Source organism: Anomaloglossus baeobatrachus, chromosome 5 (genome assembly GCF_048569485.1).
Source record: "Anomaloglossus baeobatrachus isolate aAnoBae1 chromosome 5, aAnoBae1.hap1, whole genome shotgun sequence".
Taxonomy (NCBI): Eukaryota; Metazoa; Chordata; class Amphibia; order Anura; family Aromobatidae; genus Anomaloglossus; species Anomaloglossus baeobatrachus.
The window spans coordinates 273,243,248-273,531,605 of NC_134357.1; the positions used below are offsets into that span (position 1 = coordinate 273,243,248).

A 288,358-nucleotide genomic window follows, 5' to 3' on the forward strand; every position below is an offset into this window, starting at 1 on the left:
TGTCGAGTGGTGAGTAAACTTTAACTGCGACTATAATGGCGCTGTCACAGTTTGACAGTGCCATTTAAGGGGTTAACAGGTAAGGTCAGATCGCGGATCTGCTCATGCCTGCTAGGCACACATGTCAGCTTTACTAATCAGCTGACATGTGTGCGTATCCCCTTCGGCTGGCGCAGATTAACACTATGACCACTGGGAAGTAATTTTACTGCCTGCAGTCATTAAGGGGTCAATTAAATTGATGGGACTTGATTTGGAAAGGCACACACCTGTCTATATAAGGCCTTACAGCTCACAGTACATGTCAGACCAAATGAGAATCATGAGGTCAACGGAACTGCCCAAGGAGCTTAGTGACAGAATTCTGGCTAGGCACAGATCTGGCCAAGGTTCCAAAAATTTTTTTGCAGTACTCAAGGTTCCTAAGAGCACAGTGGCCTCCATAATCCTTAAATAGATAAGTTTGAGACCACCAGAACTCTTCCTAGACCTGGCCGTCCAGCCAAACTGAGCAATTGTGGGAGAGGAGCCTTAGTGAGAGAGGTAAAGAAGAAGCCCAAGATCACTGTGGCTGAGCTCCAGAAATGCAAGGAAGAATGGCAGAGGATCCCCAAAACCAGGTGTGAAAAAACTTGTTGTGTCATTTCCAAGAAGACTCATGGCTGTACTAGCTCAAAAGGGTGCTTCTACTCAATACTGAGCAAAGGGTCTGAATACTTATGACCATGTGATATTTCAGTTTTTCTTGTTTAATAAATTTGCAAAACTTTTCTACATTTCTGTTTTTTTTCTGTCAAGATGGGGTGCAGAGTGTCCATTAATGAGAAAAAAATGAACTTTTTTTGAATTTACCAAATGGCTGCAATGAAATATAGAGTGAAAAATGTAAAGGGGTCTGAATACTTTCCGTACCCACTGTATGTATGTAGCTGCTCTACCATTGAGCCACTGCGTGTACTTGGTAATCTTGACCTGTATTGCAGGCACAGAAGCAGATTATTCAGCAACGTAGAGATATACATAGATCTCTACTGTACCTCTATATAGGTGAAAAAAAGTCTGATTCTTTTGTTCCTATAAAACTACTATAAAGAAATGAGAAAACATTACAAAAATGTTTTTTTTTCACCCACCCTGGAATCAAACCAGCAGTTACCAACCATGTTACAGCAGCCCTGTTGAGCCACAGCCTCTGCTGTTATCAGAAGGAGGATTTTACTGTATATAGTTGAAACTGCAGTGCATCCTCTGACTCCACAGATTACACTGGACATCCAATGTGCAGAGCAGCTTCTTTTTGTCCTGTATTCTAGAGGGAAAGTAAGTTTTTCTTTTTTGTAATAAAATTACTAAAAATACCAATAAGATAATAGAATGTAATTTTTATTGCGCTCTAAACAATAAGTATCACAAATCTGCAAATAATATGGACAAATTTGGTGTCCTTTTAATTGTAACGACCTGACCAACACAGAGAACAGATTATTTATGGGGATCGGTAAACATGGCGTGATTATTTTTCTCTTTCAACCCATAAAAAATGTAATAAAGATCTATCGCTGAAGCTGTGTTCACACATAGTGTTAATGCTGAGTATTATGTAGGTGTCCACACCACGAGCACAATAACAATCTTCTCCGATTATTGACTGTTTGCTGTGTTTTTTATGTATTTTCCCGATATTTGATACACATGTGAATCCTGGTTTTTAATGCATTTTAATACTACAGAAAATTCTGGATTCTGGATTTAAAAATGCAACGGCATTTTTTGTGCTTGCATTTTTTTCAGACTCCACAAAGAAGCCTAGAGAAAAAAAACGAACAAAAGCGCAAAGTTCCGCAGCGTCTTTAAACGCCCCGAGGGCGGAGAAATCATGACGTCACACCCACTCTGCTTGGACATTTAGTCCGTGTTCACGTGGTGTAAATGCCAGGTTTTTCTGCTGCTTTTTTTTTGCACAGAAATTCTACTGTGTGTAACTGTCCAAGCAAAGTGGATGAGATTTCATGAAAAGACGCTGCTGAACTCTGCTTTTTTTTCTCTAGAGGTTTCTATGTGGAGCTTCAAAAAACATATGGAAAAAACTGCAGATCTATATATATATATAAGAGCAGAATCCAAACTTTTCTGTACTATAAAAACGCAACTTCTGCACCAAAAACACAAGAAATAATGGGGAAAATGAACAAGAACTGCAGCAAAAATGCAACAATCAGAGACTATTGTTATTGTGTTGTTTGGTGCAGACAGCGGCAGAGAACAAAAAACTCCGGATTTCTGCAACATGTGAACACGGCCTTACACATACAAAAAAGAACGTCAGATAGTGACACATATAAATATAAGAAAATTATGGCTGCTATGAATGAATGAACAGTCCGGGGCATCTGCTGAACGCCCCTTACTGCCAAATGGGTGTGGCTAGGGGCAGGGTAAAATATACCGCACAGTGCGCCATATATTTTGTTCCTCTTTCTGTTCTTCGGAAGTTGGGAGATATGATGCTTCTTCTGCACCTCATTATAACCACAGGATTGTCAGCTCCTGTATCATCACCTCCATCATTATCATGTCAGTGATGCCCTGCAGTCAGGGTCAAAAACACCGCACTTCCTGTACACTCCAAAATAGCTCCTCCCACACATTGCCATGACGTCATCACAGAACCTCAGCTCACGTGAAGGCTGCATCTATCCTAATCCGAGGCTTGGAACGCACAAGCCGGATATTGAAGGAACAGCTTCCAGTATCTCAGCGAACCAGACGAGGGAGGAGTCACCGCTCAGACTGCAGTCTCCTAACGTAATTTATTCTATCTCCTAGTGTAACTACAGCAGGAGCAGACTGTGGTGTCCTGTGTGTAGTGTAAGGCAGAGGGAGCAGACTGTGGTGTCCTGTGTGTGGTGTAACTACAGCAGGAGCAGACTGTGGTGTCCTGTGTGTGGTGTAACTACAGCAGGAGCAGACTGTGGTGTCCTGTGTGTGGTGTAACTACAGCAGGAGCAGACTGTGGTGTCCTGTGTATAGTGTAACTACAGCAGGAGCAGACTGTGGTGTCCTGTGTGTAGTGTAAGGCAGAGGGAGCAGACTGTGGTGTCCCGCGTGTAGTGTAAGGCAGGGGGAGCAGACTGTGGTGTCCTGTGTGTAGTGTAAGGCAGGGGGAGCAGACTGTGGTGTCCTGTGTGTAGTGTAAGGCAGAGGGAGCAGACTGTGGTGTCCCGCGTGTAGTGTAAGGCAGAGGGAGCAGACTGTGGTGTCCTGCGTGTAGTGTAAGGCAGGGGGAGCAGACTGTGGTGTCCTGCGTGTAGTGTAAGGCAGGGGGAGCAGACTGTGGTGTCCTGTGTGTAGTGTAAGGCAGAGGGAGCAGACTGTGGTGTCCTGTGTGTAGTGTAAGGCAGGGGGAGCAGACTGTGGTGTCCTGCGTGTAGTGTAAGGCAGGGGGAGCAGACTGTGGTGTCCCGCGTGTAGTGTAAGGCAGAGGGAGCAGACTGTGGTGTCCTGCGTGTAGTGTAAGGCAGGGGGAGCAGACTGTGGTGTCCTGCGTGTAGTGTAAGGCAGAGGGACCAGACTGTGGTGTCCTGCGTGTAGTGTAAGGCAGGGGGAGCAGACTGTGGTGTCCTGTGTGTAGTGTAAGGCAGAGGGAGCAGACTGTGGTGTCCTGTGTGTAGTGTAAGGCAGAGGGAGCAGACTGTGGTGTCCTGCGTGTAGTGTAAGGCAGGGGGAGCAGACTGTGGTGTCCTGCGTGTAGTGTAAGGCAGGGGGAGCAGACTGTGGTGTCCTGCGTGTAGTGTAAGGCAGGGGGAGCAGACTGTGGTGTCCTGTGTGTAGTGTAAGGCAGAGGGAGCAGACTGTGGTGTCCTGTGTGTAGTGTAAGGCAGGGGGAGCAGACTGTGGTGTCCTGTGTGTAGTGTAAGGCAGGGGGAGCAGACTGTGGTGTCCTGTGTGTAGTGTAAGGCAGGGGGAGCAGACTGTGGTGTCCTGTGTGTAGTGTAAGGCAGGGGGAGCAGACTGTGGTGTCCTGTGTGTAGTGTAAGGCAGGGGGAGCAGACTGTGGTGTCCTGTGTGTAGTGTAAGGCAGGGGGAGCAGACTGTGGTGTCCTGCGTGTAGTGCAAGGCAGGGGGAGCAGACTGTGGTGTCCTGTGTGTAGTGTAAGGCAGGGGGAGCAGACTGTGGTGTCCTGTGTGTAGTGTAAGGCAGGGGGAGCAGACTGTGGTGTCCTGTCTGTATATTATTATTATTATACAGGAGGAGCAGACTGTGGTGTCCTGTCTGTTGTTGTTATTATTACGTGCTGCCTCAAGGTTTCAGTCACTTTGGAACGGCACACCATTTTTGCAAAGTTGATGCAAACTGGAAAGTTAGGCTGACTATTGAATAGGGTTTGTCAGGCTGGCACGTGGTGCTAATTTCCTTAAAGGGAACCTGTCACCACTTTTTTGGCCTAAAAGCTGCGGCCACCACCACCGGGCTCTTATATACAGCATTCTAACATCCCGTATATAAGAGCCCAGGCCGGGAGTATAACATAAAAACCACTTTATAATACTCACCTAACGGTCACGCGATGGGCGTCTCTGTTGTCCAGTGCCAGCGCCTCTTCTTTCGGCCATCTTCGTCCTCTTTTTCAAGCCTGGGTGCATGACGCGTCTACATCATACACACTCGCCGTTCCTGCGCAGGCGCACTACAATACTTTGTTCTGCCCTGCTCAGGACCTGAATGCTGGCGAGTGTGGATGACGTCGGACGCGTCATGCACTGCGGCTAGAGAAGGAGAACAAAGATGAATAAAAGAGGCGGCGCCGGACGGAGATGCCCATAAGGCCCACAGTTCGACCATTAGGTGAGTATTATAAAGTGTTTTTCTTTGTCGCTCCTTTGGGAGACCCAGACAATTGGGTGTATAGCTTCTGCCTCTGGAGGCCACACAAAGTATTACACTTTAAAAAGTGTAACCCCTCCCCTCTGCCTATACACCCTCCCGTGGACCACGGGCTCCTCAGTTTTATGCTTTGTGTGGAAGGAGGCACACATCCACTCATGAATTCTCAGACTTTTTATGTCGGTTGGAAGAAAAGAGGACCCCCACGGGGTCCCCGGCATGTTCCCTTCTCACCCCACTATGTCGGCGGTGTTGTTAAGGTTGAGGTACCCATTGCGGGTACAGAGGCTGGAGCCACATGCCGTCTCCTTCACCATCCCTTATGCGGCTCTGGGAGAAGTGGGATCCTGAGCGGTCTTCCATTTGCTGGGACCGTGCTCCATCCGCAGCCCTTGAGGGAACCTGCCGGACCGGAGCCTCTTCAACCCCAGGGACCGGGCCCTGCAACTTAAAGGTACTCTGTATCCCTGTCGGGGATCGTACAGAGAGCGCACCTTCTTCCCGGGAGCCGCAGTACTTTTAAAACTGAGGAGGACGGTGGACTTGCGCGCCGACCGTGCCTGCTTGTCGGACGCGGCCTCAAATTTAGTCCCCGGCTTCACCGCGGCCTAGTCGCAAAAATCCCGCCCCCGGGCCTGCCTGTCAGGGGTAAGGGCGGGTTCTCCGGCATGACGTCGGATGTGAGGGCTGGAGCATCCTGCATGTCTTCCTCCCCCCTCACTGACCACTGTGGGGACCCCAGATTCCCGCTCTTGGCTGGCGCCGCCCTCGGCTCCACTCCTCCCCTGAGAGCTCCGGCGGCCATTTTCTGGCATTCTGCCGGTGGATGCTTCTCAGTGAACAGCTCAGCAGCTCCGGGGGATCCAAGGCAGGGAATCTGGAGGACACACTCCGCTCGTTAGCGGTCGGTAAGCCACACCGGTCACCCGGTGCTGGCCCCCCTGGGGTGCCGGTATATGTATATGTATGTATATATATATATATATATATATATATATATATATATATATATATATATATATATATGTATATATATATATATATATATATGTTTATTCAATAGATATATATATATATTTATCTGTTCGGTCAGTCCGTATACCTTGGTCCCTATATACCCTCAGTTGGTCACTCTCCTAGGAGACAACAGTACGCGAAATACGTTTTTTGATCACTCTAACTTCAGGGATGCTGTCCAGAAGTCCAGGGCGGTCCCGGACAAGCGCTTTGCTAAACGGCATACTGACACGCGTTATCCCTTTCCATCTGAGGTTGTTAAGGGCTGGTCTCACTCTCCCAAGGTGGATCCGCCAGTCTCCAAATTGGCTGCTAGATCCGTTGTGTCTGTTGCAGATGGCTCATCCCTGAAGGATGCCACTGACAGACAGATGGACTTCACCAAGAGCTCTATCTATGAGGCCACGGGCGCGTCTTTCGCCCCGGCCTTTGCCGCTGTGTGGGCTCTCTAAGCGATCTCGGCTTGTCTGGCTGAGATTAATGCTGTCACACGGAATTCTGCTCCGAATGTTTCGTCTTTGACTTCCCAGGCATCTGCCTTTTCGTCCTACGCCATGAAGCCGTCCTGGACTCCGCTAGCCGAACGGCTGTAGCATCCGCTAACTCCGTGGCAGTCCGCAGGGCCATGTGGCTGCGCGAATGGAAAGCAGACTTGGCTTCCAAAAGGTTATTAACTGGTCTGCCTTTTTCTGGCGACCGTTTATTTGGCGAACGATTGGATGAGATTATTAAGGAATCCAAGGGAAAGGAATCCTCCTTACCCCAGTCCAGACCTAAGAAGCCTCCGCAACGAAAAATACAATCAAGGTTTCGGATGGAATCTCTTCGCTCAGTCATCGCCTCGTCACAAGGAGACTTCCTGGCATCGATCGACATCAAGGATGCTTATCTCCATGTGCCGATCGCACCCGAACATCAACGTTTCCTGCGTTTCGCCATCGGGGACGAACACCTCCAGTTCGTCGCATTGCCCTTCGGCCTGGCGACAGCCCCACGGGTTTTCACCAAAGTCATGGTATCCGTCATGGCGGTCCTACATTCTCAGGGCCACTCGGTGATCCCCTACTTGGACGATCTCCTAGTCAGGGCCCCTTCTCGGGTGGCGTGTCAACAAAGCCTTACCGTCGCTCTGGCGACTCTCCAGCAGTTCGGGTGGATCATCAACTTCCCGAAATCCAAGTTGACACCAACCCAATCACTGACTTACCTTGGGATGGAGTTTCACACACAGCCAGCGTTAGTCAAGCTACCGCGGGACAAACAGCTTTCTCTGCAGGCAGGGGTGCAATCACTTCTTCGGAGTCAATCACACCCCTTAAGGCGCCTCATGCACTTCCTGGGGAAGATGGTGGCAGCTATGGAGGCAGTGCCGTTTGCACAATTTCATCTACGGCCACTCCAATGGGATATTCTCCGCAAATGGGACAAGAGTGCGGCTTCCCTCGACAAGAACGTCTCTCTTTCCCTCGCGACCAAAGTATTCACTTCAGTGGTGGCTCCTACCCACATCTCTGTCGGGAGGAAGATCATTCCTACCCCCAACCTGGGCTGTGGTCACCACGGACGCGAGCCTGTCAGGTTGGGGAGCGGTTTTTCTCCACCACAGGGCTCAAGGAACCTGGACTCCGATAGAATCGTCCCTTCAGATCAATATTCTGGAGATAAGGGCAGTATATCTAGCCCTATTGGCTTTCCATCGGTGGCTGGAGGGCAGGCAGATCCGAATCCAGTCGGACAACGCCACTGCCGTCGCCTACATCAACCACCAAGGCGGCACTCACAGTCGTCTGGCCTTCCAGGAAGTCCGGCGGATTTTGCAGTGGGTGGAAGCCACAGGCTCCACCATCTCCGCAGTTCACATCCCTGGCGTAGAAAACTGGGAAACAGATTTTCTCAGTCGTCAGGGCATGGACGCGGGGGAATGGTCTCTTCACCCAGACGTGTTTCAGGAGATCTCTCGCCGCTGGGGAACGCCGGACGTCGATCTCATGGCGTCACGGCACAACAACAAGGTCCCGGCCTTCATGGCACGGTCTCAGGATCACAGAGCTCTGGCGGCGGATGCGTTAGTGCAGGATTGGTCGCAGTTCCGACTGCCGTATGTGTTTCCCCCTCTGGCAATGCTGCCCAGAGTACTACGCAAGATCAGGTCCGACTGCCGTCGCGCCATTCTCGTCGCTCCAGACTGGCCGAGGCGGTCGTGGTATCCGGATCTGTGGCATCTCACGGTGGGTCAACCGTGGGCACTTCCAGACCGCCCAGACTTGCTGTCACAAGGTCCGTTTTTCCATCTGAATTCTGTGGCCCTCAACCTGACTGTGTGGCCATTGAGTCCTGGCTCCTAGCGTCTTCAGGGTTATCTCAGGATGTCATTGCCACCATGAGACAGGCCAGGAAGCCAACGTCCGCCAAGATATATTATAGGTCTTGGCAAATCTTCCTGTCTGGTGCACTGCTAACGGTTTTTCTCCATGGCCGTTTGCCTTACCCACATTCCTTTCATTCCTTCAATCTGGAGTGGACAAGGGTTTGTCCCTTGGCTCTATCAAGGGCCAAGTGTCAGCGCTCTCCGTGTTTTTTCAAAAGCGTCTAGCCAGGCTTCCGCAGGTCCGCACGTTCCTGCAGGGGGTCTGCCACATAGTCCCACCTTACAAACGTCAGTTGGAACCTTGGGACCTTAACAGGGTCCTGACGGCTCTTCAAAATCTGCCTTTTGAGCCACTGCGGGATGTCTCTCTCTCCCGTCTTTCGCAGAAGGTGGCCTTCCTAGTGGCAGTTACGTCTCTTCGGAGAGTGTCTGAGCTTGCAGCGCTGTCATGCAAAGCTCCCTTCCTGGTTTTTCACCAGGATTAGGTGGTTCTCCGTCCGGTCCCGGAATTTCTCCCTAAGGTGGTATCCCCTTTTCATCTAAATCAGGATATCTTCTTGCCTTCCTTTTGCCCTAATCCAATTCACCAGTGTGAAAAGGATTTGCACTCTTTGGATCTAGTGAGAGCACTCCGGTTCTACGTGTCTCGCACGGCGCCCCTGCGCCGTTCAGATGCGCTCTTTGTCCTTGTCGCTGGCCAGCGTAATGGCTCTCAGGCCTCCAAGTCAACCTTGGCTCAGTGGATCAAGGAACCGATTCTCGAGGCCTACCGTTCTTCTGGGCTTCCACTTTTTCAGGGTTGAAAGCCCATTCTACCAGAGCCGTAGGTGCGTCCTGGGCATTGCGGCACCGGGCGACTGCTCAGCAGGTGTGTCAGGCAGCTACGTGGTGTAGTCTGCACACTTTTACGAAGCACTATCAAGTGCATACCTATGCGTCGGCTGACGCCAGTCTAGGTAGGCGAGTCCTTCAGGCGGCGGTTGCCCACCTGTAAGAGGGGGCCGTTTTTCGGCTTTTTCGATTGAGGTATTCTTTTACCCACCCAGGGACTGCTCTTGGACGTCCCAATTGTCTGGGTCTCCCAATGGAGCGACAAAGAAAAAGGGAATTTTGTTTACTTACCGTAAATTCCTTTTCTTCTAGCTCCTATTGGGAGACCCAGCACCCGCCCCTGTGCCCTTTGGGCTGGTTGTTCTTTTGTGTACACATGTTGTTCATGTTGAATTGTTCTTTTGGTTCATGGTCTTCAGTTCTCCGAACATCCTTCGGATTGAATTTACCCTAGACCAATTTATAAGTTTTCTCCTTCCTGCTTTTGCACCAAAACCGAGGAGCCCGTGGTCCACGGGAGGGTGTATAGGCAGAGGGGAGGGGGTTACACTTTTTAAAGTGTAATACTTTGTGTGGCCTCCAGAGGCAGAAGCTATACACCCAATTGTCTGGGTCTCCCAATAGGAGCTAGAAGAAAAGGAATTTACGGTAAGTAAACAAAATTCCCTTTTTTATGTTATACCCCCGGCCTGGGCTCTTATATACGGGATGTTAGAATGCTGTATATAAGAGCCAGGTGGTGGTGGCCGCAGCTTATACGCCAAAAAAGTGGTGACAGGTTCCCTTTAATTAACACCAATAACTTGCAGGTACATGAAAGTGTTCTCTAATTTTGATCAATGTTCTTTATCATGTATCACATTTACAGTTTTATGTGCTTTTCAAAAAATTCAATTTATCAAATAAGCTTAAAATACTGCGAGTTTACTCATGTTAGGATATAATCACATAGGATGACACAATGACCTTAAAGGGAACCCGTCAGGTCTAATATGCACACAGAACCACGAGCAGTTCTGGGTGCATATTGCTAACCCCTGCCTAACCGGTCCTGTAAACACTAGAATAGATAATGAGATCTTTAGAAAAAGTATTTCTAAAGATTTCTTTGTCGCTCTATTGGGAGACCCAGACAATTGGGTGTATAGGCTATGCCTCCGGAGGCTGCACAAAGTATTACACTCAAAAGTGTTAAGCCCCTCCCCTTCTGCCTATACACCCCCCGTGCTCTCACGGGATCCTCAGTTTTTTTGCTTTGTGCGAAGGAGGCAGACCTGCACACATAGCTCCACAGATTAGTCAGCAGCAGCTGCTGACTATGTCGGATGGAAGAAAAGTGGGCCCATATAGGGCCCCCAGCATGCTCCCTTCTCACCCCACTTTTGTCGGCGGTGTTTGTTAAGGTTGAGGTACCCATTGCGGGTACGGAGGCTGGAGCCCACATGCTGTTTTCCTTCCCCATCCCCCTTAGGGCTCTGGGTGAAGTGGGATCCAGGATCGGTCTCCAGGCACTGAGGCCGTGCTCCATCCACAACTCCTGAGGAGCCTGCTGGATAGGAGCCGGGTATCGATCAGGGACAGGGCCCTGCATCTCTGAGGTACTCTGTGTCCCCGTGGGGACCGCGCACAGCAGCACTCCAGCATTGCTGGGTGTGCTAGTGCACCGGGGACTGCGGCGCTGACCGCCTTTGGTGCCATTATACACTGCAGCGGTGCTGAGTGTATTTGTGTATGGGGACGGCCGCGCTGACCGCCGCCGCCAGTGTTTTTACTGAGGCGCGGCTGGGACTTGTAGTGCGCCGGGGGCTCTGCGCTGGCCGCGCTTTTACGGCGGCCGCGCTTATAACTAGAGTCCCCGGCTTTTTGGGCCTAGTCTCCGTTCTTCCCGCCCTCAGCCCTGTCAGTCAGGGGAAGGGCGGGACGCTGCACAGGACGAGCAGCACTGAGGGCTGGAGCATGCTTTGCATACTCCACCCCCCTCACTGTGCACACTGTGACTCCAACTCCCGCACTTTCTCGGTCACGCCCACGACTCCCTCATCTCCTCAGGACGCCGGCAGCCATTACTGTCAGCTCCTAGGACGCTGCAGAGGGGAGACAAACTCTGGGGGACCCAGGCACGAGTGCAGGGGGCCACACAACCGCTTCAGCGGGCGGTAAGCAGCACCTGAGGTGCTGATTTCACTGGTGTAGTAGTGTGTTTAGAGTTTATATCTTTGCTATACTTTACACTGTATGGTGCACAGTCAATTTTCTGGTCATATACCTTGTGGTGTGGCTCAAAGGGCAACAAAACACAGGCTTACTACGCTGCCAGCGCCGCATGTGCAAACCGGCAGGTTCCATTGGCCCTCATGGTGGACCCCTGTGGCATTTGTTCTGGCCTCTGCTCAAGGGGTCCCAGGGACAACAACCAACGGAGTTTGCAGTTTTTTACTGACAGACTTTCTGAGACTAGCTTGCAGTCCAGACTGGTATCTCAGACCATGGGCACTGTACAATCACTGCCCTCTATTCCCCTCAGTTGGAACAACAATGTTCCCCCGGGGTGTCTTATAGGTCCCAGGGTGAAGTCTCTGACACGGACCGCAGTCCCAGACCGCCTAGGCGAGCTCGCTTAGACACCCCCTCGACCTCATCACATTGTTCAGGGTCTCAGAGAAATGACTCTCTGTATCAGAAGAGGAGGTAGCTGATCAGGATTCTGATCCTGATGCCGCTCTCTACCTTGATATCCCTGAGGCGGACGCCATAGTGAATGCTCTTATTGCGTCCATAAAAATGATGCTGGATGTTTCTCTCTCAGGCTCATCCAGCAGAAGGGTCACCTTCTCAAGGTTCCTCAAGAGTACAGCGAGTAGGTTTCTGGATCACTCTGACGTCTCAGAGGCAGTCCAAACACACCGAGTTTGTCCGGATAAGCGTTTCTTCCAAGCGCTTTAAGGATACACTTTATCCCTTCCCCCCTGACGTGGTCAGGGCTGGACTCAGTGTCCCAAGGTGGATTCTCCAATCTCTAGACTGGCGGCTAGATCCATAGTGGCAGTTGAAGATGGGGATTCGCTCAGGGATGCCACTGACAGACAGATGGAGCTCTGGTTGAAATCCATCTATGAAGCCATCGGCGCGCCTTTTGCTCCAGCATTCGCAGCCGTATGGGCGCTCCAAGCTATTGCAGCGGATCAGGCGCAAATTGACGCACTTACACGTACGCCTGCGCCGCAAGTGGCGTCTGTAACCTCTCAAACTTCGGCATTGCGTCCTACGCTATTAATGCTGTCCTGGACTCTGCGAGCCGTACGGCGGTTGCAGCCGACAATTCGGTGGCAATACGCAGGGCCTTGTGGCTTCGGGAATGGAAGGCAGATTCAGCTTCCAAAAAAAAGTGCTTAACTGCTTAACCGGTTTGCCATTTTCTGGCGACCGTTTGTTTGGTGAATTCTCCTCGCCCAAACGTCCTCAGAAAGGTCAGAGGAACTCCGATCCATGGCGGTCTAAGGCACGCCCTTAAAAGACCGCCGGAGGTGCCGCCACCAAGGCGGCTTCCTCATGACCTACGGCCCTCACACCGCATCCTCGGTCGGAGGCAGGCTCTCCCGCCTTTCAGACATTTCGCTGCCACAGGTTAAGGACCGTTGGGTGAGAGACATTCTGTCTCACGGTCACAGGATAGAGTCAACTCTCGTCCTCCGACTTGATTTTTCAGAACATCCCCGCCTCCCGAGCGAGCCGATGCTCTTCTGCAGGCGCTGGGCACTCTGAAGACAGAAGGAGTGGTGATCCCGGTTCCTCTTCAGCAACAGGGTCACGGTTTTTACTCCAACCTGTTTGTGGTCCCAAAGAAGGACGGATCTTTCCGTCCTGTCCTGGACCTAAAACTGCTCCACAAACATGTAACAGCCAAGCGGTTCAGGATGGAATCCCTCCGCTCCGTCATCGCCTCAATGTCCCGAGGAAATTTCCTTGCATCGTTCGATATCAAGGAGGCTTATCTCCACGTACTTATTGCTCCAGAGCATCAGCGCTTCCTGCGCTTCGCCATCGGAGATGAACACCTGCAGTTCGTGGCACTGCCGTTCGGCCTGGCGACAGCCCCACAGGTTTTCACCAAGGTCATGGCTGCAGTGCTTGCGATCCTCCACTCTCAGGGTCACTCGGTGATCCCTTACTTAGACGATCTGCTGGTCAAGGCTCCCTCTCAAGAGGCATGCCAGCACAGCCTCACCGCTACTCTGGATACTTTCCAGACTTTCGGGTGGATCATCAATTTTTCCAAAGTCAAATCTGACACCGGCCCAATCGCTGACATATCTTGACATGGAGTTGTCATACCCTCTCAGCGATAGTGAAGCTTCCGCTGAACAAACACCGTTCACTACAGACGGGGGTGCAATCTCTAGGTCAGTCACTCCCCTTGAGGCGCCCCACGCACTTCCTCGGGAAGATGGTGGCAGCAATGGGGGCAGTCCCTTTCACGCAGTGTTCATCAGCGTCCTTTCCAAAGGGACTCCTACGCAAGGAGACAGGAATCCGACATTCCTCAACAGGAACGTCTCCCTCTCTCAGGCATACCACTTCATTGTCGAGGGGAAATTCCTTCCTTCTCCCATCCTGGGCAGTGGTCACGACGGACGTGAGTAGGTTTCAGTGGGGAGCAGTTTTTCTCCACCACAGGGCTCAAGGTACGTGGACTCACCATTGAGTCCTCGCTTCTGATCAATGTTCTGGAGATCAGAGCAGTGTATCTCGTCCTAAAAGCGTTCCAGCAGTGGCTGGAAGGCAAGAAGATCCGAATTCAGTCGGACAACTCCACAGCGGTGGCTTACAGTCCGGCGGCTTCTGCTGTGGATGGAAGCCACAGCCTCCTCCATATCCGCAGTTCACATCCCAGGCGTGGAACACTTGGGAGCAGACTTTCTCAGTCGCCAGGACATGGACGCAGAGCAAGGGTCCCTTCACCAGGACGGGTTTCACGAGATATGTTGCCGCTAGGGCATGCCGGACTTCGACCTAATTGCGTTCCGGCACCACAACAAGGTACCGACGTTCATGGCACAGTCTCAAGATCCCAGAGCTATGGCGACAGACGCCTTAGTTCAACACTGCCAGACCGACCAGAATTGCTGTCTCAAGGGCCGTTTTTTCCATCTGAATTCTGGGGCCCTCAACCTGGCTGTGTGGCCATTGAGTCCTGGATTCTAGCGTCTTCAGGATTATCTCAAGAAGCCATTGCCACTATGAGACAGGCTAGTAAACAAACGTCCGCCAAGGTCTACCACAGGACGCGGAAAATCTTCCTGTCATGGTGCTCTGCTCAGGGTTTTTTCTCCCTGGCCATTTGCCTTGCCCCCCTCCCTGTCCTTCCTTCAATTTGGACTGGAAAAGGGTTCGTCGCTCGGCTCCCTTAAGGGACAAGTCTCAGCGCTCTCTGTGTTTTTTCCAGAAGCGCCTAGCCAGACTTCCACAGGTACGCACGTTCCTGCAGGGGGTTTGTCACATCGTTCCTTTTTACAAGCGGCCGTTACAACCTTCGGATCTGAACAGGGTGCTGATGTTCTTCAGAAGCCACCATTCGAGCCAATGAGAGATATTTCTCTCTCACGCCTTTCGCAGAAAGTGGTTTTCCTAGTAGCAGTCACTTCACTTCGGAGAGTGTCTGAGCTAGCAGCATTGTCATGCAAGGCCCCTTTCCTGGTTTTTCACCAGGACAAGGTGGTTCTGCGTCCGGTTCCGGAATTTCTCCCTAAGGTGGTATCCCCCTTTCATCTCAATCAGGATATCTCCTTACCTTCTTTTTGTCCTCATCCAGTTCACCAATGTGAAAAGGATTTGCACTTGTTAGATCTGGTGAGAGCACTCAGACTCTACATTTCTCGTACGGCGCCCCTGCGCCGCTCGGATGCACTCTTTGTCCTTGTCGCTGGCCAGCGTAAAGGGTCACAGACTTCCAAATCAACCTTGACTCGGTGGATCAAGCAGGGCTGTGGAGTCGGAGTCGGAGTCGTGGAGTCGGAGTCGGAGTCGGAGCTCATTTTGGTGGAGTCGGAGTCGGTATAAAATGCACCGACTCCGACTCCTAAAATATATAATAAATTGGGGACAGGAGTGCAATGCAGAATGTGCTGAATATTTTACTAAATAATAACATTTAGTATAATGCGTATATTTAAGTGAAAAATTTATTGTAGTACAATGTGAACATCAGACATTTAATTGTTTTTATGATACAATAATCAAGATATTTGGATAGAACATAAAATATTTATTGGAATACAACTTTAGAACACAAAAAACTAATAAATTGTAAATATGTAATATATATATATATATATATATATATATATATATATATATATATATATATATATATATATATATATATATATACAGTGTATATACACACACAAGATATATATGTAATCTACTGTATATTACATAGTGTATTACTTATTTACAATTTATTACAGTTTTTTTGTGTTCTAAAGTTGTATTCCAATAAATATATTTTATGTTCTATCCAAATATCTTGATTATTGTATCATAAAAATTATTAAATGTCTGATGTTCACATACACATATTCATGTACTACAATAAATTTTTCACCTAACTATAAGCAATATATCGGAGTCGGAGTCGGAGTCGGAGTCGGAGTCGGAGTCGGAGTCGGAGTCGGAGTCGGAGTCGGAGTCGGAGTCGGAGTCGGAGTCGGAGCCGGAGCCGGAGCAAGAGAATTTGAGGAGTCGGAGTCGGAGTCGAAGGTTTGGCTTACCGACTCCACAGCCCTGGGATCAAGGAGCCAATTTTCGAAGCCTACCGTTCGGCTGGGCTTCCGGTTCTCTCAGGGCTGAAGGCCCATTCTACCAGAGCCGTGGACGCGTCCTGGGCTTTGAGGCACCAGGCTACGGCTCAGCAGGTGTGTCAGGCGGCTACCTGGTCGAGCCTGCACACTTTCACGAAACACTATCAGGTGCATACCTATGCTTCGGCGGATGCCAGCATAGGCAGACGTGTCCTTCAGGCGGCGGTTGCCCACCTGTAGGAAGGGGCCGTTTTTTCGGCTCTATTACGAGGTATTATTTTACCCACCCAGGGATTGCTTTTGGACATCCCAATTGTCTGGGTCTCCCAATAGAGCGACAAAGAAGAAGGGAATTTTGTTTACTTACCGTAAATTCCTTTTCTTCTAGCTCTAATTGGGAGACCCAGCACCCGCCCCTATTTTTTGTGTACACATGTTGTTCATGTTGAATGGTTTCAGTTCTCCGATATTCCTTCGGATTGAATCTACTTTAAACCAGTTTATAATTTTTTCCTCCTTCTTGCTTTTGCACCAAAACTGAGGATCCCGTGAGAGCACGGGGGGTGTATAGGCAGAAGGGGAGGGGCTTAACACTTTTGAGTGTAATACTTTGTGCAGCCTCCGTAGGCATAGCCTATACACCCAATTGTCTGGGTCTCCCAATTAGAGCTAGAAGAAAAGGAATTTACGGTAAGTAAACAAAATTCCCTTCTTTTATCATATGCTAATGAGGCCAGCGACTATTCCCAAGGGCGTTATATCCCCTGACTAGTCCGCCCTCTTAGCATGGTAGCAAGCCCCCAGGGGCGTACTAACATGCTATTCAATGCAGCATCACCAGCAGTGACGTGTGTACCTACTTCCACTGTCTCCACTGTTCAGAAGTGCCAGGGACTTCTGAACAGCGGACGCAGGTACGCACGTCACCGCTGGTCATGCTGCATTGAGTAGCATGTTAGCACGCCCCCGTGCGTGTGCTAACATTCTAAGAGGGCCGACTAGTTCAGGGAAGTAACGCTCTTGTGACTAGTCTCTGGCCTCATTAGCATATGATAAAGATCTTTAGAAATCCTTTTTCTAAAGATCCCTTTATCTATGTTAGTGTATACAGTGACAGTTAGGCAGGGATTGGCAATATGCACCCAGTACTTCGTGGTTCTGGGTGTATATTGGACCTGTCAGGTTCCCTTTAACACTTAGGAAATTGCGTGTTCTCTAATTTTGCTCTCCAGTGTATGTGACCTGAGAACCCTTTTTTAGGGTATGTGCGCACATTGCAGTTTTGTTTCTCCAGAAAAAACGCACCCTCTGGCAGAAAAAAATGCATAAAAAATGCAGTATTTTCAGTACGTTTTTGCCCCTGCATTTTTTTTTAACATTGTCAATGGCAAAACGCAGGGAAAAAACGCAGAAATGAAGTGACATGTTGCCACTTCCAAAACTGCAGGCAAAAAGGAAGCAACATGCACACATCCTTTCGGATTTCTCATAGACTTTGCTGGGGAAGGTCATACATGGAGTTCAGGACCACAAACTGCACCCAAAACGGAACCAAAAAAATTAGGCCTCAGAAAGACGTGCTGAAAAATGTTTGAAAATAACATTGAAAAATGTATCTGTAGCCTCAATCTCATCTTACATATTGGTAGCACTATATTATATTTTACCGAGGGATAATGAAAATTACCCTTCCATCCAGTAACTGTATGTTGTCCCACCAGAATCACTTCCCCACACCCCCAGCTTTGTGTCCTTGGTTTTGGGTTGTTTTGTACTTTGCGGCAACACATACCGTATTTTTCTTTTTATAAGAAGCACTCCAAATTTAGAGGGAAAATAAAAGGAAAAACAAAAATATGGTGTCAGTCAGTCTTATAATCTGATGGTGTCTTATCGGAGGGGGGGGCGGCAGCAGTGGTGGAGCGGGGTCACAAGAGGCCGGGGCGGTGCAGGGGCTGTCCCAGATGCTCATGAGCTCTGTGAAGCAGGACGAACATCTAGAAACTGTCGGCGGTGCAGACTTCAAAGAAATGGCGCCTGGAGTCAATGTGTTCGTAGATTGAGCTATCAGCTCCATGACAAGACGAGATCATATCTGCTCATGCACAACCTCCGGGTGCCATTTTCCTTAAGCCCGCTGCTGGGAGATCAGTGGACCAGAGGCGGCGTAAGTGAGATCTTAAGCTGAGAGCTCCATCTGTGCACGCACTGAGTCCAGGCGCCATTGTTTAAAGCCCGCACTGCCGACATTTCAGGATGGTGGCCACTGCCTCTGCCTCCAGTGCCCCCCCAGTAGGCTACATTCGGCTTTAAGGTGCACCCCTCATTTTCCTCCCAAATTTTTGGGAACAAAAGTGCGTCTTGTAATCGGAAAAATATGGTACTTTTTTTTTTCTCTTTTGTTCATTGCAGTTTTTTCCTGATAAAGGAGTTTGTTCAACTCTGAAACTCGTAGAATAGTAAAACTACTCTTTTGTTCAACAACATCATCTCCGTTGTATATCTGCTTGACCAGCAGCACAGCAGATTTATCTAAATGTCCCTTTCTACAATTTTTTTTTTTTAATTTTTTTTTATATATATAATTTAATAGATGGAATTGTGAAGTCTTTGGATGCCATTCCTCAAACTTCTAGTAGAGATCCTATGACTTGGTGAGGATGAACATGGACAAGAGTACCGTGACTGAAGATATACTGAATCTCACCCTAGAGATCATCTACCTTCTAACTGGAGAGGTGAGGGCTTCATGAAATCTAGTTAAATTTTTTTTTTTATCATTCTTAGTTCTACAGATAAAATTGGTGAGGTAAGGAGGTTTTCAGAAAGGTCCAATAAATACAATTGGGTTCAAATATAATTCAAAAGATATTGATTGATTTACCCCTTGGTTGTATCTCAGTTGGTTTTTCTTCAAAATAATTCACCAGTGACACAAGTTTTGGCAATTTAGCTGTGTACCAAAACATATTCAAGATGGTTATATAATCAATATAAGCTTAAAGGGAACCTGTCACCAGATTTTTCCCTATTAAACCAAAAATATCACCTTCTGCAGCTCCTGGGCTGCATTCTATGAAGGTGCACCTTGTTGCTGGCCCTCTTTTCAGACCTCCGAAACAACTTAATAAAATATTACCTTTTTCGTATGCAAATTAGTTTGGTTGGCCAGATGGGCGGGCTCTATTTCGCCTTCTGTCCCCCCTCCTGCCGCTGTTCGCCGTCCCCCAGTTTTGATTTGTATGGATGACGACGGCCCCGTCATCCTCCACGCTGATGCCGAAGACTCGCGCAGGCGGAGTTAGCAGAGGCCACTATCGCGCGCCTGAGCAGAAACTATCCCTCTCGTGCGCCGGTGATGTATTTGCGCAGGCTCGAGATTATGGGCGGCACTGTGCATGACCTCAGCAGCGTTATCCTAGTACCCGCCCATAATCTCGAGCCTGCGCAAATACATCACCGGCGTGCGAGAGGGATAGTTTCTGCTCAGGCTCGCGATAGTGGCCTCTAACTGCGCGAGACTTCGGCATCAGCGTGGAGGATGACGGGGCCGTCCTCATCCATGGAAATCAAGACTGGGGGATGGCGAACAGTGGCAGGAGGAGAAATAGAGCCCGCCCATCTGACCAACCAAACTAATTTGCATACGAAAAGATAATATTTTATAAAGTTGTTTTGGAGGTCTGAAAAGGGGGCTAGCAACAAGGTGCACCTTCATAGAATGCAGCCCAGGAGCTGCAGAAGGTGATATTTTTGGTTTAATAAGGAAAAATCTGGTGAGAGGTTACCTTTGAAGTGCAGACTCTAAGCTTTAACTTGAGGGTACTCACATCGTAGTTGTAGTAAGCGTTTAGGAATTACAGCTCTTTAATTTGTAGCTACCTCTTATTCAAAGGATCAAAAGTAATTGGATAATGATCTTCAAAGATCTTTAATGGGCTGCAGGGACTATTATGTCGTCAATCCATCATCAATGAAGCAGGTAAAAGGTCTGGAGCTGATTTCAGGTGTGGTATTTCCATTTGGAAGCTATTGGTGTGACCGTCAAGTTGGCCAAATCAACAGTTTGGTACATTCCACAAGAAAAAAAGAGCACCCAGGTGAGCCCAAACAGGCCTGGACGTCCAAAGAAGATGCAACAACTGAAGTCCTCTGCAGTAAAGGCCTGAAAAAGCATTACAAGGGAGGAAGGCCAGTGTTGGGTGACGTCCATGGCTTCCAGACTTCAGGCAGTCGTTGCCTGCAAAGGATTCTCTACAAAGTATTAAATATGATCATTTTATTTATGGGAAAGTTAATTTGTCCAATTACTTTTAAGCCCCTGAAATGAGGAGGATTTGTAGAACAAAATAGGAAAAATACCCAAGGGATCCACAGTACTCACAATAGTAAATAGCTGAATCAAGGAGGAGCTAATAATATCAAAAAGACATAAAACATGACTTTTATCTGCATATTATTAAAAGTTAACAGAGGTTCACTATAGGTGAGAATAAAATCCAATGTAGTAATCAGGAATAGTGTCCGTAATGCTGAGAACAGGGCATTGAAATTAGCCCATTCATATCACCACTATCGTTCTTGGCTGGAGGTGGTACTCTCAAACCCCAAACGGTCAACCACCATATAGCTTACCTAGGGTGAAATATGCTAAGCACAGACACAATCCCCCCCCTACAGCCCCTATACATGGGGCGGGATATGCAGGTCAAAATAGGCAAATAGTGCAGCAAGGACCTGGGCACCGTAACATTTAATCCCCAAATAAAAGGGAACGGTCTTACCAGATCCAGAAGAAATTCATAGGGCAGCTTTTGATGAGGTTTAGGCTCATAGGGAGATCAACATCCAGCACCGCGGAGCACCATCACGTGATGAGGGGCAAATACCCCGAAACAGCTGTCTGTGGATGGATACCATGTTTTGACATAGGTGGTTTCCTTGACTGGAGACTGCCTTTCCCGTGGTTTTTTCCTTCCCGGTGAAAGACCTGGCTAGTTACCTGCCAGCGTTAAGAAACATGTGATGGTGTCTCCGCGGCTTCCTTGTTTAGGCTCATAGGGAAACTGACGACCAGTGCATCAAATCCCATAAAAAAGCCCAAGAAGAAAAACCTCTGTCAAGCAATGAAACACACACTCCCGACGCGTTTGGTGATATGCAATCTTCAGGGGAGTCCAAGTGATGATTTGTAGAAGAATCATTGCAATTCCTAAATGGTTCACATATTTTTGTTAAACCTCTTTAACCTTTTCACCACTGAGCCCGGTTTCCCCCTTCCTGACAAGTCCAATTTTTTCAATTCTGACCAGTGTCACTTTATGAGGTAATAACTCTGGAACGCTTGAATATATCCCAGTGGTTTGGAGATTTGTTTTTATCGTGACACGTTGTCCTTCATGTGGGTGGTAATGTTTGATTTGTTTATTTATGGAAAAAAAGTCTGAAAATTTTGCAATTTTCAAATTTTGAATTTTTATTCCATTAAATCAGATAGTTATTAATGATTTTGAGTGGTATAACTAACATTTGCCATATGTCTTCTTTACATCGGCATCATTTTTGAAAAATATTTTTTTTGTTAGGAAATTAAACTTTTAATCCTTATCACCAACTTCTAAATTTTCCAAGAAAATTTACAAAGCTAATTTTTTTAGGGCGCAAATACACTTGAAGAGATTTTGAGGGGCCTAGATGACAGAAAAAGTGAAACCATTTTAAAAACTGCACCCCTCAGTCCTCAAATCTACATTTAAGAGTTTATTAACCCTTTAGGTGCTTCACAGGAATTAAGCCAATTGTGTAAGGAAAATTAAAATTTAGTTCTTTTTCTACAAAAAAAAAAGTTGCTTTGGCCCCAAATTTTGCATTTTCCCAACGGTAACAGGAGAACATGGACAGTATATTTGTTATCCAATTGCTCCTGAAAACGTTAATACCCCATATGTGGTGGAAAACTACTATTTGGGTGCACGGCAGGGTTTCGAAGGGAAGGAGCAACATTTTTTACTTTTGGAGCGCAAAATTGGCTGAAATAGTGGATGCCATATTGCGTTTTCAGAGCCCTTGATGTAATCTAAACAGTGGAGCTCCCCCCACAAATGACCCCATTTTGGAGACTACACTCCTCATGGAATTTATATAGAGGTATGATCAGCACTGTGAACCTGCAGATGCTTCACAATATGTTACAATGCTGAGCAGTGAAAATAAGAAATCCCACTTGTCCCTCAAAAATATTACTTTAGCCCCCCCTTTTTTATTTTTTTATTTTTTTCATTTTCACAAAGTTAACAGAAGAAAATGAACAGTACAATTTGTTGTGCAATTTCCCATGAGTACGCTGATACCCCATAAGGGGTCACATAGTACTTTTGAGTTACAGTGTAAAGCTAGGAAGGGAATGAGCGCCATATTTTTGTGCAGATTTTGCTTGAATGGTTTGGAGTGCCATGTCCCATTGGCAGTGCCCTTAACATGTCAGGAAAAACAGAACCTCACCCCCCCCCCCCTCCTTAATCTGTGGTCCCATTTTACAAACTACACCCCCCCAATGAATTTACTTAAGGGTGTAGTGATCATACTACCACAATAGGTTTGTCATAGATTTATACCATTTGTTGCTGAAGAATAAATACATTTTTACGACACAAATTTTGTTTTAGCCCCAGACTTTATATTTTCACATGGGAAAATGAGTTAAAATGTGGTTATACGGTACTGTACTGCTTAGCCAAATGGCTAGGTTTTCCTAGAATAGTTTGCAGACTACATATACAGAGCCCTTTAGTGTCAGAAGAGCAGAATTCCCCCTCAAGTGACCCCATTTTGGAAATTACACCCCTCTGAGAATCTATCTACAGTTGTAGTGATGATTTTGACTCCATTGGTGTTTTTCAAAAGCAAACCGCAATGGATATTGAGTGGCGTTGCGGTGCCTAGTACACTGTAGTGCCCATACATTGTGTCCAGCTCGTGCTTCTGAAGACACGCATCCTGTAAATTAAGTGGACTCTCATTGCTACAGAAATGCCAAACATGTGAATGCTAAATGTGGTTTGATCACACTGTGGGGAAATGGGTATCTGGTTTTGGGAGTGCAGATTTTGATGGGTTTCTTTTAGGAGGGAGCCTTATCGCTTTTCCAGATCCTTTATTAGCAGAAAAACACCCATCTGGCCTCATGTGGCCTCTGTTCAGTGGTGTCTGTCTTTTCAGAAGTGCACAAAACTGAGCATATATGCACACTTTAAAAAGATGGACATTTCCGGATTATAGGCCATAGAGAGTCCAGAATTACTCTCTGCCTTATTTATCATGACCTGTTGTACTTCGTTAGTTTGGGCAATATGATTTTATTTTATTTAGCATTATTTCTTTAATAATAATAATGTCTTTTAATACATAGGAGTACATAATAGTGAAGAAGAAATCAAGCGAATCTAAAATCCAGAGCAATGTGCCTGAAGCGTGGAAGAGGGCTAACAGCCCTATTATAGTACCTCACTCACTGATACACGAGAGGAGCCACGATCAAAAGATCCTAGAACTCGCCAACCAGATCATAGAGCTGCTGACTGGAGAGGTGACATTATACAGTAATGCCCAGTGATGTGTCTTGTGGAAGGCTTTATAGATCAGGGCTTACGATCTGTGAAAGAATGATATTTAGCTTTATTAACCCCACTATATACCTAATACTATTCTGTAAAGTTACTCCTGGGAAAAACAGCCCAAACTATGTATGTGTGTGTATATATATGTATGTATGTAATATATATATATATATATATATGTATGTATGTAATATATATATATATATATATATATATATATATATATATATATATATATATATATATATATATATATATATATATATAATATATATACATATATATTATATATTTTAATATATGACAAGTTTAAAGGGTAGCAATGTTTTGACCTCTTGACTTTCAGGCTTTATATCTCACCATCCACTATAGCTTTGAGCATTAGACTATCTTCGTTTTATACACAGTCATCTTGGCTCTCTCATACATAAATTTGACTTGCAATGATTTAGCTTATGATTAGTTATGTGGATCCTTGTAATGTCACAGAATTGTTACTGTTTTGCTTCTAAAAATTTAAATTTTAATTCTTTTAGTAGTATTTTGTAAATCTACCTTTTTGGCTTTCAACACTGGGTGAATCCTTCTGGGTATGCTCGCTATCAGATTCAAGCATGTCTTGCTTGAAATCTGATCCCAGGTCTCTTCTACACATTCCCAAGTCCACACACTTGGCTATATGTTTACAGCTTTTTCATAAACTCTACGTACAAGTGTTCGATTGTGTTGAGGTTTGGAGAATGTAGGAGACCAATCCAGTACTTCTACTTTATTGTCATTGAACCATTTGTTCACCAATCTCAACGTATGCTTTGGGTCCTTGTCCTACTGCAACACTATGTTGTCCTTTTCTCTAGTCCCTTCCACGACAGCATAGGAGGTTGTCTCTCCACGCCCTAATTGGGACAGGAAGTTCAAGAGGTTTAAAAGGACCCTCCCACCTCCCACAGCCAGTGTCTTTCCTGTCCCCATGGGGCATGGAGAGGTTTTGTTTTTTTCTCCTATGCTGTGGTGGCCGGCGAACTGCAGTATATATTTTTTTTTTCCCCCTATTACCTTCAGCCGGACGGCATCGGTCGGGCCTTCACCGCTCCTCCCTTGCTGTTCCCTCACGCTGTGGGGGACCGCTGCTCCAGCCTTCCGGATCCTCCTGAGGGGTGATGCAGGCTGTTGAGCTCCCCGGCCGGCGTCCTCCCTGAGCCGCCGGCCGCTTCCCGCATGCACGCTGCCGGAGCGATCCGGAAGTGCTCCCGGAGGCGGGACTTCCGGTCTTGCGGACTTCCGGTCGAGCGCTTCCGGTTTGCGGAGGCAGCGTGGAGGCACGCCGACTGTGACTCGACCTGCCCAGGACCGGATGCGGGAGGCGGGGAAACGTGCACCGTCACTGGGGAGGCAGGCCCTTGTCCATAAGGGCTGCCACGAAGACATCAGATCATGGTAAGACCGTGCTCCCTGTCATGTCTTCCGCTGCAGCTGCCTCTGCAGAACCCAGTGTGCCCCCTGCTACTGTGAGTATGGAGGGGAATGGTCCCTCGGACATAGGTCTCATCAGTTGATTTATGGCTCTCTGCTCTGTGTTTTCTAGGAGGACAAGGCCACCAAGAAAACTGACAGAAATGAGAAATCAGAGAAGCCTGAGAAGTCAGAAAAAACTGACAAGTCCGATAAGCCTGATAGACCTGACAGAGTGGACAAAATTAAAAAATGTCCCATCTGTATAAAGAAGCTCCCTCCAGTATGGGATAAAAAGCTTTGCCAGCAATGTACGGACCAGGTTATTAGGGCCGAACAACCATCTCTGATAGATGAGTTGCGGTCCATGATGAAACAGGAGATTAGGGCCTCACTGGCTTCTCTCCCTGTGCCTGGCCCTGTTCCTGGCCCTGTTCCTGGCCCTGTTCCTGGCCCTGTTCCTGGCCCTGTTCCTGGCCCTGTTCCTGGCCCTGCTCCTGGCCCTGCTACTGGACCCTCTCCTCCAAAAAAGAGGAGACTCCAGTCGACCCCTTCTGATCAGGAGGACGCTGATTCCACCTCTGAGGGTCCTGATGAAGGATTTCCATCTGGGGGGTCTGACCAGTCCTTTCTTTTTCACTCAGAAGAGTTGGGGGATCTTATTGAGGCAGTTCGGAGCACTATGGGTTTAGAGGAAGTGCAGTCTCTTCCTTCAATCCAGGACGAAATGTTTGCTGGCCTGAAGTCAGTCAAACAGTTGGGATTCCCAGTTCATGCCAATATATTGGATATTGTCTCTCAGGAATGGGAATGTCCTGAGAGGCGGGTACGGAGTGACCTTAGGCGCCGGTTTCCTCTGGAACCTTCGGGACTACATTGGGAGATCCCAAGAGTAGACGTTCAGGTGGCTAGGGTAGCTAAGCAAACGGCTCTTCCCTTTGAGGATACTTCCCAACTGAAGGATCAGATGGATAGGAAGGTAGAGGGCCTGATGAAGCGGTCCTGGGAGGCATCGTCTTCCTCTATTCAAGCCAACATTGCCTCCACCTGCGTATCCAGGTCCCTAATTAGGTGGTTAGACCAGTTGGAGGCTCATATTTCCCAAGGGACCCCTAGGGAGGAATTACTGGAATCCCTTCCCTTGCTTAGGAAGGCTACCTGTTTTCTGGCAGATACCTCGGTGGAATCTGTCCGCCTGGCAGCCAGGACCTCGGTGCTTTCTAACTCTGCCCGACGTGCCCTCTGGCTTAAGGCCTGGAGTGGAGACTCCACCTCTAAAATGAGGCTTTGTTCCCTTCCTTTTAAAGGGGATTTGGTGTTTGGACCTGCCCTGGATGATATCCTGGACAAGGCGACTGATCGTAAGGCCTTGCCCGATCCTAGACCTACCAGGAAGCGGTCCTTTCGTCCCTCGATGCCTCAGGCCTCCCAGCCCAGAGGGAAAGGGAAGGCAGGCAGGTGGAGCTATCCCAAAGGTAGAGGGAGAAACATCCTCATCCCTCCAAATCAGCAACGTCCTCAGCAGGACAAGCAGTGACTCGGCCCGGGTGGGGGGAAGACTCTCAGCGTTTCTTACCCAGTGGCAGTCCATAACCTCTTGCCAATGGGTTCTGAAGATCATCTCGGACGGTCTTCTCATAGAATTCCTTTCCCCCCCACTTCCGGGTCTCCGAGTCACTGCGCTGGCATCACCGGGTGCACAGACTCTGTTGTACACAAAGATTTTAGAGTTAGTGCACTCGGGGGTCGTTTCCCCAGTCCCGAGTCGGGAAGAAGGGGTAGGACACTACTCCCGTCTCTTCCTGGTCAAGAAGCCATCCGGCGACGTCCGTATAATTATCAATTTAAAAAGTCTAAACCGTCAGGTCAGGTACCGGCGGTTCAAGATGGAGTCGGTGAAATCAGCTATTCCCCTGATAGGTCTACACCACCAGATGGCCTCTATCGATCTGAAAGATGCCTACTTCCATGTACCCGTCCATCCGGGACACAGACAATACCTCAGGTTTGCGGTGCTTCACGGGGAAGAAGTACTTCATTTCCAATTCAATGTACTTCCCTTCGGGATCTCCTCAGCTCCAAGGATCTTTTCCAAGATCATGGCAGAGGTGGTCGCCTTCATAAGATTGCAGGGTATCTGTCTAGTTCCGTATCTGGACGACTTTCTTCTCATGGCTCCGTCTGCTCCAACCCTCCGGAGCCATGTGGAGAGGTCTTTGGGAATCCTTCGGTCTCTGGGATGGATTCCCAATCTCAAAAAATCACAGTTAACCCCCTCCTCCACTCGGCAGTTTCTCGGAGTGCTGCTGGACTCCGACAGACAGGCATCCTTTCTCCCAGAGGGCCACAGGATAGCTCTGTTATCCAAAATCTCAAAGCTCCGCAGGCAGGCTCGCCCAACGCTTCGAGCGGCTATGTCAGCCCTGGGTTCCATGACATCCTGCATCCCCTCGGTCAGGTGGGCTCAGGCCCATTCTCGGTGTCTCCAGGATCATATCCTGGCACATTGGGACAGACTCCCGTCATCCCTAAACAGAAGGTTTCGCCTCTCGGAGTCCGTCTCCTCATCCCTTCTCTGGTGGCTGAGTCCAGTCAACCTGCAGGTGGGGGTTGCCTGGACTCAGAAACCCCTGGTTACACTGACCACAGATGCCAGCCTACGTGGATGGGGGGCAATGGTGGCAAATTCCCCATTTCAAGGGGTCTGGAGTCCTTACGTCAGCTCCCAATCCTCCAACTACCGGGAGCTCAGGGCAGTCAGGGAAGCCCTCCTTGCGGCTCAGGACCTCGTCCGGGACTCTCACGTCCTGGTATATTCAGACAATGTCACAACAGTGGCACATCTCCGCCATCAGGGCAGTACACGCTCAGGCGCCCTGAAGTCGGTATCCTCCCGAATCTTTCAATGGGCAGAACAATCTCTGCTCTCCCTTTCTGCGGTCCATCTGAAGGGCTCCCTCAATCTTCAGGCGGATTTCCTGAGTCGTCGGGATGTTCATCCAGGGGAATGGAGCCTGGATCTGTGTTCTGCTCTCTAGTGGCAAGGTGGGGTGCACCAGAGGTGGACCTCTTTGCCTCAGCAGGGAATCGCAAGGTCGCAACATATTTCTCCCTGAACCCAAGGGACGAGGCTTTAGGGGTAGACGCTTTCTGCCACAGTTGGTCCTTTCGCCTCGCTTACGCATTCCCCCCTCTTCCTCTTCTCGCACGGGCCCTGAGGAAGATCAGAGACGAGGGGGTCCCAACTATACTGGTAGCCCCTCTGTGGCCCCGGAGGAGTTGGTACAGCCTGGTCATGACGCTAGGAATCGACGGCCCAGTCCTCTTAGGTTCGGACCCCAGCTTACTGTCACAGGGTCCGATTTTCCATCCGGCTCCTCAGAAACTCAACTTGGCTGCCTGGCTTCTGAGGCCCGGGCACTGAAGGCCCAAGGGCTTTCTGACAAAGTTGTGGCTACGCTGCAGAAGAACCGTAAACCTGTGACTAATAGTATATACAACAAAATCTGGAAGAGATTTTCCTCCTGGTGTGGTTCTCGGCCTCCTGACCCTCTTCGGCCTAATATTGCGCAGATTCTGGACTTTCTCCAAAGTGGTTTAGACTTAGGTCTTAGGCCTAGCACCCTGAAAGTTCAGGTGTCAGCACTCAGTGCAGTCTTTGACACGGCTCTGGCAGATCATCGTTGGATCCGTCGGTTCTTTGTGTCCGCTAGTAGACTCTGTCCACGTCGGAGGGTCCTGACGCCTTGCTGGGATCTCAATGTGGTCCTTACAGGACTATCTCAGTCTCCGTTTGAACCTCTGCTCTTGTACCATTCGTTCCCTTTCTCACAAGACTGCTTTTCTTGTGGCTATTACATCTGCTCGCAGAGTCGGCGAACTTCAGGCTTTGTCTGTTAGGGAACCTTACCTGACCATCAGAGATGACAGCATTGTTTTTCAGCTGGACCCTTCCTTCCTTCCCAAGGTGGTTTCGGATTTTCACCGTTCGCAGTCCATCGTCCTGCCTTCCTTCTGTCAGAATCCTCGGACTCCGGGTGAGGAAGTGTTTCATTCTTTGGATGTCCGTCGGATAGTGTTGCACTACCTAGAGGTTACTGCTTCTTGGCGCCTTGATTCTAACCTGTTCATCCAGCCCTTTGGCCGCAATAAGGGCAAGAAGGTGGCTAAGAGTACAGTCGCCAACTGGATTGTGCGAGCAATTAGAGATGCATACATCGCTCAGCATCTCTCTCCACCTACTGGATTCACGGCGCACTCCACCAGGGCTACCTCTGCCTCCTGGGCCGAACGGGCAGGGGCCTCCCCTGAGCAGATCTGCAAGGCGGCTACGTGGTCTTCGCTCCATACCTTCACGAAGCATTATCGTCTGGATCTGGATTCCAACAGGGATTTGGCCTTTGGCAGGAAAGTCCTGCAGGCTGTGGTCCCCCCCTAGGTATCAATTCTTTGGTATTCCTCCTATGCTGTCGTGGAAGGGACTAGAGAAATAAGAATTATTCTTACCGATAATTCGGTTTCTAGGACCTTCCACGACAGCAGGTAATTCCCTCCCCTATGTATTCATGTATTCCTGAATGTGTAGTACTTCTCATATGCTATGGATTCTTTGTAAGACACTGGCTGTGGGAGGTGGGAGGGTCCTTTTAAACCTCTTGAACTTCCTGTCCCAATTAGGGCGTGGAGAGACAACCTCCTATGCTGTCGTGGAAGGTCCTAGAAACCGAATTATCGGTAAGAATAATTCTTATTTCATACCCATAGTACTCGAGTGTAGGAAGTAACTCGTCTTGTAGGATACTCACATATAGCTCAGCATTGAGACCACCATCGATCTTGCTCAAGAATCCAATGCCTTTGGCTGTAAAACAGCCCCATATCATCAAGCGTCTTCCACCGAACTTGACACTTCATTCAATCTCTTGATCAGTTACCCCCTTTTTCCATTGTTTCTTCCAGACCCATTTGCACCCATCAGAGCCTTTTATTGATTTTCGTCTCATTGCTCCAAATAACCCATTTCCAATCTTCTGCTACCCACTTTTTGTACTTTTTTGCAAACTCAAGCCAACGCTTCTTATGACGATGCTGAAGTTGAAGCCTCTTCATCCTTTTTCAGGCCACCATTCCAGACTTGTGTAACATGCGTTGTATGTGCTTGCATAGATGTCTGTGATCTCAGAAGCATACAAGCCACTTCCACTGCCATGTTTGTTGCTGATAGACCTTGTGATAAGCCGACTTGTTGACTCCGATGTTTTCCCTGGTTGTCCACCTCTTGGCTTTTAAATGGATGGACGGACATTTCGTATTCTTCCAACTGTTGTGGCACTCATATGATTCAGTTTGGCAATATTCTTGGCCAAGATACCACTATCAATGAGCTGGATGATGCTGTTTTTCTTTTCTTGTGAAATCTTCATGGCTGCTACTCAATTCCAACCAGTGACCTTTGGCTTGGAAATCAGCCTAATAAAACACTGAGCTATTGGGTAATGGGAGAACAGGTTGAAATTTGTAGTATACAGGAAGAAAAAAATGTTTCAGATACCAGGAGCAAAACAGTAACAATGCAGTGACAAGACAAGAATCTGCATAACTAATCATATACTAAATAGTTGCAAGTTAAATTTATGTATGAGGTAGCCAAGATGATTGTCTATGACATGAAGGTCGTCTCACGCTCAAAGCTGTAGTGGATGGTGATATATGGAACCTGAAAGTCAAAAGTTCAAAACATTATTACCCTGTATATACAGCCAGAGCGACACTCCAACACTTCCTTTGTCTTTGCTCACGCTTTTCATGACTGAACCCTAAGGCTATGTACCCACGGGGACAGTGTCCTGCGGATATATCCGCAGGACATTCCGCAGGAGCTCCCAGGAAACCGCACCACAACTTTTGTCTGTTTCCATGCTGCGGAATGTCCTGCAGATATGGTGCGGGCATTCTGCATTGAGGATACAGTACCATGGCTTCAAGAATACTTTGAATCCTACTGTTATTTTTAACGTTTAAGTTATTGGTTATGTACAACAATACCCATGACATTTTTATTTTTAACTCCTTTTTTCTCCCTACAGGAACATATGATTACAAAAAAGTTGGCTGTAAAATAATCAGCTTGCAAGCCGTGTCTAAATGCATGTACGGAGTTTATACCCCAGCTTTTCATCTTATTAATGACACTTAAATTTGTTACTTACAATGTTAAAGGATTGAACTCACCCCAAAGGAGATTCTGGCTATGGAAATTCATTCAGGAAAACAATGTGGACGTAGTAGGTGTACAAGAAACAAAATTTGCCAAAGAGAATATTCCCAAACTTAATTTTAAAAACTATCCGCATTTATTTTTGTCTAGCAATGATAGGAAAAAAGCTGGCGTGTTAATTCTCATTAGAAACAGTGTCTCTTTTGAACTAATAGAACAAATTACAGGGAAGGATGGGAGATATATTATTTTAATTTGCAAGATTAATGATGTGACCTACACTCTTGTAAATTTGTACGCTCCAAACAAAAATCAGTTTCCTTTTTTAGACAAAATGTCTGTTGTGATAAGCGAAAAGCAACAAGGAGAACTATTGGTGTTTGGAGACTTTAATATGATTCCTAATGGTGTATTAGATACAACATCTAAGACTAGAATACTCCAGCCAACATTAGATAAATGGTTAGATAAAGAAGAACTAATGGACATCTTCAGGTGTATCAACACTTCTTCCAAGGAATTCACTTTCTACTCACATTCACATAAAACATACTCTAGAATAGACTTGATTTTATCCACTCTACATACTCTTAAAAAATTTACATCGATAGAAATTGGCGTTAGATCTTGGTCAGATCACGCACCAGTTTTCTTTGAGATTACTGAAAAATTCCCTTTTAACAACAACAGAATTTGGAGATGTAATTCTCACATATTTAGAAATCTTGAGTATAAGAAAGAGAATCATCCTTAAAACATTTTTTCTTTGGCGCTCCATTGGGAGACCCAGACAATTGGGTGTATAGCTACTGCCTCCGGAGGCCACACAAAGCATTACACTTAAAAGTGTAAGGCCCCTCCCCTTCTGCCTATACACCCCCCGTGGGATCACGGTTCCTCAGTTTTCAAGCTTTGTGCGAAGGAGGTCAGACATCCACGCATAGCTCCACTGTTTAGTCAGCAGCAGCTGCTGACTATGTCGGATGGAAGAAAAGAGGGCCCATACTTGGGCCCCCAGCATGCTCCCTTCTCACCCCACTTTGTGTCGGCGGTGTTTGTTAAGGTTGAGGTACCCATTGCGGGTACAGAGGCTGGAGCCCACATGCTGTATCCTTCCCCATCCCCCTTCGGGCTCTGGGTGAAGTGGGATTTTCCGGTCTCCAGGCACAGAGACCGTGCTCCGTCCACAGCCCCTGGGGAATCTGCTGGATATGGAGCGGAGTATCGTCAGGGACAGGGCCCTGCTACACCAAGGTACTCTGTGTCCCCGTACAGACCGCGCACACACTGCAGCATTGCTGGGTGTGTTAGTGCGCCGGGGACAATAGCGCTGCTGCGCTTGTGCCACACTTCCACAGCTTGCTAAGGGAGTTTATGTGTGGGGAACTGCCGTGCCGGCCCCTGCTGGCAGTTTTTACTGCGACGCGGCTGGGACTTGTGGTGCGCCGGGGACTTCCGCGCTGGCAGTGCATATTTGTCGGCCGCGCTTTTTACTAGAGTCCCCGGCTTTTGCGGCCTAGTTCCGTTTCGTTCCCGCCCCCAGGCCTGCCAGTCAGGGGAAGGGCGGGACGCTATGCAGAACGTCAGCGCTGAGGGCTGGAATCTGCTTTACATACTCCAGCCCTCACATTGAACACAGTGGGAAGCCAGTTTCCCGCACTTTGTCTGAGGCACGCCCACGGTCCGCCCCTCTTCACAGAACGCCGGCAGCCATTCCTGAGGTGCAGGCTGAGCTGGAAAGGGGAGACAAGTTCTGGGAGACCCAGGCACGGGATTCTGGCGACTACAACCCGCTTTTAGCGGGCGGTAAGCGGCACCTCCGGTGCTGACCCCACTAGTGACGAAGTGTTCAACTGTATTTTTATGCTTGCATGTTATACATTGCACTAAACGGTCGCTGGTGATTCTTGGCTATATACCCTCCTGGATTACTCTGTGGAGAATACAGCATGTCGTCCGCAAAAAACAAGGGTGCCAAGGCACAGGCTTTTTATGCTGCTTGCACCGCTTGTGAGGCTGTTCTACCGGCAGGTTCCACTGACCCCCATTGTGTGCAGTGTTCGGTCCCTGTGCCCCCTGCTCGGCCGGGGCCTCTGCTGGAGGTGTCCCAGAGAGATCCACCTGTGAATACTGTCCAGGTGACGGGGACAGAGTTTGCAATTTTTGCGGATAGATTATCTGTGACTATGTCTCAGATTCTAGAGACTTTGCAGTCTAGACCAGTAACTCAGACCATGGGCACTGTTGATTCATTGCTCCCTGGCCCCCCTCAGTTGGAACAGCTCCGGGCTCCGGGGGTGTTCCACGCATCCCAGGGTGATGGCTCTGACACGGACGACAGTCCCAGACAGCCTAAGCGAGCTCGCTATGAGCGGCCCTCTACTTCATCACACTGGTCAGGGTCCCAGCAGGAGGACTCTCTGTGTGATGAGGCGGAGGTAGCTGATCAGGATTCTGATCCTGAGACCGCTCTCAATCTGGATACTCCTGATGGTGACGCCATAGTGAATGATCTTATCGCGTCCATCAATAAAATGTTGGATATTTCTCCCCCAGCTCCTCAAGTGGAGGAGTCAGCTTCACAGCAGGAGAAATTCCATTTCAGGTATCCCAAGCGTAAATTAAGTACTTTTCTGGACCATTCTGACTTTAGAGAGTCAGTCCAGAAACACCACGCTTATCCAGATAAGCGTTTCTCCAAACGGCTTAAGGATACACGTTATCCCTTTCCTCCTGACGTGGTCAAGAGCTGGACCCAGTGTCCCAAGGTGGATCCCCCTATCTCCAGACTTGCGGCTAGATCCATAGTTGCAGTGGAGGATGGGGCTGCACTTAAAGATGCCACTGACAGACAGATGGAGCTCTGGTTGAAATCCATCTATGAAGCTGTCGGCGCGTCGTTTGCTCCTGCATTCGCAGCCGTATGGGCACTCCAAGCTATTTCAGCTGGTCTTGCACAGATTGACACGGTCACACGTACATCTGTTCCGCAGGTGGCATCCTTAACCTCTCAAATGTCTGCATTTGCGTCTTACGCGATTAATGCTGTCCTGGACTCTACGAGCCGTACGGCAGTGGCATCTGCCAACTCCGTGGTTTTACGCAGAGCCTTGTGGTTAAGGGAATGGAAAGCAGATTCTGCTTCCAAGAAATGTTTAACCAGTTTGCCATTTTCTGGTGACCGGCTGTTTGGTGAGCGCTTGGATGAAATCATTAAACAGTCCAAGGGTAAGGATTCATCCTTACCTCAGCCCAGACAAAACAAACCCCAACAGAGGAGGGGACAGTCGGGGTTTCGGTCCTTTCGAGGCTCGGGCAGGTCCCAATTCTCCTCGTCCAAAAGGACTCAAAAAGATCAGAGGAGTTCAGATTCTTGGCGGGCTCAGTCACGCCCAAAAAAGACAGCCGGAAGACCCGCTACCAAGGCGGCTTCCTCATGACTTCCGGCCTCCTCCCTCCGCATCCTCGGTCGGTGGCAGGCTCTCCCGCTTTGGCGACATTTGGCTGCCACAGGTCCAAGACCGTTGGGTGCGAGACATTCTGTCTCACGGGTACAGGATAGAGTTCAGTTCTCGTCCTCCAACTCGATTCTTCAGAACGTCTCCGCCTCCAGACCGAGCCGATGCTCTCCTGCAGGCGGTGTGCTCTCTAAAGGCGGAAGGAGTGGTGATCCCTGTTCCTCTTCAAGAGCAAGGTCACGGTTTTTACTCCAATTTGTTTGTGGTTCCGAAAAAGGACGGATCCTTCCGTCCCGTTCTGGACCTAAAACTTCTCAACAACCACGTGAGAACCAGACGGTTCCGGATGGAATCCCTCCGATCCGTCATCGCCGCAATGTCTCAAGGAGATTTCCTAGCATCAATAGACATCAAGGATGCTTATCTCCACGTACCGATTGCACCAGAGCATCAGCGTTTTCTACGCTTCGTTATAAGAGACGAACACCTTCAGTTTGTAGCCCTGCCCTTTGGTCTGGCGACAGCCCCACGGGTCTTCACCAAAGTCATGGCAGCGGTAGTTGCAGTCCTACACTCTCAGGGACACTCTGTGATCCCTTACTTAGACGATCTGCTGGTCAAGGCGCCTTCTCAAGAGGCATGCCAACACAGCCTGAACGTGGCGCTGGAGACCCTCCAGGGTTTCGGGTGGATCATCAACTTTTCCAAGTCAAATCTAACCCCGACCCAGTCGATAACATATCTTGGCATGGAGTTTCATACTCTCTCAGCGATAGTGAAGCTTCCGCTGGACAAACAGCGTTCACTGCAGACAGGGGTGCAATCTCTCCTTCAGGGTCAGTCGCACCCCTTGAGACGCCTCATGCACTTCCTAGGGAAGATGGTGGCAGCAATAGAGGCGGTCCCTTTCGCGCAGTTTCATCTGCGTCCACTACAATGGGACATTCTCCGCCAATGGGACGGGAGGTCGAAGTCCCTCGACAGCAACGTCTCTCTCTCTCAGGCGGCCAAGGATTCTCTTCGATGGTGGCTACTTCCCACCTCATTGTCGAAAGGGAAATCCTTCCTACCCCCATCTTGGGCGGTAGTGACGACAGATGCGAGTCTGTCAGGGTGGGGAGCAGTCTTTCTCCACCACAGGGCTCAAGGTACGTGGACTCAGCAAGAGTCCACTCTTCAGATCAACGTTCTGGAGATCAGAGCAGTGTATCTTGCCCTACAAGCCTTTCAGCAGTGGCTGGAAGGCAAACAGATCCGTATTCAGTCGGACAACTCCACAGCGGTGGCATACATCAACCACCAAGGAGGAACTCGCAGTCGGCAAGCCTTCCAGGAAGTCCGGCGGATTCTGACGTGGGTGGAAGACACGGCTTCCACCATATCCGCAGTTCACATCCCAGGCGTGGACAACTGGGAAGCAGACTTCCTCAGTCGCCAGGGTATGGACGCAGGGGAATGGTCTCTTCACCCGGACGTGTTTCAGGAGATCTGTCGCCGCTGGGGGATGCCGGACGTCGACCTAATGGCGTCTCGGCACAACAACAAGGTCCCAGTTTTCATGGCACGGTCTCACGATCACCGAGCTCTGGCGGCAGACGCCTTAGTTCAAGATTGGTCGCAGTTCCAGCTTCCTTATGTGTTTCCACCTCTGGCTCTGTTGCCCAGAGTACTGCGCAAGATCAGGTCCGACTGCCGCCGCGCCATCCTCGTCGCTCCAGACTGGCCAAGGAGGTCGTGGTACCCGGATCTGTGGCACCTCGCGGTAGGCCAACCGTGGGCACTACCAGACCGATCAGACTTGCTGTCTCAAGGGCCGTTTTTCCATCAGAATTCTGCGGCCCTGAACCTGACTGTGTGGCCATTGAGTCCTGGATCCTAGCGGGTTCAGGATTGTCTCGAGGTCATTGCCACCATGAGACAGGCCAGAAAACCTACTTCCGCCAAGATATACCACAGGACGTGGAAAATGTTCTTGTCTTGGTGCTCTGCTCAGGGAGTCTCTCCCTGGCCATTTAGATTGCCTACCTTTCTTTCCTTCCTGCAATCCGGGTTGGAAAAAGGTTTGGCGCTCAGCTCCCTCAAGGGGCAAGTCTCAGCGCTATCGGTATTTTTTCAGAAGCGCCTAGCACGACTTCCTCAGGTACGCACGTTCCTGCAAGGGGTCTGTCATATCGTCCCTCCTTACAAGCGGCCGTTAGAGCCCTGGGATCTGAACAGGGTTCTAATTGCTCTCCAGAAGCCGCCTTTCGAGCCTATGAGGGATGTTTCCCTTTCTCGCCTTTCACAGAAAGTGGCCTTTCTAGTAGCGGTCACGTCTCTTCGACGAGTGTCCGAGCTAGCAGCGCTGTCATGCAAATCTCCCTTCCTGGTGATTCACCAGGACAAGGTGGTTTTGCGCCCTATTCCGGAGTTTCTCCCTAAGGTGGTATCCCCGTTTCATCTCAATCAGGATATCTCCTTGCCTTCCTTGTGCCCTCGTCCAGTTCATCAATGTGAAAAGGATTTGCATTTGTTGGATCTCGTGAGAGCGCTCAGGATCTACATTTCCCGCACGGCGCCCCTGCGCCGCTCGGATGCACTCTTTGTCCTTGTCGCTGGCCAGCGTAAAGGGTCGCAGGCTTCCAAGTCAACCTTAGCTCGGTGGATCAAGGAACCAATTCTTGAAGCCTACCGTTCTGCTGGGCTTCCGGTTCCCTCAGGGCTGAAGGCCCATTCTACCAGAGCCGTGGGTGCGTCCTGGGCATTACGACACCAGGCTACGGCTCAGCAGGTGTGCCAGGCGGCTACATGGTCGAGTCTGCACACTTTTACCAAACACTATCAAGTGCATACCTACGCTTCGGCGGACGCCAGCCTAGGTAGACAAGTCCTTCAGGCGGCGACTGCCCACCTGTAGGGTAGGGCTGTTTTTACGGTCCTATCACGAGGGGTTATTATACCCACCCAGGGACTGCTTTTGGACGTCCCAATTGTCTGGGTCTCCCAATGGAGCGCCAAAGAAGAAGGGAATTTTGTTTACTTACCGTAAATTCCTTTTCTTCTAGCTCCAATTGGGAGACCCAGCACCCGCCCTGTTTGCTTAGGGATTTTTGTTTTTTCGGGTACACATGTTGTTCATGTTGAATGGTTTCGGTTCTCCGATGTTCCTTCGGATTGAATTTGTTCTTAAACCAGTTATTGGCTTTCCTCCTTCTTGCTTTGGCACTAAAACTGAGGAACCGTGATCCCACGGGGGGTGTATAGGCAGAAGGGGAGGGGCCTTACACTTTTAAGTGTAATGCTTTGTGTGGCCTCCGGAGGCAGTAGCTATACACCCAATTGTCTGGGTCTCCCAATTGGAGCTAGAAGAAAAGGAATTTACGGTAAGTAAACAAAATTCCCTTCTTCACAGATAATAATACCAATGATATTTCCACAAATACCTTGTGGACTGCTCACAAAGCATTTATTAGAGGTATTCTAATACAAATAAGCAAAAGAAAACGAAAGAAAAATTTAGAAAAGTTAAAAAATCTAACTGAAGAAATAAAACATCTTGAGCAAAGACAAATAAGAAAACCTAACACCATCTTGGAATCTAAACTCTTAGAATTGAGGATTAAGCTTAAATCCTGTTTAATTGAGGATTATAACAGAGTTATAAACTCCAGTAAAACTAATATGTATCATTCAAACAATAAACCAACTAAATTTATGATGTCAAGGATAAAACAGCAAAGAGTTAGAAACAGAATTATAGCTGTAAACAATAAATATGGTCAGCTATGCAAACATCCAAAAGATATTGCAGAGGCATTCGCTGACTACTACCATGACTTATATAATCTAAAAGACTGTACTTTACAAACGCAACCTTCGCAATCGTTAATTAATTCTTTTCTAGATAAAGTTAATTTACTTAAAATTGAAGAAAATGATTTAGAAGTTCTGAACAGGCCCATCACAAATAAAGAAATAGAGACCATTATTAAAAATTTAAAAAATGAAAAATCTCCTGGCCCCGATGGCCTAAATAATGAATATTACACAACATTTCAAAACATTTTAATAGCCCACCTAACCAATCTTAATAATTATATATTATCATCAAATGATATTCCCGAGGAAATGTTAGGGGCAAATATAATTATGCTGTTGAAATCAAAGAAAGATCCTATGGACGTTTCGAACTATAGGCCAATTTAGCTTATAAATACGGACACGAAAATTATTTCAAAATTAATTGCAAATAGAATCCAAACTATAATCCCAGAAATAATTAATATGGACCAAGTTGGGTTTATCAAAAAGAGACAGGCCTCGGATGCTACTAGAAAACTCATCAATCTAATTGACCATATTAACAAAGAAAAAGTTCCTTCTCTGTTTCTTGCATTAGATGCAGAGAAGGCATTTGATAGAATCCATTGGGGCTACTTGGATGCAACTTTGGAAAAATTTGGATTCATAGGGCAAATTAAAAATCTCATATCCCTTCTTTACTCCAAACCCTCAGCTCAAATTTACGTTAATAATTATATTTCGAGAAAATTTCCTATTACTAATGGTACAAGACAGGGCTGCCCACTATCGCCACTTCTATTCGCCTTACTTGCATAGATGTCTGTGATCTCAGAAGCATACAAGCCACTTCCACTGCCATGTTTGTTGCTGATAGACCTTGTGATAAGCCGACTTGTTGACTCCGATGTTTTCCCTGGTTGTCCACCTCTTGGCTTTTAAATGGATGGACGGACATTTCGTATTCTTCCAACTGTTGTGGCACTCATATGATTCAGTTTGGCAATATTCTTGGCCAAGAGACCACTATCAATGAGCTGGATGATGCTGTTTTTCTTTTCTTGTGAAATCTTCATGGCTGCTACTCAATTCCAACCAGTGACCTTTGGCTTGGAAATCAGCCTAATAAAACACTGAGCTATTGGGTAATGGGAGAACAGGTTGAAATTTGTAGTATACAGGAAGAAAAAAATGTTTCAGATACCAGGAGCAAAACAGTAACAATGCAGTGACAAGACAAGAATCTGCATAACTAATCATATACTAAATAGTTGCAAGTTAAATTTATGTATGAGGTAGCCAAGATGATTGTCTATGACATGAAGGTCGTCTCACGCTCAAAGCTGTAGTGGATGGTGATATATGGAACCTGAAAGTCAAAAGTTCAAAACATTATTACCCTGTATATACAGCCAGAGCGACACTCCAACACTTCCTTTGTCTTTGCTCACGCTTTTCATGACTGAACCCTAAGGCTATGTACCCACGGGGACAGTGTCCTGCGGATATATCCGCAGGACATTCCGCAGGAGCTCCCAGGAAACCGCACCACAACTTTTGTCTGTTTCCATGCTGCGGAATGTCCTGCAGATATGGTGCGGGCATTCTGCATTGAGGATACAGTACCATGGCTTCGGCACTGCATCCTCAATGCAGAACAAGTGCTGCAGTGATCGGGAGTTCATACTCACCTCCATCACGCACCACCTCGCTTTCCAGTGGCCGGGTCACTGTCAGCGTCTGCAGGAGAAGGTGGGCGGGCCTGAACAAGCTGCGGCTGTCACATGACCGGAGCTCGTGCAGGCCCCGCCCACATCTTCCTTCCTGTACCTGGATCTACCGCGCTGCTGTACACCGGACGGAGAAAGTGACTCGAGTGTCTGCTATCAAGGCAGGTAACTATATGGGACCCTGCGGAGAAATCCGCAGGTATAGTTGACATGCTGCTGATTTTTCCGCAGGGAAATCCGCATTATTTCCGCTGCGGAAGAATCCGCAGCGTGGGTACAGCAGTTCCCAAATGCCATAGAAATGGCTGGGGAGTAGCTGTGCTGCAGATTTTTGAAAAATCCGCGGCAAATTCCGCGCATTTTCCGCAGTGTGGGCACATAGTCTAAGATCTGAGGCTTTTTCCTCTCAGATATTGTTTACAAACTTGTCCAACTCTGTGTTAGTGAGCACTTCTCCCTTGCTGAGATAATCCATCCACCTCATAAGTGTGCCATATCAAGATACTCATTAGAAAGCATGATTATTTCATAGGTGTGTCTTAGGCTGGCCAGAATGAAAGCCCACTCAAACCTGCAGCTTCACAGTGTTTGGTTTTCTGAGCCCTCCTCCTCCCCTTCAATCAGTATTTGGTGTGACCAGCATTTGCGTCACACAGTCCAACACATCTCCTTTGCATAGAGTTGATCAGGTTGTTGATTGTGGCCTGTGGATGTTGGTCCACTCCTCTTCAATGGCTGTGTGAAGTTGTTGGATATTGGCAGGAACTTGAATACACAGTCGTATATGCTGATCCAGAGCGTCCCAAACATGCTCAATGGGTGTCATGTCCGACGAGTATGCTGCTATTCAAGAATTGGGATGAATTCAGCTTGCAGGAATTGTATACAGATCCTTGCAACATGGGGCCGTGCATTATCATGCTGCAACATGAGGTGACGGTTGTGGATGAATGGCACAACAATGAGCCTCAGGATGTCGTCACGGTATCTCTACGTTCAAAATGGTCACCCACACGACTTTATACATGCAGTCTGCCATCTGCCCTGTACAGTGAAAATCAGGATTCGTCTGTGAAGAGAACACTTTATCAATGCCCCTGACTTCATCGAAAGTGAGCAATTGCCCACTAAAGTCGGTTATGACAACGAACTGCATTAGGATAGCAAGCATATCCTTTTTTTTTCTTCATTGCTACTATTGTAATGACTATCAAATCATTGTCCTATAATGTCAGAGGACTGAATTCGCCTCAACGTAGATTCCAGATCTGGAAGGACATAATGACCTCTGAAGCTGATATCGTATGCCTTCAAGAGACCAAACTGGCTAAGGTAGGCCATCCAAATTTGAAAATAAAAAATTGACACATTCTTTCTATTTTTTAAACGAACGGAAAATAGTGGGTGTTATCACTTTAATAAAAAATACAGTCACTTTTAAACTTCTGTCGGAGCATAAGGATGAAAATGGCAGACATCTTATACTGACTTGTTTGATAAATAATGCTCCCTGTACTATTGTCAACTTGTATGCCCCCAATTTGGGACAAATAAAATTCTTAGATAAGATTTGTGAAAAAATAGACACAGTTAAGGCTGGCGATCTTATTATATTAGGAGATTTTAATCTAGTGCCCGACACAAGTCTTGATTCAACGGCTACACATAGACAAAATGGATATACCCTAAAATACTGGATTCAAAGACAAGAACTCCTGGACACATTTAGATGTATGAATACCTCATCTTGGGAATACTCATATTACTCAGATATCTACCATACTTATTCCCGAATTGATCTTATTCTGACTAATTCTTTGACGATTTCAAAATTCACACAAGTTGAAATAAAACCAAGAACAATATCGGACCACTCCCCAATCTATTGCAAAGTTAATTTAGGCTCATTACATAATAAATTCCTATGGGAAAAGAAATTCCTTCCTTATTGACTCCCCAATACATAATAACAAAATCCTGAATATGGCTAAACATTATTTTGCAGAGAATGTAAACGAGATTTGTCCTTTCATAATCTGGAATGCCCATAAAGCCGTAATGAGGGGAAACTTGATTCAACTTTCGGCTACACATAAGAAGCAACAAAAAGAAAAATTAAATTTCAAGCGATAATAAGAGAAAAGGAATTAGTACAACACAGACTTACAACTCCTTCACCAGAACTACACAAAGAAATTCTATCACTTAGATTAGATCTGAAGGCTCTTTTATTTTCAGACTATGAAAAATTTAACCATTTCATGAAGTCTAACTTCTATGCTTCAGTGAATAACCCAACTGATCTCATGGCAAAAAAATTAAAAAAGGCTAGGATTAGGAAATGCATCCATCAGTTGAGAAAAAAAGATGGCTCATTAGCAGTTCATCCAGGAGACATAGTTAAAATCTTTGCAGAGTTTTACTCTAAGCTCTATAATCTAAGTTTTTAGACAAAATTAATCTTCCACAACTAACACAACAACAATTGGATATACTTAATTCACCCTTTACTATAGAGGAAGTGATTAGAACTATTTCCAGCCTAAAAAATAAAAAATCTCCAGGTCCAGATGGGTTCGGAAATGAGTATTTTAAAGCCTTTTCTGCAGTCCTGGCTCCCCATTTGGTCAGGGTCTACAACAAGGCAGCTGAGAGGCTCCTTTCCAACGGAAATGCTGGAGGCCTTAATATCGGTAATTCCGAAACCAAAAGGCGATTTGGAATATGTTAATAATTATAGGCCTATATCACTTATTAATACGGATATCAAGATATATTCAAAAATCATTGCCAATAGATTAAAGTCAATACTGCCAAAAATTGTTGGTCATGACCAGATGGGATTTGTTGAAGGTCGCCAAACCTCAGATGGGACTAGAAGATTATTAAATCTAATTTCTCATATTAACTATAGGAAAACACCTTCTTTGTTATGGCTCTAGATGCAGAAAAGGCATTTGATAGAATAAACTGGAAATATTTAGAAGCTGCTCTTGCTAAATTTGGATTTAATCACCAAATTATAAAAACTATTATGGCCCTATATACATGTCCTTCTGCCAGAATATATACAAATAATAATTTCTTTGGCGCTCCATTGGGAGACCCAGACAATTGGGTGTATAGCTACTGCCTCCGGAGGCCACACAAAGCATTACACTTAAAAGTGTAAGGCCCCTCCCCTTCTGCCTATACACCCCCCGTGGGATCACGGTTCCTCAGTTTTCAAGCTTTGTGCGAAGGAGGTCAGACATCCACGCATAGCTCCACTGTTTAGTCAGCAGCAGCTGCTGACTATGTCGGATGGAAGAAAAGAGGGCCCATACTTGGGCCCCCAGCATGCTCCCTTCTCACCCCACTTGGTGTCGGCGGTGTTTGTTAAGGTTGAGGTACCCATTGCGGGTACAGAGGCTGGAGCCCACATGCTGTATCCTTCCCCATCCCCCTTCGGGCTCTGGGTGAAGTGGGATTTTCCGGTCTCCAGGCACAGAGACCGTGCTCCGTCCACAGCCCCTGGGGAATCTGCTGGATATGGAGCGGAGTATCGTCAGGGACAGGGCCCTGCTACACCAAGGTACTCTGTGTCCCCGTACAGACCGCGCACACACTGCAGCATTGCTGAGTGTGTTAGTGCGCCGGGGACAATAGCGCTGCTGCGCTTGTGCCACACTTCCACAGCTTGCTAAGGGAGTTTATGTGTGGGGAACTGCCGTGCCGGCCCCTGCTGGCAGTTTTTACTGCGACGCGGCTGGAACTTGTGGTGCGCCGGGGACTTCCGCGCTGGCAGTGCATATTTGTCGGCCGCGCTTTTTACTAGAGTCCCCGGCTTTTGCGGCCTAGTTCCGTTTCGTTCCCGCCCCCAGGCCTGCCAGTCAGGGGAAGGGCGGGACGCTATGCAGAACGTCAGCGCTGAGGGCTGGAATCTGCTTTACATACTCCAGCCCTCACATTGAGCACAGTGGGAAGCCAGTTTCCCGCACTTTGTCTGAGGCACGCCCACGGTCCGCCCCTCTTCACAGAACGCCGGCAGCCATTCCTGAGGTGCAGGCTGAGCTGGAAAGGGGAGACAAGTTCTGGGAGACCCAGGCACGGGATTCTGGCAACTACAACCCGCTTTTAGCGGGCGGTAAGCGGCACCTCCGGTGCTGACCCCACTAGTGACGAAGTGTTCAACTGTATTTTTATGCTTGCATGTTATACATTGCACTAAACGGTCGCTGGTGATTCTTGGCTATATACCCTCCTAGATTACTCTGTGGAGAATACAGCATGTCGTCCGCAAAAAACAAGGGTGCCAAGGCACAGGCTTTTTATGCTTCTTGCACCGCTTGTGAGGCTGTTCTACCAGCAGGTTCCACTGACCCCCATTGTGTGCAGTGTTCGGTCCCTGTGCCCCCTGCTCGGCCGGGGCCTCTGCTGGAGGTGTCCCAGAGAGATCCACCTGTGAATACTGTCCAGGTGACGGGGACAGAGTTTGCAATTTTTGCGGATAGATTATCTGTGACTATGTCTCAGATTCTAGAGACTTTGCAGTCTAGACCAGTAACTCAGACCATGGGCACTGTTGATTCATTGCTCCCTGGCCCCCCTCAGTTGGAACAGCTCCGGGCTCCGGGGGTGTTCCACGCATCCCAGGGTGATGGCTCTGACACGGACGACAGTCCCAGACAGCCTAAGCGAGCTCGCTATGAGCGGCCCTCTACTTCATCACACTGGTCAGGGTCCCAGCAGGAGGACTCTCTGTGTGATGAGGCGGAGGTAGCTGATCAGGATTCTGATCCTGAGACCGCTCTCAATCTGGATACTCCTGATGGTGACGCCATAGTGAATGATCTTATCGCGTCCATCAATAAAATGTTGGATATTTCTCCCCCAGCTCCTCAAGTGGAGGAGTCAGCTTCACAGCAGGAGAAATTCCATTTCAGGTATCCCAAGCGTAAATTAAGTACTTTTCTGGACCATTCTGACTTTAGAGAGTCAGTCCAGAAACACCACGCTTATCCAGATAAGCGTTTCTCCAAACGGCTTAAGGATACACGTTATCCCTTTCCTCCTGACGTGGTCAAGAGCTGGACCCAGTGTCCCAAGGTGGATCCCCCTATCTCCAGACTTGCGGCTAGATCCATAGTTGCAGTGGAGGATGGGGCTGCACTTAAAGATGCCACTGACAGACAGATGGAGCTCTGGTTGAAATCCATCTATGAAGCTGTCGGCGCGTCGTTTGCTCCTGCATTCGCAGCCGTATGGGCACTCCAAGCTATTTCAGCTGGTCTTGCACAGATTGACACGGTCACACGTACATCTGTTCCGCAGGTGGCATCCTTAACCTCTCAAATGTCTGCATTTGCGTCTTACGCGATTAATGCTGTCCTGGACTCTACGAGCCGTACGGCAGTGGCATCTGCCAACTCCGTGGTTTTACGCAGAGCCTTGTGGTTAAGGGAATGGAAAGCAGATTCTGCTTCCAAGAAATGTTTAACCAGTTTGCCATTTTCTGGTGACCGGCTGTTTGGTGAGCGCTTGGATGAAATCATTAAACAGTCCAAGGGTAAGGATTCATCCTTACCTCAGCCCAGACAAAACAAACCCCAACAGAGGAGGGGACAGTCGGGGTTTCGGTCCTTTCGAGGCTCGGGCAGGTCCCAATTCTCCTCGTCCAAAAGGACTCAAAAAGATCAGAGGAGTTCAGATTCTTGGCGGGCTCAGTCACGCCCAAAAAAGACAGCCGGAAGACCCGCTACCAAGGCGGCTTCCTCATGACTTCCGGCCTCCTCCCTCCGCATCCTCGGTCGGTGGCAGGCTCTCCCGCTTTGGCGACATTTGGCTGCCACAGGTCCAAGACCGTTGGGTGCGAGACATTCTGTCTCACGGGTACAGGATAGAGTTCAGTTCTCGTCCTCCAACTCGATTCTTCAGAACGTCTCCGCCTCCAGACCGAGCCGATGCTCTCCTGCAGGCGGTGTGCTCTCTAAAGGCGGAAGGAGTGGTGATCCCTGTTCCTCTTCAAGAGCAAGGTCACGGTTTTTACTCCAATTTGTTTGTGGTTCCGAAAAAGGACGGATCCTTCCGTCCCGTTCTGGACCTAAAACTTCTCAACAACCACGTGAGAACCAGACGGTTCCGGATGGAATCCCTCCGATCCGTCATCGCCGCAATGTCTCAAGGAGATTTCCTAGCATCAATAGACATCAAGGATGCTTATCTCCACGTACCGATTGCACCAGAGCATCAGCGTTTTCTACGCTTCGTTATAAGAGACGAACACCTTCAGTTTGTAGCCCTGCCCTTTGGTCTGGCGACAGCCCCACGGGTCTTCACCAAAGTCATGGCAGCGGTAGTTGCAGTCCTACACTCTCAGGGACACTCTGTGATCCCTTACTTAGACGATCTGCTGGTCAAGGCGCCTTCTCAAGAGGCATGCCAACACAGCCTGAACGTGGCGCTGGAGACCCTCCAGGGTTTCGGGTGGATCATCAACTTTTCCAAGTCAAATCTAACCCCGACCCAGTCGATAACATATCTTGGCATGGAGTTTCATACTCTCTCAGCGATAGTGAAGCTTCCGCTGGACAAACAGCGTTCACTGCAGACAGGGGTGCAATCTCTCCTTCAGGGTCAGTCGCACCCCTTGAGACGCCTCATGCACTTCCTAGGGAAGATGGTGGCAGCAATAGAGGCGGTCCCTTTCGCGCAGTTTCATCTGCGTCCACTACAATGGGACATTCTCCGCCAATGGGACGGGAGGTCGAAGTCCCTCGACAGCAACGTCTCTCTCTCTCAGGCGGCCAAGGATTCTCTTCGATGGTGGCTACTTCCCACCTCATTGTCGAAAGGGAAATCCTTCCTACCCCCATCTTGGGCGGTAGTGACGACAGATGCGAGTCTGTCAGGGTGGGGAGCAGTCTTTCTCCACCACAGGGCTCAAGGTACGTGGACTCAGCAAGAGTCCACTCTTCAGATCAACGTTCTGGAGATCAGAGCAGTGTATCTTGCCCTACAAGCCTTTCAGCAGTGGCTGGAAGGCAAACAGATCCGTATTCAGTCGGACAACTCCACAGCGGTGGCATACATCAACCACCAAGGAGGAACTCGCAGTCGGCAAGCCTTCCAGGAAGTCCGGCGGATTCTGACGTGGGTGGAAGACACGGCTTCCACCATATCCGCAGTTCACATCCCAGGCGTGGACAACTGGGAAGCAGACTTCCTCAGTCGCCAGGGTATGGACGCAGGGGAATGGTCTCTTCACCCGGACGTGTTTCAGGAGATCTGTCGCCGCTGGGGGATGCCGGACGTTGACCTAATGGCGTCTCGGCACAACAACAAGGTCCCAGTTTTCATGGCACGGTCTCACGATCACCGAGCTCTGGCGGCAGACGCCTTAGTTCAAGATTGGTCGCAGTTCCAGCTTCCTTATGTGTTTCCACCTCTGGCTCTGTTGCCCAGAGTGCTGCGCAAGATCAGGTCCGACTGCCACCGCGCCATCCTCGTCGCTCCAGACTGGCCAAGGAGGTCGTGGTACCCGGATCTGTGGCACCTCGCGGTAGGCCAACCGTGGGCACTACCAGACCGATCAGACTTGCTGTCTCAAGGGCCGTTTTTCCATCAGAATTCTGCGGCCCTGAACCTGACTGTGTGGCCATTGAGTCCTGGATCCTAGCGGGTTCAGGATTGTCTCAAGAGGTCATTGCCACCATGAGACAGGCCAGAAAACCTACTTCCGCCAAGATATACCACAGGACGTGGAAAATATTCTTGTCTTGGTGCTCTGCTCAGGGAGTCTCTCCCTGGCCATTTAGATTGCCTACCTTTCTTTCCTTCCTGCAATCCGGGTTGGAAAAAGGTTTGGCGCTCAGCTCCCTCAAGGGGCAAGTCTCAGCGCTATCGGTATTTTTTCAGAAGCGCCTAGCACGACTTCCTCAGGTACGCACGTTCCTGCAAGGGGTCTGTCATATCGTCCCTCCTTACAAGCGGCCGTTAGAGCCCTGGGATCTGAACAGGGTTCTAATTGCTCTCCAGAAGCCGCCTTTCGAGCCTATGAGGGATGTTTCCCTTTCTCGCCTTTCACAGAAAGTGGCCTTTCTAGTAGCGGTCACGTCTCTTCGACGAGTGTCCGAGCTAGCAGCGCTGTCATGCAAATCTCCCTTCCTGGTGATTCACCAGGACAAGGTGGTTTTGCGCCCTATTCCGGAGTTTCTCCCTAAGGTGGTATCCCCGTTTCATCTCAATCAGGATATCTCCTTGCCTTCCTTGTGCCCTCGTCCAGTTCATCAATGTGAAAAAGATTTGCATTTGTTGGATCTCGTGAGGGCGCTCAGGATCTACATTTCCCGCACGGCGCCCCTGCGCCGCTCGGATGCACTCTTTGTCCTTGTCGCTGGCCAGCGTAAAGGGTCGCAGGCTTCCAAGTCAACCTTGGCTCGGTGGATCAAGGAACCAATTCTTGAAGCCTACCGTTCTGCTGGGCTTCCGGTTCCCTCAGGGCTGAAGGCCCATTCTACCAGAGCCGTGGGTGCGTCCTGGGCATTACGACACCAGGCTACGGCTCAGCAGGTGTGCCAGGCGGCTACATGGTCGAGTCTGCACACTTTTACCAAACACTATCAAGTGCATACCTACGCTTCGGCGGACGCCAGCCTAGGTAGACAAGTCCTTCAGGCGGCGACTGCCCACCTGTAGGGTAGGGCTGTTTTTACGGTCCTATCACGAGGGGTTATTATACCCACCCAGGGACTGCTTTTGGACGTCCCAATTGTCTGGGTCTCCCAATGGAGCGCCAAAGAAGAAGGGAATTTTGTTTACTTACCGTAAATTCCTTTTCTTCTAGCTCCAATTGGGAGACCCAGCACCCGCCCTGTTTGCTTAGGGATTTTTGTTTTTTCGGGTACACATGTTGTTCATGTTGAATGGTTTCGGTTCTCCGATGTTCCTTCGGATTGAATTTGTTCTTAAACCAGTTATTGGCTTTCCTCCTTCTTGCTTTGGCACTAAAACTGAGGAACCGTGATCCCACGGGGGGTGTATAGGCAGAAGGGGAGGGGCCTTACACTTTTAAGTGTAATGCTTTGTGTGGCCTCCGGAGGCAGTAGCTATACACCCAATTGTCTGGGTCTCCCAATTGGAGCTAGAAGAAAAGGAATTTACGGTAAGTAAACAAAATTCCCTTCTTATCTGACCCATTTAAAATAACAAACTGAACTAGACAAGGCTGCCCCCTATCTCCCTTACTATTCGTAATAGCCATTGAACCATTGCGGAATTAATTAGAGCGCATCAGCGAATAGAAGGAATTAAAACATGCAATTACCATCATAAGATAGGCTTGTTCGCGGATGATGTTATCCTTACATTGTCCGACCCAATAAACTCTGTTAGAGCAGTACAGGAAGTGCTTGATTCCTTTTCCAAAGCCTCGTATTATAAACTGAACATGGAGAAATCCAACATACTTCCCTTTTTCTTGGAAGATAAAACTATTAACTTAATAAAAAAGTTTTTAACATTTACATGGGAAGTTTAATCAATCTCTTATTTGGGTATCAAAATTACCGACAACCTACATTCCTTAATAACTAAATATGGAGGATCTCATCGAAGCCACTCAAAAGGCCACTAACAATTTATATAAAGAAGAAATTACGTGGCTAGGCAGACTCATGTCCTACAAAATGATGATCTTACCCAAGATTCTTTACTACTTTAGGGCTATTCCACTCACCATTCCAATAAAATTCATTGGTAAACTTCAATCAATTCTAAATGGATTTATTTGGAATCATAAAAAACCAAGACTTTCTAAGTCCACTCTAATGAAACGTAAAATCAGAGGCGGATATGGTTTGCCAAACCTTGAAAGCTATTATAAAACTAATATAATAAAACAAAGTATTTGTTGGCTACATAGTGATTTTTCTCCAACATGGTTGGACCTTGAGTCTGCTTTAAACAACTATTCTTCTCTCCGTTCTCTTCTTTTAACCCATATACTTAATCCCAAACTTTCCCTGCCTTACCACCCTACTCTTGCATCTACTATTCTTGCTGGCGGAGTTTATGTAAGATTAAAACCAAGATGTCGAAATACGATCAAATTAAAAACTTCTCTCTCAATATTTTAACCCCTTCCCAACCATGGACGGATATATCCGTCATGGAGCATGTCCCGTTAAGCCCCGCCCCCTGCCGCGGGCAGGCGGCGGCGGTCGGCACACATCAGCTGTTTTCAACAGCTGACATGCGTGCCTGCATGTTGCAAGTGGAATCTCTTCCACTTGCAACATTTAACCCCTTAAATCTCTATCTATATGCGCGCCGCCATGTTTTTTACTTACCGCCGCCCCCACCGGAAGTCACATGCGTGATCACGTGACTTTCAGTGGTTGCCATCGTAGCACAGGGTCATGTTATGACGCCTGCAGCTATGAAGTTTCACTTTCGTTTTCCCTCGTCCGCGAGCAGAGAGAAACAAAGTGACTGAATCTGCTGTTTACAGCTGTATAGCTGTGATCAGCAGATAGATAAGATCGATCGGATTGCTGATCGCTATAGCCCCCTAGGGGGACTAGTAAAATAAAAAAAAAAAAGTAAAAAAAAGGTTTTAAAAAATAAAAAACAAACAAACACCAAAAGTTCAAATCAACCCCCTTTTCCCCCATTGAAAATTAAAGGGTTAAAAAAATAAATATATGCATATTTGGTATCGCCGCGTTCAGAAATGCCCGATCTATCAAAATAAAAAATCAATTAATCTGATTGGAATTTTTTTGCCACTACGCCGTTTACCAAATGCCAAAATTACGTTTTTTGGTCGCTGCAAGTTTTACGCAAAATGCAATAACAGGCGATCAAAACGTAGCATCTGCGCAAAAATGGTACCATTAGAAATGACAGCTCGAGACGCAAAAAATAAGCCGCCACTGAACCATAGATCCCAAAAAATGAGAACGCTACGTGTTTCGGAAAATGGCGCAAAACGTGCGCCACTTTTATTGGACAAGCTTGTGAATTTTTTTTAACCACTTAGCTACAAGTAATCCTGTACATGTTTGGTGTCTACAAACTCGCACCAACCTCAGGCATTATACCCACACATCAGTTTTACCATATAGTGAACACCGTGAATAAAACATCCCAAAAACTATTGTGCCATCACACTTTTTTTGAAGTTTTTCCACACTTGGAATTTTTTTGCTGTTTCCAGTACACCATATGGTAAAACTTATGGTTTCATTTAAAAGTACAATTTGTCCCGCAAAAAACAAGCCCTCATATGGCAAGATTGACGGAAAAATAAAAAAGTTACGGCTCTCGGAAGAAGGGGTGCAAAAAACAAAAACGGAAAGTGCCCCGGGGCTGAAGGGGTTAACATTCCTAACTGATGTCCAGGTTCCTTCCTTATGGCAAAATCTTGGCCTAAAAACAATTAGTAACATACATGATGGAAAAGATTTTATTTCCTTTTTGGATCTAAAAATAAAATATAAGATCACAGACTTGGACTTCAAAACATTAATTTCTCTAAGGTAATCCCTTAATAAATTATTGGTTGGTAAACATCCCCTTCCAGAGATTATAACCCACCTCCTTTGTAATACGGAAAAGAAAACCATCTGGAATACCAAATATATCTATGACCTTGTAAATAATGACACTAAACCTATTCTTTTAAACTACATGGCTAAATGGGGGAAAACTTTAAACAAGGATTTTACAGAAGAAAACTGGCAATTTAGCCTAAAAGCGACTTTTTCCTCTAACATTTCGGCTATACTACACGAGTCCTTCTATAAGGTCATAACAAACTGGTATTTCACTCCATCTAAGCTACATAACATAGACCCCAAAAATACTCCACTTTGTTGGAGAAATTGTAACGAAAAAGGAACGTTGGTCCACATCTTATGGAATTGCCCAAAGATAAGACATCTCTGGAGGGAAGTGTCAAATCTAATCGAGTTACAAATTCCAACATCAAATTGTCGCCCCAAATGACGCTTCTTTCTATGGATATGGAAAAACTAGACCAAATGCAGATCCCGATTGTGATTCACATTTTGTTGATCACCAAACAACTTTTATTGGCCAAATGGAAAAGTGATACTGTTCCAAATATTTCTGAAGTAATCAAGATGTTATCCATGCACCACGAATTTGAAAATAAACACGCGATATACAATAACCTGTTCCAACCCTATCAAAAGAGATGGGGTACCTGGCTACCTTACATTGAGCAATCCAAACCATAAGCTTCTATAGTAGAAATTTTGAAGCTAAAAACACAAATAGTCCTCTGACAAATATCCCAATCAAATTTTCTCCTTTCTTTCTCCCTTCCTTTCTCTTTCTCTTCTTTCCTTTTCCTCTTTTTCTTTCTTGTACATATTTCTTAAAAGTAATGATTCTCAATATTTGCAAAGAAGATATAACTAAACTAAGCTATATATATGTTGCACAGAAGTCTTTGCAAATGATTATTATGCATGGTAGTTCTCCTTCTAACCATTTTCCTAATCCCATTTCACCTTTCTTTTCCCGGTTTCCCCAATAAAGATCTCTCCTTCCGCCTTCCCTCCCCGGCTTACCTCCCCTCAAACAAAAAACGCAAATGTTTGAACTGTTTACAAAGAAATTGTCTAATGTTTCTACTTTGTTCCACTAAACTAATGTAATAAATGTTCTAATATGTAATAATAAAAATATTGTAACTCGGATAGCGAGCACACGGATGAGCTTCCCTGAGATGGTTTTTGACAGTTTGTGCAGGAATTTTTTGGTTATGCAAACTGATTCCTGCAGCCACTGTCTGGGTGGTTGGTCTCAGACGATCTTGGAGGTGAAGATGCTGCATGTGGTGGTCCTGGGCTGGTGTGGTTACATGTGGTCTGCAGTTGAGGTTGGTTAGATATACGGCCAAATTCTGTGAAACGCCTTACAGAATTGAACATTCAGTTCACGGCAAGAGCTCTGGTGGACATTCCTGCAGTCAGCATGCCAAATGCTTGCTCCCTCAAAACTTGCAACATCTCTGGCATTGTGCTGTGTGATAAAACTGCACATTATAGCGTGGCCTTTTATCGTGGCCAGCCTAATGCACACCTGTGCAATAATCATGCTCTTTAATCAGCATCTTGATATACTACACCGATTATCTCGGCAAAGGAGAAGAGCTTGCTAACACAAATTTTGACATATTTGTGAACAATATTTGAGAGAAAAAGGTCCTTTGTGTACATAGAAAAAGTCTTACATCTCAGAGTTCAGCTCTTGAAAAATAGTGTTGCATTTATATTTTTGGTGTATGTATGTATGTATGTATGTGTATTATATTTTGCAAGTGGTCACAAATCAAACTTCTATTAGGTCTCCAAGTAATTAAAAATAAGCTACTCTTTGTGTCCAACCTTAAAAATCTATACCCGTTAAACTAGTACCAGCCTTAGGTTTGTGTGTTTTATTAAGGGGTCAATTGTTTTTCTAGCATCCATTGTGGATATGTGATTTATATAAACTAGGGTTGTGTGCCTTTTTGGATGACCTTTTCTTTGGGCATTACTACGTATACCTTTTATACTTTTGTGTGTATAATTAATTGAGGTAGTACTGTGCTTCTCTCAGATTTCAGTATTTTTCATGCAGGATTGCAAGTATTTAGAAGACAGAATTGGCCTGTATCAGGCTCGCACACCACCAGGTAAGAGGAATCTTCCATCTTTCTGCAGAAACTAACCTATAGTATGTGGCGTTAAAAGGTTAATGCCACTGTCATGAACAGAACACCACTGTCCCCAATTGTCAGGACAATATGCAAATGATTGATGGACAAGGCAATGGCGGCTTTCACTACTAGGACAATTATTGGGAAGCTGACAGAGCGTATAGTATGTACACAACCAATCTTGGCTCATGTGAGGATGAATGAATGAAGATGTATATATTAGATCAACTTATGATTTTTGGATGTGTGGCCCATGTCTTTTTCTCCAGCTATGGCACATTATCTCTATCCCCATTGATCTCATAATCTAAATTCCCTAACCTTATATATTTACAGGGTGGAAGGAAACCGTAGTACACAGAGGAAACCCACACAAACTTTGGCAAAATATATAAACACCTCGCAGATGTTGTCCTTGGTGGCATTTGAACCCAGGACCTTTTAATATTGCAAAGCAACAGTGCCAAGCACTGAGCCACCATACTATTGGATTAGAAAACTGGGGGTAGATCACGCAGGACCCTATACCGACCCAACCCCCCCCCCCCCCCAACCTCCCGCCTCTGCATAGACAAGAGAGCACGAACACAAAACTCCCATGGAAGTTAGGACATGCAGATCACTCGCTATGTTTATATGGCTGCTGCGAAGTATAACCCTGAACTATTGTTTTTACTTTATTGCTTAGGTACACAATCAGAAAATAAATAGATAAATGAATAAAATAGACCCCAGCTTTTGATGGTGGTCTGGATACCCTGGATAGGACACACATTAAGGGAGTTCCTGTATTTGTTTTGTTATAGATGGATCCAGTGGCAGAAGTTCCCCAATTAGAAGTCACAGTCCTCTGTCTTCAGAGGATTGTCTGGATGAAAATCCTGATGAACAAACAATAAGCCAGGTAGCTGTGGTGTCTCAAAATGCCAAAGAATATTTGTAACCTACGCTTTATTGAAGTCTTTAGGGAAATATTATTCTTGCAAATTTATTTTGCTCAAACCAAAATATATTCTTTTGTGTTTTCAGGCTGACGATATGATTGACATCAAAATTGAAGTTGCCGAGGAAGAAGAAGTGGATGTATATCTCATTGATGAGACCCAAATTAAGACAGAGGAAATGACTGTAGACATTGGCATAGGTTAGTTATAACAGAATCAGCTGTTTTATCATAAGTCAACTTCGTAAAAAATGGTGTTATCATAGAAACATATTTAGCACAAAATATATTTGATGTATCTTCACTGCTGTGCACACTTTAAATAGTAAAGTCTGCTCTACACATCTAGGGAGATATGTTTCCTTAAAAAAACCCAAAAAAATAAATATATATATATATATATATATATATATGTGTATATGTGTGTGTATATATATATAATATATATATATATATATATATATGTGTATATGTGTGTGTGTGTGTGTGTGTGTATATATATATATATATATATATATATGTGTATATATATATATAATTATATAATATATAATATATTATATAATATATTAAATATATTATATTATATAATATATATATACATACATACATACATACATACATACATACATACATACATACATACATACATACATACATACATACCAACCAAAAGTTTGGACACACCTTCTCATCTCTAAAACAACTGTTAAGAGGAGACTTTGTGCAGCAGGCCTTCATGGTAAAATAGCTGCTAGGAAACCACTGCTAAGGACAGGCAACAAGCAGAAAAGACTTGTTTGGGCTAAAGAACATAAGGAATGGACATTAGACCCGTGGAAATCTGTGCTTTTGTCTGATGAGTCCAAATTTGAGATCTTTGGATCCAACTGCCGTGTCTTTGTAGAAAAGGTGAACGGATGGACTCTACATGGCTGGTTCCCACCGTGAAGCATGGAGGAGGTGTGATGGTGGGGGGGGTGCTTTGCTGGTGACACTGTTGGGGATTTATTCAAAATTGAAGGCATACAGAACCAGCATGCCTACCACAGCATCTTGCACCGGCGTACTATTCCATCCGGTTTGCGTTTAGTTGGAGCATTATTTATTTTTCAACACGACAATGACCTCAAACACACCTCCAGGCTGTGTAAGGGCTATTTGACTAAGGAGAGTGATGGGGTGCTATGCCAGATGAACTGGCCTCCACTGTCACCAGACCTCAACCCAATCGAGATGGTTTGGGGATGAGCTGGACCGCAGTGAAGGCAAAAGGGCCAACAAGTGCTAATCATCTCTGGGAACTCCTTAAAGTGTTGGAAAACCATTTCCAGTGACGACATTCTCTTGGGGAGCTTCAAGAGGTAAAGAGTGTGCAAAGCAGTAATGAAAGCAAAAGGTGACTATTTTGAAGAGCCTAGAATATAAGACATATTTTCAGTTGTTTCACACTTTAAGTATTTTATTCCACATGTTTTAATTCATAGTTTTGATACCTTCAATGTGAATCTACAATTTTCAGAGTCTTGAAAATAAAGAAAACCCTTTGAAGGTGTGTCAAAACTTTTGGTCTACTGTAGAGAGAGTGAGAGAGAGACAAAAGTATTGGCACCCCTGCAATTATGTCAGATAATACTCAGTTTCTTCTTGAAAATTATTGCAATCACATTCTTTGGTATCATTATCTTCATTTAATTTGTCATAAAACCAAATTGGATATAATTCCACACCAAACATAGAAAAGGGGGTGGACAAAAGTATTGGCACTGTTTGAAAAATCATGTGACGCTTCTCTAATTTGTGTAATTAACAGCACCTGTAACTTACCTGTGGCACCTAACAGGTGTTGACAATAACTAAATCACACTTGCAACAAGTTGACATGGATTAAAGTTGACTCAACCTCTGTCCTGGGTCCTTGTGTGTACCACATTGAGCATGGAGAAAAGAAAGAAGACCAAAGAACTGTCTGAGGACTTGAGAATCCAAATCGTGAGGAAGCATGGGCAATCTCAAGGCTACAAGTCCATCTCCAAAGACCTGAAAGTTCCTGTGTCTACGGTGCGCAGTGTCATCAAGAAGTTTAAAGCCCATGGCACTGTGGCTAACCTCCCTAGATTTCAACGCAAGATTGTGTGGATGGTGGATAAAGAACCTCGACTAACATCCAAACAAATTCAAGCTGCCCTGCAGTCCGAGGGTACAACAGTGTCAACCCGTACTATCCGTCGGCGTCTGAATGAAAAGGGACTGTATGGTAGCATACCCAGGAAGACCCCACTTCTTACCCCGAGACATAAAAAAGCCAGGCTGGAATTTGCCAAAACTTACCTGAGAGCCTAAAACGTTTTGGAAGAATGTTCTCTGGTCAGATGAGACAAAAGTAGAGCTTTTTAGGAAAAGCCATCAACATAGTTTACCGGAAAAAAAAGAGGCATTCAAAGAAAAGAACATGGTCCCTACAGTCAAACATGGTGAAGGTTCCCTGATGTTTTGGGGTTGCTTTGCTGCCTCTGGCACTGGACTGCTTGACCATGTACATGGCATTATGAAGTCTGAAGACTACCAAAAAATTTTGCAGCATAATGTAGGGCCCAGTGTGAGAAAGCTGGGTCTCCCTCAGAGGTCATGGGTCTTCCAGTAGGACAATGACCCAAAACACACTTCAACAAGCACTAGAATGGTTTGATAGAAAGCACTGGAGACTACTAAAGTGGCCAGCAATGAGTCCAGACCTGAATCCCATAGAACACCTGTGGAGAGATCTCAAAATGGCAGTTTATCGAAGGCACCCTTCAAATCTCAGGGACCTGGAGCAGTTTGCCAAAGAAGAATGGTCTAAAATTCCAGCAGAGCATTGTAAGAAACTCATTGGTGGTTACCGGAAGTGGTTGTTCGCAGTTAATTTGGCTAAAGGTTGTGCAACAAAGTATTAGGCTAAGGGTGCCAATACTTTTGTCTGGCCCATTTTTTGGAGTTCTGTGTAAAATGATCAATGATTTCATTTTTGTTTCATTCTCTTTTGTGTTTTTTCATTGCAAGCAAAATAAATGAAGGTAATAATACCAAAGAATTTGTGATTTGCAATCATTTTCAAGAAGAAACTGAGTATTATCTGACAGAATTGCAAAGGGTGCCAATACTTTTGGCCAGCACTGTGTATGTATATAGATAGATATTATAATATAATGATAACCTCTCCAATATCTGTTTTTGTCAGCAGGTACACACAGAGATATGACAGATGAGCAGCCCTTATCTTCCGATTGTAAAAGTGAAGGTAATGACTTTTCACAAGATTCTCCAGAAGAAAGCTCTATTCCGAATCAAGTCATCGACACTACAGATCAGTCTCCTGATTCATCACATTATGATGAACATTCTTTTGATAAGGCCTGTACGGACACTCAAGGTGCAGCCCGTAGTTTGGACAAAATCTACACATGTTCTGAATGTGGCAAATGTTTTACGACAAAATTATTCCTGCTTCGCCATCAGAAAATGCACTCAAAAAAGATTCTGTATTCATGCTCTGACTGTGGAAAATGCTTTATACACAAATCAGAACGCACACGACATGAAAGAATTCACACCGGAGAGAAGCCTTTTTCATGCTTTGATTGTGGGAAAAGTTTTCCCCACAAATCAGAACTTGTTCGACATGAGAGAATTCACACAGGTGAGAAGCCTTTCTCATGTTCTGACTGTGGGAAGAGTTTCAGGCAGAAATCTGACTTTCTTAAACATCAGAGAATTCACACAGGTGAAAAGCCGTTTTCATGTAACGAGTGCGGGAAATATTTTACACAGAAGTCTAATCTTGTAGAACACCAGAAAATTCACACTGGTGAGAAACCATTTGCATGCTCAGTTTGTATGAAAAGTTTTGCAAGGAAAGCAGAACTTGGTAAACATCTGAGAATTCACACAGGGGAGAAGCCCTTTTTATGTTCTCAGTGCGGGAAACGGTTTACACATAAATCAGAACACATTCGACATGAGCGAATTCACAAGGGTGAGAAGCCGTTTTCCTGTTTTGACTGTGGATACAGCTTTGCAATGAAATCAGAATTGGTTAAGCATCAGAGAATTCATACAGGGGAGAAGCCGTTCTCCTGTACAGATTGTGGGAAATGTTTTACTCAAAAGTCTACTCTTGTTACTCATCAGAGAACACACACTGGAGAAAGACCTTTTATGTGTTTGGAGTGTGGAAAAGGCTTTACCCAGAAATCTGATCTTGGAAAACATCTGAGAATACACACGGGGGAAAAGCCGTTTTCTTGCTCTGAATGTGGGAGATGTTTTGCAAGGAAACCTGAACTTATCACCCATGAGAAATGTCATAAATTTGAAAATACTAACACAGATTGTTAGATCAATGGAAATTCTGAAATCCACTAGCCATTACTCGTAGGCCAGCCATTTTCCTATATTGAATGTTCTAGCGCTTCTGGTTCTGCTGTTTTTTAGTGTCCCTCCCCATCACCCTATTTATATTTGTCTTCCTAGAAAGAAACATGAAAAATGCAGCTGCTTAAATTTTAGTTTTGTAAAACACTTTATTTTTAAACATAGAAAATTATTAATGAAACCGATTTGCTTCATTACAAGATATTTTTCTGTTCATAAATGTGATCGAGACAAAACCTTCATGATTAAATTAATACTACCCTTGAGCTGGGTAACAATGGACATTTGTGTGGGACTGATCAATCCAACACTGAGTAAAGTGATGTACTATAGATGTCATTACTTCACTTCCTTCGATGCTTTAACCCCTTAACGACCCATGACGTACTAGATACGTCATGGATCGTGTTCCGGTAAGCCCCGCCCCCTGCCGCCGGCAGGCGGCGGCGAGACGCGCACATATCAGCTGTTATCAACAGCTGATATGTGTGCCTGCTAGCCGCGGGTGGAATCGCTTCCACCCGCGGCCATTAACCCCTTACATTTCGTTGCCAAAGTCTTGGCAGCGATATGTATATGGGCGCCGCCATGACAGTGACTTACCCCGCCCCCGCCGGAAGTCACGTGACATGATCACGTGACTTTCGGCGGTTGCCATGGTAGCACAGGGTCATGGGATGACGCCTGTGGCTAACATGAGTCACTTCCTCTCAATGCCGGAATACAGCCGGCATTGAAAGTGAAGCAGCAAATCTGCAGTTCTCAGCTCTGTAGCTGAGATCTGCAGATAGTGCAGAGCGATCGGATTGCTGATCGCAATAGCCCCCTAGGGGGACTAGTAAAATTAAAAAAAAAGTAAAAAAAAAAGTTTTAAAAAATTAAAAAAAAATAAAAAAACCTAAAAGTTCAAATCACCCCCCTTTCACCCCATTGAAAATTAAAGGGTTAAAAAAATAAAAAATACACACATATTTGGTATCGCCGCGTTCAGAAATGCCCGATCTATCAAAATATAAAATCAATGAATCTGATCCGTAAACGGCGTAGCGGCAAAAAAATTCCAAACGCCAAAATTACGTTTTTTGGTCGCCGCAAATTTTGCGCAAAATGCAATAACAGGCGATCAAAACATAGCATCTGCGCAAAAATGGTACCGTTAAGAACGTCAGGTCAAGACGCAAAAAATAAGCCATCACTGAGCCTCAGATCCTGAAAAATGAGAACGCTATGGGTTTTGGAAAATGGCGCAAAACGTGCGCCACGTTTTTCGGACAAGCTTGTGAATTTTTTTTAACCCCTTAGATACAAGTAAACCTATACATGTTTGGTGTCTATAAACTCGCACCGACCTGAGGCATCATACCCACACATCAGTTTTACCATATAGTGAACACGGTGAATAAAATATCCCAAAAACTATTGTACAATCCCACTTTTTTTGCAATTTTTCCGCACTTGGAATTTTTTTGCCGTTTTCCAGTACACTATATGGTAAAACTTATGGTTTCATTTAAAAGTACAACTCGTCCCGCAAAAAACAAGCCCTCATATGGCAAGATTGATGGAAAAATAAAAAAGTTACGCCTCTCGGAAGAAGGGGAGCAAAAAACAAAAACGCAAAAACGGAAAGTGCCCGGGGGCTGAAGGGGTTAATGGCGCCTGGATTCCATTTGCCTCAGGTGTCCATGTCTTGCCTCAATACGGTGTAGTCAATTTACCTAAAAGTTGGACTATCTCATCGATTAAACTGATGCCAGCAATATTAATGGGAAGTTATTGTGGATTATTTCTGCCTGTTCATGCTTAACATGATCAATATACTTATTTTAATAGTGAATAATCAGATCTCCCACAATTTTTCTGCAGTTAATTAAGTGATGTGATTAAGGAGAAATCTAGATAATGAGGCTATGTTCACACAATTGTATTTTCTGGTTGAGTGCTCCAATGGGGAAAAAAAAAACCTTACACTGACATTACTAGGATTATTTGTTATTCAATTGGGCTGTTCAGATGATCTGTTATTTACATGGACTGTCTGTGAAAATAAAAACTTACAGCATATGCTAGTCTCTTCCATATTTCAGATGAGACTCGCCAATTCAAGTTTATGGTTGCGCAAAACAAATTTGGACCCCATACAGATCACACATAGCATCCCGTTTTTACAGACATATTGCTAGTATTATAAACAACTGTTTTCAATCTTACAAGTTTTACCTAGGGTCCCGTAACACGTAGCGACGCACCAACGATCCCACCAGCGATCCGACCTGGCAGGGATCGTTGGTGCGTCGCTACATGGTCGCTGGTGAGCTGTCAATCAGACAGATCTCACCCGGACCAGCCACCAGCGACTCATGTAACGATGCTGCGCTTGGTAACCAGGGTAAATATCGGGTAACTAAGCAAAGCGCTTTGCTTGGTTACCCGATATTTACCCTGGTTACCAGCTTACTCCGCTTACAGGCTGCCAGCGCTAGCTCCCTGTATACGTAGCTAGGGTACACATCGGGTTACTAAGCAAAGCGCTTTGCTTAATTACCCGATATTTACCCTGGCTACGTGTGCAGGGAGCCAGCGCTGGCAGCCTGTAAGCGGTGTACACTGGTAACCAAGCCAAAGCGCTTTGCTTAGTTACCCGATATTTACCCTGGTTACCAGCGTGTGCTGCTTACACAGTCGGTGCTCGTTTGTCTCCCGCAGTCAAACACGCCGATGCGTATTTCACAGCGGGAGACCAATGACCAAAAAGTGAACCAGAACAGTGTGTAACGATCAGTGATTTCACAGCAGGGGCCAGGTCGCTGCTTAGTGTCACATACAGCAAGATCAATGATGAGGTCACTGGTACGTCACAAAACCTGTGACTTGGCAGCGATCTTGCTATGTGAGAAGTACCCCTTACTGCTGATGTATAAAAAGGAATGCAGATTATAACATCTAGCTCATTTGTTCCACGCATGCTCTGGATCAAACATCTGTAGTGATAAGACAGCCCAAACAAAGCGATCCAGCATTTCTAAATGGCAGGACTTTAATCCTTTTAAGTTAAAAAAACATGACATTCAAGGACAGATCAATCAAAATAAAATGGAGTTCCATCATTGGTTTACTAATCTTTGACTGCAATTTTTTCTGATTTATTCCGTCCTTTTTAACTTAAAGGGGAAAACTTGTCTCCTTGCGGAGACTGACAAACCAATCTGGCTGTTGGGGGGGTGGTCGGTGGGGGGGGGGAGAAGAGTCTTTTGTTCTAGTTGAATGAGAAGCTATAGTGAGGTCTAAGGGGAAAAACTGTTCTCCTTGTGGAGACTGACAAACCAATCTAGAGTCTTAGGGGGGCTTTACACGCTGCGATATCGCTAGCGAGCGTACCCGCCCCCGTCGGTTGTGCGACACGGGCAAATCGCTGCCCGTGGCGCACAATATCGCTTACACCCATCACATGGACTTGCCTTCCCTGCGACGTCGCTGTAGTCGGCGAACTGCCTAAGTGGGCGGTTCGTGCGGCGTCACAGCGACGTCACACGGCAGCCGTCCAATAGAAGCAGAGGTGCGGAGATGAGCGGGCAGAATATCCCGCCCACCTCCTTCCTTCCTCATTGCCGGTGGACGCAGGTAAGGAGATGTTTGTCGTTCCTGCAGTGTCACACAGTGATGTGTGATGCCGCAGGAACGACGAACAACATCGTACCTGCAGCAGCAACGATATTATGAGGAGAGACGTGTCAACGATCAACGATTTACGATTTTTGCCATTTTTGCGATCGTTGCTCCTTGCTGTCACACTGCGATGTCGCTAACGACGCCGGATGTGCGTCACAAACACCATGACCCCGACGATATATCGTTAGCGATGTCCTAGCGTGTAAAGCACCCTTTAGGCTATGTGCGCACATTGCGTATTTTTTTTGCGTTTCTGCAGCGTTTTGAGCAGCAACGTCACATTATCAAAATGCATGCGTTCTGGTTCCCCTGCAAAGTCTATGAGAATCATGCAAAATCTGTGCGCACGATGCTTTTTGAAACGCAGCGTTTTGATTGTCAAAAATTTGACAAAATCTCTGCATTTTAGAAAATCAGCCTGTCAATTCTTTTGTCCGTTTTGGCAGCGTTCCACATCCATTGAAATCAATGAGTTGTAGTGTAGAAAAACGCTGCCAAAATGTTAGGCACTGCATTTTTGTTGCGATCCGCATGTTTTTTTGACATAACAAAGGCAGGTCTTTCGCTCTCTCTCTGTCGCGCTCTCTCTCTATGCCGCTCTCTCTCTCTGTCGGTTTCTCCCTCTCCCCCCCCTCTCATACTCTGCGATCCCCAATCACCAGCGCGGCGCTGCACGGCGTTCACACTGTGGCAGCTTCTCCTCTTTTGAAAATGCCAGCCGCTCATTAATCCATCTCATATTCCCTGCTTCCCTCGCCCTATGATTGGTTGCAGTCAGACACGCCCCCACGCTGAGTGACAGCTGTCTCATTGCAACCAATCACAGCCGCCGGTGGGCGTGTCTATATCGAGCAGTAAATAAAAATTAATTTAAAAAAAAAAGACACGCGGTCCTCCCCAATTTGGATACCAGCCAGGGTAAAGCCACACGGCTGAAGGCTGGCATTTTCAGGATGGGGAGCTCCACATTATGGGGAGCCCCCAACCTAACAATATCAGCCAGCAGCTGCCCGGAATTGCCACATCCATTAGATGCGACAGTCTCGGGACTCCACCCGGCTCATCCCGAATTGTTCTGGTGCTGTGGCAAACTGAGTAATAAGGAGTTAATGGCAGCCCATAGCTGCCACTAAGTCCTAGGTTAATCATGACAGGCGTCTCCCTGAGATACTTTCCATGATTAACCTGTAAGTTAAAGAAAATAAACACACACATCCATAAAATCCTTTTTGTAATGAAAGACAAAAAAAACACCCTCTTTCACCACTTTATTAACCCCTCCAAAAACACCTCCAGGTCCGACGTAATCCACGCAAGGTCCCACGACGCTTCCAGCTCTGCTACATCGGAAGCTGACAGGAGCGGCAGTAGAACACCGCCGCTCCTGTGAGCTCCATGCAGCAACTGAAGTGAGTTGCGCGATCAGCTGTGCTGTCACTGAGGTTACTCGTGGCCACCGCTCTCAGGTGGAGGACTGCAGCTGTGGCCGCGAGTAACCTGAGTGAAAGCACAGCTGATCGCGCGGCTCACTGCAGTCACTCAGGGGATTTGCGATCACAGGTGAGTCCTTCACGTGTGACCGCAAATCAAGCCGCGGCACACGCACAGAGCCGCGCGATCACAAAGAAGTCGGGTGAAGTTCATCCGAGTTCATTCTGATCGCGCGGCTCTGTCTCGCAGCCAGCAATGCTCTTTTTGACAGTGTGGTCCCACTCGGCTCTGCTGCAAGTCTACGGGGATGCTGCAGAGCCGAGTGGGACCGCACTGTCAAAAATGTGTGTTCTGGAAGCATCCAGAACGCATGAATTCAGCAGCAATTCTGCTGTAACAATGCGTCTCAGAACGCAGCTTTTCGGCTGCGTTCTGAGATGCACATGCAGTGACTAATAGAATGCAATGTGCGCCCATAGCCTTATAACTGCAATGATCCTAAGTCGTATGAAACGCTTGTTAAAGGGTCACTTCTAGGATTGCTACTTTCAATAGGTGGCACTAGAGTATGTTTCCTGCCTCCCTGAAGAGACAATTTGAATTTAAAGGAATAAAGTCTTGCCTTTTAGAAGTCCTGGATCGCTTTGTTTAGACTGTCTTATCAAAAGGAATGCCATGCGGGTTACAATACAGATGAAAAATCATTTTTTTTATTACTTTATGTAAATGAGCTCTTCCAGGCTATGGGGCGGGAGATGCCTGGTAGATAACCTCTCGCCTCCAGAGATTATTTTAAATGACAGGCATTGTCAGTGTGATAGCCGCTTTCTGCTCTCACTGCAGAGCTGTATGTGATTATACGGGCTCTTTTCCACTTGCGATATCCTAGTGCGATCCGATAAAAAATCGGATTGCATTCGGACCAGTGTTAATCAATGAGCCAGTTTCCTCTTTCCTTCTTCCACATGAATCGGGCGTTCGATGCAATTGCAGCATGCTGCGTTTTTCAGAGTCTCTGCTCACACGTGTGTAAAATTGCACTGCACTGGCATGTTATGCGACTGCAATGCGGTGTACGCAGAGAAAGGCAGCGGAGGAGATGGGGAGAAGGTGTCCTTCCGTCTTCTCCGCACCTGTAATGTGATCGCAAGATGGCTTACTGTCGCATGACCCTCGGTTGACACCGCAGCAGGGGGTCATTAGCATATCGCTTCTGATGCTTTTGCTTTGGAAGCGGTACACAAGTGGAAAAGAGCCTTATCTGACACTTCTGAAGGTTCCTCTCAATTTCAGCCTCCATCTCACAGGAAGACAGTGTTGCAAAACATTGCTGCAATAAAGCAGAGCTCAGGGAGCTGCAAAAAATGTGTTTGAAAGCACTCAAATTTCATTTCTCCTGTTCTGTATCAGTTACTTGTCTCACTGGTAACGCCCCTTTTAGTTAACTCCGTCTCCAGAGATTATTTTATCTTCTAAGCAGTATCTGCCCCATAGCCTGGAATAGATGATTTAAATAGTGATAAAAGATAATTTTTTTTCCACAAGGCATCTGATATGAGACATACAGGTATGACATTTTTTCAGAATTATATAACCTGTATGCCCATATTAACAGTTTACAAAGGACAAAGTGGTGACAGATTCCTTTTATGATTATGGTTAAAGAGCTCTGGATGCTGGCCAAGGACAGACTAGTGAAACAATTCCGCAATACACTTGAGACAAAACAATACTATTTTAGAAATAGTCCAAATAATAAATCTATGTAATTTTAGAAAATCCCCAACAAAATCTTAAAAGAATGAAAAAAACACTACTAAGCAAAAGTGTATTACATAATAAGACTTCAAAGTTCCAACCCCAATGTTATACAGAGATACAGTAGAAAGCCTATTTGCGGGGATGAGCCCTATACCTACGGTACATGCCAGCAATTTTTTTTTTCTTTGTCGCTCCATTGGGAGACCCAGACAATTGGGTGTATAGCTTCTGCCTCCGGAGGCCACACAAAGTATTACACTTTAAAAAGTGTAACCCCTCCCCTCTGCCTATACACCCTCCCGTGGATCACGGGCTCCTCAGTTTTATGCTTTGTGTGGAAGGAGGCACACATCCACTCATGCATTCTCAACTTAGTTATGTTATGTTATGTCGGTTGGAAGAAAAGAGGGCCCCCACGGGGCCCCCGGCATGTTCCCTTCTCACCCCACTACGTCGGCGGTGTTAAGGTTGAAGTACCCATTGCGGGTACAGAGGCTGGAGCCACATGCCGTCTCCTTTACCATCCCTTATGCGGCTCTGGGAGAAGTGGGATTCTAAGCGGTCATCCAGTTACTGGGACCGTGCTCCATCCGCAGCCCCTGTGGGACCCTGCCGGACCGGAGCCTCTTCAACTCAGGGACCGGGCCCTGCAACTCTAAGGTACTTTGTGTCCCCATAGGGGACTGTGCAGGGAGCGCACCTTCTTCCCGGAAGCCACGGCGGCTGCTGAATCCAGGAGGCCGGTGGACTTCCGCGCCGACCGTGCCTGCTTGTCGGGCGCGGTCTCAAATTTAGTCCCCGGCTTCATCGCGGCCTAGTTGCAAAAATCCCGCCCCCGGGCCTGCCTGTCAGGGGTAAGGGCGGGATTACCGGCCTGACGTCGGATGTGAGGGCTGGAGCATCCTGCATGTTTCCTCCCCCCTCACTAATCACTGTGGGGACCCCAGATTCCCGCACTTTGTTGGCGCCGCCCACGGCTCCACTCCTCCCCTGAGAGCTCCGGCAGCCCTTTTTTTGGCATTCTGCCGCTGGAGGATTCTCAGTGAACAGCTCTGCAGCTCCGGGGGATCCAGGCAGGGAATCTGGAGGACACACTCCGCGCGTTAGCGGTCGGTAAGCCACACCGGTCACCCGGTGCTGGTCCCCTTAGGGTACCGGATTAGATACGTATATATCTATATCTATCTGTTCGGTGGGCTGTATACCCCCTTCCCATATACCCTCAGTGATCACTCTCCTAGGAGACAACAGCATGTCGTCCACAAGGAGCAAAGCTGCTAAGGCACAGGGTTTTTTTGCGGCCTGTACCTCTTGTGGGGCTATGTTACCTGCGGGTTCCACCTACCCTCACTGTGAGCAATGCTCGACCCCTGTTTCGCTTGCTCAGCCGGAGCCTCTGACACTGGAGGGCCCCTCGGCTCATGTAGACCTCCCTGCTCCCCCTGACCAGGCTGCAGGGACAGAGTTCGCCTCTTTTGCTGAGAAACTCTGAGTCACTTTCTCAGTCCATTGCACAGTCTATGGACAAATGGTCTTCTAAACTGCTAGTGGCTTTGCAGTCCAGACCGGACCTTTCTCAGGCCCCGGCCCCTGTTGGCTCGTCACCTCCAGGCCCCTCTCGGTCCGCGCCGCAGCGCGCTCCCAGGTTGGCCCCTCGGTCTCAGGCGGAGGACTCCTGCCCGGACCGTAGTCCTAGACCGGCTAAGCGGGCTCGCTGGGACTCTTCCCCGACTTCCTCTCGCTGCTCGGGTTCCCAGCTTGAGGACGCTCTGGAGGACGAGGCGGACGTCGCAGCACAGGGCTCTGACCCTGACGTCGCCCTTAACCTTGATACTCCTGAGGGGGACGCCTTAGTAAATGATCTTATCTCGTCCATCAACCAGGTGTTAGATCTCTCTCCCCCGCCTCCTCCTGTGGAGGAGTCGGCGTCTCAGCAGGAGAAACACCAGTTTCGGTTCCCCAAACGTACACGCAATACGTTTTTTGATCACTCTAACTTCAGGGACGCTGTCCAGAAGCCCAGAGCGGTCCCGGACAAGCGCTTCACTAAGCGCCTCACTGACACGCGTTACCCCTTCGCATCTGAAGTTGTTAAGGGTTGGGCTCACTGTCCCAAGGTGGATCCTCCAGTCTCTAGATTGGCGGCTAGATCCGTGGTGTCGGTTGCAGATGGCTCATCGCTAAAGGATGCCACTGACAGACAGACAGAGCTCCTGGTGAAGTCCATCTATGAGGCCACGGGCGCGTCTTTTGCCCCGGCCTTTGCAGCCGTGTGGGCACTCCAAGCTATCTCGGCTTGTCTGACTGAGATTAATGCTGTCACACGTATTACTGCTCCGCAAGTTGCGTCTTTGACCTCTCAGGCGTCAGCCTTTTCTTCCTACGCCATGAACGCCGTCCTGGACTCTGCTAGCCGTACGGCTGTAGCATCCGCTAATTCTGTGGCAGTCCGCAGGGCCATGTGGCTGCGCGAATGGAAGGCAGACTCTGCTTCCAAGAGGTTCCTAACCGGTTTGCCGTTTTCTGGCGACCGTTTGTTTGGCGAACGATTGGATGAGATTATTAAGGAATCCAAAGGAAAGGATTCCTCCTTACCCCAGGCCAAACCTAAGAGACCTCAACAGAGAAAGGTTCAATCGAGATTTCGGTCCTTTCGTCCCTCCGCCAAGCCCCAATCCTCTTCGTCCAACAGGCCGGAGAAAGGCCAGAGGAACTCCTATGCGTGGCGATCCAAGTCTCGCCCACAAAAGGCCGCAGGAGGCACTGCCGCCAAGACTGCTTCCTCATGACTCTCGGCCTCCCCTGACCGCATCCTCGGTCGGTGGCAGGCTCTCCCGCTTTGGCGACGCCTGGTGGCCACATGTTCAAGACCGATGGGTGAGAGACATTCTGTCTCATGGTTACAGGATAGAGTTCAGCTCTCGTCCTGCGGCTCGCTTCTTCAGAACCTCTCCGCCCCCCGCTCAGGCCGACGCACTTTTTCAGGCAGTAGCCGCTCTAAAGATGGAAGGAGTTGTGATCCCCGTTCCCCTTCAGGAACGTGGTCGCGGATTTTACTCCAACTTGTTCGTGGTGCCAAAAAAGGTCGGGTCATCCCGTCCCATTCTGGACCTCAAGCTACTCAACAGACATGTGAGAATCAGACGGTTCCGGATGGAATCTCTCCGCTCGGTCATCGCCTCAATGTCACAAGGAGACTTCCTAGCATCGATCGACATCAAGGATGCTTATCTCCATGTACCGATCGCACCCGAGCATCAACGTTTCCTGCGTTTCGCCATCGGGGACGAACACCTCCAGTTCGTGGCATTGCCTTTCGGCTTGGCGACAGCACCACGGGTTTTCACCAAAGTCATGGCATCCGTGGTGGCGGTCCGGCATTCTCAGGGCCACTCGGTGATTCCCTACTTGGACGATCTCCTAGTCAGGGCCCCGTCTCGGGTGGCGTGTCAACAAAGTCTATCTGTCACTCTGGCGACTCTCCAGCGGTTCGGGTGGATCATCAACTTCCCGAAATCCAAGTTGACACCGACCCAATCACTGACGTACCTTGGGATGGAGTTTCATACCCAGCAAGCGTTAGTCAAGCTTCCGAGCGACAAACAGCTTTCTCTGCAGGCAGGGGTGCAATCCCTTCTTCGGAGTCAGTCACACCCCTTAAGGCGCCTCATGCACTTCCTAGGGAAGATGGTGGCAGCTATAGAGGCAGTCCCGTTCGCGCAATTCCATCTTCGACCACTCCAATGGAACATTCTCCGCAAATGGGACAGGAGTTCGACTTCCCTTGACAGGATCGTCTCTCTTTCCCTTGCAACCAAGACGTCACTTCAGTGGTGGCTCCTTCCCAATTCTCTGTCGCAGGGAAAATCCTTCCTTCCCCCAACCTGGGCTGTGGTCACCACGGACGCGAGCCTGTCAGGGTGGGGAGCGGTTTTTCTCCACCACAGGGCTCAGGGAACCTGGACTCCGATAGAGTCCTCCCTTCAGATCAATATTCTGGAGATAAGGGCAGTATATCTAGCCCTATTGGCTTTCCATCGGTGGCTGGAGGGCAGGCAGATCCGTATCCAGTCGGACAACGCCACTGCCGTCGCCTACATCAACCACCAAGGCGGCACTCGCAGTCGTCAAGCCTTCCAGGAAGTCCGACGGGTTCTGCAGTGGGTGGAAGCCACAGGCTCCACCATCTCCGCAGTTCACATCCCGGGCATAGAAAACTGGGCAGATTTTCTCAGTCGTCAGGGCATGGACGCGGGGGAATGGTCTCTGCACCCAGACGTGTTTCGAGAGATCTGTCGCCGCTGGGGAATGCCGGACGTCGATCTCATGGCGTCACGGCACAACAACAAAGTCCCGGCATTCATGGCACGGTCTCTGGATCACAGAGCTCTGGCGGCGGACGCGTTAGTTCAGGATTGGTCGCAGTTTCGACTGCCTTATGTGTTTCCTCCTCTGGCGATGCTGCCCAGAGTGTTACGCAAGATCAGGTCCGAATGCCGTCGCGCCATTCTTGTCGTTCCAGACTGGCCGAGGCGGTCGTGGTACCCGGATCTGTGGCATCTCACGGTGGGTCAACCGTGGGCGCTTCCAGACCGCCCAGACTTGCTGTCACAAGGCCCGTTTTTCCATCTGAATTCTGTGGCCCTCAACCTGACTGTGTGGCCATTGAGTCCTGGCTCCTAGCGTCTTCCGGGTTATCTCAGGATGTCATTGCCACCATGAGACAGGCCAGGAAGCCTACGTCTGCCAAGATCTATTACAGGTCTTGGCAAATCTTCCTATCATGGTGCGCTGTTAACGGTTTTCCTCCATGGCCGTTTGCCTTACCCACTTTTCTTTCATTCCTTCAATCCGGAATGGACAAGGGTTTGTCACTTGGCTCTCTCAAGGGCCAAGTATCGGCGCTCTCCGTATTTTTTCAAAAGCGCCTAGCCAGGCTTCCGCAGGTCCGCACGTTCCTGCAGGGAGTTTGCCACAAAGTCCCACCTTACAAGCGTCTGCTGGAACCCTGGGATCTTAACAGGGTGCTAACGGCTCTTCAGAAACCACCTTTCGAGCCGCTGCGGGATGTCTCTCTTTCACGTCTTTCGCAGAAGGTGGCCTTTCTAGTGGCAGTCACATCACTTCGGAGAGTGTCTGAGCTAGCAGCGCTGTCATGCAAAGCCCCCTTCCTGGTGTTTCACCAGGATAAGGTGGTTCTGCGTCCGGTCTCGGATTTTCTCCCTAAGGTGGTATCCCCTTTTCATCTCAATCAGGATATCTCCTTGCCTTCATTTTGCCCTAATCCAATTCACCAGTGTGAAAAGGATTTGCACTCTTTGGATCTTGTGAGAGCACTCCGGCTCTACGTGTCTCGCACGGCGCCCCTGCGCCGTTCAGATGCGCTCTTTGTCCTTGTCGCTGGCCAGCGTAAGGGCTCTCAGGCCTGCAAGTCAACCTTGGCTCGGTGGATCAAGGAACCGATTCTCGAGGCCTACCGTTCTTCCGGGCTTCCGCTCCCTTCAGGGCTGAAAGCCCATTCTACCAGAGCCGTGTGTGCGTCCTGGGCATTGCAGCACCGGGCTACGGCTCAGCAGGTGTGTCAGGCAGCTACGTGGTCTAGTCTGCACACTTTCACGAAACACTATTAAGTGCATACCTATGCTTCGGCAGACGCCAGTCTAGGTAGGCGAGTCCTTCAGGCGGCGGTTGCCCACCTGTAAGAGGGGGCCGTTTTCGGCTCTTTTTATCGAGGTATTCTTTTACCCACCCAGGGACTGCTCTTGGACGTCCAAATTGTCTGGGTCTCCCAATGGAGCGACAAAGAAAAAGGGAATTTTGTTTACTTACCATAAATTTCTTTTCTTCTAGCTCCTATTGGGAGACCCAGCACCCGCCCCTGTGCCCTTCGGGCTAGTTGTTCTTTTGTGTACACATGTTGTTCATGTTGAATTGTTCTTTTGGTTCATGGTCTTCAGTTCTCCGAACATTCTTCGAATTGAATTTACCCTAGACCAATTTATAAGTTTTCTCCTTCCTGCTTTTGCACCAAAACTGAGGAGCCCGTGGTCTACGGGAGGGTGTATAGGCAGAGGGGAGGGGTTACACTTTTTAAAGTGTAATACTTTGTGTGGCCTCCGGAGGCAGAAGCTATACACCCAATTGTCAATTGTCTGGGTCTCCCAATAGGAGCTAGAAGAAAAGGAATTTACGGTAAGTAAACAAAATTCCCTTTTTTTTTTTTAAATTTCTATTTGTGATGTAGAAATGTATTTTCTTCCAAGCTAGTGGTGCTAGATAGGTCAAGGATACTGCCACATTGAAAGAACTCCACCCAGAAGGATCTTCGGATGCAGTGTCTGGCTGAACAACTGGAAAAGAGAACAAAGATGATTTAGTATTGACACAGGAAGGAAATCTTCGGGTTAAATAATGGTAAAACATCAATGCAACCTATTCTGGATGGAAGGTGCTGGATAACCGAGAGCATGAAGTCCTTTCTTTGAAGAGGTTTAGCTTTGGTGATTTCCCTCAAGGTCTCAAAGTCCGGGCTGCATTCTTGCAAAAATTATGAGCCCACACCTAATCTGGAAATTTACTCTTTGTTTCTGGGGCATCTTGTTAGCAAGTGGCCTACAAAAACCTAATTCGATATTAGAGACGGGGTTGATATACACAAACATCAAAAGAAGAAAACCCCGTTAAAATGTACAACTTTATTATCAGCTGCAAATTCACCAACAAGCGCATATACTAAAAACCAGGTTGCTACAGTGTGTCTACCCATATCCTGTTCACCGCCATTAACTTGAGAACGGCGACAGCTATAGGCATAGAAGTGGTGTCTAGTTATAGTAAAGTATCCATGCGCTACGCAATGAAACCACCTATAGCGCCACCTGGTGGAAAACAACGGAGTTTGCATTTTTATCTCAAAAACGGAACGAGATAGAGAATAAAAGTGAATTACAAAGTTGTAGGGCATCATCAATTCAATACGAATCGACACCTTGCATACAGAAATGCTATGATTAGAACATGTAAAACTCACAAGGCTGCGGACGTGAAGCGATACCTCATGGAGACCTTCCTACAAGTCATTGGGTATGGTCGCTGTGTGGAGTGGCCTCCACGCTCACCTGACCTGACCCTATTGGACTTCTCTCTGTGGGGTCACATCAAACAGCCCTCCACCACCATTGCAGGACCTACGACGACGTATTACAGATGCTTGTGCAAATGTGTCACCTACCATAGTGCACAACGTGCAGCAAGATACAGTATGCGGTCCAGAGTCCAGATGTGCATTGCAGCTGACGGTGGCCACTTTGAGCTAAATGAGTTAAATGAGCGCCATATGCGTGACCAGCATTCAATGTTTTGGGCGGGTCAGGGGTTTCATATCATAGCATTTCTGTATGCAAGGTGTCGATTAGTTTTGAATTGATGATGCCCTACATTTTTTTTACTTCACTTTTTTTTTCTATCTCGTTCCGTTTTCGAGATAAAAATGCTAACTCCGTTGTTATCCACCAGGTGGCACTATAGGTGGTTTCATTGCGTAGCACATAGATACGTTACTATACCTAGACACCAATTCTATGCCTATAGCTGCCGCCGTTTTCAAGTTAATGGCGGTGGACAGGATATGGGTGGACACACTGTATACAAATCAGTGAAAGGCGCCCAGGACAGTGTCCCTAATGTCTCCCTTCCTAACCGCGGAGGTTGGCATCCTTATATAGTGTTATGGTGCCCCCGCTCAACAATGGCTCGCCCTTCTGACCATATGTTCAAGATACTAGGGTGCTGCTGGTCTAAATGAGGGTCCTTCAAAAATTACAGTGAATAATGTGGCACCAACCACACTTATCCCCACCAAGTAATTGTATCTTGACAAGCTTGTGATATTTCATCCATCCAATAATATATCCTGGTAAATAATTTACTATTCAGGACAAATCCATAATAGGTCAGTAGGTATTTCCATCCAATCATACATTTCAATAGCCATCACAGTGGTCAGGCAAAGCATAGTTAGTATATGTGCAATAATATCCATCATGATTGTGCTTAAAAGCCATGATAAAAACTTTCAGTTAGCCAAATTGCAAGTACTTAGCTACAAGTTTGCAGCCCATCGCGTTTCTCCCCCAAAAGGTAATCCGTTAAAAGGACTACATCTATGGCAAGCTGTAACAGTAATGTATATTATTACTCAGTGGCCGCCTTTTTAGAATATTCAGGGACTGTCCTCAATTAGACCATGTCCAAGGTAAGCTGTAACAACAGTACACATTACTAATCTGTGCCCATTTTATTCCAATAGTTTACCTATAGGGATACATGCACCAGAAACATGCACTCGGAGCTTTACTGGTATAGGCCAATCTTACTATTCCTTGGTCAAAGCAGTTATCAGATCTGAGGCATCCATCTACAGGAGAAAGAAGTTCGGATTGGAAAGCTGTGCATTAAAAAGAAGGGAATTTTGTTTACTTACCGTAAATTCCTTTTCTTCTAGCTCCAATTGGGAGACCCAGACAATTGGGTGTATAGCTATTGCCTCTGGAGGCCACACAAAGTATTACACTTAAAAGTGTAAGGCCCCTCCCCTTCTGGCTATACACCCCCAGTGGGATCACTGGCTCACCAGTTTTAGTGCCAAAGCAAGAAGGAGGAAAGCCAATAACTGGTTTAAAGACCAATTCAATCCGAGGAAACATCGGAGAACTGAACCATACCACATGAACAACATGTGTACCCGAAAAAACAGAAAAACCCAGAGAAAACAGGGCGGGTGCTGGGTCTCCCAATTGGAGCTAGAAGAAAAGGAATTTACGGTAAGTAAACAAAATTCCCTTCTTCTTTGTCGCTCCATTGGGAGACCCAGACAATTGGGATGTCCAAAAGCAATCCCTGGGTGGGTAAAAGAATACCTCATGATAGGGCCGTCAAACGGCCCTCTCCTACAGGTGGCCAACCGCCCCTGAATGACTTATCTACCTAGGCTGGCGTCTGCCGAAGCGTAGGTATGCATCTGATAATGCTTGGTAAAAGTAAGTAGACTCGACCAGGTGGGTGCCTGACACACCTGCTGAGCCGTAGCCTGGTGCCGTAATGCCCAGGATGCACCCACGGCTCTGGTAGAATGGGCCTTCGGCCTTGAGAGAACCAGAAGCCCAGTAGAACTGTAGGTTTCAAGAATTGGTTCCTCGATCCCCCGAGCAAGGGTGGATTTGGAAGCTTGCGACTGTTTACGCCGACCAGCGACAAGGACAAAGAGTGCATCCGGGTGGCGCAGGAGCGCCATGCGGGAAGTAGAACCTGAGTGCTCTCACCAGAACCAACAGATGCAAATCTTTCTGAAATTGATGGACTGGACGAGGACACAAAGAAGGTGAGGTGATATCCTGATTGATATGAAAATGGGATACCACCTTAGGGAGAAATTCCGGAACCGGACGCAGAACTACCCTGTCCTGGTGAAGGACCAGGAAGGGAGTTTGTATGAGAGCGTTGCTAGCTCGGAAACTCTCCTAAGAGACGAGACCGTTACTAGAAGGCCACTTCCCGTGAAAAACAGGAAGGGAGACATCCTTCAAAGGCTCGAAAGGCGGCATCTGGAGAGCAATTAGAACCTTGTTCAGATCTCAGGGCTCTAACGGCCGCTTGTACGGAGTGCTGAGAAGACAAACTCCCCGTAGGAACGTGCGTACCTGAGGAAGTCGTCGTTTCTGAAAAAATACAGATAGCGCTGAGACTTGTCCCTAAAGGGAACTGAGCGACAACCCATTTTCCTACCTAGATTGCAGGAAGGAAGGAAACATAGACGATGCAACCGGCCAGGGAGAAACACCCTGCGCCGAGCACCGAGATAAGAACATCTTCCACGTCCTGTGGTCAATCTTGGCGGACGTTGGTATGCTAGCCTGTCTCATGGTGGCAACCACGTCCTGAGGTAATCCTGACGACACTAGGTTCCAGGACTCAATGCCACACCATCCGGTTGAGGGCCGTAGAATTCAAATGGAAGAATGGCCCTTGAGACAGCCAGTCTGATTGGTCTGGTAGTGCCCCCGGTTAGCCTACCGTGAGGCACCACAGAACCGAGTACCACAACATCCTCGGCCAATTTGTAGCGACGAGGATGGCGCGGCCGCAGTCGGTCTTGATCTAGCGCAGTACTCTGGGCAACAATGCCAGAGGTGGCACCTAAGGTAGCTGGAACTGCGACCAATGCTGAACTAAGGCGTTTGCCGCCAGAGCTCGATGATTGTGAAACCGTGCCATGAAGCTGGCACATTGTTGTTGTGCCGTGACGCCATTAGATCGACGTCCGGCCTCTGTCAGCGGCGCCAGATCTCCTGAAACCCGTCCGGGTGAGGAGACCATACTCTTTCGGCCACACCTCAGCGACTTAGGAAGTCAGCTTCCTAGTTTCCACACTTGGGATGTGAATTGTGGATATGGTGGATGCCGTGTCTTCCACCCACATCAGAACCTGCCGGACTTCCTGGAAGGCTTGCCGGTTGCGCGTTCTTCCTTGGTGGTTGATGTATGCCACCGCTGTGGAGCTGTCCGACTGAAGTCGGATATGCTTGCTTTCCAGCCGCTGTTGGAAGGTTTGTAGGGCAAGATACACTGCTCTGTGTTCAAGAACATTGATCTGAAGAGTGGACTCTTGCTGAGTCCACGTACCCTGAGCGCTGTAGTGGAGAAAAACTGCTCCCCACCCTGATAGACTCGCGTCTGTCGTAACTATCGCCCAGGATCGGGATAGGAAGGACCTTCTTTTTGACCAAGAGGTGAGAAGAAGCCACCACCGTAGAGATTCCTTGGCCGCCTGAGAAAGAACGACGACTCTGTTGAGGGACGTCGACTCCTCGTCCCATTGGCGGAGAATGTCCCATTGTAGTGAACGCAGTAAAACTGCGCGAAAGGAACTGCCTCCATTGCTACCATCTTACGTAGGAAGTGCATGAGGCGTCTCAATGTGTGCGACTGGTTCTTAAAGAAGAGCTTGCAGCCCGTAGTGAATGCTGTTTGTCTAGCGGAAGCTTCACTATCGCTGAGAGAGTAAGAAACTCTATGCCTAGATATGTTATCGATAGGGTCGGGGTCGGATCTGACTTTAAAAAGTTGATGATCCACCCAAAACTCTAGAGAGTCTCCAGCGCAACGTTCGGGCAGTGTTGGCATGTTTCCTAAGAGAGTGCCTTGACAAGTAGATCGTCTAAATACGGGACCACAGAGTGACCCTGAGAGTGCAGGACTGTGACTACTGCTGCCCTGACCTTGGCGAAGACCAGTTGGACTGTCGCTAGCCGGAAGGTAGAGCTACGAACAGAAGGTGTTCGTCTCCTATAACGAAGCGTAGAAACGCTAGTGCTCTGGATCAATCGGCACGTGTGGATAAGCATCCTTGATGCCTAATGATGCTAGGAAATATCCTTGGGACCTTGAGGCGATGACATGGCGGAGGGATTCCATCCGGAACCGCCTGGTGTCCACGAGCTTGCTGAGCATTTTTAGATCCAGAACTGGACGGAACGGCCCGTTGTTATAGGTACCGCAAAGAATTTGGGGTAAAAACCGTGACCTTGTTCCTGAAGAGGAACGGGGGTCATCACTCTTTCTGCCTATAGAGTGCACCCTGTTTGCAGAAGAGCAGCGGCCCGGCCGGGAGGTGGAGAAATTCTGAAGAATCGAGTTGGAGGACGAGAAGTGAGCTCTATCCTGTACCCGTGAGACAGAATGTCTCACACTCAATGGTCATTGACCTATGGCAGCTAAATATCGCCAAGGCGGGAGAGCCTGCTACCGACCGAGGCCGCAAGTCATGAGGAAGCCGCCTTGGAAGCGGGTTTTCAGACTGTCGCTTTTTTGGGCGAGACTGAGCCCGCTAAGGATCTTAGCTCCTCTGATCCTTTTGAGTCCACATTGGACGAGGAAAAATGGGACCTGCCCGAGCCTCGAAAAGGCCGAAAACCCCGACTGCCTCTTGCTCTGTTGGGGTTTGTTGTGTCCGGGCTGAGGAAAGGATGAATCCTTACCCCTGGACTGTTTAATGGTTACATCCAACGCTCACCAAACAGTCGGTCAGCAGAAAAAGGCAACTGGTTAGGCAACCTTTTTTGGAAGCAGAATCTGCCTTCCATTCACTTAACGAGCAGACCAGGCTCTGCTTAAAAACACGGAGTAGCGGAGGCTACCGCCGCACGGTTCGCAGAGTCCAGGACAACCTGAATCGCGTAAGAAACAAATGCAGACATTTGAGAGGTTAAGGATGCCACCTGCGGCACAGATGTACGTGTAACCGTGTCAATCTGTGTAAGACAAGCTGAAATAGCTTGGAGTGCCCCAAGGGAGAGAATGCCGGAGCCAACGGTGCGCCGACAGCCTCATAGATGGCTTTCGACCAGAGATCCATCTGTCTGTCAGTGGCATCTTTGAGTTTGCAGTTCCATCTCCCACTGCAACTATGGATCTAGCTACAAGCCTGGAGATTGGAGGATGCCGCTCGGGACATTGGGTCCAGTCCTTGACCAAGTCAGGGGACAGGGATAACGTGTATCCTAAGCCGTTTGGAGAAGCGCATATCTGGATAAGCGTGGTGTTCCTGGACTGCCTCTCTGAAGGCAGAGTGGTCCAGAAAAATACGTGAAGCTGACTCCTCCACTGGAGGAGCTGTGAGAAATAACCCACATTCTATAGATGGACGCTATAAGATTATTTACTATGGCGTCACAATCAGGTGTATCCAGATTGAGAGCGGTCTCAGGATCAGAATCCTGAGCCGCTACTTCCGCCTCATTACACAGCGAGTCCTTCTGTTAGGACCCTGATGAAACCGAGGCCGCTCATAGCGAGCCCGCTTAGGCTGTCTGGGACTGACGTCCGTGCAGAGCCGTGACTCTGGGATGCGTGTGACATTCCCGGAGCTGTTAGTTATTCACACTGAGGGGGGCCATGGATCAATGATTCAACAGTGCCCATATTGTGAGAGACATGTCCGGACTGCTAGGCTTCTAGTATCATAGCCATAGTCTCAGAAAAACTGTCAGTAAATACTGCAGACACCTTCCTCATCCCCTGGCCATTAGTGCATACAATGGGAGTCTATGTAACCTGCCGGCCGTATAGCCGTACATGCTGTACCAGCTGTATAGAAAAACATGTGGTTCTGCACCTTTGTTTTACACAGAGAATATGCTGATAACTCCTCCGCATAATCCAGGAGGGTATATACAACGTGCGACCAAACAGTGCAATGTATATAGTACAAGCATATCTATAAGTGCACTTCTGCACTAGTGGGGTTAGCACCACAGGTGCTGCTTAACGCCTGTTGCAGCGATTGTGTGACTATCAGAATGCCAGGGTCTTCCACACTTGTCTCTGTATCGTACAGAAACTGACACTAATGGCTGCCGGCGTCCTTGTAGAGAAGGAAGCCGTGGGCGTGCCTGAGAAAGTGCGGGAATCCGGATTCACAGTGCACACAGTGAGAGGGGTGGAGTATGCAAAACATACTCCAGCTCTCAGCGCTGCTCTATGCAGCGTCACGCCCCTACCCTGACTGTCAGGGCTGTGGGCGGTAACGAAGGGAGACTAGGCCCAGAAGCCGGGGACTCGAGTTAACAGCGCGGCCGCCGTAAAAGCGCGGGCCGCGCTGAAGTCCCCGGCGCACCACAAGAGCCAGCCGCGCCGCTGCCAGCGGCCGGCGCGACCGATTCCTGGAAGTGGCCAGCGTCCCGCCCCTCTCCTGACTGGCAGGTCTGGGGGCGGGAACGAACGGAAGCAGGCCGCAAAAGCCGGGGACTCTAGTTATCAGCGCGGCCGCCGTAAAAGCGCAGGCCGCGCTGAAGTCCCCGGCGCACTACAAGTGCCAGCCGCGCCGCAGTCCCAGCGGCCGGCGCGACCAATTCCCATAAGTGAGCCTGCTTCAGCGAAGCTGAATGAGGCCATGGCACAGGCGCCGCAGCGCTGATGTCCCCCGGCGCACTACAACACCCAGCATGCTGCGGTGTGAGCGCCAAATGCCCGGGGACACAGAGTACCTTGAGGAAGCAGGGCCATGTCCCTGATGTACTCCGCTCCATCCAGCATCTTCTCCAGGGGCTGTAGATGGAGCACGGTCTCAGTGCCTGGAGACCGGTAAATCCCACTTCACCCAGAGCCCTGTAAAAAGGGATGGGGAAGGAAGCAGCATGTGGGCTCCTGCCGCCGTACCCGCAATGGGTACCTCAACCTTACAAACACCTCCGACATACAGTGGGGTGAGAAGGGAGCATGCTGGGGACACTATATGTGTCCTCTTTTCTTCCATCCGACATAGTCAGCAGCTGCTGCTGACTAAAAAGTGGAGCTATGCGTGGATGTGTTGCCTCCTTCGCACAAAGCACAAAACTGGTGAGCCAGTGATCCCACTGGGGGTGTATAGCCAGAAGGGGAGGGGCCTTACACTTTTAAGTGTAATACTTTGTGTGGCCTCCAGAGGCAATAGCTATACACCCAATTGTCTGGGTCTCCCAATGGAGCGACAAAGAAATATTTATTTTATTCCATAGAAGTTATGTATCATTGTGGGAGGAAATTTGTATTTTTTTCTGAACAAAATCCTTTCCTTGACAACATTGTTTATTGTGGACGGTGTTCTAATTTTATGGTCAGGAGACACCAGTAGCATTCACCTATTCTCTCATTATCTTAATTGTAATGATTTAAATCTAAAATTTACTTTTTCCGGTCCCATCAATAAGATTGATTTTCTCGAACTGATGCTAGAAGGTAATATTGTATCTGGCAGAATTTATAGTTCTGTTTACCACAAAGCAGTCAGCGGTAATTCCACACTTCGAGCAGACAGCTGTCACCCTACCATGTTATCAATGCATTCCAGTACGGAGCGTTTACTATGGCTACGAGGATCTGTTCATAGGATGAAAGCTTTCCAAAAGAATGCGTAAGAATTAGCAACAGACTCAAAGATAGAGGTAGTAAATCAAAAGCTGATGTTAGAAACATTTTCTGCAGCAAATCCGCGGTAAAATCCACGGTAAATCCGCAGCGTGTGCACATAACCTAAGAGTCCTGAAATCTCATGTACACATTGCTTATTTTGTTTCCTTGCAGATTTGCAGAAGATTCAGATATGTAGTATTTCAATTCTTGCAGCGTATGTCACCCATACTAATGAGGAGAAAAACATGCAAAAAAAATGCATTTAAAAACCATATTTTACGCAGTGTTCTTCCTGTAGCACATCAAGATTTGCAGCACAATGTTATGCAGCAAATCCTGTTGCATGCACATAGCCTTAGTCCCTGTCCTGTGTCCTTCCCCCACAATTTATCATAAATCCCTGATGGCTTCATAAAGAATTGAGGGGTGGGGGGGACAAGACACAACCAGGGCCATATAATGAATAGTGGGGCGGGGAGGATGCTATGAAGGCCATATAATGAATTATGGGGTGAAGGGATGCTATGAGGGCCATATAATTAATTGTAGGGGTGGGGGATGCTATAAGAGCACCATAATGAGGGGTGGGGAAGACACTATGAGGGCTAATTAATTGTGGGGTGGGAAGGAGATTATGAAGGCCATATAATGAATTGTGGGGAGAAAGCTATGAGGAATGTAGCATCCTTCCCCACCATCCAATCCATTTTAAAGAGAACCTGTCAGGTCCCCTCTGCCCTGCAGCAGCATTCATATCTGTATGTGAAAATGCCCTGCCTAACCAGCCCTGTGTAATGTTAAACTAAAAATGAATATTTAAAAAAGGGATTTATAAAGTGCAATGTTCCGGTTAACTAGGGCCTTGACTCGTCAGTGTGGTGTTATTTCCACAGACTAGTCGGAACTCTTTCCATGTTATCACATATTTCTTCATCATATCTATATATTGAGTGCTTTAATGTGCACTCCATTTTTTTTTTCTTCCCCCTGATGAAGCAAGTCACAAGATAGCGAAATGTACGTTGGGGCTGTTCTTATCTATCTGCGGCGGTCATCCTGCTGTGACCTTGGGTGTATTTTTTATTACATCATGGGTATGTGTCTCATACAATTGCATTCCTTTTTCTGTGGATTTACATTTTTAATATAGTGTTGTTTGGATTCAGCCATAATCTGCGCTAGCATTTTACTTGTAGGAATTTGGCTAATCGCAATCCACCATATCTATATATTGAGTGCTTTAAGGTGCACTCCCTTTTTTTTTTTTTGTACTTTCTCACCTGCATTATATTTTGTGTCCGCAGATGACGCCGCTCATTGTCTCATCCTTTTAATCCAGTTTTACTTCACACTTTGTCCGTTTCTTATTTACATGTTAATAAAATAAATTTTGTATATTCAGCATTATATTCCTGTGTTTCCAGTTTTCATGGAGTGTTTGCATTCCCATTTGAGCATGTAATCCGTATGATCTTTAGGATAATTTTTTTATTTATCATGCTATTTTTGGATCTTGTTTTCGTGGCTGAAATGTTGTATATATTAACCCCTTTACTACCTAGGATGTACCTATATGTCCCAGGTGATAGATGTCCCTTTAATGCGGGCTCACGTGGCGAGCCCGGATTATACACCACACATGTCCGAGCTATCAAAATATAAAATCAATTAATCTGATCAGTGAAGGGTGGAGCGAGAAAAAACAAGTTGCCAGAATTATGTTTTTTCAGTCGATGCAACACTAAAATGCAATAACAGGCGATCAAAACATCGCATCTATACAAAAATGGTATAATTAAAAACGTCAAGTCAAGATGCAAAAAATGTTTGATAACCAGTCAAGGTAATGCAATCAAAAATAGGGGGGGGACTGCACATCATCTTTTTTTTTTTGATCCCAGCAGAGTGCAGGTATCGTCCCCATGCCGAAAAGTCTGTTGATTGGCTGCAGCCTTTCAATAAGGCCGGTTTCAGACATCCGTGTTTCAGGTATGTGTGACATCCGTTTTTAACATGGATGCCACACATAACCATGTCAGTTTATGGTGTTCCTCCCATGGCTGTGTTTTCACACAGACCGTGTGACCCCTCGTGGCCCCGCACACGGCAACATGTCCGTTTTTTCTCCGGCAGCATGAGTGTCACACGGATCACACACTGATGTGATCCGTGTGTCATCAGTGTGACACGTACCGAAGAAAACAGGGGTCTGTGAAATAAAAAAAAATCTATATTCATCTCTATCCAGCGCTGCTTTCTTCGGCTCTGCTGTCTCCTGTTTCCGACCTTCGCTCATTATACTCATTGAATATTCACTGCACCTTGGAGATGGAAGATGGAGCATCGCGGGGACAGGTGAGTAGTCAGCAAGCAAGCAATGTGTGTACAGTGACATCTAGGGGGTCATTGGAGTTCCCAATGAACTCTGATGAACCCGTGAAGTCACCGTCATGACACTCGCTGTAGCGGGAATGTCGCAGATGTGTCATCGGGAGATCATCAGACTCTAATGACCTCCTGGATGTCACTGCACACACACTGCTTGCTACATACACACCTGTCACCACCAGTGTCTTCCTCGGTGATGCTGTCCCCGGCGGTGTTCCCAGCGATGCTCCAGCTTCCAGCATATTCTATGAGAATAATTAGCGTGGATCAGAAACAGGAGACAGCAGAGTCGAAGAAAACAGTGCTGGATACAGGTGAATATAGAAAATCTTTTTATTTTAAAGACTTGTGTTTTCTCCGGTATGTCATGTTTGCAAACACAGATGTCACACGTGTAACACACGTATGACCACACCCATGAGTGTAGCTTGTACCCGATTAAACACGGACGTTTGAAACCGGCCTAAACTTTATTCAGCATCCAAACTTGACTACAGAGTTCACTGAAAAGTCCATGTTTGAGCACCGGACACTAGGTGTCCGGTACGAACTTCAAACTTTACTGTTCACGTTTGCTCATCTCTAGCCACAAGCTCATAATGCAACTCTGTGATAGCCAAAATGAAGCTCTCATAGAGATACATTGATATGTCACCTCCGATGAAACACTGGAGCAGGCGGAAGGTCACAAATCACCGAAGACCGAAGGGAGCGACGCTGGAAAAAGATGAAGATGGTGGCAGGCAAGTATATGCTACAGTTATAGTGCTTAGTTATATCACCAGTACGCTGAAATAAAAACAAAACGCTGGTGTGGTGCTTTAAGTGTGACGTTTGGGCCCAGATTCATCAAAGCTTTTCCCCAAAACGTGGCATAAAGGCTTTGAAAAGTAGTACATATTTTTTCACATTCTAAATTGTGTCAAAATGTTGTGACTTTTGTCGTTTTTACGCTCGTTTCTTCCATCTCTACTGAAATGGACGGTGCCAGGGACATATCTAATTCATGTCGATCTGTGGCGTCTCGCAGATTTCTGACGGCGGCGCACGCTGCTCATCAGACGCTCCAGATTCATCTAGCGGCGTGCTCTTATCTCCACCACAGCCCCTGGACTTGATGAATCAGGGCCTTTGTCTCCTCCAAGCGAAATCAGCAAGGTGTATGGAAATCTCGTGACCCCTGTGATTCTCTTTTGCTGTGGATATTGACCTGCAGTATTTATTTATTAATTTATTTAAAATAAGCAGTATGTCAATTTCTTTTGCGGTAATTAGGCATTTTAGGCTACTTTCACACTTGCGTTGAACGGCATCTGTTGCTATCCGCAGCCTTGAGGAATTACGGTAACCGTTGCAGGAAAGTTATATTCCTCATAGACTTCTATTAGCTACGGATAGCAACGGATGGTCTTGCGTTGCATCCGCTGCACGACACAGCGTCGTTATTTTGACGCTGCGTCGGGAGGAGGGAACGTTTTTTGAACAGCGCAATCTGTAGGATTTCGCTGCGCATGCTCTCTCTGCCTCCCTGCACACGTAACCAGGGTAAACATCGGGTTACTAAGCAATGCGCTTTGCCTAGTTACCCGATATTTACCCTGGTTATGTGTGCAGGGAGCCCGACACTTTCCCGCTCAGCTCCACCCCCTCCCGCACTCCATATGTACACACACACACTCACTCACCTGTCCCCAGCCTTGCATTCCTCGCTGCACTGACATCCTTAGCGCCATGGTCCCGCTCGGCTCCACCCCCCCCCCCTCACACATTCTCGGTGGACGACCGATCAGCTGATCATCCGGCGACCGGCTGCTGTGAGTGATCAGCTGATCGTTCACAATAGTCTGCTGCCGGTAAAACGAAAGAAGAAAAAAAAAAAGGATTACGTTGTTTTGTGCGATCCGTTGCATCCTTTGTGCCACTACATGCAACACATCCATTGCATCCGTCACACAACGCAACGCAACGGATGCCGTTCAACGCAAGTGTGAAAGTAGCCTTATTTATGGATTTTTTTCCCATGTACTTGAATAAGACGATCAAAGTCCACAGGTACAAAAAACTGCGCATCCTTTTTTTAATGTTATACCACACTGGAAATGCAGCAAACACACACATCATCTGCCCATAACTGTCAATAAAGCTTTATCAAAGCTAGGGTACAAAGCAAACTGGAAGATTCCAAAACAAAGTAGTTTTATTTAAACAACGTGACAAAAACGACAGCTGAAAAATGCAATAAAAATGGATTAAAAAAACTCAATCAAAAGATTGAAAAGATTTTCTGCCTAAATGAGTTAATTGGTGCAGAGGATGCAGCATAAAAACCGCACTAAATACTCATTGTGGGAACTTAAAGGGAATCTGTCACCAGGTTTTTGCTCCCCCACCTGAGACCAGCATAATGTAGGGGCAGAGACCCTGATTCCAGCGATGTGTCACTTACTGAGCTGTTTGCTGTCATTTTGATAAATTCAATGGTTTCTCTACTGCAGTTATACAGATCTCATGAATATGCTGGACTACCTGCAGCAGGAAAAGTAGTCCTCTAATGATAAAATCACTGTTTAAATCAGCAGATTATGAAAACTACACTAAACAGCTCAGTAAGTGACACATCGCTGGTATCAGGATCTCTGCTCTACATTATGCTGCTCTCAGATTAGGTGGCAAAAAACTGGTGACAGATTCCCTTTAACAATTCTGAAGTATTGTAATGTCCTGTGAACTACTAATATTTAGTGATGAGCAGGTACTATCATGCTAGGGTACTTCTAATGAGCAGTTGGATGCTTGGATGGGTGTGACTCGAGTACCCAATTATAATGGAAGTCTACGGGAAACTTCAGCATTTCTCCAGATTTCCTAGAAAAATGCCTGAGTTGGCTATTGACTTGCATTAAACTTGGGTGTTTGAGTTGTGCCCATCCGAGCTGCCAACTACTGGTTACAAGTCGAGTATGGTGGTGCGGTGCTCGACAAACACTACTGGTCTCCAATGAAGCCCGGCAATACACTGGGCATTAGAGGTGTAATATCATGGCAGACACCGAGACCTTCAAATCACCCCCAGCTGCAATGGCCATACATCACTTTGCACGGAATAGAGGGCTGTTGGGCTCCTCAGTGATGACCGCTATCTTGGAGACCTTTATATGCCACTGTTAAGCTTGATAGTGGCAGCAAAGTAAGGCTGCTTTCACACTACGTTTATTTAACATGCGTCATGAACGTTTTTTTGCTGCAAAAGCGGATCCTGTTTTTACAAAGATAAAAGCATGCAAACGCATGCCACTTGAAGTTTATGGGCGGGCATTGAAGTCATGTGATCGGGAGTGAGGGGAACTGAACGTGATAGACTGGGAGCCGGCATCTGACAGCTGCAGACGCTGGTAAGCAAGGTAAACATCGTGTAACTAAGCGAAGTGCTTTGCTTGGATACCCCATATTTACCATGGTTACGAGCGTCCGTAGCTGCTAGGAGCCGGGCTGCCTGCTCCCTGCACACATAACCAAGGTAAACATCGGGTAACTAAGCGAAGTGCTTTGCTTGGATACCTGATGTTTACCTTGGTTACGAGCGTCCGTAGCTGCTAGGAGCCGGGCTGCCTGCTCCCTGCACACGTAACCAAGGTAAACATCGGGTAACTAAGCGAAGCACTTTGCTTGGCTACCCGATATTTACCTTGGTTACGAGCGTCCGCCGCTCTCAGGCAGGGGAGAGAGAGAAGAGAGGGAGGGGGAGAGACTGATCACGCCAGGCTGGTTTCTGGGCATGCTCAGTAGAGCAAGCAGGATCCTGTCTATCAGCATGCCACCGTTCACATGCGTTTGCGTGCAGTATAGTCAGGATCCAGTGAAAAACAGTATTTGGACGCAGCTCAAAAACACTACAAGTAGCGTTTTTGAAAAAAGTTAAACTGCAAGTCGCTGGATCCTCACTATAACGCACGCAAACGCAGGTGAATGCATGTTGACGAGAGTCCATTGCAAATGCATTGAAATAAAAACGCATTTGCACTGGATCCGTTTTTGCGTTAAAAAAACGTTTATGACGCATGTTAAGAAAACGTAGTGTGAAAGCAGCCTAATGGTGCACGGCATATATGGCGGCTGTTGGGCTCCACAGTGATGGCCGGTATCTTGGAGACCTTTATATGCCACTGTTAAGTTTGATAGTGGCAGCTAAGTTGGTGCACGGTATATATGGCGGCTGTTACTAATTAATTATATACCATATTCTAGAGGCAATAAAAGAAAACTGCAAGTTCAATAAATATTTAACCCCTTTGCGCATAGTGACGTAAGTGTACGTCCACTCCTGAGTGGCTGTATGCGATACTGGTTATATTACATAGCCAGCATCTGTCTCTACCAGCTGCCCTCGTCACCACTGCTCGGTTCTCTGCCATTACACCCACAAGTGCAGCCTTCCTGTCACGTGCACAGCAGCTCTGGCCGGTTTTGATTCAGACCCCTCTGCAGAAACTGAAACGTATTCACACTTCGCGTCCGTGACGTATAAAAACCACGGTGTGCAGTGACTCCTAGAGCGGCACAGCCCGGCTCCGCCCCGCGTATGAGCACGGCATCCCGACATCTTCAGCTCCCGCCCTGCTCCGGGCTCCACCGGCAGGCAGCAGCACAGAGCCGGCCAGCACCGGGCTCCGGGAGATAACGCCGCACTGCCGGCCGCAGCACAGCGACACGAGAAGAGGAATACACACCACTTATCACTGTCACATAGTTGTCTTCTCGCCGGCCATTTTGTTGTGGTTTTTATACACCTTGGAAAGGTAATGCAGATGTATTTTCCTCTTTATTTCCCTCTCCTTCATAGCTTTACCTGGGGTGTTATCCCACTGGCTCCCGTTATATAGTAATTTGGGCATGATGGCAGACATTTTCTCGTAGTTCATAATTATATTTTCCTATGACAGTCTCCCTGGCTCCTTTACTACGTGTATGATGGCAGCCATTTTCTCGTGGTCCATAGCTGATTAAAAATAATGTTTTACTGCAAATTCCTGTTATCTTGAATACAAGGGGTAGCAGCAATGTCCCCGCACTGAGTGCCTCCTAGTGGTGATATCTGGTATTACAATGAGTACATGCTGATGGGTAACTCCTTCCTAATATGTCCTATTCTGACCACCTATGGCTATGTGCCCACGACCCATAGTGCCAGCGTTCTGGATGCAGAGTGTTTTCTCTTCCGGAGACATTAGCATCCTGGGCAGGAGAACGCAGTGTCCGTGCGCATCATCAGGCTTTACGGACACATCTGATTTTCTCTGTGTTCTCCTGCTCAGAACACTCGCGTCTCCACAGCATAAATTGACATGCTATGGCTTGGAAAGTCGCACTGTAGGTCACTTTATGCTGCGCAGAAAAGAAGCACAGTGGGCACGGGATTTCTATAAATCTGTCCACTGTGCTTCTACTGTATAATACAGTGTTTTGGACGCAGTAAAAAAAAAACTGCGACCAAAACGCTGCGGACACCGATTGCTAGAAAGCTTTCTATTTATCATTTCAGTAAGGTGGTGGAGCCATGTCATCCTCTTATTATAAGGATTCTACAGATCCCACCACTTCATATCTTAAAGGGGTGGTCCAACATCCAATGTAATTTTCCTCCTAAATCCCTATGTATGTAGTGCCATTATCTAATCTATTTTCTAATATACGTGCACTAATAACTCCCTATCTAACTGGTTTTCTATTTTTTTCCCTACTTCCTTTCTGATGATACTTCATTTGAGAATCCGAGTGCACGTTGGACACTCAAGTGATGTCATGCAGGAAGAGGAAGCGGAGCAGAGAGTAAACACACATCACAGACACATCACACTCACACACAGACACATTGAATACACATAGAAAGCAAACGGACATATAGAAAAAAATCCACGTGGGCTCCGCCGTATTTTTAGCGTCCAGCCGAGGTAAGCACACAGCGGCGGCCCGGTATTCTCAGGCTGGGGAGAGAGAGGGGCAGGGTTAATGTCCCCCGCCTCCCTCCTTCCTCCCGCAGCCGAGAATATCAGCCGCAGGTGCCCCGGGACTGTGGCATCCATTATGCGCCAGTACCGGAGTATCCCCGGCTCTTCCTGCTGCCGTGATGCGGTGGCAGTCAGGGTAATATAAAGGAGTTAATGGCGGCGGATTGCCGCCACTAAGTCCAGGCTTGATCATGGCAGCGTCTATGAGATAGCTGACATGATCAACCCGTAAGTAAAGTGAAAAAACACAGACACCGAAAAATCCTTTATTTTAAATAAAACACAAAAAAGCTCCTGGTTCACCCGTTTATTAACCCCCCCGAAACACACAGCTCCAATGTAATCCCCGTTCTGCGATGCTTGCATCCAGCCGCGACTGACACTGACACAGCGCTGAATGCAGCCTCGTAACGAGACAGCAGAGGTAACCACAGGGCATGTCCCACGGCCGGTAATGTGAACACACATTACCGCTCAGGAGAAATGCAGTGATCTGTCCTCAATCTATCTATTTTTCTCTGTCTATTTACAGTGCCTACAAGTAGTCTTCAACCCCCTGCAGATTTAGCAGGTTTGATAAGATGCAAATAAGTTACAGCCTGCAAACTTCAAACAAGAGCAGGATTTATTAACAGATGCATAAATCTTACAAACCAACAAGTTATGTTGCTCAGTTAAATTTTAATAAATTTTCAGCATAAAAGTGTGGGTCAATTATTATTCAACCCCTAGGTTTAATATTTTGTGGAATAACCCTTGTTTGCAATTACAGCTAATAATCGTCTTTTATAAGACCTGATCAGGCCGGCACAGGTCTCTGGAGTTATCTTGGCCCACTCCTCCATGCAGATCTTCTCCAAGTTATCTAGGTTCTTTGGGTGTCTCATGTGGACTTTAATCTTGAGCTCCTTCCACAAGTTTTCAATTGGGTTAAAGTCAGGAGACTGACTAGGCCTCTGCAAAACCTTGATTTTTTTCCCTCTTGAACCAGGCCTTGGTTTTCTTGGCTGTGTGCTTTGGGTCGTTGTCTTGTTGTAAGATGAAATGACGACCCATCTTAAGATCCTTGATGGAGGAGCGTAGGTTCTTGGCCAAAATCTCGAGGTAGGCCGTGCTATCCATCTTCCCATGGATGCGGACCAGATGGCCAGGCCCCTTGGCTGAGAAACAGCCCCACAGCATGATGCTGCCACCACCATGCTTGACTGTAGGGATGGTATTCTTGGGGTCGTATGCAGTGCCATCCAGTCTCCAAACGTCACATGTGTGGTTGGCACCAAAGATCTCGATCTTGGTCTCATCAGACCAGAGAACCTTGAACCAGTCTGTCTCAGAGTCCTCCAAGTGATCATGAGCAAACTGTAGACGAGCCTTGACATTACGCTTTGAAAGTAAAGGTACCTTATGGGCTCGTCTGGAACGGAGACCATTGCGGTGGAGTACGTTACTTATGGTATTGACTGAAACCAATGTCCCCACTGCCGTGAGATCTTCCCGGAGCTCCTTCCTTGTTGTCCTTGGGTTAGCCTTGACTCTTCGGACAAGCCTGGCCTCGGCACGGGTGGAAACTTTCAAAGGCTGTCCAGGCCGTGGAAGGGTAACAGTAGTTCCATAAGCCTTCCACTTCCGGATGATGCTCCCAACAGTGCAGACAGGTAGGCCCAACTCCTTGGAAAGGGTTTTGTACCCCTTGCCAGCCTTGTGACCCTCCACGATCTTGTCTCTGATGGCCTTGGAATGCTCCTTTGTCTTTCCCATGTTGACCATGTATGAGTGCTGTTCACAAGTTTGGGGAGGGCCTTAATTAGTCAGAAAAGGCTGGAAAAAGAGATAATTAATCCAAACATGTGAAGCTCATTGTTCTTTGTGCCTGAAATACTTCTTAATACTTTAGGGGAACCAAACAGAATTCTTGTGGTTTGAGGGATTGAATAATAAATGACCCTCTGAATAAACTTTTCACAATTTAAAAAAAAAAAAAAAAAAAAAAAGAAATGACATTCTTTTTTGCTGCAGTGCATTTCACACTTCCAGGCTGATCTATAGTCCAAATGTCACAATGCCAAGTTAATTCCGAATGTGTAAACCTGCTAAATCTGCAGGGGGTTGAATACTACTTGTAGGCACTGTTTATATCTATCTCAGAAGGAAATTACTTTTTTTTTCTTTTTTTTTTTTCAATGTGCTTTATTGCATTGAATGTATTAAAGCACATGTACCAACCCACACGCGGCAAAACCGCGGCAATACCGCGAACAATACCGCGGCAAAACCGCAGCAAACCGCATGCGGTTTTCGGGTGCGGTTTGCCGCGTTTTTTTACCGCGGGTGCGGTAATCTTTCAATGCCTGCAGAATTTTCTTGAGAAAATTCCATTTTCCAGTGCGCACAAAGCCTAAGACGTGAAGGGGTTAAACAGAATGTCTCATAAGAAAATTATTATTATATGTTTTGGGTTTTTTTAAATGGTGGCAATGTTTTTTAATTTTGATATCACAATCAATATTAAAAAAAAAAGAGAGATCTTGTTACTTTTACACTGACCACTGGGGCTGCTGAACTTCTGCATTATGGGTTTTTTTTGTTTTTTTTCTTTCATGAAGAGTTTACAGCAAGCCTCATATCATCACAGACAGGATTACAATGGCTGATATACACAGTTAATAACACTGGATCAACCAATCACACTAGGTAATATCACAGCCCCCCTCCCTACACAATGACATTTGCACACACTCATTAGATGCTTCAATTCTAAAGCAATGGTCAGTATCTGCATATTACTGCTAATGTAAATGTGTTGTTTCCTTAAATGTCCAGAAGTTAGTGTCTGAAAAAGCTCCAGTGGGCAGTGTGAAAATGGTAAGAATACTAATTTTTATTTTGTTAATAAAGAACAGTGGGGGGAGGGGACAATAAAGGTGTTTATGACTTCTGGTGTAAGGTCTTTATTAGTTTAGAGGGTCTGTATTAATTTAGTGTGATATAAAGGGTTATCTGCACTATTTGGAATTCAGAATTTACAGCTGTATATAGTGCGCGCACAGGAGGGCAATTGGTTAGCCATGGAGGCTCCCTTCTCTAGGCTCATGTTTATGCTTCTTCCACAGTACATGGGTTCTGTTGCTTAACTAACCCCCAAGTATGAAGCTGGACAGAAAGCCGAGAACCAAGAAGATACTAAATCTGACTCTGGAGATTATCTACCTGCTGACTGGAGAGGTGAGGGATTCTGAGAGTTATGACATATCACATCATTCATCGCTATTAAAGAGAAACAACCACCAGGATTTAGCTATATGAAGCAAAGGCAGTGCCATACTGGCACTAAGATGCTGAATTCAGGCATACCTGTTAGGGTTCGGTTCCACTTGCGTTTTGCATGGACGAATGCAATCTGATAAAACATTGGACTGCACTCGCACCAGTACAAAACTATGGGGCAGTGTCCATCTGCTATTGATTTCTCATGCCATAGCGGCATGTGGAATGAATCGTAGTATGCTGCATTTGACAGCGAGTCTCAGCTCACGCACCCCCATACAAGTCAATGGGAGCTCGTGAAACATTGCTCAGTACTCGCATGTCATTCAACTATAGTGTGATATACGAAGAGACAGGCAGCGGAGGAGATGGGAAGAAAGTGTTCCCTCCCTCTTCTCCGATGCTCTGATACGATCGCAAGATCACATCACAGTCGCATGACCCTCGGCTGATGCAGCAGAGGGTCATTACTAGGGATGATCGAATACCTCAAATATTCGGCTTCGCGAATAGGTCGCTATGCGAATATTCGATGCGCAATGTAAGTCTATGGGAAGCCCGAATAGTTCCGAATAGTTGTTATTCAGGTTTCCCATAGACTTACATTGTGCATCGAATATTCGCGAATAGTCGAATAGCAGCAACCTATTCGGCAAATATTCGCAAAGCCGAATATTTGAGGTATTCTATCATCCCTAGTCATTACCATATCGCTTCCGATGCTCTCGCATTGGAACCTATACGCAAGTGGAACCGTACCCTTATAGAAAGATCAGATGCTTGGTTTTAGAAAAATATTTAATCAAAGTTACAGAAATGCACTGCACTTTGATTGACAGGTGCTACGGGGGTGGTTTTGTGGATCGGGTCCTCATTATAAATTCCTCCTCCAGCGTCCTCTATGATGTGCCTCCTTTTCATTATTTAGATATTGCGCCCCACCGCCATTACTGTTGGCTGCGGCTTGTGCACATTGACAAAGTAATTCTGTCTTCATTAAAATGGCGCCGGAGTCTGCGCATGTGTGAACTGCGTTCTATGGCACCATTTTATTGAAGATACAGCAGTGAATACTATAAGAGGCATCGGCTCTTGTGCAGATGTAAAAAAAAAATCTTGCACACGCCAGTGCGTCTCTTATTATTCACCGCAGTATCTTCAATAAAATGGCGCTGGAGATCGCGGTTTGTGCATGCGCGGACTCTGGGGCCATTTTAATGAAGACAGAATTATTGTGTCAATGCGCACGCGCTGGAATGGCAGCGCGGCACAATATTCAAATAAAGAAAAGGGGGCAAATCATAAAAGAAACTAGAGGAGAACTTTACAGCGAGGACCCAACCCACAAAGACCACCCCCATTGCACCTGTCAATCAAAGTACAGCGCATTTCTGCAACAAAGCATCCGATCTGTCTACAACAGGTATGCCTGGATTCAGCATCTTACTGCCAGTATGGCACTGCCTTTACATCATAATGGTTCATATTGCAGAATCCAATTCAGAATTCACATGTCAATTGTTTTTGCCATTTGGGTTTTGCACGGCAAAGCTGAGTTTTTGACCAAAGTTCTGCAACAAAAAGGCTGCAGTTTGAACTGCAAAGTGCGGACAAGAAACCCAAATTCCCATAGACTTTGCTTGAAAAGCAGAACACAACCATTTTGGCATTAAACGCTGCAGTTGAAAAAGCAGGCAAAAAGCAACGTGCGGACATAGGCTTAACCATTTGTCCTTTGTGGTCAGAAAGAAAAAAGAATGAAAAAACAACAACAAATATTTCCTATTTTTCTTTACATTTTCACCTGATATCAGTAAAAAAAGGAATAGACAAATTAAGCCCCATGTGCTGGGGAAAAAAAATAAAAAAAAATTATATACCGTATTTTTCGGACCATAAGATGCACTTTTTTCCTCCAAATTTGGGAGGAAAGTGTGGGGTGCGTCTTATGGTCTGAAGCTGCGGGGTAGGGAGCTGTGGGGTGTCAGCACTATGCAGTGGGATCACAGGAGGCGGTGAGGGTCGCTGCTGCAGGATGCCGGCGCTGGAGAAACCACGTGTGCCCGCTGCTTAAAGTAAAGGAATATTCATTAGCTGCTCCCCACCCACCTCTCTCTGCAGTCAGCGGGGGTGAGGAGCAGCAAATCAATAGTTAAATGTAAACAGCGGTCACACATGGGCGCTCCAGACGCCGGCTTCATGCAGCAGCTGGGGAGACTGTGTGTCTGCTGTTTAGGAGGCAGGAGCAGGGTGCCGCTGCAGTCATGTCTCGCCCGGAGGAAGTGCAGATCACTGCAGTGTCCGGGCCAGAGCACAGCATACCTTCACAGCACGGCCGCAGTCTCTGTGCTGAGGGCTCAAATTACTTTCACTTTGCTCCTGCTGCCTTTACACTAGAAACAGTCTCCTGTAGCTGACAAGGACCTACAGTGATGTAATGCAGAGGGGTGGCCAGAGCAGCACAGAACAGCACAGTGCCCGCCTCTTCATTACATCACTGCAGGTCCTTGAGATATGGCAGACTTTGTAAAGCCAGGACCAAACTGAAGCATGGTGAGCAGCACATCAGTAAAAGGCAATAAATAGTATAGTATATAAAGGCATTACTGTACACCTGGATGGGGTTGGATCATATATATATTTACACACACACACACACACACACTATATAACTATATACACACACACATACACACACACTGTATAACTAATATATATATATGTATATATATATATATATATATATATATATATATATATATATATATATATATATATATATATATATATATATATATATATATATATATATATATACATATATACATACACACACACACACACACACACACACACACACAATATAACTATACACACACACACACACACCAGATAGGAGGATCACACATATAATGATGGGGAACATACATATTCCACGATGGGGGCTATATATACCTGGAAGGTACCCAGAATGAGGGATATGAGGACAGAATTTGGGGATATTATTACCTCAGTTACACTGTCAGCAGTAAAATAACAGTGTGTCATGACCACATTCTTTTACTTTAATTTTATTTTTTTTTCTATTTTTTCCTCCTCTAAAACAAGGGTGCGTCTTATAGTCCGGCGCGTCTTATAGTCCGAAAAATACGGTAACTGGGATAAAAAAAAAATATAGGCCAATTAAAAGTGCATGTATGATAAAACCTGAAAATGTGCCTGGCTAGAAACAGGGAAAAATGACTCAGTCATGAATTGGTTAAACCATAGTCATTCCTTACCACTTCCATGAAAAAAAAAGGTGAAATAGTGCTAACCCCCACCCCTCCCCAAATTGTCCCGCATAAAAACAAGCCCTCACATGGGTACTACTACAACTCATCCTACAGGTAGCAGAATACAGCTTTGTCACACCCCCCCCCACAAAAAAAAATCAATGAAAAGGGACATGACTGGAGAGATGAGATTCTGGGAATGTATATGGCATTTGTCATGCTCTCTTCATATACAGGATTACACCATAGTGAAGAAGACACCGGGAGAACGTCTGACTCACAGCAGCCATCCCTGTGAACCAGAGAGATGGAGCAGGAGCTCCATTACAGATCCTCCACCTCACTCACTGCTACCTGAGAGATACAATGAGCAGAAGATCCTGGACCTCACCAACAAGATGATTGAGCTGCTGACTGGAGAGGTGAGCGCTGCTGGGGATACTGGGACATTATACAGTAACACAAGGGACGATGTGTCTGGTGATGACTGTATCATTGTGTGTCAGGTTCCTATAAGGTGTCAGGATGTCACTGTCCATCTCTCCATGGAGGAGTGGGAGTATATAGAAGAACACAAGGAGCTGTACAAAGATGTCATGATGGAGGACCACCAGTCAGTCATATTACTGGGTAAGAAGATGAAATTAATTGTAGTTTTAAGTGTCATCTTGATCATTGTTTCTGAACTTCAGTCCTCAAAACCCCTCTGACAGATCAGGCTTTCCTTAGCATTGCTCATGTGTTGGAATTCTTAGCAAGGCATCAGAAATTGACACAGGTTCTCTCTATGTTGTCCTCAAGTAGAGTTGAGAAACACTGATCTAGATAATTACATATACCCAAACTATTGAGTGTCTGTGTGGTTTCTACAGAGCAATCCGTTAACAGAAATAGACCAGAGAAATCTCCAAGTCCTCTTCATTCCCAAGACCGAACAAAGAGACATACCAGTGTGCTGAGTGAAGAGGTAACTAGTGTCCCCCTGCAAACATTCCCTTGCTTTCTGTATTATAGGTGCTCACAGATGCACAAGGTAATCTTCAGTTTAGAGGGACAAAATTGGCAGACTAGGATGTAGTCAGTTAATCAGGCAAAGGTCTAATCTGGATCTGGCAGCGAGGTACAAAAACATCAGGAGGGTAGTCAGAGAACAGGCAGAGGTCAACACACAGGAATCACTATACAGAATAGAGCGGGAACCAGGAAGCAGGAATTCAAAACTATCTCTGGCAGTAACCAGCAGACAGAAGGGGGAATTAGAATGGTGTGGTGTCTTGGCTGTAGCTGAATAGTGGTGACTTCAACTGGAAGACACACGCCACCTAGTCAGCCAGTGGTACTGCAGGTCCTAGGGAAACCCAGCTTAGTGGATGAGCGAAGCCTGCACCCGCCAGAGCCACTGGCACCGACTCCTCTCCTATCACCAACACTATCCACAGCGGGAACACGGCGCCGCCTAGTGATCGAAGCACAAGTTACAGGAGCGGACTCTGGTGGGGATGCGACACAAACCTTAAGCGAGCCTTGCAACATGACTTAGGATAAGAAGCTAAACCAGAAACTCCATTTGCAGATACATGTTTCATAATGTTGCTCCTACTCAATGCAAACCAGGTAATTCAATTTGGCTAGATGAGAGGCTTCTGACTTGGTTTCTAAGGGGAACGTTTCACCTTGTGGAGAGTGACATGCTTGACATGCCGGTGTAAGGAGACTTAAGGGCCATGCTTTGCTATTGTTGGAAATTAAATATGCAAATAGCTTCTTCGATAGGAAGAAAATTTGATCTCCGATGCCATCTATTGGATGTAACAGTCCTAAGAGCCAATATCGACCTTTTAACAAGCTTTATCGCATGACTTAAGATAAGAAGCCAAACCAAAAACTTCATTTGCAGACACGTGTTCAGGGTGTTGCATGTGTTTCCCAGAGGAGCATTGCGTGACTTATAAGTCCTCTTACACCAGCATGTCACGCTCCACAAGAGAAATGTTCCCGCTTAGTCTCCCGGTCTGAGGCCATTCATTTAACCTAATAAGATTTTTCGCTTTGCACTGAGAGGCAAAACACCCTAAATCACATGTCTGCAAATGGGCTTGGAATAAAGGCCCCGTCACACACAGAGATAAATCTTTGGCAGATCTGTGGTTGCAGTTAAATCATGGATATATTGTTCCATTTGTACACAGCCACAAACCTGGCACTGATTGTCCACAATTTCACTGCAACCACAGATCTGCCGCAGATTTATCTCTGTGTGTGACAGGGCCTTAAGTCATGTGGCAGGGTTCGGGAAAAGGGGCAATATTGACTTTTAAGATTGCTACATCCAATAGATTGTCCAACGATCAAAGGTCCAATCACACTAAGCAACTTACCAGCGATCCCAACAACGATAGGGATCGCTGGTAAGTTGCTGGGAGGTTGCTGGTGAGATGTCACACTGCGACGCTCCAGCGATCCCACCAGCAACCTGACCTGGCAGGGATCGCTGGAGCGTCGCTACACGAGTTGCTGGTGAGCTCACCAGCAACCAGTGACCAGCCCCCAGCGCCGCGTGGAAGATGCTGCGCTTGGTAACTAAGGTAAATATCGGGTAACCAACCCGATATTTACCTTGGTTACCAGTGCACGGAGCTACACGTGCAGATAGCAGGGAGCAGCGCACACTGAGCGCTGGCTCCCTGCTCTCCTAGTTACAGCACACATCGGGTTAATTACCCGATGTGTGCTGCAGCTAAATGTGCACAGAGCAGGGAGCAGCGCACAATGCTTAGCGCTGGCTCCCTGCTCTCCTAGCTACAGCACACATCGGGTTAATTAACCCGATGTGTCCTGCAGCTACATGTGCACAGAGCAGGAGCCGGCACTGACAGTGAGAGCGGCGGAGGCTGGTAACAAAGGTAAATATCGGGTAACCAAGGACAGGGCTTCTTGGTTACCCGATGTTTACATTGGTTACCAGCCTCCGCAGAAGCCGGCTCCTGCTGCCTGCACATTTAGTTGTTGCTGTCTCGCTGTCACACACAGCGATCTGTGCTTCACAGCAGGACAGCAACAACTAAAAAATGGCCCAGGACATTCAGCAACAACCAACGACCTCACAGCAGGGGCCAGGTTGTTGCTGGATGTCACACACAGCAACATCACTAGCAACGTCACAAAAGTTGTTCGTTAGCAGCGATGTTGCTAGCGATGTTGCTTAGTGTGACGGGGCCTTAAATCCTCCTCCTTCTGCAGAGACTATTTGCCTATTCAATTTCCCATTTGAGCATTGCATGGCTTATAAGTCTCTTTACATCGCCACATCAATCATCTCACTGTCTACAAAGAGAAACGTTCACCTTAGACCTACAGTCCAATACAGTGAAGGAAATAATTATTTGATCCCTTGCTGGTATTGTAAGTTTGCCAACTGACAAAGACATGAACAGTCTATAATTTTAAGGGTAGGTTAATTTTAACTGTGAGAGATAAGTATTTGATCCCTCTGGCAAACAAGACTTAATACTTGGTGGCAAAACCCTTGTTGGCAACCACAGCAGTCAGACTTTTTTTGTAGTTAATGATGAGGTTTGCGCACATGTCAGGAAGAATTTTGTTCCACTCCTCTTTGCAGATCATTTCTAAATCATTAAGATTTTAAGGCTGTTGCTTGGCAACTCGGAGCTTCAGCTACCTCCATACGTTTTCTATGGGATTAAGGTCTGGAGACTGGCTAGGCCACTCCATGACCTTAATGTGCTTCTCTTTGAGCAACTCCTTTATTGCTTTGGCTATATGTTTTGGGTCATTGTTGTGCTAGAAGACCCAGCCACAACCCACTTTTAATGTCCTGGCGGAGGGAAGGAGGTTGTCACTCAGGATTTTACGGTACATGGCTCCATCCATTGTCCCATTGATGCAGTGACGTAGTCCTATGCTCTAAGCAGAGAAACACCCCCAAAACATGTTTTCACCTCCATGCTTGACAGTGGGGATGGTGTTCTTTTAGTCATAGGCAGCATTTCTCTTCTTCCAAATATAGCGAGTTAAGACCAAAGAGCAGGGCCGTATTTGCCATTAGGCACTTGAGGGCACGTGCCTAGGGCGGCGCCTTCCAGGGGGGCGGCGCCCAAACTAAAATTTAAAAAAAAAAAAAAAAAAAAAAATTTTTTTAAATCTTCCTCCCTCCCTCCTCCAAACTCTTTATTAAATCCGGCGCCATTTTGGAGGAGGGAGGGAGCGCACAGTCATTTATAGTCGCGTCTATAACACGCGAATATAAATGACACTGTGAGCGTGCCGGCACTTACTTCCGGGGTCAGAGGAGCTGTAATCAGCTCCCCGCCCCGACGTGCTGCCGTGCGCTCACTGTGCAGAGGTCACAGGAGCGTGAGGCCGCGCAGAGGAGGACGGGAGCCGCCGCCGAAGATGGAACCGCCGCCGGAGATGGAGCCGCCGCCGGAGATGGAGCCGCCGAGCAAGATGTCAGATGCCGCCGCCGCCACCGCCACCGTGGAGAACGGGAGATGCAGCCTGGAGCAGGTAAACGCTTTACAGCCGAAGACAGCGCCGAACAAGCAACCCGGGGGGGGGGCGCAACATGGAGGATGGGGGGATGGAGCATGATATGGGGGCGCAACATGGAGGATGGGGGGATGGAACATGATATGGGGGCGCAACATGGAGGATGGGGGGGATGGAACATGATATGGGGGCGCAACATGGAGGATGGGGGGGATGGAACATGATATGGGGGCGCAACATGGAGGATGGGGGGGATGGAACATGATATGGGGGCGCAACATGGAGGATGGGGGGGATGGAACATGATATGGGGGCGCAACATGGAGGATGGGGGGGATGGAACATGATATGGGGGCGCAACATGGAGGATGGGGGGGATGGAACATGATATGGGGGCGCAACATGGAGGATGGGATGCAGCATGATGTGGGGGTGCAACATGGAGGATGGGGGGGGATGCAGCATGATGTGGGGGTGCAGCATGGAGGATGTGGGGATGGAACATGATGTGGGGGCGCAACATGGAGGATGGGGGGGGATGCAGCATGATGTGGGGGTGCAACATGGAGGCTGGGGGGGGGGATGCCACATGATATGGGGGCGCAACATGGAGGATGGGGGATGGAACATGATATGGGGGCGCAACATGGAGGATGGGGGGGATGGAACATGATATGGGGGCGCAACATGGAGGATGGGGGGGATGGAACATGATATGGGGGCGCAACATGGAGGATGGGGGGGATGGAACATGATATGGGGGCGCAACATGGAGGATGGGGGGGATGGAACATGATATGGGGGCGCAACATGGAGGATGGGATGCAGCATGATGTGGGGGTGCAACATGGAGGATGGGGGGGGATGCAGCATGATGTGGGGGTGCAGCATGGAGGATGTGGGGATGGAACATGATGTGGGGGCGCAACATAGAGGATGGGGGGATGGAACATGATATGGGGGCGCAACATGAAGGATGGGGGGATGGAACATGATATGGGGGCGCAACATGGAGGATGGGGGGATGGAACATGATATGGGGGCGCAACATGGAGGATGGGGGGATGGAACATGATATGGGGGCGCAACATGGAGGATGGGGGGATGGAACATATGGGGGCGCAACATGGAGGATGGGGGGATGGAACATGATGTGGGGGCGCAACATGGAGGATGGAGGGGATGCAGCATGATGTGGGGGTGCAACATGGAGGCTGGGGGGGGGATGCCGCATGATATGGGGGCGCAACATGGAGGATGGGGGGGATGGAACATGATATGGGGGCGCAACATGGAGGATGGGGGGATGGAACATGATATGGGGGCGCAACATGGAGGATGGGGGGGATGGAACATGATATGGGGGCGCAACATGGAGGATGGGGGGGATGGAACATGATATGGGGGCGCAACATGGAGGATGGGGGGATGGAACATGATATGGGGGCGCAACATGGAGGATGAGGGGATGGAACATGATATGGGGGCGCAACATGGAGGATGGGATGCAGCATGATGTGGGGGTGCAACATGGAGGATGGGGGGGGATGCAGCATGATGTGGGGGTGCAACATGGAGGATGTGGGGATGGAACATGATGTGGGGGCGCAACATGGAGGATGGGGGGGATGCAGCATGATGTGGGGGTGCAACATGGAGGCTGGGGGGGGATGCCACATGATATGGGGGCGCAACATGGAGGATGGGGGATGGAACATGATATGGGGGCGCAACATGGAGGATGGGGGATGGAACATGATATGGGGGCGCAACATGGAGGATGGGGGGATGGAACATGATATGGGGGCGCAACATGGAGGATGGGGGGATGGAACATGATATGGGGGCGCAACATGGAGGATGGGGGGATGGAACATGATATGGGGGCGCAACATGGAGGATGGGGGGATGGAACATATGGGGGCGCAACATGGAGGATGGGGGGATGGAACATGATATGGGGGCGCAACATGGAGGATGGGGGGGATGCAGCATGATGTGGGGGCGCAACATGGAGGATGGAGGGGATGCAGCATGATGTGGGGGTGCAACATGGAGGCTGGGGGGGGGATGCCGCATGATATGGGGGCGCAACATGGAGGATGGGGGATGGAACATGATATGGGGGCGCAACATGGAGGATGGGGGAATGGAACATGATATGGGGGCGCAACATGGAGGATGGGGGGATGGAACATGATATGGGGGCGCAACATGGAGGATGGGGGGGATGGAACATGATGTGGGGGCGCAACATGGAGGATGGGGGGGGGATGCAGCATGATGTGGGGGCGCAACATGGAGGATGGGGGGGGATGCAGCATGATGTGGGGGTGCAACATGGAGGATGGGGGGGGGATGCAGCATGATGTGGGGGTGCAACATGGAGGATGGGGGGGGAAGCAGCATGATGTGGGGGCGCAACATGGAGGATGTGGGGATGGAACATGATGTGGGGGCGCAACATGGAGGATGGGGGGGATGCAGCATGATGTGGGGGTGCAACATGGAGGCTGGGGGGGGATGCCGCATGATATGGGGGCGCAACATGGGGGATGGAACATGATGTGGGGGCGCAGCGTGGAGGATGGGGGGATGCCGCATGATGTGGGGGCGCAACATGGAGGATGTGGGGGCGCAACATGGAGGATGGGGGGGATGAAGCATGATGTGGGGCGCAACATGGAGGATGGGGGGGTGAAGCATGATGTGGGGGCGCAGCATGGAGGATGGGGGGGATGAAGCATGATGTGGGGGCGCAGCATGGAGGATGGGGGCGATGAAGCATGATGTGGGGGCGCAGCATGGAGGATGGGGGGGATGAAGCATGATGTGGGGGCGCAACATGGAGGATGGGGGGGCGCAACATGGGGATGGAGCATGATGTGGGGGTGCAGCATGGGGGATGGAGCAGAATGGGAAAATGAGGGAGGGTGGTGGACAGTATAGCAAATGGGAGTTACAGTATGGAGAATGAGAGGCATGGTATGGAGAATGGGGTAGCATGGGGGGGGGCATGGTATGGAGAATGGGGTAGCATGGGGGGGGGCATGGTATGGAGAATGGGGTAGCATGGGGGGGGGCATGGTATGGAGAATGGGGTAGCATGGGGGGTGGCATGGTATGGAGAATGGGGTAGCATGGGGGGGGGCATGGTATGGAGAATGGGGTAGCATGGGGGGGGCATGGTATGGAGAATGGGGTAGCATGGGGGGGGGCATGGTATGGAGAATGGGGTAGCATGAGGGGGGCATGGTATGGAGAATGGGGTAGCATGGGGGGGGGGCATGGTATGGAGAATGGGGTAGCATGGGGGGTGGGGCATGGTATGGAGAATGGGGTAGCATGGGGGGGGGGGCATGGTATGGAGAATGGGGTAGCATGGGGGGGGGGGCATGGTATGGAGAATGGGGTAGCACGGGGGGGGGGCATGGTATGGAGAATGGGGTAGCACGGGGGGAGGCATGGTATGGAGAATGGGAAAGCATGGGGGGCTCGGTATGGAAGGGGAACCATGGTGGGCTTGGTATGGGGGGTCTTGATATGGAGAAGGGGCAGCATGGGGAGCGCTCAGTTAGGAGCCTGGGAGGGCTCGGTATACAGAATGCGAAGCATAAGGCTCATTATAGAGTGGGGACAGCATGAGGGGGGCAGTGCAGTGGGGGATGCATGGAGAGGTGGGGACAGTGGAGGTCATAGTTCATAAGTGAGGAAGGTCTGGAGGGTATAATTCAGTGGGGAGGACAGTGGGATTTTCATGTGAGGGGGCAGTGTAGTGGGAATGTTATAGGAGAGAATGTGGAGGCTGTATACTATAAGTGACGCGGTGTGGGGTCATTCTTTGTGCTGTGAGCTCAGTGATGGGCAATTATTTATTCTTGGGCACAGCCTTGGGCTTACTTAGGGTGGTTACTCTTTAGTGAGGAGAATTATGAGTCTGTCACCAGGTTTTTGCCACCTAATTTGAGAGCAGCATAATGTAGGGGCAGAGATCCTGATTCCAGTGTTGTCACTTACTGGGCTGCTTAGTGTAGTTTTGATAACATCACTGTTTAATCAGCAGTAGTTATCATTACAGGACTACTTGGTGTGCTGCAGGTAGTCCAGCATATTCATGAGCTCTGTATAACTGCGAGATCTGCAGCAGAGAAAACGACAGCAAACAGCTCAGTAAGTGACACATTGCTGGAATCAGGGGCTCTGTCTCTACATTATGCTGCTCTCAGATGGGGGAGCAAAACCTGGTGACAGATTCCCTATACGGGCACCATTGCAGTATGTGCTGCAGCAAACCAAACAAGAGGGGAGTCTTGGGAGACGCTGGACAAAGTGTTGCTAAGAGCGATGACATTTTACTTTTACTCCCAAAATGGCAATTAATCTTCAGACACATTTATACAGGGGACGTCACTCTGGCATGTACAGTTTTACCTTAATATTATATATATGCAAACTGTTCTGTCCCCCCCTGGTGCGGCCGATGTCTTGGTGCAGATGTGCACCGTCCTATTTGCATATTAAAGACAGTCCCTCGCCCTTAGGTGAGTCAGTGCTGTTTAAAATCACTTAGCATTTCTGCACGTGTCCTGACACTGGAGGAGCAGAGTAGCACTCCAAGTGTCAGTGTGTGTGCGCACGCAATGTGACTGCAGTGTCCGCGTGGGTGCGCACGCAATGTGACTGCAGTGTCCGCGTGGGTGCGCCTGCAATGTGACTGCAGTGTCCGCGTGGGTGCGCCTGCAATGTGACTGCAGTGTCCGCGTGGGTGCGCCTGCAATGTGACTGCAGTGTCCGCGTGGGTGCGCCTGCAATGTGACTGCAGTGTCCGCGTGGGTGCGCCTGCAATGTGACTGCAGTGTCCGCGTGGGTGCGCCTGCAATGTGACTGCAGTGTCCGCGTGGGTGCGCCTGCAATGTGACTGCAGTGTCCGCGTGGGTGCGCCTGCAATGTGACTCCAGTGTCCGCGTGGGTGCGCCTGCAATGTGACTCCAGTGTCCGCGTGGGTGCGCCTGCAATGTGACTCCAGTGTCCGCGTGGGTGCGCCTGCAATGTGACTCCAGTGTCCGCGTGGGTGCGCCTGCAATGTGACTACAGTGTCCGCGTGGGTGCGCCTGCAATGTGACTCCAGTGTCCGCGTGGGTGCGCCTGCAATGTGACTGCAGTGGGTGCGCCTGCAATGTGACTGCAGTGTCTGCGTGGGTGCGCCTGCAATGTGACTCCAGTGTCTGCGTGGGTGCGCCTGCAATGTGACTCCAGTGTCTGCGTGGGTGCGCCTGCAATGTGACTCCAGTGTCTGCGTGGGTGCGCCTGCAATGTGACTCCAGTGTCTGCGTGGGTGCGCCTGCAATGTGACTGCAGTGTCTGCGTGGGTGCGCCTGCAATGTGACTGCAGTGTCCGCGTGGGTGCGCCTGCAATGTGACTGCAGTGTCCGCGTGGGTGCGCCGGCAATGTGACTGCAGTGTCCGCGTGGGTGCGCCTGCAATGTGACTGCAGTGGGTGCGCCTGCAATGTGACTGCAGTGTCTGCGTGGGTGCGCCTGCAATGTGACTCCAGTGTCTGCGTGGGTGCGCCTGCAATGTGACTCCAGTGTCTGCGTGGGTGCGCCTGCAATGTGACTCCAGTGTCTGCGTGGGTGCGCCTGCAATGTGACTCCAGTGTCTGCGTGGGTGCGCCTGCAATGTGACTGCAGTGTCTGCGTGGGTGCGCCTGCAATGTGACTGCAGTGTCCGCGTGGGTGCGCCTGCAATGTGACTGCAGTGTCCGCGTGGGTGCGCCGGCAATGTGACTGCAGTGTCCGCGTGGGTGCGCCTGCAATGTGACTCCAGTGTCCGCATGGGTGCGCCTGCAATGTGACTCCAGTGTCTGCGTGGGTGCGCCTGCAATGTGACTCCAGTGTCCGCGTGGGTGCGCCTGCAATGTGACTCCAGTGTCCGCGTGGGTGCGCCTGGAATGTGACTGCAGTGGGTGCGCCTGCAATGTGACTGCAGTGTCTGCGTGGGTGCGCCTGCAATGTGACTCCAGTGTCTGCGTGGGTGCGCCTGCAATGTGACTCCAGTGTCTGCGTGGGTGCGCCTGCAATGTGACTCCAGTGTCTGCGTGGGTGCGCCTGCAATGTGACTCCAGTGTCTGCGTGGGTGCGCCTGCAATGTGACTCCAGTGTCCGCGTGGGTGTGCCTACAATGTGATGCAGGTACGTTCTGACACCTGGTTGCTGCCTGTATTTGACTGCCGATTCAATGAGGAAGGTTGTTGAAGTGAGCAGACAGCACATCACAGCGCCGTGTCCCCCTCCTCACTGTGCTCCTCCTGTGTTGGATGCACACATGCACTGACGCTTGGAGTGTGCCGCTGTGCTCCTCCTGTGTTGGATGCACACATGCACTGACGCTTGGAGTGTGCCGCTGTGCTCCTCCTATGTTGGATGCACACATGCACTGACGCTTGGAGTGTGCCGCTGTGCTCCTCCTGTGTTGGATGCACACATGCACTGACGCTTGGCGTGTGCCGCTGTGCTCCTCCTGTGTTGGATGCACACATGCACTGACGCTTGGTGTGTGCCGCTGTGCTCCTCCTGTGTTGTGTGCACACCCGCACTGACGCTTGGAGTGTGCCGCAGTGTTGGGTGCGGTGCAGACAGGAGATCTGGTGTTACAGTGCTCACTCTCACCAATGGATCACTATTAATCAAGACAAAGGCCTGGCTAGTATTTTCCTATATTCGGTGGTATTGTGCACCCAGGCTTAGGCCGCGCAGAAATGTCCTCATTTTCATATCAAATGTGGCTTTTTCAGTGAACATTAAAGGGAACCTGTTACACCCTTTTTCAATTCTAAACTGCCCCCCCCTCTTGTTAGTGACGCAATGTAAGTGATGCACATTTTCTGACTAACAAGACAATGGAGCAGTTTAATATTAAAGGTCGTGACCAGTTCCTTTTAAGCTGACCTATATGGGTGGGTTTATTTCTCCACAGATCATGTCCCCCATATAAATATTTCCGCAGTCTAGGTGTCATTTTGGGGTGACAGGTTCCCTTTAAGTCAGCTTAAAAATCATCTCACCTGACGAATGAAAGTTTTTTGCTCGTGCATCGGGTGATGGACACTGTTTAGATAAATCAGGTTCCCATCTTTGGCTGCAGTGTGAATGCTGCTTTTAAAGGGGTTTTCTCACATTGGGAACTTGCCCCCTATCCTTGGGATGGGGAATAACTTTCCAATCGCTGGGGGTCCGACTACCGTGGCCCCGAGTGTTTCCCAGAACCAGAACATGCAGACAGAATGGATTCCGGGAGTAAAATTTCATAGTCCTGTCTCCTGAGCTGTGCACTTAAGAGGTCTTTTGAGCAATTGGTGGGGGTCTCAAGTCCCACCCCATGATGCCCCTTCTCCCTACTGAGCCCACCTCTGCCCTACTAATCTCCTCAGAATTAATGGACCTAAACCTATAAGATCTCGTCCAAAAGTTAAGTCTACTGCCTGGGACTAATCAGTATTGTGGTTCTTATATGGTCCACAGTCTAATGATGGCTGGTAACAACTACCAGCATCTCCTTACCATTGTTAAGGACATACTGAGAGTTGTACGTTAATGCAATACATAGATGTATATGGGTCTAACCTGACACTGCACTTGATTGCTGTGTGAATTTGGCATTGTATTCATGTACTGATGGTGGTTTTGGCGATGTATTGTCTTCAGGGTGGGTTTGGTGATGTGTTATTGTGTTTAGGGTGGTTTTGATGATATTACTGTATTGACAGTAGTTCTGTTGATGTATTACTGTACTAACTGTGGTTTTGGTTACGTATTATAGTATGTAGTGTGGTTTTAGTTATGTATTACTGTACTGATGGTGGTTCTGGTGATAGTCATGTGGCTGTTGTAATCTTTACCTTATCAGTCTTGATCCTAAAACATAGGGTCAGCGTGCTGGACTAAAAATACAGCTATCTGCATGTCTGTCAGCCGAATAAGTAATAGACTAAAGCCCCCATACACTATAGTCTGATTTTTAGGCCGGCAGCTATCTTGCTCGGCTCTCCCATATACAGGAGCACTCATTCTGCCAATTGTTTCTGTGTTCTTTATTAGAGCCGCTGCTGGACATCTCCGGCAGCAGCTTATCATTTAGAGGATAATAGGATCTACACTCCGTAATTGGACATTCTGGATCCTTATTCCCCTGACAATCAGAATTGAGAGCCCCTGTTCACATTGGGCTTTCAGCAGAACCTGTCGATATTGGCGGGTTTAGACAACTTTAGGTTAATGTGTATGGAGGTCTTAACTACTATCTGAAGGCTATGGGCTCTATCAGGGAATGTGCACACGTCTTGTAGTGGTCTGTGAACCCCCGGAATTATTCAGACAGAAAACACTTTAGGACAGTCATCATTTTATCCTGAAGCAAATATTTATTTTTTTTGCTGTGGCTTCTTGGTTGTTTTTTCCAACATCTTTTAGCTACTGGATTTTACTTATTTTTTTAAATGAAGTAGTAAGCGGCATCCAAGCAGCAGGCGCCATATAATGGACCGGTCACAACTAGTAAGCGGCATCCAAGCAGCAGGCGCCATATAATGGACCGGTCACAACTAGTAAGTGGCGTCCAAGCAGAAGCCGCCATATAATGGACCGGTCACAACTAGTAAGTGGCGTCCAAGCAGCAGCCGCCATATAATGGCCGGTCACAACTAGTAAGCGGCATCCAAGCAGCAGCCGCCATATAATGGCCGGTCACAACTAGTAAGCGGCATCCAAGCAGCAGGCGCCATATAATGGACCGGTCACAACTAGTAAGCGGCATCCAAGCAGCAGGCGCCATATAATGGACCGGTCACAACTAGTAAGCGGCATCCAAGCAGCAGGCGCCATATAATGGCCGGTCACAACTAGTAAGCGGCATCCAAGCAGCAGGCGCCATATAATGGCCGGTCACAACTAGTAAGCGGCATCCAAGCAGCAGGCGCCATATAATGGCCGGTCACAACTAGTAAGCGGCATCCAAGCAGCAGGCGCCATATAATGGCCGGTCACAACTAGTAAGCGGCATCCAAGCAGCAGGCGCCATATAATGGACCGGTCACAACTAGTAAGCGGCATCCAAGCAGCAGGCGCCATATAATGGACCGGTCACAACTAGTAAGTGGCGTCCAAGCAGAAGCCGCCATATAATGGACCGGTCACAACTAGTAAGTGGCGTCCAAGCAGCAGCCGCCATATAATGGCCGGTCACAACTAGTAAGCGGCATCCAAGCAGCAGCCGCCATATAATGGCCGGTCACAACTAGTAAGCGGCATCCAAGCAGCAGGCGCCATATAATGGACCGGTCACAACTAGTAAGCGGCATCCAAGCAGCAGGCGCCATATAATGGACCGGTCACAACTAGTAAGCGGCATCCAAGCAGCAGGCGCCATATAATGGCCGGTCACAACTAGTAAGCGGCATCCAAGCAGCAGGCGCCATATAATGGCCGGTCACAACTAGTAAGCGGCATCCAAGCAGCAGGCGCCATATAATGGCCGGTCACAACTAGTAAGCGGCATCCAAGCAGCAGGCGCCATATAATGGCCGGTCACAACTAGTAAGCGGCATCCAAGCAGCAGGCGCCATATAATGGCCGGTCACAACTAGTAAGCGGCATCCAAGCAGCAGGCGCCATATAATGGACCGGTCACTGTCAGCCGCTTCATGTCTGAGGAAACCTGACGCGCTTAAAAAAACTCCAAAGACTGAACATATGGACAGCAAGTCGTTTTACATTGCAGTGTATGAGTTCATTTCTTTAATATTTAGAGTTTGGGTTTTTTGGGCGGGTTATAGGGTGGATCTGTCTGGAAAAAAAAAAAAAAAAGCTGTGTGCATATAACCGTAATCTGACTGATCAGAAGGGGGCGCCACCACTGACAGTGCCTAGGGCAGCAAAAACCCCAAATACGGCCCTGCCAAAGAGCTCAATTTTTTTCTCATCTGACCACAGCACTTTCTCCCAGTCACTCTCGGAATCATCCATGTGTTCATTGGCAAACTTCAGATGGGCCTGCACATGTGCTTTCCTGAGAAGTGGGACTTTGCGGGCACTGCAGAATTTTAATCCATTACAGTGTAATGTGTTACCAATGGTTTTCTTGGTGACAGTGGTCCCAGCTGCCTTGAGATTATTAACATGTTCCCCCTGTAGTTTTAGGTTGATCACTCACCTTCCTCATGATCCTGGATACCCCACGAGGTGAGATTTTGCATGGAGCCCCAGATCAATGTCAATTGACCCTCATTTTGTATTTCTTCCATTTTGTTACTATTGCACCAACAGTTGTCTCTTCACCCAGCGTCTTACTTATGGCTTTGTAGCCCATTACAGTCTTGTGCAGGTTTATGATCTTGTCCCTGACATCCTTAGAAAGCTCTTTGGTCTTGTCCATGTTATAGAGGTTAGAGTCTGACTGATTAATTGAGTCTGTGGACAGGAGACTTTTATACAGGTGATAATTTAAGACAGCTGTCATTAGTGCAGGTAACGAGTTGATTAGGAGCATTAAACTGGTCTGTAGGAGCCAGAACTCTTGATGGTTGGTAGGGGATCAAATACTTATTTATCTCTGCAAAATGCAAATACATTTTTATAAGTTATACAATGGGATTTTCTAGATTTTATTTTGATATTCTATCTCTCACTGTTACCATTAACCTACCCTTAAAGTTATAAACTGTTTATGTCATTTGACAAACTTCCAACATCATCAAGGGATCAAATAATTATTTTTCACTGTATGTCTGCTGCACTTGTGGACCTTAAACTACATACAGGTTTAAGGTCAGGTGCTTCTGAAATTTGACCTGCAAACAAATTACAGTGACGTCCAGTAATTACAGTATGATACATGTGCATCATACACACATTTTTAGCCAAGTATAGACTAGGAGAGGTGACTGAAGGGAAGACAAGTGAAAGAGGGAAGATTACTGGGGGAAGACTGTAAAATTGTGCCCATGAGAGCTTCTGGAGCTTTCTGCTACTTCCTTTCCAAGCAGATCAAGTCTATATAGTAAACTACTGAGCTTTGGCTTGTGTCAGAGCCTCTATTAGGAGACCTTTTATCAAGTTTGAACATTTTTACCAGTTAAAAGAAAAAAAAAAGTGGTTATTTTTTTTTTTTTTTTTACAGTTTTAAAGAAAGGTACCCAAACAAAGACAGTATTGTAGTTAGTATGACACTGTTGGCTTAAGTAATAGGATGGATCAGTTTCAGGGGTTACTATAACTGAACAGAAAAACAGATTTCTAACCCCAATGTCACTATAGGCTTAAACGTTTGCACATAGTCCGTTTTGAATGCTTGCTTCAGTTTATTACATGACAACTTGTCATTTTTTTTATTTTACTGGTTATTAAGGATGAAGATCTCATTATTATCAAGGTTGAAACTGTAGGAGGTGCTGAGGAGGCATATGTGAGAGATGAACAAGGTGACGGAGATGACACTTCTACACTTCACACTACAGGTGGGTGTAACATATTGTTCTTGATCAGTCACTACAGCAGCTTATTCATTATTCAGGTTATAGAGAATAATTTAGACAGAAGATAATGCATGGAACCAAACTCTTCACTTTGTCTTTTCTGCCAAACAGAAGATGAGGATAAGACCCCAAGCTCCCTATACTGGAATTCCAGGGATGAGATTCTCACTAGAGGATATTACATAAACATTTTAAGATCACTTTGAGTAAACCTGTTATGCTGTGTTGTACCTAGTGCAAGACCTGAGGGACACAATAAAGAGATTTAAAGAGCACCACAGAAAGAATCTTCGTAGAGCAGGGGTGAATTGATTCAAAAATCCTTTTCCATCAGCCACGAGATGGAGTTCTGCCTCTTACCGGATGGCATCTTCTGCGCTCCTTTTGATTACCTAGTCTGGCGCAATGTCATCATTGCAGCGTGATGCACATATGAAGTGGTATCAGGCTGGCTAATCATAAGAAGAGCCTTGGACATCATAGTCTCCTGTGCAGCGGCTACAGACCACTGTTGTGGCCGATGAACTAGGGCATATGAATACATTTGCATCAATTCTACTAAATACTAGCCATGCACTCACTCCCGGGTCATGCCTGTATAAGGTATAACAATAGGAGTTTTGCCTAAATTGCCCCTCCCCAAGTAAAAATAGAATGCACACAGCCCAAAACAGTGCCAGTGTTAATGCACCCACATTAGTGCCAGCCACACAGAGCTTAATTAGTAATCATCAGTCCTTGCTACTTTCCTCTCCATTGAGCCCTTACACATATCTTCCAAGACGTGCAGTGATCAGTGAAGGGAGAACAAAGCGCCTATCTAGTGACAGCACCATATTTTCTATATCAGTGCTTTGTCTTTCTGCTTGTCTGATTTGTAAGGCAGCCCAGAATGAAATTGCAGGCTGCTTTTTGTGCACCCCTGAATTAGATGTCATAATATATAACACAGCACAACAATGTTTTTGCTACTGAGGGTAAAACATGTGTTCTTTACTAATTTGAACATGCTGATTCCAAATATGAACTCAGAATTTGCACAGCACGTCCAGATTTTGAGTTATACTTAGAAAAGGCCATACGCCTATTCAGGCAAAATGGTGTCTGCTTCTGTACTGATGTGAATGGGCTTATGCTAGAGTTGGGTTGTAGACATTTTCCAGATCAATGGAGACTGTTCATAGACTCTAGTAAAGCAAGCTTGAAAGCTGTTCTGTTGCACAATGGCAATGAAAAGCCATCTGTTCCCATTGCACATGCGGTTGGAATGAAAGAGACCTATGCTTCTATGCAGATCATTCTGAAATTGATTAAATATTCAGAACATCAATGGAACATTTGTGCTGACCTCAAAGTTGTTGTGCTAGTCCTTGGTTTGCAGTTAGGTTGCACTAAGCATATGTGCTTTCTGTGGCTATGGAACAGTCGAGATGACAACAACCATTATAAAATTAAACGGTGGCCCAATAGAGATGAACATAAGATTGGTAAGCACAATGTTCAACATGAATCACTTGTCGATCCACTTAAAGTTTATCTTCCACCTCTTCACATTAAACTAGGACTAATGAAAAATTTTGTAGTAGCAATGGATCGTCAAGGGAATGGATTTAAGTATCTGAAGGAAAAGTTTAGTGCATTGAAAACTGAGGCCAAACTCAAAGCAGGAATCTTTATTGGTCCTGAAATCCACCAACTAATCCATGATGAAATCTTCAAGAAAGAACTCACCCCACTTGAACTAACTGCATGGGATGCATTTATATTAGTAGTTCAAAACTTCCTTGGAAACGAAAGAGCAGAAAACTATGCTGAACTAATAGACAATATGCTTCAAGCATACGAAATGCATGGTGCCCGAATGTCATTGAAAATGCATTTCCTACATTCACATCTTGACTTCTTTCCTCCAAATATGGGTAATGTCAGTGACGAACATGGTGAGAGATTCCACCAGGACATTTCTACTATGGAAAAAAGATACCCAGGTCGCTTTAACCCCAACATGATGGGCGATTACTGCTGGTTTTTGCAACGGGCCACTAGGACCACTCACAAGCGCAAAAGCAAGTGCCTGAAGCACTTTTAAAAGTTCTCTGCTGAGTTCAAGGCGATTTCTTAAGCTACTATAAGTGATTTTTAAGTTTTTTGGTTTATTTACCTATACTTCTTTTTCAATAAAAATGATAATACATGTTGTGAAACTGTGGGACATAACGATTCTGTATCTTTATTAATTACTTATTTTAATTTTCACAAAAATTGGAATAACTTAATATCCTGACGTGCTACAAAAAAACTAACTTCAGATTTGGATTCAGCGCATTCGATTTAGTATAGAGCACATGGTTTTTGCCAAGTAGCAGACAAAAAGTGTTTATTTGTTGTGCTGTGTAATAGATGATAAATTGCTTGTCTTTAATTTATACCGAAACAGATATATTGAGCAGAAAGAAAATTATACAGACATATGGCAATGTTTCTCCCAATTGTGAAATACAGAACATCAAAATTGTTGAAGATTCCCTTGGACAGAGCCCCATTTTCCCACCTCTGCCTCCAGTACTTGAAATTATAGATCTAACAACTGACCCCACTCATCACGAAGAACCATCTGGAAAATTATATAACATTTCTGCTTTGACGGGAAGAGACAGTTTTATATGTTCAGAATGCACAAGATGTTTTACCCAAAGTTCTGACTTCATTAGACATCAGAGATCCCACACAGCTGAGAAGCCATATTCCTGTTTCGAATGCGGAAAAAGTTTTACAAAGAAAGCCAACCTTTTCAGACACAGAAGACTTCACACAGGAGAAAGGACGTTTTCATGTTCTAACTGTGGAAAACGATTTTTACAGAAGTCCCTTTTGGAAAGACATCAGAAAACACACATTAATGAGAAGCCATTTGCTTGTTCAGAATGTGGGAAGTGTTACGCATGGAAATCAGAACTCTCCAGACATCAGAGAATTCACATAGGGGAGAAACCATTTCCATGTCCAGAATGTGGGAAATGTTTTACCCAAAAATCTGATCTTGTGAGGCATCAAAGAATTCACAGAGGGGAGAAGCCATTTTCATGCCTTTTGTGCAACAAAAATTTTACCCAAAAATCAGCTCTTATTAATCATCAACGACTTCACACAGGAGAAAAGCCATACTCATGTTCCCAGTGTGGAAAACGATTTATACAACAATCACTCCTCGACAGACATCAAAGGATCCACGTTGGTGAGAAACCATTTTCATGTTCCGAGTGTGGCAAATGTTTCTTGCAGAAATCTGAACTCGGTCGACATCAGAAAATTCACATTGGTGATAAGCCATTCAGATGTTCGGAATGTGGGAAATGCTTTGCTCAGAAATCGGATTTGGTCAGGCACCAGAGAGTTCACACGGGGGAGAAGCCGTTTTCATGTCCACAATGTGATAAGTATTTTACACAAAAATCAACACTAATTTATCATCAGAGAACTCACACAGGGGAGAAGCCCTTCTCGTGTCCTGAATGTGGGAAATGCTTTGCACGGAAGTCATTGCTTCTTAATCATCAATTAATTCACAGTGATGAGAAACAATATAGTGACCTAAAATCAGGAAATGTGTTACAAAAAGATTTGATATTGTTCATCACTTGAAGGGGTATGTCTCTTGAGCAGCTAAGAGCAGAGCAGTTTCTAGCAGGGAAGGCTCTCCTCCTTGAGGGACAGATATGGTGAAGACTAAAGCGGGCTTTACACGCTACCATATCGTTAATGAATTATTGTCGGGGTCATATTGTTTGTGACGCACATCCGGCGTCATTAGCGATATCGTAGCGTGTAACAGTTATGTGCGACCTAAAATGATCGCAAAAGTGGCAAAAATCGTTTGCCGCTTAGAGGTCATCCTACAACAAAAAAATCGTTTACCTCTCATTAGTGATGTTGTTCCTCGTTCCTGCGGCAGCACATATCGCTGTGTGTGACACTGTAGGAGCGAGGAACATCTCCTTACCTGCCTCCACCGGCAATGCGGAAGGAAGAGGTAGGCGGGATGTTTACGTCCTGCTCATCTCTGCCCCTCCACTTCTATTATCCACCTGCCGTGTGACGTCGCTGTGACGCCACACAACCCGCCCCGTTGGAAGGAGGTGGGTCGCCGGCCAGAGAGACATCGCAGGACAGGTAAGTCCGTGTGACGGGGGTAAGAGAGGTTGTGTGCGACGGGCAGTATGCCCGTGTGGCACAACCGACGGGGGCGGGTACAATCGCTTGCGATCTCACTAGCGAGATTGCAGCGTGTAAAGCCCGCATAAGGCTGACCACACAATAAATGGCTGTCAGCCAAATGATGTTTCAGATGATCGTTTGACCAACACCTATCTCATCCAATACTTTCATACACAAGGAGCGCTTGCTCTGCCAAGTACTTTGATGTTCTCTATGAGAAAGCCACCAACTGACACAACGGCCAGCAGCTTATCTCAGGTAGAACATTGTGATTGACAGTCCAAATTAGGACATTACCGATCAACATCACTACAAATCACCAGTCGGCCGCCCCCCCCGAATACAGATTAGACCTATGGCAGAGCCAGTCGATATTGGTGATTTCAACCGACAGTCTCTTGTGTAGAGGAACCTTAAAACTATAGTATTATTGGAACTATAAAGCTCTGCACTTCAGCTATAATACATTTAGCTACCCGTGGTTTGTTCCAAGTCTAAACTGCTATCTCAATGTTTACGCATATATATTACCATGGTATTTGAACAAACACATAGCTGGCACAGACCTGCCAGCTATTGATGTTGCAAGAGATGGGGAAGGGAGCAAAAACACCTGTAGAAAAATCAATGGACTAGAGAGAGGTGTCTGGTATGTTAAAAGTCAAATTCTCTCCTGGAATATAGTTAAAGTGCATACTGGGCCTGACTCTAGAGGCCAGGCTCCATGGAAACAAGTTCATCACTATAAAAGACAAAAGCAAAACATCATCTACCTAGATAACACTAGGTAGAAAAATAAGTAAATTGAAAACTTGCTTATTTTCATGTTTAAGAACTTGAGAATGCTCCTTTAATTCAATGTCATCTAAAAAAGATAGATAACCTGTCTTTATTATCAATATGAGGAGAGGGGCAAACTTTTACTCCTTAATCAAGAAGTTGTTTTTGAAGTGCAATCAATACTATGGGATTCCAGTTTTGGTCATTTATATGCTTATTTTACATTTACACATTTTACATTTATCTGTGAAGAACTTAAATTTCCAAGTGTTTGGAGTATGCTGCCTGTTGTGGTATCATTTAGTATTTTAGACATGAAAAATAAAATAAAAAAATATTTTAACAAGAAAAATATATCTTGACTTGTGGTTGAAATGGTTGACTTGTTATAGGTATTATCAGGCCATTTGAATATTGATCTCAGAATATTGTAATATGGATGATCAAACAAGTAATTTGCCCTTTCTTGCTCCCTGACATACTTTTACATTATGCTAATGTAATAAAACATTATTGCAGACCAAGTACACCACTTCATGGCATCAAACCCAATCGACAGTGGCCCCAACAATTTCCCATAAGATTTCCAGTAATGGTTTAAGGAACATGATCAGTTAAAAACATTACCATGACTGCAAAGTCCCCAGAGTCTAAGCTTTTTGTGCGCATGTGGGATTTTTAACCCCTTGACTCCCAAGTGCACTTGAACTGCTCTGTATAAGGCCATGTGCCCACGGGAGAAATTAACTGTGGATATTGCTGCGGAAAACCCGCGGATTTTCCAGATAAATCTGCGGGTTTATGCAAGTACAGACACTCCCCATGTTATCCTGTGGGATTTGGGGAGTGCTGTATCAATGCTGTGGTTTTTGCGACTGCGGAAAATGTTGCCGATTTCCCGCAGCCGCACGTAACTGCATGTCAATTATTTCTGCGAAATTATCTGCGGAATTCCTGCCTTTCCACTATGGAGATACAGGGCAGGAAATCCACAGGAATTCGGCACGAAATCCGCACTGTTTCCGCAGGTTTACTGCAACAACTCTGCAGATATACCACATCAATTTATAGCTGCGGATTCCGGGGAGTTGCTGCGTGAACCTGAGGTAAGGGTATGTGCGCACGTTGCGTACTATCCCAGCACCGTAAAAGGTGCGCTTCAGAGCGCAGCTGAAAAGCTCCGTTGTGAAGCGCATGGTGCCGGCGAGAACGTGCGCTCTGCCTGCAGCTCCTGCCATAGACAGAGCAGGAGCTGCCGGCAAAGCGCACGGAAGAAGTGACATGTCACTTCTTTTTGCGCAGCGCTTCGGCAGTAGCCGAAGCGCTGCGCTCTAAAACGCCACATGCGCACGGCCCCTGCACAATCTCCATAGACTGTGCAGGGGACGCAGGACGGATGCAGTTACGCTGCGCTACAAAGCGCAGCGTAACTGCATGAATTTACGCAACGTGCGCACATAGCCTAATACCTGCAGAAAAGTCAGCAGGTACAATCTCACGTGTGCAGATGGCCTAACAGAAATCACGAGGATAATTGGAGAATAACCCTTTAATATAATCTGATGCTAATGTCTTGGTGCCAAGTAGCATTGTACATTTTGGAGTTTCATGAACTGTTTTGGAAGCACAAGGGTGCTTACACAATATCAAATAGGAATAACGTTTGGAACACCATTCTAAGTCCGAACTGGGTGCAAAAACCTAAAAAAACATCACTATGGGGAGATAAGGTATGCACATCAGTGACTATGTAAGGGGAATACATGAAATAGCAGAAACTGCTGTGTGAATACTGACTTGAAAAATCCAATAGCTATATGCAAGAGTGAAAATGTGAAAAATGGAATCTGCATTACTGCCATGAACTACTTTGGCGTAGTGTTGGGGCTCTATTGCATTGATCAATTCAGTAGCTAAATTTCTCTTGATTCATATGTTCATGGCAGTAATGCAGATTCCATTTTTCACATTTTCACTCTTGCATATAGCTATTGGATTTTTCAAGTCAGTATTCACACAGCAGTTTCTGCTATTCCATGTATTCCCCTTACATAGTCACTGGTGTGCATACCTTATCTCCCCATACTTACACAATATAAGGCAGCTTATAGGGAACCTGTCACCACCTTTAACTGTTTCTTTGCTGCATTTTACAAATGTGTTTATCAGTGCCTGACTTCCCCTGTATAGCCCCAAAAATACCATTTGATATGCTCCCGCACTGTATGTAAATTAGGGTGGTCCGGTCCGATGGGCGGCTGTGCTAATCGCTTCCCCCTGCTTTGATTGGCATGGATGACACATCCTATGTCATCTACATAGTGAACAGAGATCTCGCATCTGCACAGTAGCCTCGCAGGCCTACTCTGTTCTGCCCTACCGTGGGTTGAGCATAGAACATCACTGTGTAAATGCCGAAATCAGAACGACATCGCAAAGACATCAGTAGGCTCTTGCACAGTGATGTTTTTTGCTCTGCCCGCAGTAGGGCAGAGCAGAGAGTGCCTGCGCGGGCCTGCGCAACTACTGTGCAGAAGCAAGATCTTGGTTAACTACCCCATGTGGATGACGCAGGATGCTTCATCCACATCATTCAGAGCAGGGGGACGCGATTAGCAACAGAGAGGAGGGACAGATGACACAGCAAGGACACCAAACACACGCACAATAATTAACTAAACAAATACCTAAATGGTGCTTATTTTCTTCCACATTCAAAATAAAGGCTACAATGTCACATACCCCAAAATGGTGAGTATTAAAACTATCTTCTCTTTTAAAAAAAAAAAATCATAGAGATGCATTGATGCAAAAAAAAAAATGAAAAAACTATTCTGAAATGCCAAAATGAAAAGAATATTTGAGTGCACTTTTTTTTTATTGTGGTCTTTGGCTTGATTTTGAACCATGGCTACTTTATGGATGAACAATATGTAGAAAGATCGATCTTGCGCAAGCTTAGATAGGCCAAGTAGTGTCTTCTTCGCTATTATTTTAATTATAGCAAGCCATCGGGTCTCTGGTATTCCTTGTACCCTTGTTCCTTCTGTTTATCTGGCCATGATGTCCTTCTCCAGTGATTGCGCTCTTCGTATGACGTGTCCAAAGTAGGCAAGTCATACCATGGTGATCTTTGCTTAGATTGACAAGTCTGGCTTGATTTGCTCCAAAATTGATTACCGTAATTTGTTCTTCTTGCCATTAATGGTATTGTAAACATCCTTCTCCAGTACCACATTTCAAAGGTTTCGATTCCTCTTCTGTCTTGTTACTTTATCGTCCATATTTTTCTACAGAAAAGACCAGACTATGTATGAGCCATAGCTTCGTTACTAGTGAAATGTTACTTGATTTGAGGAACTTGTCCAGTGACTTTTCGCTGAGGGAAAAATGGATAGACAGATGGAGGAGCTTTTAAACTAGGATCTGGTGGGAGGGAGGGTAGTTGAATAGACAGAGAGAGTGAGACAGTATGGGTCAAGGCAGGTTTAGGCTATGTGCGCACGTGTGCGCTCTGCACCGCACCTAAAAGGTGCGCTTCAGAGCGCAGCTGAAAAGCTCCGTTCTGAAGCGCATGGTGCCGGCAGAGAACGTGCGCTCTGCATGCTGCCTCTCCCTATAGACAGCATGCAAACCGCACGGAAGAAGTGACATGTCACTTCTTAGAACGCAGTGATTCGGGCAGCAGCCAAATCGCTGCGTTCTAATATTCCACGTGCGCACGGCTCCTGCACAATCTCCATAGACTGTGCAGGGGACGCAGGACGCATGCAGTTATGCTGCGCTGCAGATCGCAGCGTAACTGCATGTAATACGCACACGTGCGCACATAGCCTTAATTAGGAGCGGGACAGGCAAGAAAAGTAGGGAGATGAGTTAGAAAGGTATTAAATTAGTATTAACCCCTTCAGCCCCAGAGCCTTTTAAATTTTTGCGTTTTTGTTTTTTTGCTTCCCTTCTTCCGAGAGCCGTAACTTTTTTATTTTTCCGTCAATCTTGCTATGTGACGGCTTGTTTTTTGCGGGACGAGTTATACTTTTAAATGAAACCATAAGTTTTACCATATGGTGTACTGGAAAACAGCAAAATAATTCCAAGTCTGGAAAAACTGCAAAAAAAGTGTGATCGCACAATAGTTTTTGGGATATTTTAATCACCATGTTCACTATATGGTAACACTGATGTGTCACTGTGATGCCTGAGGTCGGTGCGAGTTTGTAGACACCAAACATGTGTAGGTTTACTTGTATCTAAGGGGTTAAAAAAATTCACAAGTTTGTCCAATAAAAGTGGTGCACGTTTTGTGCCATATTCCGAAACCCGTAACGTTCTCATTTTTCGGGATCTGAGGCTCAGTGATGGCTTATTTTTTGCATCTCAATCTGACATTTCTAATGGTAGCATTTGTGCGCAGATGCTACGTTTTGATTGCCTGTTATTGCAATTTGCGCAAAACTTGCGGCGACCAAAAAATGTAATTTTGGCGTTTGGAATTTTCTTGCCGCTACACAGTTTACTGATCAGATGAATTGATTTTATATTTTGATAGATCGGGCATTTCTGAACGCGGCGATACCAAATGTGTGTATATTTTTTAACCCTTTAATTTTCAATGGGGCGAAAGGGGGGTGATTTGAACTTTTAGGTTTTTTATTTTTTTAAAACTTTTTTTTTTTTTAATTTTACTAGTCCCCCTAGGGGGCTATAGCGATCAGTAATCCGATCGCTCAATCTATCTGCTGATCACAGCTACAGAGCTGAGAACTGCAGATAAGGTGCTTTAACTCTCCGTGCTGGCACTATGCCGGCATTGAGAGGAAGTGACTCATGTTAGCTACAGGCGTCATCGCATGACCCTGTGCTACCATGGCAACCACTGAAAGTCACGTGATCTTGCACGTGACTTCCAGTGGGGGCGGCGGTAAGTAAATGTAATGGCTGCGCACATATACATCTCACTGCCAGACTTTGGCAGCAAGATGTAAGGGGTTAAATATTGCGAGTGGAAGCGATTCCACTCATAACATGCAGGCACACATGTCAGCTGTTAAAAACAGCTGATATGTGCGCGGATCGCCGCATCCTGCTAGCGGCAGGGGGCGGGGCTTAACGTCACACGCTCCATGACGGATAGATCCGTCATTGGTCGTGAAGGGGTTAAATGTCTGCTGGCAAATTGAAGAAGTCTTGTAAACAAAATTAATGAGTTGGAGACTCTTATGTCAACAATGTTGTTCTAATGCCCACAACAATGATTACAATGTTGTGGGCATTACAGAAACCTTGCTGGATGACAGCCATGACTGGGTGACAAACAGAGGTTTATACCACAATCAGAAAGGACAGAAAAGACAAAAAAGGTGGAGGAGTGTGTATATTTATCATATCTAAGTTAAGACAGTGTCTGACAGTGTCTAACAGTGTCTGGCTAGATGCGGACAAGGCTGGGCACATTACTATAGGATGGGGACATTACTATAGGATGGGGACATTACTATAGAGTGAGCCAACTATATGATGGGGACAGTACCACAGGATAGGGAGATTGCTACAAGGGGACAAGGATGGGGAACATTACTATAAGATGGGGACATTACTATAAGATGGGGACAAGGATGGACATTACTACAGGATGGGCACATTACTATAGGTTGTGGACATTATTATAGGATGGGGACAAGGCTGGACACATTACTACAGAAATGGCACATTACGATAAGATGGGGACAAGAATGGGGCACATTACTATAGGACGGGGACAAGGATGAGCACATTACTGTAGGATGGGGACCAGGATGGGGCACAATACTACAAGGGGACAAGGATGGGCACATTACAACAAGATGGGGAACATTACTAAAAGATGTTGGCCAAAATTTCTATATAGTGCTAATTGCAACACTATTAGTTGCAAGAAAGGGATAAAATGTAAAAAAATACCTCAAAATAAGGCATGACATTATTTTTTTACCATCAAAATGTTTCTCTCTCTATATTATATATATATATATATATACAGTTAGGTCCAGAAATATTTGGACAGTGACACAATTTTCGCGAGTTGGGCTCTGCATGCCACCACATTGGATTTGAAATGAAACCTCTACAACAGAATTCAAGTGCAGATTGTAACGTTTAATTTGAAGGTTTGAACAAAAATATCTGATAGAAATTGTAGGAATTGTACACATTTCTTTACAAACACTCCACATTTTAGGAGGTCAAAAGTAATTGGACAAATAAACCAAACCCAAACAAAATATTTTTATTTTCAATATTTTGTTGCGAATCCTTTGAAGGCAATCACTGCCTTAAGTCTGGAACCCATGGACATCACCAAACGCTGGGTTTCCTCCTTCTTAATGCTTTTCCAGGCCTTTACAGCCGCAGCCTTCAGGTCTTGCTTGTTTGTGGGTCTTTCCGTCTTAAGTCTGGATTTGAGCAAGTGAGATGCATGCTCAATTGGGTTAAGATCTGGTGATTGACTTGGCCATTGCAGAATGTTCCACTTTTTTGCACTCATGAACTCCTGGGTAGCTTTGGCTGTATGCTTGGGGTCATTTTCCATCTGTACTATGAAGCGCCGTCCGATCAACTTTGCGGCATTTGGCTGAATCTGGGCTGAAAGTATATCCCGGTACACTTCAGAATTCATCCGGCTACTCTTGTCTGCTGTTATGTCATCAATAAACACAAGTGACCCAGTGCCATTGAAAGCCATGCATGCCCATGCCATCACGTTGCCTCCACCATGTTTTACAGAGGATGTGGTGTGCCTTGGATCATGTGCCGTTCCCTTTCTTCTCCAAACTTTTTTCTTCCCATCATTCTGGTACAGGTTGATCTTGGTCTCATCTGTCCATAGAATACTTTTCCAGAACTGAGCTGGCTTCATGAGGTGTTTTTCAGCAAATTTAACTCTGGCCTGTCTATTTTTGGAATTGATGAATGGTTTGCATCTAGATGTGAACCCTTTGTATTTACTTTCATGGAGTCTTCTCTTTACTGTTGACTTAGAGACAGATACACCTACTTCACTGAGAGTGTTCTGGACTTCAGTTCATGTTGTGAACGGGTTCTTCTTCACCAAAGAAAGTATGCGGTGATCATCCACCACCGTTGTCATCCGTGGACGCCCAGGCCTTTTTGAGTTCCCAAGCTCACCAGTCAATTCCTTTTTTCTCAGAATGTACCCGACTGTTGATTTTGCTACTCCAAGCATGTCTGCTATCTCTCTGATGGATTTTTTCTTTTTTTTCAGCCTCAGGATGTTCTGCTTCACCTCAATTGAGAGTTCCTTAGACCGCATGTTGTCTGGTCACAGCAACAGCTTCCAAATGCAAAACCACACACCTGTAATCAACCCCAGACCTTTTAACTACTTCATTGATTACAGGTTAACGAGGGAGACGCCTTCAGAGTTAATTGCAGCCCTTAGAGTCCCTTGTCCAATTACTTTTGGTCCCTTGAAAAAGAGGAGGCTATGCATTACAGAGCTATGATTCCTAAACCCTTTCTCCGATTTGGATGTGAAAACTCTCATATTGCAGCTGGGAGTGTGCACTTTCAGACCATATTATATATATATAATTGTATTTCTGAACATGTTTTTGTAAACAGCTAAAATAACAAAACTTGTGTCACTGTCCAAATATTTCTGGACCTAACTGTATATATAAACAAAGAATGTGCACATTTGTTATAATAAACAAGTGAAAAATGTTCAAAATCAGTGATCCAAAGGTGTGTAAAACAAAATATATGGTACCAATAAAAATGTCACTTTGTCCTGCAAAGAATGCAGCCCCCTAAATAATTTTTTTCCTCTGTGCGGCCCATACACCCAGCCGAGTTTGAGACCCCTGCCTTAACCCCTTAAGGACGAAGCCAATTTTGTACTTAATGACCGGGCCATTTTTTACCATTCTGACCAGTGTCACTTTCACAGGTTATAATTCTAGAACACATCAACGGATCCTGGTGATTATGAGATTGTTTTTTGATGACATATTGTAGTTCAGGATAGTTATAAATTTAGGACGATATTTTTTGCTTATATTTGTGAAAAAAATCAAACATTTTGAAAATTTCGCAATTTTCAAACTTTTAATTTTTATGCCCCTAAACCAGAGTTATGTCATACAAAATAGTTAATAAATTACATTTCCCACTTGTCTACTTTACTTTAGCGCAATTTTTGAAACAAAATTTTTTCGGTTTAGGTAGTTAGAAGGGTTCAAAGTTGATCAGCAATTTTCCATGTTTTCAACAAAATATACTAAACCATTTTTTGGAGACCACATCACATTTGCAGTGACTGAGAGGCCTAGGTGACAGAAAATACCCAAAAGTGACACCATTCTAAAAATTGCACCTCAAAGTACTCAAAACCACATCCAAGAAGTTTATTAACCCTTCAGGTGCCTCACAGGAACTAAAGCGATGTGGAATGACAAAAATAAAATGAACATTTTAACTAAAAATGTTGCTCTAGCCCCAATTTATGTTTAGTGAATATCCAGAACTCCTGGGTGCTTCACAGAATTTTATAATGTTGAGCCATGAAAATAAAAAAAATACATTTTTACCACAAAATTGTTACTTCAACCAGGTAGCTTTTTATCCCAAGGATAACAGGAAAAAAAGTGCACCATAAAATTTATTGTGCAATTTCTCCTGAGTTCGTCGATACCTCATCTGTGGTAGAAATCAACTGTTATGGGCACATGGCAGGGCTCAGAAGGCAAGGCGTGCCATTTGACTGCAAAATTGGCTGGAATCATTAGCAGACACCATGTCGCATTTGGCGAGCTCCTGAGGTGCCTAAACAGTGGAGCTCTCACGCATGTGACCCCATTCTAGAAACTAGACCCCTCAAGAATTTTATCCAGGGGTATTGTGAGCATTTTGAACCCACGGGTATGTCACAGAATTTGATAACCATAGGTCGTCATATTGAAAATTGTTGTTTTTTTTTCACAAAAACGTTGCTTTAGCTCCCAATTTCTCACTTTTCAAGAGGACGTGGACCCCATAGTTTGTTATCCAATTTCCTATGAGTGCAGGGATACCCCACATGTGGCCAAAAACCTCTATTTGGACAAACTGTAGGGCTTAGAGCAGAAGGATCACCATTTGAATTTTGGAAAAGTTAAAATAAATTGCGGGCACCATGTTGCATTTTCAGGGCCTCTAGGGTACCTATACAGCAGAAACCCCCACAAATGACCCCATTTTGGAAACTAGACCCCTGAAGAATTTTATTCAAGGGTATAGTGAGCATTTTAGCTCCACAGATACTTCAAAAAAATGTTGCTGTAGCATCAAATTTCTCACTTTTAGGCTATGTGCCCACAATCCGGCGACACGACATACACAGTGTCAGCCCTCTTGCGGAGATGCGAGTGTTGTCCATGGGAGAATGCAGCTGTTTGTGCCCACGATCTGGGTTCAGGCTGTTGTGGACTTCAGCTCTATTCACCCTGCGGAGAACACTCTCTCGTCTCTGCAGCATAAATTGACATGCTGAGGCTCAGGAAGCCACACCGCAGGTCAGTTTATGCTGCAGAGAAAAGAAGCACGGTGGGCAGGAGAATTCTAAAAATGCTTCCACTGCATTTGTACTGCACAACGCAGCATTTTGGACGCAGTGCAAACACTTTGCATCCTAAATGTTGCAAACCCTGATTGTGGGCACAGAGCCTAGAAAGCTAGGATGGATGGATAAGCTGGATAGACAGACAGAGGTAAAACACATAAAATGTTGATGTCCTCCCCCACGTTTCCCCCAAATATTCTGAGCTGGGACCCTTTAGTGTCTTTCATGTGGCATTAAAGGGTGTTTAGCCTTATATTTTGGCAAAAAAAATAAATAAAGAATTTAAAAAACGACGTGGAGTCTCCCTTATTTTTGACAGCCAGCTAGGGTAAAGCTGACTGCTGCAGCCTGCAAACCACAGCTGACAGTTTCACCTTGGCTGGTAATCCAAACAGAAATCAGAGGAGGATGAATGCAGCAGGTGCGGGCCACCATTTTGATAATAGTGAGGGGGAGGGGGAGCTGGTGGGGGATTGGATTTATCTCCCATCTCACATGTTTGATCATGCCAGGTGGGAAAGAAATCATTTTTACCAGCGCCGCCATCTTTATACGGTGTATAATGGTGATCATGTGACTGGGGACCGGAAAAAAAAAAAAAAAACAGTCCGAATTGTGATCTCCAGGGTCTCAGCTACACCTGGTAGCTGAAACCCTGGAGATATTCTGACGCTGGGGGGTGCTATTCACTTTTTTCTTGCTACTTTGATATGGAATAAGTACCTTTTCCTGCCGCTGTTTCAATCCGTACGGCCATCGTAAATGTGTTAAATCAGATAAAAGAATAGTTGACTCAATATTTGCATTGTGTGTCCACTAAGCATGGAGAACAGAAAGAGGAGAAGAGAACTTGGCCTGAGAACTTTAGGAGCAAAAATATTTGAATAATATCAACAATCTCATGGTTGCAAGTCTATGTCCAGAGATCTTCATGTTCCTCTGTCCACAGTGTGCAACATAATCATGAAGTTTTATAACCGAAGCACTGTAGCTAATTTTTCTGGACATGGATGGCAGAGAAAAACTGATGAATGGTTGCAATGCAGGTTAGTCCGAATGGTGGACAAGCAGCCACAATCAAGTTCGAAAAAATTCAAGCTTTCCTGCAGGTTCAGGATGCATCACTGTCAGCGCGAATTGTCAACTTTTGAATGAAATGAAACAATATGACAGGAGACCCAGCAGGACCCCACTTCTAACAGAGACAAAAAGCTAGAATGCAGTTTGTTAACATGTTTATAAGCCAAAATCCTTCTGTGAAAGTAGATGAGACGAGGATAGAGCTTGAGGCTTGACATTACCATTCTGTTCACATCAATGAGATAAGTTTTTGATTTTTCCTCCCTACTGTCCACCCGCCACACCAATTTGTTTGTTGCACTTAGCTTAGGCACTGCACCTTTTTTCCTGCAGGGACTTCAGGGGCAGCAGGGAGAGTCGTCGCGGAGTGGGGGGTGCCATATCGCATTTTTAGGGTGCCAACCCCCGCTGTTAGGCATTGCACAGATAGGTTCAGCTATTGAGGGCTAGCAATCTATCCTGTGCACTTTTAGTAATCACGGTGTGATTTTAAGTGATTTAATAAAGTATTAAAGTTTTATAGGGACAGTCTATGTGCATGTATATTCTTATTCCCTAGATGTTATCACATATATGAGTCTTTTTGGCAAAGAACATCATTCTACTGTTTACCGAAAACGATATGAGATCTACATAGAAGAGAACACAGTACCTACAGTCAAATATGGTGGAGGTTAAAAAATATTTTGGGGTTGTTTGGCTTCCATTTGAACCAGGTGCTTTGACTTTCTGCATCATGAAATCTGAAGATTACCAAAGGATTTTGGGTTGCAATGTAGTGACCAGTTTCAAATAGCTGGGTTTGCATCCTATCTCATGCAGGAAAATGACCCCAAACATACTTCAGAAATGGATGGAAAGAAATTGCTGGAGAGCTCTGAAGTGGCTAGCAATGAGTCCGGATATAAATCCCATTGAACACCTGTGGAGAAATCATAAAATTGCTGTTGAGAGAATACGCCTTTCAAATATGAGACCTGGAACTGTTTGCAAAAGAAGAGAGTGGTCCAAAATTCCAGTTGAGAGGTGTAAGAAGCTTGTTAGTCACTCGTAATGGTTATAGGAAGGGATTGCAGATTTTTATATTCCACCCTCTGATAGGAAGCTGCATTATTTATAATATTGACCCAGTGTAAAATCCGCAGGTCTTCTATCCGTCCATCTCATGGCAATAGCCTTATGAACCAAAAATGTTTCCCTGAGAAGAGTGCGAGATTAGTGAGGCTAGGTCTCCTCAGCCAGGACTCCTAATAAACATACCGTATTTTTCGGTTTATAAGATGCACCAGATTATAAGACACACCCCAAATTCAGAGCAATGAAAGATGAAAAAAAAATAGAGTCAGTCTTATAATCCGGTGGAGTCTTACCGGTGGGGGCAGCAGCAGTGGTGGAGCGGAGTCACAGGAGGCAGGGGCAGTGGGTGTCCTGGACATTGTAGGCTGTGCTAGGGCTCGAGCTGGTGCTGGGGCAGCCGGACTGCGGCGGGGAATTCAAACAAATGACACCCAGCACAGATTGAGCTCTCAGCTCAATGGCAAGCAGAGATCTCATCTGCACAAGTGCCACCTCCAGGCGCCATTTTCCTTAAGTCCGCTGCTAGGAGATCAATGGGCCGGAGGCAGTGCATGCGCAGATGAGGGCTTGAGCAAAGAGCTCCATCTGCACATGCGCCGACTCCGGGCATCATTATTTGAAGTCCTCACCACCTGCCCCGCTGCGCCAGCCCAGCCACTGGAGACCCCACACAGCCGCCCCAGCACCAGCCACCGGAGACCCCGCACAGCTGCCCCAGCACTGGCCGCCACAGATATCTGCACAGCCTTTGCAGACCTCACACAGCCACCGCAGAATTCCCCTGGCCTCTTGTGACCCCCTGTCCACCACCCAGGTAAGCTACATTCAGATTATAAAGACACACCACTCACTTTGCTCTCAAGGTTTTGGGAGGAAAAGTGCGTTTTATAATCCGAAAAATACGGTACCTTAGGGTAGTGTGGTACAGGGGATTGTATGATCTCGATGAGGACAGCTATGACCTCTTTCCAATAGTCTGCAATAGGAGGGCAACACCGCATCAGGTGTATAAAACCCCACCTCTTCCCTACATCTATGGCAATCTGCAGTAGTAAATTTACCCATTTTTATAGAACCTGCTAGGTGTTCGGTAGCATTCATAGACTATTTACATTTGGATTAGCTTATTAATTGTCAGTGAAACTTATTGCTGGGAGGTCAAGGTCTTGCTCCAATCCTCCTCTGATAGGGAAGGTATTACTGTCTTCCATTTGGCCTCAACCAAAAATGGCGATGAGGAGTTTAGTAACTGGGTGTATAAAAAGATCAACCATTTGAGTCCCTGCCTCCTCAGAAACTCATTTAGGGGGTATGATGATATGAGAGATTTTCCAATAGCTGGGAGTAGGGTATTTATTGCATGCTTTAGTTGCAGATACCTAAAGAAAGTATGTTAGGGGACTTGATGGTGCTGTTGACATAGATCAAAGGAACTAAAAACACCCTGGTTATATACCTGTGCCACTTTCTTGACCCCTAAATTCGACCAAAACTAAGCATCTTGGGAAAGTAGCAATTGGGGAAGAGCACTAATTTGCCATTAGGTAGACTTGGTTACTATGTGTTTGAACTGAAAAATCTTTAGTGGCTTTCTACACTTGAACCACAAGTCTGTGAACTGGCAAGTAGTATTAGTCTGGTGCTTCCAATACCCCCATAGACTCAGAATACAAACAGTGCTCAAGGCGATGTTCAGAATTAGGCAAATAATCTGCTATCCAGTGTTGTAGAAAGCGAAGTTGGCCAACTAAGTAGTATAAGAAGAAGTCGGGGAGTGCCTCACCCCTGGGTTTCTGAATAGTGGTCAGTTTTAGTTTGTGTCTGTTTAAGCCCCATATGAAGGATGCTATATGGGAGTTGATAATAGCAAAAACCTTTTGTGGGACTATGAAGGCTGAACATTCCAGAACATTTAGGAATTTAGGGTGGACTATCATTTTTAATGATATGTAAATTCTCCCAGCTACTGACAGATCAAAAAAAGTCTGTGGAGCCTCTGTTAGGAGTCTCAACACAGAAACCAGCCAGATATCCCTCCGGGAAGGACCCAGCCAAGGAGTGGCTCTTTTCAGGAGACTACCAAAGAATTTCAAAATTAGATTCAGCACACAACAACACAGTTTTCCATTTTGCCTCAGTTCATTTTAAGTGAGCTTAGGCCCAGAAAAAAGGACAGTGTTTGTGTTGTGTTGATGTATGGCTTTTTATTTGCATGAAAGAGCTTTAATGTGCATTTAAAAGGCGGCTTGTGTTCACAGACCTAGATGTGGAAGTATTCCTGAGCCCATGCAGGGATCTGCGTGACTGAACCATGTCTTTTTAATGCAGTGAAACCTGAAGGCCCGTAGATTGAGCATCCAATATTGACCATCGGCCTTGTCCTTTGTGCACATGGATTTCTCCAGAATGTCTAAATCTTTTGGTATTCTGTACTGTAGATGATGCGATATACAAAGTCTTTGCAATTTTATGTTGCGGAATATTTTTCTGAAATTGCTCAAGAATTTTTAGATGCAGCTGATAAGGTTGGTGAACCTCTGACCAGCTTTGTTTCATGAGATTCTCTAACATGCTCTTTTTATTCAATAATCTGACAGTTGAAAATTGACCCTCTAAACTGTTTTTCATTAGTACCATTTACTTTTTCAGCCTTTGGTTAACCCTGTCCAAAGTTGGCCTTGGTATTTCCCCTGTCATATCTTTAAACTTGTCAAAAAGTTGGATATTGAATAAAAGGGCCACTTAATATGGTGGTTATGGTGGTCTCCTAAAAAGAGCCACCCCTTGGCTGGGTCCTTCCCGGAGGGATATCTGGCTGGTTTCTGTGTTGAGACTCCTAACAGAGGCTCCACGGACTTTTTTGATTTGCATATTTCCCAGGGGGCAATGTACCTAGGATTTCACTGTGTTGAGCGCCCTCGCTGGCTGCCGGCAGTATTTTCTCTGGCTGGTCTCCCCGAGATTAGTGACTGTTTTGTTTTAGCTACTGACAGAGGGAGAGTACACAACATTCTAATATTCTCAAAAAGGTATGACAATATATATATATATATATATATATAATACACATATATATATATATATATATATATATATATATATATATATCTTATATCATTGTCATCAGCAGCGTCATCCAAGTACCTACCCATAATCTCGTGCCCGCGCTTTTCCCTCTGCCTCCACTGTTATGCGCAAGCGCTGGCATATGAACCACGTTACCTATTACCACGGGGCCTTTTCAGCAGACTTGACAGCTTTGAAAAAAATATATGAACTTTCTGGCAGTAACTTTAACCTGATTTGGGATTCTACACATGGGCCATAATATTTAGCTTCAGAGAGAAAGCCTTTTACATTTTGAGAATCAAGTCTATGTTCACACATTGCGTTGTTTGGGGGTTTTTTGCACCATTTTTTTCATGTTTTATGCAAATTAACCCCTTAAGCCACTGGGTGTTTTGCGTTTTTCCGTTTTGTTTTTTTTTCATCTGCTTCTTCCGACAGCCATAACTTTTTTATTTTTCCGTCAATCTTGCCATATGAGGGCTTTGTTTTTTGCGGGATAAGTTATAGTTTTAAATGAAAGCATAAGTTTTACCATATAGTATACTGGAAAACAGTAAAAAAAAATTCACGTGTGGAAAAACTGCAAAAAAGTGTGCTCACACAATAGTTTTTGGGATATTTTATTCACAATGTTCACTATATGGTAAAACTGATGTGTCGGTGTGACGCCTGAGGTCGGTGCGAGTTTGGAGACCTTAAACATGAATATGTTTACTTGTATCTAAGGAGTTAAAAAAAAATCACAAGTTTGTACAAAAAAAGTGGCACACGTTTTGCACCATTTTCCGAAACCCGTAGCGTTCTCATTTTTTGGTTTCTATGGCTCAGTGACTGCTTATTTTTTGCGTCTCAAGCTGAGGTTTTTAACAGTACAATTTTTGCGCAGATGCTACGTTTTGATCACGCGTTATTGCATTTTGCGCAAAACTTGTGGTGACCAAAAACTTGGCGTTTGGAATTTTTTTGCCACTACGCCGTTTACTGATCAGGTTAATTCATCTTATACCGCAGCGATACCAAATATGTGCATATGTTTTATTTTTTTAACCCTTTAATTTTCAATGGGGCGAATGGGGGGTGATTTGAACTTTTAGGTTTATTTTTTTTTAATATTTTTTATTTTACTAGGTCACTTAGGGGGCTATATGGATCAGCAATCTGATCACTCTTCCATATCTCCAGATCACAGCTACAGAGCAAAAATCTGCAGATATGCTGCTGTACTTTCAATGCCTGCACTATTCCGGCATTGAGAGAAAGTGACTCATGTTAGCTACAGGCATCATCACATGACCCTGTGCTACCATGGCAACCACTGGAAGTCACGTGATCACGTCATCATAATGGCTGCGCGCATATACATCTCGCTGCCAGATTTTGACAGCGAGGTGTAAGGGGTTAATAGTCGCGGGTGGAACGCGATTCCACTGGCGACTAGCAGGCACACATGTTAGCTGTTGAAATCAGCTAATATGTGTGCGGATCGCCACGGCCTGCCCACAGCAGCCCGCGGAGATTAACCTCACACGATCCATGACGTATGAGATTTCAGAAATCTCAGCACACAACTGCTTTTTTTCCGACAAATTGAAAACTGCTGCATTTTTTTTTTAAATATAGAAACAGCATATCAATTCTTCCAGTGTTTTTTAATTTATTTTCACCATTGAAAGCAATGAGAATGCAAAACACTGCAAAAACGCAACAGATGCATTTTTGTTGCCTTTGTGGTGAATGAAACTGGACTTAATTTAAACATGTATAGTAGACAAAATGACACCAAAAACTAAGCCAAAAAACACAGCATAAACGCTTTTTGGAGCAGTTTTTTTTTTAAGTCAAGAGAGCAGATTTTGGCTGCAGAAAAAAAAAAACAGCAAAAAATGCTACTTGTGAACATAGCCTAAGGAAGCTTCTTACCAAAGTGAACTCCAAATGAGATAACTATGTCTAATAAATTAGAAACTTGCTGGATAAATGTGCCTTGGTTTTGGAATAAAACAAAAGTATCACCAGAAATGCACCTCACATCTTGCGGCCCCCACACATGTAGGAACCATTTGCTCATCTTTTTAGCTCCTCATACAGACAAGGCTGTTGATCCCAATCCCCCACCCCCACCCCCTCAAAGTGTGAGTAAGACCACTATACAGATTTCCATTAATGTCCAGTGCTTTCTCTTCTTGGACCGAATCAGGTTCTTCTTGTGTGCGTCCCTCAGTAGTGGCTTATTTACAAGAAGCAGGCATTTCGGCTCATTCAGACATCCGATTTTTCTACATATGAGAAAACCAGGTTTTTTTTGATCAAACCTTGATCATTCTGGGATCCGAGTGTCATCCGCTTTTCTCTTACGTGGAGAGAATTTTTCTTTTTTTTTTCTCCATTCTGATACTCAGAAGTCATCCAAGTCCAGTCCAATTTTTTCACAAATCCATACACTTGTATTGCAGATTTTGATCCGACCCCCGGTTCAAAGAAGTTGAACATATCTCCGCAATATTACACCGACACATCAATAGCCCTATAGACTATCACAGGTACAAGTGAAAACCACTGATAGCACTCGGACACAAAAATCGGATGCCTGACTGAAGCCTCAACGGTCTAATTTCTGCAGTCTCCTGAACAGTTGACATCAAGATGGGTCTGCTATGACAGATGCATAGAGATCAAATAAGGACAAATATCTTAAGTGCTGTCAATTTTCAGATTCCGAAGCTGCTTACTGACGAGCCTATTCTCTATAGCGGACGTTATTCTTGCTCTTCCTTTCCTGGCACGGTCCTCATGAGAGCCAATTTTATCACTGGTTGAAGGGATCCTCAAGTGCAGTCAGAAAAACCATCAAAGTTGTAGCAAGTAATAGAACTGACTGACCTTCTTGTGTTAAAGTAATGATGGACTGTTGTTAAGGCCCTTCCACAGTGTGTTATTACCTAAGTTCACAGGTCCCGCCGAGGCCTCTGAACCCCCCCGCAAGACGGGTTTCGGAGGCATGCGCCGACGAGGCCATTGACTGTAATGGTGCAAACGGAGTCACCGTGTGCTCTGTCTTGCACAATTTTCAGGAGTATATGCTTTCTGCAGGCGGACATCCAGACGCAGTGACTCCGCCCACTGCCCAGTCACTCATGGAGACTGGGGCGCACCTCTGTGATGTCACGTCAACTTCCAGTTGACCCGACATCACCGGATCTCAGTGGTTACGCAGCCCGGGGGAGGTGGGGGCGCTTGTGGGGCCACGTGATGGGGATGAGTGAACCGCAATAGTGCCGTTCAGAGGCACTATTGACCACACAAGGTTTTTGAAAAAAGCCTTCTTTATGAGCTTTACATCGATGTGGCCACTATGCTGTTTAGTGGACCACCCCTTTACTACTACTCCAGTACACCACCAATAAGTTCTATATATTGACTAGCAAAGCATTTTAGGAATTTGTGACTGTATGTTGGGCAAATTCCTCTTACAGCGCAGCCACCCACATTATAAGGGAACCTGTCAGGTGCAATATGCACGAGCAGTTCTGGGTGCATATTGCTAATCCATGCTTAACCGTCCCTGTATACACTTGCATAAAGGGATCTTTAGAAAACGTATTTCTAAAGATCTTTTATCATATGCTAATAAGGCCAGTGACTAGTCGCAAGGGTACTACTTCCCTTGGCTAGTCAGCCCCCTTAGCATATAAGCGCGTCCCTGTGGGTGTGATAACATACTAATGAATGTGCAGTGTCAGAGGTATGGTCGCTATCACCGCTCTCTGCTGCCACCACCCCCCAAAGATGGATTTCGGCTCAGTGCGCATGATCAGAAGTTCCGGACTTACAGTCATGTGCACTATGAAGCAGGGTGTACACGTCTCAGCTTCAAACTGGGGTATTGCGCATGACCGGAAGTCCAGGGACATTCTGATCATGCACACAGGGCCGAAAACCAGTAGTGTAAGCAGATGTGAGAGCGACCATGCCAGGGACGGTAGGTATTCATTAGCATGCACTTGTGGGCGTGCTAACATGATATGGGGGCCGACTAGCCAAGGGAACTAACGCCCCTGCGACTAGTCCCTTACATTATTAGCATATTATAAAGAATTTTTAGAAATACTTTTTCTAAAGATTTCTTTATCTATGCTACTAGATACGGAGACTGTTAGGCAGGGATTAGCAATATACACCCAGAACTGCTCGTGGATCTGGGTGCATATTGCATCTGACAGGTTACCTTAAAAACAAAAAAAAAACAACAAAAAAAAACACCTCCAAACACTAAACTATCTTTTATGAAAACATATTACAATAAACATCTACAGATAAAGAGGTTGTCCATCTTGTCACCCTCATCAATCATCGTTTTGTTCACATTATCAGGTACAGCAGACCAGCTTCCATTTATTTCACTAGACAAGATGCAGTTCACAAAAATGGCTGCAATAGTGTGAACAGTCGCAAACTAAAGAACTTTTCTATGGTGTTCAGTTACACAAACCAGGTATAGAAATTAAGATATTTTATTGCCTCACAGGACACTAAATAACATCTCTTAAACTGTTCAAAAACACAGTTCATTTTCATAAAAATATTACAAAACAGGCAACATTGAAGGGTTATCCCAAAACAACCATAACATCAATATTTAGCTGGCACCTCAGTAACAGCTTTTTTTTATTTTTTATTTCATGGATTTTGTTACTTTTTTACAAGCCTGACAACCTTTCATTGGTGGGCAGAACCAGCATCTTCTCTTTTAAGGTTTAGTGGTGGTCCTATGGCCAGATCTTCAAGTTACGCAACAAAAAATAGACAATATAATAGCAACTCTCAAAAAATAACAGGAACTATCCACCAACAAAAGACAGCAAAAAATACCAAAAAAATTACAGCAAATGTTATCGGAATTAAAAAATGTATAAAGTGCCAAGTAGTATAAAAAGGGTACAGGCAAAATGAACCAAACCAGGCCTTAAAATCAGAGAAAACCTTGGTCAGATACAGCAATGTAAATACTTGAAACATTATTATAGAGTACAATAATCTACATGCCATAATGCCCTGAAAATAAGCCTTACCCCCACTGACACACCACCACAACGGCAGCCACTACACAGTACCAGCACTCAGAGGAGCTGTGCACTCACCTCCCACTGGCTCCCATATGTGGACTGGGACCAAAAAAAGGCTGACCCCTCTTGCAGTCTCCTGCTGATTAAAATCACCGGTGCCAATACAATCCAATCTGATCAGAATGGTAACAAAAGAACCTCATGTTCTATTTAATTTTTTGCCTAGCGGCTTTAGATCATTATATTTTTTGGGATTTGCGATCCATGTCTTTTTCTTCATAGTGTGTCAAATCTGAGCAATGCACGCAACTCATTTATCCATACAAGAGGGGTCTTGAAGCGGCCATCACCAATAAAGGCTTTTGTACGAAGTGTTAAATTTCAGTAAGCGTGTTCAAAACTTTTTTCCATCATTTCTCATTATTACACATCTCTAAACTTATGGACATCTATGGTTTGATTTATTTCCCTGTGTGGATTGGATGGGTTGTTACTGACATCTGGTGAGAAATCCAGGTCAACAGCACATTTATAAATATTACAAAGAAAATTGGTGGCGTTTTATTCCTTTTCTCATCCACTATGTATCTACTCTATATATGCATTAGTGTGTCCCCTGTCTGTTTGTAACTGAAACACTGCCACCATGCGGTTGGATTACCATATGACATGCTAAGGAATGAAGTAATTATATATACAGTACAGACCAAAAGTTTGGACACACCTCATCTCTAGAACAACTGTTAAGAGGAGACTTCAGACCTTCATGGTAAAATAGCTGCTAGGAAACTACTGCTAAGGATAGGCAACAAGCAGCAGAGACTTGTTTGGGCTAAAGAACACAAGGAATGGACATTAGACCAGTGGAAATCTGTGCTTTTGTCTGATGAGTCCAAATTTGAGATCTTTGGATCCAACCACCGTGTCTTTGTAGAAAAGGTGAACGGATGGACTCTACATGCCTGGTTCCCACAGTGAAGCATGGAGGAGGTGGTGTGATGGTGTGGGGGTGCTTTGCTGGTGACACTGTTGGGGATTTATTCAAAATTGAAGGCATACTAAACCTGCATGCCTACCACAGCATCTTGCAGCGGCATGCTATTCCCACCGGTTTGCGTTTAGTTGGACCATCATTTATTTTTCAACAGAACAATGACCCCAAACACACCTCCAGGCTGTGTAAGGGCTATTTGACTAAGGGGTACTTCGCACACTACGACATCGCAAGCCGATGCTAGCGATGCTGAGCGAGATAGTCCCCGCCCCCGTCGCAGATGCGATATCTTGTGATAGCTGCCGTAGCGAAAATTATCGCTACGGCAGCTTCACATGTACTTACCTGCCCTGTGACGCCGCTCTGGCCGGGGACCCACCTCCTTCCTAAGGGGGCGGGTGGTGCGGCGTCACACGGCAGGCGGCCAATAGAAGCGGAGGGGCGGAGATGAGCAGGATGTAAACATCCCGCCCACCTTCTTCCTTCCGCATTGCCGATGGAGGCAGGTAAGGAGATGTTCCTCGCTCCGGCGGCTTCACACACAGCGATGTGTGCTGCCGCAGGAACGAGGAACAACATCGTAACATCGGTCCTGCCGAAATTATGGAAATGACCGACGCTACACCGATCATACGATTTCGACACTTTTGCGCTTGTTAATCGTATCAAAAACGATTTACTCACTCCGATGTCGACAGCGACGCCGGATGTGCGTCACTTTCAATTTGACCCCACCGACATCGTAGTGTGCAAAGTACCCCTAAGAAGGAGAGTGATGGGGTGCTACGGCCAGATGATCTGGTCTCCACAGTCACCAGACCTGAACCCAATCGAGATGGTTTGGGGTGAGCTGGACCGCAGAGTGAAGGCAAAAGGGCCAACAAGTGCTAAGCATCTCTGGGAACTCCTTCAAGACTGTTGGAAAACCATTTCCGGTGACTACCTCTTGAAGCTCATCAAGAGAATGCCAAGAGTGTGCAAAGTAGTAATGAAAGCAAAAGGTGGCTACTTTGAAGAACCTAGAATATAAGACATATTTTCAGTTGTTTCACACTTTTTTAAGTATTTCATTCCCCATGTTTTAATTCATAGTATCATAGTTTTTAAGGTTGAAGGGAGACTCTAAGTCCATCTAGTTCAACCCGTAGCCTAACATGTTGATCCAGAGGAAGGCAAAAAAAAAAACAATGTGGCAAACAAGTTCCAATGGGTAAAAAAAAAAATTTCTTCCTGACTCCACATCCGGCAGTCAGACTATTTCCCTGGATCAACACCCTGTCATAAAATCTAACATACATAACTGGTAATATTAATTTTTTCAAGAAAGGCGTCCAGGCTCTGCTTAAATGTTAGTAGTGAATCACTCATTACAACATCATGCGGCAGAGAGTTCCACAGTCTCAGTGCTCGTACAGTAAAGAATCCTCGTCTGTGATTATGATTAAACCTTCTTTCCTCAAGACGTAGAGGATGCCCCCGTGTTCCAGTCGCAGGCCTAGGTGTAAAGAGATCTTTGGAAAGGTCTCTGTACTGTCCCCTCATATATTTATACATTGTGATTAGATTACATTGCCCCCCTAAGCCTTAGTTTTTCCAAACTAAATAACCCCAAGTTTAATAACCTGTCTTGGTATTGCAGCCCACCCATTCCTCTAATAATCTTGGTCGCTCTTCTCTGCACCCTCTCCAGTTCAGCTATGTCCTTCTTATATATCGGTGACCAGAATTGTACACAGTATTCTAAGTGCGGTCGCACTAGTGACTTGTACAGAGGTAGAACTATATTTTTTTCATGAACACTTATACCTCTTTTAATACATAGCATTATTTTATTAGCCTTGGCAGCAGTTGCCTGACACTGTCCACTAAAGTTAAGTTTACCATCCACCCATACACCCAAGTCTTTTTCTGTGTCTGTTTTACCCAGTGTTCTACAATTAAGTATATAATTATTAATTTTATTTCCTCTACCCAAGTGCATGACCTTACATTTATCTACATTAAACTTCAATTGCCACTTCTCAGCCCAATCCTCCAATTTACATAAATCTCCCTGTAATAGAAAATGATCCTCCTCTGTATTGATTACCCTGCAGAGTTTAGTATCATCTGCAAATATTGAAATTCTACTCCGCATGCCCCCAACAAGGTCATTAATAAATATGTTGAAAAGAAGCGGGCCCAATACTGACTCCTGTTGTACCCCACTATGAACTGAGACCCAGTCCGAGTACGTACCATTAATAACCACCCTTTGTTTCCTATCACTGAGCTAGTTTTTAACCCAGTTACACATATTTTCCCCTATTCCCATTATTCTCATTTTATGTACCAACCTTATGTGTGGCACCGTATCAAAAGCTTTTGAAAAGTCCATATACACAACATCCACTGCATTTCCCTGGTCCAGGCTTGAACTTACCTCTTCATAGAAGCTGATCAAATTAGTTTGACAGGATCGATCCCTCATAAACCCATGTTGATACTCTGTCATAAGGTTATTTTTCTTGAGATACTCCAGTATAGCATCTCTCAAGAAACCCTCAAGGATTTTACCAACCGTAGAGGTTAAACTTACCGGCCTATAATTTCCCGGCTCAGTTTTTGTCCCCTTTTTGAATATTGGCACCACATTTGCTATGCGCCAGGCCTGCAGTACTGACCCTGTTATTAAGGAATCTGTGAAGATTAAAAATAATGGTCTATCTATCACAGAACTCAATTCCTGTAGTACTCTGGGGTGTATGCCATCCGGGCCCGGAAATTTGTCAACCTTAGCGATTTCAAGGCGGTGGCGTACTTCCTGCTGGGTTAAGCAGGTAATATTCAAGGGTGAATTTATGCTTTCACTGGTCATGTCATCTGCCATGGCATTTTCTTGTATAAAAACCGTAGAAAAAAAGTCATTCAGCAGGTTGGCTTTACCCTCATCCCCCTCCACCATTTCACCAAGACTATTTTTAAGGGGGCCAACACTATCGCTTTTCAGTTTTTTACTGTTTATGTAGTTAAAGAATATTTTAGGATTATTTTTACTTTCTCTCGCAATGAGTCTCTCTGTCTCAAACTTAGCTAACTTAATTTGCTTTTTTCATATTTTATTTAATTTTCTATAATTATATAATACCTCATCACTACCTACCCTCTTTAATTATTTTAAGGCTTTCTGTTTTTCTTTTATTGCTTCCGTTACAGCTCTATTTAGCCATAGGGGTTTCCTCCTATTTCTAGCATGTTTGTTCCCATAGGGTATATTTTCTGCACAAGCCCTATTCAGGATGCTCATAAAAGTCTCCCATTTGCTTTGTGTACTTTTATTACTTAGTACATCATCCCAGTTTATTGCACAAAGATCATCTCTCAACCGTTTAAAATTCAAAGTTTTGATGCCTTCAATGTGAATCTACAATTTTCAGAGTGCTGAAAATAAAGAAAACTCTTTGAATGAGGTGTGTCCAAACTTTTGGTCTGTACTGTAAATATAAATATATAATATATAATATATATTATATATATATATATATATATATATATATATATATATATATATATATATATATATATATATATATATATATATATAAAACTAAAGGGGGACTTGAGACCCAGTAGTTTTTACTGGTTTCGGATTTCATTTCACCAGCCAGGAAAAGTGGCCGTTCAGGTAGAACACAGTGTGATGTGGGCAGTACCGAGGGGTGGTTTGGGAGGAGAAAAGGAAGCTTTATCCGGCTTGGAAATTTCTATATACTAGGATTCTAATAATATTTGCTGTACTTTTTATAGAGATTTAGGTTTTTTTTATCTCTTTTGCGAGTTGGTGGACAGATCTTCACTTTAATCTGATTTTATTTAAACACATGGGTTAGCGTCTTTTGGGGAAACCGGATTAGAAATTATACCTGTTTATTTTGTACAAAATATATATATATATATATATGTATAAAAAAATTATTCAAAAGAAACTATGGAGTTCTTTCAAAATATTGATAAGAGAAAGCAAAATGAAACATAGCAACAATATTAGTGTCTTGACTGACGTGGTCCATGTGCATTAGTTAATTTGAAACCATGTCCTATTCATGTACACCCAACGCTTCTCTTTCCATCTGCTAATTCCAGAACATCCTTCATCATTTCCAATAGAAAACCTTGGTTACTTGGCTCATAAACCGCACACATGAACTGCTGTTTTCTATCTTTGCTGCAAACACCCAGACGCCTTCGTGCAGCAGATCTTATGGTGGTTTTTCTGACTACATGCTGGACTCTGTGAATGCTATAATTGTGATGTAGACCTGCTAATCGAATCCTAGCCTTCACACTGTCTTTGATGAAGTCGCCTTTCTTTGGACGGTACTTTGAAATTGCGCTGTGGAACATTTCGATGTCTCCTGGGTGACAATAGGTGAAGAGGCGTTTTAGGTCATTCTGCAAGCCTGGATTTAGCACAATTGCTCGAAGTGAGTTGTGGGCAGCACTTCCCCAGTGAAGCCATATCCTCCGCCGATGTGGTTGTTCGATAGCATCGTGCTCACAACGGTGGTATAATTTGTTGCCAGACCAAGAATGCTCATTTGTGGTATGGTTTATGAGAGAGTTCCACTTTTCGAGAAGAAGTTCTGGATTGTTATCGCATGTGCTAGCAGACCACCACAGGTGATCTCGAACAGCACTCACCCATGCACTTAGGTCAGCACAGTATTTTTTTTTGCTCGCAGAAAGAACCTTTGCCCCTATGGATCTGGCCACATGCCACACATCAAACTGGTGGACTACACTGGTACAATCATTTTTGATCAGCTTTCTAATGCCAGCACATTTGTCAGTACATACAATTTTGATGCAGATATTTTTTTTCTGAAGTTTCTCCAAGGCTTTCTGAAATGCCTCTTTCTCCAAATGGGCAGAGGTGATGCCTGGCCGCATCTGCTCAATCTGAAAGTTAAGGATTTTCTTAGTGGATGCATCCATTAGGGTGTACAGACAATATCTGGCATTGCGGCCTGGGGCATCACATTGTCCATCGCCAACTATACATATAGAAGAGTTGCCCAAAACTGACAGATTTTTGGCTTGGTCCTTCTTCCAATAGTGTTGTACTGTTGGGAATATATATTTTCTTTGATACTTGTGGTAGGTGGACTTTCTAATGCATTCAAGGCCCATAAAGTAGAACAAATTATGAACCTGCCTAAAGGTGGAACCACTAAATAAAATTGATGCTGAAAGAGCGAGGTTTCCTACAGGCATGCTGCCTTTTTTGGGTTGGCTTTCCCATAAATGTGTACGGTGGTTGTCTGCACAGGTGACATATACACTTACAAAGGTTCCCACTCTTTTTTTAAAGATTTTGATGATAGGCTTTCCACAGGGGCCAGGCCACTTGCAGGACACCATGTTGATTAAGGTATCTAGACATGACTCAGAAACAATATATTTTCTTTCTGTCATGAAAGTTCCATTCATACCGTCTGGATCCACACTGATGTCCGGTTTCTGGTGGGCATCATTAATTTCAGCAAGTGTTGAAGCTTCTAAAAAATCTGAGGCTTTGCATGTGGGTTTAAGCTCTTTTTGAGAACTGTAACTTTGTGGTGATCCAATGCTAGGGCTCTTTTCCACAACAGGATCCTGCAAACTGATTCCTTTTTCTACTGGAGGGGAGGGTGTAGTCTTTGATTGGCGGGTAGCTGAACGAGAATCATGAGGTGGTGCCACGTTGCCACCTTGTGCATGTGTTTTTGCATTGGAAACAATACTGGCATTTGGTGTTTTTCCATCATTAGCTTTAAGTTTGATTTTTTTCCTGCTAAAGGGCAAATTACACTGAGTTTTCTTGCGATAAGTCTTTATTTTATGTTCTACGGCAACTGACCTGGTGTTCATTTTTGGATCGGTTTGTGTGGATCTGTCCCACTTTATAATAACTGATTCGGTGTTAACCCCAACAGATACAGCTTTCGGAATACGCAGTGACTGTTGCCCGCAATGTTCACAAAAACCAAGTGGTGCCAGGTGACCATCTCTGTCCACTTTGCGTCTCTTTCGAGCAGGAATTTTTCCATTGGGCCCTAAACTACTAGCTGGAAAACTGGGATGATGAAAAATGGTGGGGACAGCATCCTTCCTCAAAATCTTCCGCCATCCATCCAAATGCGTGTAACATTCAGGAGCAAAGTGTTTGGAGCATAGTCTGTAGCTGTCAGTTTTTTTACCCTCATAAACCTTATTTACAAACTCTTCCAGATCTCCAAAATCTTGACCTGTCTGAATCAGCCATGCCCTTATCATGTTCTTGTCTTTTGGAAAAACATGAACGATGACTCCATGCTCTTTTTGGCGACCGCCTGATGGACATCCATTCACAATACAAACCGGCATCCTGCAAAGCAAAAAAGAAAAATCAACTTAGATGTTTCCTTGAGAACTAGATCATAAAACTATTAGGCCACGTGTACACATTGAGTATTTGGTGAGTTTTTTACCTCAGTATTTGTAAGACAAAGCCAGGAGTGGGACAATCAGAGGAAAAGTATAATGGAAGCACGGCTTAGGCTAGTTTCACACTTGCGTTGAACAGCATCCGTTGCATTGCGTTGTGTAACAGATGCAACGGATGTGTTGCATATAGTGGCACAAAGGATGCAACGGATGCTGCAAAACAACGGAATCCGTTTTGATTCTTTTTACAGTTTTACCGGCGGCAGACTATTGTGAACGATCAGCTGATCGCTCCCAGTAACCGGCCGCCGGGTGATAAGCTGATCGCTCCCAGTAACCGGCCGCCGGGTGATCAGCTGAGCGCTGTCACTTGCTGGCCGCCGGGTGATCAGCTGAGCGCTGTCACTTGCCGGCGGCCGGGCATGCCAGTGGGCGGGCGCTCAGCTGAGTGCTGTCACTTGCCGGCGGCCAGACATGCCGGAGGGCGGGCGCTCAGCCGAGTGCTGTCACTTGCCGGCGGCCAGACATGCCGGCGGGCGGGCGCTCAGCTGAGCGCTGTCACTTGCCGGCGGCCGGGCCACCGCGAGCCAAAATAAAGTTTGTGATTTAAAAAAAAAAAAAAAAAAAGAAGAAGAAGAACAACATGCGCAGTGAAATCCAGAGGATTCCGCTGCTCAAAACAACGTTACATGTTGCGTTCCTCCCGCTGGGCGGAAGCAACGGAGCGTCGCCCAGCGGAAGCAACGCAGGTCCTTTTGGTACAATCCGTCAACCATACAAGTCTATGGGAAACAGCGGAATCCGTTAACGGATTCCGCTGTATTCCAAAAGGGCGGATTGTAACGGAAGGAAAACAACGCAAGTGTGAAAGTACCCTTATAAATCCAGGAGGTACAAATCTCAACAAATACTCAACGTATCCACGTGGCCTTTGATACGTCATCTGAGAGTGGCATGGTGTATGGGCAGACACCCAATTAAAGCAATGTATCACTTTCTGGGCCAAGTGTCTTTTTTTTTTATAAAAGTACTGGTAATCTGCTGAAGATCTACCAGTTCTCTGGATACTGAGCTTTTTATAACCCCACCTACACCACTGAATGAAAGCTTTTGTTTACACTGTGCATAGACAGAAAGCTCCCAAATCTGTGTGGATATGGTTTTACAGAGCTCATAAATATGGAAGACTACCTGGCAACAGGTTTGCTAGTCCTCTTGTCTTAATCGCCTGCAGATAAAACAGTTATTTTATCAAAAGTATAGTAAGCACCCCAGTAAGTGACACATCACTGAAATCAGGGTCTCTGTCGTTACATTATTTTGCTCTCAGATGGGATACCAAAAACCTGGTGACAGATTCCCTTTAAATATAAGCCATTCTCTCCTAAGAAACAAGTTGTTTATTCAAGTGCTTCTACCAAAGTTGTGTAACAAGTAATGTATGGTCGCCAATACAGCTCGTCACTTAGCTTTGCCAGACACTTAAAAGGCAAAATGTCAAGAGTGAGAGGAATGCATAATCTGTCGGAATATCACAAGTGGATAACTAATACATGTGCTGTAATAATGACACAAAACTCTATTAACTCCTTTACAACCTATGATGTACAGCAGGGTTCCCCAACTCCAGTCCTCCAGGGCCGCCAACAGTGCATGTTTTCAGGATTTCCTTAGCATTGCATGGGTGTTGGAATCATCAACTGTGCAAGTGATTAAATTATCACCTGTGCAATACTAAGAAAACCCTGAAAACATGCACTGTTGGCGGCCCTGGAGGACTGGAATTGGGGACCCATGATGTACAGTATCGCCATCGCAGACTCCCATCTGTCCTCAGTTAAGCAATCACAGGGAACCAAGGGATTACTACGGCTGCAGCTGAAGGCAACTGTATCTGTCATGGAAGTCTAGCTGTGAACCTGGGCTTCATGTTCATGGGAGGACTGCAGATTCATTATATACTACACTATTTTAGTGTGAGCGATCAAATTCAGGTTCCCAAGGAGACTAGAAAAATAAATAAGTGTAAAAAAATGAAACAAAAACTATATAAATGCTTCATATATATATATATATATATATATATATATATATTTTATACACACACACACCAGACCAAAACTTTGGACACACCTCGTTCAATGAGTTTTCTTTATTTTCATGACTCAGAAAATTGTAGATTCACATTGAAGCCATCAAAACTATGAATTAAAACATGTGGAATGAAATACTTAAAAGAGTGTGAAACAACTGAAAATATGTCTTATATTCTAGGTTCTTCAAAGTAGCCACCTTTTGCTTTGATTACTGCTTTGCACACTCTTGGCATTCTCTTAATGAGCTTCAAGAGGTAGTCACCGGAAATGGTTTTCCAACAGTCTTGAAGGAGTTCCCAGAAATGCTTAGCACTTGTTGGCTCTTTTGCCTTCACGCTGCGGTCCAGCTCACCCCAAACCATCTCGATTGGGTTCAGGTCTGGTGACTGTGGAGGCCAGGTCATCTGGCGTAGCACCCAATCACTCTCCTTCTTAGCCAAATAGCCCTTACACAGCCTGGAGGTGTGTTTGGGGGTCATTGTCCTGTTGAAAAATAAATGATAGTCCAACTAAACACAAACCGGATGGAATAGCATGCCGCTGCAAGATGCTTTTTTTCAATTTTGAATAAATCTCCAATAGTGTCACCAGCAAAGCACCCCCACACCATCACACCTCCTCCTCCATGCTTCACGGTGGGAACCAGCCATGTAGAGTTCATCCGTTCACCTTTTCTACAAAGACATGGTGGTTGGATCCAAAGATCTCAAATTTGGACTCATCAGACCAAAGCACAGATTTCCACTGCTCTAATGTCCATTCCTTGTGTTCTTTAGCTCAAACTAGTCTCTTCTGCTTGTTGCCTGTCTTTAGCAGTAGTTTCCTAGCAGCTATTTTACCATGAAGGCCTGCTGCACAAAGTCTTCTCTTAACAGTTGTTCTAGAGATGAGAAGGTGTGTCCAAACTTTTGGTCTGTACTCCAACACACACACACACACACACACACACACACACACACACTAGTTGTACTACCCGGCTTCGCCCGGGTTAATAACTGCTGTTACCAAAATAGAATGTATTAACAAAAATGTATTCTGCACACAAAAACCACAAAACAAATACCGTAGATAGAAATGTAATTATTAAATTGTTGCCTATATTAACCAATCAGAGCTCAGATTAATTAACTGTAGCAAAATAGAAGCTGAGCTGTGATTGGTTGCTATTGGCAGCCTGATAAATCTCCAGGCAACAGAAAGCCCTCTCCCTGACAGTATATATTAGCTCACACATACACATAATAGACAGGTCATGTGACTCACAGGTGCCGTATTTCCTATATGGTTTGGCTGCTTATTAATCAGATTTTTATTTTTGAAGGATAATACCAGACTTGTGTGTGTTTTAGGGCGATTATGTGGCGAGGTTGGTGTATGTGTGGAGAGATGTGTGCTGAGGGTGGTATATGTGCTCAAGCACGTGGTAGTGTGTGGCGCCTTGTGTGTGTGTGTTCATATTCCAGAGTGTGGTGAGTATCCCATGTCGGGGCCCCACCTTAGCAACTGTACGGTATATACTCTTTGGCGCCATCGCTTTAAGTCCCCCTTGTTCACATCTGACAGCTGTCAATTTGCCCCCAACACTTTTCGTTTCACTTTTTCCCCATTATGTAGATAGGGGCAAAATTGATTGGTAAATTGGAACGCGCGGGGTTAAAATTTCGCCTCACAACATAGCACCCAGCGCTGCCCGGGATAGTAACTGTATCTCTGTTTCTCTTTCCCTGTCTATCTCTGTCTCTTTCCCTCTCTGTCTCTTTCCCTCTCTGTCTCTTTCCCTCTCTGTCTCTTTCCCTCTCTGTCTCTTTCCCTCTCTGTCTCTTTCCCTCTCTGTCTCTTTGTCTGTGTCTGTCTCTTTCCCTGTCTGTGTCTGTCTCTTTCTCTGGCTGCATTGTGACACGCCAACATTTAATTTAAGGGCATGGCTGCGCATTCTTCTGAAGTTCTGGCTGCACTGTGGCTCCCACCTCCATTCGCTTTAATGGAGGCAGGTTTTTTGGCGAATAACTGTAAAGAGCGGGGTTAAAATTTCCCCTCGAAACATAGCCTATGACGCTCTCTGGGTCCAGATGTGTGAGTGTGCAAAATTTTGTGGCTGTGGCTGCGACAGGGCAGATGCCAATCTCGGACATACACACACACACACACGTACATACACACATTCAGCTTATATATTAGATATAAATGCACACATTTAGCATTGTCATGTCCAAATAAGTCCAATCAAAATATAAAATTAAGCAAACTGCAAACTGGAATGCAACTGCCGAACTTCACCAAAATATGCTACAAAAAGCAATTCATGTGTCATATGTACCCCTAAGATGCGATCAATAAAAATGTCAATAGATGAGAGAAAAAAAACAAGCCTTAAAGGGAACCAACCATCAGGAATTTCGTATATAAAGTAAAGCCAGTGCTATACTGGTGCTAGGATGCTGAATGTGAGCATGGCTTGTGTTCTGAGATTGGAGGTTTTATTTTAGAAATATGTGCAAGTAACAGTCCAGCAATGCACTGCTATTTGATTGACAGGTGCAACAGGAAGGGAATATGTGGGTCGGGTTTTGCTATCTATTCCAGCCCCTCTCAGCGTGCCAGGTCTTCCTCCCCCTGTTACTAAGTTTCATGCTCAGTTTGCACCTGTTCACAATACAAAGTTAGAAAGTGCCATCAGTCTTTTTCTTAGATTCTAAGGAATGCAATTTGACACTGCCAGCCTCAGAGAAATTGACTTTTTCAGTCTTTTTCTCAAATTATTCTGTCAATCTCATGGTGGTCCAGGACAAATTTGTACACCCAACAATTTATATCCCAAATTCCTGCTTCATCATTTTCTAATTGAACCCCCGTAAACAGCACTTTGCTGGCTGCCAGCCTTTTAAACCTGCACTTGCACGCAGCACTCTCTGCTGACTGCTGTGCATGAAAGTTCATATGTGGGCGGAGCGAGTGCGTAATGTGCTCCTAGCCCACAGATGGAGAAGAGGAGCAGCACCAGCCAGCGTCCCCCGCTGCTGTCTGACCCCCCCCCCCAGGGCAGTATGTTCCCCCCAGCCCAGTAAAGTGTATGCACCCCCCGCCCAATAAAGTGTATGCCCACCTAGTGCGGTGTATGCCCTCCCCCCATAGCTGTATGCCCCCCCATTTCCCCTGTGTCAGTGTGCATTGTGAGCAGCCAGGTCTATGAAAGTGACGGCCACCATGCCTCTATGTGTATATGTTTGTGCGCGGGCATGTCTGTGTTTGCATAGGGCCCACTGAGACTCTTTCGCCCAGGGCCCACGATAACTTGGAGCCAGCCCTGCCCGTAGATGCGGCAGCAATGAGGTTTTGGGGCCTTGTGTTTCACAAAGGGTTAGTGAAGAAGCCAGAAGTTTGGCAATATTGGAGAGCAGATATTTTATACAACACGCCAGTCTTCTGCATGTGTATGCCCCAGACACGCTTTGAGGCCACTGTCAAATTTTTGCATCACAACGATAATGCACAGTATTCACCCCGAGATGACCCCAACTTTGACCGAATTTTCAGACTTAGGCTAGGTCAGTGATAATTTCAGAAACAAATTTGCTGAGGTGAACATTCCCCAAAGGGACATCTGTGTGGATAAGTTCCTAATAGAGCTGATCGAACTCCCCAAAAACCGGGACCGGCGGATCACTGCCAGATTTAAAAATAAGTTCAATCCGCTCCGGAATCCGGTGCCCATATAAGTCAATGGGCACTAGAATCCGGAGATTAAAACCATCTGTGGAGGGGATATGGGGGCAGGAGCGCGCGCGGTCTACTCACCGAGGCGGTGTCATGGCGGCAAACTCCTTCGGGTCACGCTTTTACCTTCCGAAGGCGACAATTCAATATTCACTACTTTTCCCGCCCACCGGCGCGTGTAATTGGTTGCAGTTAAACGCACCCCCACCCTCAGTAGCAGCGTGTCACCTGACTGCAACCAATCACAGGCGGCAGGACGGCTGGTGGGTGGGGAAAGCAGTGCAAGTGTCTGCGGGTCAGTATCGTGGTAAAAAATAAACAAACAAATAAAACAAAATCGGCAGCACAGATATAGCCCGAGGCTGCAGCCCCAGATGTCGGGCTGTATCTATGCTGTGTATCCAGTGCCCACAGTCACATGTGCGAGGCTTTGCCGGGTGATGCCATGGCAGACTCTCGCGAGTCCCTCGCAAGTGTGATTCCGGTCTATGAGAAATCGCATGCGGCTTTTTTTTTTACTTAAGTAAATAAAAAAAAATAAAAAACGACGTGCGGTCCCCTCCAATTTTCATCCCCAGCCAAGAGAACACCGACTGGGAGCTGGTATTCTCAGCCAGCAGCCGCCCAGTATTGCCGCATCTATGTTTGATACAGAGCTCCCTACTCTGTCAAGTTTCTGGATGAAGACTCCTGGGGCTCAGACCTTTTGTTGTCATACACAAAAACATACAATCCCGATGCGATACCAACTCTTCCAAATGGCCTAATGCAGTGACAATCGGGGTAATAAGGAGTTAATAGCAGCGCACAGCTGCTACTAAGCCCTAGGTTTGTGATTGCACAGGCGTCTGAGATACCTGCATCACAAACTTGTAACTTACAGTAAATAAACACACACACAGAAAAATCCTTTACTTGTAATAAAGTAAAAAACGCACCCTCCTTCACCACTTTATTAACCCCCAGCACAGCCCTCCAAGTCCGGCGTAATCCACACGAGGTCCCACGCCACTTCAGCTCTGCTATATCTGAATATCAGAGAGAGACCATAGAGAACGACCACTCACTGTGAGCTCCAGAGAATGAATGAGCTGCGCAATGAGCGGTGACGTCACTCAGGTCATTTGCGATCACAGCTGGAGATTCCCACGGTCCTTCATCTGTGATCGCAGGTAACCCGATCTCAGGTGGAGGTCACTGAGTTCACAGACCTGCATCTCCTAGTAGAAAATCACATTTTTTTTGTCCAAGAGATGCAAATTTGGTGCTGAAATTTTTACACCATATTCCTGCATCCAATCTACAGCTCCTGGCAAAGAAACGTATTTTTTTACGCTTTTTTTCGCGTTTTTTTTCCAGTGGTTTATTGCCAGGAGGTGTACAATTGGTGCTGAAATCGTCTGCACCAAATTTCCACCTGCTGGCACAAAAAATTTTGGACCAAGGGATCCAAATTTGGTGCTGAAATTTTGACACCATATTCCTGCATCCAATCTACACCTCCTGGCAAAAAAACCGCGGTGTTTTGACGCATTTTTTTTGCTGTGGGGTTTTTTTTTCGCGATTTTTGCCGCTTTTTTTTTGCCAGGAGGTGCACATTTGGTATTGAAATATGCATATGAAATATGTGAATATGCATGGCTTTCCCTGCCCACCATCTGTAACAGTGTCAGTGATTTGTTTACATCACAGCAGCATCTGTGTCACTATCATCCTGTAAAAGTAAATAAAACAATTGGTGCAGGGTTTCTCGCTCATGGGAGTTGCCCCATAGAGTAATATTGGGATGAGCAGAATGCGATTTTTTTATTGCATTCCACTTGCACCGTTTTTCTCGCCATGTGTCCTAGGCCTAATATTTGGAATTGAGGAAGGAGGGAGCCAAAACTTTGAGGATTTTGTTTTAATTAATAAATTGGCGAGAAAGATTTTCATTGATCTAATGTCCAGTCCTTGTCTTCTTGACCCAAACAATTCTCATTTTCCTGTTCACGGTCCTCATTAGAAGCTTCTTTGCCGCAATTCTACCATAAAGATTGAGGAGTCTAAGGTGTAACATATTCTGGTTTGTTGTTACACATTTTACTCCTTGCTTCTTTATGTGTTCCTTCGTGGCTTTGCTACCTACAGTCTGAATCTTTAATGTGCACACTACAATAACAAGGAAAACCAAGGTGTGCAAACATTTTACCAGTAATGCGGGCATCACACGAGACGATCTATCGTGCGATATGTCGTTGGGGGTCACGGTTTTCGTGACGCACATCCGGCATCGCTTGCGACGTCGTCCCGTGTGACACCTATGAGCGTCTGTAAACTATCGCAAATCGGTTACCAATCGCGAATTGTGTACAGGTCGCTCATTTTTAAAAATTCGTTTATTCTACTTTGCGCCGGTTGTTCACCGTATCCGGGGTAGCACATGCCGCTCTGTGTGACACCACGGGAACGATGAACACAGCTTACCTGCGGCCGCCGGCAATGCTGAAGGAAGGAGGTGGGCGGGATGTTACGTCCCGCTCATCTCCGCCCCTCCGCTTCTATTGGCCGGCTGCTGTGTGACGTCGCACGTCCCTCCCCCTTCAGGAAGTGGATGTTCGCCGCCCACAGCGACGTCGCTCAGCAGGTAAGTACGTGTGACGGGGGTTAACGACTTTGTGTGCCACGGGCAACTAATTGCCCGGGACGCACAAACGACAAGGGCGGGTACGATCGTACCGTGTGACGCCCGCATAATGCATCTCATCTACATTGAGGATTCCAGCAAAACAGTCCCATAATTATGTCATCTAAATTTTGTTCCTCTATGCTACTATTAAGGTGTAGATGTACACATATGATCACAGAATTAACCTGAACCCCAAAAGAGGAATTCAAATTTTCCACAAAAAATTACAGAAAATTTCACAGCAACGAAAAGGCAACAATGCTTACCTGCCCAGGCCATAGAATCTAATGCAGTAACAGGATGCAGCAAAACCCCTTAATAAAGAAGGAGGCAACAGGTGCAAAACCCTGATGGAGCAACCACTCATACACTGCCAATCCATGGAGAGCTTGCCACTAAGCTCTAGATTAGTAATGGGGAGGGTCTATGAGAACCCCTTCCATTACTAATCTGTAAGTGAAAAACCCCTCACAAAAAGAAAATCGTTGTTATGTATTCTTTTTCAAATAAAGAACATTCTTTCTCCTCTTTATTAACCCAAAAAACACCCAGTTCTGACATAAGCCATACGAGGTCCCACGACGATTCCAGCTCTGCTACATACTGAACGCACAGCGCGTGGGCACAGAATATGTCCACATGCTGTGTGCTTCAGGCAGAGAATGATTATGCCACAGCGATGAGCAGTGACTTGACTCAGTTTATTTGCGGTCTCAGCTGTGACCTCAGGTGACCTCATTAAACTCAGTGACCTCACCTCAGTTGAGGTCACTGAGTTCACAGACCTGCATCTCCTTGCAGAAAGCTCTGTTTATTCGCCAAGAGATGCAGATTTGGTGCTGAAATGAATACACCACATTTCTGCACCAAATCTACATCTACTGGCAAAATATCGTATCAACACACAATGTGGCTTTGACATGACAGTGATGCGATGGTATCAAAACTGAGGTGGGGGGGACTGCATGCCGTTCTTTTTAAAATTATTGACATAATGGAGAAAAAAAAAAAATGCTGCATTGTGGTTCCTCTTATTTTGATACATTGTCAAGGTAACAGCCGGCTTGTGTCTGCAGTCTGTAGCCGTATGCTTTATCATGGCTGGGTATCTTAATAAGGGAGTACCCTACGCTAATTTGTTTATTTTTACACCAACATAGACAAGCACACAACATCTGGAATTGCAGGCAGTCAGACACGCTGCCACACAGGGTGGGGGTGCGGTCTGACTGCAACCAATCACAGACACCGGGACTGCAACTGGGCGGGGGAAGCAGTGCATATGCATGAGGTTAATGAGCAGCCCCGGAAGTACCGATACAGCCACGCGGGAGACTGCTTTTCCCCTTTTTTTAATTACCCAAGTTGCCCGATCCAGATTATTATTTGGAGTTCCCTGAGAACTCCGGACCCGTGGTCAGGTACTTTTGAAACCTCCTGTATTATATAACAGACAGACACAAGGGATGCATCAGTCTACTCCTCCTGTGTGATAACAGGCAGCCACAAGGGGTGGACCACAGTCTACTCCTCCTGTGTGATAACAGGCAGACACAAGAAGTGCACAGTCTACACTCCTGTATTATATAACAAGCAGACACAAGGGGTGCACCGCAGTCTACTCCTCCTGTGTAATAACAAGCAGCCACAAGGGGTACACCGCAGTCTACTCCTCCTGTATTACGAGGCCAGTACGCCACAGTCTACTCCTCCTGTGTGATAACAGGCAGACACAAGAAGTGCACACAGTCTACACTCCTGTATTATATAACAAGCAGACACAAGGGGTGCACCGCAGTCTACTCCTCCTGTGTAATAACAGACAGACACAAGGGGTACACCGCAGTCGACTCCTCCTGTGTGATAACAGGCAGCCACAAGGGGTACATCAGTGTACTCCTCCTGTGTGAGGACAGGTAGCCACAAGGGGTGCACCACAGTCTACTCCTCATGTATTATATAACAAGCAGACACAAGGGGTACACCAGTCTTCTCCTCCTGTATTAGGAGGCCAGTACACCACAGTCTACTCCTCCTGTGTGATAACAGGCAGCCACAAGGGGTACACCACAGTCTACTCCTCCTGTGTGAAAGCAAGCAGCCACAAGGGGTACACCACAGTCTACTCCTCCTGTGTGAAAACAGGCAGCCACAAGGGGTACACCACAGTCTACTCCTCCTGTGTGAAAGCAAGCAGCCACAAGGGGTACACCACAGTCTACTCCTCCTGTGTGAAAACAGGCAGCCACAAGGGGTACACCACAGTTTACTCCTCCTGTGTGATAACAAGCAGCCACAAGGGGTACACCACAGTCTACTCCTCCTGTGTGATAACAAGCAGCCACAAGGGGTACACCACAGTCTACTCCTCCTGTGTGAAAGCAAGCAGCCACAAGGGGTACACCACAGTCTACTCCTCCTGTGTGAAAACAGGCAGCCACAAGGGGTACACCACAGTCTACTCCTCCTGTGTGAAAACAGGCAGCCACAAGGGGTACACCACAGTCTACTCCTCCTGTATTACGAGGCCAGTACGCCACAGTCTACTCCTCCTGTGTGATAACAGGCAGACACAAGAAGTGCACACAGTCTACACTCCTGTATTATATAACAAGCAGACACAAGGGGTGCACCGCAGTCTACTCCTCCTGTGTAATAAGCAGACACAAGGGGTACACCACAGTCTACTCCTCCTGTGTGATAATAGGCAGCGACAAGGAGTGCACTGCAGTCTACTCCTCCTGTGTGAGGACAGGCAGACACAAGGGGTGCACCAGTCTACTCCTCCTGTGTGATAACAGGCAGCCACAAGGGGTACACGACAGTCTACTCCTCCTGTGTGCGGACAGGCAGACACAAGGGGTACACGACAGTCTACTCCTCCTGTGTGAGGACAGGCAGACACAAGGGGTACACAACAGTCTACTCCTCCTGTGTGAGGACAGGCAGACACGACAGTCTACTCCTCCTGTGTGAGGACAGGCAGACACAAGGGGTACAACAGTCTACTCCTCATGTATTATATAACAAGCAGACACAAGGGGTACAACAGTCTACTCCTCATGTATTATATAACAAGCAGACACAAGGGGTGCACCGCAGTCTACTCCTCCTGTGTAATAAGCAGACACAAGGGGTACACCACAGTCTACTCCTCCTGTGTGATAATAGGCAGCGACAAGGAGTGCACTGCAGTCTACTCCTCCTGTGTGAGGACAGGCAGACACAAGGGGTGCACCAGTCTACTCCTCCTGTGTGATAACAGGCAGCCACAAGGGGTACACGACAGTCTACTCCTCCTGTGTGAGGACAGGCAGACACAAGGGGTACACGACAGTCTACTCCTCCTGTGTGAGGACAGGCAGACACAAGGGGTACACAACAGTCTACTCCTCCTGTGTGAGGACAGGCAGACACGACAGTCTACTCCTCCTGTGTGAGGACAGGCAGACACAAGGGGTACAACAGTCTACTCCTCATGTATTATATAACAAGCAGACACAAGGGGTACAACAGTCTACTCCTCATGTATTATATAACAAGCAGACACAAGGGGTGCACCGCAGTCTACTCCTCCTGTGTAATAAGCAGACACAAGGGGTACACCACAGTCTACTCCTCCTGTGTGATAATAGGCAGCGACAAGGAGTGCACTGCAGTCTACTCCTCCTGTGTGAGGACAGGCAGACACAAGGGGTGCACCAGTCTACTCCTCCTGTGTGATAACAGGCAGCCACAAGGGGTACACGACAGTCTACTCCTCCTGTGTGAGGACAGGCAGACACAAGGGGTACACGACAGTCTACTCCTCCTGTGTGAGGACAGGCAGACACAAGGGGTACACAACAGTCTACTCCTCCTGTGTGAGGACAGGCAGACACGACAGTCTACTCCTCCTGTGTGAGGACAGGCAGACACAAGGGGTACAACAGTCTACTCCTCATGTATTATATAACAAGCAGACACAAGGGGTACAACAGTCTACTCCTCATGTATTATATAACAAGCAGACACAAGGGGTGCACCGCAGTCTACTCCTCCTGTGTAATAAGCAGACACAAGGGGTACACCACAGTCTACTCCTCCTGTGTGATAATAGGCAGCAACAAGGAGTGCACTGCAGTCTACTCCTCCTGTGTGAGGACAGGCAGACACAAGGGGTGCACCAGTCTACTCCTCCTGTGTGATAACAGGCAGCCACAAGGGGTACACGACAGTCTACTCCTCCTGTGTGAGGACAGGCAGACACAAGGGGTACACGACAGTCTACTCCTCCTGTGTGAGGACAGGCAGACACAAGGGGTACACAACAGTCTACTCCTCCTGTGTGAGGACAGGCAGACACGACAGTCTACTCCTCCTGTGTGAGGACAGGCAGACACAAGGGGTACAACAGTCTACTCCTCATGTATTATATAACAAGCAGACACAAGGGGTACAACAGTCTTCTCCTCCAGGAGGCCAGTACACCACAGTCGTCTACTCCTGTGTGATAACAGGCAGCCACAAGGGGTACACCACAGTCTACTCCTCCTGTATTACGAGGCCAGTACACCACAGTCTACTCCTCCTGTGTGATAACAAGCAGCCACAAGGGGTACACCACAGTCTACTCCTCCTGTGTGATAACAAGCAGCCACAAGGGGTACACCACAGTCTACTCCTCCTGTGTGATAACAAGCAGCCACAAGGGGTACACCAGTCTACTCCTCCTGTGTGATAACAAGCAGCCACAAGGGGTACACCACAGTCTACTCCTCCTGTATTACGAGGCCAGTACACCACAGTCTACTCCTCCTGTGTGATACCAGGCAGCCACAAGGGGTACACCACAGTCTACTCCTCCTGTATTACGAGGCCAGTACACCACAGTCTACTCCTCCTGCATTATAACGACCTGCAGACAGGTGAGCATTCCCTAATTTGCTCTGCATATATTGTAATTAACTGTATTCCTGCCATTACCTGAAATACTTCCTCACTGTGTCGACTCCTAACTTGTTACCCGGAAGCTAATGTCCGTCCATCGTAGTCTGATGACGTCACATCCAGACAGTGCAGACTCCGCCCTCTATGGCTGGTCTGCTCCCCCGGGAATCTGCCAGTGAGGGGATCCCAGCGAAGGATACAGCCTATGCTGCAGCGATACGTGCGCCATTTTGTTGTAGCCTGTCACTACTGGCTGCCCACAGCTCCCAGGCTTGTTCCACTTCCTGGTGACTGGTGAGCAGCAGATGTGCCGGCACGTGGCTGATAGGAGAAGCAGCCTCCTGTGTGACATCCGCACACATCTGTGTTCTGGAGATCTCACCCATGTGTTTAGTCTACGCAGTGAAATAGTATAGGAGCAGTGTGTATATAGTATAGTGTGTATTCCCTGTCCCTTACACTGGGGCGGTAAAACCAAGAATATGTTTGGCAAAGAATAAGTCCCACACCATTAAATCAGTTCTATTCTTTTAGTTCGGAGCAGAGAGATAGTATGTGACGAGGGATATAGAGCTGCGCAACCTCACAAATTGCAGGTTAAATCAACAAGAGAAGGTGGCGCTCACCAACCCATAATAATAATATTTATTTATTTATATAGCGCTATTAATTCCACAGCGCTTTACATACATTGGCAACACTGTCCCCATTGGGGCTCACAATCTATCAGTATGTTTTTGGAGTGTGGGAGGAAACCAGAGTACCCGGAGGAAAGCCACGCAAACACAGGGAGAACATACAAACTCCTTGCAGATGTTGTCGTTAGTGGGACTAGAACCCAGTACCCCAGCGCTGCAAGACTGCAGTGCTAACCACTGAGCCACCGTGCTGCCCTTGATTAATTTCTCAGTAAGTAGATGAATGAAGGCGGTGTGTTGGACAATGGCTAAATGGCACACAACTGCACCTTGAACGGGTCCTGGTCCAAAACACTACATCGACTTTTTACTGAGAAATGAATAAAGGGTTTTATGGAGTGGTGAGCGCCACCTTTTTCCTTCTTTTTCTTGTCCACTAATATGTTTGTTTTTAACACTGGTCAGCACCATTTTCTTTGCGATTCCTGCCTCTGTTTGGTAGCTACATTGTGACCACTGATCCATCTTCTAAGACCCGCAACACACATCCGTTTTTTTTGTACGTGTGCGGTACGTATTTGCACGTACCGGAGACACGTACACACGGAGACCCATGTTATTCAATGGTACATGGCACACACACGTAAAATCACACGGAACGTGTGTCCGTGTGATAAGCATGTGTGTGCGCTTTTCTGCACGGACGACATGTCCGTTTTTGGCCGGCAGCACGCAGGCACGGACCTGCTTTAGTCTATGGGTCCATGCCTGCACGGACCGCACACGGAGTATGTCCGTGTTCAGCACGTTTCGTGCGTGTGCGTTTTTACACTAGCGATCTTATTTTTATTTTTTTTTAAATTAAATTCAGTATACTTACCTTTTTTTCTACTGTTCTCAGTCATACTTACATTGATGCTCGTTTTTTTTCTTCCCCCGGCTCATACCGCTCCCCGATCACCAGCGCGCCGGGGAACAGCTGTGCAGAGAATACGCGGCAACAATTACTTTGAATATGCCAGCCGCTCATTAAATAATCTTGTATTCCCTGCTTTCCCCACCCACAGACGCCTGTGATTGGTTGCAGTCAGACACGCCCCCCACGCTGAATGACAGGTGTCTCACTGCACCCAATCACAGCAGCCGGTGGGCGTGTCTATACTGTGCAGTAAAATAAATAAATAAATAAATGATTAAAAAAAAAGGCGTGCGGTGCCCCCCAATTTTAATACCAGCCAGATAAAGCCATACGGCTGAAGGCTGGTATTCTCAGGATGGGGAGCCCCACGTTATGGGGAGCCCCCCAGCCTAACAATATCAGTCAGCAGCCGCCCAGAATTGCCGCATACATTATATGCGACAGTTCTGGGACTGTACTCGGCTCTTCCCGATTTGCCCTGGTGCATTGGCATTCGGGGTAATAAGGAGTTTTTGGCAGCCCATAGCTGCCACTAAATCCTAGATTAATCATGTCAGGTGTCTCCCCGAGATACCTTCCATGATTAATCTGTAAATTACAGTAAATAAACACACACACCCGAACAATCCTTTATTAGAAAAAAAAACACTAACAAATTGCCTTGTTCACCAATTTTATAAGCCCGAAAAAGCCCTCCATGTCCGGCGTAATCCAGGATGATCCAGCGTCGCATCCAGCTGTGCTGCATGAAGGTGACCGGAGCTGCAGAAGACACCGCCGCTCCTGTCAGCTCCACGCAGCTAATGAAGGGAATAGCACGATCAGCTGTATTCAGCGTTGGCCGCGAGTAACCTCAGTGACAGCTCAGCTGATCACGCTATTCCCCGCGCTGGTGATTGGGGAGCGGTAAGTATGAGAGAGGGCTACTCACTTCAGTCACTCGGGGGATTAGCGGTCACTGGTGAATCCTTCACAGGTGACCGCTAATCAGTACGCGGCACACAGACAGAGCCGCGGTATGACAATGAAGTCGGGTGAAGTTCACCCGAGTTCATTCTCATTGCGCAACTCTGTCTGCGGTCAGCCGACATGTATCAACGACATTGTGCAACACACAAACGGACATTCCACACGGACATTCCACGTACACATACACGGGCATTTTACACACAAACACGGACATTTTACACGTACACACGGCTCGCACACGCCATCACACGGATGCCATACGTACCGGAGAAACGCCACAAAAAAACGGAACATGGACCCAAAAAACGGACCGTGTCACACGGACGTTTTTTATGCGGAAGTGTGTTTTAGGCCTAATAGAGAGACCTGTGGTGGAGGTTTCACGCCTGACAGCAACGTATACCCACTATATTATATTGTTTAGCCACCAGTTATAACTTGTCAGAGATCCTGATCCTCTTGATCCTTAAAGAGAACCAATCACCAGGATTTTCCTGTATAAGTTAAAGCCAGTCCTATACTGGCACTATCAGGCTGATTCTATACATACCTTTAGTGGTCTGCTCGGATGTTTAGGTTTTGAAATCCACGAAAGTAAAGTTTATAAAATCGGCAGCTTCTTGAGTGACAGCAGCAAAGGATCAGATAATATCTGGGGGGTATGCAGAGTTATCCCCTCCTTCCTGTTAGAATTAGCATAAGTATTATACAATCAATTTAATTTTTGACCTGCAGGACCTGTGGTGAGGTCATACCCATGTGACCAGAAGGGGCTGGTTCTCAGCCATCAAAGCTGGTTCCACGAAATAACATTTTCCTATTGGCTGAGGCCCTGACTCTTCTGGTCACATGTGTATGACCTCACCACAGGAACTGGAAGTGAAAACTTACATCAATTGTATAAAACGTATGCTAATTCTAACAGGGGGAGGGGATAACTATGATTTCCCCCCCAGATATTATCTGATCCTCAGCTGCTGTCACTCAAGAAGCTGCCAATTTTATAAACTTTACTTTCTTGGATTTCAAAACCTAAACATCCGAGCTGACCACTAGATGTGAGTCGCCCACCACAGCGCTGCAGCGGTCGCCTGTGGGACACTGCGGGGACTTCTCGTTAGGGACACTTCTGGCAACAGGTATGTCAGGTTCACTTTCATAGGAGTCGTGACGCCACTCTCGGTTTTGTGGTCAGGGTGATGGGTGACCGCCACTGCAGTTTTAACGAGCGTCGGGGGCTGATGGTGTCTGCAGTCTGGTGGTTTGGCCTCCCGAGAGTGAGGTTGGCCCCAGGTGCTCGGGTGTATGTGTGTGGAACAACAGGTCGCAGAATAACTCAGTCTCAGTCCAGAAATGTCTTTCAACTTGTTTACTCACATTCAGCTGGTTTTGTGAGGTAACCCGGGCGATACTGAGATAGACCAGAGGGAACCAGGTATCCTTCAGGCTGGTATAGGGGTGACTGCTGACTCACCTTCCTAGCACTTCTTGTTTCGGACAACCCCTGACTTGAAGTACCGTGGGATTCATCCAGGGAAGTCGCAGCTGTCTTTTCTCCCCTTTCTGGCCCGTTTGCTGTCAGCGTGGACCAAGGTGGATATGTGGCGCCCTGGCCTAGCCAGGTCGTCACAGATAACATACAAAGACCCCCCACCCCCACCAGACAGGGACAACAGCCAAACAAAAACCCTTGTTGCCTCCCTCCAGTGTCTGATGTCCACACCAGGTGGGGCGGAACTAAGCGGTTGGCTCCACCCACCGAGGAGTTCACAGGCCTGGAGGCGGGAAAAGTGTCAGAAGTGAGGAGTGGAGAGTTTAGTGTTGGAGTTTTGAAGTGAGAGGAACACGCACTTGGGCGTCTGGGTTTGTGGCCCAGGCACTGACAGCAAGGTTGGCAGACGGTGGTGGCCGTCTGCAGGAGTGGTGTAGCGATGCGGAACCGTAGGATCGGGGACGGGCGACGGCCCGCCGGTACGGACCGGGGAGCGAAGTGAAGCCAGCACACACAGGGAGGGCCATCGGACCCCGACCAGGCTTGGAGCCGCCGACAATAGTCAGATCCGAATGTGACTGGAACCCCAGGGGTTTCACAGCAGCAAAAGTCCCGATTGAAGGCAACCGCCCACACCGTGAGGGTATACAGCTACCGCCTAAGGCTAGAGACCCAAGGGCCAGCGTCTGCGGGCAAACGGGCTCCTCCGGTACCCATACACCGGGGAGCGGACTACCGTTGGGAATCCATAGTAGTCAGCAGAAGAACATCAAGGTGCAGTTAAAGACAGCCGCCATCACCTGTCCGGGGAGAAACACTGCAGCCGGCTGCGGGACCCGTGTGTGTGTGTGTGTGTGTGAGAGAGAGCACTGATACAGATACTGGACCTGATGTGTATATGTGAGAGCAGAGGGATACCAGATCCGATCTGAGTGTGTATGTGTGTGTGCGCAAGAGATTGAATAGACACTAGACCTGATGTGTGTGAGAGCGGATAGATACTGGACCTGATGATGTGTGTGTGTGAGAGTGGAGGGATATCGGACCCGATCTGTGTGTGAGAAAGCGAACAGATACTGGACCCAATGTGTGTGTGTGTGAGCGGAACAGCGAGGGACCTGACTACAATTCACATCACTGTGGGAGAGCCCATCCATCATCGGCACTTATTTTTTTTGGGGGGAGGGGGGCTGTCTGCTGCCCGGACACTTCATTATTTAACAGCAACTAGGGATTATTTCTGGAGTAGGGCTTATATGTTAGGCATACTTCAAAAAAGGGCAAAGAAAATCCTGTAGGGCTTATTTTTGTGGTAGGTCTTATTTTCTGGGACACACGGTACCTTGTAAAAATCCCTGTGCCCCCTGATTGCCACTTTTTTCAATTCTGGGTCTGCCTACTGCAGAAATATTAAAGCGTTGTCCACTACTCGGACAACCCCTTCTCAAAGAGTATATTTTCCCCTAATAAAATAACACTATTTATACTCCCCTTCCGGGTCGCTTCATTGGTATTGGCACTGGCTTTCCTGGGGCTAGCAAGACATTATTACATCACATAATCCCTGCGGCCAATCAGTGGCTACTTCATGGTCCCCTCCTTTGGGCAAATCAGACATCTGAAGGAGTTGAGAGCAGCAGTCAGCTTTAATTTCCTTTGTGTATCAACTAGGAGGTGACCCTGAAGCTGCCACTGATTGGCCGCTGGGATCCCATGACATAACAATGTCATGCCCTTGAAGAGTCAGTGTTGACACCACTGGAATGGCATCAGAAGTGGGTATAGTTGTTATTAATTCATAACTGGACTAGCGGACAAGCCCTTTAACATTTATTGCTTTTAGAGAGCAATATGTAAAATCTTTACTTGTAGTGCAACTGTTCCTTCAGATCCTTTTCAGGGGGCACCCTATATTTGTCAGATGTCAGAAAGAAAAGGATCTGTAATATTGCACTTTAACATGCCGAAAACCTTATTCCTCATGAGATATATAATGCCTCCAGCGGTGAATAGCTTTGGTTTTCTCACCCCTTCCTAATGAGAAGGTTGGCTAAACTAAGTGGGTATATGTTTGGTACAGTTGTGCAGAATAGCTGGATATAAGCCACACCCCATACGTAAAAACGCCACTGCCTATTGAAGCTGTATAGCCACCTGTAGTGTCTTCATGTTACCATTTATAGAGCTCCTCCATAAGGCTAGGTTCACATTTCCGTTGTTATCCATCAGTCACATGCGTTGCTTGACGCTTGTGACTGATGCGTTGTACAACATATGACAAGAATTAGAATTCATTGTCGGACTCTGTTGTAAAAGAGAGAACGATCAGCTGATCGTTCACATTAGCCGGCCGGCTTTTGAGAGCGAACAGATGATCTCCCGGCCGCCGGGTGATCAGCTGATCGCTCACAGGAGCCGGGCGCCAGGTGATCAGCTGATCGCTCACAGGTGCCGGCCGCCGGGTGATCAGCTGATCGTTCAGCCGCCGAGATTGTGTGCGGGGGTCGGGGTGGGTGGAGCCGAGTGGGGCCATGGCGCTGTGGACGTCAGTGCCGGTGACTGCATGGCTTGGGACAGGTGAGTGTGAGTGTGTGTGCGTGTGTACATGTGGAGTGCAGGAGGGGGCGAGGCCGAGCGGGGAAGTGTCGAGCTCCCTGCACACGTAGCCAGGGTAAAAATCGGGTAACTAAGCAAAGCACTTTGCTTGGTTACCCGATATTTACCTTGGTTATGTGTGCAGGGAGCCAGAGAGAGCATGCGCAGCGAAATCCTACGGATTTCGCTGCTTAAAAAACGTTACAGGCTGCGTTCCTTCTGCCCGGCAGTCAGTCATTCCACGACTGATCAGTCGGGCGGAGAATGCAACGCAGCATCATCAGTCCCAATCCGCCGCTCATATAAGTCTATGGGAACAACGGAATCCGCCAAACGGATTCCGTTGTTTACCAGAGCCGAGGATTATGACTGATAGAAATTGACGGAAATGTGAACCTAGTCTAAGAGGTAAGTATTGTCAGGCCCTCTCCCTCTAGACCAGTCTCTAAACCAGACCCTGCTACCTTGTACTAATAATGAGTGTAGATGTGATCAGCGCTGTCATCAGTGTGTAGTGACCAACATCTATTAGACGAGATCAGTCACCTGTGATTGGCCAAAGGGTAAACGTGCTCATAAAGAACAGGTGTGTTATGTGTGACAGGCAGTTATGTGGTTTCTGGCCATAGAAGGTCACAGTGTATAGCTCCTTGACTTTACATTGTTCCTGCTGTCAGTATTCATTGGTAAAGGTAGCTTTCCTGCTGTATTCATCTCTTCCCCTTTTGGACCCAACAGGGGCTCGACTTCCATCCAGCTGCTTATCATCAGCATTCTCTTGGTGCTTACCGTAAATACCCCTTCTTTCCTTGGTCTGGTGCTGGTGATATTTTTCAGTTCATTCAAGCCTTGGTTGCAAGCATGTGGCTTGTACTCCTCTGTAGTAACATTGCTGAAAACTTTACAGAATTTCTACCTGTGTCATTTGTAGATAAGTAGTTCATGCACTTTCCCTTGTGTGTCCTTCTTGTGTAGTCTATAGTGCTTACTGGGGTTGATGAAGAGCTCAACCTAGGGACTAGCAGTAGGTTTGGCCGGGTGTCACCATTTTCCCTTTCCCTCGACACAGAGTTTCCCGTCCCTTCCTTTTCGCCGGTTGCTTGGTGCAGAACGATGATGACATAGGTATTACTTGTATAAATTACATGAAAAAACCCTCACCCCCAAGTAACGAAATGGATCAGAGACTAAGCTAAAAGGACCCCTAATGCACCCCCTCTCCAATGGTCAGGCAACAAGCTCAGATGACCACTTCACTAGAATTATTTACTTTTTCTGGTATTTTTTAGGGAAAAAGGTAACAAAAGTGCTGTACTCTATGTTTGTGGCCCAAGAGGGAGTGCGTTTTCAAAGTTATAATAGAATCATTCATTGTTTGGGAACCATTTACACAATACAAGGGACAAATAACAATATCCATCTCTGACATCCTGTATCATAATATCAGACAAAACGACAGTCATGGCAACTAATATAACTTATGTAAAGCCATAACCGGTGTCCCCGAACTGTCTTGCCCCAGTAGGGACACAAGTACATTCACCCTCCTCGCCACACAGCATTGGTTTCTAGGTCCTTGGTTCCTGTTTCCGGCTTTTAGGGCCTGCACACGTTGCACAGGCCTACTGGGAACACACTTAAGGATGGTGCGCGCGCACCTATTCCTAAAGGGTCAGTGCGCCCTAACAACCTATGGCGCCTTTATGGGAGGTGCCTGGGCAATATGGTCTAATCTTAGAGATGCGTTGCTAGTTGTTCAGGTGCCTTACCTATGTGCTGATGCTGTGTTAGTTACACTTGTCTGTTTCATAGTATCGGCTGCTCCTGCTTCATTGTTCCATACCAGCTGCTCCTGCTGCATCATTCCATATTGGCCGACCCTGCAGTACCAGCTGCTCCGGCTGCATCATTCCATACTGGCTGTACTGGCTGAGCCTGCTGTACCGGCTGCTCCGGCCGCATCATTTCATACTGGCCGAACCTGAACCTGCTGTACCGACCTCTCCAGCTGCATCAATCCATACTAGTCGAGCCTGCTGCATCGGCCGTTCCGGCTGTATCCGCCATATCTGAGACTGTTATTGTCCCTACCCCTGGGACCAGCTGATTCAGGACCGAATCTCCCTGAGGGTCACCTGCTGGCTACCGGAAGCCCAGTCCATCCTTCTGTGACGCCCTGACAAAATCAGGTTTTAACAGAAGACTGCATCCATCTTCCAGATGCAGGATTCACTCCTCCTTGGCCTTCCAACACACCCCCACACAGGCACAAACACCAGCCACAAAAGCCTAGTCACCTTCCCCCAGGACAATAGGGACACACCAGTGGGCGGGGCCAGGCAGATGGTGACGCCCACCTAGGGGTTCTGAGGTGTTCTGGGAGGGGCAGAGTTAGTTGAGTTCTGGAGAGTTGAGAGGAGACAGTGGAAGTGAGAGGAGTGAAGTGGTAGTCGGGGGTTGTAGCTCCCGGACTACTGGACTACCTGAGCTGACTAGGTGGCAGAGGGCAGAGCAGGGCCACAGGCGATGAAGATCCGGTAGTGGGAGACCTTAAGTGGACTGGGGCAGGGTTGTAGCCCGCCGGTGCCGAAAGCGAGAATCCGGTCCGGAGGCCGTGCACAGTCGGGGTACCTGGACCCTAGGGCGAGGACAGCTGCAAGCACCTTTCCAATTAACCAGCAGGGGACAAGATTCCAAGTCTTGTCCCACTAGCAGCCCAGATAGAGCGAGACGGAAGCCCAACGCGTGGGATAGGGCGTCAGCAAGTGCCTGTTAAAATCCCAAGGGTCAGCTCTCGCGGGCCACAGCTCCCACAGAAAAGTCACCAGGAGTGGACTTTTCCCGTTTCATGTGGACTAGTCAACACACAAGACAACAACACAAAAGTGCAGGAGGAAGGGCCCCCGTTCTGTCTACCGGTGTGCGGGACTCGAGCACACCCCTCTGGAGGCTACCGGTTTCCGGCACTTGGTTTACTATCTGGACTCTGTGTGACTTTATTCCAAAATAGTGAGTACACCGGTATCATCCGGTCCAACCCTGCAGACTGCGTCCCAGCATTCCCACCTACACCTGGGCCCCGAGACAACACATCCCCTACCAGTGGAGGGGATACCATCCTGCTGCCCTGCTCCATCAGTCCCCGTCACCTCATAATATGGCAGCGGCGGTGTCACCAACAATCACCGCAACCCACGGGTGGTGTCACTGACAAACTCTCCCCTGTAAATAACCCCCCTTTTTCACTTGTGGGCGACGGACGGCTGCACGAGCCCAGCTCAGGCTGCCACTCGAGCCACAGCAACCGCCCGGATCTGAGCGTCTCGACCAGCCCCCTGCTGTGGTCTGTCCCCCCGCCCGCAACACTTCCTCTATGGGAGGTACCTGGGCAAGATGGTCTAATCTAAGAGAAGCGTTGCTAGTTGGTCAGGTCTCTTATCTATGTGCTGCTGCTGTGTTATTTACACCTGTTTCTTTCGTAGTACCGGCCGCTACTGCCGCATCGTTCCATACCGGATGAGCCTGCTGAATCATTAAAGGGGAATGAATACAGCCTGGTGACGGCTCACATGCATTGGCCAATACATAAGCTAAATATCTCTTTTTTTCAAATATTCCTATAGCAGTAATGCAATACTAGTGTTTGCTTATTTATTGTTAGCATTTTAGCGTAAAGCTTAATGTGTTTTCTAGTTATAATGTGTTTTCAGCTAACACCTGTTCACACCTGTTGGATGTACGGCTCAGTCTTTTTGTATATTTGTAGTGCAGTTCTTTCTGATTGAGCACTCTGCCCTGTAACAAGGCTGTGTTCATTCCCCTTTAAGCTGGAGCTTAGCTGTCCAGACATGTAGGTTTTTAACCCAGATAGAGACATTTTAAGTTAGGTTCCTGGTATATAGAGATTACCTTGCCTTGGTGACCGGACTCACATGCATTGGCCAATACATAAGCTAAGTATCTCTTTTTTTCAAATATTCCTATAGCAGTAATGCAATACTAGAGTTCCCTTATTCATTGTTAGCATTTTAGTGTGCAGCTGTATGTGTTTTGTAGTTATGTGTTTTCAGCTAACATCTATTCACACCTGTTGGATGTGTGGGCCAGTGTTTTTGATATACCTGGTGGCTACCGGTGGCCTAGTCCATCCTCACTATCAGAGACCCTGGTGAATACCCTGTGGTCGCCTACTCACACCCCTCAGGTGTACCGTGTACTGCGGCCCAATGGATCCACTCTTGCTCGCACCCACAAGTATTACAACTTAATCTTAAAGGAAATTTATTTAAGGTGTCCAGCATTTGGCAGATATCCTAATGGAAACTAAACAGACCCCACTATAGATAAAGGGATACGTATGAGGGTTTTTACATCCGTCATGTGACAAATAAAGTTTGCAATAAAACTAATGTTGGTTCTGGTGTCGTACGCCTGTGCTGATGATGGTTCTGGTGCCATATTCCTGTATTGATTGTGGTTCTGGTGAAGTTTTTATGTACTGATGGTGTTTTTTTTTGTTACGTCACCACCGGAGTCTGCTCCAGCGACTTCTGCTCCGATCACCAGGCGACGCCGTGTTCCTGCCATGGATGGTCCTGGTGATGGGAGAGGAGTCGATGCCAGCGGCACCAGTGGGCGCAGGCTCCGATCATCCACTGGGCTGGGTTATCTTGGGATCTGCAGTACCGCTGGCTGACTGCTGGGTGGTGTGTGTCTTCCAGCTGAAGTTGCCAGCGTTCAGCTACAGCCAATAGGAAGACACCACACCCTTCTTATTCCCCCTCCTGTCACATGACCACTGCCAGAGATAGTTCTGATTTCCTGGCGCCTGGTCCGCCCTATTCTGTTTTGTGATTCCTGTGTGCTGACTTCTGCGTGTTTTCTGACTACCCTTCTGCCTGCTGTTTTTGTACCTCGCTGCCCGATCCGGATTTGACCTCTGCTCCGTTTTCTGATTACGTCCTTGCCTGCCGATTCTGTCCCTGTTCTGCTATTCCTGGTTTGACCCTGCCTGACGACTACTCTCATCGGACTGCAGCCTTCCACAGGTAGTGATCTCCAGGGCCCTGTGTAATTCCAAATCCCTGTATAGGGGTTAAAGGGTTTCAGGGTTCTGGGGGTCCTGCTTGGTGAGTGGCTTCCCTCTAGTCTGTCCATTACATCCCCCCTGAGTCTCTTGATCCAGGCAGGCATTACATTTTTGTACCATTTTCCTGTACTAATGGTGGTTCTGATTATGTATTCTTGTAGTGATGATTTTTCTGATACTGTATTTATGTACTGCTGATGGCTCTGGTGATGTATTCATGTAGTGATGGTAGTCTTGGTGCGGTATTCATGTACTACTGATGGCTCTGGTGATGTATTCATGTAGTAATGATGATTCTGGTGCTATCTTCATCACCAGATTCATTATCAGTACATGAATACAAAACCAAAATCATCATCAGTATATAAATAGAACACCATAGTGTAGCGCCGGCTCCCCTAGTATGCCAGCGCTCTTCTGCTTTCTCAAGCAGTACCCCTGGTCTCCCTCATTTCCACCACCCACCTGTGGTGCAGTCCCCGACTCGTCCACCTGTGGATGCCCATGTGAGTGTCAGTGTAGCGCCGGCTCTCCTAATACACTGGTGCTCCTCTGCGCCTTGCGCAGTGTACTTGCTTCTCTCTTCTCTGCCGTCCTGGTGTAAGTGCATTCCCCGACTCAGTACCCCCGTGGATTCCCACGTGATTGTTGGCTCTGCTCCTGCCTGGGCTGCAAGACATGCACAAGTAGCGCCCCTGAGACCATCAGGGTGCTACAAGATTCTGCATCCCCACAAGGATGCTTGGCCTACCCTCTTAGGGACCCCTAACCCCAGTGCCGGTAACAACAGAAACCCAGGTAATCCCAGTTTTCCTCAACCATTCTCCATACATTGGTACTTAGCTAGGGTGGGACCAATGGATGGCCACCTAGAGGTGGAGCCACTCCAGTCCACTAGTTGACCATGTGGGAGGGGCAGACTGTGGAGAGTAGTCAGAAAGTGTCAGACAGTGGAAGTGTGAAAGTGTGACTGAGCAACGTCCTGACTCGGGTTGACGGTGACCTGGTGCCCAGGAGAGGTGGTTGCCAGTGGAGTACGGTGGAGTACTCCCGGAACTATGCACCGATAGGGTACAGAACCCTGGGACAGGAAAGAGCTTCAAGCTGACCTGTTAACACCTGCACAGCAACAGAGACCATCAAGGACCTTGCGGACCCTAAAGAATCCGAAGACTCAGTAGCAAAGATAGAACCGGGGACAGGGCCAGAGACTCCAACCCCACAGGGTTCATGCTACCGTCAGGCGGACAGAAGTGAACAAACCACAGACCGGGGACCCCCAGTGTTCCATACCACAAAGACCCACTTACCAGAGACAGGTGCATGGAAAGAAGGTACCAGAGAACCAGACTGGCACTGGGACGAAGGGGACCTGGAGGCGAAACCAGCTGGCCTCGGGCAACCAGTTAACATCATGAGAAAAGTGAGTAAAACCAGTTGCACCGAATACCTGTCTGGACTCCTTCTTCCAACGCCCATCGCACCATACACCCGCTGGGGCAATACCCTACTTGCGGATTGAGTACCACACTAGCTGCAATACCACCAGCCCCAGTAGAGACATTCTGCAGTGGTGGCTCCCTATACTTAGCCGCAACACCGCAAGTGGCGTCACAAATAACTCTATTCAAATATCCCCTGTAAATACCCCCATTACAAAAAGGGCCCAGGGCATGGAACCGGGTAACGGCAACCATCGTGACATTCCCAGGATGTACACTACCCGGAACCGAGTACCCCATATCCCTGGGTGCTACACACATCTTTTGTGTGGTTCCTGCACTCCAGCTTAGGAGGCGCGCACGCACATTTTCTATTCTTTTATAGGGAGGTGTGCGCACCATGCTAAGGTGTCTCCAGGCTATTGCTGGGAGGCACCAGCTATTTAAGGCTCCTTCTCCTTATGGGAGGCACCAGAGCATTGCAAATCATTTTTTTGTGGTTGAACTGTGTGTTTGTGCAGTCTGTGCTGCCATAGGTTTGGAGTCTGCTGCTGCCGTAGCCCGGTGTACTGCCTGAGTCCTATCACCTGTCTGAAACTGCTTACCTGTTTGTAGTCCGGTTAACCATGGATCCGGCATACTCATGTACCAGCGTATTCAGGGACCGGCGTATTCAGTCACCGGCATGTTCTTAGACTCCAGCCTAGTCCATGTGTTTTGTATTTGATGTCCTATGGTTTATCCTGCTCTCCTGCCATGTTATGTATGCTTGTCATGCTATATCCTGTGAATAAATCGTGTTTTCATGTTGAACCTGAAGTCTGGAAGTACCTGCTGTGCTGGCATTATCCTGCTGTGGATGAAACCTGAGGTCTTTGGCTCCAGGATCTGTGCCATATGTCCTGTGCCAGCTGATGATCCGTGCTTAATATCCGGTGCCAGATGATGACCTGTACCAGCTGATGATCCGTGCCTGATGACCGGGGCCGCCTAATGACCTGTGCCAGCTGATGATCCATGCCTGATGTCCGTTGCCACCTGATGACCTGTAACAGCTGATGATTCGTGCCTGACAACCAGGGCCAACTGATGACCTGTGCCAGCTGATGATCCGTGGCTGATGTCTGGTGCCACCTGATGACCTGTACCATCTGATGACCCGTGCCTGACGTCCTGCGCATGGTGTTTTGTGCTTGGTGTCCTCTGTTTGCTGGTGCCCGTCCTGTCCATTCCTCTTCAGGACTGTGCTCCTTGTGCTGCTCTGAGTTGCTGTTCCCCCAGTCCTGCTGTCGCCCTGTCCCACTCAGCTGCCACAGTCATGGTCACTGCCCTGGGAGTAGCACTTCGTGTTCTGCCTAGCGGTGGACACTTAGTCAAGCCCCTCCTTCCATAGGGTAGGTCCGGGTTCCCCTGTGGTCCAGAGGGTTCACTTCTACACCATCACTCGCTACCTTTATCCCCGGAGCGTAACACGGAGCCATCAATATTACATAAATACAGTACCAGAATCATAATCAGTGAATAAATAGGTCGCTAGAACCACCATCAGTACATGAGAACAGCTCCACAATCACCATCAGTACATTAATGCATCACATAAATCTCCATCAGTACATGAACACATCACAACAGCCAGCATCCTTAAATAAATACACCAGTCACCTCATCAGTACATGAATACGTCACCAAAACCACCATCAGTACATGAATATGTCACCAGAACCACTATCAGTATATTAACCTCTTACCAACATTGGACGTACTGGGTACATTCTAGATAATGTCAGTGTAATCACTGCCGACTGCTGCAGTGAGCCGGCGGTGAGTCCCATACATGTCTGCTGATTTCAACAGCTGACATGTGCGGCTACCAGGCACGGGTGGATCTGCGATCCACTCACGCCTGTTAACCCCTTAGACGTGATCACGGGGAGCCGATAGTTGCCATGGCAGGACAGGGTCAGGTGATGACTCCCGTTGCTATCTTGACTCACTTCCTCTTACAGCCGGCAGGGCGCTGGCTGTCAGAGAGAGCAGAATTTCTCCTGGTCTGAGCTGTGCAGCTATGATCAGGAGAAATGAACAAGCAATCAGACTGCTGACCCTTATAATAATCTAGGGGGACTAGTAAAATAAAAAAAAAGGTAAAAAAAATTCCAAATGGCAAAATTGTTTTTTGTTAGCCACAAATTTTGCGCACAATGCCATAACAGGCGATCAGAACATAGCATCTGCGCAAAATTGGTACCATTAAAAATGTCAGCTCAACACGCAAAAACTAAACCATCACTGAGACCCATATCCCAAAAATGAAACGGGTTTTGGAAAATGGCACAAAAAAACAAGGTTTTGAATTTGTTTTAACCCCTTAGGTAAAAGTAAACCTATACATGTTTGGTGTCTATGAACTTGTACTGACCTGAGGTATCACACTGACACATCAGTTTTACCATATAGTGAACACAGTGAATAAAATACCTAAAAAACAATAGTGTGATCACACTTTTTTTTTGCAATTTTTCCGCATTTGGAATTTTTTGTCCGTTTCCCAGTACACTATATGGTAAAACTCATGGTTTCATTTAAAAGTACAAAAGTATAACTCGTCCTGCAAAATATAAGCTTTCATATGGCAAGGTAGACAGAAAAATAAAAAAGTTCTCGGAAGAAGGGGAGCAAAAAAACCCACAAAAGTCCGGAAAAAATGGAAAATCGCCCGGGGGTTAAAGTGTTACTGCATCACCAGAACCTCAATAAGTACATGAATTCATCACAAGAACTACTGTATGTAAATAAATACAACAAAAGTACGGTACCATCATCAGTACATGTCAACAGAATCACCATCAGTACATGAATACATCACCAAGCTTAGTACAGCAATCAATTGTAATGTCAAGTCAGATCCATATACATACATTTGTATCTCATGAACCTACAATGCCCAGTATGCCCTTAACCGTGGTAAGGAGATACTGGGAGTTGTTGTCAGAATTTATCAGACTGCAGACCATACAGGGACCACAGTACTGATGAGACATAGTCAGGAGTGATGGGGAGCTTGCTTGCCACTGCTCATTACTCAGTCGAACATCCAGGAGCTCTGACGCGACTTGAGTACAGAGTATAATGTAAATCAATGACGGACGCAAGCATTTTAAAACTCTGATGCTCGAGGCTCGATCAAGTAACGAGCTGTGGTAAGCACGCTCACTCATCACTAGTGGTCAGAGTATCAATAAGTAAATATTTACATCCAGGTACTTTACAGGTGACATATTTAATTGAGTAATTTCTTTCTTTTTGTCTCCATCTTGTCCAGACGGCATGATGACTTTTTACGTCCAAAACGTTTTCTTGAGATTACCTCTTCTCCGGTCTTCTGCAGTACATCCCCACACGGTGCCCTTAAAAATAAGGGTTATAAAATGCCCTGAGCATAACAATCCGTGTTCATAGTATGACCTAAATAAGTCTTCTATGGTATATGCCCTCCTCACTGTCCACCTTAATGATCTACACACGTGGTCAAAATTGTTGGTACCCCTCGTTTAATGAAAGAAAAACCCACATTGGTCACAAAAATAACTTGAATCTGACAAAAGTAATAATAAATAAAAAAAATCTATGAAAATTAACAAATGAAAGTCAGACATTGCTTTTCTGCTTCCACAAATTTTTTTTTAAAAATAAAACTTATGAAATAGGCCTGGACAGAAATGATGGTCCCTTAACTTAATATTTTGTTTCACAACCTTTTGAGGCAATCACTGCAAACAAACAATTCCTGTAACTATCAATGAGACTTCTGCACCTCTCAACAGGTATTTTGTCCCACTCCTCAAGAGCTAACTGCTCCAATTGTCTCGTGTTTAAAGGTTACCTTTTCCAGATGGCATGCTTCAGCTCCAAAGATGCTCAATAGGGTTTAGGTCAGGGCTCATAGAAAGCCACTTCAGAATAGTCCAATGTTTTCCTCTTAGCCATTCTTGTTTTTTTTTTTCTGTGTGTTTGGGGTCATTATCCTGTTGTAAGACCCATGACCTGTGACTGAGTCCAAGCTTTCTGACACTGGGCAGCACATTTCTCTCTAGAGTCCCTTGATGGTCTTGAAATTTCATTGTACCCTGCACAGATTCAAGACACCCTGTGCCAGATGCAGCAAAGCAGCCCCAGAACATAACAGAGCCTCTTCCATTTTTAACAGTAGGGACCGTGTTCTTTTCTTGATATGCTTCATTTTTCCGTCTGTGAACATAAAGCTGATGTCCTTTGCCAAAAATTCCATTTTTGTCTCATCTGTCCATAGGACAATCTCCCAGAAGCTTTGTGGCTTGTCAACATGTAGTTTGGAAAATTCCAGCCTGGCTTTTTTATGATTTGTTTTTCAACAATGGTGTCCTCCTTGGTTGTCTTCCATGAAGTAAACTTCAGCTCAAACAATGACGGATGGTGCAATTTGACACTGATGTTACTTGAGCTTGAAGTTCACCTTTAATCTCTTTTGCAGTTTTGCTGGGTTCTTTTGTAACTATTTGTATTATCCATCTCTTTGATTTGTCATCAATTTTCCTCCTGCAGCCACGTCCAGGGAGGTTGGCTACAGACCCATGGATCTTAAATTTCTGAATAATATATGCAACTGTAGTCACAGTAATATCAGGCTGGTTGGAGATGGTCTTATAACCTTTACCTTTAACATGCTTGTCTATAATTTCCTTTCTAATCTCCTGAGACAACTCTTTCTTTTGCCTCCTGTAGTCCATATTGAGTGTGGTACACACCATGTCACCAAACAGCACAGTGAGTATCTGTAGCTCTATATACAGGCCCACTAACTGATTACAAGATTGTAGACACCGTTGTTGCTAATTAGTGGACACATATTGATTTAACATGTCACTTTTGCCACATTATTTTCAGGGGTACCATCATTTTTGTCCAGGCCTATTTCATGAGGTTTATTTTTTTTTTTTAATTTTGTAGAAGCATGGTTGAAAAGCAATGCCTGACTTTAATTTGTTCATTTTCATAGATTTTTAATTCATTATTACTTTTGTCAGATTCAAGTTATTTCTGTGACCATTGTGGGTTCTTCTTTCATTAAACGAGGGGTACCAACAATTTTGACCACGTGTGTATATCCCACTGTCTTCCATTATCAGCCAGAACCGCTACACTGCTATAATCGCCACACCATTTACCCTTAGGAACCACTGCTTTCCATTTCGCTCTTTATATTTCCACACTGTCACCCCACCATGTTAACCTCTCTGGTCACTGGTTCAAATTAAGGAGTAGCCATGAAGAAGATTTCCCAAGAAAAGAGAAACAGCATTACCAGCTTGTTGACAGCAGTCTCTCAACCAAGAAAATTGTCAAACTGCATCATGCGAGTGCCATCACAGCTGGAAGAATATGAAATGAAGTCCATCCAGCCATTCAAAAGCCAAGAGGTGGACGTCCAGGCAAAATAACAGAGACAACAAATCTACTGATCACAAAATCTATCAGTTTGGGCGCAACAAACATGGCACTAGAAGTGGTTTGTATGCTTTGTAATAGTGAGATCACAGATGTCCATGCAAGTACCGTGCGGCACACACAAGGGTAATACTACCATTATTTCCATGTACAACTTGCCCTGGTGTTCTGTTCGGCGGGCATGCTTCCAAACAAAAACTTTGCTAGGTCTTACTTTCGGGGGGGCTTATATTTAGCAATTCAGCAAAAACTCTACTAGGTCTTATTTTCAGGGGATGTCTTATTTTCGGGGAAACAGGGTATGTCACCACAGCCTGCCCCTCATGCTCCCACAGTCATACCCACATGTCTCTACAGCCTGCCCCATATTGGTCCCACAACCAGCCTCATGTCTCCACAAGCAGCTTCATGTACAGTATATCACAAAAGTGAGTACACCCTAACATTTTTGTAAATATTTTATTCTATCTTTTCATGGGACAACGCTGAAAGTATGACGCATACTTGACACAGCTTGCAAAATAGTGAAAATTTGGGGCGCTCGTTAAATAATTCAACACAGCCATTAATGTCATACCTCTGGCAACAAAAGTGAGTATGCCCCTAAGTGAAAATGACAAAATTGTCAATATTTTGTGTGGCCACTATTATTTTTAAGCACTGCCTTAACACTCTTCTGCATGGAGGTTACTAGAGATTCACAGGAGCCACTGGATCCTCTTCCACTCCTTGATGTTGACATCACAGAGCTGGTGGAGGTTCGAGACCTTGCTCTCCACCACCTTCCAGGATGCCACACAGATGCTGAATAGGGTTTAAGTCCGATATGATAAGATATACTTGGCCAGTCCAGCACCTTTACCCTCAGATTCTTTAACTAGGTAGTGGTGGTCTTGGAGGTGTGTTTGAGATCGTTATGTTGGAATACTGCCCTGCACCCAGTTTCCGAAGGGAGTGGATCATGTTCTGCTTCAGTATGTCACAGTACATGTTGACAATCATGGTTCCTTCAATTAACAGCAGCTCCCAACAGCCAGCAGCACTCATGTAGCCCCAAACAAAGACACCCCCACCACCATGCTTCACTGCAGGCAAGACACACTTCTCATTGTCCTCCTCAGCTGGTTGCCACCACACTTGCTTCACATCATCTGAACCAATTAAGTTTATTTTGGTCCCATCAGACCACAGCACATGGTTCCAGTAATCCATGTCCTTAGTTATCTTGTATTTAACAAACTGTTTGCAGACTTTATGGTGCATCATCTTTAAAAGAGGCTTCCTTTTTGGACAACAGACATGCAGACCAATTTGATGTCATGGGTGGCATTGTGTGGAATATCTCATTTGATCTATTAATGAAACAAAAACCTGAGAGATGTGAAGGATTCTTGAAATATGCATATTTATCAGGGTCACGCTACATACATAGGATTAACACAGTAGTAAATAAGACTGGTGAGTGTGTGACCCCAAGTAACCATGTCATATATATGGCACAGGTCCCAGTTGGTTTATATTTGGAGTATGGCGCATCTCCAAAACTTAAATGATAGAACATACTCAAACTTGACATTCCACCTCAGCTTCATTGATAGCACTTGGTTACTCAGACCCAGCACTGCCTAAAATGAATCCTTACGCATCCACACTGACACTGCAGGAGCCAAGTGCACACACGCAGTGTTACACTCATTCATTTTTACTGACTACATTGGTCTCCTGCATAATATGATCTTGTGTGCCGTGACTGACCACTGCAGACAGGAAAGATGGATGATGGTACACCTCACTGATAGAGATGAGCGACTCCAACGTTCAGTGTTCAGAGTTCGTACCGAACACAGACTTTTCCAAACAAACAGAGTTCGGGTTCGGCGTTCTGGTGCTTTATGTATGCAGACCACTCAAGTGAGCAGTGCTGTGCTCAGGTATGCTTGATACTCAGCCCAGCGTACGGCTCCCACTGGCGTACTGTACTGGCGTGCGCCGCATCCGACAAACCAGCAAAAAGCCGGATGTGTGAAACTGGGCTTAGGCTGTTTTCACATCAGCGTTTTTTGCGTTAAGGCAAAAAAAAGCAAACTGCATGTTACTGGATCCGTTTTTTGTGGAGTACAACGCATGCCACCGCAAGTGACCTGAACAATTTTTAACTCTATCCGTCTACCGGATCCAGCATAAAAACCGACTGTTCACTTGCGTTTGCATGCGTTTGGGTGCTGTTTTTTTGCTTAGTTTTGACGGATCCGTTTTTTGTATGTCATCTGCCATTCAGCTTTGCTACATGGCCGCTGACAGCAGACACAGACAGAGCGATGTAGCAGAGCTGAATGGCCGCTGACAGCAGACACAGACAGAACCGCACGATCAGAATGAAGTCGGATGAACTTCACCCAACTTCATTGTCATCCTGCGGCTCTGTCTGTGTGGCATGGCCTGATTTTCGGTCACCGGTGAAGCTCTCATTGGTGACTGCAAATCCCCTGAGTGACTGCAGTAAGCCGTGCGATCAGCGGTGCCGTCACTGAGGTTACCCACGGCCACAGCTGAAGTCCTCCCGCTGAGATCTGTGGCCGCGGGTAACCTGAGTGATGTCATCGCTGATAGCGCAACTCACTTCAGTCGCTGCGGGGAGCTCACAGAGAGCGGTCGTGGTCTGTGTCGCTCTCTGTCAGCTTCCGATGTAGCAGAGCTGAAAGCGTCATGGGACCGCTGTGGATTACTTCAGACATGGAGGGGTATTTGGGGACTTTATTAAAATGGTGAAAGAGGTTGCTGTTTTTTGTCTTTTATTACAAATAAAGGATTTTTTGGATGTGTGTGTTTATTTACTGTAACTTACAGGTTAATAATGGAAGGTATCTCGGGGAGACATCTGCCATGATTAACCTAGGACTAAAGGCTACTTTACACACTGCGATATCGGTCCCAATATCGCTAGTGTGGGTACCCGCCCCCATCTGTTGCGCGACACGGGCAAATTGCTGCCCGTGCCACACAACATCGCCCAGACCTGTCACACATACTTACCTGCCCGGCGACGTCGCTGTGACCGGCGAACCGCCTCCTTTCTAAGGGGGCGGTCCGTGTGGCGTCACAGCAACGTCACGGAGCGGCCGCCCAATAGCAGCGGAGGGGCGGAGATGAGCGGGACGTAACATCTCGCCCACCTCCTTCCTTCCGCATAGCGGCCGGGAGGCAGGTAAGGAGAGCTTCCTCGTTCCTGCGGCGTCACACATACCGATGTGTGCTGCCGCAGGAGAGACGAACTACATCGTTACTGCTACAGTAACGATAATCGAGAATGGACCCCCATGTCACCGATGAGCGATTTTGCAGCGATGCAAAATCGCTCATCGGTGTCACACGCAGCAACATCGCTAATGCGGCCGGATGTGCGTCACAAATTCTGTGACCCCAACGACTCCGCATTAGCGATGTCGCAGCGTGTAAAGCCCCCTTTAGTGGCAGCTATGGGCTGCTGCCATTAACTCCATATTACCTCGATTGCCACCGCACCAGGGCAATTCGGGATGAGCCGGGTACAGTCCCAGGACTGTCGCATCTCATGGATGCGGCTATTCCAGGCGGCTGCTGGCTTATATTTTAGGATGGGGTGGGCTCCCCATAACATGGAGCTCCCCATCCTGACAATACCAGCCTTCAGCCGTGTGGCTTTACCCTGGCTGGTATCAAAATTGGGTGGGACCGCACGCCGTTTTTTTTAAATTAATTATTTATTTATTTTACTTCATGATATAGGCCCGCCCACCGGCAGCTGTGATTGGTTGCAGTGAGACAGCTGTCACTCATCGTGGGGGCGTGTCTGACTGCAACCAATGATAGGCGCCGGTGGGCGGGGAAAGCAGGGAATACGAGATTGAATAATGAGCGGCCGGCTTTTTCAAAAGAGGAGAAGCTGCCACAGTGTGAACTCCGTGCAGCGCCGCGCTGGTGACCGGGGATCGGTGAGTATGAGAGAGGGGGTGGGAGGGATAGACCGACATGGACAGAGAGAGAGATAGAGACAGAGAGAGAGAGAGAGACCGACCGACAGAGAGAGAATAGAGACTGAGAGGGAGAGACTGACTGACAGAGATAGAGATTGACCGACATTGTTAGCTTGCTATAGATAGATAGATAAAGATAGATGAATATTGATAGATATAGGGGCGGACTGGCCCACCAGGAGGTCGGGAGAACCCCCGGTGAGCCCCTGCTATTGATCGCCACGCCCCCTAGGCCTCTATGGATATGTGTGAGAGGCCCTCTCCAGGCCGGTAATTTCACTAATCATATCGGCACATTGCCGGTATGATTAGTGACAATCCCATTCCCTCTGCAGCGGCAAGCAGGGAGAGCGATCTCCCTGCTGTCACTGTCAGTGCCGCGCGGCTCTGACTCATCTGCGCAGCCAGCAACACTGCAGGAGGAAGCAGTCTCAGAGTGATGACTGCTTCCTTCCTGTGCAGGTGCTGGCAGCATCGCGCTGCGGAGGACGGACCCGGCGTCGCCCCAGGCCAGGCTGCAGGAGCAGCAGCACGTGAGTATAGAAGGCGGGGGCCCGGGGGGGTGGTGCGGGGGCCCGGGGAGTGAGCAGGGGCCCCAGGGGGGGTGTACGGGGGGCCAGGGGGGGAGGGGCGGTTGGGCATGTGGAGACTGTGAGCAATCAGATCAGTAACATTAACCCTTATTCCATCGAAATGTCTGCACAGTCAGGGTGGGATTCAGCCGGTTCTGTCCGGTTCTGGAGAACTGGTTGTTAAAATAGCAGCTGGTTCCCAGAACTGGCAAGAAACAGGTCCAGCGATCCGGTTCCCTGTATTCATTTGTGTTAGTGTCTCTTTAAGACACTGACACAAATGAATCCCTGTAGCTCCGTATGCGCCGCACTTTCGGGTTCAGTAGACCCTGACCCGACGTGCAGCGACGTGCTGACGCTGCAGAGGTCACGGCAGTGTGGGGAGGTAGCTCCTCCTCCTGCCGTCTGTCAGCGTCAGGCCCTGTGCGCACTAGACATTTTTGCTGCGTTTTTAGCGGCATTTTTCACCGCGTTTTTTTGCAGAAAACTATGTGACATTGCATCCCCAGCAATGTCTATGGGTTTTCAGAAGTGCTGTCCGCACACAGCACTTTTTTGTAGCTGCGTTTTTGTGGTGACCACAAAAATGCAGCATGTCAATTATTTCTGCGTTTTTCACTGCGCTTTCCACCCATTGAGTTCAATGAGATGTTCAAAAACGCAATGAAAAACGCAAATTGCAAATATAGCTGCGTCTCTATGACTAAAAACGCGGTTCTAAACGCAAGGGGTGGGTAGTACAGTGACGTGTACAGGAAGAGGATTCCTTCTGTCAGTAAACACAGAAGTGTGAATCCTCCCGGTACCGGCACCGCCGCTTCCATCTCCCGTCTGGCGCCATGTCCGCTCCCAAACGGCGCCATGTACGGGCAGGAGATGGAAGCAGCTGCGAAGTCAAAAGTGAACAGTAAAGAAAAAAATGTCATACTCATCTGTCTGCAGCCTCCCGATGCCATGTCCGCTCCCAGCTCCTCTCCCAGTACCGCCACCCCTGCTCCAGGTCTGTGCAGACTTCCGATAGCTGCAGGACCTGGCGCTGATCACCTGATGCGGTCACCTGACGGAATCAAAATCAACTGACAGTGACAGTGACAGCGGTGACGCCGGCTTTTTACTACCCGGCCGGCTAACTATCAACTGATGCCGTCAGTAGACTTCATCAGCTGATTACTGCCTACATTGATCGGTCTGACAGGAGTCTGCACTGAAGTGTGTATTTTTTTTTTTTTGCACTGATGCATCAGCTGATTGTATAATCGGCTTTTATACAATCAGCTGCTGTGTCATGGAATTCACATCCTTGATCCTGACACATATTGGATCTGGATTGGACGGCGCGGGACCCTTGGCCCAGGATTACTGCGGAGGGGGGTTCTTTATTTCAATAAAGATGGAGTCACTAATTGTGTTGTGTTTTATTTCTAATAAAAATATTTTTCTGTGTGTTGTGTTTTTTTTTAATCTTTACTAGAAATTCATGGTGGCAATGTCTAATATTGGCGTGACATCATGAATTTTGGGCTTAGGCCACTTGATAATATACAGCTAGCCCTAACCCCATTATTACCCAGCGAGCCACCAGACATCAGGGCAGCTGGAAGAGTTGGATACAGCGCCAGAAGATGGCGATTCTATGAAAGCGCCATTTTCTGGGGTGGCTGCGGACTGCAATAAGCAGAGGGGGTGCCCAGAAAGCTTGGGCACCCTGCACTGCGGATTCCAATCCCCAGCCGCCTAGTTGTACCTGGCTGGACTCAAAAATTGGGCGAAGCCCACGTCATTTTTTTTTTAATTATTTAATGAAATTCATGAAATAAAAAAAAAAAGGGCTTCTCTATATTTTTGGTTCCCAGCCGGGTACAAAAAGGCAGGTGGGGGTTGGGGGCAGCCCATAGCTGCCTGCTGTACCTGGCTAGCATACAAAAATATGGCGAAGCCCACGTCATTTTTTTGGAGGGCAAAAAACTCCTGCATACAGTTCTGGATGGAGCATGCTGAGCCTTGTGGTTCTGCAGCTGCTGTCTGCTCTCCTGCATAGACTAGTGGAGAATGAAGAACATATTGAAGAAGGAAATGACATCAGACCTTTTTTTTCAACAATCTTTAACGGCATTGTTCATGGATAAAAAAACGCATAAAAAAGCAGTGAGCAAAAACACAGCCAAAAACGCACAAAAAACGCAGTGTGAAAAAAACACCTAGTGCGCACATACCCTTAGTGTGCAGAGCGCATCGGAGGACGGAAGACAGAGGAGAGGCCACCGGTGCTTGGAGCAGGTAAACGCTCAGTGAGCCGAAGATGCAGGGAGAGGGGCCACATAAGATGGCAGCTATATGTGGCTATATGGGGAGAGGGGCCACATTAAGATGGCAGCTATATGTGACTATGGGGAGAGGCCACATAAGATGGGAGCTATATGTGGCTATATGGGGAGAGGGGCCACATTAAGATGACAGCTATATGTGGCTATATGGGGAGAGGGGCCACATTAAGATGGCAGCTATATGTGGCTATATGGGGAGAGACCACATAAGATGGGAGCTATATGTGGCTATATGGGGAGAGGGGCCACATTAAGATGGCAGCTATATGTGGCTATATGGGGAGAGGGGCCACATTAAGATGGCAGCTATATGTGGCTATATGGGGAGAGGGGCCACATTAAGATGGCAGCTATATGTGACTATGGGGAGAGGCCACATAAGATGGGAGCTATATGTAGCTATATGGGGAGAGGGGCCACATTAAGATGACAGCTATATGTGGCTATATGTGGAGAGGGGCCACATTAAGATGGCAGCTATATGTGGCTATATGGGGAGAGGCCACATAAGATGGGAGCTATATGTGGCTATATGGGGAGAGGGGCCACATTAAGATGGCAGCTATATGTGGCTATATGGGGAGAGGGGCCACATAAAGATGGCAGCTATATGTGGCTATATGGGGAGAGGGGCTACATAAGATGGCAGCTATATGTGGCTATATGGGGAGAGGAGCCGCATTAAGATGGCAGCTATATGTGGCTATATGGGGAGAGGAGCCGCATTAAGATGGCAGCTATATGGGGAGAGGGACCACATAAGATGGGAGCTATATGGGAAAAGGAGCACATGGGATGTGATCTGCTGGGGAAAGAGGCCATAATGGGATGGCATCTGCAGGGGAAAGAGGCCATAATGGGATGGGATCTGCAGGGGAAAGAGGCCATAATGGGATGGGATCTGCAGGGGAAAGAGGCCATAATGGGATGGGATCTGCAGGCGAAAGAGGCCATAATGGGATGGGATCTGCAAGGGAAAGAGGTCATAATGGGATCTGCAAGGGAAAGAGGTCATAATGGGATGAGATCTGCAGGGGAAAAGAGGCCATAATGGGATGGGATCTGTATGGGGAAAGAGGCCATAATGGGATGGGATCTGTATCGGGAAGCTCGTCCATTCCAATTTTAGCAGGGCTCCTTTAGTAATAATTTTTAAAAACTGTAGAAAAATCATTTAATACAATAAGACTGACAGTGACTGGAACAACTGGTGCTGGACAGGAGAGGAAGGGGAAGGAGATTTTACTTTAAATTACTTGTATTTTTTCGTTGAGGAAATTGCGTGAAAATGGGTGTTGCTAACAAAATGGGTGTGGTTACAGAATGGGTGTTGTTTTCAAATGGGCGGGGTTTACAGAGAACCTGTTAAAAATTTGAATCCCACCCCTGCTATATACAGTACGGGTAACTGCATGGTGCTGGTGGGCCCCAAGATTGATTTTTCCTGGTGGGCCCCAGGTACTCCAGTCCGCCGCTGGATAGATACAGTTAGGTCCAGAAATATTTGGACAGTGACACAAGTTTTGTTATTTTAGCTGTTTACAAAAACATGTTCAGAAATACAATTATATATATAATATGGGCTGAAAGTGCACACTCCCAGCTGCAATATGAGAGTTTTCACATCCAAATCGGAGAAAGGGTTTAGGAATCATAGCTCTGTAATGCATAGCCTCCTCTTTTTCAAGGGACCAAAAGTAATTGGACAAGGGACTCTAAGGGCTGCAATTAACTCTGAAGGCGTCTCCTTTGTTAACCTGTAATCAATGAAGTAGTTAAAAGGTCTGGGGTTGATTACAGGTGTGTGGTTTTGCATTTGGAAGCTGTTGCTGTGACCAGACAACATGTGGTCTAAGGAACTCTCAATTGAGGTGAAGCAGAACATCCTGAGGCTGAAAAAAAAGAAAAAATCCATCAGAGAGATAGCAGACATGCTTGGAGTAGCAAAATCAACAGTCGGGTACATTCTGAGAAAAAAGGAATTGACTGGTGAGCTTGGGAACTCAAAAAGGCCTGGGCGTCCACGGATAACAACAGTGGTGGATGATCGCCGCATACTTTCTTTGGTGAAGAAGAACCCGTTCACAACATCAACTGAAGTCCAGAACACTCTCAGTGGTGGCATTCATAGCCCAACTCGCGAAAATTGTGTCACTGTCCAAATATTTCTGGACCAAACTGTATATTGTGAAATATAAATATAGATATATAGAGATATTATAATACATATATATATATATATATATATATATATATATATATATATATATATATATATATTTACATTTATATATCTATTTAGAAATATATATATTTCTTAATAAATATATAAATAGATATTATATATTATAGAATTTAATTGAAAATAAAGATTTTGAAGATTTTAAAAGATAACTATGTGCTTCAGACCATGTTTATTACGGCAAAAAGGAAGCATCCAGCCGCATACAACCGCAAGTGTTAAAAACGGAACCAGCACCCATTGAAATACATTGCAGCTACTACTGCAATATAGAGGATCCGGTGAGCTGCAGTTTTTGGACGGAGGCAAAAAAAGCTACATGTTGCGTTTTTGCAACATGGTAAAAAACTGCAAATCCCTGGATCCTGACATAGGCGCACACAAACGCATTTTGCCGCAAGTCCATTGACATTGCATTGAGCTGATAACGGATCTGGCAACATGCGTTTTGTGTTTTTCTGCCGACTGGCAGAAAAACGCTGATGTGAAACCAGCCTTGGGGAGGTTGAAACTCAACCACCTGTCACGGTCGTCTCTCTGTTAGGCCTGTTTCACACGTCAGTGATTCTGATACGTTTGTGCTTTTTTTTCTACGTACCAGAATCACTGACATACGCAGACCCATTATAATGAATGGGTCTGCTCACACGTCAGTGATTTTTCACTTAACGTGTCTCCGTGCGGTGTACCCGCGTGTGCGTGATTGCTGCACGGAGACATGTCCATTTTTTTCTGGCATCACTGATGTCCCATGGACCACGCAGTGGTGTGATCCGTGAAACACGTGCCAGAAAAAAACGTGCATATAAAATAAAAATCATTTTTACTCACCCGGCTTCAGTGGCGCTCTGTGCAGCCTGCTGCTTCTGAGCCGGCTCATTACTGTCGCGCATATTCATGAATGCATGACACAGCCGACCCGGAAGCAGCTGCAGCGGGGGTCACCACCGGCCGGATGCTGCACCGCGGGAACGTTCAGCACCATGGACAGCGGGAGCGCGCACAGGTGAGTTAATCTCTAAGTGCAATCACGGACCACGGAGAACGGAGCCTGGATTGCACTTAGACAACCCACGTGTGCCGTGAATCACGGAACACGGAGGGACATGTGCGTGTTTTACACGTCAGTGAAAAACGTCTGTGTTTTTCACTGACGTGTGAAACGGGCCTTATAAAAGTTTAGTGACAGGTTCTGAGTCTCACTTTAGCTTGTGAGACTGCTATTTAAATGTATTCTCTTTCCTTTGGGAAAGAGAGGGTTAATGTCAGTATTTCTTGCCAGAAAGCAGTCTCGTTAGTAGCTCAGGTGTTTCCGGTTTGGGACCATTCCCAGTCCCTTTATATACCCTCTGCTACCATGAGAGGGTGCCAGTAAGGCTGGGGTCACACGAGGATTACTGTGATCACGCTAGCAGTACAGCAGAGCCGAGTGTCATGCGAGTGTCCCTGTGACTGAGGTCCGACTGTGTGAGCGGACCTCAGCTGCGGGGGGCGGTGTGGCTCTGAGAAGGGGGGAGGGAGGGATTTCTCTCCCTCTCTCCTCTGTAGCCGGCTATTTCCATTCTCACCCTGCACTCACGGTACACCGGTGTAATGCGAGTGCAGTGCGATGTTTTTTTTCTCTCGCCTCATACACTTGAATGGGTGCGATAGAAAAGAGTCTCGCATTACAATCGCAGCATGCTGTGATTGTTTTCTCGGTCTGATTAAGGCTGAGAAAATAATCACTCATATGCGCTGACACACAGGCTAATATTGATCCGCGTGGAATGCGATTATTTTTTTTTTATTTAATCGCACTCCACTCGCACCGATTTTTATGCCAGTGGCCAGAGGCCTTATTCTCTGATCTGATTCATTTGGATGCTTAGCCTGGAGGTGTAAGGAGGTGGAGGATCCTGCTTTTGAAGTTGTGGTGATGACTGCAGCAGATATTTGTTGTGTCTCCCCTCCCTTTTCCTGTCTGTCTTCTTTCCCTGGTGTGTTATTTCAGTGCAGCGGTAGGGCTAGTGATCCTTACCTACCCACACCCTAGCCAGGACTAATGTAGGGTCTCTTCAGGGTTTCAGGGTGCTGCTGGGCGACGGGTGAGGAACCTGTCTAGAGACTGGCTAGGAGTGCAGGGTACAGCAGTGGGCAAGTGTAGGAGGTGGCCATCTTCCCTCTTACTAGCGCTAGTGCCCACCGTTGCTACAATGTACCCCTTGTTTGTTATGGTGTTACCTGCTTAGTTGTATATTTGGCCCCACACCGGACCTTTCCCAATCTGTGCCCTGACACCACCACGGAACAAGACACAGAAGTACAAGGTCTTAAGTACTCAAGGACCCGGCAGAGGTGAGGAGGCTGAACCCAACCACCATGGAAGAAGATGCAAAAGTACAAGGTGTCCAGTGCTCAGACACATGACTGAGGTAAGGAGGCTGAACCCACAGCACCACTATTCAAGAAGCAGAAGTACAAGGAGTTCAGTGCTTGGAGACATGACTGAGGTAAGGAGGCTGAACCCACAGCACCACTATTCAAGAAGCAGAAGTACAAGGAGTTCAGTGCTTGGAGACATGACTGAGGTAAGGAGGCTGAACCCACAGCGAGCCTCCCCTCCCAGCTGATTCAGCACAGTCAGCCAGGAGGACGGACTACAGAGTACGGGCTCCGCCTACACTGATCACGTGGTCATGGCGTCATCAAAGGTCCTTACTGCACAAGTGTTCATCCTATCATGTGACAGAAATTATGCCATACCTGGAAGGAGCCCATACATTGTAGCATCTACCCAAATACCAGCCTGGAGTCAGATACATGGCCTCTTCCAGGTGAGTAGAGCAAGGATAAATGGGTGAAAGAAAAATGAGCAGCTGCTAATGGAATGTATTATACAGGAGGAGCAGAATATGGTGTCCTGTCTGTTATACAGGAGGAGCAGACTGTGGTGTCCTATTATACAGGAGGAGCCGAATGTGGTGTCCTGTCTGTTATTATTATATAGGAGGAGCAGACTGTGGTGTCCTGTCTGTTATTATTATACAGGAGGAGCAGACTGTGGTGTCCTGTTATACAGGAGGAGCAGACTGTGGTGTCCTGTTATACAGGAGGAGCAGACTGTGGTGTCCTGTTATACAGGAGGAGCAGACTGTGGTGTCCTGTCTGTTATTATTATACAGGAGGAGCAGACTGTGGTGTCCTGTCTGTTATTATTATACAGGAGGAGCAGACTGTGGTGTCCTGTCTGTTATTATTATACAGGAGGAGCAGACTGTGGTGTCCTGTCTGTTATTATTATACAGGAGGAGCAGACTGTGGTGTCCTGTCTGTTATTATTATACAGGAGGAGCAGACTGTGGTGTCCTGTCTGTTATTATTATACAGGAGGAGCAGACTGTGGTGTCCTGTCTGTTGTTATTATACAGGAGGAGCAGACTGTGGTGTCCTGTCTGTATTGTATACAGGAGGAGCAGACTGTGGTGTCCTGTCTGTTATTGTTATACAGGAGGAGCAGACTGTGGTGTCCTGTCTATTATTATTATACAGGAGGAGCAGACTGTGGTGTCCTGTCTGTATTGTATACAGGAGGAGCAGACTGTGGTGTCCTGTCTGTATTGTATACAGGAGGAGCAGACTGTGGTGTCCTGTCTGTATTGTATACAGGAGGAGCAGACTGTGGTGTCCTGTCTGTATTGTATACAGGAGGAGCAGACTGTGGTGTCCTGTCTGTATTGTATACAGGAGGAGCAGACTGTGGTGTCCTGTCTGTATTGTACACAGGAGGAGCAGACTGTGGTGTCCTGTCTGTATTGTATACAGGAGGAGCAGACTGTGGTGTCCTGTCTGTATTGTATACAGGAGGAGCAGACTGTGGTGTCCTGTCTGTTATTGTTATACAGGAGGAGCAGACTGTGGTGTCCTGTCTGTATTGTATACAGGAGGAGCAGACTGTGGTGTCCTGTCTGTATTGTATACAGGAGGAGCAGACTGTGGTGTCCTGTCTGTTGTTATTATACAGGAGGAGCAGACTGTGGTGTCCTGTCTGTTGTTATTATACAGGAGGAGCAGACTGTGGTGTCCTGTCTGTATTGTATACAGGAGGAGCAGACTGTGGTGTCCTGTCTGTATTGTATACAGGAGGAGCAGACTGTGGTGTCCTGTCTGTATTGTATACAGGAGGAGCAGACTGTGGTGTCCTGTCTGTTGTTATTATACAGGAGGAGCAGACTGTGGTGTCCTGTCTGTTGTTATTATACAGGAGGAGCAGACTGTGGTGTCCTGTCTGTTGTTATTATACAGGAGGAGCAGACTGTGGTGTCCTGTCTGTTATTATTATACAGGAGGAGCAGACTGTGGTGTCCTGTCTGTTACTATTATACTGGAGGAGTGGACCGTGGTGTCCTACCTGTGTGTGGTTATTATAGAGTTGTGGTTAATAATCTTTACTTGTATAGAGCACCAGCTTCTGCAGCACTTTACAATTCAGAGGGGAGATATACAGACGATATGAGACATTAGAGTAAGGGGTGCTTCACACACAGCGAGATCGCTACTGAGGTCGCTGCTGAGTCACGGTTTTTGTGACCTCATTAGCGATCTTGATGTGTGTGACACTGAGCAGCGATCTGGCCCCTGCTGTGAGATCGCTGCTCGTTACACACAGTGCTGGTTCGTTTTTTTATTGTTGCTCTCCCGCTGATAAGCACACATCGCTGTGTGTGACAGCGAGAGAGCAACAATCCTGAATGTGCAGGGAGCAGGAGCCGGCGTCTGACAGCCTGCGGTAAGCTGTAACCAAGGTAAACATCGGGTAAGCAAGGTGGTTACCCGATATTTACCTTCGTTACCAGCCTCCGCAGCTCTCACGCTGCCAGTGCCGGCTCCTGCTCCCTGCACACGCTAAGCTAAGCGGTGTGCGCTGGTAACTAAGGTAAACATCGGGTAACCATACCTGATGTTTACCTTAGTTACCAGTGTCCGCAGCTTCCAGACGCCGGCTCCGTGCAAGCGCAGCGTCGCTTGCACGTCGCTGGGGGCTGGTCACTGGTCGCTGGTGAGATCTGCCTGTTTGACAGCTCACCAGTGACCATGTAGCGATGCAGCAGCGATCCTGACCAGGTCAGATCGCTGGTCGGATCGCTGCTGCATCGCTAAAGTGTGACGGTACCCTAACACAATACAACAGATACGAAGAGGAGTGAGAGCCCTGCTTGCAGCTTACAATTTGAGTGCACAATATGGCGTGCACTGAATGCATTGGGTGGTTGGGGAAGGCAGTAAATAGAGGTAAATATATTAGAGAGTTGGTCATCTTTCATGTTTTTGTGCCATTTAAAGGGAATCTGTCACCAGGTGTTTGCTCCCTCCGATCTGAGAGCAGCATAATGTAGAGAAAGAGACCCTGATTCCAGCGAGGTATCACTTACTGAGCTCCTTGCTGTCATTTTCATAAAACCTGTAGCGCCGAAGTCTCTGCAGAGGCACCATTGGCTCACCGCCCTGGGTGGGTCATGTCCTTCCCCGCAGTACCCCAGCTATCCACGTGTGCTGCTGCCTCCTTCTTCTCCCAAGCCCTGTACATGCCGCACAGGGTTCCCAGGATTGTTCTTAACATGCTCGCGCACACTCCGGCCCTCCTCTTAAAAGGACGGTGTGCCATTTCCAGGAAATGCCATTTTATTGTATATTTAAGGCACCCTCCCATTGGGGGAGGAGCCTGCACAACGCTTCTAGTTAGTCAGTCATTCTCCAGTCTGCTACCGAACTAGTTGACAGGTCCCATTATCACTGTGTTCATCTCCAGTACCTGTCTATCACTGCCGTGCCCACCATTCCTGTCCATACCCGCCTGTCCAGCCTGCCTCAGTCACCCCATCTGTACCCAGCTATTCCTGAGTCCGTCACCTACCCTGCGGAACAGCTACCACAGTCCCAGTAACTTCCCTGGGATGAGTTCCTGGCGTCTGCTTCGCGGCGGGCGCTTAGTTAACCCATCCCACTAAAGGGTAAGCCTGGGTCTCCCCTGTGGTCCAGTAGGTGTACTAATCTCGCTCGCTGCCACTACACCAACCGCGAGCGTTGGACAACCGCTATAATATCTGTGTCAGATCAAGCAGTTTTCTGAATGCTGAGCTCTGTATAATCCCACCCACATCCCTCTGTGTACACTGTTCATAGGCAGAAAGCAGCTAATCAATGGTGGAGGCGAGAATACACAGAGGAAGAGGACTACATGGCATAATAAAACTAGTCCTAGTGATAATCTCCTGCTCATAAAACACTGATTGTATTGAAACTACAGTAAGTGCCACATTGCTGTAATCTATCTGTGTCTCTTCCCCCTACATTATGCTGCTCTCAGATTACATAGCAAAATTGTGGTCCAACTTTTCAGTTTACACTGCCATTAAGTCAATCAATTTTCTATTTCCTATAGGCTGTGAGGCAAAGACGAATAATTGCTGGATCTGAGGATGGAAGATGAGAGGAAGGACAAGGCTGGGATCATATTAAAGCTCACCCTGGAGATTGTCTACCTGCTGACCGGAGAGGTGAGGGATTCTGGGAATCATATATATTTTCTCCCTCCTGAAAACACACGTGAGAGGTGAGTGCATGTATACAGTGATATTTAGCACTGTCTCCCCATATTTACAGGATTACACATTAGTGAAGAAAATGTCTGGAGAGTGTGTGAGATCAGGAGGATGGAGCAGGACGCAGAACCCCATCATGGAGCATCCACCTCACCCCCTAATATCTGAGAGATTCAATGATCAGAAGATCCTGGACCTCACCAACAAGATGATTGAGCTGCTGACTGGAGAGGTGATTGATAATCAATATAAAGATATCCCGATGAAAAACCACCAATCCCTCCCATCAGTGGGTAAGCAAAGACCTTCACTGTAATTAATACCATTGATACTCACATTGTGACCCTATTGTAGAAGGTACAGCTCTCAATGACTTCATCTACATCTGCAGGAACTATCTTGAAGCATATACAGTTAGGTCCAGAAATATTTGGACAGTGACACAATTTTCGCGAGTTGGGCTCTGCATGCCACCACATTGGATTTGAAATGAAACCTCTACAACAGAATTCAAGTGCAGATTGTAACGTTTAATTTGAAGGTTTGAACAAAAATATCTGATAGAAATTGTAGGAATTGTACACATTTCTTTACAAACACTCCACATTTTAGGAGGTCAAAAGTAATTGGACAAATAAACCAAACCCAAACAAAATATTTTTATTTTCAATATTTTGTTGTGAATCCTTTGGAGGCAATCACTGCCTTAAGTCTGGAACCCATGGACATCACCAAACACTGGGTTTCCTCCTTCTTAATGCTTTGCCAGGCCTTTACAGCCGCAGCCTTCAGGTCTTGCTTGTTTGTGGGTCTTTCCGTCTTAAGTCTGGATTTGAGCAAGTGAAATGCATGCTCAATTGGGTTAAGATCTGGTGATTGACTTGGCCATTGAAGAATGTTCCACTTTTTTGCACTCATGAACTCCTGGGTAGCTTTGGCTGTATGCTTGGGGTCATTGTCCATCTGTACTATGAAGCGCCGTCCGATCAACTTTGCGGCATTTGGCTGAATCTGGGCTGAAAGTATATCCCGGTACACTTCAGAATTCATCCGGCTACTCTTGTCTGCTGTTATGTCATCAATAAACACAAGTGACCCAGTGCCATTGAAAGCCATGCATGCCCATGCCATCACGTTGCCTCCACCATGTTTTACAGAGGATGTGGTGTGCCTTGGATCATGTGCCGTTCCCTTTCTTCTCCAAACTTTTTTCTTCCCATCATTCTGGTACAGGTTGATCTTTGTCTCATCTGTCCATAGAATACTTTTCCAGAACTGAGCTGGCTTCATGAGGTGTTTTTCAGCAAATTTAACTCTGGCATGTCTATTTTTGGAATTGATGAATGGTTTGCATCTAGATGTGAACCCTTTGTATTTACTTTCATGCAGTCTTCTCTTTACTGTTGACTTAGAGACAGATACACCTACTTCACTGAGAGTGTTCTGGACTTCAGTTGATGTTGTGAACGGGTTCTTCTTCACCAAAGAAAGTATGCGGCGATCATCCACCACTGTTGTCATCCGTGGACGCCCAGGCCTTTTTGAGTTCCCAAGCTCACCAGTCAATTCCTTTTTTCTCAGAATGTACCCAACTGTTGATTTTGCTACTCCAAGCATGTCTGCTATCTCTCTGATGGATTTTTTTCTTTTTTTTCAGCCTCAGGATGTTCTGCTTCACCTCAATTGAGAGTTCCTTAGACCGCATGTTGTCTGGTCACAGCAACAACTTCCAAATGCAAAACCACACACCTGTAATCAACCCCAGACCTTTTAACTACTTAATTGATTACAGGTTAACGAGGGAGATGCCTTCAGAGTTAATTGCAGCCCTTAGAGTCCCTTGTCCAATTACTTTTGGTCCCTTGAAAAAGAGGAGGCTATGCATTACAGAGCTATGATTCCTAAACCCTTTCTCCGATTTGGATGTGAAAACTCTCATATTGCAGCTGGGAGTGTGCACTTTCAGCCCATATTATATATATAATTGTATTTCTGAACATGTTTTTGTAAACAGCTAAAATAACAAAACTTGTGTCACTGTCCAAATATTTCTGGACCTAACTGTATGCCATGGCTTTTTTTTTCCCCTGGAGAATTGCAAACATGGCAGTTTAGTGCCCGTACATTGTGTACAGCTTGTAATCTGCAGACACCCACCATGTGAATTGTTGAGTGGCCTCTCCGAACTACAGCAATTTCAATCATATCACTTACTGCAGTTTAGGCACATGGGGGCTCAGAAGGAGGGGGGCATTTGGACATTGAAGAGTAGATTTCACTGGATTTTATTTAGGGGTGGGAGCCGTCGCTTCTCCAGAGGCTTTGTCTGACCAGTAACTTGGGAACTCCCTATATATTTTCATTCAGACAACAGACCTGATTGGGTGACTGTGGGGTAAGATTTAGGGGTACTTTACACGTTGTGAGATCGCTAGCATCGGCTAGCGATGTCCAGCGCGATAGTACCCGCCCCCGTCGCACATGCGATATGTGGTGATTGCTCCCGTAGCGAACATTATCGCTACAGCAGCTTCACGTGTACATACCTGCTCGGCGACGTCGCTGTGACTGCCAAAATATCCCTCCTTCAAGGGGGAGGTGCGTTCGGCGTCACCGCGACGTCACTAATCGGCCGGCCAATAGAAGCAGAGATGAGCGGGCCATAACATCCCGCAAACCTTCTCCCTTCCGCATTGCCGTTGGGACGCAGGTGAGGAGATGTTTGTCGCTCCTGCGGGTTTACACCCAGCGATCTGTGGAGCTGCAGGAACGACAAACAACATCGTACCTGCGGTCGACCCGACATTATGAAAATGACCCACGCTAAACAGATCACCGATTTTCGACGCATTTGCGATCGTTTATAGTCGCACAAAAGATTTACACGTTGCGATGTCCTTACCGTCGCCGGATGTGCGTCACTAACGACGTGACCCCGACGATATTTCGGATGCGATGTCGCAACGTGTAAAGTACCCCTAAGTCCCTCTTTTCACTATCCAAGGGTTGATCGGTAACAAAATCGACCCGGATCAATGCAATGTGACATCTGTCATATACAGCCTACACTCTTGACATTTCCACTTGCTTGGTGGCACTATTCACTTCTTCCTCCACGCCAGTTTTTCATAAGGCCTCTTACTGCCACTGTGAAAAGGCACATCCGTCGTCACTAATGAGTTAAGACTGTAGAAAGTGTGCAGGATTGGTAAATCCGCCTAATGCTTTCATTGTGCTTGTGTTTTACAGATAGATCCCGTAACAGAACTACATCAGAGGGGTGTCCCAGTCCTCTGTATTCACGGCATTGTCCAGAAGAGGGTCACAGTGTTTCACAGGATAATCAGGTAGACCGAGAAGAGGTGTTGGGGCTTATTCAGACAAAATGCAAAATTCGCTTTTTACCGATTGTTACATTACAACTGTGTTTTAAATATTTCTATCTGATTTATGTGTGATTTGGGAAATGAAGTGAGGTGAAAATATAGGCAAAAATTAAATGTATGGGATAAAATAAATAAAAATTGCCATGTGCACGTGTATTCACCCCTTTTGCTATGAAGTCCCCAAAAGTTTCTGGTGGAAGCAGTTGCATTCATAAGTCACATACTTAGTGAAAGGAAGTCCCCCTGTGTGTAAGCTTAGTGTCACATAGTCTGTCAGTACATACAAATCTTTTCTGAGAGGCTGCAACACCATTAAGCATGCAGCACCACCAACCAAACAACACTATGAAGACCAAGGAGATCTCCCAACAAGTCAGAGACAAAGTGGTTGAGAAATCAGGGTGGGCTATAAAAGAATATCCCAGTCTCTGATGATCCCACAGAGCACCATCAAATCCATTGTCATCAAATGGAAAGGACATTGTACCACAACAAACATGCCAAACGAGGACCACCCATCAAAACTCTCAGCCTGGGCAACAAGGGCATTAACCAGCGAGGCAGCATAGACTGAAGGAGCTCACAGTTCTCCAGCAGAGACTGTAGTATCTGTCCATACAACCACAATAAGCCATACACCCCATAGAGCTGGCCTTTATGGAAAAGTGACCAGAAAAAAAGCCTTTACTTACAGCCAAAATCTGGGAGGCTTGTTTTGATTTTGCAAAAGACATGTGGCAGACTCCAATAATGTATAGAGGAAGATGCTGAGACCAATATTGAACTTTTTCGTCACCAAAGTAAACATCATGTCTGGCGCCAAACTAATATAGCTCATCACCCCAAGAACACCATCCCCACAATGAAAAATGGTGGTAACAGCATCATACTGTGGGTTGCTTTTTGGAAACAGACAGGGAAAATTGTCAGAGTCAAGGGGAAGATGGATGATGCAAAATACAGGCATGTTCTTGAGCAAAACCAGTTTCTGTTATTGATTTGAGACTGGGACAGAGGTTCACCTTCCAGTAAGGCAATGATCCAAAGCATACCTCTAAAGCAACAGTCGAGTGTTAGTGACTTTGTGATAGTGGGGAAACAAGGCTTCTAAGCTATTCCTCAAGTTAGGGGGCCCTATGCTATCCCTCTTCTCAGGGATGGTCCTAATGGTGGAAAGAACAGAGTGTGGTTTCTAATCAGTCCTGATCCAATTCCCCCCCCCCTCTGCCAAGGTGGTTTCAACACCACAAAAAAAGACAGACAAGGGAAAAGCCAAAACGGACCACTCAATCACTCACTAAGAGCAGGAAGGAAGTACAAAACCGGGGTACACTCCAGAACCACAAAAAGCACTAGTAAACACTACTTTCTCCAGAGAGTCTGGCACACTACACCTCACAGATCAACACATGATAAACTATAGCTGGCATGGGTAGAAGGATTCCAACAGTATAAATAGGAGGGGAGCAAATGTGATAGGTCTCTCCACAACATGTGATTAAAGGAGCAAGCAGACTATAAGAGATTAACTTTTGAATACATACAATTTAAGACCATGTGGATCTGTCATATTTGTACATATACATTATATTTATACAGTACAGACCAAAAGTTTGGACACACCTTCTCATCTCCAGCACGCTTGTTAAGAGGAGACTTTGTGCAGCAGGCCTTCATGGTAAAATAGCTGCTAGGAAACCACTGCTAAGGACAGGCAACAAGCAGAAGAGACTTTGAGTGTGCAAAGCAGTAATCAAAGCAAAAGGTGGCTACTTTAAAGAACCTAGAATATAAGACATATTGTATTTTCAGTTGTTTCACACTTTTTTGTTAAGTATTTCAGTCCACATGTGTTAATTCACAGTTTTGATGCCTTCAATGTGAATCATTTGTAGTCAATTGTATTGAATAGTAGTGGTAGTTATCCATATCTGGATTGCCTTGCATAGACTGATTCCATTTCTTGATACTACAGGACCATCCTGTGGTCACCTAGGAACATTATTTGTGCCTCTCTATTTCTAGTTCACTTTTTTTGATTATATTAAATTGTATGGGTTTTTACCCCTTGACTCATTCAGATTAGGTCCTGGTTGCAGGTTTTCTCTGGCACATTTGTCCTTACAATCTTTTCAGTTTTTAATAACACCTTTTTTAATAATAAATAGTAATGTATTGTCCACTTTTTTTTTTTCTTCTGACACTGGTAGTTCTGTTTTTATTTATAACTCAATACAAATTGTTCCATTTGCAAACAGGACTCTGTACAATCCATAATTACTGTCTGTGGGTATTACTATTTTTTGCGCATTGGAAGCTCCGTCTAAAAAAAAATAATTTCTGTTATGCAGGATATTAACTCTTGCTAGCCTGCCTATGAATCAGCACACAGCAGGTCAATGCCCGAGTGTGCCTGTGTTGATTTCAGACACCAGAGAAATCATCGAGTGGAGTGTCCAGAATCTGCAGAGTCCAATGCCGCCATAACAGTCAGCGACGTTTGGGCAAAACTCCATGTGACATTGAGTGGTTTAAGTAAAATGTGTAAATGTATTGGAGTGGCCTAGTCAAAGGGGGGCTTTGCACGTTGCGAAATCACTACTGCGATTATCGTGGGGGTCAAATCGAAAGTGACGCACATCCGGCACCGGTAACGACTTCGCAACGTGTAAAGCCTAGATGCACCGATAAACGATCGCAAAAGCGTCGTAAATCGGTGATCTGTGCAGTGTCGGTCATTTCCATAATTTAGCTGCAGTGACAGGTACGATGTTGTTCCTTGTTCCTGCGGCAGCACACATCGCTGTGTATGAAGCCGCAGGAGCGAGGAACATCTCCTTACCTGCGTCCCGCCTGCAATGAGGAAGGAAGGAGGTGGGCGGGATGTTTACGTCCCGCTCATCTCCGCCCCTCCGCTTCTATTGGCCGCCTGCCATGTGACGTCGCTGTGACGCCGCACGACCCGCCCCCTTAGGAAGGAGGCAGGTCGCCGGCTAGAGCAACATCGCAGGGCAGCTAAGTGCATGTGAAGCTGCCGTAGCGATAATGCTACGGCAGCTATCACAAGATATCGCATCTGCGACGGGGGGGGAACTATCGCGCTCGGCATCGCTACAATCGGCGCTAGCGATGTCGCAGCGTGCAAAGCCCCCCAAAGCCCAGCCTCAAACTAAATTTAGAGCTTGTGGTCAGACCTGAAGATTGCTGTTCACTAGCGGAAACTATTTAACTTGAAGGAGTTGGTGCAATTTTGTCTTGAGGAATGGGCAAAAACTGACATGATCGTAGGTCGCCAATGCATTGCTATGCTAGTATGGGGTCTGCTGAAGATCTCCATGCTCATTATAAGGCCAGAATCTCACTTGCGAGTGACTCTTGCGAGTCTCGCATTGGTATCACCCTGAATGGCCTGCCGCTTTCCAGACAGGAGTGTCTAAGCTGCATATAAATACATGCGGCCGACCTGCTCCTGTCAGGAGATTGTTGCGCTGTGCCGGGTGATGTGATGCGAGACTCGCAAGTGTGACTCCAGTCTAACTGCTCCTTTGGAACCCTGCCTATGAAGACTAAGAGTTTCACTATATCCAGCAATTTTATGGCATTGATGTATATGGAGCACAAGCGACCAGGCAATCACAGCTTCTATGGAGAAGAAAGGATGCCGTGCTATTTATCAGCTGCCAAAGCTTGGAAGCTTGGAAGCAGGGGAACCAGGCATGGTTAGGCTATGTGCGCACGTTGCGTACAAGCCCTGCAGAAATTTCTGCAGCGATCTGAAGAGCACATGTGCGCTTTAGATCGCTGCAGAAATGTCCGTAGTGAGCGCCGATTCCATGCGCTCTGCCTGCAGCTCCTGCCATAGACAGAGCAGGAGCTGCCGGCAAAGCGCAGGAAAGAAGTGACATGTCACTTCTTTTTGCGCAGCGCTTCGGCAGTAGCCGAAGCGCTGCACTCTTAAACGCCACGTGCGCACGGCCCCTGCACAGTCTCCATAGACTGTGCACGGGACGCAGGACGCATGCAGTTACGCTGCGCTACAAAGCGCAGCGTAACTGCATGTTTTTACGCGACGTGCGCACATAGCCTTATATTTACTTCTTTATTCAGAGATCAGGAACATCACTTCACATGTTTCGGCAGCATACTTCGCCTTCATCAGGTGATCAGCTGTCATTGACAGTGTGACACGTATCGGAGAAAACACGGGTTTTTGAAATAAAAAGATTTTCTATATTCACCTGTATCCAGCACTTTTTTTTTTTTATGGCTCTGCTGTCTCCTGCTTCTGACCCCCGCTCATTATATTCATAGATGATTCACTGCACTGAGGACCTGGAAACCGAAGACTTGCGGTGACAACACTGCAGGGACAGCATCGCCAGTGACAGGTGAGTATCCAGTAAGCAGTGTGTGTGCAGTGACGTCCAGGAGATTATTGGAGTTCCCAATGAACTCTGACATCCTGATGGCACACCTGTGCTACAGTAACAACCACGGTGACTTCACGGGTTCATCGGAGTTCATTGCGAACTCCAATGACCTCCTGGATGTCACTGCACACACACTGCTTGCTGAATGCGATGCTGTCCCCGCGATGCTCCGGCTTCTAGGTCCTTAGTGCAGTGAATAATCAATGAATATAATGAGCGGGGGTCAGAAGCAGGAGGCAGCAGAGCCAAAGAAAACGGCACTGGATACAAGTAAATATAGAAAATCTTTTTATTTCAAAGACCCGTGTTTTCTCCAGTGTGTGTCACACTGATGCCACATGGATCACATCAGTGGGCGATCCATCTGAAACCTGTGATCCTGGAGAAAAAACTGTGTGTGTGTGTGTGTGTGTGTGTGTGTGTGTGTGTGTGTGTGTGTGTGTGGCGGGGCTACGAGAGGGGTCACACAGTGCGTGTGAAAACACGGCAATGTGAGTAACACCACAGAATAACATGGGTACGTGTGGCATCCGTATTAAAAACAGATGTTACACGTACCTGAAATACGGATGTCTGAAAGGGGCCTATGACTGTATGGGAATCCCCATCACAGATGACCTAATTTGTTGACTCTGAACAGTACCAAAAATGGGTGGCCAGACATTGGATGTCTTCAAGAATGCCAACCATCTGTAAATCTTTGGTAATTATTTATTATGATTTATTGGACATCAAAACTTGTTAATGTGCAAATTGCATAATGTATATGATCCTTTCTATCTCCCGAATAAAACTTTATTTGATTTAAAAAAAAATTAAACAAAATCCCAGAAGAACATTGCATGGCCTATGTGTCTCAGTACGCAAGCTTGGCACTCTACTCAAGGAGAAACATTCCCTCTTAGACCCATCAGAGGCTTCTCATCCAGCCATATCCAATTTGCTTTCCATTGATGGGAGTCAAACACCTGGAAACACATGTCTACAGATTTTTGCAAGTTTTTAGTTTGGCTTTTTATCCTAAGTCATGTGGCAAGGCTCGTTAAAAGAGTCGATATTGATTTATAGGATTGCCTTTTCCAGTAGGAGGCACTAGCTAGATCTCCTGTCCTCTTCATCTCTGAAGAGGCGATTTTCACAATACACACTACAACTTGCTGACAAAGACCTCACACAGCCCCATCAGTGGAAAAATACAGTTATGAGTTTTCAAAAATGGTAAAATTAACTTCGTATAACTGACCTGGAGAATCAAGTTGCTAAGTCAATTCTACCACATAATGAGCGCAATAAAGCAAAACTCAGAAAACACAACCGGTATTGCTTTTATTTTCACCATTTCACTCTACATAAAATGTTATCCATGTTTTTCAGTACATTGTGTAATTGGAAACTGCAACAGGTCCTGTAAAGACAAGCCTTCATATGGCAATGAAGATGGAAAAAAATAAGTTATGGCTCTTAGATAAAGGGCAGGGGAAAAATGAAAGCCAAAAATTGGCCCAGTTATGAAACTGTTATTATTGCTATCAATAATCAGACTTTATATTTCTGGTGATTTAGGCTGAAGATTTGATTCATATTAAAGTTGAGGTTGTCGAGGAAGAAGAAGAGATTGATGATTTGATTGACAATTTTCACCATAAGGAGGAGATTTCTCAGAATATCAACCCTGGTGAGTTATAACCTGAAAATAAAAAGGTGTTGTATATCATCCATCACATCTATCCTTTATTACTTACTGTACATGAGAAGTATCTGTCCAGTGAAAAATGTAATCATCAACCAATATTAGGCTTTGTGTGCACGCTGCAGTTTTGTGCCTTCACCGAAAAACACACCCTCTGGCAGAAAAATACACTTTGTGCCAGAAAACGCATCCAAAAAACATACATTTTTTGCGCCTTTTCATGTGTGTTTGTTTTTTTTAATGCAAATAGTTATAGGCGGACTCACAGATACCCAGGGTCAGCAGGTCTAACCGGGTTTGTGGGGAAAATTTAAAAAAAAAAAAAAAAAGGGTTTTGACCCGGAATTGATCCCAGGTATCTGGCTGGATGCTGGTCCCCAAATAAGTCTATGGGGACCAGAATCCGGGGCTTACAAATGGTGGTAGACGGGATAAGTGATCACGAGCAAGCGCATTATACATACCAAGTCTCTGGTGCCGCTGTAATTGCTCATTTTACGTCCGGGTCCGCTCATTAGCATTGGTAGCAGTCAAACAATGCGCCAACCCTGAGTGGCAGTGTGTGTGTGACTGCTTGCACTCAGACACTATGTGCATCTATATCGTACTCTAAAAATAAAAATTGGTGTAGGGTTCCCCATATATTGATACCCAGCACAGATAAATCCCATAGCTGCAGCCCCCAGCCATGCACTTATCTTGGCGGTGTATCAAAATAAGTGGAACTGCATACGTATTTTTTTTTTTAATTATTTAAATAAATAAAAAACAGACGTGCGGTTCCCCCCAATTTTGGTACCCAGCCATGATAAAGCACAACAGCTGGGGGCTGCTATTCTTAGGCTGGGGAGACCCATGCTTATTGGGCCCCACCAACCTAAAAATAGCAGCTTGCAGCCGCCCAGGTTTACCCCATCCATTAGATGCGAAAATCCCAGCACTTTACATGGCTCTTTCCGATTGCCCTAATTTTAGCTCACAGCTGCCACTAAGCTCTGGATTAGTAATGGGAGGTGTCTATGTGACCCTTTCATTACTAATCAGTAATTGAAAAGAAATAAAAAACACTGAAAAAAGCCTTTTATTGCAATAAAAGACAAAACAAACCACCCTCTTTCACCCCTTTATCCCCAAAAATACTCCTGAAGGTCCAACGTAATCCACACGAGTTCCCACGATTATCCCAGCTCTGCTACATCTGAGAAGGTACAGCGCGCGGCCATAGAACAATGACTGCCTGATGTGAATTGCAAGCAGAGACTGAGTGAGCCGTGCGATCAGCGGCCACGTCCCTCAGGTTAGTTGCGGTCACAGCTGGAGAGGGCCCAATAAGCACGGGTCTCCCCAGCCTGAGAATACCGTGATAAAGCTTTCGGGGTTTGTCATGGCTGGGTATAAAAATTGGGGGATCACACGTTTTTGTTTTTTTAAAATTCTATTTAAAAAAACAGCCGCATGCGGTTCCTTTTATTTTGATATACAGCCAAGATAAGCTGCAGCCATGGACTTTATCTGTGCTGATTATCAATATATGAGGGTCACTACACCTATTTTTTTAATTATTTATTTTTATACCACAATAGACCCATAGACTGTCTGGCCCGGGGTCTCACTGCAGCCAATCTGAGACGCCGGTGAGTAGGGAAAGCAGTGAATATTCATGAGGCTAATGAGCCACACCAGAAGAATGAACGGCCACGGGAGCAGTTACAGCCGTGCTGGAGACTCAGTAAGTATAATGTGCTTGCTCCTATCCCCCTATCGCATCTACCACCTTTTTAGTGCCGAATTCTGGTCCCCATACACTTATATGGGGACCAGCATCCGGCCAGATACCTGGGATCAGTTCCAGGCCAGAACCATTTTTAACCTGGTTAGACCTGCTGATCCCAGGTATGTGGGAGTCCACCCATCACTAAAACGCTGGTAAAAAATGCAGAATTGACATGCTGCTTCTTTTTTTATGCACTCAAAACTGCAAGGAAAGAAGAAGCAACGTTCGCACAGCATTTCTGAATTCTCATAGATTTTGCTGGGGAACTAGTGAGCGTACCCACCCTCGTCGTTTGTGCGTCACGGGCAAATCACTGCCCATGGCGCACAATATCGTTAGGAGTCGTCACACAGACTTACCTGCCTAGCGATGTGGCTGGCGAACCGCCTCCTTTCTAAGGGGGCGGTTCGTGTAGCGTCACAGCGGCGTTACTAAGTGGCCGCCCAATAGAAGCGGAGGGGCGGAGATGAGCGGCCGTAACATCCCGCCCACATCCTTCCTTCCTCATTGCCGGCGGCCGCAGGTAAGCTGTAGTTCTTCGTTTCCGAGGTGTCACACACAGCGATGTGTGCTGCCACGGGAACGATGAACAACCTGCGTCCTCAAAAATCAACAATTTTTTTGAAAATGAACGACGTGTCAATGATGGACGATTTGGTGAGTATTTCCATCGTTAAAAGTCGCTCGTTGGTGTCAAACGCAACAACGTCGCTAACGATGCCGGATGTGCGTCACGGAATCTGTGACCCTGGCGATATATCGTTAGATACGTCGTTTCGTGTAACGGGGCCTTTACTCTTCTCACTTTATATTAAAACCTGTCCTATCTGGCTCACACCAATATAGAGTTGCATGTAAAAATTTGGGCACACCTTGTCAAAATTGCTGTTTTTGTGAACAGATAATCAAATTCAAGAAGAAATGATCTCTAAAAGGCATAAAGTTAAAGATGACACATTTTCTAAGTATTTTATGCAAAAAAAAAGAAAGTTTTCAACTTTTACATTTTAAAAATTACAAGTTTGAACATCCTTGGAGATTTTTGTGCTCAGATAACTTTTAGCAGACCTTAGTTGGCCAATTTGGGCTATGACTTGCTCACTATCATCGCTAGAAAAGGCCGGGTGATGCAAATTTCACACCTTTATAAAAACCCAGCCTCCTAACTTTGTGCCAAAAAACAGCAGCCAATGGTTCTTCTAATCAGCTGCCTAGCACTCTGAAAATGGTGGAGTCCCACAAAAGAGGAGAAGGCTGTAAAAAGATAGCAAAGTTGCCCTTTCTTCATTTCAAAATATAATTAAGAAATGGCAGTTAACAGGAACACTGGAGGTCAAGATTAGAAATGAGCGAACCAGAGGTTTGGGTTCGGAAACAGACTTCCAAAAACCAAGGTAATTAAAACTGTTTTTTATGTTTATAGAGCCGCCTGGGTACTTATATACAGCATTCTAGAATGTGAGCACCAATGGGCAAAGCAATGCCTAAAATCTGTAATGTGCTATGGAATGAATAAGTAAAATAAAAAAATAAATAAAACAATGAGATTGATATAGCCAGCACTCTGTACTGGAAAAGGTTTGCATTCCTTAGAGCTGTGGACTCTGCTCAACGCCAATTGGTCCAATAGTCTTCAGTCACATTAACTGTGTTATTTAGTGGACAGAATAAATTCACACTGTTATACAAGCTGTACACTGATTATGGTACGTTACATGGTATCAAAGTGTCATGTCGTCAGTGTTTTCCCTTGAAAAGATATAATAAAATATTTCCAAACGCATGTTTTTCCCTCACTGTCTGACATGAAATCAGAATAAATCTTTCCTGTTTTAGGTCAATTAGGAACAAAATTATTTATATTTGCCAAAAGCCAGAATAATGAGAGAGCGAGAATGTTTTAAGGCATTTTTATTACTTTTTGCAAAGTCAAAAGTTTACATACAGTTAAGCCTGCTTTACACGTTACGATTTCGCATACAATATCGTATGCGATCGTAACCACCCCCATCGTATGTGTGGCACGTTCAATTTGTTTGTTGAACGTGCCGCACAAACGATTAACCCCCGTCACATGTACTTACCCGTCCATACGACCTCGATGTGGGCGGCGAACGTCCACTTCCTGGAGTGGGAGGGACGTTCGGCGTCATAGCGACGTCACGCGGCAGCCGGCCAATAGAAGCGGAGGGGCGGAGCTGAGCGGGACGTAAACATCCCGCCCACCTCCTTCCTTCCGCATTACCGGCCGGGAGCCGCAGGACGCAGGTAATATCTGTTCATCGTTCCCGGGGTGTCACACACTGCGATATGTGCTACTCCGGGTACGATGAACAATCTGACATTCAATTCATGAGGAATGAACGACGTGCATGCGATGAACGTTTTACCGTTCAATTGCAATCGCACGAAGCTCTTACACAATGCTTCTTTATGTAGCATCATGGCAAAGTCAAAAGAAATCAGTCAGGATCTCAGGAAGAGAATTGTGGACTTGCACAAGTCTAGTTCATCCTTGGGTCCAATTTCCAGATACCTGAAGGTGCCTCGTTCATCTGTACAACTTTATACAAACAAAATGGAAATATCCAGACATCATACCACTCAGGAAGGAGACGGGTTCTGTGTACCAGAGATGAACATGCTTTGGTCAGACGTGCATATCAACCCAGGAACAAAAGCAAAAGACCTTGTAAAGATGCTGGCGGAAGCTGGTAAGATTGTGTCACAGTGAAACGAGTACTGCATCAATATGGGCTGAAAGGCCACTCTGCCAGGAAGAAGCCATTACTCCAAAAGAAACATAAAAAAGCCAGATTAATGTTTGTAAATGCACACAGGAACAAAAACCTTCATTTTTGGAGACAAGTCCTGTGGTCTGCCAAAACGAAAGTTGAACTGTTTGGCCATAATTACCATTGTTACATTTGGAGTAAAAAAGGAGAAACTTTGAAGCCTTAGAACACCAACCAAACTGTGAAACACAGGAGTGGCAACATCATGTTGTGGGGTTGTTTTGCTGCAGGAAGGACTGGTACACTTCGAAAAATAGATGGCATCATGAGGAAAGAAGATTATATAGCAATACTAAAGTAACATCTCAAGACATCAGCCAGGAACTTAAAGCTTGGGCAGAAATGGATCTTCCAACTAGACAGTGACCAGAAGCATACTGCCACACTGGTTACAAAGTGACTTAAGGATGATAAAATCATTGTTTTGGAGTGGCCATCACAAAACCCTGATCTCAGTCCTACTGAAAATTTAGGGGCAAACTGAAAAGCCTGGTGCGAACAAGACGATCTACAGAAAAAATGGCTCAGTTACACCAGCTCTGCCAGGAGGAATGGGACAAAATTCCTACCAACTGATGTGAGAAGCTTGTCGAAGGATATTCAAAATGTTTGACCCATGCGTATAGAGAACTGTTTGGTCCTTGAATAGAAGGGGAATACTGGCCGGGCCTGGTTTCTCCAACAGCCGCACCTGGGAGAACATGGACATCCCTCCCCCTCGGACTTACCCACCCTTCACCTTATTTCTCTCTCTATGTCGTTACTATCTTCACTGCTAGCTCATTTCCCCCCCCCCACGTTTTTTTTTTTCCACCTTGTTTCCTGACCTTAAGTTGCATTCTTAGTGCCTAATGTTCTGGTATATGAGTCAAGTGGGTAAGTAGACTCCCTCTCATTATATTTTGGTTTTGAAATAATACCCTATCCAAAGTACACAGAGGGAGCAGAGTCAAACAAATGTGGAGGGGGAGGAGAGGGGCAGATAACATTCGTAATTGAAAGATCTTGAGATATGCATGTCCCCTTCCTTTCTTCCCTTCCCTCTGTTATTGCCTTTTGCTACTTTCTAGAAGGATATATGTCTACATGACTCTTTTTTGTATTTCTAAGGAATTGATCTGTAAGTCAAATTTGTATGCAATATTTGATCCTATGCTTTGGTTCTTGTCATTTGTATTGTATTTTTCTTAATAAACAAAGATTATACACAAAATGTTTGACCCTAGTGATAAAGTTTAAGGGCAATGCTACCAAATACTAATGAAATGTACTTAAACTTTGGACTTTGCAGAAGGTAATAAAAATGCCTTAAAACATTCTCCCTCTCTCTCACTATCCTGGTATTTGGCAAATATAAAAATTTTTGATAATCCTAATTGACCTAAAACGGGAAAGGTTTATTCTGATTTCATGTCAGATAGTGAGAAAGGCATGCAGATGTGTCTTCATAGAGAGTGGATGGAAACGTCTAATTTCAACTGTGTATAAACAAAAACGTGGGCGCATGGATTGCCAGGTTAGAGGGATGAAGTCAACAGTCTATTGTATTCCCTCCCTCCCCCCCACTAACTGACTAAGATTCACTCCCAAATCCCTGGCTGAGGGATGTGATGTACCCTTGCTCCCTCAGCTGATTGGACCGTATGGTACAATTGGTTATACAAGCTGTCCCACTATTTTTACTTCCTTTGTTCAGGGCATACTTTCCCCCAACAGACAGACTGTGATTGTGCCTGTGGTGGGGGGAAGAGAACTTCTGGTAGACAGATGGATACATATAATATACATATCCAACACTTCCCCTCTACAGGGTTCATTAAAAATGTTGCACCATTTGGCTTTTACAGGCCCTTTGCTTCCTGCACATTGAATTTTGATATCTTTGGTCATAAATGAACTGACAAGCTAAAAAAAAAAATAATAGAATTACAAACTTCCCATCATACCATCACAATGTAGTTACGATGAATCCTCCGTTGTCTCAATCCTCAGCTATAAATATACAGTCCAATACGGAGGCTGTAGGAGGCAAATGGTGCAACATTTTTAATGATACCAAATTGCATAAATTAGTTTTAGTCCAAAATAAATGCATTGGAGTAGAGAAAAAAAACATGTTTATTGGGGATGTTTTGTATACACAGGTTCATAAGACCTCTCCAAAGAAAACCCTGCAATATAAAATGTACTTTTTTTTCTCTTTTTCAACAGATGCACAAGCAAGTTGGAATATACCAAAAGAACGTAAGAAAATGGACATTAAGAATAGTCAAGATTCCTCAGTGGGAGAGCTTGGAATCCAAAAAGTACCCTCCGATCTCTCATCTGAGGCCACCAATCACGAGTATTGCTATCATGATAAATCAAATGTCCTTCCAAATCGTAGAGAACGTGGAAAGAAAATATACCCATGTGCTGAGTGTGGCAAGTGTTTTCACAACAGTGCAAATCTGTCCCGACATCTGAGGATACACACTGGATTAAAGCCATTTTCATGTTTCGAATGCGGCAAATGTTTTACTCATAAATCTGTGCTTGATGCTCATGAGAGAATTCACACAGGTGAGAAGCCTTTTATGTGTTCTGAGTGTGGGCGATCTTTTACCCAAAAATCTCATCTCATTAAGCATCAGGTTATACACACTGGGGAGAAGCCATTCTTGTGTTCTGAGTGTGGAAAATGTTTTATGCAGAAATCAGATCTCCTTAAACATCAGAAAGTCCATACAGGGGAGAAGCCCTTTCCATGTTCACAGTGTGGGAGGCGTTTTGCCGGTAATTTGGATCTTGTCAACCATCATCGGATGCACACTGGAGAGAAGCCATTTCCATGCTTTGAGTGTGGGAAATGTTTTACACAGAAATCAATTCTTGTGAATCATATTAAAATCCACACAGGAGATAGGCCTTTTCAATGTACTGATTGCGGTAAATGTTTTGCTCAAAAATCCAAGCTACTGGGCCATCAAAGAACTCATACGGGAGAGAAGCCATATTCTTGTTCAGACTGTGGGAAATTTTTTGGACACAAATCGAGTCTTGTAAAACATCATCAAAGAGTTCACACAGTAACAAGGTGAATCATTGTAACAAGTGTACACAGTATGTTATTATACTATTACAAAGGTCAATAAAGATGTATGAATCCAGCGCAGACTTATATTGAATAAAAAAGTTTTTTCTTTCTTTATTGGAATAATAGAATGAATAAAAAATCCAGGGACATGCAAAAGTAAATTCTAGCCCCAGTTCAGAGCGACGCGTTTCAACAAGTTGTCTTAATCATGGTCTCACAACATTACAAAGGTCACAACATGGGAACAATATGTTCTTGCGAATAGAACCACTGAGAACAAGAAATGTGTTGAGGCTAATTTACTAAAGCTGTCTAACATGTAGACCAAGCAAACAGAATAGACAATCTTAAAAATTTTTCAAAGCTACTCTTGCTGTTTGAGAAATGTTATGCATTGCTAGAACTGTCTACTCATAATTTTAGGAAGAATAGAGGTGGAGCTTTTCCTTCTGTAGTATTGTAAGTAAAAAAAAAAAAAAATAGTCTAACAGACATACTCTGCATTTATCAGTACTCCACCATTGTAGATATGTGATAAATCCACTTGTCGCTCCAAAGGAAAGCATTCTAGTTCCTCACAAAGGGAAGTTAAGGAGAAACTATTTCACAGGTCCAGCTAAAAGTGACTGACCCCTTTGGAATCGAAACACTTTGCAGTTTAATAGAAATAAAGCTTTAATTTTTATATACTGGCCTGTAAGTGATGGTTTAATACTCCGGATGAACATCACACTCTGACATCCATAGCAGTTGCACCTGCACCAAAGTCAGTATTTGCAAGTGTTTGGATGTGCTGCTTGGTCTCATTTTCTAACAGTCCATTAACCTATAGAAGGGAAGAAAAATGAGAAAAATAATAAAGAATTGTTTTTTGAAAGTAAATGCGTTTGTTTTCTGTTTTCATAAGGTTTTCTATGGAGTTATTATTATTATATCACCATTTATTCCATGGCGCTTTACAAGTGAAAGAGGGTATATGTACAACAATCATTAACAGTACAAAACAGACTGGTATAGGAGGAGAGAGGACCCTGCACGCGAGGGCTCACAGTCTACAGGGAATGGGTGATGGTACAATAGGTGAGGATAGAGCTGGTTGCGCAGTGGTGTACTGGACTGAGGGTTATTGTAGGTTGTAGGCTTGTTGGAAGAGATGGGTTTTGAGGTTCCTCTTGAAGCTTTCCACGGTAGGGGAGAGTCTGATATGCTGAGGTAGAGCGTTCCAGAGTATGGGGGAGGCACGGGAGAAATCTTGTACGCGATTGGGGGAAAAGGAGATAAGAGAGGAGTAGAGAAGGAGATCTTGTGAGGATCTGAGGTTGCGTGCGGGTAGGTACCGGGAGACTAGGTCACAGATGTAAGGAGGAGACAGGTTGTGGATGGCTTTGTATGTCATGGTTAATGTTTTGAACTGGAGTCGTTGGGCGATGGGAAGCCAGTGAAGGGATTGGCAGAGTGGCGAGGCTGGGGAATAGCGAGGGGAGTGGTGGATTAAGCAGGCCGCAGAATTTAGGATAGATTGGAGGGGTGTAAGAGTGTTGGAAGGGAGGCCAGAGAGCATGAGGTTGCAGTAGTCGAGGCAGGAGATGATGAGAGCATGCACTAATATTTTTGCTGATTCTTGGTTCCACCAAGAAATCCACTTGAGTTGAGAGGCCTTTATTCTTCGTTGCTTATGTGACTTTCTTAGGCCTGATTCAGACGTCGATGTTTTTTACGTACACAAAAAAAAAATCACACCAGTGTCATCAGTGTTTTTGATCCAAGTGACATTATATATGGATAGATCAATTACAAAGCTTCTCCTATATTTTCCAAGTACAGTGCACGGATGGTGCACTGATGCCATCTGTGTGCTGTACGTGTTTTTTGGATTCCCATAGTCTTGATTTTATTCTGTTTCATCCGCGCTGTCAGAAAAAAGCTGACCCCTCTCGGTGATTTTTGCACAGAGACACTGCAGCTATTTTGTAAATTAGGTTACATCTTTTGCATTGCATTTTTGACACTGCTGTTTTTGTGACTTTTTGTTATGTCATACTTTACATACTGTTTTGTTTTTTATACTTCCTAGAATTTGTCTTTGACAAAATTGATACAGTCCTGTGCGGATTACATGTGTGTTTCTTTTACCTACAGATTTTCTGCATCTAATGCAATTCTATGGGGAAAATCTGTACATAAAATTCAGGGTACTCACAAGAGAAATTGACATGACTCGTATCTGGAGCTCACACCGCAGGACAGTTAACACTGCATTAAAAAATAAAACAAAAAACACAAGGTATGATATTTCTATAAATCCCATCAAGTGTAAGCCACTGTGTTTTATTGCGCAACAAAAACTCACCAAATACTCATCATGGGAATTTAACCTGAAAGTAATTGCTCCTGGGCTCGTGATTGGGTATGTGAAGCAATAATACCTGGTGTCATTGTTTAGCTTGACTCTTGAGGGCCTAAGGGGTACTTTGCACACTACAACATCGCAGCTGCGATGTCGGTGGGGTCAAATCAAAAGTGACGCACATCCGGCGTTGCTGTCGACATCGGAGTGTGTAAATCGTTTTTGATACGATTAACGAGCGCAAAAGCGTTGAAATCGTATCATCGGTTTAGTCTCGGTCATTTCCATAATGTCGCGGCAGCGACAGGTACGATGTTGTTCCTCGTTCCTGCGGCAGCACACATCGCTGTGTGAGAAGCCGCAGGAGCGAGGAACATCTCCTTACCTGCGTCCCGCGGCTCACGCCGGCTATGCGGAAGGACTGAGGTGGGCGTGATGTTTACGTCCCGCTCATCTCCGCCCCTCTGCTTCTATTGGCCGCCTGCCGTGTGACGCGGCACGACCCGCCCCCTTAGGAAGGAGGCGGTTCGCCGGCCAGAGCGACGTCGCAGGGCAGGTGAGTGCATGTGAAGCTGCCGTAGCGATAATGTTCGCTACGACAGCTATCACAAGATATCACATCTGCGACTGGGGCGGGGACTATCGCGCTCGGCATCGCTACCATCGGCTTGCGATGTCGTAGTGTGCAAACTACCCCTAAGGCCAGAGTCACACTTGAGACTCGTGCAAGTCTTGCATAACATCACCCGACATGGCCTGCAGCTCTCTGGACAGGAGAATCTCAGCTGCATAGAAATACATGCAGCTGACCCGCTCCTGTCAGGAGAGTGTGTGGCCATGCCGGGTGATGCGATGTGAGACTCGCGCGAGTCTCTCGCAAGTGTGACTACAGCCTAAGGGTGAACATTTTCTCCTTGAGGTGAGTGCAAAGCTCGTGACTGGAGACTTATAGGTCACGTAATGCTCTTCTGGGAATTTAAATATGCAAATAGCCTCTTCAGAGGAAAGAGGACTTGATCTTTGGTGCGAAGTATTGGATGTAGCAATCCTTAGAGTCAATATCTACCCATTAATGAGACTAGCCACATGACTTGGGTTAAGAAGGCAAACCAGAAACTAATTTTCACACACGTGTTTCAGGGTTAGACTCCTCTGAGGAGCATTGCATGGTCTAGAAGTCTCCTTATCCCAGCTTGGTACTGTTCGCAAGGAGAAATGTTCCCTCTAAAATCTCCAATCAGAGTACTCTCTCCTAATCAAATCGAGGCTACACTTCAAAACACATTTGCAGATATGGTTTCTGGTTTGGCTTCTTATCCTAAGTCATGTGGCAAGGCTCATTAAAAGTGTCAAATTTGACTTTTAGGATTGCTGCATCCAATGGGTGGCATCAGAGATCAAGTTGTTTTCCTCTTCCTTCAAATGAGGCTATTCACACTAGTTGATGCACAGACATTTTTCCTGGTCCCAGAATAAATAGTGCGGCTCATGACTATTCTCACATTTATTTTTTCTTTAAGTTTCACTAGGAGATTTTCCCAGGCAATCATCACTTATCTTAGATTTTATGACAGTTTATTCCACTGCCGACAGCCTACCTGTTCCTAAGCCATCCCTGCACCTGAAATTTCTACAGCAATTTTACCACCACCTATTGGGACATCATCATTGTATTTATTTTACTCCCTCTATAGCGCTATTAATTTGACAGTGCTTTACAGATATAATCATTACTGTCCCCATTGGGGCTTACAATTTAAATTCCCTATCGGTATGTCTTTGGAGTGTGGAAGGAAACTGGAAAAGTCATGCAAACACGAGGAGAACATACAGTGCAGTCCCTATCAGTATGTCTTCAGAGTGTTAGAGGAAACCGGAGTACCCGGAGGAAACCCCTGCAAATATGGGGAGAAATAAGTCAGTACTGTAGGTTTGTTTATTTGTTACTATTATTATTTTAACCCTTTACAGGCCATGGAATTTTTCATTTTTGCGCTTTTGTTTTCTCATCTTCTTTCATGAGTCAACTTTTTTTTATTTTTATGTTAACATAGACGTGTGGGCTTGTTTTTTTGTGGGACATACAGTTAGGTCCAGAAATATTTGGACAGTGACAACAGTTTTGTTATTTTAGCTGTTTACAAAAAACATGTTCAGAAATACAATTATATATATAATATGGGCTGAAAGTGCACACTCCCAGCTGCAATATGAGAGTTTTCACATCCAAATCGGAGAAAGGGTTTAGGAATCATAGCTCTGTAATGCATAGCCTCCTCTTTTTCAAGGGACCAAAAGTAATTGGACAAGGGACTCTAAGGGCTGCAATTAACTCTGAAGGCGTCTCCCTCATTAACCTGTAATCAATGAAGTAGTTAAAAGGTCTGGGGTTGATTACAGGTGTGTGGTTTTGCATTTGGAAGCTGTTGCTGTGACCAGACAACATGCGGTCTAAGGAACTCTCAATTGAGGTGAAGCAGAACATCTTGAGGCTGAAAAAAAAAGAAACAATCCATCAGAGAGATAGCAGACATGCTTGGAGTAGCAAAATCAACAGTCGGGTACATTCTGAGAAAAAAGGAATTGACTGGTGAGCTTGGGAACTCAAAAAGGCCTGGGCGTCCACGGATGACAACAGTGGTGGATGATCGCCGCATACTTTCTTTGGTGAAGAAGAACCCGTTCACAACATCAACTGAAGTCCAGAACACTCTCAGTGAAGTAGGTGTATCTGTCTCTAAGTCAACAGTAAAGAGAAGACTCCATGAAAGTAAATACAAAGGGTTCACATCTAGATGCAAACCATTCATCAATTCCAAAAATAGACAGGCCAGAGTTAAATTTGCTGAAAAACACCTCATGAAGCCAGCTCAGTTCTGGAAAAGTATTCTATGGACAGATGAGACAAAGATCAACCTGTACCAGAATGATGGGAAGAAAAAAGTTTAGAGAAGAAAGGGAAACGGCACATGATCCAAGGCACACCACATCCTCTGTAAAACATGGTAGAGGCAACGTGATGGCATGGGCATGCATAGCTTTCAATGGCACTGGGTCACTTGTGTTTATTGATGACATAACAGCAGACAAGAGTAGCCGGATGAATTCTGAAGTCTACCGGGATATACTTTCAGCCCAGATTCAGCCAAATGCTGCAAAGTTGATCGGACGGCGCTTCATAGTACAGATGGACAATGACCCCAAGCATACAGCCAAAGCTACCCAGGAGTTCATGAGTGCAAAAAAGTGGAACATTCTGCAATGGCCAAGTCAATCACCAGATCTTAACCCAATTGAGCATGCATTTCACTTGCTCAAATCCAGACTTAAGACGGAAAGACCCACAAACAAGCAAGACCTGAAGGCTGTGGCTGTAAAGGCCTGACAAAGCATTAAGAAGGAGGAAACCCAGCGTTTGGTGATGTCCATGGGTTCCAGACTTAAGGCAGTGATTGCCTCCAAAGGATTCGCAACAAAATATTGAAAATAAAAATATTTTGTTTGGGTTTGCTTTATTTGTCCAATTACTTTTGACCTCCTAAAATGTGGAGTGTTTGTAAAGAAATGTGTACAATTCCTACAATTTCTATCAGATATTTTTGTTCAAACCTTCAAATTAAACGTTACAATTTGCACTTGAATTCTGTTGTAGAGATTTAATTTCAAATCCAATGTGGTGGCATGCAGAGCCCAACTCGCGAAAATTATGTCACTGTCCAAATATTTCTGGACCTAACTGTATTGTACTTCTGAGCGGAACCATCTATGTTGCCATGTAATGTACTGAAACATAAGGAAAAAATTCCAAGTGTGAAGTAATGGTAAAAATGCTAATTCTGCCATTGGTTTTGTTTTCACCACATTCAATTTGATGTAGAAATAATTTGGAAACATGGTTGTCCAGGTCAGTCCAATTATGGCGATTCCAAACCAAATCCAAAGGTACATGTGCGTAGATGAGTCCCTAATCCACTTCAAGGGTAGGCTGAAATTCCTGCAATACCTGCACAGTAAGAGGGCAAGGAACATAATCAAAATATATAAACTATGGAAGAGTAGCACAGGGTATGCACACAGATTTAGAGTTTACGATGGGAGGGGCACATGGATTGAACCCCTTGAATGCCTCTCTGTCTTCTTGAGAGTGGCTGGGAAAATTGTGTAAGAATTGGTGCACTTACTACTTGACCAGGGTTACAACCTCTATGTGGATAACGTCTACATCAGCTTCCCACTCTTCAAGGTCTCTGCTAGATCTACTTGAGATGCGGTACTCTGACCCAGAAACCAGAGAGGCCATCCTAGGTTGCTTATTTGGCAGCTGCTGAGAAAGGCTGAGAGTAGGGCTCAATGTACCGACAACCCATTGGTGGTCAAATATAAGGACCAGTGGGATGGGCCACAACGGCACATGGACCGATGTAACTAAAGCCATAGTTGGTGTGGGAAGACAGTCTCCTGCATCTTAAAAAGGCAGAGAGTAACTATGATAGGTTTTCCACAACATGTGATCCCAGAGGTAACCAGCAGGCTACCGCAATCCCAATCACTAATGAGAACACAGCTGGTCGATGCCCAAGCCTGTCTCTGTAACTCAGAAGCACCAGAGGAGGCATAGTTCTTTTCCCTGAGGAAGGAGGCAGATGAGCCTCTGAAACGCGTAGGAATGATCTAAATAAAGAGAATAATTTGATTTATACATGCTCGTGGTTTTTAGCGCGGCATTAAACCCGTTTTCTCCAGTCCTTTATATCTAAAAATTTGCTCTATAACGGGGCCGCTGCAGAACCACCTAAGCGCTCATCCACGCTAACAAAGGGGTTGTGACTGGCACAACCCGGCCAGGTGAGTGCACTGTCTTTATCCTCTTTTACTCTGTAAACCGGGTAAAACCCTATTGCGCCTTTTTTCTCCCCCATTACAGTTCAGATGCCTTCATGATAGTCAGTGAGTTTAGAGAAAAACACCGTGTGACAGTACCCCTCCCTCTACAAGGGGCCTCTGGACCTTCAGGACTAGGTCTCACTGGATGACAGCAATGAAATGCCCTAACCAGGCACTCCGCATGGACATAAGGGGCTGGTACCCAAGTCCTTCCATCAGGACCATAACTCTGCCAGTGAATCAGGTACTGTAGAGAACGATGAACAACGTGAGAATCTATAATTCTCAATACCTGAAACTCCAATGAGCCATCAACTAAGAACTGAGGTGGAGGGGCAGGAAGAGGAGTTCCCTAACCCACAAATTTCTTTAAGGCCCCCTTCACACGTCCGTGATACACGTGCGTGTTTGGTCCGTTTCCGTATATACCGGAGACACGGCCAAACGTGCACCAATGTTAATCTATGATTGTGGTCACACGTCCGTTATTTCATTATGTCCGTGTGTGCGTGTCCGTGATCCGTATGTGTTTGCGTTTGGCACGGATGCATGTCCGTTATCTGCACGGAGCACGCACACGTGGACACAATGAAAGTCTATGGGTATGTGCACAAACGTTAGTAAACACGTATGCATATACCTATAGTCCGTGTCCGTTTGGTGTTTTTATTTCTAGTGATGTCGGCTATTCTTTCTATTTCTGTGTATGTCGGTCAATCTCCCTGAGTCCGTCGGTCAGTCTCTCTGTCTCTCTGTCGGTCTCTCTGTCTGTCTGTCCCTCTCTCACAGTCTGTCAGTCAGTTTCCCCCCCTCTCTCATACTTACCGTTCCCAGATCTCCGGCGCAGCGCTGCACGGCATTCACACTGCTGCGGCGGCTTTTACTATTTTGAAAAAGCCGGCCGCCCATTAAACAATCTCGTATTCCCTGCTTTCCCCGCCCACCGGCGCCTATGATTGGTTACAGTGAGACACGCCCCCACGCTGAGTGACAGGTGTCACACTGCACCCAATCACAGCAGTCGGTGGGCGTGTCTATACTGTGCAGTAAAATAAATAAATAAATAATTAAAAAAAAACGGCGTGCGGTTCCCCCAATTTTAATGCCAGCCAGATAAAGCCATACGGCTGAAGGCTGGTATTCTCAGGATAGGGAGCTCCACGTTATGGGGAGCCCCCCACCCTAACAATATCAGTCAGCAGCCGCCCAGAATTGCCGCATACATTATATGCGACAGTTCTGGGGCTGTACCCGGCTCTTCCCGATTTGCCCTGGTGCCGTTGGCAAATCGGGGTAATAAGGAGTTATTGGCAGCCCATAGCTGCCAATAAGTCCTAGATTAATCATGTCAGGCGTCTATGAGACACCTTCCATGATTAATCTGTAAGTGACAGTAAAAAAACACACACACCCGAAAAAATCCTTTATTTGAAATAAAAAACACACACAAATTCCCTCATTACCAATTTATTAACCCCGACAAACCCTCCATGTCCGGCGTACTCCACGGACCTCCAGCGTCGCGTCCAGCTCTGCTGCATGGAGGTGACAGGAGCAGCAGAAGACACCGCCGCTCCGGTCACCTCCACACAGCAAATGAGATGAGTAGCGCGATCAGCTGCTGTCACTGAGGTTACCCGCGGCCACCGCTGCATCCATTATTTATTTATTTATTTTACTGCACAGTATAGACACGCCCACCGGCTGCTGTGATTGGGTGCAGTGTGACACCTGTCACTCAGCGTGGGGGCGTGTCTCACTGTAACCAATCATAGGCGCCGGTGGGCGGGGAAAGCAGGGAATACGAGATTGTTTAATGGGCGGCCGGCTTTTTCAAAATAGTAAAAGCCGCCGCAGCCGTGTGAATGCCGTGCAGCGCCGGTGATCGGTGAGTATGAGAGAGGGGGGGACACTTCAGTCAATCGGGGGATTAGCGGTCACCGGTGAATCCTTCACAGGTGACCGCTAATCAGTACTCAACACAGACAGAGCCGCGGTATGAGGATGAAGTCGGGTGAAGTTCACCCGAGTTCATTCTCATCGCGCAACTCTGTCTGCTGTCAGCCGACATTTATAAACGACATTGTGCATCACACACACGGACATTACACACGGACATTACACGTACACATACACGTTAATTCCACACACGGACGTTCTGCACACAAACACGGCTAGCATACGCAATTCACACAGGTGCCACACGGACCATAAAAACGGACACAAAAACGGGACACGGACCCGAAAAACGGCCCGTAACACACGTGCGTGTTTTTCACGGACGTGTGAAGGGGGCCTAATACGGTTTTGTGGAAGACATTATGGATTTTATATGATGCTGGTAAGGCCAGACAGAAACCCAACGGGTTGATGACAGCAGTAGTTTTAAACAGACCAATGAGACAAGGTCCTAACAAGTGATGGTACTTTAAGCTTGATTTTTTAGAGGATCACCACGCCAGCTCACTCGCACACAGGTCTGCACCAGGCACACGTCTACAGTCAGCCACACACTTATACCTAGAACCCATGCTAAGCAAGTGCTGCTGAACTTTTTCTCATCTCAGCCTGAGAATTCCAGCCCTCAGCAGTCTGCTTTATCTTGGCTAGGTATCAAAATTGGGGAAACCACATGCTGTTTTTGAAATGACTTATTTAAATATTTAAAAAAAAGCCAGGGGTCCCTCGTATTTAGATACATAGCTAAGATAACTCGCACAGCTGGGGCCTGCAGCCTGTTGCAATTTGCTTTGTCTGCGTTGCGTACAAATACACGGGGGATCCTAAGTCATTTTTTCAAATTATTTATTTTTACACTTCACATCCTGCCCGAAACAGCTACTGTGAGGGTAGCCAATCACAAATACTGTCACAGAGGGTGAGCGGGGAAAGCAGTGAATATGCATGAGATCTAATGAGCGGGAACCCGGAAGCAGTGTGACAGCTGGGGGAAACTCAGTAAGTGTAATATTCCTACTTTTCGAGTTTTCCACATAATACTCAGACAACATTATTCCCAGAAAAACAAATGTGAGTCAGAAATGCACCCAGGCATCTTCCCATTTAGTTTCAGAACTTTTCCATCTATTTCAGCATTTTTACAGCACTCCCAGACCTACTTCCAAGGTGCCCCTGAAAAATATTTGAGTTTCCCTTTGACTTACATTTGGTTCATTATTCGGTATGAATACATGAATAATAGAAATTATTCCCCCAGCATTATGCTTTACTTTGGCTAGTTCTCAAAAAAATAATGGATCCCACTAGGTTTTAAAAAAAAAAAAAAAAAATATTTGAATATATAATTTAAAAAAACGGCGTTGGGTCCCCCCCATTTTTGATAACCAGCCAAGTTAACGCTAAACGCTGGGGGCTGATATTATCAGAGTGGGAAGGGTCATGGTTATTGGCCCATCCCAGCCTGAAATTAGGAGCCCAAAGCTGCCCCAGAATTGGCGTATCCAATAGATGCACCAATTCTAGCTCTTTACCTGGCTCATAAGTATTGCACTGGTGTGGTGGCAAGTGGAATAATATATGGGGTTGATGACAGCTATGATTTGTCAAAAATCACAGCTGCCATCAAGTGCAAGGTTAGCAATGGGGACGCATCTATGAGACACACCTGAAAGTTACCTGTAAATCAAAGGATTTGGAGAGTAATAAAGGGGAGAACGATGGTGTGTGTGTTTTTATTTAAAAAAAAAGGATTTTTCTGTTTGTTTTTGTTTTTTTTTTAAATTTACAGGTTAGTAGTGAGAGTGTCTTATAGACGCCACCCCATTACTAACCTAGGGGGCTTGCTGGCAGTTGTGAGATTTTACAAATCAGAGCTATCATCAACCCTAAATATTACCTCGATTGCCACTGCACTTGGGCAATCAGGATGAGCCCGGTTAAGCACTAGAATTGGTGCATCTAAAGGATGCGCCAAATCTGAGAGTCTGTGGGTTAGTATTTTCAGGTTGGGATGGGCCAATAACCATGTTTTTTTCTAGCCTAACGATACCAACCGCCAGCTGTCAGCTTTACCTTGGCTAGTTATCAAACATTGGGGGACCATAAGCCATTTTTAAAAATTATTTAATTAAATATTTTTTTAAAATAGCATGGGATCGTCTCTATTTTTGATAACTAGCCATGTTAAAGCAACCACTGGGGCCTGCAGCCCATAGCTATCTGTTTTACTCGTGCTGGCTATCAAAACCATTTTTTAAAATTTTGTATTTATTTATTTTCACACTACCATACAACAAACTGGTTTCCAATCAATCACAGATGCTGATACAGAGCATGGAGGTGTGTATAGAAGTCTGCAACCAATCATAGATGCTGGCACAGATGGTGGGTGGGGAAAGCAGTGAAAATTAATGAAACTTAATGAGCGGGTCCAGAATTAAAAAGTCTGACTGCAGTGTTATCTTCTGGGAAAAATAGTATGTATAATTAGCCTGCTCTTACCCCCATTTTGCTTTCTTTTGTAGCCCTCTAGCCCTTACTACGACCATTTTACAGCATAGAACTTCTTGTCCCCATTTACTTGTGCATGGTTTGTTGTCTGGGGTCAAATTCAGTTCCCGAACCTACAATTTTGTTCCAGTCCGTGTGGATTTGGTGAACCCAAGTATTCACGTCTGCTGTCTCCCCGCTGCTGTTACTTCTGGGTGTAGTGCAGTGAATATTCATGAGCATAATTAGCCGGCCTGGAAGAAAGTGACAGCAGTGCTAAAGACAGCAGGGCTGGAGAGGGTGAGTATAAAAAATTATTTTATTTCACAGGCACATGTTTTCTCTGGTACGTGTCACATGGATCGATCACACCACTGTGTGGTTCGTGTCACATCAGTGCTGCAGGAGAAAAATGGACTTGAGAAATCACTGATGTGTACGGAGAGCCCATTGATTTTTATGAATCTGCATATGTCTGTGATTCCGCCACCGGTGACATACATACCGGAATCACTGACATGTGAAGGGGGCCTAACAGGCACATTTAATTTTTCTGTGCATATGGGTTAAAGAGTTGTAAAAAAAATTATCGTTTGAATATTCAAGAAAATTTAGTGTTTTTTCTAATGATAAATGGGGCTTCATTTTTGTGTTGAAGCAGTCCTGCGAACAGGCCAGGTGAGTAGTAAAATTTTTTTCTTTATTTTCAACAAGTTAAAATCACACATAAGGACGGAGCTGTAACCAACAGTCTATATCAGGGGCAGACTGGGACTAAAATTCAGCCCTGGCATTTGGTGGCGCACAGGCCACCTTTCGTGTGGTGAATGTGTAATATCTTTGTGCACTTGTAGGTTGTGTAACACGACCATATAACATGCAGTCATAGCTGAGTCCAGTATTACCGCTCAGTCCTATTTATTGGTCTTAAGGCCACTTCACACATAACAAGATCGCTAACGACATCGTTGCTACGTCACAGTTTCTGTGATTAAACAACGACTTCACCAGCGATCGCGTTATGTTTGACACGCACCAACGATCCGCCCCCTGCTGTGAGGTCGTTGCTGAATGTCCTGGGCCATTTTTGGTTTGTTGGAGTCCTGCTGGGCAGGATGGATCTGTACGTTTGACACCTACCAATGATTTCGTTAACGACCTAGATGAGACACACGTATGCGTGTAGTTGCGTCACCTTTTCCACGCCGTCTCTGCACCGATTGGTTGGCGCTGAGAACCGTACTGATTGGGTATCACTTCATGTTTTGTTCCTTTTTGATATGCTAAAATTGCAATATGCTATGATAATAAAAGTGCAGATGCAGCTTCGATCCGAAAAGCAAGCAAGCAACCAGGAACAAAGTACGAATGAATACGGGTGGAGTCGCAGGTTCTATCCTCAAAGCAAGGCTCAAAAAGGGACAAAGGATGAAGCGATACAAAGTTGCCTTCTAGGTCGGCCGCCTAATCAGAACGCAGTATTGGCCACCAATCTGAGCGGAGGGGTGTGGAAAAAGCGACGCATATGCCCGGCTACGTGGCTCACAGCGTCAAACACTACGCTCCTATTCGAGGTTGGAATCGTTACATAGCTGCTGTGTGACAGGGTCCCAATGACCAACGAGATCGTTATACAGGTTGCTGCATCATTACTAAAGTCGTTGGAAAAATGACTGTGTGACATCTCACCAACGACTTAACAACGATCCGGAAATTGTGACGTAGTAATTTTTTCGTTAACGATATCGTTATGTGTGACTGGACCATAAGTTTCAGGACCTTGAAGAGCCGCTATTTACCTACAGAGCTGGGTCTCATAGATAATTAATAGGATGCTACTCTCCATAGTACTGGAGCCTCGTCATGTAGTTGATGGGCAGGGATGCAAAATCAGATCCCCCTGAACTAATATTGATGACCTATTCAACAGATAGGTTATCAAGGAAGCTGTAGTGTTCACTGTTGCTAATTTTGAGCGCATACCACTTAGGGAAGGTGCAATGACATTTTTTTTTTTTAAACACCAAATTTTATTCCAAATTTTCATATGCATTACATCTTGTTAAACAATATAGCAAGTATGGATTCACCATGTCCATTAACAGGTTATTGGCAATTAACTATTCCTCCTGTTTCCCTTGTTTTCCCCCCCTTCTATTCTAAAATAACCCCCACAACAACTTAGCACACTTTTTTCCTCCTGTCTAGCCCACCCGAAGAATACCCAACCACGCCATATTTTGTCATTTTTTTTCCCACCATGCCTCTAGATGAATCATTTGCCTTCTTATCACACCTTCACATTATGGCTGTTTTAATTTCCCCAATGTTCCCTTAATGTCTTCTAGTAGATACCACTCTGTGTACGTGAAGGGGGTAACTATTGTTTGTATTTCTATAGCTTCACATTGTTTTTCAATGAATTTTCTCCATTTTTTAAAGAATGTGTCGGTCAAACCGTCTTTGTTTTTTTCTGCTGTCCTCTGTTCAATTCTAAGTAGCATTTTAATCTGCCTCATTACCTCGTCTTCTGACGGAACCTTGCCTTCAAGCCATTTGCCTAGCAATGCCCTTTTTCCTATTATGGCTATACTATGGAACAGCTTTGGTATTCTATCTCTTTTTTCACTCACTCTTGCCATTTGATCAACATGGTCATCATGAAAAATCCATATCAATGGGTCCACCTCTACCCCCCATATACTAGTTATTAGCGCCTGTATTTTTTTCCAGAATTTTTGACTCTCTGGGCATTGCCAAATCCCATGTAACAGATCCGTGTTTAGCATCCTACATTTGGGACAATGTACTATCTTATTAACCTTCTGTTTGTTTGGTATGTTGAAGCCATAGATCACCCTGTGCATCAGTCTAAAATGTGTGTCCCTCCAGCTCTCATTAACCACCTCTTTTCTCATTCTCATCCATCCTCTTAGTATCTTGTCCCCTGCTGTCTCATCTCCCAATTGTCTCGCCCATGTTCCCAGGGTCTTATCCGTGCTTAAGGGAACTAACACCTCTCGTAAAGCTTTGTATAGTGAAGTTATGTTAATTTCCCGCTGCTCCTGCATAATAAGTTGGTCCATGTCATTTATCTCTTGTTCCTTCCCGACATCTCTCAGTAGCTGTGTCGCGGGCGGAGGAGGGGACTCTACGCTCTCCCACTGCTCGGGTCCGGCTGCCGCTGCTGCTGCGGCTGCTGCTGCTCGGTGGTAGCTCGAGCGGTGGGCCGGATCCCGGGGACTCGAGCGGCGCTCCTCGCCCGTGAGTGAAAAGGGGTTGATTGGTTGTGGGAGTGTTGATTATGGATATTGTCCGTGACGCCACCCACGGTTGTGGTGATTTTGGTGACACCACCGCTGCTCTGAACGGGGATCCCGGGAGCGGTGACTGGGAGCAGCTGAGTTGTTATTTCTCCCCTCTGTGGGTAGGGGGTTGGTTGTCCTGGGGCCCGGTAATGGGGTAGGGCTGGATGGCAGGCGGGTTGCGGGGCCTGGTGAGGTGCAGGGTCGCAGGGGCAGCGCTGTGCCGTACGGCACGGGGGTACTCACTCAGCCTGAGACGATGACACAGTTCTCGGTAAAACACACGGCTGGATGGACGGGTCCCCCAGACGGCTGCGGTTGTTTCTTCCCCGTAGGTTAGTGATAACTGTCTCTCCCTGCACCTATGTTCTATGTTGATTCCGATGGGTTCCCACCGGTAACCCGCTCCCCGACTTGGATGTAGGCCGGAGGAGCCCCTTTTGCCCGCAGGCGCTGGCCCTGGGAAACGGTTGTCCTTGGCGGTGGCGGTGTCTCCCCTTCACGGTTGGACGGTTGCCTTCTGTCGGGACTTGACTGTTTGAATGCAACAACATTTTTATTTACAGGCCACAAGTTTGTGGTTGCCTTGCAAGTTCTCAGGCATGTTCATAGTAGTTTCTATGCAAAGTGGAGGGGGTCCCAACGGGGAGAAGTTGCCGGCCACGACCGGTTTCAATCAGCAGTAAATCAGATGACTTTCCAGCAATTATTCATTTTCATTTTCAAACTTTCAACTTTTAAACTTTTAAACAGTGGTGGTCCCAACGGGGACATTGACAACGGCATTCCACTGCCCTTATGGTGCATCTTCATCCTCTCCACCCGGCTCTGGGTGGAAGAACACGGGCACCAGCCCCTCCAACGCATAGCAAGCACGGCGAGGAAGGGCCGCCCGATACCCGTTATTTCCACTCCGGGGGATGTAAGTGGCCTCCATGTCATGCAGGGCGACGACTCCTTCATCTTCTTCCGAAACGGGCTCGGTGTCAGGCCCGGAATCACTATCGTCCGTCCCTGCACCAGGCGGGTTGCCGCCAGCTGCCGCAGCTTCCAGGCTCACCACTCTCTCGGCCACTGTTACGAAGGGGTGTACGCCCGACGGGCCAGATGTAGCGCGGTGCACGGGCAAGGAGGACGGAGGCGGCATGAGGGCCAGGGGCAGACCGGGTCCCTCAGCCGCAATGGCCGGTTCCTCGGGGACACAGGGGCGTGGGTCACTCACCAGCTCCTCCATCATGGCCTCCATTCCATACACCCGTCCGACTGCAGCTACCTCCTCCACCTCCGCGGTGCACTGCTCCATCAGCCTACAGATCTGGCTCCGGTAGTGTTGGCAGATCCCTGCCGTTCGGGCCCTCAGCCATGCCGCTGTCCCGGGCACCGGCTCGGTAGCCTCCGCATAGCTAGGTGGAGCGGACATTCTTTGCAAGGGTCAGCGGATCGTGGGGTTCCGGCGTCCCTATCTGTACAGCCGCGAGCTACATGCGGCCAGACGCCATTTCGTCCCCCTTAGCCACTTTCCAGCTCCTCCTCTACAGGGGCTGGGTTTTGGCCTTCGCGCCTCCACTACTCGAGGAGACGCTTGAGCGGGAACTTTTGGCGCCAAAGATGGCGGCTTCTGAAATTTTCCGGCCGGACACCTCCAGTGGTAACAAGGCGCACCTCTACCAGACGGCAGAGTGGTAAGATCCTGTTCATGACGCCAAGTTGTCGCGGGCGGAGGAGGGGACGCTACGCTCTCCCACTGCTCGGGTCCGGCTGCCACTGCTGCGGCTGCTGCTGCTCGGTGGTGGCTCGAGCGGTGGGCCGGATCCCGGGGACTCGAGCGGCGCTCCTCGCCCGTGAGTGAAAAGGGGGTGATTGGACTTCCGGATCCGGTCCTGGCTGAGGTGGAGGCTTGAGGGAGAAGCTCCCGCCACCCCCTGGAAAAACCAGTCTGAAAGAAGCCCCCCCGCCTCCGGGAATAAGACGAAAGTCACACAGCAGGAAAGCGGAGGTCAGCAGTGATGGATCGATACCGGCTGAGAAGCGCTGGCTGCGGTGAGGGACCCGTGAGGAGCGGAGATGCTGCGGCTGGGAGAGGAGTGGAAGCAATGAACATGGCGCCGGAGAGCCTGTCGGGTGTGGAGCCAGAGGTGCAGGGGAGAGACGAGATGGATTCATGCCGGAGAGGCAGAGTAATGGAGGACACGGCTGAGGAGGCAGAGGAATCTGGAGCGGGAGAGAGGTGGATGCAGGGGTCAGAGGAGGGCAGCTCACAGTGGGAGGATGAGGGAGATATGGAGGGAGAGCTGAGAGAGGAGGAGGCCGGCGATATGGAGGGGGGCAGTGGAGGATCAGGAGGGCCGGAGGAAGATGCATGCCAGCAAAGGAGGGAGAGAGGAGGCAATTGGGGACAACCTCACTACAGGAGGAGTTCATCCTCTGCCATTCCTGGTAAAGGAAGCAAAAAGCAGCAAGACCCACTACCACCTCAGCCCTATAAGGCGGCAGAGGGAGGCAGAGGCTCCACACAAACAAGAAGGTCTAAGAAAACAGCACCACCTGCTGGCCAAAATAAGCAAGTACAAGAGATCCATGTGGATTATAAAAAATTGGCAATAGAAGTGACATCTCATCTGTCTAAGGACATAAAAATAGCCATAGAGGCAGCCATACAATCTTCACTAGCCGCCATGCAGAAGCAATTGACTGATCACTCAAATAGACTGACAGAAACAGAGCAGAGAATCTCTAATTCTGAGGAGGCAATCTCGACCATGCAAGAACAAATAGCAACTTTAATAAAATCTAATGAATACCTGAAAGACAAGGCAGAGGATCTAGAAAACAGGTCGAGACGAAACAATCTTCGTATTGTGGGGCTGCCAGAATCGGTATCACTGGGACAACTAGACAGCATTTGTGAGGTGGAACTACCACAGGCGTTGGGTATAAAAGCGAAATTTAGAGTGGAAAGGGCCCACAGAGTGGGACCATTGAGGCAACAAGAGATGAACAAAGGAGAAGGACAAAGCCCAAGCAGTAAATCCCCGCCAAGAGCCAGACAAGTGATAGTCAAATACCTCGACTACAAGCACAAAGAAGAAATATTGAAGGCCTTTAGAGAACGTAAACGGCCCCTACAATACCAAGGAAATAGACTGCTGATCTTTGGGGACTATTCGGTTGATGTATCCAAGCGGAGGAAGGACTTCAGCAAACTGTGCACATTTCTGTACAGCAAAAGAGTAAAATGCCAACTACTTTACCCAGCCATACTAAAGGTTAGGAACTCTAATGGAACATTCTCATATTATAAAGACCACAAGGAAGCGGAAAACATCCTTATGTCAGAACACGACAGAAGCCGGGCAGAGGCTCAGGAGAGGAGATCTAATGAAGGAGGAAATTACAGAAAAGGCTCCCCTACAGGTTCAGGAAGAGAGGTTGGACAACACAGCAGGCAAACACAACCTGAGACCAACGGAGAGGGGAATCGGAGTCCAGCTCAGCAACCCAGCCCCAGACCGGGCTTCAGGGAGCAGCACTCTTGAGAGCCACCAAGACACGTGATGACTCTTGAACTGACTTTTACTGGTTTTTCTCTGTTCCCCTTGACCAAAGAGGGAGAGCAGGCCGAGAGGGAAGGGCCGGTGTGAGGGGGACAGGGAGGGAACCAATCGTTTTTCCTACCTTCGGTGGCGGGGGAGAGAAGAGGATGAGAGGTTCTTCTTCTGCTTCCTCTCTTTCTTCTCCTTCCTCTTCTCCTTCTTTTTCTTTTCCTTCTTCTTCTTCTTCTTTCTTCTTCTTCTTCTGCTTCTCTTTCTCCTTCTGCTTCTTCTCCTCCCCCTCCTTCTCCTCCTCCTCCTCTCTCTTTTTCCTCTCCTCTCTCTTCCTCTTCTTCTCTCTCTTCTTCTCCTCTCTCTTTTTATTCTCTTCTCTTTTCTTCTTCTCCTTTCTCTTCTTCTTCTCCCCTCTCTTTCTTCTCCTCTCTTCTTCTTCTTCTTCTTCTTCTCTTCTCTCCTCTTCTTCTTCTCCTCGCTCTTTTTCTTCTTCTTCTCTTTCTCCTTCTTTTTCTCCCCTCTTCTTCTTCTCTCTCTCCCTCCTTCCTTTTCTCCTCTCTCTTCTTCTTCTTCTGCATTCTTTTCTTCTCCTTCTCCTATCTTTTTCTTCTGCTCTCTCCCCTCTTCTGCTCTCGTCTTCTTCTTCTCTCTTTTCTTCTCCTCTCTCTTTTTCCTCTTCTCTCTCTTCTTCTTCTCTCTTTTCTCTGCTCTGCTTCTCTCTCTCTGGATTGTCTTTCAGATCTAAATACAGTGGATCCGAACGGGTTGAAAGGAAGGTCCCACAAAACCAGGACTAAGCCAGCGGATGAACTCTCGCTAAGGTTCTACTATATACGACATATTGTTTTAATCCTTGCATAATACTTAAGGTTGTTGTGTGTTACTCGGGGGGAAAAACATAGAATTTGTTTATCAGGGGGGTGATTAGGGAGACTCATATTTTGGCCAGGAAGAAGGGAAGTCACTAACATGGCAAAAAGAGCCGAAAGTCCCTTTAAAGGGAAAACCTGTTTGGTCGTTATAGGATTTATATTTTTCATATGTTGTATAGGGGTTTATTTACGAGTTGGGGAAAAGAAATGCCATTCTGGAGGAACCACTTGTGAGGGCATTGTTGACAGTCGTGTCTCTCTTAAGGCCCTTTCACACACAGAGATAAATCTTTGGCAGATCTGTGGTTGCAGTGAAATCATGGACATATTGTTCCATTTGTACACAGCCACAAACCTGGCACTGATTGTCCACAATTTCACTGCAACCACAGATCTGCCGCAGATTTATCTTTGTGTGTGACAGGGCCTTTACAGTCGAGGTCTTGAAGGGCAGTATCAACAAGAGCAAACCATTTGGACAAACATGGTGCAACTAACAACGTGGAATGTTAAGGGCCTAAGATCACCTAACAAGCGAGCAATGGTACTAAGACACTTGAAAAGACTAAAAACTGATATTGCTCTATTACAAGAAACCCACTTAGGGAGGGAAGATTTTTTCCGCATGAAAAAATACTGGGTGGGTTCAGTATATGGGGCAGCGGCACAGGGAAGGAAGGCGGGCACAATGATTTTGATAAACAAACAGCTTAGCCATGAAGTGGTGGCTCAGGAAGAGGATGATCAAGGAAGATGGCAGCATTTAACAATTACCAGTCCAGCGGGAACACTCAGTATATATAATGTGTATGGTCCAAACTCGAAACAGAATCAGTTCCATGACACCATAATAACCATAATTCTCTCAGACAAGGAACCTAACATCATAGTGGGGGGGGGGACTTCAATGCAGTGCCAGACTCAGCGGAGGACAGAAGCAAGGGAGAGGGTGAGTTGGGACACGGGGACAAGGGCTCAGCCCACAGAGAGGTTTCTTTGGAGGATGTAGGACTAAAAGACATTTGGAGACTAACTCACCCACATGACAGAGAGTATACGCACTTCTCTCATCCACATAATAGTTGGTCTCGTATAGATCAGATTTGGTTGTCTTTGGAACTGGCAAACGGTGTGCAAAACTGCATGATTGAGAGTATGGTGATCTCAGACCACAGTCCGGTGAGAGTGGGCCTTAGAGAAAAATTCAAGAGAGGATCAGACATTATATGGAGATTCCCGTCGTTTCTCCTCAGACAGGACAATTTTCACAAGATAATAAAGGAATGGTGGGAAGAGTTCTCAGAAAATAATAAGGAGCATAGGGCGACGCCAGTATTATTCTGGGAAACGGCGAAAGCGGTCTTGAGAGGGCGTTTGGTGGGGTATGCGGCCATGGTCAAACGAAAGACGAACGTGAAATACAATTTTCACAGCGAGGCAGTGCGACTAGCGTATACTAATTATCTGGCAGTCAGATCTATCACGGCAAAAGATAGGTGGATGGCGGCCAAGAGAGACTTTGACGAGTGGGCAAAAAAAAAGGAACAATTATTTTGGTCACATAAAGAGGCTGATCTTCATAGATTTGGGAATAAGGCGGGGAGGATGCTGGCAAATTTAGCAAGGGGCAACAGAAAGATAACGGTAATCTCTAAAATGAAAACAAAGGGTGGAGGGGTGACATCGGATCCCAAGGAAATTAATAAGGTGCTGGGAGAATATTACAGAAAATTGTACGGGCCAGGACATAACGACATGACTGATGAGGCGGAGTGGCTAAGACAAGCCCAACTACCTAGCTTAACGGAGAAGGAACTGGAAGCCTTAAACGCAGATATCACAGAGGAGGAGGTTTCAAAAACAATTGGGGAACTTAGTACTAATAAGGCTCCAGGGCCCTATGGTTTCAACAGCGAATTCTATAAAGCCCTCAAGGATCTGATCTCACCGGACCTAACTTCAGTCTTTAATGCAATTCTGGGGGGAACAGAAATCCCTAAAAATGCCAATATAGCATACATTAAATTAATACCTAAGGGAACCAAGGACCTGGACGACCCTTCGAGTTATCGGCCCATCTCGCTCATCAACCAGGACTTAAAAATAATGTCTAAAATCATGGCGGATAGATTGGCCACGGTCTTACCTAGGTTAATTTCAGAACATCAGGTAGGGTTTATAAAAGGGAGAAATGCGGTGACCAACATTAGGAAGACGATTCTAGTGGTTGACGCAGTTAGATTGGGGCGCACGAAGGGGGGGGCAAGTCCTGCATTAGTCACACTCGACGCCGAGAAAGCGTTCGACAATGTTAACTGGAGCTGGTTAGACAAGGTGATGGAGGCCGCGGGGATCTTGGGTAAGATGAGACTCTATATTAACAGCCTATATGCCAACTCAGGAGCAAGGATCCACGCCCCAGGTTTTTTGTCCGACGTGTTCCCTCTGATGAAAGGGAAGAGACAAGGATGCCCGCTATCCCCCCTATTATTTAACCTGGCAATTGAACCCCTATCAAGAGTGCTGCAGGGTCATAATAGTTTCAAAGGGATCAACATAAGGGGAACAGAAATGAAGATAGCGCTCTTTGCTGATGACGTGATTCTATTTATGGGGGACCCTGGTGCGGACCTGCCCCGGACACTTAGCATGATAGAAAAATTTGGCGCCTTTTCAGGTTTTAAATTAAATAAAAAGAAATATGAGCTGCTATTCCTGAGCGGGGATCAAGGGCCAGCTGGGGGTATCTTAAGTGAAGGGCATGTGAATGGAATTCCGGTAGCACAATCATCAGTCAAATACCTGGAAGTGCATGTAGGAAGGACGGTGCAATCAATTTATAAAATGAACTATGGTCCACTGATCAGAAAAATCATAAATCAATTAAAGGGCTGGAAGGGACTACCCCTGCCATTATTGGCAAGATGTCACCTCATAAAAATGATGAGCTTCCCTAGGCTGCTGTACCCCTTCCAAACGATTCCATTATTGTTAACACTAAGGGATGTCAACAGACTCAACTCAGCGTATGCAGATTTTATTTGGAGGGGAAGGAAACCCAGAATAAAGCTGCGTACGCTGATGAAGTCTGTGGAGGAGGGAGGGATAAATTTTCCGGACGTCAGAGGGTATAACGTTGTGTGCATCATGAGACACGTGATTGATTGGCTGAGAGGAACGAGTAGACACTTGGATTATAGTATGGAACTCAAGTACGTAGAGCCATGGGATCTGACGTCTATTCTTCACTCCCCATTGTCCAAGGTTGAAGGTCACATAAGAAACTCCATTATATTCCGAGACACCATGTTGGCCTGGAGATTGGTAAGATGGAAATTGGGACTTTCATGGAAGATATCAAAATACCTAAATCCTTGGGCATCACCAAACTTCCCCCAGGGGAGAGAGAATAAACTATTCCTCAAATGGAAAGAGAAGGGCATTAGGAGAATGATAGATGTAATGAATGTGGAAGAGAGAAGGTGGATGACAGGTCGGGAAGTGCTTGATAAATACAACCTCAATGGCTTCCACATTATTCAGTACGAACAATTGAAACATGGAATAATTAGAGGGCTGGGTGAGATTGGAAGGGAACTGAACAAGAGTATGATTGACGAGCTTATGGAAAGCAATGTAACAAATTTGAATGTCTCTCGAATATACCAAACATTTAGAGGTGTGCTAATATCCCGGGAAGATAGTCGTACACTTTTAGCATGGAAAAAACAACTGAAAGGGCAAGAAGTGGTGGAGGTCATACTGAAAGGATGGGTTCAGATGCGGAAACAAGTCACCAATGAGAGCTGGAGAGACACCCAATTTAGGATATTACACAGGGCAGTTTTGGGTTTCAACATACCGGGCAGGGAGGCACGGTGCCCTAAGTGCCACAAAGAAAAAACAGACATGTTACATGGCCTGTGGGAATGCAGGACGATAAAGAGGTTCTGGAATCAAGTCAGAGCACTAGCCCAGACAACATGGAGAATTTCCTGCAAATCAGAGTTAATGGTGTGGATTTTTCACTTCTTTGAGGGTGGAGTTAGAGGGGGACTGAATCCTCAGGACAAAAAGACATTTGCAATCATACATGACATAGCCATGATAGCTAAAAGGTGCATCCTAAGGCACTGAATACAGGAGGAGGCTCCATCCACAGGGGAAGTCATCGGGGAACTACATAATCTTTTGAGGATGGAGAAACTAGAAGCAGAAAGGGACAAAGACAATAAGACTACCAAGTTTTTTAGTAGGTGGAAAACTTTTATTGAAGTTTATTTGAAACAGGAAGAAATAAACCATTTAGTGGCACCTTTTAGGCATACGGAGTGGTACCTTCTGAGTGAAATCCAGGGCAGCTTGGGAAAGTTGAGGATTACTTAGCGGGGACTAAGGTGAAGGACAAAGGTAAGATGGTATGGCATGATCAAGGCACGGCATCAACATTAGAAATATTAAAGAATGGCACAGGGGCTTAAGGGTTTGTTTCATGTATGTTATGTTCGGATTTTATAATTTTGACTTATTTTATGTCAATGTAACCTGATAATACTTCTTATGATATGATATTGTGTAGAATTTGTAAAATCAATAAAAACTGTTTGGAAAAGGGGGTGATTGGTTGTGGGAGTGTTAATTATGGATATTGTCCGTGACGCCACCCACGGTTGTGGTGATTTTGGTGACACCACCGCTGCTCTGAACGGGGATCCGAGGAGCGGTGACAGGGAGCAGCTGAGTTGTTATTTCTCCCCTCCGTGGGTAGGGGGTTGGTTGTCCCGGGGCCCGGTGATGGGGTAGGGCTGGATGGCAGGCGGGTTGCGGGGCCTGGTGAGGTGCAGGGTCGCAGGGGCAGTCACCATCGTCTGCCAACCTTGCTGCTCCGTCCGGGCCACACACCCGGACCCACTTCAGTCTGATCTCTTGCCACTTCACTACTGCTCACTTTCCTCCTTCCACTTTCACTGTCCAAACTCAACTCCTCTCTCCTTCACTTCCCTAGCTTAACTGCCGCTTTTCCCTCCTCCAGGACTGTGAACTCCTTGGTGGGTGGAGACCTACCGCCTGGCTCCACCCCCTGGTGTGGACATCAGCCCCTGGGGAAGGCAACAAGGGTTTTGTGTCTGGCTTAGATGTGCCTAATCGGGGTGTAGGGTGTGGTGGTGTAGTTACCTGTGGCCCCTGGCTTGTCCAGGGCGCCACAGCTGCATTATACCTTTCTCTATCTGTTTATATTGTATAACTTGGAATGGAGATAGCCCATATTTTGTCACAATTTCTTGATAGGACAACCATCTATTTTCCGTCTCATGAAGTAGATCTTTCACCCCTTTTATACCTTTTTTCCTCCATTCTATAAATAATTTGTTTTCCCTGCCCGCTGAGAATTCCGGGAAACTCCATATGTTTAAGTATTTAGATATTCTCCAGGGTAAGTTGAATTTTTTTCTCACCGCCTTCCACGCCATCACTGTATCTCTGCATATTAGTGAGTTTTTAATGTGCCGTGGTATGTTAGCAAGTGACGTATGCAATATTGCCCCCAAATCACAGGGTTTACAGAACTCGCCTTCCAATCTCACGTCCGAGTAACCGTTTGTCTTCCTTAACCAGTCTATTACATGTCTCATGAGGCACGCCAGATTGTACCCTCTAATGTTTGGCATTTTAATACCCCCTTTCTCCAGCATCTGCATTAGTTTCTCAGCCTTTATTCTCGGCCTTTTTCCCCTCCACAAGAAGGTCGAAAACGCCTTGTTCAGCCTGTTTACGTCTGTGTGTTTTAATAATATAGGGATAGTCTGCATTGGGTATAATAGTTTTGAGAAACTCATCATTTTTAGAAGATGGTTCCTACCCAGTAGTGATAATGGAAGCCCCTCCCACATCTTCAATTCCCGTTCTATTTTCGTTATCAGTGGTTTAAAATTTAACTCATATATCGATGCAGGTTGGCGTCCCACTTGGATTCCCAGATATTTAACGTGGGTTCTCGCTATTGGTATCCCATGAACATTGTCTCCCATTCCCCTAGCTGCCAACACCGCTGTGCCCTGTTAGTGTAGAAACAGTATTTCACATTTTGCCTTATTTAATTTAAAACCTGCCAAGTTTCCAAATTCTTCTATCCGTTTTAGTGTCCTTGGGAGTTCCTTCTGGGGTTTATTCATAAACAATATAATGTCCTCCGCAAACAGGGCTGACCGTAGCACCTCCCCTCCAATGCTGATACCTTCAAAGCAATTTCCCTCATTCAACATTTTTGATAGGGGCTCGATCGCCAGGTTGAACAGGAGGGGGGACAGTGGGCACCCCTGTCTAGTCCCTTTAGTCAATGGGAAAGGTCTCGACAGAAATCCTGGGGTCGCCACCCTGGCTTTAGGATTCGCATATAATACTCTAATGAATGTTCTAAATGCTCCCTGAATGCATACCTCATCCATTACTGTTTCCAGCCATGACCACCCTACATTGTCAAATGCCTTTTCGGCATCTAGTGTGATCATGGCTGGAAATGCCCCCTTCTGTGGTTGTCCGTGCCTATTGGCATCCATTACTAGCATGGTTTTTCTTATATTGGTCACGCCGATCTCCCCTTTACAAACCCTGATTGGGCCGAAGAGATTACGTTCGGCAATATCTCCGCCAGTCTGTTGGCCATCAATTTGGTCAGTAATTTTAGGTCTTGGTTGATCAAAGAGATCGGTCTATAGTTTGCTGGATTATCTAGGTTTTTCTCTCCCTTAGGCATAAGTTTTATATATGCCGTGTTGAGGTAACTCGATATTTACGTGCCTCCCAGTATTTTGTTAAACATACGTGTCAATATCGGTGAGATCTGCTTCTTCATCCCTTTAAAGAATTCCCCATTGAACCCATCGGGTCCCGGAGCTTTATGTACGTTTAACTCTCCTATCACCTTTTGGACTTCTTCTATTGTGACTTCTGCATTCAGACTTGTCAGCTCCTCTGTGCTGAGTCAGGTGAGGTTTATTTGTTTCAGCCATTCTGCCCCTCCTTCACCCCCCTCATTCCCCTTACTATACAGTTTCTCATAGTAATCCCCCAGGATCTGGTTAATTTCCTGTGGTTTTGTGGATTTGTTCCCCTCCTGTCCAGTCATACTGATTATTGAAGTCATTGGTCGCCTTCCCTTAGCCAAATTGGCCAGTAATTTCCCTACTTTATTGCCATATCTGTGCAGGTCAACCTCCATTTGTGACCGTACTAGCTCTTCCCTTTTTCCTGCCCAAAGCTCGAACTCTTGTTTCGCCCCCTTCCATTCCTCTTTTGCTTTTTGGGACATAGTTCCCAAATATTTCATATATTTTTCTCTAAGCGTATCACTAGGTTCTTGGTATTGTGCATGTGTATGTCTCTTGATTGTAGCAGTATACCCCATTAGCCTCCCTCTCAGCACTGCTTTTGCTGCTTCCCAGAATAACATTACATCTGTCTCATGTTCGCTGTTGGTGTTGCTATACTCTTCCCACCAGCCTTTCAGAATTTTGACAAAATCTGTATCTCTAAGTAGAAAAGTCGGGAACCTCCACAAATAATCCGATCCCCTCTGAACTGTGTCATTTATTTCTAAGGTCACCGGGCTGTGGTCCCATATCACCATTTTCTCAATATCCACATCCCTGACCCTACTCAAAAATGATTTGTCAACCAGAATATAATCAATTCTTGACCATGCGTCATGCGGATGTGAGTAGTGAGTGAATTCACGGTCATATGGGTGCTGTAGCCTCCAACTGTCTTTCAGATTTGTGTCTTCCAGCAGCCTAGCCATCAAGCCTTTTGTCGTTCTTGTCTGCCCACCTTGACCCCTGTTATGTCGCCTATCCTCTTCCCCTAGGACCACCGCATTGAAATCTCCTCCCACTATTTTGTTCCGTTCTGTGTCCATTCCCACTTTACTTGTGATAAGTTTGAAAAACGCATTCTGCTCCTTGTTGGGGGCATATATGTTGTGTATGCTAAACTCTCCCTGCGGGCTGTTTAATTTTATATGGACATATCTACCTTCCTCGTCGCTATCTTGGGAAGTTATTGTATGGTTGAAATGTTTGTTTAATAGAATCATGACCCCTGCTTTCCTTCCCGGGGAGCCCGACCCAACTACTTTTCCTACCCATAATTTCTGCATTCTAAAAAAATCTTCCCGTGGTAAATGCGTTTCCTGCAGCAGTGCGATATCTACCTTCAATCTTTTAAGATGTCTCAGAACCATCATGCGCTTGTGAGGTGATTTCAAACCTTTCACGTTCCATGTCACTATTTTAACCATAGTCCCCGTTGCTCATGTTTTTTGCATCGCTATGTGTCCCCCCGTGTGCGTGGCTTTGCATTTCCTCTAACTCCGCTGTGTGCTTACAACTATGTATTGCCTGGGCGAACCTTGTGTTCCCTTCTTGGCATTAACTATAAACCTGTTGGCTACCCCCCCAACTGCCCTCAGTTGTCTTTCAGTGTGCTTATAGCGTTGCTTTCCCTGAACCCAACTATTCAACCTAGATCTATTATCAACTAACAACCCCTCAACTGTCCCCCCCTTTACAATCAATCGTCTCATCACTTCCATTTTTTCTGTGCTGCTCCTGGCTCCGCAATCCCCTCTCAGCCAACTGATTAACATTTACATATAGCCTGTCCCCCATTGTTCTGTTATCTAACACACCAGAGCAAGGCCTTCCTGGTCAATAGCCATGCCAGCATACAATACCCCCACCTCATTGCCCATACCTATTATTTGTTGCCTCTGATCTCAATTTCACTCCACCTCCCATCAGCATAAGTGACCTGGCTACCAGAGGAGCGATTTATCAGTAGATATTAAAGAGAGAGAAACCCGGTCCCTCATAGATGTTAGGACCCCCCTACACCCCCTAGGGGGCAGGGCACCTTGGTCAATATAAATTGAAGAGGCGAGGGGAACTGAAGAGAAAGAGAAAAGAAAGGAAAAGCCTACAAGAAGAGAGAAAAAAGGAGGAAAAGAAAAAGAAAGCACAAGGGAGATGGGAAATGAAAATGGAAAAGGAAGTGGGAAATATAAAGGGAAGTGGGAGCGGAAGTAGGAAGTGGAAAAGGAAGTGGAAGAGGAAGTAAGAAGTTGAAGAGGAAGTGTCTAAGGAAGTGGAAGAGGAAGTAGGAAGTGGAAGAGAAAGTGGAAGAGGAAGTAGGAAGTTGAAGAGGAAGTGGAAAAGGAAGTTGGAAGTGAAAGAGGAAGTGGGACAGGAAGTGGAAGTAGGAAGTGGAAGAGGAAGTGGAAAAGGAAATGGAAGAGGAAGTAGGAAGTGGAAGAGGAAGTAGGACGTGGAAGAGGAAGTGGAAGAGGAAGTAGGAAGTGGAAGAGGGAGTGGAAGTCTGAAGTGGAAGAGGAAGTGGAAGAGGAAGTAGGAAGTGGAAGAGGAATTGAGAAGTGGAAGAGGAAGTGGAAAAGGAAGTAGGAAGAGGTAGATGGGGTGGAAGAGGAAGTGGAAGAGGAAGTGGAAGAGGCAGTATGAAGTGGAAGAGGAAGTAGGAAGTGGAAGAGGAAGTGGAAGAGGAAGTAGGAAGTGGAAGAAGTAAGAAGTGGCAGAGGAAGTGGAGTAGGAAGTGTAAGAGGAAGTATGAAGTGAAAGAGGTAGTGAAAGGGGAAGCAGGAAGCGGAAGGGGAGGTGGAAGAGGAAGTAGGAACTGGAAGAGGAAGTGGAAGCAGAAAGTAAAAACGCAATAATAAACAGTAGATGTTACTCATCCCCTGCATTCCGTCAGTCCCCTCTCTCTTGGGCCCCTCAGTTCAGTTCAAAATATCAATTCTTCTCCTTGCAGCCTCTCTCATGGCGCTCCCTTCTTCTGGTTTCCAGGCCTACGCGATGGCGACCTTGCCTTTGGGCTTCCTGCATGTATCTCCTTCCCCTCCATCCAGTCGTTCCGGCCCGATGCCCGGCTCTCCTCCTCTCTTCCTTGCCGATCATGTTGCCTCTCCGGGAAGTCCTCCATCTGGTTTCTGTTCTCCATCTCCTCCATCCATCTCTCCGCCTCACTCAAGTCTTTCGTCGCAAAAAGGGATCCATCACGTCTTGTTACTCTCAGTATTGCAGGATAGAGCAGTTGGAATTTTATGCCTTTACGATACAGCGCGGTACAAATCTTACTAAAGGCTTTCCTTTTGCGTGTAACCTCCGCCGAGTAGTCCCCGAAGATCAGCACTTTATGCCCTTGTAAAGACAGTGGGGTCCTCCTTCCTCTAAACGCTTGCAGTATCTCTTCTTTGTCTTTGTACTCCAAGTATTTTATTATCACTTGGCGCCGCCTGGCTGGTCCTGTCACTCCCGTGCTGTCTTCCTTCCCACTTGTTCCTCCTGTGCTTGGACGCTCTCTTACAGGGCCCACTCTGTGCGCTCTTTCCACCCTGCATTTGTGCATCAGACCTAGCGCCTTGGGGAGCTCTGCTTCACATATGTTGTCCAATTGTCACATGCTTATGGATTCCGGCAGTCCCACCAGCCTTAAATTGCTTCTTCTGGAGCGGTTTTCCAGATCCTCTAGTGTGTCTCTCATGGCTTGGGATCCCTCCACCATCTCCTGCAGCTGCCCCTTTAATGCTGTCACCTTGTCCTCTGTGTCAGAGATTCTTTGCTCCATCTCTGACATCCTGGCTCCCTGCTGTGTGATCTATTCCTTCAAGGGTGCTAGCGCTGCCCCCACCATGGCCTCTAGAGAGTCTTTGATCTTGTCTGCCAGGTGCACTGCCACTGCTCCAGCCAGACGTCATAAACAATTTGCAGGCCTGGGAACTGGTTGTGCTGCTGGGCTGTCTGCTGCTCATGCTGCTGGGCTGTCTGCTGCTCATGCTGCTGGGCTGTCTGCTGTTCGTGTTGCTGAGCTCTCCGCTGCTCTCTCAGCTGCTCCCCCTCCTCCTCCTCCATCTGTCCCCGCTCACCTCCCTGCATATCGCCGCGGCCCGCGGCCGCCATTTTGTGCTCCATGTGCTCTGCTCTCTCTGCAGCACCCTGCTTCAGCTGTCTGCCGCTGCTCCGGAGGAGGTACCGCTCCATGCACGGTCACCTCCTGCTCCTCGCCTCCCTTTCTCCGCCTCCTCCCGCGGCCGTGGGGCTCTTGTAGTCGGTGTGTGGGGCTGAGGAACGTGCGTAGCTCTGTCTCCCGCGTCCAAACATCACAGCGCCGGAACCGGAAGTCGCAATGACATTTTTTGAGGGCAGATCCCACTATGGAAAATACTCATAGTTTCATAGTTTCATAGTTTTTAAGGTTGAAGGGAGACTCTAAGGGCGGCTTTGCACGTTGCGACATTGCAGGTGCGATGTCGATGGGGTCAAATCGAAAGTGACGCACATCCGGCGTCGCAGTCGATATCGCAACGTGTAAAACCTTTTTGATACGATGAACGAGCGCAAAAGCGTCGTTATCGTATCATCGCTGCAGCCTCCGACATTTCCATAATGCCGATGGTGCGACAGGTACGATGTTGTTCCTCACTCCAGCGGCAGCACACATCGCTGTGTGTGAAGCCGCAGGAGCGAGGAACATCACCTACCTGCCTCCCGGCTGCAATCAGAAGGACGGAGGTGGGCGGGATGTTTACATCCTGCTCATCTCCGCCCATCCGCTCCTATTGGCCGTCTGCCGTGTGACGTCGCTGTGACGCCGCACGGCCCGCCCCCCTAAGGAAGGAGGCGGGCCGCCGGCCAGAGGGACGTCGCACGGCAGGTATGTGCATGTGAAGCTGCCGTAGCGATAATAATCGCTACGGCAGCTTTCACTAGATATCGCACGTGCGACGGGGGCGGGACTATCGGTGCAGCATCGGTAACACATTGTTACCGATTTCGCAATGTGCAAAGCCCGCCTATGTCCATCTAGTTCAACCCGTAGCCTAACATGTTGATCCAGAGGAAAGCAAAAAAACCCCAATGTGTCAAATAAGCTCCAATGGGGAAAAAAATTCCTTCCTGACTCCACATACGGCAATCAGACTAGTTCCCTGGATCAACACCCTGTCATAAAATCTAATATACATAACTGGTAATATTATATTTTTCAAGAAAGGCATCCAGGCTCTGCTTAATTGTTAGTAGTGCATCACTCATTACAACATCATGCGGCAGAGAGTTCCATAGTCTAACTGCTCGTACAGTAAAGAATCTTCGTCTGTGATTATGATTAAACCTTCTTTCCTCAAGACGTAGCGGATGCTCCCGTGTTCCAGTCGCAGGCCTAGGTGTAAAGAGATCTTTGGAAAGGTCTCTGTACTGTCCCCTCATATGTTTATACATTGTGATTAGATCCCCCCTAAGCCTTTGTTTTTCCAAACTAAATAACCCCAAGTTTAATAACCTGTCTTGGTGTTGCAGCCCACCCATTCCTCTAATAATCTTGGTCGCTCTTCTATCTACCTGTAAGATTGTGCTATTTATAACCTTCTATACTTTTGCTATCAAGAAAAGCATCCATACGCTACATCAGCAATATGGAAGAGAAGAAAATCCACATGGTCACCTGCAACACATGCTACATGTTTACGGATCTGCCGCACAAAAAATCCAACTTCACCTGTCAAAAGTGCAAACTTGTTGCCCTCTTAGAGGAAAAGGTGCAGGGACTGGAGGAAAGAATAGCAACTTTGAAGCTAATTAAAGAACATGAGGACTTCTTGGACGAGGCAGAAGCAACCATTCAGGATATGGAAAGTGAGAAAAGCTTCAGAACACATACCGAGGCTGAAAAGTGGACACATGTGACCAAAAGAAGCCAGCGTATCAAGTGGTCGTCACCACCCACACAGCTTAGCAACCAATATGAAGCCCTCATGCTGGAGAACGAAAATGGCACAGCTCAGGATGATACCATATCTACAGGAGAAGACACAGTATCATCAAAAGAAGTTACTTTGTCAACAAAAGCAGAAACAAAAGACACTCAAAAACACTCAGGAGCAACAAGCAGTACGTCCAGAAAGAAAAGAAGAGTGGTAGTTATGGGCGGCTCACTACTAAGAGGCACAGAGGCAACTATCTGCAGGCCGGACATAACCGCACGAGAAGTATGCTGCCTCCCGGGAGCAAAAATCAAGGATGTGGCCAACAGGATACCAACTATCCTCGGATCCAAGGACGAATACCCATTCCAATTGATACATGTAGGAACAAACGACACGGCAAGAAATTATCTACCAACTATTTGTGAAGACTTTGAAATTCTGGGGAAGAAAATAAAGGAACAGGTACAGGTTGTTTTCTCATCAATCCTCCCAGTCGATGGCCATGGTGTCAGAAGATGGAATAGGATACTAGATTTGAACAAGTGGCTACGACGATGGTGCAGGCAGCAAGGATTTGAATTCTTGGACCATGGAGTGAATTACCTCTACGATGGACTTCTCGCAAGAGACAGGATACACCTCACAAAACCTGGGAAACACACGTTCGCCAGAAGGCTTGCCACACTCATCAGGAGGGCTTTAAACTAGAAGAAGAGGGGATGGGAGAAAAAACAGCAGACAAGAACATGCAGCAGAAGGACAAACTAATCAAGGACACTAGATGCCGTAAAGAGGACCCAAGACAGGGTACTAAGAAGGAAGCTAAGAAAAGGGGAGCAAAACTTCTTTCCTGCATGCTGACCAATGCAAGAAGCCTGACCAATAAGATGGAAGAACTGGAGCTGGTAATGTATGAGGAAAAATGCGACATAGTAGGAATAACTGAGACATGGTTAGATGACAGTTATGACTGGGCGGCTAACCTGCAAGGATATGAATTGTTTAGGAGGGATCGTAAAAAAAGGAAAGGGGGTGGAGTCTGTCTATATATAAAGTCCAGTTTAAAGCCCAGACTAAGAGAAGATATTCAAGAGGGAAATTAAGAGGTGGAGTTTCTATGGGTGGAGATACAAGGAGGGAAAACTAATAAAATCCTCATAGGGGTTTGTTATAAGCCACCAAATATAACAGAAACCACTGAAAATGTATTATTGAAAAAGATAGACAAAGCAGCAAATCACAATGAGGTGATTATTATGGGGGACTTCAACTACCCCGATATAGACTGGGAAACTGAAACCTGCGTATCTCAGAAAGGAAACCGGCTTCTGTCAGTAACTAAGGATAATTATCTGTCCCAACTTGTAGCGTACTCAAAATAAAAAACCATCGGCATCTACTTTCTGTGCACAGGTTCAGGTTTTTCAGTATCTTTTAACCACGTCAAGTTTCTAAAACCACCAAGTGGTTAAAAGAAGTGACCGGTTCATTCTTCTGGTATTTTCCACTAGGAAAACACTCTGTACTTTACAATGCAGATCAATGGGAAGGTTTGGAAGATGCCCGGACGTCTTTTTTTGCTTTTTACCATCCCTTTTTCTTAAAACCGCAATATAAAATGTGACAATAACATTGGGAAAATACTAAAAAAAAAATAAAATAGAAAAAAATGCTAGGACACACATGGTAATGAAAAAACATGCCATGGTTTTCAACATCTTCTATTTGAAAAACATGGCGGTTTTGCTTAAGTTTAAAATACCTTGTGTGCACGTACCCTTAGGTTTTCCGGTTTTGGAAACCCATTCCTTGCATTGTTTTTTTTATTCACTCTCCCCAGGTCTGCTATTGTCTGCAGCACTGATGTGACATCACAATGATAGCGCTGCAACCAATTAAGGAGCTCAGCAGCTAACTGATTGGCTTCAGCGTTGTTGATGTGATGTCAGAGATGCAGACAATTATAGACACCAGATGCAACAGCAGTTTGTAGTTTTTATAACAAAAAGAATGCATCAGACATCAAGAGGATGTGAGCAGTCAGCATCATGGACAGAGGCTTACATGAATACATCACCAGAGCTACGTTTTGAATATTTAAAGAGGATTTGGAGAGATTGTGCTGAGTTTCTGCTTGAAGATATATATGTAAACATATGCTATTTACACTGTTTTTCGAGAAGAAGAGAAGAAACTGAGCAGAATCTTGCCAAATTCTCCTCATAATCTCAAAACAAATTTTTCAGGATTTTTAAGCTTTAACATAGCCATGAAACTTGTTTTGGATTGTTGAATCAGGAGTCAGTACCCCTGTCAGTATGTGAATGCAGTACCAGGACCACCATCAGTACATCAATGTCGCAACAGAACCATCATCAGTACATGAATGCAGCACCAGAACCACTATCAGCACATGAATGCAGCACCAGAGCCACCATCAGCACATTAATGCAGTGCCAGTACCACCATCGCACATGAATGCAACATCAGAACAATTATTAGCTCATGAATGCAGTACCAGAACCATCATCATCATATGAATGCAGCACCAGAGCCACCATCAGCACATGAATGCAGCACCAGAACTACCACCACCAGCACATGAATGCAGCATCAAAACCACCATCAGAACATGAATGCAGTACCAGAACCACCATCAGCACATGAATGTGGAGTCAGAACCACCCTCAGTACATGAATGCAGCGGCAGAACCACCATCAGTACATGAATGCAGCACCAGAACCACAGTTCGCAAGTGATTGCAGCTTCAAAACCACCGTCAGTACATTAGTACATTAGTAAATCACCATGCTTAGCCCCATGTACAATTGTATTGCATGAACCAATAACCTTTATTACTCAGTGTGCCACTGCCATCAGGGCCTCTGGACAAGCTGGGTAAAGCGTTTGGAAATGGCACTAAGAAACAATGCGCCATTTCCAGGGTCAGCTTGCTGACTGCGGTTTTTAGTGTGGGGGCAGAACACTTGGCCCTTACAGGCTGAGAATCGCAGCCTTAAGCTGCCTGGTTTACCTGCCTGGCAATCAAAATACGGTAGGAGCCCACTCTTTTTTTTAAATTACTTTTTTAAACTAAAAAAAAAATTAATGGGCTTCCTGTATTTTGATTGCTAGCCAAGGTAAAGCCAGGAAAATGGGGGTAGCAGCCCGTAGCTGTCTGGTTTATCTGCGCTGAGAATCAAAAATACCGCGGAGCTCTACGTCATTTTTTTAAATTATTTATTTTTTACACTACTATATGTGTGAGGATCCAACAGTCAATCACAGATGCTGTCACACAGAATGGGCATCTGTGATTGGCTGTTGGAGTAACTTGGAATCTGCCCATACAGTCTAGATGCTAGAATGTATGGGCTGTTTTCAGGTTACTCCAGCATCAAATCACAGATGCCCACTCTGTGACAGTATCTGTGATTATTAGTTATTATAAAAGAAAAATAAAACAACAAGACAGAGAAAAAATATTTTATTAGAAATAAAACAGAAGACATTTAGGACTCCATTTTTATTACTCAAAAAAAAACCCCCGACGTAGTCGAAAAGCAGGTGAGCATCTTCAGCATTGCTACATCTCACATTGCCCCTCTCCATAATATTCCCCATACACTGCCTCTCTGCAAAATATCCCCTCACACGGCCCCACTCCAAAATATACCATCCACGCTGTCCCTCTCCATAATATAACCCCATGCTGCCTCTCTCCATATTATCCCCCCACATTGCCAGTCTCTTTAATATACCCACTTCGCTGCCTCCATAATATAACACCCACACTGCCTCTCTCCATAATATAACCCCATGCTGCCTCTCTCCATATTATCCCCCCACTTTGCCACTCTCCTTAATATACCACTGTGGAGACACGGGGCTCAGTGGGTGCTCTCGTCCACTGAACCAGCCGCCTTTAGAAAGACAGCGTGGCTCAGGGCTCATCCCAACTGAACGCACGACCTCCTTAACCGTGGGTGGAACACTACTCAGACAACACAGGGTGAGGGAACCACAATAATTAGACTTTATTGGATCCCCAAAATATTAACGGCACATAACACATAACCAGCAAAGCACACAAATGTAACAGGCAACAGAGTCTCACCCTTCCGCTGGCTTACTAGGGATTTAGAATGTCCATGCCTCAGATGTTCCAGGGCTAATTACTCCAATCCAGCAGCACCCCGCTTTCGGCGGGCACCCACCGTGACTGGAATAACGGCAGATTTAGAAAGCTGTGTGAGGTCTGCAAAGTCTGTACCAGGTGACCGATTTGTCCCAACCTGGGTTTCCTCCTTAGGTAGTCTCTGGTTTGATGATTTAATCCTGGCAGCCGGAGTCGAAATCCTTAGACTGTGGATATGGTCTCCAATCGGAACCAGAGTCCCTAGATTGAAGCCACCGGGTATCCTGATCCTCTAGTCAGCTCCTAAGAGCTTAGACTGGATCCATCAGCATCCATCAACAACCTGGTGGCTTAAAGAAGTCCTCTCTTATAGCCACAGCCCTCCCTCTGGGCACACTGCATCCTCATCGATTGGTTGGACAAGATCGCCTCTCCCATTGGATGAATCTCAAGCTGCATGGACAATGTTCATCCAAATGATGTCCACAGAAAGACTGAGGGTATACATGTAGTCTGGAATGCGCAGACTAGACAATGACTACTAAGGTAATTACATTAGCAATACACAACTACAATACCATGATTACTGGAAGGGTCTGGAGAAACAATACGTCTGGCTTTCAGTGGCCAAAACAATTACATGAGTCAACAAGAGTCTTGTAGAAACAATGAGGGACTTATCCCCTGTCTATAAACAATCTATCATCCTGTCTGGCTGAATTTTAAGAAACTTTAACCCATGAGAGTCCATGTCATCACAACCACCAATGCTGCCGCTCTCCTTAATATACCCCCAATGCTGCCGCTTTCCATAATATACCCCCACACTGCCACTCTCCAGAATATCCCCCCACGCTGCCACTCTCCATAATATACCTCACACACTGCCCCCATAATATAACCCTCACGCTTCCCCTCTCCATAATATACTCCTCACATTGCCTCTCTCCATAATATACCCCTACGCAGCCTATCTCCAGAATATACCCCCACGCTGCCTCTCTCCATAATATACGTCACATGCTGCCTCTCGCCATAATATACCCCACATGCTGCCTCTCGCCATAATATACCCCACACTGTCCCTCTCCTTAATATGTGCCCACACTGCCCCTCTCTATAATATCCTTCCACACTGCCCCTCTCCATAATATACCCCCATACTGCTACTCTACATAATATCCCCCACACTGCCACTCTACATAATGTCCCCCCACACTGCCACTCTACATAATATACCCCCACGCTGCCATGCTCCATAATATTCCCCCATGCTGCCACTCTCCATAATATACCCCCAGATTGCCACTGTCGATAATATTCCCCCACACTGCCACTCTTATTAATATACCCACCATGCTGCCACTCTCCATAATATTTCCCCATGCTGCCATCTTCCATAATATACTCCATGCTGCCTCTCGCCATAATATATCCCCACTTTGCCCCTCTCCTTAATATACCCCCATGCTGACTCTCTCCATAATATACCACCACGCTGCCTCTCTCCCTAATATCCCACCTATATTTCCCCTTTCCAAAATATTTCCCCACACTGCTGTTTTGAAAAAAAATCCCCCCTCACACACACTTTGTCCCTCTGAATAAATTACTGCCTCTCACAAAGATGTGTCCCTTTCATAAATGTTCCCCCATTATGTGCCCTAAGCCCCTCCTCACTCATCCACACTGATTAAACAGTTCATCTTCAGCTCCTCCATGGAGCGCTTACTGCTGCCTGACATGTCTCTGCGGCACCAACAGCAGTGTGATGACATCACCAAGGTGCTGACCTTAGCACGCTGCTGCTTGTCGGGGCCTCAGTCCCAGCACTACACTGTTCAAACGTCTGAGATGTACATGCAAATACATTTGATCAGGAAGGACTCTCCTCAGAAGAATGTACGCTGGGCACACGATCGCACTGCACAACAGGGCTGGGGGCACAAAACATCACAGCGCGCTGCCTCCTGGTCCTGCTGGTTTCAGCTGTGCATTGCGATCGTGTGCAGAAGGCAAACTAATGCTACCTGGCGTGCATGCTGCTAAGGACAGTGGTGGTGACTAGATTGAGTGGCCCACTACAGGGACCAGCCCCTCTGGCATTTGCCAGAATTGCCAGATGGCCAGTCCAGCCGTGGTCTATGTAGCTGTCCATCAGCGATGTCATGGGTGGACAGCTACATATACTGTCAGACTACAGCTCTGTATGTGTTATTTTAATTTGTTGAAAATAAAGAAATTTTACTACTCACCTGGCCTATTCGCTGGACTGCTTCAGCTTTCCTGTTTGTTTTATTGGGTGGAGGACTCACACCCTTTTCCACAGTGAAGACATCGGGCAGTGTTCACTGAGAATGCGGAGCAGAGATTACTTTTGGTGAGCTGGTTACAGCGTGCTGTTTGCATTCATTTTTATGTCATTCTATTTTATTTATTTTTCCCATAAAAAAATTCCTCCTGGCTGCTTAGCAGCTGTAAAGGTCTCCTATGACCCATCAGCTGTCATTCACTCTCTATATAGAGTGATACACGACCGCTGTGTATGGAGGAGGAAGAGCCATTAACACTTCCTACTTGAGAAGGCTCAGACAGTAAGAAACTGCCTCTGCAAACAATTAAAGAACCACTGGAGTAAGAAGCACCTATCACATTAGCTGACACACGCCATGCACCTTTTCCACAAATATGTCTACAGTCAGGGACTGTAGTATATTTCCGGAATAACGTTTTATTAGGAATAACTTGGACCAGTGGATCCCCGTGGATTAAAATAAAAATCTGGTACCTGGCTGGATGCCGGTCCCCATATAAGTCTATGGGGACCAGAATACGGTGATTGTAAATGGTGGTAGAAAGAATAGGAGGATTGGAGCAAGCGCTCTATACTTATCGAGTCTCCGGCGTGGCTGTACACCATTTCAGCGGCTGCTCATTCACATCTGGAGATACTCATTTACCTTCATTGCATATGCACTACTTTCCCCGCCAACCACTGTTTGTGATTGGTTGCAGTCAGGCATACCCCAACGGTGAGTGTCAGCGTGTCAGCTGACTGCTTCCAATCACAGATGCTATGTGTGATATAAAAATAAATAAAGTTGGACCTGGGTGTTTTTGGTGATAATGTGGTGAATGAGGGTGTTTTTTGTATTTTATTTTAAATAAAGGATTTTATCGGCATTTGTGTTTATTTAGTTTCATTTACAGATTACTAATCTGGGGCTTAGTGGAAGTTGGGAGCTGCGATTAATCCTTTATTACCCGTATTGCCACCGCACCAGGGAAATCGGGAAGAGGAGGGTAAAGTTCTGTGACTGTTGCATCAAATGGGTGCAATAATCCTGGGCAGCTGCAAGCTGTTATTTTTAGGCTGGGGGGGCCAATAAGCATGTGTCTCCCCAGCCTGAGAAAACCAGCCCTCAGCTCTTTTTTATCATGGCTGTAGCCATATGCTTTATCTGTGCTGGTATCATAATATGGGGGGACCCTATGTCAAATATTTTATTTATTTATTTTTACTGTATGATAGACCCGCAGACAGGGTCTGTGATTGGTTGCAGTCAGACGCTGTCACACAGGCTGAGAGCGCATCTGACTGCAGCCAATCACAGATGCCAGGACTGCCAGTGAGCTGGGAAAGCAGTGCATATGGATGAGCCCGGGATGAGAATGAGAAGCCGCGGGAGCAGTTGCAGCTTATTTTCTTTATTGTTCTTTTCTTTTTTATCTTTCCCAAGTTGCGGGATCCAGATCAATACCTAGAATACGGGGATGGACCCAGCAGTCGGGTGCTTTTGAAAGCATGCGGATCCGGACTTTTACAGTCCGGGTGCGCTCATCACTACTTTTTATGCATTCGCTGGGTGTGACCTGCCACACCTCAATACATCTAGTTCTCTGCATGTTTCTGTATAACCTGTCAACACCACTGATTGGCAGCTTCCTGTGTACATTGTACATTGTACATTGTGAACAAGCTGCCAATCAGTGGTGGGACAGGTTTACATATATTAGCTGGACTGCCTGGCACATGAGAACTAGGATAGTTGTCTCTAGTAATAATCTGCTACTGATAAAATAGTAATTTTATAAATACTGTATACTATACTATAAGTGATACATCGTGGGAATCATGGTCTCCGTCTCTACATGCTGCTCTCAAAGGGAACCTGACACCGGATTTTTTTCACCACATCTAATATAAAAAACTGCAGAACCATTTATATAAAGTAGGTGGCACCATTTTCCATGCATTTTGTAAGCATTTTATGATGCTCTCAGATTAGGGACCAAGAATCCAAGATTCCCTTTAGTGCGCTTTACAAATATTGGAGAGAAAATAAATATGTCCTTGACCTCTGCTCCAATAAAATGGCTGAGTCTCACTGTGTTGCTTAGTCTGGTCCACTCCGGCTATGCATAAGTGCTTTGATAGTGTTTATATGAGGTAGCTGTTTTTGACCAGGCACCCCCCTTCTCTATCAACATAGTGTCCCCAAGCAGCTGGCTCGGAGATACCATATTAATGCTGAGGATAGCGTAGACACCTGATCCACATAACACGGGATGGACCAGAACTGACAAGCACAAGTGATCCCACAGCCCAAGCCTCCCCCAATAGCTAGGATTACAGGTGCGCACCACAACACCCAGCAAGAATGGGAAGATTTCTAACTATAGGAAAAGGCAATGTCTGAAAAGTGTTGATCTACAAAATGGTCATCCTATCTGGGCCGAGTGTTAGATCTGCACTTGTCTAAGTTTCTTCAGTTCTGAAATGTTATTTTCTGCAGATACAGTATATATCTAAAAATAAATGTTAGAGGAAACCTGACAGCGAATACATGCTGCCCGAACTATGTGCAGCAGGTATCAGACACAGGCTGGATTATTTCAGCCATGTATTGTATGTGTGACTCTGAATTGCTGCAGCATTACAGAGAAAACCAGACTTTATAGGGAATCTGTCTGTAGGATCAAGCCAAATACTGTATTTTTCCAAAAATAAGACACTGTCTTACACTTTTTTTGCCCCGAAAAAAGCTCTAGGGCTTATTTTTGGGGTAGGTCTTATTCTTGGAGAAACATGGTTGGGGGTAAGCTTACCCCCCCAATAAAGCAGACCCCCCCTTCCCAGGAGACTCATTCTTACCAGACCCCGCACGTCTGCCTGGCTTTCAGGTCCTCCTGAGATCTTCGGCGAGGGCTCCCAATAGGTATTCTGCACGTGGTCTTCCCCTGCTTCTGGCTGACACACTCACATACATCAGATCACACACACACACACACACACACACACAATCCCACATCAGACTGTACACACACACTCACCACATCCAGCATGCCAATTGCTTTCGGCCATCAGGGGAAGATAGAGGAAGCAGTCCAGTGGAAAGCATGGAGGACTCGGCGGTGGAACGCATCTATGTGCATGTGGAGCACCCCACGGGTCCGGGGAATACTCGTCACCGGCCCAGTGAGGCTCAGGGGATGTCACGGGTGGCCCTGTCCGGTTTTGTGATCCCGATGTGTCCACATTGGGATGGAGGATGGGATGATGGTGGGGAGATGAAGATGAAGGGGTTGAGGATGTTGGAAGTAGTTGTTGTCTCGTGACGCCACCTGTGGTGTGCGACCAGGGATTAGCCGCCACTGCGGGTGCTGTCCTCTGAGGTGGATGGTTTCACAGCCAGGATTGTTCAGCTCCCCACAGGTAGAGCTAGGCCCCAGGGAGGATGATTGGGGTAGCAGTCTATGGTGGTGTGCGCTGGAGTGCAGTATTGAGGACGCCGACAGTAACTGGACACACATACCGGTAGTTTCTTTTACCTTTTACTGGTCAGTCGTTATGGTCCCAAAGTTACAGTGATCCAGTCAGCCTGGTAGCAGTAGGGAATCTCTCTTTGCCAGATGGGTTGGAGGCCTTCCTTAGTGCGCTCAATGCGTGGATCGCTGCGGCTTCATGCAGCACAGTGTCTCTCTTCTTAGCTGCTATATGCCCTGCCCCTTCTGGTGGGAAGCGCAAACCAGATGCAGGGCCCGCTTGTATTTCTGCGGCCCTAGGCTCTATTGTACTACTTTGCCTTGGGAGTCTCTGATAAGCCAGGAGATGTGGAATCTCCTGCTGTCTGAGTTTTACTGCTGGGCCATTAGCACCCAACAGTCGAGGACCCTGGTGTCCTGATTCTTGCGCTGTGTCCTGGAAGGCTTACACAACAGCTCTCTTACAGCAACCGTTCTCTATTCTTGCCTCTCGTATTCCCAGGTCCCTCTTCCTGTCTCCCTGTCTAACCCCTCCCCAGCCCAGAATGTACATGGAAGCTCGTCCCAACCAGGATTTGTGCTCCCCCTTCTGGCCTGAGTTAGGAAGTGTTGTGTGTGATTGTACCTGACATGGAGATTGCCCTGCTGCTTCCAGGCTTAGCATTGCCTCCCCAGTGAGGAGAACAATGCCACTGTGGCTCCCAAGACCACTGGGGTGCCACATATGCATTCCATCTATGCGTTTACTGCACTGCATCTCTGCTGGCCAGAAGAAATCGGTATGTGGTGGGGGTATGTGTGTGATCTGATGTGTGAGATCTGATGTGCGCGGGGTGCAATCAGATGCTGGTTCTCCCACTCAGCATCTAGTCAGTATGATTGTGTGGTGTCTCCTTTCTAAAACGAAGTGTCCTGCAGTGTTTTTTTAACTTTTTTAGCTGCACGGATACATCATTATTGAACTGTGACTAGGGCTTATTTTCGGGGTAGGGCTTATATATAAGCCTTGCTCAGAAAATGCTGAAAATTCCTGCCAGGGCTTCCTTTTGGGGGCGGGCATATATATCAAAGGGAAGGCTGGAGCATACATATCACAGGAGAGGCTGGGGGCATGTACATCAAAGGAGACATGGGGCTACAATATATACATCACAGGACATAGACATTACATGTGGTGCTGAGGCCATAAAACATCACATAAGGGTCTGGGGGCATTGACATCACATGAGAGGCTTGGGCATGTACATCACTGGAGATGCTGGGTCATACACATCACAGGAGGGGCTGGAGGCATATATATCACAGGAAACATTGGGGATATGGTATATAAATCCCATGAGAACCTTGGGCATAGACATCACTGAAGACGCTGGGGTCATATACATTACAAGAGGGGCTGAGGCATACACATCATAGAAGGGTCAAAAATATTTAGCCATCTCAATTAAGGCAAAATAATAGACCATACTAAGTGCTGGTAGTCAGTGCTTACCTAAACTATTGATCATATACAAAAATTGCGTAATATGACTAGATAAATAATAAAATAAAAAATAAAATTATTTTATTAATGAGAAAAATGACAAATACACAGTAGAAAAAAAATATATTGATAATAATAAAAATGGTGGACAGGTACAGAGTGGAAAAGCAACGATGGGATCACAGCACTTTGAAAAAGTGTAAAATACACTCAGAAAGTTTTTACAAAATCACAGTTCACATAACAGGCATGAATGTATGTAAATATTAAATAAAAAAAGAAGCAATCACTATAGACCCATAGTAATGATATAATACATTAACATTAATGGTCAAAGTCATATAGAAATCAATGTAATGCAGCTCTGTAGAAAATAATGATAAACAATATGACACGTGGACTATAATATCCCTGATATTACCACTAGAGGGAAGACCTATACTACACATAAAAATTCCAGAGATGATGATCAAATGTAATCACAATGCTGCAGGAAAGCAGAACCACAGAGGTGGCGAGAACACGGCAGCAGGTGGGGACAGCCAGGTAAGCGCTCCATGAGCTGATGATCGCCAAGCGTGGTTATGGGGTCCGCCGACCCCAGCTCCTGCCTTTCCATGTCGGAAGGTGCACATCCAGCTGAAATGCATCATGACTCATAGATACCAGAATGTGCCCAGGAGGGGAATATATATATACCAGGAGGCCCCAGGATGGGCCATATATACCAAGATGGGGACAAATAAACCAGTATGGGGAAATATATACCAGGCGTTGCCCAGGGAGGGGACATATATAGCAGGAAGAGGACATATATACTAGGAAGGGGATAAATAAACCAGGATAGGCCCAGGTGGGGGACATATTTACCAGGAGGAAGACATATATACCAGGAGGATATTATACAGAGGGTCAGTGTGTGTGTGTGTGTGTGTGTGTGTGTGTCAATATACAGAAGGGCAGTGTGTAAGAGGATATTATAAAGAGGGACAGCTTGTTTGGGGGATAGTATACAGAGGAGCAGCGTGTGTGGGGATAGTATACTGAGGGGCAGTGTGTGTGGGAGGATATTGTACTGAGGGGCAGTGTGTGAGGGATATTATATAGAGAGGCAGTGTGTGTGAGAGAGATATTATACAGAGGGGTAGAATGTGTGTGGGGATATTATACATAGGGGCAGTAAGGGTGAGATATTGTGGAAAGGGGCGATGTAAAAGGTGTATTATGGAGAGAGGCGGTCTAAAAGGTGTATTATGGAGAGAGGCAGTGTAGAGGATGTACTATGGAGAGGGGCGGTATAGAGTGTGTAATATGAAGAGAGGCTGTGTAGAGGGTGTATTATGTAGAGGGGCAATGTAGAGAATGTATTATGGAGAGGGGAACTGTCGAGGGTGTATTATGGAAAGAGGCGGTATAGAGGGTGTATTATGGAAAGAGGTGGTGTGTAAGCTGTATTATGGAGAGGGGCAGTGTGTGGGAGAGATATTATACAGAGGGGTAGAGTGTGTGTGGGGATGTTGTACATAGGGGCAGTGTGGGAGAGATATTATGGAGAAGGGCGGTGTAGAAGATGTCTTATGGTAAGGGGCGATGTAAAGTGTGTATTATGGAGTGAGGCGATGTAGAAGGTGTATTATGGAGAGAGGCAGTGTATTTGGTGCACTATGGAGAGGGGAGGTATTGAGGGTGTATTATGGAGTGGGGCAGTGCAGAGGGTGTATGGAGGGTGTATTATGGAGAGGGTGTTACGTCACCACCGGAGTCCGCTCCAGTGACTTCTGCTCCGATCGCCAGGCGACACCCTGTTCCTGCCGTGGATGGTGCTGGTGATGGGAGAGGAGTCAATGCCAGCAGCAGCGGTAGGCGCAGACTACGATCATCCACTGGGCTGGGTTATCTTGGGATCTGCAATACCACTGGTTGACTGTGGGTGGCATCTCTCTTCCAGCTGAAGTTGCCAGCGTTCAGCTACAGCCAATGGGAAGACACCACACCCTTATTAGTTCCCCTCCTGTCTGCCGACCTCTGCCAGAGATAGTTCTGACTTCCTAGCTCCTGGTCCACCCTATTCTGTTTTGTGATTCCTGTGTGCTGACTTCTGCGTGTTTTCTGACTACCCTTCTGCCTGCTATTTTTGTACCTCGCTGCCCAATCTGGATTTGACCTCTGCTACGTTTTCTGATTACGTCCTTGCCTGCCGATTCTGTCCCTGTTCTGCTATTCCTGGTTTGACCCTGCCTGACGACTACTCTCATCGGACTGCAGCCTTCCACAGGTAGTGATCTCCAGGGCCCTGTGTAATTCTAAATCCCTGTATAGGGGTTAAAGAGTTTCAGGGTTCTGGGGGTCCTGCTTGGTGAGTGGCTTCCCCTGTCCATTACATCCCATCTGAGTCTGTTGATCCAGGCAGGCATTACAGAGGGGTGGTGTAGAAGGTGTATTATGAAAACAGGCAGTGTAGAGGGTGTATTATGGAAAGAGGCGGTGTTGAAGCTGTGCTATGGAGTGGGGCAATCTGAGTGGGGGATATTATACAGAGAGGCAGCGTGTGGGAGAGATATTATACAGAGGGCCAGAGTGTGTGGGGGGATATTATACATGGAGGCAGTATGGGAGAGATATTATGGAGAGGGGCGGTGTAGAAGTTGAAGAGGGGCAGTATAAAAATTGTATTATGCACAGGGGTAGTGTAGAAAGTGTATTATGAAGAGAGGCGGTGTAGAGGAAGTACTATGGAGAGAGGTGGTGCAGAAGTTGTATTATGGAGAAAGGTGGTATAGAGAAAATTTTATGGAGCGGGGCAGTGTAGAGGGTGTATTATTAATTTTCTGAGGGAAATACTGCATTTCCTGGAGCAACTTCAATAATGGTGCTAATGCTTTTGGCAATGAATGTGTGTGTGTATATATATATATATATATATATATATATAGTCATATGAAAAAGTTTGGGCACCCCTATTAATGTTAACCTTTTTTCTTTATAACAATTTGGGTTTTTGCAACAGCTATTTCAGTTTCGTATACCTAATAACTGATGGACTGAGTAATATTTCTGGATTGAAATGAGGTTTATTGTACTAACAGAAAATGTGCAATCCGCATTTAAACAAAATTTGACCGGTGCAAAAGTATGGGCACCCTTATCAATTTCTTGATTTGAACACTCCTAACTACTTTTTACTGACTTACTAAACCACTAAATTGGTTTTGTAACCTCATTGAGCTTTGAACTTCATAGGCAGGTGTATCCAATCATGAGAAAGGGTATTTAAGGTGGCCACTTGCAAGTTGTTCTCCTATTTGAATCTCCTATGAAGAGTAGCATCATGGGCTCCTCAAAACAAATCTCAAATGATCTGAAAACAAAGAATATTCAACATAGTTGTTCAGGGGAAGGATACAAAAAGTTGTCTCAGAGATTTAAACTGTCAGTTTCCACTGTGAGGAACATAGTAAGGAAATGGAAGAACACAGGTACAGTACTTGTTAAGCCCAGAAGTGGCAGGCCAAGAAAAATATCAGAAAGGCAGAGAAGAAGACTGGTGAGAACAGTCAAGGACAATCCACAGACCACCTCCAAAGACCTGCAGCATCATCTTGCTGCAGATGGTGTCAATGTGCATCGGTCAACAATACAGCGCACATTGCACAAGCTGTATGGGAAAGTGATGCGAAAGAAGCCGTTTCTGCAAGCACACCACAAACAGAGTCGCCTGAGGTATGCAAAAGCACATTTGGACAAGAAAGTTACATTTTGGAAGAAGGTCCTGTGGACTGATGAAACAAAGATTGAGTTATTTGGTCATACAAAAAGGCGTTATGCCTGGAGGCAAAAAAACACGGCATTCCAAGAAAAGCACTTGCTACCCACGGTAAAATTTGGTGGAGGTTCCATCATGCTTTGGGGCTGTGTGGCCAATGCCGGCAGCGGGAATCTTGTTAAAGTGGAGGGTCGCATGGATTCAACTCAGTATCAGCAGATTCTTGACAATAATGTGCAAGAATCAGTGACGAAGTTGAAGTTACGCAGGGGATGGATATTTCAGCAAGACAATGATCCAAAACACCGCTCCAAATCTACTCAGGCATTCATGCAGAGGAACAATTACAATGTTCTGGAATGGCCATCCCAGTCCCCAGACCTGAATATCATTGAAAATCTGTGGGATGATTTGAAGCGTGCTGTCCATGCTCGGCGACCATCAAACTTAACTGAACTGGAATTGTTTTGTAAATAGGAATGGTGAAATATACCTTCATCCATGCTAATGTATGTAAAGCGCTGTGGAATTAATAGCGCTATTTAAATGAATAAAATTATTATTAATTAATTGTTATCCAGAATCCAGTAACTCATTAAAAGCTACAGGAAGCGACTAGAGGCTGTTATTTTTGCAAAATGAGGATCTACAAAATATTAATGTCACTTTTATGTTGAGGTGCTCATACTTTTGCACCGGTCAAACTTTGTTTAAATGCGGATTGCACATTTTCTGTTAGTACAATAAACCTCATTTCAATCCAGAAATATTACTCAGCCCATTAGTTGAAGAAAAAACAAAAAGCCAGCACTAAATGTGCACTTCAGCACTAAAAATTCAAAACTATACTTATTATAAAAATTTTGAGATTTTTGGCAAAAAATTGCAATTTCTTGAGCTACTCCGCCACGTCATGGCAAATCTCATTTGGAGCAGTCCTACACTAAAATTTTTTTTATAAAATGTGCCATACGGCCTCACATATGAATAGTAGAACTGCTCTTAGCAGCACTCACCTGGTCTATTTGGATGGCTCAAAAAATTGCAATTTTTTGCCAAAAATCTCATATTTATATTAAGTACAGTTGGAATTTTTAGTGCTGTAGTGCACATTTAGTGCTAGCTTTTTCGTTTTTTCAGTCCATTAGTTATTTGATATATGAAACTGAAATGGCTGTTGCAAAAACCCAAATTGTTATAAAGAAAAAAGGTTAGGTTAGGGGTGCCCAAACTTTTTCATATGACATATATATATATATATATATATATATATATATATATATATATATATATATATATATATATATATATATATATATATATATATATATATATATATATTATATATATATATCTGGCAAAATTTAAGAGACCACTGCAAAATTTTCAATTTTTCTGATTTCTCTCTTTATGGGTATATTTTTGAGTAAAATATAAATTTTTGTTTTATTCCATAAACTACTGCGAAACATGTCTTCAAATTTCCAAGCAATACATTTTGTATTTATTTTCTAAAAATGAAAGATGGTCAAAATATAAAAAAAAAAGCATTGCAATCGATCCTAGGCCACCTTCTCCAGGCCGCCAAGACCGTGATCCCTCGGCGGTGGAAAGATTCTAACCCCCCGACGGTAGATGAGTGGATAACAGAGGTAAATGTTATTCACCGCATGGAAATGGTGATGGCCCAATCTCGAGGGCAGACGGTGGAAACGGCCTCCAAGTGGTTCCAATGGGACTCCTTCTTGTCTAGTAAAACACTTCTTGAACTAATTTAACCTCCGGACCGGGGGCACCCTGGCCTTTTCTCTTCCAGATAGTTCACACCGCACTCTTGACAAATTTTTAGCTCAACAGACAATGCATCAGTCCCGGTCGCCTCACTCTGCTTTCTATCCTCTCCCTTCTCTGCACTACCCCTATTTCTCTAGATTCTGTGACTTCCTCTTGTTTTAATATCTTCTCCTTGATTTATCGTTTTATTGTTTTTTAAGGTTTTAAGTGATTATCTATGTACCATTTCTACCATCCATAGAATGTCGCGAAGCCTGCGAAGGCTTGGTCTAGCATTAACTTCTGATCTGTTTCATTTGCAATAGTATGGATGTATGTTCTAACTTTGTATTTCCTGGAAAATTAATAAAATCTTAAATTGGAAAAAAAAAAGCATTGCTTTCAGACCTCAAATAATGCATAGAAAACAAGTTCATAATCATTTAGTAAAAACAATGCTAATGTTTTAACTCAGGAATAGAGATGAGCAATGTTCGAGGTTCAAGGTTCGCCAATTTCATGTTCGAGTGATTTTGGACGGTGTTCGAGTCGTTCGACGATCTCGAACAATTTGCTAAATTCGAGTTACGTTCGAGAACGGTTCGAGCACCAAAAGCGTGTCTTTTCACAGTAAGTATGTGTGCACGTTGCGTATCTGCATGTGCCCTGCGTCCCCAGCACAATCCCTCTCTCTTTCCTGCTCACCGATCACGGGCGTCTCGCTGCACGGCTGTCACAAATCTCCGGCGGCTTTTCCTTTTTTGAAAATGGCTGCCGCTTCATTATTCAATCTCATATTCCATGCCTTCCCCACCCACCAGCGCCCATGGTTGGTTGCAGTCAGACACACCCCCACGATGAGTGACAGCTGTCTCACTGCAACCAATCACAGCCGCTGGTGGGCGGGTCTATATCATGCAGTAAAATAAATAAATAAAAAAAAAATGTGGTACCCCCAATTTTGATACCAGCCAGGATAAAGCCACATGGCTGGAGGCTGGTATTGTCAGGATGGGGAGCGCCACGTTATGGGGAGCCCACCACCCTAACAATATCAGCAGGAAGCCGCCTGGAATTGCCGAATTCATTAGATGTGGCAGTCCCGGGACTCTACCCAGCTCATCCCGAATTGCCCTGGTGCGGTGGAAATTGGGGTAATAACGGGGTTAATCATGACAAGCGTCTCCCCGAGATACCTTCCATAATTAACCTGTAAGTGAAAGTAAAGAAACACACACAGCGAAAAATCCTTTATTTGGAATAAAAGACAGAAAAACACCTCAATTACCTCTTTATTAATCCCCAAACAACAATCCAGGTCCTAAGTAATCCACACGACACTGTCAGCTCTGCTACATGAAGATGACAGGAAGCCCCGTAGAACACGAGCGCTTTGTGTCCTCTCCACGTAGCACCTGAAATGAGTCGCACTGTCATTAGAGACTTCCCTCTGTAATGCAGACATCAAGATAACCAAATCTCCCTATGTGTCTCATTAGAGCTAGTGGCTCAATGGTTAGAGCTCCCGCCTAAGAAGCATTAGTTCACAAGTTCAAGTCCCGGCCGCCCCGGAAAAGAGTTTAATTTATTTTTAAATTATAATTATTTTTTATTTATAATTATAATTTAATTTAATTATGCACTGAGGGGAGGAGCCGGACATCAGCTGTGAGCCGCGGGATACACCTCTAAAATCAGAGCAGTTCACGGAATGAGGCTGCATTCCTCTCTCCTCTCTCTATCTCTTTCTCTCTCTTGTTCTCTCTCGTTCTCTCTCTCTTCTCTCTCTCTTCTCTTCTCTCTCTCTTCTCTCTCTCTTCTCTCTCTCTTCTCTCTCTCTTGTTCTCTCTTTCTCTTGTTCTATCTCTCTTTCTCTTTCTCTGTCTCTTTCTCTGTCTCTTTCTCTTTCTTTTTTTCTCTCTCTCTTTCTCTCTTGTTCTCTTTCTTATTCTCTCTCTTTCTTGTTCTCTCTCTCTCATTCTCTCTCTTTCTCTCTCTTTCTCTCTCCTCTCTGTCTCTTCTCTCTCTTGTTCTCTCTCTACCTTGTTCTCTCTCTCTTGTTCTATCTCTCTCTCTCTCTTCTCTCTCTTCTCTCCTTGCTCTCTTCTCTCTCTTCCATCTCTTTCTCTCTCTTGTTCTCTCCCTTGTTTTCTCTCTCTCTTTTTTTCTCTCTCTCCCTCTTTCTCCCTCTTTCTCTCTCTTTCTTTCTCTCTCTTCTCTCCTCTCTTTTCTCTCTCTTCTCTCTCTTTCTCTCTCTTGTTCTCTGTCTTGTTCTCTCTCTCCCTTGTTCTCTCTCTCTTGTTTTATCTCTCTCTCTCTTTCTCTCTCTCTTCTCTCCTTTCTTACTTCTCTCTCTCTTCCCTCTCTTTCTCTCTCTCTAGTTTTCTCTCTTGTTTTCTCTCTCTCTCTTTCTCCCTCTTTCTCCCTCTCTCTTTTGTTCTCTCCCTCTCTTTTGTTCTCTCTCTCTTTGTTCTCTCTCTCTCTCGTTCTCTCTCCCTCTCTCTCTTCTCTCTCTTTTCTCTCTCTTTTCTCTCTCTCAGACCTGGCGATGATCAGCTGATGCGGTCACCTGACGGAATCAGTTGGCACTATTAGTCGAGCGATGAGGCCGGCTTTTTACCTCCCGGCCGGCTAAACTATCAGCTGCTGCTGTTGGACAGAAGTCTGCACAGAAGTGTGTAGTTTTTATTTTGCACTGATGCATCAGCTGATTGTATAAAAGCTGTTTATACAATCAGCTGCTGTGTCATGTGATTCAGGCCCTTGAACCTGACACATCATCTGATCGCTTTGCCTTTCAGCAAACCGATCAGATGATATTGGATCCGGATTGGACGGCGCGGGACCCTTGACCCAGGATTACTGCGCAGGTGGGTTCTTTATTTCAATAAAGATGGAGTCACTAATTGTGTTGTGTTTTATTTCTAATAAAAATATTTTTCTGTGTGTTGTGTTTTTTTATCTGTACTAGAAATTCATGGTGGCCATGTCTAATATTGGCGTGACACCATGAATTTCGGGCTTAAGGCCAGTTCATAATATACAGCTAGCCCTAACCCCATTATTACCCAGCGAGCCACCCGTCACAAGGGCAGCTGGTAGAGTTGGATGCAGCGCCAGAAGATGGCGCTTCTATGAAAGCGCCATTTTCTGGGGCGGCTGTGGACTGGAATTCGCAGCAGGGGTGCCCAGAAAGCTTGGGCAACCTGCGTTGCGGATTCCAATCCCCAGCTGCCTAGTTGTACCTGGCTGGCCAAAAATATTGGGCGAAGCACACGTCATTTTCTTTTTAATTATTTCATGAAATTCATGAAATAATTAAAAAGAAAAAGGGCTTCCCTATATTTTTAGTTCCCAGCCGGGTACAATTAGGCAGCTGGGGGTTGGGGCCAACCCGTAGCTGCCTGCTGTACCTGGCTAGCATACAAAAACATGACGAAGCCCACGTAATTTTTGGGGGGACAAAAAACTCCTGCATACAGTCCTGGATGGACACAGGTAAAAAAAGAAAAAATACAGCTCACCGATAGAGATGAGCGATGTTCGAGGTTCGCCAATTTCATGTTCGAGTGATTTTGGGGGGTGCTCCAGATCAAACTCAAACTCGAGCTTTTTGCTAAAAGCTCGACAGTTCGAGTTACGTTCGAGAACGGTTCGATCACCAAAAGCAGGGCTTTTTACAGCTATAGTGTGCAGGGAGCCATCGCTGGCAGCCTGCAGTAAGCTGGTAACTAATGTAAATATCGGGTATTTAAGCAAAGCGCTTTGCTTGGTAACCCGATATTTACCCTGGTTACATGTGCAGGGAGCCGACACTTCCCCGCTTGGCTCCGCCCCCTCTGGCACTCGGCATGTACACACACACACACACACTCACACTCACCTGTCCCCAGCCATGTAGTCCCCGGCACTGACATACTCAGCGCCACATGGCCCCGCTAGGCTCCACTCACCTCGATCTCTGCCGCCTGCACACATGGCCCCGCTAGGCTCCACCCATTTTGCACTCCGCTGCCTCCTCACATAGCCCGCATAGGCTCCACCCACCTCGCACTCCGCACACATGGCCCCGCTCATCTCCACCCACCTCGCACTTCGCACACATTACCCCGCTTAGCTCCACCCACCTCGCACTCCGCACACATTACCCCGATTGGCTCCACCCACCTCGCACTCCACACACACACATTACCCCACTTGGCTCCACCCACCTTGCACTCTGCACACATTACCCTGCTCGGTTTACCTGCGGTGATGAAGTCCCGCCCTCCTGACCTCAGCGCTGTCACTGTCCTCCATGGCCGCTGCTTGTTACATCTCCTCCTCTCGCTGCCGACCCGACACTGTGACTAGCGGTGACGTCACAGGCTCCCGCAATACTTGGCTGTGAAGGCAGCGGTCATTGAAGTCAGTGACAGCTCTGCTATCAGCAGTGCAGGAGATCGTCACCGCAGGTAATGTACCTCGCTCCTGACAGTAGCACTTGTCATGCCCTGCAGTGACCTGGGCTGACCTATTGATGTTAGCTGAGGTCACTGCATTGCTCTCTCAGCCAATGGGGAACATTCTGTTCTTCATTGACTGGGACAGTGACTATGGTATGGATCGTCATGGGAACCCCTTGGATTACAGCAGACCTGGATTTGTTTTTCTTTCTAATAAATTGGTGAAAGAGGGAATGTTTTGGGGAGTGTTTTTTCAAATAAAAATGTGTTTGTCGTCTATTTTTTTTTATTACTGACTGGGTTGGTGATGTCGGGTATCTGATAGACGCCTGACCTCACGAACTCCAGGGCTTGATGCCAGGTGACATTACACATCTGGTATTAACCCCATATATTACCCCGTTTGCCACCGCACCAGGGCACGGGATGAGCTGGGGCGAAGCACCAGGATTGGCGCATCTAATGGATGCGCCACTTCTGGGGCGGCTGCGGCCTGCTATTTTTAGGCTGGGTAGAGTCCAATAACCATGGACTTCCCTAGTCTGAGAATATCAGACCCCAGCTGTCCGCTTTACCTTGGCTGGTGATCCAATTTTGGGGGATCCCCACGTGTTTGTTTTTTTTTTAAATTATTTATTTAATTTAAAATAACAGCATGGGGTACCCTCAGTTTTGGATTACCAGCCAAGGTGAAGCTGCCAGCTGTGGTCTGCAGGCTGCAGCCGTCTGCTTTACCCTAGCTGGCTATCAAAAATAGGGGGAACCCTACGTCATTTTTTTTAAAATGTATTTATTTTTTTGGCTAAATACAAGGCTAAGCACCCCTTAGTGCCACATGAAAGGCACCAAAGGGTGCAAAATTACAAAATGCAGGAGAGTGGGACATGATGTGTCTTTCTGCCATTATAATGACAGAAAAGACTGATATGAAGTTGACAAGCACAGGAAAAATCACCTGAGCGCTCTACGCTGTGAAAAGCAAAAGAAAATGGCACTGGAGTGAACATGTGACTGCCTCATGTAGGTTGAAGCTATGGATCCTGGGTAAGTTTATGAATTTTCCATCCTTCAGTTTTTTTGCAGTACGCAAAAAAAAAACGGAAGGCACACGGATGACAAACAGATGACATACGGACCGTCTACGGAACGGAAACGGATGCCACACGGATGCACCCGTGAAAAAAACGGACCGTTTTTTGCGGACCGCAAAAACGGATCGGTCGTGTGAATGTAGCCTTATTCTGATCTGCCGTTTATAAACAGCAGGCAGAAATAAGTGAATAGCGTCCCCCAGCATCAGAAAATCTCCAGGGTTTCAGGGCTAGCTGAGACCCTGGAGATCATGATTCAGGCCGTTTTTTTCCGGCCCCCGCACACGTGATCACAGGTATACACCGTATACCGATGATCACGTTACAGTAAATGACAGCGCCGGTAAAAAATTATTTATCTCCCATCTGGCATGAACAAACATGTCAGATGGGAGATAAATCTCCTCCCCAGTCCCCTCCGGTCCCCCGGTGTCACCAAAGTGCCCCCCCCCCCCCGACCCCGTCCCGGAAATGCAAGAGGGCTGCGCGCAGGGGCGTAACGATCGCGGTCACAGAGGTCGCCACTGCGACCGGGCCCGCAGGGTTATAGGGGCCCGCCAGCCGCTCTGCAGAGCCGGCTGCCGGGCCCCTATGTGTAGTGCCGCTGTGTAGTGGCCGACTGCGCGACCGTTAGGGGGCCGGCCTGTGAGTCAGGGGGGCCCAGTGTCTGCAGGGGGCAGAGGGGCCCCTGACCTGGAGCTGTGCTCCTGCACGGCAGACGGAAACCAACCCTACCAGGACCTGCGATGACGTCACGCCCATGTGACTGTGTGGGAGGAGACACAGGATGCCGGGGAGAAAGCAGCAGAAGATACTTCGAACACATGAGTGGTAATGAGAAAAGAGGGGACATGAGGGGAGGGGCTGCAGGGTGAGGGGCATATGAGGGCTGCAGACTGTGACAGAAGCATGTGAAGGGTGCAGAGTGTTTGAGAGGGGTAAGTTGGGGTACAGGCAGGGTGAGATATGTGGGTCAGGGTGTGTGTGATATGGGGGTGCAGGCTGTATAGGGAGCAGGGTGTGTGACATATGGGGGCAGGGGCATAACTACCGCAGTCGCAGGGGTCAGAAGGAGCTGAGAGGTACTTGTTTTTTTATTTTGCTGGCTGCATGACACATATAGGCCCGGGGAAGCTGCCTGCATGATACATGGAGGCCCTGGTGGGGCTGGCTGGCAGGCTGCATTACACATAGAAGCCCTGGGGGCTGGCTGCATGACACATGGAGGCCCTGGGGGGGCTGGCTGCATGACACATGGAGGCCCTGGGGGGGCTGGCTGCATGACACATGGAGGCCCTGGGGGGGCTGGCTGCATGACACATGGAGGCCCTGGGGGGGCTGGCTGCATGACACATGGAGGCCCTGGGGGGGCTGGCTGCATGACACATGGAGGCCCTGGGGGGGCTGGCTGCATGACACATGGAGGCCCTGGGGGGGGCTGGCTGCATGACACATGGAGGCCCTGGGGGGGCTGGCTGCATGACACATGGAGGCCCTGGGGGGGCTGGCTGCATGACACATGGAGGCCCTGGGGGGGGCTGGCTGCATGACACATGGAGGCCCTGGGGGGGGCTGGCTGCATGACACATGGAGGCCCTGGGGGGGGCTGGCTGCATGACACATGGAGGCCCTGGGGGGGCTGGCTGCATGACACATGGAGGCCCTGGGGGGGATGGCTGCATGACACATGGAGGCCCTGGGGGGGCTGGCTGCATGACACATGGAGGCCCTGGGGGGGCCGGCTGCATGACACATGGAGGTCCTGGGGAAGCTGGCTGCATGACACATGGAGGCCCTGGGGGGGCTGGCTGCATGACACATGGAGACCCTGGAGGGGCTGGCTGCATGACACATAGAGGCCCTGGGGGGGGGGGGGGCTGGCTGCATGACGCATAGAGGCCCTGGGGGGGGCTGGCTGCATGACGCATAGAGGCCCTGGGGGGGCTGTCTGCATGACGCATAGAGGCCCTGGGGGGGCTGGCTGCATTATTATTATTATTATTATTATTATTGTTTATTTATAGAGCACCATTGATTCCATGGTGCTGTACATGAGGGGGTTACATACAGAATACATGTACACGTTACAATAGACAGACTAGCACAGGGGGAAGAGGGCCCTGCCCTTGCGGGCTTACATCCTAGAGGATTTTGGGGAGGAGACAGTAGGTGGGGTGTAGGTGGGGCGGCAGCTCCGCACGGTGGTGGGGCGGCAGCTCCGCACGGTGGTGGGGCGGCAGCTCCGCACGGTGGTGGGGCGGCAGCTCCGCACGGTGGTGGGGCGGTGAGGTCATTGTAGATTATAGGCATTTCATGTGTTTCATATGTGCATGACACATATAGGCCCGGGGGAAGCTGGCTGCATTACACATGGAGGCCCTGGTGGGGCTGGCTGCATGACACCTGGTGGGGCTGGCTGCATGACACATGGAGGCCCTGGTGGGGCTGGCTGCATGACACCTGGTGGGGCTGGCTGCATGACACATGGAGGCCCTGGTGGGACTGGCTGCATAATACATGGAGGCCTGGGGGTGTGGCTGCATGATACATGGAGGTCTATGGGACTGCATAATAAACATGAAGGACACCTTATACATAGACTATAGCAGCGCATTATACATGGAGGTCTATGGGGCTGCATTATAATACATATTGGACTATGGGGGCTACATTATAATATATGGAGGACTATGGAGGCTACCTTACACATGGTCTGTGGGGGTGCATTATAAAGCATGGGGGACTGTGGTGCAGTATAAAATATGGAGAACTATGGGAAATGCATTATAATACATGGAGGACTATGGGGGTGCATTCTAATATATAAAGGGTTATGTGGGACCCTTTATACTATATGGAAGGCTATGTGGGGGCCATTATAGTATTTGGAGAACTATATATGAGGGAGGAAAAAGATACAAGTATGGGATGGGAATGTTTTGTGCTGAGGGAAAAGGGCTCTTTCCCATGCTCTGCTATACATCTCTCAGCACCCAGCTTTCCCATGCTCTGCTATACATCTCTCAGCACCCAGCTTTCCCATGATCTGCTATACATCTCTCAGCACCCAGCTTTCCCATGATCTGCTATACATCTCTCAGCACCCAGCTTTCCCATGCTCTGCTATACATCTCTCAGCACCCAGCTTTCCCATGCTCTGCTATACATCTCTCAGCACCCAGCTTTCCCATGCTCTGCTGTACATCTCTCAGCACCCAGCTTTCCCATGATCTGCTATACATCTCTCAGCACCCAGCTTTCCCATGATCTGCTATACATCTCTCAGCACCCAGCTTTCCCATGCTCTGCTATACATCTCTCAGCACCCAGCTTTCCCATGCTCTGATATGGGAAAGCTGGGTGCTGAGGGAAAGATTTATGACAGAGCATGGGAAAGCAGGGTGCTGATAGAGGGATTTTAGATCATGGGAAACCTGGGTGCTGTGGGTAAAAGCCAAGTGTCAGCATCATTATCCCGTACCCTAAGTGTTGTGTACATGGAGGGGGGCCCCGGTCCAAAGTTTGCACCAGGGCCCATCAAACTCTAGTTACGCCACTGGCTGCGCGCATAGCAGCGCGCCGACCGCATTCACCCTACTCCTCTGATTTCTGTCGCATGTGCCATGACACATGCGACAGAGAACTCCTCCCCAGGCCCTGCCAGGTCACCCCCTATAACCCCACCGGTGTTCCCCGGTGTCCCATGGTACCTGTGCAGCGTTGATCCCCTGCGGCCCCCTCCTTCACAATAGACGCTGCCGCATGCAAAGAGCGGCTGTCAGCTCAGCTTCCTGTGTTCAGACACAGTGAGTGGTGGTAACCATGCATCTGTAAGCTACTGCAATGCCCTGCTCATGAGGTAAGGAACATAGTTAATCAGGAGAGCTATACTACATTTCCAAATGGAGGTATTTGATTTTATATTTCCCCTGCTGAACGACTACCAAACATGAGAGTCCGTTATACGCCACAAGAAAACATGTCTAAATAGCGAGCTCTGTTGTTTAGTATTCATTCAGCTGGATAAAAGGACTTAAATGGTTATTCCATCTCCAAGATCCTATCCCCAATATATAGTAGGTGGAATAGCAATAATATCAGCAAATACCAATATTTGGAAATGTAGAATAGTTCTCCTGATTAGGCATGCCCTTACCTCATGAGCAGGGCATTGCAGCTTTGGTAGCAACAGTTACGACATGGACTCTGCTGCTGTGGAACCGGGGAGAGTGGGTGCAGATTCATTGCACCCACACTCCTCACATGGATGGACTGCACTCCTAAAAATGGGGGATACGTTCCCTGAGCATGTCCCCCCATATTTTAGACGGTCCAGAGTCATCGTGGGACCCCCTTATTTTTTTTCCTTACAAAAAAATTGGTGAAAGAGGGAATGTTTTGGGGAGTGTTTTTTCAAATACATTTTTTTTGTCTATTTTTTTTGTTAGTACTGACAGTTTGTGATGTTGGGTATCTGATAGACGCCATGACATCACAAATTGCTGGGCTTGATGTCAGGTGACCTTACAGCTAGTATCAACCCCACTTATTACCCCATTTGTCACCGCACCAGGGCACGGAATGAGCTGGGGTGAAGCACCAGGATTGGCGCATCTAGTGGATGTGCCACTTCAGGGGAGCCTGCGGCCTGCTATTTTTAGGCTGTGAAGGGCCAATAACTATGGACCTTCCCACCCTGAGAATACCAGACCATAGCTGTCCGCTTTACCATGGCTGGTGATCCAATTTGGGGGGGACCCTACTTTTTGTTTGTAATTATTAATATTTATAAAATAATTATAAATAAAGAGCCTGGGGTGACCTCCACATTGGATCCCCAACCACGGTAAAGCTGCCAGCTAAGGTTTTCAGGCTACAGCCTTCTGCTTTACCCTAGCTGGCTATCAAAAATGGGAGGACCCAACGTCATTTTTTTTTAACTATTTTTTTAAATAAAAAAAATTAATGGGCTTCCCTGTATTTTGATTGCCAGCCAAGGTAACGCCAGGCAGATGGGGGTGGCAACCTGTAGCTGTCTGCTTTATCTGCGCTGAGAATCAAAAATACCGCGGAGCGCTACGTCATTTTTTTTAAAGATTTATTTTTACAGCACTGTGATGTCAGGTAATCAAAATACAGGGAAGCCCTTTTTGTTTTTAGTTATTTAAATAAATAATGAAAAAAAATATATATGGGCTCCCGCTGCATTTTTTCTATTGCTAGCTAAGGGTAATCCAAGCAGCATTTTTTTATTTTTTTTGCCAAAAAACTACAAAAAAAATGACGTGAGCTTTGCCATATTTTGGTATGCTAGCCAGGTACAGCAGGCAGGTACGGGCTGCCCCCAATCTGCATAAGCACGGCCCCGGCCCCAGAGGAGGAGGCATCCACCTCCAAGGTGAATTGGTCAAGGCGGAGAGAGGTGCTGTCAGAGCAGAGAAGTGAGGGATGAATTGGCGGTAGTAATTGGCAAAGCCGAGGAAGAGTTGAATGGCCTTCAGTCCGGAAGGAGGGGGCTAGTCGAGGATAGAAGAGACCTTCCCGGGATCCATCTCCAGGCCTGTGTCGAAGATCACGTAGCCCAGAAAGGGAAGGGACGACCGCTCAAACACACACTTCTCGTACTTGGCGTACAGGCGATTCTCCCTAAGCCTTTGTAGCACGAGTTGCACGTTCTCTCTGTGGGTCTGCAAGTCCGGGAAATAGACCAGGATGTCATCCAGATATACGACCACACAGACGTAGAGGAGATCCCTGAACACGTCATTCACCAGTTCCTGGAAGACAGCGGGAGCATTCCAAAGACCGAAGGGCATCACACAATACTTGTAGTGCCCATCACGGGTGTTGAATGCAGTCTTCCATTCGTCCCCTGAGCGAATACGAACCAGGTTGTAGGCTCCGCGAAGGTCTAACTTGGTGAATATACGGGCCCCTCTGAGCCGATCGAATAATTCTGGGATTAGAGGCAGGGGATATTTGTTTTTCACTGTGATCTGGTTCAAGCCCCGGTAATCGATACAGGGGCGTAAGTCGCCTTCATTCTTCTTGACGAAGAAGAAACCTGCTCCGGTAGGGGACGAGGATATCCAAATGAATCCCCTTGCCAGGTTCTCGGCAATGTAATCAGACATGGCCCGTGTTTCAGCAGGAGACAAGGTGTATATTGTGGTTCCAGGCAGTAAGTCGATAGCACAGTCGTAGGGTCGATGTGGCGGCAATACCTCTGACTCCTTCTTATCAAAAACGTCCGCGAAGGACCAATAGGTGGAGGGTAGTCCTGGTAGGGACCCCGGGGCCGGAGGCCGATGGATGGGCTGTATGGACTGCAGGCAGTTCTCATGACAAGATGGTCCCTATCGGGTAATCTTTCCAGAACGCCAGCTGACAGAAGGTTCATGTACCCGTAACCATGGTAAGCCCAGCAGGAGCGGGTGAGACATACGCGGGAGGACATAGAGAGCGATTTTCTCGGTATGCAGGGCTCTGATACGAAGTTCCACAGGTTTAGTGATAAACAACACGGTGTCAGATAGGGATTTCCCATCCACAGAGGCAATCACAAGGGGTTTTCCAAGCGGGATAACAGGTACCCGGTACTTGTCCACCGTAGCCTGTTGGATGAAGTTGCCTGCTGCTCCGGAATCGTGATACTCCTCTGCCATGAACTGGGTCTCCTCCGTCGTCACCTGGACAGTCCATGTAACTGGGTCTGAGAGATTCCCGGTACCTAGGGTGGCCTCTCCTACCAACCCTAGGCTTTAGAGTTTCCCGGTTTCTCAGGGCAGGAACGCAGCAGGTGGGTACTGTCTCCGCAGTAAAAACACAGGCTTTTGGCGAGCCGTTCTGCTCGGCGTTGCTCGGATTGCCTGAGTTGGTCTATTTGCATGGGCTCGTGGGTAGAGGTGCCAGAAGGCGTGGACTGAGAGATGGTGGACTTCAACGGAGTGGGGGAGTGCAGTGTTGGGCGTCTCTCGCGAGATACTTCTTTAGACCGTTCCTGGAAATGGAGATCAACCCGGGTTGAAAGGGCGACCAGGGCATCCAGAGTAGGAGGGACGTCGCGGCCGGCCAACTCGTCCTTGATGCGACTGGAGAGCCCTTCCCAGAAGGCTGCTGTCAATGCCTCATTGTTCCAGCCTAGCTCAGAGGCCAGAGTACGGAACCGGATGGCGTACTGTCCAACCGTCAAAGCCCCTTGGCGTAACCTGAGAAGGGATGAGGCAGACGCGGAGGTACGTCCGGGTTCGTCGAAGGTGGTACGAAAGGCTTCCAGGAAGTCCCGGATGTTGGTTGTCATAGGATTTTCCTTTTCCCACTAGGGATTCATCCAGGCCAGTGCTTCGCCCTCTAGATGGGACATCACAAAGGCTACCTTCGCTTGGTCAGAGGCAAAGAGGTGTGGAAGCAACTTGAAGTGTAGCGAGCACTGATTCAAAAATCCCCTGCAGGTCTTGGGGTCCCCGTCATACCGGGACGGAGAGGCCAGGTGAAGTTTAGAGATCTCAGAGAAAGCTCCCACGGGAACCGCAGTTGTGGTTGGAGTCGACAGGGACGTGGCTGTTGCTTGAAGGGTATTCAGGTGAGTGTCCACTGAAGACATGAAGGCCAGCATGCGAGATTGGGTCCCACGTTGCCGTACCAGTTCCTGCTGTAATCCGGCCAGCTGGGACGCTAGTGCTTTGGCGGGATCCATTGCCTGTTCAAACTGTTATGTCGTGGTGGTGGATACTCTGGGCCGTGCACCGGACTCCTCCAGTGACGCAATCCGGAGCTAACCCCTGTAGAGGGACTGTCCGATCACCCCACCAGAGGGCCTAGATGCACGGAAGCCGGAGCACTAATGGTACAGGAACAGAGTCCTTCAGGAGACTTGGATGAAGATGTCTCTGGGACCACGGAGCTCCTAGAGGTAGTCCAGATGACAAGGCTCAGGTTCAGGTGCTGGGTAGAGACGTCAGGCGGGATCCAGGTCCAGCTGAACAAGAGGGTAGAGGTCAGTGGGTGAAGCTGAGGATTGGAGATGGGTTCAGGCTGAAGAAGATGGTGGGATCACAGCCGACAGTCACCAAAAGACTTCCTGGGCGAACCGTGGTCAGGACCGGGTTAGAGTGGCAGGACGGGCTCTGCGAAAGACACAGGGTTAATAGGAGACAAGGCAAGAGGGGACCTGAACACCTAGCTTAGGGAAACACGTTGAACAGGCACCGCCCACATGGAAGGAAGGTCCTAATATACCCTGTACCTGAATTTGGCAATATCCTGTTTCTGGAACGCTGGCCCTATAAGAGGAGGTCAATGACTGCGCGCGCGCCCTAATGCGCATGCACGAAGCCCGAGTGTCGGAGACCAGAGCAGGAAGCGGTGCAGAGGATGCAAGAGAGCCCGACAGTGTGTCCTGGGTCGCAAGGGAACGCCAGGAGCGGGGGACAGGAAGCATGGAGGAAGCAGAGGGGGAAGAGTGAGCTGTGTGGCCGTGGGCAGGAGGACCGGGGACCGGAGCAGTGAGTGAGGGACGGCGTCGGGACCTGGGGAGCGTGAGAGATACTGCGTTCGATGAGGACTTCCTTACCAGAAGGAAAATCTTCCCCAGTTCTTCCTGTGAAAAGAAGCAGCCCCACTCCGATCCCATCTCCTAACGTATTCCGGGCGGCCCGCAACCCCACATTTGTGGATTCCAAACAGGTCATACAAAATTGAGACTGAGTGTGCTGGTGTCCTCCTCCTCAAACATAGGGATTCGAATGGTGTCAGTGTTCTATAAATATCCGTTTTCCTGTTTAGGGATCTAGTAAAACTTTTTAATTGTTCAGAAAAAAACAGGAACCCTCTGGGATCTCCATGTCTAAATACAGGCAACTCAGTTGCTTATGTGCCGCCCCCCACGCCTGTAGCAGCCGAGCTGCTCGGATCCGGACCCGCTGTGTGGCTCGAGGGATCCTCTGGACCCGGGGGTCACGCGGACACACCAAATAAAAAGGGGGACTTAGTTGTACGGGCTTGGCCAAATTCAGTTCGTGATGCCACCCACGGTGTGTGGTGAAAGATGGCACCACCGCTGCTGTTGTGGGACACCCCGGGGGGGATAGAATGGCAGCTGGATGTTAACTCATCCGTGGGTAGGGATGGTTGCCCCGGGGCCCAGTGGCTCTGTGCAGGGAATGGCGATGGCAGGGGCCTGCGCGCCCGGACGTACCAGGGGATGGTTGGTTACTCACAGTTGAATAAATCACACGAGTCTTTTGGTAAACCAAGGTGCTAGTGGCCAGCTGCCGCGGCCGGTTGTGCCCTGGTCCCTCACCCGGGCTGGTGGTCGCCGTCTTTTCCACTGCACTGTGTTTGCTTGTTTTGGACTTCCCGGTATGGAAGACAGGAGTTTGTTCCCGGCTTGTTGTGTACCTGAGGAGCCGTGCCCGGTGACGCTGACCAGTGGGATCTATCAGGCCCTGGCGGTTGCCCTATCCCTCTCTGTGGGTGGTTGTCTGCTTTTGGGACTTTGGTTGGGACAGGACCTAAACTCCTGCCCTCAATTGGTTAATTAGCTAGGTCGTTGGTTCCGTTCCTGGCTTCAGGGTCCAAGTACCCCCTCTGTGCACGGTTTCCGGGTTAGTTCTCCGGTGTCGGTACCGGCGGGCTCCAACCCTGCCCCGGCCCACCTCGGATCTCCGGCTGACGTTTTCCCGTCGCCTGCTGACGGAGACCACCGCCTGCCACCTAGCCAAGGCACCAGGGCTCCGACCCTGGTACCTGTCAATTCGAGCTTCACCTCCGCTGGAGCTACACCTAGCCCCCAGCCTCCACTCCTCTCAACTTCACTCTGACTTCAACTTGAACTCGAACTACTCGTTTTCCCGCCCCGGGCTGTCTAGATCCCTAGGTGGGCGTTTCCTAACCGCCTGGTCCCACCCACTAGTGTGCCTGTCTTGCCCTGACGGGGGTGGCTAGGGTTTCACGTCAGCTGTATGTATGTAACCTAGGTGAGGGAAGGTGTTATGCGGGGGCCTACAGTGCCTACAAGTAGTATTCAACCCCCTGCAGATTTAGCAGGTTTACACATTCGGAATTAACTTGGCATTGTGACATTTGGACATTTGGACTGTAGATCAGCCTGGAAGTGTGAAATGCACTGCAGCAAAAAAGAATGTTATTTCTTTTTTTTTTTTTTTTAAATTGTGAAAAGTTTATTCAGAGTGTCATTTATTATTCAACCCCTCAATCCACCAGAATTCTGTTTGGTTCCCCTAAAGTATTAAGAAGTATTTCAGGCACAAAGAACAATAAGCTTCACATGTTTGGATTAATTGTCTCTTTTTCCAGCCTTTTCTGACTAATTAAGACCCTCCCCAAACTTGTGAACAGCACTCATACTTGGTCAACATGGGAAAGACAAAGGAGCATTCCAAGGCCATCAGAGACAAGATCGTGGAGGGTCACAAGGCTGGCAAGGGGTACAAAACCCTTTCCAAGGAGTTGGGCCTACCTGTCTCCACTGTTGGGAGCATCATCCGGAAGTGGAAGGCTTATGGAACTACTGTTAGCCTTCCACGGCCTGGACAGCCTTTGAAAATTTCCACCCGTGCCGAGGCCAGGCTTGTCCGAAGAGTCAAGGCTAACCCAAGGACAACAAGGAAGGAGCTCCGAGAAGATCTCATGGCAGTGGGGACATTGGTTTCAGTCAATACCATAAGTAACGTACTCCACCGCAATGGTCTCCGTTCCAGACGAGCCCGTAAGGTACCTTTACTTTCAAAGCGTCATGTCAAGGCTCGTCTACAGTTTGCTCATGATCACTTAGAGGACTCTGAGACAGACTGGTTCAAGGTTCTCTGGTCTGATGAGCCAAGATCGAGATCTTTGGTGCCAACCACACACGTGACGTTTGGAGACTGGATGGCACTGCATACGACCCCAAGAATACCATCCCTACAGTCAAGCATGGTGGTGGCAGCATCATGCTGTGGGGCTGATTCTCAGCCAAGGGCCCTGGCCATCTGGTCCGCATCCATGGGAAGATGGATAGCACGGCCTACCTGGAGATTTTGGCCAAGAACCTCCGCTCCTCCATCAAGGATCTTAAGATGGGTTGTCATTTCATCTTCCAACAAGACAACGACCCAAAGCACACAGCCAAGAAAACCAAGGCCTGGTTCAAGAGGGAAAAAATCAAGGTGTTGCAGTGGCCTAGTCAGTCTCCTGACCTTAACCCAATTGAAAACTTGTGGAAGGAGCTCAAGATTAAAGTCCACATGAGACACCCAAAGAACCTAGATAACTTGGAGAAGATCTGCATGGAGGAGTGGGCCAAGATAACTCCAGAGACCTGTGCTGGCCTGATCAGGTCTTATAAAAGACGATTATTAGCTGTAATTGCAAACAAGGGTTATTCCACAAAATTTTAAACCTAGGGGTTGAATAATAATTGACCCACACTTTTATGTTGAAAATGTATTAAAATTTAACTGAGCAACATAACTTGTTGGTTTGTAAGATTTATGCATCTGTTAATAAATCCTGCTCTTGTTTGAAGTTTGCAGGCTCTAACTTATTTGCATCTTATCAAACCTGCTAAATCTGCAGGGGGTTGAATACTACTTGTAGGCACTATAGAAGGGTTTCCCAGCTCACCTAATATAATGGAAGCCTAGATGCCATGGATTGTGCACGGAGGAAGGAAGGTCACTTGTAGGCACTGTATGTGTGACTACCTGCGATGTCAGGGCGTCACACTTAATCCCATTATTAGTGACAAAGTCATAAACAACTGTGTAGACCCTCATGACCTTATGAAGAAATGTATGTGTCGTAAGTCCTGCTATGAAGTCCGGGTTGAAGTCCGGGTTATCAAAGAGCGGGGTGAGTGGCCCAGGAACAGAGGTAAGACCTATTTCTGAAGCTCCTCTAGAAACAAAGGTCGCAAGATGCTTAATAATGAAGGAAAGCGATCCAGGGTCTCCACCCAAAGCTCATCCCCCCGATATCACGGCTATAGGATCTAAAGAAGACAAGCCCCTCTCCACCTCCACCCATCTCTTCTGATCTCCGGAATGGAAAAGGTCTAAAGCTGGTGTCACACTAAACGACAGCGACAACGACGTCGCTGTTACGTCACCATTTTCGGTGACGTAACAGCGACCTTGTAAGTCGCTGTTATGATCGCTGCTTAGCTGTCAAACACAGCAGAAGCAGCGATCATAAGGTCGCTGTGCTACATGTTCAGAGAGCAGGGAGCCGCGCTTAGCGCTGGCTCCTTGCTCTCCTGCAGCACACATCGGGTTAATTAACCCGATGTGTGCTGCAGCTACATGTCACAGTTCAGAGAGCAGGGAGCCGCGCTTAGCGCTGGCTCCTTGCTCTCCTGCAGCACACATCGGGTTAATTAACCCGATGTGTGCTGCAGCTACATGTCACAGTTCAGAGAGCAGGGAGCCGCGCTTAGCGCTGGCTCCTTGCTCTCCTGCAGCACACATCGGGTTAATTAACCCGATGTGTGCTGCAGCTACATGTCACAGTGCAGAGAGCAGGGAGCCGCGCGCACTGCTTAGCGCTGGCTCCTTGCTCTCCTTGCTACAGTATACATCGGGTTAATTACCCGATGCGTACTGCAGCCACATGTCACAGTGCAGGAGCCGGCACTGGCAGCAAGAGCGGAGGCTGGTAACCAGCGTAAACATCGGGTAACCAGGGAAAGGTCTTCCCTTGGTTACCCGATGTTTACGCTGGTTACAGCTTACCGCAGCTGCCAGTGCCGGCTCCTGCTCGCTTCATTTCGTCGCTCTCTCGCTGTCACACACAGCGATGTGTGTGTCACAGCGGGAGAGTGACGACCAAAAAATGAAGCTGGACATTCAGCAACGACCGGCGACCTCACAGCAGGGGCCAGGTCGTTGCTGGATGTCACACACAGCGACAGCGACGGGACGTCGCTGCAACGTCACAGAAAATGGTGACGTAGCAGCGACGTCGTTGTCGTCGTCGTTATGTGTGACACCAGCTTAAGACACAAGCTCTCAAAGAAGCAAAAGATATAGACGAAAGTCAGGGAGACCCATCCCTCCTGCACCCCGTGACCTACTTAGAATGTTGTAAGATATGCGAGGGTGTTTATGAGCCCACACAAATTGTGTTATCATTGTTTTTAGACGGGAAAAGAAAGAGGCTGGCAATCTAAGTGGTATGGTTTGAAAATAATATACAGTGATAGTTTGGGCAATCCATTTTTACGCATGAATCTGGCCAAACCAAGTAAGCTGCAATCTGTTCCATTTTTTGAAGTCTATTTCAACTTGCTTGAGAACACGAATATAGTTTAGTGAGTAAAGCTGGGCTGGGTCTGCTGGTATCTGAATAACTACGTATGTGAGTTTTTTTTCCACTTAAAGGGGAGTGAGGACTGAATCCTTAGAGAAGAAGGGAGAGACACATCCAACATCTCTAATTTGTGGTTATTTATTTTTAAGGAACCAAATGTTTTAATTTCTGCTAGAATGTTGGGTAAGGAGATTAAAGGTGAAGTAATGTAAAAAAGAAGATCATCAGCGAAGAGTGCTAATTTGTGTTCCCTAGATGCCGTATTAATACCCTTAATGGATACATTATCTCTTAGGGCCCCCGCCAAATATTCCATAGTAATGATGTATAGAAGAGGCGAAAGGGGACACCCCTGTCTCGTGCCACTTCGCACTTCCAACGGCTCCGAAAGGGCCCCATTAACCCATACCCTGGCAGTCGGCACTGTATACAAAGCTTTTAAGGGTGCTTTACATGCTGTGACATCGCTAGCGATATAGTGCGTGATAGCACCCGCCCCCGTCTCTCTTACGACATTTGTTGCTCGCTGCCGTAGCGAACATTATCGCTACGGCAGCGTCACATGTACATACCTTGACAGCGACGTCACTATGACCGCCGAACAATCCCTCCCTCAAGGGGGAGGTGGGTTCGGCGTCATAGCGACGTCACTAAGCGGCCGGCCAATAGAAGCGGAGGGGCGGAGATGAGCGGGACGTAACATCCTGCCCACCTCCTTCCTTCCGCATTGCCGTAAAGAGATGTTCATCGTTCCTGCAGTGTCACACATAGAGATGTGTGCTGCCGCAGGAACGACGAACAACATCGTTCCTGTGGCAGCAGCAATATTAAGGAAAGGAGCGACGTGTCAACGATCACCTTTTTTGAACGATTTTGTGATCGTTGATCATCACTCCTTGGTGTCACACGCTGCGATGTCGCTACCGGCGCCGGATGTGCGTCACTAACGACGTGACCCCGACGATATATCGGTAGCGATGTCGCAGCGTGTAAAGCACCCTTTACTCTGTTCAACATACGCTCCCCCAGACCCATCTTTTCCAGTGCCAAAAACATAAATCCCCAGTGCACCCTGTCAAACGCCTTTTCGGCATGTACCGACAGGATGCACAAGGGCTGCCCCCTCCTCCTCGCCCCATCTATTAGAGAAATAGTCCACAGGGTATTATCTTTTGCCTCTCTATCTGTCACAAAGCCCCCTTGGTGCCGGTTAATTATGCTTGGAAGAATTTCTTTCAGCCTATTCGCTATCAGTTTAGAATACATTTTAATATCAACGTTTATGAGCAATATTGGTCCAAAATTACCACATAAAGTAGCATCTTTACCTGGTTTGGGAATAACCGATATGTGTGCCATCAACGACTGTGCCGGGAAAGCTTCCCCTCTTGATATGGAATTACAGACTGATAGAAATAGTGGATTAAGGAGTTCAGAGAACTTTTTGTAGAACACCCTGGGGAACCCATCTGGTCCTGGGCATTTCCCTCTTTTCAGGCCAACAACCACCTCGTTGACCTCCTCTAATGTAAAGTCCCCCTCCAAACACTCTAATTTCTCGTGTGCTATCGGGGGAAGTCTATGAAGTTCTAGGTATGCCCGAATGTCGTTTATTCTTCCATTTCCAGGTCCCTCCTCTCTAATATTATACAAGTTCTCATAATATTTACGAAATACTGCTAATATGTCTTGGGTACTGTGTAATGTATTGCTCACACTCGAATTCATGATATATGGGATGTATGAATTAGAATTTCGTGGGTGCAAGGCTGTCGCCAGAAGTTTGCCGCTTTTGTTACCCAGCTGGTAAAATGAACTTTTTAAACATTCCCTAATCCCTGTAGACCTATGTTCCAAAAGCTTCAAAAGTTAATGTGTGACGCCCTGGCCTATCAGGTCGTCACAGGGTATAGTGCAATCTGCCCTTCTGCATGATATCCACCTCCTCCTTGGAGGCACTAGTGAAACGCCCACGCCGGGGCTTGCAGGGCTCGCACGGGCACCGGGCCGGTGGTATTCGGGGTCAGGCTGTGAGTGGCCCGACCCGGCTTCCGTGACCCCCGGCGGGTTTCAATAAAAAGGAAAGTCCGACCATCAGTCCGGTGTTACAAGGGGGATGGAAGGAGGGTAACGGGGTCCCGGGGGGGGGTTGCAATCGCTCTTCCCCAAGAAACGGTACGGGACGGGGACGGGGGGTGCTTGCAGCACCACCCGTGGTTTGCGGCCAGGTGTTAAGCCGCCGCTGCGCGGTCTCTCTCCGGGGCAGGTGTTACGGGCAGCCGGATGGAATCGCTCCCCACGGGTGGAGCGGGGGAGCCCCGGGAGGTTAATGAGACCCAGGGCAACAGTCCTCAGGGACACCGGGGGCACAGGGCGGCGGCATTAGTCACAGCAGTCACGGTGTGCGGTTCCAGTTGCTCTTTATTTAATGTCCGTTTCACATCGCACCCGGGTGCTGGTTCTCGCCGCCTGTAGCCTTTGGTCGGTCCCGGGCAGGTAGGAGGAAGGGGTGTCCGGTGAGGTGTTCTGGGGGGTCTCTCCCTTTCGGTGCGTTAGTGCTGTCCCCGTGGCATAGAGCATCTTGGGAACTCGCCGCCTGTCTGTCTCTCTCATCCCCGGTAGCGGACACCACCAACCGCCACCGGGTACAACTTTCTCCAGGGAACCCCAGTCCTCAGCTCCGTTCCCCTCCTCTTGGTGTTATCAGCCCTGGTCTCGTGGCATCTCCTCAACAGGAGCTGTTCTCTGGATGTCTGCACTCCCTTGCAGCCCCTGACATTCTGCTTAAAACTTCTGTGTGCTCTGCACTAAGCTCACTCCTTCAGGCCCCCCTCCCCTTGGTTGTCATGGGGACCTGCCTGTGTCCAGCCACCTGCTCATTAAGGAGACAGGATGAGTCATGGACTCAGAACAAACTTCTGCAAATGCTGTTAACTCCTTCCTGCCAGTGTGATGTGAGTGTGTGTTGTGGGGACTCTTCTTCCTCCTGCCCGGGAAAAATGGGGTAACATTTAATACCCTGTAACGATCCGTTTACAGGGGCGTTACACTAGCGCAACGAGGGGGATAGGACTTTCCCACTACATAGTCCAGAAAATTCCAAGCGTGAACCCTGAGAGCAAGCTCACCCAGTTAGCCATACTGGTGAGCGGGACCAGTTTAGTTCTATGCTAAAAGGGACAAACTACAGACAAGAGGTGCCAAGGTTAAGGTCACAGGCTAACAAGCAACACCAACGGGCACGGGATCCAGGCGTGCTCCCTCCCTGCTTTAGTGCATCAAGAACTTTGGTTTACCACGGTTGTCAGCGTCAGCGTTATTGGACTGAGTGAGTACACAATTAACCCTTACTAGCCCGACAACACCTCCCCGACACCATCACCGAATCCTGGGGCATTCCCCCTACCCGTGAAGGGGTTAAACACCTGGCTGCCCACACCATCGCCACTGGGTACTCCCAATCGCAGCGGTGGTACTCCAATCTTACCACGCACCACGGGTGGCGTCACAAACCTTCCATATATTCCCCTGTAAATACCCCCCTTTTATACCGGGTGGCCGCACGACCCCGACTCCTCGCGTCCGGAGACCCCTCGAGCCACCGCAGATCCGGATCTAAGCGGCAGCGGCAGGCTGCCGATGCGGGGGCGACACATATGTCTCGTTGTGGACAATTGAGCAAAAGTCACAGGAGAGGGATGTTTTTTATGCTTAAGCTCTAGATTGGATATTTGGTCTGAGAGATGGATAATCTCTGCTGAACGTTCTTTCTTATGACAAGAACCATGTGAAATGAGCGTACCCTTAATGACACATTTAAAATGCCTCCCATTTATCTCCCGGGGATGTGGGATCTTGTGCTTTATCAAGTGTAACATTTTGAATGATTTGTTTTATGTCTACCTGACAAATCTCATTTTGTATGAAATTTTCGTTTAGCCTCCAAGTATAATTTGGTCTGGTCCGTGGGCCCATAGATAGTGATAGCTGGACTGGGGCATGATCTGACCATAAGATATTACCTATGTCAGCTCTAGCTTTCAGATCCAATAATATCTGCGAGATGAACATGTAGTCTATTCTGCTGTATTTGGCATGCATTGGTGAGTAGAAGGTATATTCTTGCACCGTGCCTAGAGAAGAAGGAGAACAAAGATGGCTGAAAGAGGAGGCGCCGGCACCGGACAATGGAGATGCCCATAAGGCCCACAGCGTGACCGTTAGGTAAGTATTATAAAGTGTTTTTTATGTTATACCCCGGGCGTGGGCTCTTATATACAGCATGTTAGAATGCTGTATATAAGAGCCCGGTGGTGGTGGCCTCAGCTTATAGGCCAAAAAAGTGATGACAGGTTCCCTTTAACAGATTTCTGTTTCCCAGATCTTTCCACCTGAGTCCAGCCAGGAGGATACACGGGCAGACGGAGGGCTGCCGGCCACTCCGGCAAGGTATCATGGGAAGTTCAAACGCACTCAGGAACCTCGCCAGATCCCCCAGATTCCGGAAGATAACCGATTTTCCCTCTTTATAAGCCATTAGCTGAAAAGAAAAGCCCCAGCGGTACGGGATGTTTCTCTCCTTCAACTGGGTCAGGAGGGGGTGCAGGGCTCTTCTGAGCTGTAGTTTGCATCTGGCAAGATCAGTCAGGATCTGTATCTGTGTTCCCATAAAGGTAATAGGGCCCAATTGCCGAACTGCTCCCATAATGGACTCTTTTACCTTATAAAAATGTATCCTGCAAATCACATCCCGTACTCTGGAATCTTGGGCTGGTCTGGGGCCCAGAGCCCTGTGCATGCGGTCTAGTTCAACTCGACCCTGGCTTTTTTCTCCCAAGATCTGGGCAAAGAGCTGCTGTGCTGCAGAATCTAATTCTGAAGTACTCACTGTTTCGGGCAGGCCACAAATCCGTACATTGTTTCGCCTGTTCCTATTTTCAAGATCCTCCAGTCTGTCGGCTTGTCTGTTCAGAACTTCACTGTGGAGAGCCACAGTTGCAGCCATTCCCTCCTGTGACTTCTCCACTTCCTCCACCCTGGCAGTGAACTCTGTCTTCAGCATTTGCAGCTCCTTTTTGTAGCTGCTTTTCAGCCTACCAGCAAATCTATCAAGGTCCCTTTTTGTTGGCAGAGCTCTGATGGACTTGCTTATTGCCTGGAGGCTGAGTTGGTCTCCATCTCCCTCATCTGTGCTGGACAAGATCTGCTATAAGCCAGGGCTTCTCGGTGGGGACTGTGAAGCCTGCTGCATGGAGCTTTCCCCTGGAGAGGACAGTGCCATCTTAGCTCTCATGCTGCGCAGTGCCGCTGGAGTGCCCTGGCTGAGGAAGCCGTCTCCTGAGCCTCGGTATGTTTCCTGGTCCTGCCCATGTGTCGTTAGGTCTGCCGCAGTGCTGTTTGGGGGAAGAATTGGAGCAGAGCTCTCTGTATGTGCTTCCAACTCTGCCATCAGCTAGCCACGCCCCCCAAAAATACATTTTTAAATTAAAAAAGTGTTGCTTTAACCCTAAAGTTTTCAAATCCACTAGCAAACAGGAAGTAATGGATCATAGAATATGTTGTGCAATTTCTCCTCAATATACCAGTACCCCATACGTGGTCATAAACTACTTTTGATACACAGTGCAAAGTGAAGAAGGGAAGGTGCACCATATTGGAATGCAGATTTAATTGGAATGGTTTGTGGGTGTCATGTCACATTGGCAGAGCCCCTGAGGTGCCAGAACAGCAGAAATACCCCACAAGTGACCCCATTTTGCAAACTGTACCCCTCAATTAATTCACCCAGGGCTGTACTAAGCATATTAACCCTACAAAAGTGAAGGAAAAATAATTACATTTTTACCACTAAAATGTTTTTTAACCCCAGACTTCCAATATTCACAAAGGGAATAGGTAAAAAATAAGCCCCATAATGTGTTACACAATTTCTCTTGAAGGTGGCGTTACCCCATGATGTGACTGTACAGTACTGGCCACACTGCATGGCTCGGGAGGGAAGGAGCGCCATTTGATTTTTGGAGCACCAATTTTCATAGAATAGTTTGCAGACTCCTTTTGCAGAGTGCCAGAACAACAGAAATCCCGTCAAGTGACCACATTTTGGAAATTACACCCCTCTCGGAGTTCATTTATGGGTGTAGTGATGATTTAGTCTGTGGAAAACACCCATGGTGTTAAAGACAGTGAATGTTGCAGAGTTACAAATTGGAAATAAGCCCTTGTCTTGCCCAGTACATGGTAGTGTCCGTACATTGTGCCCAGCTCGTGCTTCTGGAAACCTGCACCCCATACATTTAAGTAGGTTCTGCTCAGTACAGCAATGCAAAACAATGTGGATGTGTGACGCCCTGGCCGGGCCAGGTAGTTACAAATAGGCCCCTGCACAACACCTTCCCTCACAGGTAACAGCAGCTGACCTTCAAACCCTAGTCACACCCCTCAGGGCTGGATAGACACACCAGGGGGCGGAACCAGGCGGTTGGAAGACGCCCACCGAGGAGTCTAGACAGACCGGGGCGGGAAAGTAAACAGACAAGTGTTAGAGTTCAAGTTGGAGAGGAATGTGGGCTGGAGCTGTGCCCAGCTCCAGCAGAGGCGAATACCCCCAAATTGAACGGCGCCAGGGTAGGAGCCCAGGTGCCACTGGCAAGGAGGCAGACGGCAGTCTCCGTCTGCAAGAGCTGGGAAGACGGCTCGGTGGAATCGAGGTGGACCGGGACAGGGTTGTAGCCCGCCGGTACCGACCCGGGGAACCAACTTGGAAACCAGAGCACACAGGGGGGTACTCGGACCCTGAAGCCGGGACCAGAAGCGACTGGAACCGGTTAATTAACCGATCGAGGCATGGACTAGAGGTTCTGTCCCACCCAAAGTCCCTATTAGAAGACAACAGCCCACTGAGGGGGATAAGCCGAGGCTCAGAGATTCCACGGGCCAGCGTCTGCGGGCAAGGGCTCCTTAGGCCACATCCAGCCGGGAGCGGACTCCTGAAGTTGCAAGCACAGGCAGTCCACCATTCTAAAGTGCAGGAGAAAGACAGAGACTACCAGCCGGGTGGGGGAACCAGAACGCAGCCGGCTGCGGGCACCGACCACCATCACCTTAGTTTACCAGAGACTCGTGTGTTTCCTTAATAATGAGTACACCAGCGCCCTGCGGTCGCCCATCTCCCTGCACCAAACCCCAACAGGTCCCGGGGCCACCATCCCTGCCCACGGAGGGGTTAACAACTTGCTGCATAACATCTCCCCCCAGGTGCACCATAACTGCAGCGGTGGTGTCCAACCTCACCACACACCGTGGGTGGCATCACGAACCTAATACGGCTCAGCCCGTACATATATGTCCTACACCCACCATCCCCCACCCTTTTCATTCGTAGTGTCCGCAGGAACCCCCGGGTCCGGACAACCTTGAGCCACCCACCCATGTAATGCCAATCTCCTTGCCCTACGTGTCTGGTGCTGCCTGGTTACGCCAGTACGATGGGAAACCTGATGCCTTGCAGGTGTTTCGGAAGAAAATATGCACGATTCTCGATTTGTACGTCATGACTGGCAAGCAGCGTGCAGCGATAGTACTCTGGCAGCTGACCGACGCCGCTGAGCAGGAGGTGGAGACTTGGGTAGACGCGGACTGGGTCTCGGTAACTGCCATTTTTGATAAGCTCCAGATTGCTTTTGAGACCTGCACAGAAGCGGAGTTACGGATGCAGTATTATAACTGCCGACAGCGACCGCAGGACAGTATTCGAGACTACGCCTTGCGGCTACAGACGTCCTTGTGTACACTGAGGCAGTTGGACCCCATCAATGAGACTGACAGTAACAAAATGCTGGTAGAACAGTTCCTGCGTGGGCTGTGGTCCGCTGAAGATCGTAAGCAACTACGGCTGTGGTCTCTGGAGCATGCAGACTTGAACTTTGCAGTCCTAAAAGACCGGGCCATTAAAGCACTACAGATGGCGGATGCTCGTGCTCCCAACCCGCCATCTTGGCTGGCTGACACTGCTCCCGTCTCGGTAGCAGCCCCCTTGTTGGCCCTGCCGGCCCCTACAGCAGCCACCGGGGCTCCGGAAGATCTGTCATCGAAAGTCCAACGCCTGAGTGATGACGTCACCAGGATCCTCGCCGCCCTGCAGCTACAGACAAAAGTCAAGCCAGCGGAGAAGATACAGCTCACCGACAGCCCAGAGGACGTCCCGTGGATACAGCGGAGGAGGAACAATGACAACCGGTATGGACCACCTGTCTGCTACAAATGTAACAAGACCGGTCACTACTCCCGACGGTGTCCTTTAAACGAGCAACCCCTGAGGCCAAGAGCCAATCCTCAGGAATAGACCCTCAAGGCCCAGCTGATTGGTGTGATCGGTATGTTAGAGGTCGCCCCATCATCTCCCTGGCGGTGGACGGTATCCCGACTTTAGCCCTTCTCGACACCGGATCGCAGGTAACGACTATACCTTATGTGTTGTACCAACGTTATTGGTCTGATAGTGAACTTGCCCCTCCAGACGACAGTTTAACCATCATTGCGGCCAATGGACTCCCTATGATCCAAGTGGGGTTCAAGGAGGTGACTTTGACTGTGGGGCGAGCGGAAATGAAATGTCAGGGGATGATTGTGGTGCAGAATGACCCCAGCGACCGTAACCCAAAGGTAGTCCTCGGGACCAACGTGATTGAGAACTGCATGGGGGAAGTGCTGCACCTGTTGCAGCAATTGTCTGCCACTGCGGGAGGGGGCTGGCAGAGGGCTCTTCAACGTGAAATCCGGGCTCTCCTGCAGCAGCAACAGGTGAACATGATAGGTGGAGAGATCGGTGGTGTGCGAGTGATGGACGCAGCGCCTTTGGTGGTGCCGCTGCGGAGTGAGATGATGATTTGGTGTAGGGCAGCAGTAGGTCCCCAGAGACAAGATTACCCGGCAGTGGTGCAGCCTCTGCCTTCAGAACATTGGCCCACAGTAATGGCAGCCAGACGGGTGATTGATGTGAAGAAGGGGAGAGTGCCCGTGAGAGTGATGAACTGGGGAGAGGAAGAGGTTAGGCTGCCCTGCTACGCCACCATCTCCAAGTTGTTCACTGTAGATGCAAACACCATCCATGTAACAACCTCCACGATCACCACATCACAGTCAGGCAGCGACCCTCCACCCGAACAGTTAGAGGAGTGGTGCTGGGAGCTGCATGTTGGCACCGAATCTACACCCACACATCACAAGGAAGGGATATATTGGGTAGTCCAAGAGTACAGGCAGGTCTTCAGTAAACACCCGTTAGATTTCGGGAGGATTAAGGGGTTTCAGCATCATATCCCTACAGGCAAACATCCACCTATTAAAGAGAGGTACAGACCGATCCCACCTGCACACTACCAGTGCACCAAAGAGATGTTGAGGAACATGAAAGAGGCAGGGGTCATCTGTGATAGTTGTAGTCCCTAGGTAGCACTGTTGGTCCTGGTAAGGAAGAAGGATGGTACCATGAGAATGTGTGTGGATTACCGGAAGATTAATCAGATAACGCATAAAGATGCATACCCTCTTCGTCGCATTGAAGAGTCGCTTGCCGCGCTGAGGACTGCTAATTATTTCTCTACCCTTGACCTTACCAGTGGCTACTGGCAGGTGGTGGTTGCGGAGGAGGACTGCAAGAAGACGGTGTTCTCTACCCCAATGGGACTCTGCGAGTTCAACAGTATGCTGTTTGGGCTGTGTAATGCCCCGGGAACCTTCCAGAGGCTTATAGAGTGTTGCTTGAGGCATCTCAACTTCGAGACTGTTCTTCTGTACCTGGATGATGTGATCGTCTATTTCAAGACATATGAAGCACATCTGGAGCACCTCGCGGAAGTGTTTGCAGCCCTCTCCAAGTACGGGATTAAATTAAAGCCCTCTAAGTGCCACCTGTTAAAGCCCATAGTGCAGTACCTCGGGCATGTGGTGAGCGTGGAAGGTGTGGCCCCGGATCCCGAGAAAATCACCGCCATCCAGAGTTGGCCGCGACCTACCACAGTAAAAGAGGTGAGGCAGTTCTTGGGCCTAGTGGGCTACTACCGTCGCTTCATCAAGGGGTACATAAAGATGGCCGCGCCCATGCAAGACCTCCTCGTGGGACAGACCAAGAATGGCAGAACTCCTGGACCCCCGTTTGCCTGGGGTGAGAAGCATGAGGAGTCCTTTCAGCAGCTGAAGTCGGCCCTGACAGGGGAAGAGATCCTGGCTTATCCCGACTATGGCCTCCCGTTCATTCTCTACACGGACGCCAGCAATGTGGGCTTGGGTGCTGTCCTATCACAGATGCAAGAAGGCAGGGAGAATGTGATCGCCTATGCAAGCAGGAAGCTTCAGCCAACCGAAAGAAATCCCGAGAACTACAGCTCTTTCAAGTTGGAGTTCTTGGCATTCATCTGGGCGATAACGGAAAGGTTTAAACACTACCTGGCATCGGCAAAGTTCATCGCCTACACGGACAATAACCTGTTGACACATCTGGGCACGGCAAAATTAGGGGCCCTGAAGCAGCGATTGGTGGCCCGGCTAGCCAACTATGACCTCACCATTAAGTACAGGGCCGGCCGGGCCGCAAGAACACCAATGCAGATGCATTGTCTTGAATGCCGCACCTACCCGATGAAGTGGTAGAGGAAGATGGTTTGGAGGAGATCGAGCTGCCCGCGTTTCATCAGCAGAGGGACGAAAAGCCCTATGTTGGACAACAGCAAGTGAACCTTGATCCGATATCCTGCCAGGGGTGGCAGGAAGCTCAAGATCAGGAGCCCGCGGTCCAGCTCGTCAAAATGATGATTGCCCAAGGCGCTTCCAGACTAGAAATTACAGACCCCTCCGAAGCTCAGCGGTTGTGGAAAGAGAGGGACCGCCTTTACCTGCAACAAGGAAAGCTGTACAGGGGATTGATTAACACGAAAAACGCACGAGAAAATCCGCCAGCTGGTGGTGCCACAGACATACATACCCAAGGTCCTGAAGGCTTACCATGATGGAGCCAGACACTTCGGCTGGAAGAAATTAGAGATGCCGCTGAGAGAGCGCTTCTACTGGAGTGGGATGCGAGAGTCCGTAGAGGCTTGGTGCAGAGAGTGTGGCCCCTGTGCGCTGAGAAGACAGGATGAAACCAGTCAGAAGGCCCCGCTGAAGCCGATTGTCACCCGCCAGC

General features: G+C 46.7%; 2 protein-coding genes across 2 annotated transcripts; one reads left to right on the forward strand and one right to left on the reverse strand.

Annotated features, from left to right (window-relative positions):
- The first annotated feature begins 2,716 nt into the window (after nt 1-2,716).
- LOC142312743 (uncharacterized) lies at nt 2,717-209,307 on the forward strand. Its single transcript, XM_075351731.1, has 21 exons — nt 2,717-2,805; nt 18,495-18,639; nt 23,310-23,486; nt 53,787-53,841; nt 54,672-54,769; nt 54,895-55,009; nt 58,029-59,180; nt 81,200-81,242; nt 92,565-92,643; nt 96,197-96,382; nt 96,467-96,590; nt 96,833-96,927; nt 111,870-111,978; nt 114,434-115,636; nt 128,229-128,317; nt 131,185-131,271; nt 191,946-192,038; nt 192,145-192,376; nt 195,333-195,430; nt 201,463-201,574; nt 208,370-209,307. The coding sequence occupies exons 2-21, from the start codon at nt 18,562-18,564 to the stop codon at nt 209,236-209,238; spliced, it is 5,094 nt and encodes a 1,697-aa protein (XP_075207846.1). The 5' UTR covers nt 2,717-2,805; nt 18,495-18,561; the 3' UTR covers nt 209,239-209,307.
- LOC142311248 (uncharacterized) lies at nt 141,471-157,876 on the reverse strand. The gene is made up of 2 exons (XM_075349476.1): nt 157,760-157,876; nt 141,471-144,257 (listed from the first exon to the last, which is right to left on the reverse strand). Exon 2 carries the CDS (start codon nt 144,254-144,256, stop codon nt 141,953-141,955), a length of 2,304 nt encoding a protein of 767 aa, XP_075205591.1. The 5' UTR covers nt 144,257; nt 157,760-157,876; the 3' UTR covers nt 141,471-141,952.
- Nucleotides 209,308-288,358: the final 79,051 nt, after the last annotated feature.

Bases quoted from the DNA above. Each gene is read 5' to 3' on its own strand.
- LOC142312743 (XM_075351731.1), top strand. From the start codon at position 18,562: ATGAACATGGACAAGAGTACCGTGACTGAAGATATACTGAATCTCACC. The intron at 23,487-53,786 runs GTGACATTATAC...TTTTTCATGCAG, and splicing joins TAGAGCTGCTGACTGGAGAG to GATTGCAAGTATTTAGAAGA. The intron at 96,591-96,832 runs GTAAGAAGATGA...TGGTTTCTACAG, and splicing joins CCAGTCAGTCATATTACTGG to AGCAATCCGTTAACAGAAAT.
- LOC142311248 (XM_075349476.1), bottom strand. From the start codon at position 144,256: ATGCCGGTTTGTATTGTGAATGGATGTCCATCAGGCGGTCGCCAAAAA.